This window comes from Zootermopsis nevadensis, unplaced genomic scaffold (assembly GCF_977971745.1).
Source record: "Zootermopsis nevadensis isolate Lab colony 2312 unplaced genomic scaffold, Znev_1.0 Znev_ptg000009l, whole genome shotgun sequence".
In the NCBI taxonomy this organism is placed as follows: Eukaryota; Metazoa; Arthropoda; class Insecta; order Blattodea; family Termopsidae; genus Zootermopsis; species Zootermopsis nevadensis.
This window is the reverse complement of record NW_028259141.1, coordinates 2,927,251-3,215,608: the sequence shown is the minus strand read 5'-3', so window position 1 is coordinate 3,215,608 and position 288,358 is coordinate 2,927,251. Positions and strand designations below refer to the sequence as shown.

Here is a 288,358-nt window from a genome sequence, read left to right as displayed (position 1 = left end):
TAACGCTAACGGGGTTTCGTCGTGGCGGGAGCCTCGACCATTCAAACTGGGATTTGTTGCTGCTGATGGGAGGTTATCCTGTCAGGCAAGTTGTCGAAGGAATTTGGTTGGTTGGGTCTCTGGGGTATGAACCCAGAGAGGGAGGGGCCGTTTCGGCTGAAGGCCTCTGCGGCATGGGGGGAAGATCACTTCAGCTGATGGCCTCCATGATCGGGGGGAAGGGTGGCGGGCCGTGCCCCTATTAAGTTATACCCTGGCATTCGCCTTACAACTGAGGAAAGCACGGAAAACCTCAGTCAGGGTAGCCGAGTAGTCTAACCACTCGTTGTGCTGACTTGGCCGTCTTTTGGGGATGGCTTCGGCTGGCCTGCTGAACATCAGTCGCCCTCGGTTGCCCTTGGGTGAACTCTGGCAGCCCTCATTCGGCACGAGTGTCTTCCGAGTTGCCGAACTAAGGGGTTCCCCACACCAGCTAACCTCGAGTCAAACCTCTCAGTTAGTGCTCTGATGTGGTCGGCAAAGAAAGGGACCCCCAGATCCTCATGTATTTGCCTGTTACTAACGTACCAGGGCGCGTTAGTAACAATTCGAAGACACTTGGATTGCAGAACTTGCAGCTTCTGGACGTGGCTGTGGGCAGCTGACCTCCAGATCGGGCATGCGTAATCCATTATGGGACGGATGAGCTGCTTATAGAGTAGTACACCGTTCCTGATTGACAGGCCACTTCTCCTATTGATAAGCGGGCCTAGCACACCTAATCGTTGCGCTGCCTTCTTTCCCACTTGGTTGACGTGCGCCGACCAAGTAAGCCCGGCGTTAAGGGTGACCCCCAGATACTGCGCTGTTTTGACCCATTGGATCGGCTGTCCGAGGAACTGCACTGCTTGGGGCTGTTGGATGTGTCTTCTCGCGGAAATGAAGAGAACCGCGGTGCTCTTCGAGACGTTGATAGCAATCCTCCAGGCCCTGAGCCAGAGCTCAAGTCTACTGAGGTAGGTCTCCAGATACCTGACGAGAAGCGTTGGGCTACGGGACGTGACTACTAGAGCCGTGTCGTCCGCGTATTGTGCTAACTCGACGTGGCGGGACGGTGTGGGTATGTCGTTGACATACAGACTGAAGAGCACAGGGGAGAGAATTCCGCCCTGCACAACTCCAGCCCGCATGGTACGACGTGTGGACGTGGCCGACTGGAAGGATGTCTGGAATGTCCGGTCAGCGAGGTAGGAAGAGATGGTTTTTACCAAGTACGACGGGAAGTTGAGGACGGTCAGTTTGTATAGGAGGCCTTGGACCCAGACTGTGTCGAAGGCTTTGGCCACGTCCAGGAAAACCGCGCCGGTTAGCCGCTTCTCATCAAGGTTTCTGTTGACCCTTTCGACGAGGCGAGCCAGCTGTAACGATGTGCTGTGTCTGGGTCGAAACCCAAACTGCTCGTCGCGCAGCAGCCCGCGTTCACTGACCTCGTGTAGGACCCTCGTTAGTAGGATTTTCTCGCAGAGTTTGCCGACCGTGTCGAGAAGACTGATGGGTCTATAGGAAGAAGGTAGCGTGGGGTCCTTCCCCGGCTTCAGTATGGACACCACTCGAGCGTGTTTCCATGCCGAGGGGAAGTGTTGCCTGCGAAGGACCGCGTTGAACACTTTCGTGAGAAAGGTTACCGCGCGTCGTGGAAGATGTTTCAGGACCCTGTTCGGTATACCGTTGGGACCCGGAGCCTTGCCAAGCTTGAGTCCCTTGATGGCCTGGGCGACCTCCGATGGACTGGTTAATTTTGGTTCATTTACAGGGGCATACTCGTATGCTCGCATCGCCTCGTTAACCATGTCAATTGTAGTCAGGTCCGACGGGTAGTCTACCGGCTGGAACTGGACCTCAAGGCTGTCGGCTAGGGCTTCTGCCTTCTCGGGGTTCGAGAGAGCCAGTCCTCCCATCACTAAGAAGGGGGGCGACGGAGTGGGGACTCGCATCACACGCTTGGTCATTTTCCAAAGCGACTGGTCCTCGCAGTCCAAGGATTCGAGCGTGTCGCTCCACTGTTCGTTCCGCCACTCGTTGAGACGATAGGTCACCGACCTCTGGAGTCGATTGACCTGGGTCTTAAAAGCGGGGTCTCTCGTGACCTGCCATCGCCTCCTCAGCCGGTTCTTCAGGCGTATTTCATCTCGAATACTAGCGGGTAGAAGCGGTCGCCTGTCAATGCGGGGTCGAAGCTTGGGAGCGGACGCTGCTGTGGCTTCCAGGATAGCACTGGTCAGCTCCTCGACGCACTTGTCAATTTCTTCCTCGTCGTTTACCACGGGGTTCCCCGGTAGTCTGCTTTCGAGGCAAGCCTGGAATGCAGACCAGTCCATTCTCGCGAAGTCCGGGCGATCAGGCAGGTTTTGAAAGGACGATCGGCACGTGGTGTCGACGAGGACGGGCAGGTGATCTGAGCTGAGTGCGGGGCAGACAGTCAGGTGCACCGGTAGGACGAAGTCCTTGATGAGGACAATATCAAGGACGTCAGGTGTGGCGTTGTGTGTGTAGGGAGCCGTGGTTGGAGAATCCGGCCCGTAGATCAAGCAGGAATTTCTGTTGGCGTAATCACGCAGGAGCGAGCCCCTAGCAGAGATAAGGCTAGAATTCCAGTCCGTGTGTTTCGCGTTGAGGTCACCAGCCAAGAGGACCGGGAAACCCCCGCTCAAGCACTCGGTCAGGTCCGACTCTATCCATGGCCGGGTGGGTGCGAGGTATGCCGCCACGAGCTTGACTTTCCTGGTTGCCAGCACCAGGTGAATGGCGGTTGCTTCCAGTTGTTGTAGACCCGAGACCGGCACAGGGTAATGATCAATGCCCCTGCGGACAAGGATCGCTGTGCCACCCCCTAGCGTCGGGCGGTCCGTACGGTGGCAAACGTAGTTCGCGAACCTCAAGGCCCGACCCGACGTGAGGTGCGTCTCGTTCAGGAGGCAAACATCGACTCCGTAGTCACCGAGGAACTGCTCCAGCTCCAGCTTCCTGTCGCGGACACCGTCGGCGTTCCAGTAAGCCAGCCGCAAGGCCTTGCTACCGTGTCCTCTAGGCCGTGCAGTCATTGTCGGCCATGAAGAGGAGAACGGTTTTGAGGAGGGCTCGCGCAGGTTTTCGTATCCATGCGATTTTCAGTTCGAATCTCGTTCAAAGACACAATCCCCACCTTGTCGAAGGCAAATTCCTTAGCAGTTCCTAAGATCCATTTACACATTCACCCTGTCCCATTCACAATCCATAACAAACTTAGCATCCGCCATTTAAAGCCGCCTGTCAGATTAATTAAAGTCTGTGGCACCATAATCTAAAAAAAATCGATCCAATTCCTGCCCCCCCTTAAAACACGCCCAAAATATCGGCTTTATCCAATCGCATTAAACTAACATGTTGGTATCAGCTACCCCCAGTTTCCTGGTTCTTCTCAGTTACCTTCAAGCAAGCACAGAATGTACTCTCGCGATTTATCATTCATAACCATCCTTTCATATTTAAATAATGGATACGCAACATTATCAGTTGATAGAGCGTTGAAGGAACAAGAATAAACACTACCTTATAAGTCGTGGTGAACGCCTTATAACTGCTTTACCCATCAAACTACGTACACCTCAGCCCTCGTGGCCAATGTCCGCAATTACCTCAGAACAGTGAAGGAGGCCGTGGGGGTAAAACTTCAAAGTCCTCCCTCTGAAGTCCTTATCTCCGCCTGGGCCAGCAGCTGCCTCAGGTTCAAGGCTCTGACATCACTCCAGAGGTCACGGCCTCACGCTTGAGGTGAAAACCAATTGTCGGCAGTTGGTAGTCAGTCTAGTGCTTTAAAAACATTCGTGTGTACAAGAACTTATCAATGGGGCACATTTACATACATCATTTATTTTTATCCACCAAACCACGTGCGTTATTCAGCCGCCGGTCGAATGCGGTAAATTACATTACCACAAAAACGTTTCTGATATTGAACAGCACTTTACTTTTGATACATCTGGTAGCATCCGTGTTAGTCAAGAGTAATTCAAAATGAAGCTAGTTTTGTGATTCCAAATAATAAAATAGGATTTATCAATGGATTTAACGATCGTGTGCAACTCTGAGCTACTTAAAATGCGTCGTTAAATAAACCACGAATAAATAAAAATACATGGACTACTACAACCACACAAAATCAAGAGATTAATTTGGAAACACCAGGTAGCTAATGGGCCTCATCATTAAATGTGCGTCGTTTAATACGCGCGTAAAATTACCCCAGAAAGCAACATCCTAACAGAGACTTGAATCGAGGACTGTGTATCCGTGTCTGTGACCTTAGACCCTGAAATTTCCTCTCCGAAACGAAAGAATTTTGCCTTGGCGTCATTCTTTTATCGCGGTTGCGTTCCAGTAAACAGAAACCATCCTGTCGGAACTGGAACTCAGTGTCGAGGCCTTCCTTTCCGTAATATCTTATTCGAAGCAAAAAACTCTGATCCTGGCGCCCTTCTTCTGTCTCGCTTAGTTTCCGAGCTACAGGAACCGCCCTTGAAGGAAATCGTACCCAGGACACTTTTCCCCAGAGTTCTGACCTTCTGGCGTTCTCTCATTAGTCAAAATGAATAATCGGGATTCGAAGGAAGGTAACACTTTTCCTCGCCCAGGGGCGATGGGTACAACAGTGCCCGGGCCCCTCAAAAATCGTCTTTAAAATTAAACAAGTTTCTCCGTGGCATCCCAACAATTACTCCATTGACACACAGAAGAAGGCAATGGCAAACAACTTCTGGATCATCTGCCAAGAACGTATATGAACAGGTCCCAGTCCGAGAAAAGGATGGAAGGATCCTGTTCATATGGACCTGTCGTCAGAAAGAACACTAAATAATAATAAAAAATAAAATACGACGTTATTTTTAAACAAAGGCAAATTAATTTACAAAATTTACTTCAAGCCTCTTTTCATCACCTTTAAATTTATTTCCTTTTACACAGAAAGTATTTAATATTAATTATTGACTTCGTATATTTAGGATGGAATGTAACCAAATTATAACTTGTAGTAATTAAAATTTGTATTTCTTTAACTACAAATAATGTGTAAATACGAAATGCAGTCGTTTTTATAAAATACGAAAACCTGCGCGAGAAAGATTGGAATTTGTAAAGCACACCTGTGACGCAGACGTGCAACAGTCTCGATTGGCAGGCCATAAGGTTCATTTTTCATATCTTATGCACGCCTGAATGAACCGAATTGAGCGCCTTTTCTCACTGTTGCGCAATACGTGACGTCAGCGTTGTATGGGTATAAATAGCAGTTGCTAACCGCCAACTGCAGTGAGAAATGGGACGAGGACTGCAGAGAGGACTGGGACGAGCACTGCAGTGAGGACTGGAACGAGGACTGCAGTGAGAAATGGGACGAGGACTGCAGTGAGAAATGGGACGAGGACTGCAGAGAGGACTGGTACAAACACTGCAGTGGGGTCTGGGACGAGGACTGCAGTGAGAACTGGGACGAGCACTGCAGTTGGTTCTGGGACGAGGACTGCAGTGAAAACTGGGACGAGGACTGCAGTGAGGACTGGGACGAGCACTGCAGTGAGGACTGGAACGAGGACTGCAGTGAGGACTGGTACAAACACTGCAGTGGGGTCTGGGCGAGGACTGCAGTGAGAAATGGGACGAGGACTGCAGTGAGGACTGGGACGAGCACTGCAGTGAGGACTGGAACGAGGACTGCAGTGAGGACTGGTACAAACACTGCAGTGGGGTCTGGGACGAGGACTGCAGTGAGAACTGGTACGAGCACTGCAGTGAGGACTTGTACAAACACTGCAGTGAGGTCTGGGAGGAGGACTGCAGTGAGAAATGGGACGAGGACTGCAGTGAGGACTGGTACAAACACTGCAGTGGGGTCTGGGCCAGGACTGCAGTGAGAAATGGGACGAGGACTGCAGTGAGAACTGGGACAAGCACTGCAGTGAGGACTGGTACAAACACTGCAGTGGGGTCTGGGCCAGGACTGCAGTGAGAAATGGGACGAGGACTGCAGTGAGAAATGGGACGAGAACTGCAGTGAGAACTGGGACAAGCACTGCAGTGAGGACTGGTACAAACACTGCAGTGGGGTCTGGGACTAGGACTGCAGTGAGAAATGGGACGAGGACTGCAGAGAGGACTGGTACAAACACTGCAGTGGGTTCTGGGACGAGGACTGAAGTGAGAAATGGAACGAGGACTGCAGTGAGAAATGGGACGAGGACTGCAGTGAGAACTGGAGCTAGGACTGCAGTGAGGACTGGGACGAGGACTGCAGAAAGGACTGGTACAAACACTGCAGTGTGGTCTGGGACGAGGACTGCAGTGAGAACTGGAACGAGGACTGCAGTGAGAAATGGGACGAGGACTGCAGTGAGAACTGGAGCTAGGACTGCAGTGAGAACTGTGGCGAGCACTGCAGTGAGAACTGTGTTATTATTATATTGTAGTATACAAATTGTTATTTTATATAGAATTTATTGGAAAGTGTTGTTATTAATGTTTTCTAAAGTACACAACACTGTAACAACTGTGGTACATAATATGACATCAGTACTGCAGTATAAGGCAGACATTAGAAAAAGAATATGAGTCCAGCTAGAACATTATCAGAAATGTACTTACATAGGAAAAGTTAATAAAAGTAGTTTCTGATAAATTCTATATAAAAACACTTAAAGTACAACATACTGTTAACAATAAAGAGGTTTCACCTGTTTGAAATAAAATAAACAGTGATGTATTACAGATTTTAATAGTTTTATTGGCTATAAGAATTAATACACATGTTGCAATTAATTTTAATTTCTAACAAATGGGCATACAGAAAAGAACACATTCCATTATATGTGTGAAAATAAATATGGACAATTTTTGGTTGAACATGGAAAATATGATTATACATGTTTTGCCAAACATGTAATATCATACAAAAAATTCCACTGCTGTTTAAAATACAAAACATGGTTTAGCTTTTGTTTATGTGTTGGAGGCTGGAACTGTAAGGACTGCTACCCAGTTGGACAGTAAGTGTAAAAGTTTCTGTATAATAGTGGTTTTATTTAATAATAAAGAACTTTCAGTTTTAAACATCTTCATGTTGATAGCCTCAAATCCCCTTTTCCAACATATTCTGTCCTATATAGTTCTCTGAGGAATTGTGTTAGTCATCCATCAGTTCGCTGCATATACCTATTTTCTACTACTGAATTGTAATTTCAAACAGATGTTGTAAGAAAACAAAGAAGTCTCCTCACAGACTTGTCCCTTTTATAAAATTTCACACTCAGTGAGAAGGTGCAGCATGTAGCATGACCACACAGTGATGTCATGACATTGGAAAACATGCACTGAGATAGAAGGTGACAGTGCTGACAAATTATAAGAGTTACCTGCACAGTAAAGCAGTGCAAACATTTTGTAGAGAACCACATGTCTTCATTTGAATTTCCTGACTTCATACTGAAATGTGCAAGGACTTACTCTAATATACAGGTCTGGCCATTACATTATTATAATCACTATCTACGCTAAATCTTGAACGAATATTCTCATTAATTGATTTCTTATTATAGTGGCGACTGAAGTCTGCAACTGGTACAAAATCTTCACTCATTGGATAACGTTCTGCCCCAAGATCCAGTACATTCATGCACTGGTATTTATGAAAATTCAGTTTGCCTTCTTCATAGTGACCCATCTTATGCACCAGCTCAAGTTCCTTCACAATCTGTATGAAGCTCAGGACACAGAACCACTGGTAGAGGGGAAATACTGCAAACAAATGAAGTAACATGTACTGTGGGCACATTATTTCCCACTTGGACAATGCATTGTCACTTCGGCTCTGAATATGGAGACAGTATGCTTCTCCGAAACACTGGTATCTATCAGCCAGTCCACATGGCACCAGAACCAAAAAGAACATCATCCTCGCCACAATGTGAAAACCTCAAATCTCACTTTCAAACACTGTCTGTGTGTCTGCACACTGTTACATCATAACACCCAGGCATCTGCATGAACATGAAAATGTTACTGTCTAAATTAGCTACTTGTTATAGTTACTTTCTGCCAAAATAATTCAAATTAGAAGGGGTTAGAAGGAGAAGAGATTAATTTGCAGTTTTTAGTGTTCATTTTGTGAATATACCTTAAATTAGAGAAGGAAAGGAGAACAGGATTGAATTAAACAAAACAGCAGATTTTTGTGTTTACTTCCACCTTAAGATTGCATCGAAGTTTGGGGAAAGATAAGACGAAGGAAATTCTTTCTTTATGCCCTTTTCAAATCAGGAGATTAATTCGGAAACACCCGGTAGCTTACAGGCCTCATCATTAAACGTGCGTCCTTTAATACGCCCGTAATATTACCCCAGAAACCGACAACCTAACAGAGACTCGAACCGAGGACTGTGTATCCGTGTCTGTGACCTTAGACCCCGAAATTTCCTCTCCGAAACTAAAGAATTTTGCCTTCGCGTCGATTTCTTCTCGCGGTTGCGTTCCCGTCAACAGAAACCATCTTTGTCGGGTCTCGAACTCAGTGTCGAGGCCTTCGTTTCCGAAATCTCCTCTTCGAAGCAAAAAACTCCTCTTTTGTCTCGCTTAGTTTCGGAGCTACAGGAACCGCCCTTGAAGGAAATCGAACCCAGGACACTTTTCCCCAGAGTTCTGACCTTCCTGTGATCTCTCATTGGTCAAAATGAATAATCGGGATTCGAAGCAAGGAAACACTTTTCCTCGCCCAGGGGCTATGGGTACAACAGTGCCCGGGCCCCTCAAAAATCGTCTTTAAAATTAAACAAGTTTCTCCGTGGCATCCCAACAATTACTCCAGTGACACACAGAAGAATGCAATGGCAAACAACTTCTGGATCATCTGCCAAGAACGTATATGAACAGGTCCCAGTCCGAGAAAAGGATGGAAGGATCCTGTTCATATGGACCTGTCGTCAGACAGAACACTAAATAATAATAAAAAATAAAATACGACGTTATTTTTAAACAAGGGCAAATTCAATTACAAAATTTACTTCAAGCCTCTTTTCATCACCTTTAAATTTATTTCCTTTTACACAGAAAGTATTTAATATTAATTATTGGCTTCGTATATTTAGGATGGAGTGTAACCAAATTATAACTTGTAGTAATTAAAATTTGTATTTCTTTAACTAAAAATAATGTGTAATTACGAAACGCAGTCGTTTTTATAAAATACGAAAACCTGCGCGAGAAAGATTGGAATTCATAAAGCACACCTGCGACGCAGACGTGCAACAGTCTCGATTGGCAGGCCATAAGGTTCATTTTTCATTTCTTATGCACGCCTGAATGAACCGAATTGAGCGCCTTTTCTCACTGTTGCGCAATACGTGACGTCAGCGAAAGCCGATTGTTGCCTGCTATTTATACCAACATAACCTGTGACGCAACAGTCAGTAGAGGAAGTGCAATACGGTTCACTCATGCGTGCATAAGGACGCAGAAATGAACCTTATGGCACGCCAGCCGAGATTGTTGCACGTGTTCGTCTTTTATAAGATCACCTGCGTTTCATATTTACACATTCTTTGTAGTTAAAGAAATACAAATTGAATTACTCCAAGTTATAATTTGTAACAAATCAACAATTAATATTAAATATTTTCTGTGTAAAAGGAAATTAATTTAAAAATAATGAAACGAGGCTTGAAGTAAATTTTGCAGTTTAATTTGCACTTGTTTAAAAATAACTTCGTGTTCTTTTATACTTTTTTAATTTTAAAGACGGTTTTTGAGGGGCCCGGGCGCTGTTGAACCCATCGCCCCTGCGACAGGGAAAATGTTTCCTTCCTTCGAATCCCGAATATTCATTTTGAATAGTGAGAGAACACAGGAAGGTAAGAACTCTGGAAGAAGTGTCCTGAGTTCGATTTCCTTCAAGGGCGGTTCCTTTGGCTCCGAAACTAAGCGAGACAGAAGAAAGGATCAGAGTTTTTTGCTTCGAAGAGGAGATTTCGGAAACGAAGGCCTCGACACTGAGTTCGAGACCCGACAAAGATGATTTATGTTGACGGGAAAGCACCCACGAGAAGAAATCGACGCCAAGGCAAAATTCTTTCTTTTCGGAGAGGAAATTACGGGGTCTAAGATCACGGACACGAATACACAGTCCTCGGTTCGAGTCTCTGTTAGGATGTTGGTTTCTGGGGTAATTTTACGGGCGTATTAAACGACGCACGTTTAATGATGAGGCCCATAAGCTACCGGGTGTTTCCGAATTAATCTGTTGATTTTGTGTGGTTATACTAGACCATGCACTTTTATTTATTCATGGTTTATTTAACGACGCAAGTTTTTACCCCCAAAGCTTCCTTCACTGTTTTGAGGCATTTGCGGACATTAGCCACGAGGGCTGAGATACACGTAGTTTGATGGGTAAATATGAGCTGCCAATACACTGTACAAATTTGCACAAAATGTGTCCAAAATTGGAATGTGCAGTACAAAATTATTCCACCATACACACACATGATAGCAGCACTGTCGTATTTCCTGGTGGATTCCAATGAAGTCTGTGGGCCAGACGTTGGTAAGACTGGGAAAGGCTTCAGAAATGTCTGAGTCACACAGGCTCATATATCAGAACTCAAACAGCTCACAAAATGCATTTGATAAAACTACCTACAAATCTGTGCACTGTAACTGTCACAGAAGCGTGGAACATCTTAGGTTTATCTGAGTCCTATGCTTCTTGGTTCCTATTTAGTATTTATTGGGTGTGTCAAGTCCTTCACAGCCTTACAAGTGCCTTTTGATCTGACAACTGGACCATTCCCTTGTACGACATTTAGAAGCACAAGCAACTTGCTTTGGTCTCTGGAGTATCAGCGTGCACATTCTATCCCTAAATATCGTTTCAAGATTAAACTTCCTAATTCTAGGCAAAACTTCACTGATTATACGGTCAAAAGAATCTGGTAGTCTAAAATGTCAAATTTCGGAAAATGTAGGTAAAGTAGTCATAATGCTGATTCACTTTATTGATAGAGCTACCAAAACCGGTTGAACTTCTTTATTTGCCCGAGAGATGGCACAACGAGTAAGGACCCTCCTCTGTTCATAGTACCAAGAGTACTCCATAGAGTGCATCCGCTACCGCAAAATAATATTAATTTTATTTCGAAAGGTTTCGCCTGCGTGAAAGAACGCTGTAGGGAACACAGATTTTAAGATCACGAATGAAATGAGGCAGTGAAACCATTTACAATACTTTTACGAGCTGCATACGAACCTGTCCCTCTTATCCAGTAACCAAATCAGCCAACTTTTCTTCATTAAATCTGCCATGAACAGAGTGCACTGGAAGCCTTTTTAAAAAGTAATTAGATTTGTGTCAGCCCAGCGGAATTCGGCGTACTAATTCACAATACTCTCTTTATTAAAATTGACAAAAAAAGAGAAGAGATTCTGGAACGAACTGTGGATTAATATAAGACACAAAATACAACTATAAAATTGTCAAGTCCAAATTGTAGGCATATATGAGAAATATAATACCCACCTATCATATATTAGCCAACACAGACATATGCTTATTTTGCATGCATCGCGTTAAAGAGCAAATGAGCATAAGAACAAGTCATTTGTCTTTTATCTTTGAGTGCGCTTGGTCCAGCTTAGGTCGTTGCAAATATTCCGTCCCAGTCAGAGGACACGCCCAACATTTCGAAACAATTTCTTATTCTCACGGTCAGCAATTGTCAGCCCCACGCCCAACACACAAGTCGGAGAATCACACCTTGTCGGCTGTCCGCGAATGCTTTTTCGAAACACTCCGTATCTGGCGGCCATAGTCGATCGTGATGCTGGTTTTGTGTGGGCTGCGGGGCGAAGTTCCCGCCCTCTCTCTGCGTTCAGTCTGTTTCTGGGGCCCACCTAGCCTCGTATCCCGTGACCACCGAGGGTAAAGCAGGCCGCAGCGTGAAGACGCTTGAGCACAGGAACAATTATCGCATCAACGAATTATCTGAGGCAGAATCGGATTCAACGCCAGAAAATTCTCTAACTTAACGAAAGTAAAACCACGAAGTACTCAAGACAAAGCTGAGAGGTTATCCAAGCGATTTTCAGTTCGAATCTCGTTCAAAGACACAATCCCCACCTTGTCGAAGGCAAATTCCTCAGCAGTTCCTAAAATCCATTTACACATTCGCCCTGGCCCATTCACAATTCATAACAAATTTAGCATCCGCCATTTGAAGCCGCCTGTGAGATTAATGAAAATCTGTAGCTCCATACTCTAAAATAAAATAGATCCAATTCCTGTCCCCTCTTAAAACACGCCCAAAATATCGGCTTCATCCAATCGCAGTAAAGTAACATGTTGGCACCGGCTAACCCCAGCTTCCTGGTTCTTCACAGTTACTTTAAAGCAGGCACAGAATGTACTCCCGCGATCCATCATTCATAACCATCCTGTCATGTTTAAATAATGGATACGCAACATTATCAGTTGATAGAGCGTTGAAGGAACAAGAATAAACACTACCTTATAAGTCGTGGTGAACGCCTTCTAACTGGTTTACCCATCAAACTACGTGTATCTCAGCCCTCGTGGCCAATGTCCGCAGTCAAGGAGGCCGTGGGGGTGGAAACTTCGAAGTCCTCCCTCTGTAGGCCTCATCTCCGCCTGGACCAGCAGCTTCAGGGCTCTGACGTCACCCCAGAGAATAGCCTAATTTCTCGATTTTGAGGCTAAAATCCAATTGTCGGGAGTTGGTAGTCAGTCCAGTGCTTCAAAAACATTCGAGTGCACAAGAACTTGTCAGTGGGGCGCATTTTCATACACTTTTTATTCTTATCCACCAAACTACGTGCTTTATTCATCCGACGGTCGAATGCGGTAAATTATATTACCACAAAAACTTTTCCGATATTTGGGTAACCCCACAAATTGTACAGCACTTTACTTTTGAGACATCTTGTGGCATCCGTGTTAGTCGACAGTAATACAGAACGAAGCTAGTTTTGTGTTTCCAAATAATAAAATAGGATTTATCAATGGATTTAATGCTTGGAGTTTCTGAAAGTGCGTCGTTAAATAATCTATGAATAAATAAAAATGCATGGTCTACTATAACCACACAGGGTCAGCAGATTAATTCGGAAACACCCGGTAGCTTACAGGCCTCATCATTAAAGGTGCGTCCTTTAATACGCCCGTAAAATTACCCCAGAAACCAAAATCCTAACAGAGACTCGAACCGAGGACTGTTTTCGTGTCTGTGACCTTAGACCCCGTAATTTCCTCTCCGAAACGAAAGAATTTTGTCTTGGCGTCGATTTCTTCTCGTGGGTGCTTTCCCGTCAACAGAAACCATCTTTGTCGGGTCTCGAACTCAGTGTCGAGGCCTTCGTTCCCGAAATCTCCTCTTCGAAGCAAAAAACTCTGATCCCTTCTTCTGTGTCGCTTAGTTTCGGAGCCAAAGGAACCGCCCTTGACGGAAATCGAACTCAGGACACTTCTTCCAGAGTTCTTACCTTCCTGCGTTCTCTCACTGGTCAAAATGAATAATCGGGATTCGAAGGAAGGAAACATTTTCCCTGTCGCAGGGGCGATCGTTTCAACAGCGCCCGGGTCCCTCAAAAACCGTCTTTAAAATCAAAAAAGTATAAAAAAACACGAAGTTATTTTTAAACAAGTGCAAATTAAACTGCAAAATTTACTTCAAGCCTCGTTTCATTACTTCTAAATTAATTTCCTTTTACACAGAAAATATTTAATATTAACTTTTGATTTCTTACAAATTATAACTTGGAGTAATTCAATTTGTATTTCTTTAACTACAAAGAATGTGTAAATATGAAACGCGGGTGTTCTTATAAAATTCGAACACGTGCAACAATCTCGGCTGGCATGCCATAAGGTTCATTTCTCCGTCTTATGCACGCATGAGTGAACCGTATTGCACTCCCTCTACTGACTGTTGCCTCACAGGTTATGTTGGTATAAATACCAGGCAACAATCGGCTTTCGTCACTCTGAAAAAGGTGACTATTTTTGTAGTGGCTTTGAGGAGATTGACAGATTTTTAAAAGGAGTTCATATAAAAGCTTTTGTGCTGGTAAAACGTCTTAGAAAATAGAAAGTGCTTATCTTATATAAGAATTATTAAGAAATCTGTGACGTGGACGTCGTGGTCTCTTACAATTGAACAAAGTTTGAGAAATCTGTGACGTGGACGTCGTGGTCTCTTACAATTGAACAAAGTTTGAGAGACATGGAAGGAGGTGAGCTGGCCTTTCTGAAGGCCCACCTCCCTGAAGTGTTCCAACAGGTCCAGAAGCAGATCATGGACGCCATCGCGGCGGAAAAGCAAAGACAGCGGGCAGCAGTGGCAGCAGCATTAAATACAGCAGCTACGACCGTGGTCGGAGGGCGTACTCGAGCCAACACTGGCAAGAGGAAAGCCAAAGAGTTGGACTTGTCCAATTCGAGCGGTTCGTTGGAACCCACATCCAGGCGCCCGACGCCCGGGCCACTGTCCGGAGCCCAGTCCCCTTCTCTGCCGGCACCGGCAAAAGTTCATCGGCCCGATGGCCCGTCGGTAGCAGCAACATCATCCACCGCTTCCATGAGCAGGACAGTGCAGCCCTCAGCCAAGGGACCCGGCTCCCAGCCGGGACCCTCTTCCTCGATGGAGGTGACTGGGGACCTGTCCGGGCCGCTCACTGGTGTGTCATCTGACGCCGCTTCTTCTTCCAACGCTCAAGTGGACAAAACGGCTCCGGGGGAGCGCCGTAACAAAACCCCGGTGTACGTCTCTGGGGTGAAGGACGTACGCAGCTTCCTGCATAGGATTCGCGCGGAGTTGGCCTGCGGGATCGTGGCGCAGATGAAGGGAGACCTTCTGGCTCTTGTGCCTGAGACCGCCGACGGGTTCCGGGCCACCGTCAGGGTCCTGCGGTCCCTCGATGAGGGCGAGGGTGTGAGTTTTCACACATTCTCCCTCCCTGAGGATCGGTGCGTGCGCCTGCTGATTAAAAACCTGGGCGTGCGAATGCCTGAGGCCGAGGTACGCGAGGAGCTGGCCGCCATGCACATTGCTGTGCAGGGGGTCATGCAACTGCGATCGAGGCGCCGGGCCATGGACCAGGACGGTGACCGTCCCCTTACGCCACACTTTATAGTGTCGGTAGCACGAGGCCCCGACGTGGCGAAAGTGCGTTCCCTTACTGAGATCTGCGGTCTGCGGGTCAAGGTAGAAACATATGTTGCACCGAAGGGGCCCATGCAGTGTAAACGGTGCCAACGCTTCGGGCACACGCAGCGGAACTGCGGTTATGCACCCAGGTGCGTGGCCTGCGGGGACGCTCACCCATCCGGGTCGTGTGCCACCCCCAAGCAACAACTTAAGTGCTGCAGCTGCGGAGGCAACCACACTGCGAACTATAGAGGTTGCAGTAAGTGGAAGGAAGCCAAGACGGCCGCTGCACAGCGTGCGAAAGGGGATCGCGGCCGAAAGGACGACGTCTCCACGCGCCTGCCAGCGCCCAAATCGGCGCTAGCTAAGCCTTCCCTCGAGCAGGAGAACTTGGGCCCTGGGTGGAACCACGTGGTCCGTGGTGGCCGCGTCGTCAAGGCTGCGGCTATGAAGAACCCCGCCCCAACGCCAACTGGAGCCATTGTACAGACTGAGCGGCAGACTATCCCCAAGGGCGGCCGTGCCAAGCCCGCTCGTCCTGTGGCGCCGGTGGCAAATCCCACAGCACCTGCTCTCAAGAAGACTGACCCCACCCCACCCAAGGGTCAATCACCGCTCCAGGACATCTCAGATATCCTGGAAACCCTCAGACCACGGGTCTGCATTGAGTTGACACGACGTCTCCTCGCCGCGATCCATTCACTCCCCCCCGGGGGGGTCTCGTCCGCGAGCCCTCCTCAAAACCGTTCTCCTCTTCATGGCCGACAATGACTGCACGGCCTAGAGGACACGGTAGCAAGGCCTTGCGGCTGGCTTACTGGAACGCCGACGGTGTCCGCGACAGGAAGCTGGAGCTGGAGCAGTTCCTCGGTGACTACGGAGTCGATGTTTGCCTCCTGAACGAGACGCACCTCACGTCGGGTCGGGCCTTGAGGTTCGCGAACTACGTTTGCCACCGTACGGACCGCCCGACGCTAGGGGGTGGCACAGCGATCCTTGTCCGCAGGGGCATTGATCATTACCCTGTGCCGGTATCGGGTCTACAACAACTAGAAGCAACCGCCATTCACCTGGTACTGGCAACCAGGAAAGTCAAGCTAGTGGCGGCATACCTCGCACCCACCCGGCCATGGATAGAGTCGGACCTGACCGAGTGCTTGAGCGGGGGTTTCCCGGTCCTCTTGGCTGGTGACCTCAACGCGAAACACACGGACTGGAATTCTAGCCTTATCTCTACTAGGGGCTCGCTCCTGCGTGATTACGCCAACAGAAATTCCTGCTTCATCTACGGGCCGGATTCTCCAACCACGGCTTCCTACACACACAACGCCACACCTGACGTCCTTGATATTGTCCTCATCAAGGACTTCGTCCTACCGGTGCACCTGACTGTCTGCCCCGCACTCAGCTCAGATCACCAGCCCGTCCTCGTCGACACCACGTGCCGATCGTCCTTTCAAAACCTGCCTGATCGCCCGGACTTCGCGAGAATGGACTGGGCTGCATTCCAGGCTTGCCTCGAAAGCAGACTACCGGGGAACCCCGTGGTAAACGACGAGGAAGAAATTGACAAGTGCGTCGAGGAGCTGACCAGTGCTATCCTGGAAGCCACAGCAGCGTCCGCTCCCAAGCTTCGACCCCGCATTGACAGGCGACCGCTTCTACCCGCTAGTATTCGAGATGAAATACGCCTGAAGAACCGGCTGAGGAGGCGATGGCAGGTCACAAGAGACCCCGCTCTTAAGACCCAGGTCAATCGACTCCAGAGGTCGGTGACCTATCGTCTCAACGAGTGGCGGAACGAACAGTGGAGCGACACGCTCGAATCCTTGGACTGCGAGGACCAGTCGCTTTGGAAAATGACCAAGCGTGTGATGCGAGTCCCCACTCCGTCGCCCCCCTTCTTAGTGATGGGAGGACTGGCTCTCTCGAACCCCGAGAAGGCAGAAGCCCTAGCCGACAGCCTTGAGGTCCAGTTCCAGCCGGTAGACTACCCGTCGGACCTGACTACAATTGACATGGTTAACGAAGCGATGCGAGCATACGAGTATGCCCCTGTAAATGAACCAAAATTAACCAGTCCATCGGAGGTCGCCCAGGCCATCAAGGGACTCAAGCTTGGCAAGGCTCCGGGCCCCAACGGTATACCGAACAGGGTCCTGAAACATCTTCCACGACGCGCGGTAACTTTTCTCACGAAAGTGTTCAACGCGGTCCTTCGCAGGCAACACTTCCCCTCGGCATGGAAACACGCTCGAGTGGTGTCCATACTGAAGCCGGGGAAGTACCCCACGCTACCTTCTTCCTATAGACCCATCAGTCTCCGATTTATCCTGCAGTGCTTCCAAGGATGAATAAAACATACAAAATATCTTATCTCTGGATTAATTTTTAGTATAACAACAGACAGTCTAGCGGTTAGAACGCTGGCCTTGTAATCCTGGGGTCTCGGGTTCGATTCCCGGCGGTGCCCGAATTTATAACTTGTGTTGGGCAAGGCCGTGGTCTAGGCAACACGGAGTTTTCCTCCGTGGCATCCCAACAATTACTCCATTCACACACAGAAGAAGGCAATGGCAAACCACTTCTGGATCATCTGCCAAGAACGTATATGAACAGGTCCCAGTCCGAGAAAAGGATGGAAGGATCCTGTTCATATGGACCTGTCGTCAGACAGAACACTAAATAAAAATAATAATAACAGACTAATCGACCGGTCAAAGAGCAAAATATTAATAATATAAATATAAGAATACGTAGTATAAATCTGTATTCGAATTTCGTGTTGAATTTAAAGGGCACTGATGCTATAATAGCATTGGAAGGTAATAAGATGTATCTTTTTTGACTGCAGGTGCCTGAGGACCATTGAGAACGTTAAGACATTGATAGACGATCTGATTGGTACTGGAAAGAAAGAAAAGTGTGGAGACCAAATATTAGCAGAACCTTTGTTTATGATATTAAATCATTTTGCTCGCATGGAGAAAGAACTGAGCGACCTTCGTGAGAGGAACAGAGACGTAGAGGATCTAAGAGCAAAAGTCAAGGACTTAGAGAATCAACACGTGATTGAGATGAGAATCACGCACGGAACCATAAACGGACTGATTCAGGTAGTCTCAAATATCATGGCCGAAAACGAGGATCTGAAACAGCAGATTCAGAGCTTTCGTGGCTGCCACCACCAGGAATTGGCGCCAGCCTCCAGTGAGAATTGGGACGAGGACTGCAGTGAGAACTGGGACGAGGACTGCAGCGGCCAGGGCGCTGACCAAGGCAGATTAGATGAGGCCGACCTTCCGAGGCTCAAAGACTTCGAGCCGCTCCAACTTCTGGGGACAGGAGGCAAGTACGATTTCTTGTAGTAAAAACTTCGCAAATTAACTGTGGATTTCTCTGCTTAGAAAATATGGCCCTGATTTTGTGAACCGCTCCAGTAGCAGTAAATCAGCTGAGACAACAGCAATGTAAGTGGAAAGAATGGAGCTTAACCTCCGTCTAGGAACACTCACAATGAATATTTTAGACTTCAGTTACAAGAGTTACTCCATTCAGACATTTGCTAATATGAACAAGTGTTGTAGGATCTAAACTCAGAGCCAAGTCTTGATTAATAATATTCCATAAAATTAAGCGTCAGAATATCTGAGAACGTTATTGCTTCAAGAAGATGGTTGCAAATAGCTCGGGATTTTGTTCTGCCGAGCCTAAGGCAATCAAAATTTTCTGTCAACGACACTTTTCTCTTTCTGATGACCGATGATTGACATTCTTCTTGAATGTCATCTGCGAAATGTTGTTAGTGGAAATCGAGCCCCTACTAAAGGTACAGGGCCTGAGAAGGGAACCCACATTCAGAAATAACCCGCTTCTTCCTTTGATGTAATTGATATTTTAATTTTCTGTTGTGGTAACGCTCTACTAAAATATTTCAGGATCACCGTTGATAAATGACCAATAGATGGCGATACATATTGTACCTTTTTTCCTTTAACATTTTCAAGCTGAAAATTAGAAATTACTAAAAAATGCTGTAGACCGTACGCTCTTGAACAACATTTCTTTATGGTTGAATATTGATTAATCAGATTGTTGCATGGAATTGGTGTGACTGGGTCAGTGACCCTCCAAAGAAGATTCAAAGCATAAACATTATAGGAGTAAGTGTTTAACAAAAATAATTCTGATTATATATGATGTATATCGCAGAGCTAAGTGGGATTTCTTTCTGTTTGTGTCACCCGACACGGCCATTTATAGAAGCTACTTAAGATTCGGGCTCTGATCTTTCAGAACGACGACACTGGTGGCGAGTGGTTTAACTGCTTCTTGGATAATGGGCCTGTGCAGAACGTGTATCGAAAAATATTACCTTTAGTCACGAAGGCTTGATATTGCACACACAACGTTTTACAGAATTCATGCTTAGTGAAGAGAGAGGGTCTACAAATATCAGAGCCCTTGTTGAGGACATAGTAACAGGAAACATGATTGCGTGCTGTTCCAGGTTATGGAAAAGTATACCTAGTGCGGAAGGTCGGCGGCGTAGATGATGGCACTAAATATGCTTTAAAGACGCAAGACATTAACGAAATTATGTCTTGTGAGGCTTTCCGCCAGCAATATCGTACCGAACGAGAGTTACTCGAGAAGGACCTGGAGGCTCCATTCATGGTTGGGCTATATTATTCATTTGAGACACAATCGAACTTGTGCCTCGTACAAGGTGAGTACATTTGAGACGTGGAGTGAACAATACAGTTCACAGCAAACAAACCACCCCAAACCTAAATTTAGGAAAAATTTAATAAAATTTGTAACAAATAATTCACCACTATGCGCAAAAGTAAAATTCTGCAGTCTGAAAATTGATAACCACCTAAACTGGAAGAATCCTGCTGATCAAATGACTCTGAAGTAAAGTGTTACAGTCAGATACATGTTTCAGGTTGTCAGTATTGACACACTGAAATCAATTTCACCCACTATCAATCCATTATGAATCACAGAATAATTGTTGGGAGCAGATTAAAAAGGCATGATAATTCTTTTGGAGATTATTGTACTTATATGAATGATTAATCATCACAGTCATTAATGTGGTCCTATTAACAGTGGTTTCATTGTACAATTTTAATAATTTTTTGTCATAAAATCGATACTGATGCTTAGTTTTGCATTATTTTTGAAGCTTTCTAGTGTTCTGTCCCATCCTTGTATTTTAAGTATCGCTTGGCTTGTGTGGAATTCAGTACGTAAGTCGGGTCATTTGTAACTAGTCCATTATAACAGATTTCACACGGACTGCTTTAAGGGTAGAAATATTTTTTTCTAAGGGCAATGGTTTGTGGAATGCATGTAGCTAAATGTCGCGTCTTCTAGGTCAGTTCAGTTCGCTGCTCAGAGAGACAAGCTGTATGCATGTGAAAGTCTCCCACTGACTAATGTTTGTCACGTCCCACATACATTTCGACTAACAAGTGCTGTGTATCGTGGTATTGACACATATTTGTTCTGTTCATCTTCTGTGAGTCACGTTTACAGAGGAGTGGACAGTGTACATAGTAGGCCTGTAAAAATAAATTCCACTGCCAGTTAAATGTTTTTATAACACAGCACGGACAATGACCACCATGTGGACCATAGGAAGAAGGGTAGGAGTAATATTTATCTTGACTGAAAACATCGTGTGAAGGGTGAACTATCTTTCAGTCTTGTGGAGAGCGTCATTTGGCAGTAACACTGTTTTCTAACTGAATATACAGCACAGTAGTTTGCACTGTCCTCTGGTAGCAGTGAGTGTCCTTATGGTAACTAAGTTTTGTTATTATTGTTCCAGACTATTATGCAGGTGGCAACCTGTTTGATCTGTTGTGGGAGTTGGGAGGAATGTTTACAGTTGATGAATCAAGAATGTACCTGGCGGAAATCATTGAGGCTGTGGAGTATCTGCATAAGGTAGGCAAACAGTCCAACTGCAGTTCTCTGCAATCAAATGTGTAAGAAGGTACTATAAAACCTGAAAGTGCTTGATTGATTGTGTGGCTACAGAATTTCAATGCGTGATTTATTCACTGCATACCAATCATTTACGATTTCTGTGGGAAAAGTCTGAAATACTAAGAAAGTATAGTAATTGTAGCTTATTTCCTATGAATAATTGTTTTAGCTTTGATAGGGGCACATTTGATTAGCATTGTCATGTTTATGAGGTCAACGACAATTTTCTTCTGTACTGTGATTGGCTGCCATGGAACTTGTATGTTATTCACTTTTAGCATAACAGTATGCGGTTGCGTGGTCCCATTAGGCAATCTGTACTCTCCAAAAACTGTGATAACTTGGGGTGTGCCTGAGAAGAACTTGATCACTGGCAGGAGTTTGGCAACAGACCACACTAGGCACCATATTGATAGCTATGTGTCTTTCACCAGTTCCCTCTGCATTTTGTTCATTATCTCAGCTAATTACTTGGTGGTAAGAAGCGGCTGTAACACCATTAGCTTCAACCACGCACAGTAAAGAATTTGTCAACTAGGACTTTCTTAACTCAGACCATCATTATCTAATTTCTGGAAGTCTTTTCATTAATTAAAGAACTTTGACTGGTCGGATGTTTGGCATTTGAATCCAGAAAGTTTTATATCGCATTAGCTGCAGTTCTGTAGTTCTCGCCTTCCGTGAAGGCCTCCATCTGTGCCACTCCTCGAGAAGCTAGAAGAGCCCCTTCTCCCCCCTTCCCTCGCCTTGAATTGAGAAACTGAACGAGAATTATTTTAATAGTGTACTGTCCGCCTGGATACTGACATTTCCATTTACCCCTTTCTGTGAAGTCCCAGACTCTGTAAACTCCACTGTTGAAGCAGGGAAAGTTGACCAGGTTCATCATCTGAACAAAAACTGATAATTAAAAATTAATAACATCAAAATGGAGCATACAATTGAATATTCTGTAGAACATCCCCCTTTGACTCATTCGAGTTCTTATATTTGCATATGGGATTAATGACAACCCATGCTCTAACAAGTTCCGTTTCACTTTTGTTAGTTTCTTGTTCTCTTTCTACTCGTATCCTTCGTACGCTCCAAATTCTAATGTGTCTGTTTCTGTACATATTTTGTGTAAAGTGCAGGACAATGCCAATGTATGACATTGAGTATTGTATTCTTGACTCTTATGATATGAACAAAATCTGAAATAAAAATGTACAATCGTTACTCAGGTTAATGTACGATATTACTTTTGAAAATAAATTAAATGGTTTGGGTGGTGATGGTAAATGTGAAGCTTCTATAGCGCCTCAAACATCTTCATGCCAACCCTGTGCACATAAGAAACAAGGTAGATCCTCACTCATAATCGTGGTTGAAGCCACAGCTACAGTTCAGTTTGTTATTTAATTTTATCAATAACAGTAATAAATATGACAGCTTAGTTCAGGTGATATGTAGCAGAAAAGCAAAATACTGATACTGCATTTCACTACCACAATAAGAATGCAAAATATACCATATTTTATCCATTCTGTACAAGGAATTTATTTGTTAATTTGTTTCTTTCAGCTTAGAGTCATACACCGCGACCTAAAACCAGAAAATATATTGGTGGACATCCAAGGCCACATTGCTGTTGCGGAATATGGCCTGTGCAAACAGTTTGTCTGCTCTAAAGAGGTAAATATTATATCCACCTAATCTTTTGTTCAGTGTACATACAAAGACACATGAGCTGTGGATGCAAGCGCTATGTGGACCGCTGTCCATCAGGCAGTGCCCTTTATTTGAGGGAAGTCAAAGTACAAGACCCATAAAGAGTCGACATGTTTCAGGTGCCTTAAATTTGACCAGTGTGTGTTTAAGTATAGTGTAACTAAAAGATGTCGCAAGGCCTGTGACTTTTACGGGATAAACTTGAAGTGTACGAGTATAATCTCTCCTGAAGTTTGGTAAGTAATTGCTGTTATTCTATTCAGATGCCATTAATATCTTGTCTAGGATACCCAGCATTAGAGGTCTAAGAAGCTTACTTTCAAATAAAGGATAATACTGGATACTGAAAGTTATAAGTCTTCTTTATTTCACACTACAGTCCTTGGTGGATCCTGGGGTCCTTATTGTAAATAATAGTAGATGATAAATGTTGTGGCACATACAGCCTACTGAGTAGTGTCGCAGTTAAAGGATATAACGTACAGTAGGTTGGACGTGTAGGTAGAGAAGAAATGCTGCAAAATGTTTCTTGGAAAAAGGCAGCTTCAGAAACCATTAAGGAAAAGAAGCATAGCATTAAGAGGGATGTTACAGAAATGTATTTTGAAGGCAGGAGGTGAATGGAAGTCGCTCAGGACTGTGTCCAGTGGTGGTCTTCACTTTTTGATATGATCAATTTTCTTCTCTGTTACCAGACACTTTGTAGTTATTTTGTGCCCCAAATTCCTGTCACAGTTATTAAAATTGTTGTTTCCATCTTCAGGGTGATCGTGCGTATTCGCAGTGTGGCACAAGTCAGTACATGGCGCCAGAGATATTCATCGGCGAAGGCTACAGCTATGTAAGTTTCTTGTCCATTAACAGTATGATAATAATGAGCTCTTGGTTTTATGTAACTCAACCTAACGCGTGATTAATGTAAACTAACAAGAAAACACATTATAATAATCTGAGGGTTTGGAGCCACAAGCAGTAACTTCATGGAATTTGTAAGGACACGTGCATAAACTAGTCGATACACATGACAGGCATACAACTGAATGCGGTGCAGTCAGCTGCCTGGCATCTGGCATGATGACATGCATTGTTGTCATATAAAGGAATTTGAAAGCCAAGTACTAGCCAGTCACTGGAATTGAAAATAAGTGTTGTTTAGACTTTTTTCCTCATGTGACTCAGCATGAAAGTAGCTTTAAGTGTCTCCTTGTGTCGTGTTACACCCAAAAACAGAAAGAAAAATGGTGTAGCCATCACCAAACTTCAAGCTTCAAAGCCATGGAAATACTTCATGTTCTTTGGCTCACAGCTCCAAGTTACCAGTACGGCATTGTTAGTTTTGCTACATATCGAGTTCTCAGCTGTCTTTACTTGCCTGGGCTCCAGTGTTCATTGTTGCAATGTCGTAGACTTTTGCTGTGACCACGTAGTATGTAATTTGGTGGCGGCTACTTCAATGACTCATGTAAAGGATGAGATTCAAAAACAAAATATTCTGGGTGTACACGTGAGATGTATTCCATTTCGTGTCAGTCCTCACAACAAGGAATTCAGGGTTGACTGTAGCCAATTCTAACAAAGTGGAAGCCACTGTTGGCACTGCACAACATCCTGATGTACCCCCAAAAGAATCCTATAAGGGGATGAAGTTCATGTACACAACGTGGCCAAGTCATATTCCCACCCTTGCCAATAAAATTCTCTGAAAACTTTCGATTCAAGACTCTATCAGTTACTTGTATTAATGTGGAGGAATTCTGTCTTGTTGCTACAGTGTGTCAATAGGACACTCTTCTTCCAAGATGGGCGGCGAGGGATTCCTCTGCTTAAGATGCCATTTTAACATCTGTGAGTGTAGCACATCTTGTGCAAAGATGGAAACTAAAGCAGCACGAATTAAAAACTTGCTCATATAAACTTCTCAAATGAAATTAGTTCATATTCCCCTGCCTCTCGGTTCACATTGAATTGGGATGCGTTACATGCTTACTCTCTGTATGAAAAAAGGACTTGACCTGAAACACAAAGAAATATTTGTGAAAACTTGTTGCAGTAAACAGTATTGTTGGAGGACGGCAGTTCAGAAGATATGAAGCGAACATAGAACATTTCTAGGTGTTTTCATTGCAAAACTATAGAAAAATGATCCTGTTTGCTTTGCCTTTTTTGTCTGTCCTCTTCTATAGCAGTTTGATAAACTCTGAATGGGTTTTAATGGCTTTGGATAATTTTCTTGATTTGACTGTTGATGTCACTTATGTAGCTGTATAATGTCAGTTGTAAGCAGTGTTTAATAACGTGTTTTTACAAGGTTCTGACTGAGCACTCAAAGAAAACCACAACAAAATTCATCACAATCTCTGGCTGGCTAAGAATCAAACTGATAGCTGCAAGAATTAGGTAAAGAAAGGAAAATCATTATCAAACTTAGGAATGTTACACATTATCCTGGAGGCAGAAACTAAGAAACAATTCACTCTAACCACAAATTTTCTGTTTGTGGAGAACCTTGTCGAAAATGTATAAGAGTGTGGTGAAACAGAAATGTGTGATTGCAGCTAATACCTGTAATTTTAATTGTTGCAGGAAGTGGACTGGTGGAGTGTTGGAGTCACTGCATTTGTAATGATGGTCGGGCACAGGCCCTTTGAATATGATGAACATCAAAATGATTCAGCACTTTGTTGGTAAGTATTTTGCATTTGGAAAGAGTTCTGATGTATGTGTTTGCTGTGAACATCATTTTCCTTTGAACACATTTCAGTACAAATTAAGTCATTGTTAATGGATGACCGTCTGTTGTCATGAGAGTAAAATTGGTGTACACGCTTGAAACCTGAGGAGAATTAACCATAGGCGGAGGAACCAAATGCAGTTCCAACTATGACCACAATCTTTAACGAAGGAAATTTGTGCTGGTCAGAGACTGAATGTAAGGGACAGATAGAAAGGGTTCCAGAAGCTGAACGCTTCCAACGTTTAACATTGACCATTTTCCTTATCTCTTGCATGACCTATGTCAGAGATTTACATGAAAATCAGACATTGACTAGGCCACTTATGGCAGCTTTGAGAAGCATTACAAACATTAATTGTGAAAGCATGTTTACAAGTACAGTCTTTTAAGGCAAATATAAGAATGAACCTCTCTCTTGCAGCAAAATATTGCATGACAAGCCTGACATACCTTTGTGGTTCTTGGACTGTGAAGTTGACCTTATTGAAAGAATGTTGAAGAAGAATCCAAGACTTCGCTTAGGTGGGGGGAAACGCGGAGCTCAAGAAATCAAAGAACATCCATCTTTTGACGTGAGTTCTTTTACCATATATGTTATCATATACAATAGGGTGTATGTACACTTTTAAGTTCTAAACTGTGCCTAAGCAAATTAACAACAGTGAGAAGATCCACACAGTTTGAGTTTATTGACGCTGTTTCTAGACAATTTGATTCTTTAAATCTTCAGTCAGCAAAAATTGTGATGTACATCCCGAGCAGAACGACTTGCTTGTAACAGATGCCACATGCCTAAGACTGAGTGCATAGGAATATCACAGTAAAAGGTTTACTATCACGGTGCATAATGTACTGCTGTCTCATCAGTATTTTAGGACTCTCAGTACTTTCTATAAAATTGCCAACAATTTACTTAAAACCTTGACTGCATGACTGTGTGTCTAATCTCTCTCCCGGTAAGTGCAATATTTTGAAATAAATTGAATTACGGACTAAAATTTGTAGCCAAACTCAAGCATGTATTTCAATATCCTTGTACTTTCAGCACAACTAAAGAATCTTTTAAAATGTGGTGCTCTCACTTCTACTATACCAAGTTTTACTTTGCAATTAGTATTCTGGTACATATTAGTAATGTTTGTGCTTCGTCCTACAGGGCATAAACTGGGGCGACGTGTCAAAAAGGCAGTTACGGATGCCACATTCTCTGGATTTTGAGTGGGAGGGCGTCAGTGACATTAAACATCTTGGAGAGGACGACGTGTCATTTCTGTCGCCAGGCGATGAGAGTGGCAACAACGAGGTGAGGGAAAGTGATTTGTCTGAAGTTCTGTTATGATTTGCATAGCAATAAGGTTTATTAGCAGTGCCAAATGTTGCACTATACCAACTATAACGCTTTTACGGTCTTAAAACGTAATGATGTTGTGTTTGTCCTGAAGCCTTGGCTAGTATTTGCGTGTGTGAATGTGTATTGTTTTATTGTAACTGATATCTTCACATTCCCAAAAGACATTCCTTGCTCTTGCCATCCCGTCACTTTTAGTTTGGGTGGGTGGGGTGGATTGAATTCATGTGCTGAGGATAGGGTCCAGTGGCTGACTTACGAACAGAATGAAGAATTTTCAGGTTTCACAAAAGCAAAGCATTTTTATTAGCTGATCTAATATTAGTTTCTCAGGAAGGAGACTGTTCCACGGAGTTAGTTTATTATGGGCCAAAATAGAAACAAATATAAGTGCATATATTATTACCAATTTAGATCACAAAAATTGGTTAATACAGAATGAACCAAAATGTTTCAGTGGTTTGTGTCTTTGAATATAGTAAACTAAAGAAAGAAAGAAGGAAACAGCAGAAATTCAATTTCAAAACTTTATTAAACTCCTGTAACAACAAACACTGCAGAGTTAAGTGGGAAATTTTAACATGGAGTAGCAGGACATTGAGATAAATGACTCGCAATCATCTGCAGTGAACTGAAGTAAGGTAACTCAAAGAATTTTGAGATGTAGGTCTGTAAGTCAATTGTTCACAGAGTGAAAGTTGCTTCTGAATCACAGCATCCCAAAGACATAATTTCTGCTTGATGACTATCAGAATACAAAATGAGATGAACAGAACATATACAAATTTAATTTTCATTGCCTTAAAATTTTTTGGTACACAGTCCCATTATCATATTCTCTTAATTAAGACATTTGTTTTTATTTAACACAATGGCAGGTGTCCTTTCTTTGTTTCTTTTTTGTTTCCTTCATCCCATGCCGTATTCTACACCCTGATTTTTGAAGAAGACAGCCTTGTTGCAGTGTTATTAGAAAGGCTGACTGTCAGCTAGCTCTTAGTGTGTTAATGCATCACATATACAGTGGCAGCAATGTATCTACGTACTAAGCTCTTGAAAGAAGAGCAGCGTTACTTTACTGTTTACATTTTATCATCTTCTTTTAATAAGACATACTTTATTATCTTATCAACATTATACTAGGTAAGTTCCAGTACATTTGAATTTACTTTCTAATTTTTTAATTTTGTTATTGGTATTGCAGGCATGCTCTTACATCAATCCAGGCTTGAAGGCTAATGGATCGCACTGAAGAAGAAATTCTCGGCAATTCTGAAGTTTTGGCTCCTTCAGTTTATTGGAATTGAGCTTGTAACATAACCAATTTTATATTTATTTTAATTTTGTACAATAAATGATATTTACCATTGAAACATACACTTGAATATAAACAGATTATTGGATAAACAGCTACATGTTTAACCATTTTTATAATTTTTAAGTTTTTCCAAAATATATTCTTATATCTGTGTGTGTGTCATCAGTTGACTGTCGCAGTAGTATGCAGCAATGAAGACAATTATGTGACATTACTAAATACTTGTAGGAAAACTATTGCAGTTAGAACTCCATTCTTCACAGGCTGCATCCATCAGACTAAGACGCAAAACATTCAGAATCAGTTCCTTTGCAATTTTCAATCCACTCAAACTGTCGGCAAATTACTGTAGTTGAGGCAACATGCTTTATTTCCTATGGCACCGTGTTTTGGCTTTCTCAGGAACACAAAGGGAATGGGTGGAAAGCCTGGAAACAAAACTACAGTGTTAAGGGAATCATTCTTTAAAAGGAATTGTTTCCAATATATCGTGGTATGAAGGATTATCAAGAGGGGCAAAAGTTGCGCCGATCACAAGTAGTGAAGGCAGAGGCAGACACATGATGGGTTGAATAACTGCAAAGAAACTGCTGCTGACAGCAGAAATGTAATTAAGAGTGCAGTAGTTCCAGTGATCTTTTGTTGCTAAGTACTCACTTACCATTCTGTCAGCAAATGACTTTCTGGGTTACCTCTTAGATGCTTTAAGTGAGCAGGTATTTTTTATATTAATATTGGTATACAGAAAATATCTCTCTGTATTCATTTTACCTTTACTTAAGTGTTGCAATTTTATAGTTCTTGGAAGGTGTTGATGGCAGAAGCAGACCTCTGGATGGAGGAACTTGATATAACGATACTAAGTGTTTCGCTTTGTTGCCTCTAGAAAGATCTGAAGATTTTCTGGTCATTAGATACTAAAATGCACAGAAATCTATGACTGATATGCTGATGGTAATAATGAATGGACACTGCAAAAGGTGTCATAATCCTGCAATGTTGTCTGCTGTTATACCATAATTAAATAAATTTTTGATGAAATTCCAGTAATTCCGGTACAGTCTTTCACAGCTAAGAGTTTTAACTCTGTGTTGCTGCTTTTTCAACGTGAACATGGCCTTTGCAGTTGTTCCCTCCTTGAGAACTTTAAGTGCGTCTTCATACTGGCAACAAAGAGTTTGTCTTGATGCCAAGTTTTTCATACTCCAGATGCATTCATACGCCAGGCGATGAAATTAATTATGTGTCATGACACAATAATATGAAGAATAAATTCAGATTAATTGCCTGAACCTGCAATAGATAATATATGTGCATGCATTTCAATTAAGGATTGTGATCTACTCCTAAAATCAATCCAAAATGAATCTCGTATAAACAAATGGTCACAGGTGCCTTGTGAGAGGCTGCAGCAATGAAGCATCAGTTCGAAAGTAATATCTGGATGGGAATAATTGGCGATATCATTAAGAGTTAGTGTTAAAACTCTTAGGGTGTCTTATGTACGTTTCGGTAGAATTACCTTGAATACTGTTGGCTGTACCATTGACAGTGTAAAAAACTGTGGTTTACGCAAGGCTCAGCTCCTGTTCATTTTACCTGCAACATAAAGTGGTTTCTGGCCTCTCTTCACACACATTGATGGATGAGATAAACCAAATTGACTGTGTGGCCTCTGTGGCCCGATTTTACATCTACCAACTCCTACCTGTGGGGGAATCTGAACGGCATAATTTTGTTGGAAAGAGTCATCATGAATTACTACCTTTGGCATTTGATTCAGTGGCTGGGACAACAGTAGCACATATGACTGGAATTTTTCATTGCACTACTATCAGGAATTCTTGGTGCATCAGTGGTCATTTATGCACTCAAAGGAAGAAGCAGCATTTTCAGAAAAAGAATTTGGGGGGGGGGGGGGAGTCTTTTTATAAGTTAAGATGCTGTTAAACTATGCTTAAGTACAAAAATGAATGTGCTTTTAATAAGCTGTTTTACTTGTCTCATTTGATTTACTGATGCTTCCAAGTCTCACTAATCAAGTGGTTGCAACCCTATGTTTATAACAATTTTCTGAGTTTGCTTTAAGAAAAAAACAATCATTATGTTTGATACATACAATTAAGAAGAACCAACTATTTGGTCATTTCTAATTATCTGCATAAGATACCCAAAACACTGATCTAGAAGACATCCTATTGTTATATTTCAGAAGAATTATATAAGTGCTTAATGATGCACTTGCCAATAATTTGTGTCGTAAAAGAGCTTACCTTTTCCTCCATATATTTTTACAGTACCATTTTATGTACAAACTTTCATATAAAGTATCCTCAATGACTTTCATGTAGTCGGGTTATCTTGCATGAGGCATCTTTGCAGATTACAGACGTTTAAAATACCACTTGTTAATATATCCACTTAACCAGTCAAGTGCAGGAGACTACGAGTTGCATTTGAGAAATCACTATTTCCAGCCAAAGAGTGGAGGACATATTCTTTAAAACTGAAATCAATGTTCTTCCTCTCCAATTGTGCAGACAATTAAAAAGGAAATTTCCCACATCCCTGTTTCAATCACATTTACATTGGGAGAATAACAGGGACATGACTGGAACCTGCAGCAAACATTCTAGGTGTTGAACAGTGCAGCTTTTGTTGTTTTCCTAATCATGTTGAATATTTTCAAAAGATGTTTACAGTAGGAAGAAACAATCAGCATTCTAATACACAGAGTTTAAAACTAAGACTTTGTCTCTCTATAACTTTAAAATAACATTTTGTACTGTGATGTTTCCTTTGGTACAATGAGAGGTCCATATACAAATTTATAGAATCAAAACTCTATCCAAGAAGACATTCTAAGAAGAAGATTCTAGATTTGGTGTGGTAGGAATAAGATTCATATTCGAAAATAAATTAGGATTTGATTAGCCAAGAACTTCATTGCGTCTTCAGTTTCCCACGCATAAGGTCAATATGAATGTAAATTTCTCTTTGCATAAGAATCATGGTTTGAGGTTGTCTCAGCAGTTGATGGAAGTGAGTGATCAGCTTCATTCTCCAAGTGATATACATTGTGAAAAGGAACTCAAGGACTGAGTAGGAGATTGGGTGGACTGCAGAGCTGGCCTGGATGTTGTTGATGAGAAAATTCCTGCTCTTTTCATGAATGGAATCCCAGTTATCCATCATGCCCATTCCATCCAGGCTCCTACATTGAGAAACGGGGGTTCATGAATGTAGTTGCATTACTGTCTTATTCAGCAGCTAAAATTGCAAGGAACTTTGTCACAACACCTTCAAAATGTGTTGTATTGGTACATATATCTCTGTCATGCCCTCCTCTTTCGTTCTGCTTAACACCTCATCATGCTTTCTTGTAATTAAAAAACACATTTATGCGATTCTGAATGACACGATTGGTTTTTAACGACGAAATGTCAGTGTTTTAATTTAATTTGCATTTAAATTGGTGTTCCTGTTGAATACCAGGGTGGTATTTGTGAATGAGCAAGGTTAACAGTTGTGGATTCATAACCTTAAAACTTCCTAATTTTCATCAAGCCTGTCCTGTTCTTCCTGATGCTTCCAACGATTCTGTACGAATCTTTACAATTTGGTGACTAATTGCATGAGGTAAGTTAAAATGGTGTGTGTTACTAGTAAGTCAATATGTGTGAAATTCCAACTTCATGGCAGGTTAGGTGAGTTAGTTCAATTGAAAACGTTTGATAGGCTTACAAAAAGTAAATAAACCTCAAAAACAAGAACGGGTAAACGTGGTCATTAACTGCAAGAATATTTCTGATATTTCTTTCATACTCTTTAAGATATTTACAAGTTGTCTTGGACCCAAAATTCAAAAGCTATGGTTGGCAAAGGAATAAACCAACCAGTGAATCGGAATGCAGGATGCGAGTGATAGCAAGGGAATGAGGAAGCTGATGGTCAAACTCATACAAGAGGCATATAGTATATTCGTTGCAAGGCTGTTATACTTTTATCCGCATTAATGAGATGAAAAGGGAAATACACATCTTTACGTGGGGCACTGAAATGGTAGAGAGAGTACTTTATAGTGACATAACTATTGCTCTGTAACAGGAAACATGCTATTATGGTATAAAATTTAGGTTATATTACTTTCAGGTTAAAACTTTGTTAGTTTTGATTTTAAAAGTAATTACTTGTGCTGATATTACTGGTCCCGCTATTTAAGTAAAGAGCTTGCTTATATTTGCATGATGTTTTGATGCCTTTAGTTATCCATACATTGGTTTCAGACAATTTTTTCTGTCTCAGTAGCAAAACTTTTTTCAAATATGATTAAAAAGATGTTTAGAAAAGAACTGAACTTTGAATCTATATCACGATCACTGAGTATTAATTTCCAGTCTTCACTACCGTTTCGTATAAATTCATTTATAAAGTGACTTCATTTATCACTCCAGTTACCTTTTTATCATTGCAAAAGTTAGAAATACGTTTATGCTTTTTATAACTAATAGCTGAGCATCATGATCAGACAGCCCATTTATTACCGGTTTAATTGAAATGAGTTCTAACCTGAAACTATCTACAAAAATATTAACAACGGCAGAGTTGGAGCTATTAAGATTAAATGTTACTGAAAGAGAATTTAGACATTTCTTACGGCAGCTTTCAGAGATAGTCAACATTTATATCCCCACAGAAACAAATTCCGTTTTCTGTTTGAAAAGGTAGTCTATAATGCTGTTTAACTTGTTAATAAATGTTTCAGAATCACCTGTTGGTGCTCAGTATATTGCTATAAAACAATTTAGACAAATTAGTAACAAATTGTACAGCACGGCATTCTACGATTACATTATTACAATATCCTATTTCAGGTAGTGTCTTCCCACACGTTTTTGGAATCGACTAGGCTTCAAAATATTTCTTTGTACGTCAAGAGTCCGTTCGACTCTATCACGGAGATATTTAGTGACTTCGTAATAGATAGAGACGAAAATCTTGGTGGCTTTGGTTGCTCTCCTCTGAGTTGTAGCGCCGTGCAGTGTGGAAGAAGCTATACCAAGGTATAAGTGGTCCTAGCTGCCTTCATCATCGCCTTGTTCGTAAAGGCAGCAAGGACATATGAAATCTTGGTAAACCTGTCGGACCCAGCGTTTTGAAATCGTAATATCCAACTTAGTGTCTTACGTTGGCAATAGTATCCTGCCACACTGCTGACTGTTTCCGAGAGCACTCTGGTGGCAAGAACAGTTGGAAACACCTGCTATTTGGCCCAACCATTTAGTTTAGTTGCTTCATTGCAGCCATTACGGTGCTTTGAAGATTTCTAACCTAACCGTTAAAGTTTAAGGCATTTTCTGCTGTCTTTCTGCCTTTTTAATTCTGTGTTTGAATTTGAAGAGAATATAAAAGACAGCTTCAGCTAAACTCTCGCCTTTTCCTTTTTTTTTTTACCTTTCCCTCCCTCCCGTGTCGAGGTGATAGAGCAGTATTCGAACTTCGTGTTAGTTTACTAGCTCTCACCCAGAGTAAATTGCTCGACCTGCAAACGCGCCTGATTCTTTCCATAATCTGGTGCTAAGGAAGAGCATACACACCCATTCTCTTATTTTTATGTGTGTTGTATTTATGTGCATTATGTATATGTGTTGTATTTATGTGCATTATGTATTTGCCAGTAAAATGTAACAATTTAATCAAAGCAAGGAAGTTCGTTACTGCCACTAAAGTTTGTGTGTTATATTAAAGCCAAATAACTTTGAGAGAAACTGCTCCAGTGCCACTTTGCCTACCACAAATCTCCAGGATGATCTGACATGCGACTGGTATGAGAGCCAAGACAAAGTTTTTTCAATGATAAAACCTTGCACATTCTCTGGATGATGCTAAATTCTTAATCCACTTTCAAAGCAATAGCATAAAATAAGTATAGATATGCAATGAGTACACCAAACTAGACGTCTGTTTTCAGATCATATCATGTATTGAAACCTTATTAAATAAATATGAAAAGGGTAATGGTTATTGTTTTCAGTTGTGTGGCTAGTAGTGTGCTACCAGTCTGCTAAAATTTGAGGAATACGTGATGTTTTCTTGTCTGCTTTCCATACAAGCTTTACTGTTTGCTGGAATGTGGCTATCAATTATGCAGCCTGAATGCTACACCATTTGATCACATTTTCATGCACTAGAGGAGCAGAATGTTTCATCACTAGACCAGAGGTTCCAGCCATCGCATTCATGCTTGCTTCAGAGAAGAAAAAAAGAGAATTTGCCGTTTAAGCACAGAACGACTGTGACTCAGTTGAGCTGTGTTGTGTCCAGGTACTTCTCCTTTCACAAAAGATTCTTGTAATGATGGCAAATTAGCCCCTTTGTTTTAAGAATATTATTTTTGTTATCCTTATACTTTTTGGTACTAAAGAGTGAGTTTGTGGGAAGTAGATAAAAATGTTATTAAAGATATTTTTAGAAGAAACCGTTGTTAAGAAGAAAATGAAAATAATACAATATGGGAGACTCAGCCCACCTTCACCCAGCCTTAAGAATGTATGTAAGGACAAGTAAAGAAATGTACTCCAGGAATTTTATGTTTTGCTGCATTACCCATGGTTAATGGCTTGGAATAATCTGAAGAAACTGCCTAGATGGCCATGCTTGCTGCTTGAAGAAAGTCTAAATATTTCTATTTGAGGTGCCTCTCCTAACCTCGTAACTTCACAAAAAATAAAAAAATATAATGGAGAAATGTTTAGATGATTGAAAGGGTTGTCTGTTGCCATTTAGAGGTTATTGTAAATATGAATCACTCCTTGATAGAGGCAACTATATAGAATCTTCGCAACTGCTAGAAGATTATGATCATCTCCTGAGTGACCACTTAGAGGCAGCCACTGTTTTCAAGGGCACATCTTCGGTCTTTCAGAATGATTATATGAAAGCCGTCCATGAAGTGATCTAGATGGCATTTTATAGCAGATATAAGAACCACTTAATAAAGGATGAAACTTTAGATATTATTTTCATATTGATGTACATTCATGATGGTAAGAGGTTTTCTGCTAAAACACTTTCTTTATCTGGTTTTTAAATGCTGACATTTTGTTTCATGTAATTGCAGAAGGTGTGATTATAGATTACATCCACAAAATAAGAGAATTTCAGTCACCTACAAAATGATCATGACAAAGTGTTCTCACGTCTGTGACCCAACTCAAAGCAATGAAGAGGGTAAAATTGCACATGGGATATTCTGTAGGGGGAAAGTGCAGAATACTTTTTCACAAAATTATTGAGAACCAAATCGGTCATCTGTCAGCTTCTCTCTGAAGCAGTGAAATATTTGATCTTCTAGTTTACTAAATATGTAGATCAAATTATCCAATGGCAGTAGCTTGAGTAGCAGTCAGTTTGGCACTATACGAACTAACATTGCAGTAATACAGGGAAGATTAGTGTGGCCCCTGCACAAGGATTACATGGAAGATCGTGAAGCGTTTCGTAATTTTAATGTATTGTTAAAACTAATATCTCACTGTTTACAGTGGGCATTATAGTTTATCATATAACAACAAATGTAACTTGACTACAGGTCATAATTGATTTTGTTAGGTGAACGTTATTTGGAGAAAGTTTAAATACTGATCAATGAATGAGAGCCTGAGTGACATACTAGTACAGTATTGCCCAAAATAGGGTCTCCTTTGTGATTCATGACTTACAATATTCCTCAGTCCTGGGAAATTTCAGGACAACAATTTAAAGTAGGCCACACCTGCTGCCTCATCCTGCCACATCACTGAATCCAGACATCTTTTCGTCAGAAATTTACATATCTGCACAAATTACCTGAACGTCCAGATTATTGAGTATTTAGAATTGCCGCATTTCCACACTGGTCAGTTTTGGCCTCACTATTAACTGTACTTCAACATTAGACACTGCACAGCAGCTTTTATGTTTACCTTCTCATTTCAGGAGACAGACATACATAGAGACGATATGTTTGCAGATGTCGACACATTTCCTACATTAATTAGTTTGTATCTACTGAAGCGAATGTAGTTCTAGCATTCAATTTAAAGTCTCTTATATTTGTCACCAGTTCTTGCTGTCTTTGTGTTCATTTCAACATCACACTAATTTTGAACATTGTCCATTGTTCGACATATATACATTTGAATGTTAGTTCTACTCATTTCTTGTGATGACTGGGTATTGGTTGCAGCAGTTGGGATCGTACCATGAACCCTACCAATACCAAAATACCTTAGGATCGTACCACGAACCCTTTCAGTACCAAAATACCTTTTAATATTAAACTTGTGTCTTAACTAACAGACTATTCTAGAATTCTAAGATGGGGTGCAGCATTGAGGTTCAAAACACAGTATTTGTCTTAATTAAGAGTTTTTAACCTTCACCAGCGATGTGTTATGGAATATGTGAGGTCTAACTGGCCATATGTCAGAGCAGCTTGCCATAAATTATTAAACACCAGAGTCAATGTTCAGGAATAGAGACTTAAACTTAAACACCAAGTTAAGACTACTCAGATGTTATATTCTCTCTACTTTTATATGGCGCTGAATCGTGGACGTTGACTGAAGTTTCTTCAAAAATTTGGAGGCCTTCGAAATGTGCTTGTACTGACGTATTCTCAGAATTTCCTGGATTGACCGTGTAACCAACAAAAAAGTTCTCGAGAAACTCCGCAAAGACGTCGAGGTTGTTAAAAACATAAAGAAGAAAAAGTTGGAATTTTTCGGTCATATCATGAGAATTAGTGACTGATACATGCAGCTTCTACTGATAATCCGGAGAAAAGTATTCGGGAAGAGGGCACCTGGCAGGCAAAGAATCTCCTGTCTTCAGAACCTAGAAACTTGGTTCTCGATGTCCCCTGGAGGGCTGTCTCAAGTAGTAGCCAGTAAAGCTCAAATTGCTCTGTTGATCGCCAACATCCAGAATGGATAGGCACTTTAAGAAGAAGAAGAAGAGTCAATGCATGGCCTGCACTCATGTAGTATGGGAGGTTTAAATATCTTATTCAAAAATGGGAAAGGTTAAAAGTTTCTTTCTGTGTTGGATTAGATTTGTAGTGCCGTGTCATCATAGATTGGATATAAGAATTTGATCTTGTAAATCCATGGCTGTTATATTTGCCATGGCCAGGCCACATGACATTTTAAAAAAACATTTTGTGTAAGCAAAATTTGTGCGCTTATTAAGAGACAGAATATGGGTCCTAGTAAGAAAGAAAACAGGTCTCTGGTAATTTACAATTTACAATAAAAGTAGTGGGAAAGAAAAATACACACACAAGCATGTACTCAGGGGGCTAGAAGATGTGCAAATGATAAAAGATCGTCATCTGGAAATTTGAGGATGTCACGGAATACGGAATATAGGACTTGAGTTGTGTGTAACAAAGAAAAGGCTATCATTATTTATTTTCTAAATAAAGTTTATATCATTTGATTAAATGAATTAATTTCCCTGATGCCACTGATGATCTCCTCTTGAGGTTGAAACGTGTATGGCAATAGTGTCTTTTTTATAGTGTTAATAGTTGTTTGTTTGCTTATTTTATATTCTAATCACTATTTGTTAGCAAAGGATAATGTACTAACCTTGTCCAGGAAACTTCAGATGATACATGCCAGGAATATGTGAAGTACATAAGTGTGTTTTGTTTCCAACAATTGTCTTGGTTGAGTTTGAGGGCTTGAAGGTAATCACTCACCCCCATGTAGTGCCAATAGTAAGAATGTATGGAACTACAGTTCCATTTAGTCATATCTCATCATAGGTTGATTACTTAAAGCACATTGATATGTTTTCATACCTTAGTCATCAATAAAGTACACGAATAACTCTACCGTCTTTACCTTTTTCATAAACTGAGCCACGGGTGGGACTTCAAAGATACAGGTAGATTCTCACAGTTAGTAGGAAAACTCAGGGAAATGACAAATGCATGTAAGGAAAGTATTAAGTATTATGTAAGACTTGAGGTTCTCACAGCGGTGAGTATGAAGATTTCCGTCTTCTGGGTTGTTGTGCTGTGTAGTCTGGTCGATGTTAACCATGACGGAGGCAGTATGACCTCTGAAACATAGGTTAACATCGACCAGACTACACAGAACAACAACCCAGAAGACGGAAATCTATTAAGTATTACTGTGTAGGTTTGGAAATTCATTCCTGCATCGTAATCGTCACAGATCGATGATTGTGATACCTTTAAGGACTATATATGCTAGTTATGCTGTGCCCAGGTGTTGATCAACACTGCTTCAGGCTCATTCAGACTCTACATAAAAGGTAAGAAGTAATTATAGTTTGTGGATATGTTATCCCTACAGGAACAAAAATCAAATTTTTATAATGCTGTTTCTCCTGTGGAGTGTTTAGCAGCAACTTTTAAGTAACCATGTCACTTCACAGTCTTACTTTCAAAATTACAAAGCAGTTCAGCAGAAATGTGTTCAGAACAATATGTTAACTATTTGTAGAATGACTGATGTATTTGCATGGCAGCCTTCCAGAGGGAACCCAGCTGTCATAATCCTGAACATGGAACTACATACATACATCTTTATTACATTCCATGAATCCATAAGTTAGTCAGATGACCATACAAGTCATACTGTTATATAAATGTCACAAAATACAAACAAAGTGTTCACATAAAGTAGAGATAAGTTCACACAATCCATGATAAGACGCATTTAAAAACGTTTTACTTCTTGACAAGGATGCGTGCTCTGGCAATGAAGATAATTTAAGCAGGATGCAATAACTACTGTAATGACTGGCAAGTAAAGTTGTCCCGCTACATGCCATGTTGGCACTTGGGGGATAGGTAGTATAGATCTAACTAATTCTTAATCTTATAGGCCGTGAAGCTCTTCATTGTGCAATTTTCTGTGTGATGCATTCCCCTCCCATTTAGGAGCAAATATTTTCCTCAAAGAACTGTTCTGAAAGGCCCTCTATCAATTTTCCTCAAAGTGAGAGACCAAGTTCCACACCCATACAGCACAACTTGCAAAATTGCAAATCAATTATGAAGGGGCCAGTAACAGAGGAACTCTCCGTCTGACCCAACAGAGTAAGTGCCATTCCCCACTTTATAAACTGAGGAAGGAAGTAGATCGAGCTTCAGAAAGGCAGTGTTCTTTTTAAAAACACACACGATTGACACAGACCAAGAATTTAGTCCTCTCGATGCCAAAATTACACTTTTGAGTACAGTAGTCTTTGTGATTATATTAGGAGTTGGAACAAAACATTTTAAACTGAATAATACAAAGCATTCTTTGAATTTAATCATCTATGGATTTCATCATGAATTGCCTTACTGACTTGTTAGTGTAATATATATTATTAGAATGGTTTATAATGTGCGAATTATTCACCAGTTATTTGATTTTTACCATTACTAATTAGAAGCCTCGAACATTCGTTCCCAACACGAAGAGGTCGTTACTGTCGATTACCAAAATATAATAGCAACAAATAAATGTCCAAGCATGTAACCCGTTCATGTAGCGAAAAAGTGACATAATATTCAGATGTAGTTTGCGTCTGACTTGGTTGCCGATGGACATTGCGTGGAAAAATATGTTTTTAAAAAAATTTCAACGGGAAATGTTTTTTTAAAAGCAGTTTAATATTTGTTCCAAAGCTTTTTGTACAGATAATGGGTTGATAAATTTCGGTTTGTAATGCGCCTTAATTTCGAATGCTCCAAGTTTCGAAGTAAGGTTATACTCATTAATTCAGTGAGATCAACATAACGTCGCTTAAAAAGATGACCCAGAAGGCTAAAAAAACGAAGTTATCTTCTTCGAGAGTTCTCCATGCTTGCGACGTTCACGTTTTCAAAGAGTGTGACAAGATTCCTAACACCTGTGGAAGGGTATGTTGTATATAATTTAATGTATTTTTGGTTCTTCTTGTTCGTAACTTTCACACATTCAATTCACCGACCTTTCACTAGAACAATATATTTCAGTCCAGTGTGATAATCATTATTTGCGATTTCCCGTTTTTGTGTAACTTTACTGCGAACCGTGACTTCTCTTCCCAATGTGAAGAAATAATTTAATGTACGTAAAAAAATGAATTCGTTCACTTTCTCGTGTAAGCAGATCATATTCGAGAGACACTTCTGTATTGTAAATTATTGTTTTATTTTTCAAATATAATTTTTGTTATGTTGTAAGTAATGCAATAGCATTTTTCATCGCTTTTGACACTAGTGAAATACTTTTCTTTCTTTTTCTTGAATTTTGTTATACATTTTTTCCTCCTAATTTTACAGGAATCCATTTACTTGCCTATATAGGCTTATTGCATGACACAAGAAACATCTGTAGTCGTCACATCATAAAATGTATAATGAATTGGTTTTTTCTCGTTGGCCATCCTGTTTCACAACCTCATAGATCGTTTGACTTGCTGTCACGCATGCGTCTTATCCTTTCCGAGGCGGCTTCTGAGGATATTGTTTCAATTCAAGGGACTACATTGATTTTCTTCAGAAAGTAGAGGTACGTAGTGACTTGGAAAACCATGGAGAAGAAAGACTTGGATTTTGGTTATGTATGTACTTGTTGCATTATTAACTGATTGATTGTTAATGTAATATTCCGATAACACAGTGGGTGTGATATCAGCCTGAGAACTAGTTTTTCCCGCCCTTCTGGAATCCTGAAGAAAAAGATTAGATATTCAGTTGTGGTGAGTACTTTGGACAGGTTTATCCAAGTCCAAAACATCCAGGATATCTGTCAGAGTTGACCATATCATGAGAATGTCATTCAAATGTCTAAAATCACATTTGTCATATGTAGTCTTGCCCTATCTTGTTCGAAAATATTTTTCCATGGCTTAAACATTCTGAACAAAATAGCCTTGAAAGATCTGCAAGTAGCGAGCGGCATTACTTATGTCATCCAGGAAGATCTGTGAGAAGATTCCATGTGATGAAATAGCGTCCCACACTGCATTTTTCAGACGCAAAGCATGAGGATCATCAGTGCCTCTGATATGCATGTTCTATTTATTGATATTTCCATTTATGTGAAACTGAGTTTCAGAGAACAACATGTGTTGAATAACTGTTATCCGTCACTGCTTGTTGGATCTGAATTTTATGAGCAAACATTTTTAAGTCTTTTCTTGTTATGGTTAAAATGGATGATTGTTTTAAACCTTTTAACCAAGCTCTTGTGGCAACCATTTTACAGATTTCCCTTGGCTACGCATAAGTGCTGTCTGTATACATGCAGTGTTTTCTGGTATCCTCACAAACATTTTTCTGCCAACCCAGAACTTGTATGTTCAATATTTTTCACACTTTTTAATAGTTGATCTCTTCGGACCTTCTCTGCAGTCTCACTCTAAAATCGCGCTGCATCATACAGCACTTCCAGTTTGATAAAACAAACTGTTTCATACAAAACACACACTGGTCACTAGTGTACGCAGCTTGCTTATTAAAGCTTGCTGAATGTCCCGCCTAGGAAGCACTGCTAATTGATCAGAATACTCTAACCTCTTACACGTTCTATGATACCAAAGTTATTAATGTCAGTGCAGTATATCAGCAAATTTTGGGATTTGTAACAATATCTTTTCTTAATATTTTGTGTGGGTGTGAAACTTGTTTTCTCACTCCAAAGGGAAGAACATAAGTAATTTTGACTTTTTATTGGGAATGCATATGCAAATTGCAGCCTAAAACGGGTAGTGTACATATATATTCATTATCTTAATTTGTAATACAAAGTAACATAGACACCTTTTTCAGGCTTGTAGAACACCTGTGCCCCAGTAATTGTAAATAAATACTAAACAGAAAGATGTTACAAATTAAATATAATGCATTTGTACAAATTGGTATCTTGTTTGAATGCATGTGTGTGAGAGAGAGACATTAACTATAATAATAATAATTGTGTTCATTTGGATATTTTTATGAGTAATAAATTCTTTCTATTAATCTTTTACATGGCTTTACATCTTTTTTAGATTTATTTCCGTATAATGTTTCCACTTACAAGTCTTATGATTAAATCTGTTTTGACAGAATCTTATATTTTGGTGTGAAGATTTTGTTATAAATTACAACCCTGCCAATTTTTTTTTCTCGTTACTTTAACAGCACAAGATAAGGAAAACGTGTCTGTTCTCACAAACTATTTGGTAATGTACACTCTAATGTTATTAAAGTGTTATTTTGTTTATCATGATATACTTTAGCGTGTGCTGTGCAATATTTAAATGTTAATATGTATGCTGAAATGCCCTATTTGCCATAATTGTGTTATTGGGTTATAATACGAGGATCGCTCATTAAATAATGTCGCACATTTTTTTCTCAGAATATATTTATTCAAGATGGCTGAAATTTAGTGACAATATAAATCAATGTTTCCTTTACACATACTATTTTTCCACATAGTCCCCATCAACTTGTACAGTTTTACACCAGCGTGGAATAAGTGCATGCATGCCTTGCTGGTACCAGCTCTTATCCTGTGTACGTAGCCATGTCCTCACTGCTTGAATAACGCTCTCGTCATCTTCAAATCTTGTTCCGCGGATAGCATCTTTAAGTATCCCAAAGAGATGGAAGTCGGAGGGTGGATGGGGCAGCACCATCCAACCCAATTTGGAGATTTCTTCCCGGGTTCTCAGACTTGTGTGAGAGCATGCATTGTCGTGCAGGAGCAAAATTTCTGCTGGATGCTTGTGAGGCCGAACTCGTCAGAAACGCTTCTTGAGGGTTTTCAGGGTCCTGATGTACGCGTCTGAATTGATGGTTGCACCTCTTGGTATCACATCCACAAGAGTGACCCCATCACTGTCCCAAAGGACAGTCATCATGACTTTTCCGGCAGAGGGAGTTGTCGTGAATTTCTTCTTTCTCGGTGATTGAAGATGATTCCTCTCCATTGACTGCCTTTTTGTCTCCGGCTCAAAGTTGTGTATCCAGGTTTCGTCTCCTGTAATGATCCGGGACAGAAAGACCTCTCCCTCAGCATCAAAACGCTCCAACAATTCAGAAGAAATTGTTTTCCTTTGAATCCTGTGGTCTGCTGTGAGACTTCGTGGAACCCATCTTGCGCACACCTTCGAATATCCGAGAGCCCGGATAATTGCAATCACACTTCCAATGCTGAATGAAAACTGTTGGGCCAATTGTCGAGTTGTGATGCGCCGATCCTCACGAATAATGGCATTCCCGCTGTTCAACATGTCTGGAGTGGTGGCTGTGGCAGGACGCCCAGAGCGCGGCAGATCATGGAGCTTGGTTTCTTCACTTCCTGAAGCTTTTACTCTCTTAGCCCAGCGACCAACGGTGCTCCTATCGACTGCACAGCTTCCATACACAGCACACAAACGTTTATGAATGTTCACCACAGTTTCTTTTTCAGCAACAAAGAATTCAATTACAGCTCGTTGCTTGTAACGAGAGTCGTTCACAGACGCCATTTTAACAGTTCACTACAGCTCTGCACCTGTTGGAATCATTTAAAACTCTGTATACGAACGCGGGAAACGTCAAAACTCAAGCATGTAAAAGTACACTTCTCTATCTTCATTATTGGCTGAGAAAAAAAATGTGGGGCATTATTTAATGAGCGACCCTCGTATATGTCCCTATATACACTGATTTACTACAATGCCACAGTCACCTGTTAAAATAGTTAAGAAGGTTACATGCAAGAGTTAGTATAAGTGAAAAATATATTTCCATTTCCATATTCATATTACATTTCTGTTACTGTTAGTGTCGATTGAACTCCAAACGTCAGTGGCTCTGTTGTGTTTTCATGTTAAGGCTGGATGCTCGTATGATGTTGGGTTGGCGCAGTTCCTCCTATGTAGATATGTTTACTGCATTTTGGTATCTTGCTACTTGCTGTGTGTTCTGTTGATATGATCTTCTGTGATATTGGATGTCTGTGGAGTAATTAAGATCAGCAATAATGTGTGTAATAAATAACATTTCATATATTTGTGTATATATTTAAATATATTTAAGACTGATGTGGTGCATTAACACTTACAGTAGTTCTTGTGTACTTCATATGTCGTCTGTTGTGGAGGAGTGTACTGCGCTGTATCATGGTATAATGTCATGCTATATGATCTATGTACAAGGGGAGTTAGAAGAGTGTTGAGATTGGCAACACTGCTCATCTTTATTGGCCTTGATTAAGATGGCACATGTTCTATTTGTTTCCTCAAGTGTGTTTAGCTATTAATACAGATATCATCATTTTCCAAGGTGTGTGTGTCTGTAAAATCTCTGGTACGAAAATCCTATTTTGCATTGGTGGAACAGAACGACATTTCATGTTTTAAGGCAGAGATGTGCAACGGAATTTTGTGTGAAGCTCAGAAAAAACGATGAAGAGTCGTTAAAGGTGTTACAGAATGTGTATGGAACAGAAACAATGAGCCAAGCTACAATGTTTCAGGTGTTGAAACATTTTAAAGATGGATACAAAAGGGTGGTTGATGGCGCTCGATGTATGAGACCAAGTGATGCTGTTATTGTATTGTGACTCAAAAGGCATTATTCTTCAGCACTGGCTGCCTCAGCTAACTTTGAATGGTGTTTACTATGGATATATACTTGAAACTTATTTGGGGAATGCAATTCAGAAAGGAGTGATCAGAGTTCTTGAAGAAAAGGTGGTGTCGGCTTCAAGACATTATACGACCACATATTGCACATGTGGCCAGTGCTGCGGAGTCGGTAAAAATGTGCCGACTCCTACCTCCTTATGAACTCTTAAGAACACTTTCGCTACCGTGTGAGCTGCCAGCGGCCTCACGCTTGCTGAGTTTCAATGATGCATTGAGGCACATGGTGTGGGAATAATGCTTTGTGACTTTGGCTCCTACACATTAACCTTTAAACGACGGGGATTTAAATGGCAAAGTGGTAGCAGCCCTATGGAGTTTTTTGTTGTTGAGGTTTTTAAAGTTTTGTGCACGCTCTACGGAAAACTTTATTATTATCTAAAGTAAACATGATAAATTGTCGAAATCAAAGTCATAATTATTCGAATAGAACAGAGAATACATAGTTTTTTTTAAAAATGCTGCTAATATCTTAATTACCTAAATATATACAATATATCTATAAGTTTCTAAATTACTAGTTTCTTTTACTTACATTTTGGTTTGAGGCTTTGTTGGTGAAGGGTTTTACACTTGAATACTTTCACAGCTGCGTCTTGTTGTGATATTCCAAGAAGCAGATTTTGTCCACACATAAACCCACCTCACATTTCTGACACTTCACATTGACTTTTCTTGTTACCCCGCGAGCTGAACACACGTGATATCGCAGGCGATTAGATGGAAAAGGCCAGTGCTTATTGCCAGTAGTGTCCAGTCTGGTGACTTGATTGGCAACATTTGCTGGCCTACCTGGTGATCTGTGTATACGTGGCTGTTGTCCAGCATGTACTAGCATATTTCTCACTAGGGCAAGTCGAAAATTCTCTGTGTGTGATTTTCTTTCCACCACATGAAGAAAGAATAATATAACTTCTCTCTAATTTAGTGGATACACATTCTTTTCATCCATCATGCTGAGGAATGTAAGTAGCCTTGAATAGGGGGTCTGAAAAGGAAGCAGAAACCCACTTGACAATAACAATGTTTATTGCTGTTTGGGTTGACAGCTCAGGCTGAACTTGTCAAAACCCTAGGGAAAGTGAATCAATGTTTGCAGCCTCTAAAATAGGCCAAAACATGTAGCCAAGTCTTCTTACAATGGTGCAAGTATTCAAGTTCCGCTCAAGGACAATTCCTAGGGCGGAGTACACAACTTACGTCCCAGACAAGGAAGCCTAGTAAGATAAAGGTTAAGAATGCAAACTGTCAACAAATCAACTGACTTCTGCAATAAACATTGTACATGAATTTAAGTATATGTTATAAGTCTAAAAATTAGCCTGATGATCCAAGTGGTGGTGATGAAATCTCTTGTGGTACCATTTACTATTTTAGTAGGTTTTCCATCATTAATACATATTGAGCTTCTATGATGGAGCCAGAGACGGAGGTTTTAATACTGACTCTACAGCCCTGCATGTTGCTACGGAGGCACTACAAGACGTTGATGGACCACCTGTAGAACACCCACCCTACAGTTCAGACCTTGCCCCATGTAATTTTTGGGCATTTCCAGTGCTTAAACATGACACTGAATATAAACAAGCTACCGCCTGTACCATATGAGATATGTCTGGAAATGGCTACTGCACATGTTTGATAAGTTGGTGGACAACAAAAAATGTATAGCTTCGGAATGAAACTGCCAAAACCTCAGGAATCCTCAGATGGTGAGTAATGCGAGTAGTCGCATTACTTTTCAAACTCCGCTCGTAAGGGGGGAGGATGTGTGCTGTTGGTAATAATGCTCGTGTAGTGCGTCAAAGATTAGGTTATGACTGTGTGGATATGGTTCAGCTGTTGGTTTGGTTTTGGGTACAGTATATGTGCTGTTTCTATAATAGTTTAAACATCTTTCTTTACTGACTGTCTTTATTATTTCCAAGAATCTTCCGTGGGGCCATAGGATTCTCCTGTATGTGGGATATGATGAGCATTACCTGATGATCTCTATTGTTCAATATTGAACATACATGTTGTTTAAACCTCTCTTGAAGTGTGTGATCTCTTTGTGCTATATAATTAGTGTGCAGTCTCTACAGTTTAGTTTATTTTCACCTCCACCATCAATTTTCTTTTGTGATTGAGGTTTTTGGTGTTTTTTTAAAGATATCAGTGGTTTGGAAGGGTATTGTGATCAGTATTTCTTTAATTTTCTTATATCCAAGATTTGTTTCATGTGTATGCAAATATCGTCCATTTCTCCTTATGTCCTTTGTTTGTTTATTTGTGCTATTACGTTGTTTTTCTGTTGATTTTATGTGTTTACTGTTGTTAAATTTGTTCCATTTTATATTTGTATTATGATAATTTTTTTTTGGTTATTTACCAAGTGGAATTTAATTTCTTACTTTCATTCTTTATTTTATGATGGATATATTTGTTGCTTGATTGAACATGTAAGTGTCGCCGTTTTGTGCTCTGTAGGATGATATGTTTGATGTACAGTCATACTTATTAGAGATGGCTTCCAGTATGTGTTAAATGATCTTGTAATGCGAATGTGTGGTAGTCTTTTGAGGCAGGTATTGACTGAATTACTTAATGATATTTAGTCGACTTCCGCTGTGAAGGGTTAAGGGAAGAACATTCGTTGATGCTTTTTGACAGTTGGGTACAGAGCAAAATATTTGGAACACTGAAGGAAATAATGGGGACTGGAGAAGACACTTAATGTGGAGTTCTTAATCATTTGTCTACATCAAATATTAATTCATGGTTATCAAATCAAGGAGGATGTGTGGGGAATGTAAACATTAAAAATGAATACAAGAATTCAGTTCAAAAACCAGAATAGATAAGACCCCTTGGTGGATGGTATTAAAATAGTTCTTAAAGAAGTAATATATAATCACAAGGACTGGATCCTTGTGGCTAAGGATAGCAACCAGTGGCAGGTTCTTTGTACTCAACTCTGTAAACCTTTGGGTTCCGTATATGAGGCTAATTTCTTGACTGCCTGAGAACTAGTCTGTTCAGCAGCTTAGTTCAGTAAAGAAATGAAACATTCCATTTTACATTTAATTTGTTAAGTTGTTCTTGAGGCTGTTTGTACAGCACATGCATTACCACAGATGTAATATAATTCTTTCAGTCCAGATATATATAGACGCTCTTTTATGATGCTCGCTATAATTATCAGCTCCTCCAAGGAAGGTTATCGATCCTTGCTCTAGCCCTTTATTTTGCAAGCATATATTATTGCATTATTATTACATTTTACATTGAAATTGTAAGTGGACAAAACGTGGTCATGATCAGCATCAGGTATGGAGGTTTCGCATAACTTAATTTTACTGAAAGTTGTACCTGGTTCATAGAATGAGACATGTGTAACGTCTTCTTTCGCAGATGATGAATATAAAAGTTGAGGAATTTGCTGATACACAAGAAGTGGAGGATCCTATAGCAAAACTTCCATTAATAAAGTTTGATCATAAGGTGAGTTGTACATTACAATTAACTTTTAAGAAATCTGTAGGATTCCCTATTGTGTCTCTCTTGTCCATCTCCACATGAAGCACTTCCACTCTGGTGAATGGATTTTGAAGTGTCCTTTGGAAAATGGTTGCCAGAGGACTGAATTTTGTTGCTCAGTGTTTATGAAATACCATTTTAAATTTCTGTTGGATCAGTTTTAAAACATGTGAAATTAAACATTGACCAAACTGAGAAATATTTTAGTCAAATGTGGACTTAAATCTTGTATAATTTGTGGGCTTTGTATTCAAAACACTGCCTGTTGTTGAATCTGTTATACAATTCACAGGCACTATGAATGTTTTTAGATTATCTTTTATTTCTTTTGATACAAATTGTACTGATTTATTAGAACATTGTTGTCATTTCTGTTAAGCATCATTAACTCTTTCCATATGGGAGCTAAAATTGAGTATGTAATATTAAACTTTGATCAGGAGATAAATTTGCAGCCATGGAGACTTTTAATGAAGAAGCAAATTGTATCATAACATTTTGTGCTTTGTTTTTGACTTTGTTTCTGTAGAACCAAATATTCTCCTTTGCTCTGTCATTTTGGCACAGCTTTGATTGAATGAAATATTTAAGAGGTTAACTAGACTTCATATATAAAGTTGGCTTGTGGGGAGGAACGTTAATTTGATACTCTGCTCAGTATTTCTGTCCAGAACATACAAAATGTAATTTCATTATTGTGTGCACTTTATTAGTGATGTGTACAAGTAACTATCAAATTAACCTCCGTAACATAATTTGTTGTGAAAATTGATTATGTGCTTTCCTGTCTCATTACATAAACAAGCGTTAATGAGCTGAGAAATTGTCACTGCTATTGAAGTGATATTTGTATTAGAAAAATCATTTTCATAGTAATGGTTTTGATAGTTATAAGAAAGAAAATCTTTATGAAACAGCTACTATGATTGCATGTTGTTTTTTTTTTGACTTTGTCCATATTTTGATATTCTAAAATAGATCTGCTATATTAATCCTTTGGGATTAGTCCCTTGTATGGGACCAGAGCAAATCTAGTTCCTAGATCGTAGTGATCTTGTTTTAAAATATCAAGTGATGGATCATGTAAAGAAATACAGCAATAGTAAATAAAATACACCAACGTCAGGCTCCATTAAAGATGTTCCGCAGCTGCTATTAGTTTGATTCAGTACAATTGTATTGATAATTATTCCATTTCATGCAGTGAGAGCGCAAAGTCAAGACTCATAATGAGTATGGTTATTTTACAGGACTCCATCAATTTACAGAAAGTTGTACCTGATTCTTATGGTGAAACGAGTTTTGAGGCTTCTTATGATGACAATCAAGTCATCGATATCAAACTTGAGGATGACGGAGGTGTGAAAGTGGAGGAGGATCCTGTCATGATAACATTTCCATTAATAAAGGCAGAGGTTGAGGTGAGTTGTGTGAGCATCGTTAGGCACGTTGCATCTCCATTTGTCTGTCCTCGTAAGGAATTCCGCTCTGCTGAATAGATCTAGAAGTGTCCGTTACAAACTAGTTGAAATGAATTGTATTTGTTGCATACTGTTTGTGGAATATCGCTTCTGTTTTGTGTTAGCTCTAATTTAAGACATGTGATATTAAATATTGTGAAATACAAGAAATGTTTTAGACAGATGTAGCCATACTAGCCTTTGATAATTTGTCCACACTATCCAGTACGTCTTGTTTTGATGGCATTAATTCCCATTGAATTCAATGCACATTTTTGAGAATCTATGAATGTTTGAAGGTTTTCTCGTGGCGCCTTTTATTCCCCTCTCTTTCTTTCTTTCTTTAACTTTGTTGCAGCGTGTTCACAACAGTGGCATAGAACTGCCATTTCCATTAATTACCTTTAACAGGATAATTGATAACCCTCTAAAATTGTAATATTAATTGATTTGTTATATGACTATGTTGGACATTGTTAAATTTCTGAAGTATTATATGGCCTTGATTTTCAGACTGCATCAATGTAAGACACTTGATTTATATGATAGGTATTTAAGGGGGGGAAATGCTACATCAATTGTTAGACACTATGAAATGTAAAATGCATTGTCAGTATTCCTGTATTTGGGTAATTCATTGTGATTTACTGACAATTTTAGATTAGCAGCAGTTTGAACTAAATGATGTCTTCTCCAGTAAACAACACACTTAGGTTTAAGTGCACGTTACTCATTACTTAAAGGAAAAGATAAGCTGAATCTCTGGATTACTGTCTGAAATTTCTTCCTTCACATGATTCATAATTAGGGTTATTACTGAATGCTGAACAGATATACGTCCCTCAGATCCTCCTGAATCTTCCGATATGAGCGATTTTTAATTAAACTTGTTACCGTGTCGCTGGCAGGTGATTTTTATATGTATTTGTTTTGTATGGATGTGAAACATGGTCTCTCACTCTGAGGGAGGAGCATAGATTGCAGGTGTTTGAGAATACGGTGTTGAGGAGGATATTTGGGCCTAGGAGAGAAGACGATGGGGCATGGAGATAATTGCATAAAAATGAGCTTAAAAATTTGTACTCCTCCCCCAGTATTAACAGAGTGATTAAGTCAAGGGGCGTGAGATAGGTGGGGCATGTGGCACACATGGATGGGGCAGGGTATGTTCACCGGGTATTGTTCGGGAATCCTGGGGGATGAGACCGCTGGGGAGACCTAGACATAGATGGGAGAATGATCTCAAGTGGGATCTATGGGAGATATGAGTTGAAGGAGACTGGATTTTGTTGGCCCACGACAGGGACTGGTGGAGGGCTTTGGTTAATTCGGTGATGAATCTTCGGGTTCCGTAAGCCATAGTTTGTTATATATAATTGTCCCTACAAATTCTGTTGTTTTCTTTGTATAATAATATCTCAAAAAATATTATTTTGTTTGTGGACATCAAATAATATTCAGTACAATTAAATATTCCTTTGATGAAATGCAAAAACAGTAAATAATTAAAAAGGTTAAGATTTATTGTTTTTATAAAGGATATGAATTTTTGTCAAGTATGTGATACATCACTCATTTATAGTGAAATAGGTGAGCATAAAACTGTCATTCATACAATCACATTGTTGTATTGTAAACTAGAATTATATAACATCATCAGGGTGTTGAGTCATTGCCCCGAACACAGAAGCAGCAAGCACATCAAACGTCAGGAAAGTTCTGTCAGATTATGTGGAAGACGACCATCTTCATACTAGGTGTTTGAGAAACTCAAATCTCAAGTAATGTGTCATATCCTAAAATCATCGGAACATCTTTAATTAATATTCCTGTTTTCTTATTATCTAATATGTAATCAGTTACTGACTTTGTACCTTTAACAGACCATGACACTGTTTGTACTTTTTTATATATATATATAGATAAAGACCATTACTATGGAAAGTCCTCCATGTATGTCAACACATGCTATCGGTCTCTGATAATCTTGCATTTGCTTGTGTTCTGGATATCTGAAACACACTGAATGCATTGCTTTCCCTGTCTTGCTGTTGCTTCTCACATTCAGGTAAATTTCTGTGTACATAATAAAACATGCTTCAGTTGTCAGAAGTGCTGCTAATATCCCGGTACCCTGACTCAACCATACATTACAAAACCTGTATATGAAATTCATATCTACATGTTCTTATGAGAAATGTGAAAGTCGTTTGACTAACGCTTGCATGATGAAAAACTTCAGCACCAGGAAAATACAAGATATTGATGCAATGCAATATTGCTGCAATTTACCTGTGTGATGCACTGCCACAATCTGGCTGGAAATTATAATTATTTATTTATTTGCAATGTCAGAAATAATGATTAAAGTTTTACAGATCTTTGTTATTTGTTGGTGTACAGCCATGTGCTTCAGATTATTACAAAGGCACATGTGCATGTTAGTATCATGATGTTTCCCATGCTTACTCCATAAATGTGGAGCTGTTTATATGTCCATTTTTGGCCATAAAACTGCCTCTCTGGAAAAAGATGAGCAAACAGGTATTCAGGGTTTGTCACTGTAGAAATTCGTATGGCACCTTACAATTGGAGGTTCTGTTCAAGTTTAAAAAGTGTTCCCCAATTTTAAAAAAATGATAGTTTTTTGTGTGATTTTGCTCAGACTGTTTGTATTCTCTCTCTTAAATGGGATATGAGCCATTTTGCAACTCTTCCTTGAATGCCATGAAAATGTAATTTAGTTATGAAAATTTAATGATTACACAGTCAGAGTCTTTTGCTAAATCACAGTAAATTCCTCTGACCAGCATTTTTTTGGTTGTCTTTTAGTTTGAAGGCTGCGTCTTCAGTGGACGCACCTTTCCTGAAGCCTGATTTTTCTGGGACCAGTGAGCATATGATGACATAACCTAACCTCACATACTTCCAAAGAAGTAGTTAACATTTCATTTAAAGTTATATAAATGTATCTTTCCTCTCTCCATTCTTATTATGTACCATATTCTTATTATTTTATTACCAGATTTTGTTACTAGTCTACTGTAAAACTGTTTTTAGCCTATTTTATGAGATCATTCAGGATTTTACAGTACTTAATATAGAATGCTGTTGTTTTTGGGTTTTAACTGTTCCTGCTGTGGATATGACTCCTCTTACATTTGCAAGATATTTTCAATCCTTGCGAAATCCAATCATTCTTTAAGGTTAGATATTCATTTGTTTAAAGTAGCACTTTTGTTCGATTAATAATATTTAAGTTACGGACAGAATTACTTTGTTGTCGTATTACGAGTATCCACCTTAGATTAGCACACAATTCTGTATCAAAGAATATCTTCTTGGAGCGACCACGGAGTTCGTCGTTAATCATCGCAGCAACAAAGATGTGTGTGAATATATACTATGTAGTTATTTACATACAGTCTTGAGTTTTGATGGTTGTTTGAAGACGTCTTATCACATACATGTTTTATTTTGTAAAATTAATCTTTTGACTTTTTCGAGCATGATGTACCTTAACATTGATATCATACCTAAATTAGTTAAAAACTTTAAAATACAAACAGTATTTAGTGGCACACGGCTCAGAACACAGAAATCATAATATTAATCTACACATACATTAGAGGTCGTACAGAAAATGTCAGAAATAATGGTTAATATTGTTGAATGGAAATGTTTCCAATTATTATAAACATGTACATTAGATGTGATATTCATTGCTTTAAAGTAGCACTTTTCTTAGATTAATATTATTTAAGTTACAGGCAGAAGTAATGCATTGTCATAATACGCGTTTTCAGCTCTGAATAGCAGACAATTCTGTATCAAATAACATCGGCGTGCAGCGACCACGGAGTTCGTCGGGAATCATCGCAACAACAAAGCTGTGTGTGAATATATACTATGCAAAGTTATTTACAGACAGACTTGAGTTTTGATGTTTGTTTGAAGACATCTTACCTTATATATGTTTCATAATAAAAGAACTTCTCTTTTGAGATTTTCGAGCATGATGTACCTCGTACCTCGTTATCACACCAAAATTAGTTAGACATGTTACAATACAAAGAGCATTTAGTGGCACACGGCTCAGAATGCAGAAATTAAAGTATTAAACCACACATACATTACAGGTCGTACAATGACTGTTAGAAATGATGGTCCATAAAGTTGAAGGGAAATGTTTCCAATTATTATAAACATATACATTTGGGTTCGATATTCATTGCTTTAAAGTTGCACTTTTATCCGATTAATATTATTTAAGTTACAAACATAAGTAATGTATTGACATAATACGCGTTTTCAGCTCTGAATAGCTGACAATTCTGTATCAAATAACATCGGCGTGCAGTGACCACGGAGTTCGTCGGGAATCTTCGCAACAACAAAGCTGTGTGTGAATATATACAATTCAAAGTTATTTACAGACAGACTTGAGTTTTGATGGTAGTTAGAAGACGACTTATCTTATATATGTTTCATATTAAAAAAACTACTCTTTTCAGATTTTCGAGCATGATGTACCTCGAACCTCGTTATCATACCAAAACTAGTTAGACACGTTAAAATACAAACAGCATTTAGTGGCACATGGCTCAGAACGCAGAAATCAAATTATTAATCCACACATACATTACAGGTCGCACAAAGACTGTCAGATATGATGGTACATAAAGTTGAAGGGAAATGTTTCCAATTACTATAAACATGTACATTAGGGTTAGATATTCATTGCTTTAAAGTAGCACTTTTGTCCGATTAATATTATTTAAGTTACAGGCACAATTAATGTATTGTCATAATACGCGTTTTCAGCTCTGAATAGCTGACAATTCTGTATCAAATAACATCGGCGTACAGCAACCACGGAGTTCGTCAGGAATCAACGCAACAACAAAGCTGTGTGTTAATATATAGAATGCAAAGTTATTTACAGAATGACTTGAGTTTTGATAGTTGTTTGAAGACGACTTATCTTATATATATTTCATATTAAAGAAACTACTCTTTTGAGAATTTCGAGCATGATGTACCTCGAACCTCGTTATCACACCAAAATTAGTTAGACACGTTAAAATACAAACAGCATTTAGTGGCACTTGGCTCAGAACGCAGAAATCAAATTATTAATCCACACATACATTACAGGTCGCACAAAGACAGTCAGATATGATGGTACATAAAGTTGAAGTGAAATGTTTCCAATTATTATAAACATGTACATTAGGGTTAGATATTCATTGCTTTAAAGTAGTACTTTTGTCCGATTAATATTATTAAAAGTTACAGACACAAGTAATGTATTGTCATAATACGCGTTTTCAGCTCTGAATATTAGTCAATTCTGTATCAAATAACATTGGCGTTCAGCGACCACAAAGTTCCACGTGAATGATCGCAACAACAAAGCTGTGTGTGAATATATACAATGCAAAGCTATTTACAGACAGACTTAAGGTTTGATGGTTGTTTGAGGACGATTTATCTTACATATGTTTCATATTAAAGAAACTACTCTTTTGAGATTTTGGAGCATGATCTACCTCGAACCTCGTTATCACACCAAAATTAGTTAGACACGTGTAAATACAAACAGCATTTAGTGGCACCCGGGTTAGAACGCAGAAATCAAATTGTTAATCCACACTTACACTATAGGTCAAACAAAGCATGTCAGATATGATGTACATAAAGTTGAAGGGAAATGTTTCCAATTATGATAAACATGTACATTAGAGTTAGATATTCATTTGTTTAAAGTAGCATTTTTTTTCCAATTAATATTATTTAATTTACAGGCACAAGTAATGTATTGTCATGATAAGAGTTTTCAGCTCTGAATAGCAGACAATTCTGTATCAAATAACATCGGCGTGCAGCGACCACGGAGTTCGTCGGGAATCATCGTAACAACAAAGCTGTGTGTAAATATTTACAATGCATAGTTATTTACAGACAGACTTGAGTTTTGATGTTTGTTTGAAGACGTCTTATCTTATATATGTTTTATATTAAAAAAATTTCTCTTTTGAGATTTTCGAGCATGATGTACCTCTAACCTCGTTATAATACCTAAATTTGTTAGACACATTAAAATACAAACAGCATTTAGTGGCACATGGCTCAGAACGCAGAACTCAAAGTATTAATCCACACATACATTACAGGTCGTACAATGACTGTTAGAAATAATGGTCCAAAAAGTTGAAAGGAATTGTTTCCAATTATTATAAACATGTACATTACAGTTGTAGCACATTTTTCCGATTAATAATATTTAAGTTACGGACAGAATTAATGTGTTGTCATATTACGCGTTTTCAGCTTTCACTAGCACACAATTCTGTATCAATTAACATCGGCGTGCGGCGACAACGTGGTTCGTCGGGGATTATCGAGGCAACAAAGATGTGTGTGAATGTATATGATGAAATTGGTATTAACAGTCAGACTTAAGTTATGATGGATGTTTGAAGATGTTTTATCACATACATGTTTTATATTATGAACACTATTCTCAATAAGATTGCAAGGATGATGTAACTTGAAAATAGTTATTCTTTTAGAAAATACTTACAAACGTAAAAATTCAAACAGTATTTAGTGGCACACGTCTCAGACTGAAAAATGATAACATAAGACCACCCGTACATTACAGGTCTTAAAAACTGTTAGAAATGGTGATTCATAAACTTGAAGCTAAAAGTTTACAATTGTTATAAACAAGTACATTAAGGTTAGATATTCATTTGTTTAAAGTAGCACTTTTGTTCGATTAATATTATTTAAGTTACGGACAGAATTACTGTATTGTCACATTACGAGTATCCACCTCTGATTAGTACAAAATTGTGTATCAAAGAACATCTTCTTGGAGCGTCCACGGAATTCGTCGTTAATCATCGCAGCAACAAAGATGTGTGTGAATATATACTATGTAGTTATTTACATACAGACGTGAGTTTTGATGGTTGTTTGAAGACGTCTTTTCACATACATGTTTTATTTTGAAAAACTTATCTTTTGACATTTTCAAGCATGATGTACCTCAACATCGATATCATACCTAAAAATAGTAACAAACTTTAAAATACAAAGTGTATTTAGTGACACATGGCTCAAAACACAGAAATCAAAAGTGCTAATTTATAGCAATGAATATCTAACCCTAATGTACATGTTTATAATAATTGTAATCATTTCCCTTCAACTTTATGGATCATCATTTCTAGGCATTCTTTGCCTTGCCTTGCCTCGCCCGCCTTGCCTTGCTTTTCCTTGCCTTGCGTTGCATTGCCTTGCGTTGCCTTCCCTTGCATTGCCTTGCCTTGCCTTGTCTTGCCTTGCCTTACCTTGCCTTGCCTTTCCTTGCCGTTCCCCTTCCTCGCCTTGCACTGCCATGTCTTTCTACGCCTTGACTTGCCTTGCCTTGCTTAGCCTTGCCTTCCATTCCCTTTCCTCTAATTGCCTTGCCTTGCACTGACTTGACCTTTCCTTGCGTTGCTTTGCCTTGCCTTTCCTTTCATTGCAGTGCCGTGCCTTGCCTTGCCTCCCTTGGCCTTGCCTTGCGTTGCCTTGGTTGATTTGACTTGCCTTGCGATGAATTGTTTTGCCTTGCCTTGACTTTCCTTAACCTTGACTTGCCTTGCCTTCCCTTCATTTCCTCGCCTTGCACTGCCTTGTTTTCCTAGCCTAGCCATGCCTTGCCTTGCCTTGCCTTGCCTTTATTGAATTGCCTTGCCTTGCCTTGGCTTGGCTTGCCTTGCATTTCCTTGCCTTGATTGCCTTGCCTTCCCTTTAATTGCCTTGCCTTGCCAAGACTTGCCTTGCCTAAACTTGCGTTGCCTTGCATTGCTTTGCCTAGCCTTGCCTTGCCCTGCCTTGCCTTGCCTTACATTACATTACTTTACATTAACTTACATTACATTACATTGCCTTCCATTCCTATCATCGCCTTGATTTGCCTTGCACTGCCTTGCCTTGCCTTGCCTTGCCTTGCCTTACATTACATTACCTTACATTACCTTACGTTACATTACATTGCCTTCCCTTCCATTCCATCGCCTTGACTTGCCTTTCTTTGCTTTGCCTAGCCATGGCTTACCTTTCCTTGCCTTGCCATGACTTGAATTGCCTTACCTTGCCTAGCCTTGCCTTGCCATGCCTTATCTTGATTTGCCCTGCCTTAACTTGCTTTGCCTTGCCATGCCATGCCTTGCCTTGCTTCGCTTTGCCTTGCCTTGCTTTGCCTTGTTTGATGTGTGTTGCTTTGCCCTGCCTTGCCTTCAGTTGCCTTGACTTGCCCTGCCTTGCCCTGCCTTGCCTTTCCTTCCCTTGCCTTGCCTTGCCTTGCCTTGCCTAGCCTTGCCTAGACTTTCCTTTCCTTCCCTTCCCTTTCCTCGTCTTTCCTTGCCTTGCATTACCCTTCCCTTATCTCGCCTTGCCTTGCCTTGCACTGCCTTACCTTGCCTTGCCTTGCCTTCCCTTCACTTTCCTCGCCTTACCTTGCCTAGCACTACCTTGCATTTCCTTGCTTTGCTTTGCCTTGCATTGCCTTTCCTTGCCGTGCCGTGCCTTCCCTTGCCTTGTCTTGCTGTGCATCGCTTTTCCTTGCCTTGCTTGCCTTGGTTAATATGACTTGGCTTGTCCTGCCTTGACTTCAAATGCCTTGCCTTGCCTTGCCATGATTTGCCATGCCTTGCCTTGCCTTGCCTAGCCTTTCCTTTCCTTACCTTGTCTTGCTTTGCCTTGCCTTGCCTTCTCATCCCTTTCCTCGCCTTACCTTGCCTTTGCACTGCCATGCTTTTCCTTGCCTTCCTTTGCCTTGCTTAGCTTTTCCTTGCCGTGCTGTGCCTATCGTTGCCTTGTCTTGCCTTGCCTAGCTTTGCCTTGAATTACCTTGCCTTGGTTGATTTGACTTATCTTGCCCTGCTTTGTTTTCAGTTGCCTTGCCTTGCCTTGCCTAACATTACATTACCTTACATTACCTTACATTACATTTCATTGCCTTCCCTTTCATCGCCTTGCCTTGCCTTGCCTTGCACTGCCTTGCCTTTCCTTGCCTTGCTTTGCCGTGCCTTACCTTGCCGTGCCGTGCCTTGCCTTGCCTTGTCTTGCCTTGACTCGCTTTTGCTTGCCTTGCCTTGCCTTGGTTGATTTGACTCGCTTTGCCCTGCCTTGCCTTCAGTTGCCTTGCTTTGCATTGCCTTGCCTTGCCTCGCCTTGTCTTTCCTTGCCTTGCCATGCCTAGCCTTGCCTTGCCTTGACTTGCCTTGCCTTGCATTGCTTGCCTTGCCTTACCTTGCCTTGCCTTGCCATGCCTTGCCTTGCTTTACCTTGTCTTGCTTTGCCTTGCCTTGCCTTGCCTTGCCTTGCCTTCCCTTCCCTTTCCTCGTCTTACCTTGCCTTGCCTTGCCTTGTCTAGGTTGTTTTAACTTGTCTTGCCCTGCTTTGTTTTCAGTTGCCTTGCCTTGCGTTGCATTACATTACATTACCTTACATTAACTTACATTATATTACATTGCCTTCCCTTTCATCGCCTTGCCTTGCCCTGCCTTGCCTTGCATTGCCTTTCCTTCCCTTGCTTTTCTTTGCCTTGCTTTGCCTTTCCTTCCCGTGTCGTGCTTTGCCTTGCCTTGCCTTGTCTTGCCTTGTCTTAACTTGCCTTGCCTTGCCTTATATTAGATTACCTTACATTACCTTATATTACATTACATTGCCTATTTTAAATTTCATCGCCTTGACTTAACTTGCCTTGTCTTCCTTTGCCTTGCCTTTTCTTGCCTTTCCTTTCCTTGATTTGCCTTGCCTTGCCTTGCCTTACCTTGCCTATCCTTGCCTTGCCTTGACTTGCCTTGCCTTGCATTCCCTTCCCTTTCCTCGACTTACTTTGCCTTGCACTGCCTTGCATTTTCTTGCCTTGCTTTGCCTTGCATTGTCTTTAATTACCGTGCCATAACCATGCCTTGCCATATCTTCCCTTGAATCGCTTTGCCTTGCCTTGCCTTGCCTTGGTTGATATGACTTGATTTGCTATGAATTGTTTTAAGTTGCCTTGCCTTCCCTTGCCTAGCCTTGCCTTGCCTTGCCTTGACTTGCCTTTATTACATTATCTTACATTACCATATCATTACATTACATTGCCTTCCCTTCCCTTCCCTTTCATCGCCATGCCATGCCTTGCCTTGCCTTAAATTACATTATCTTACATTACCTTACACTACATTACATTGCCTTCCCTTCCTTTCCTCGACTTGCCTTGTCTTGCACTGCCTTGACTAACCTTTGCCTTGCTCTGCCTTGCCCTGCCTTGTCCTGTCTTGCACTGCCTTGCCTTGCCTTGCCCTGCATTGCCTTGCTTTGCCTTGCCCTGCCTTGCCCTGTCTTGCCCTGCCTTGCCCTGTCTTGCCCTGCCATGCCTTGCTTTGCCTTGCCTTCCTTTGCCTTGCCCTGCCTTGCCCTGTCTTGCCCTGCCTTGCCCTACCTTGCCTTGCACTGCCTTGCCTTTCGTTGCCTTGCTTTGCCTTGCCTTGCCTTACCTTTCCGTGCCTTGCCTTGCCTTGCCTTGCCTTGTCTTGCCTTGCCTTTCCTTGCCATGCCTTGCCTTACATTACATTACCTTACATTACCTTACATTACATTACATTTCCTTACCTTCACTTTCATCGCCTTACCTTGCCTTGCACTGCCTTGCTTTTACTTGCTATGCTTTGCCTTGCATTGCCTTTCCTAGCCGTGCCGTGCCTTGCCTTGCCTCGCTTTACCTTGCCTTTCCTTGCCTTGGTTAATATGACTTGGCTTGTCCTGAATTGCCTTCAGATGCCTTGCCTTGCCTTGCCTTGCCTTGCCTTTCCTTGCCTTTCCTTTCCTTGCCTTGACTTGCCTTGCCTTGCCTTCCCTTTCCTCGCCTTAACTTGCCTTGCACTGCCATGCCTTTCTTTGCCATGCCTTGCCTTACATTACATTACCTTACATTACCTCTCATTACATTTCAATGCCTTCCCTTCATCGCCTTGCCTTGCCTTGCAATGCCTTGCCTTTCCTTGCCTTGCTTTGCCTTGCCTTGTCTTTCCTTGCCGTGCCGTGCCTTGCCTTGCCGTGCCTTAAGTTGTCTTGCCTTGGTTGATTTGACTTGCCTTGCCCTGCCTTGTTTTCAGTTACCTTGCCTTGCCCTGCATTACATTACCTTACCTTACATTAAATTACATTATATTACATTGGCTTCCCTTTCCTTTCATCGCCTTGCACTGCCATGATTTTCCTTGCCTTGCCTTGCCTTCCCTTTACTCGCCTTGAATTTTCTTGCACTGCCTTGCCATAATTGCCTTGCTTTGCCTTGCTTTGAACTTTTTGCTGTGCCTTGCCTTGCCTTCTCTTGTCTTGCCTTACATTACATTACCTTACATTACATTACATTACATTACATTAAATTGCCTTCCTTTCCCTTTCATCGCCTTGCGTTGCCTTGCCTTGCTTTGTCTTGCTTTGCCTTGCCTTGCACTTCCTTTCCTTGCATTGCCTTGCCTTCCCTTCCCTTTCCTTGCCTTGCCATGCTTTGCCTTGCCTTGCCTTTCCTTCACGTGCCGTGCCTTGCCATTACTTTTCTTGCCTTGCCTCGTTTGCCATGCCTTGCCTTTTTTGATTTGAATTGCCTAGCCCTGCGTTGCATTCAGTTGTCTTACGTTGCCTTGCCACGCCTCGCCTCGCCTCGCCTTGCCTCGCCCCGCCCTGCCTTGCATCGCCCTGCCCTGCCCTGTCTTGCCTTGCTTTGCCTTTCCTTGCTTTGCCTTGCCTTGCCTTCCTTTCCCTTTCATCGCCTTGCGTTGCCTTGCCTTGCTTTGTCTTGCTTTGCCTTGCCTTGCATTTCCTTTCCTTGCATTGCCTTGCCTTCCCTTCCCTTTCCTCACCTTGCCTTGTCTTGCTTTGCCTTGCCTTGCCTTACCTTGCCTTGCCTTTCCTTTCCTTGCCTTACCCTTGCCTTCCCTTGACTTGCCTTGCCTTACCTGTCTTGCCTAGCCTTGCCTTGCCTAGCCTTGCCTAGCCTTGCCTTGCTATGCCTTGTCTTGCCTTACATTACATTACTTTATATTATCTTACATTACATTACATTGCCTTCCATTAACTTCCATCGCCTTGTCTTGCCTTGCACTGCCTTGCCTTACATTACATTAAATTACATTACCTTACATTACATTACATTGCCTTCCCTTCCCTTTCATCGCCTTGCCTTGCCTTTCTTTGCTTTGCCTTACCTTGCCTTACCTTCCTTCCCTTGTCTTGCCCTTGCCTTGCCTTGCCTTGAATTGCCTTGCCTTGCCTTGCCAAGCCTTATCTTGCCTTGCCTTGCCTTACCTTGCTTTGCCTTGCCATGCCTTGCCTTGCCTTGCTTCGCTTTGCCTAGCCTTGCCTTGCCTTGGTTGTTTTGTGTTGCTTTGCCATGCCTTGCTTTCAGTTGCCTTGACTTGCATTGTCTTGCCTTGCCTTGCCTTGCCTTGGTTGATATGATTTGACTTCTCCTGCCTTGCCTTCAGATGCCTTGCGTTGCCTTGCACTGCCATGCCTCTCCTTGCCTTGCTTTATCCTTGCTTTGCTTTTCCTTGCAGTTCCGAGCCTAGCCTTGCCTTGTCTTGCCTTGCCTTGCCTTGTCTTGCCTTGACTAGCTTTTCCTTGCATTGCCTTGCCTTGGTTGATTTGACTTGCCTTGCCCTGCCTTGCCTTGCATTGCCTAGACTTTCCTTGCCTTGCCTTGACATGCCTTGCCTTCCCTTGCCTTGCCTTGCCTTTCCTTGCCATGCCTTGTCTAGAATTGCCTTGCGTTGCCTTGCCTTGCGTTGCCTTTCATTACATTAACTTACATTACCTTACGTTACATCACATTGCCTTAACTTTCCTTTCCTTGCCTTGCCTTTCCTAGCATTGCCTTGCCTTGCCAAGCCTTGCCTTGCCTTTCCTTTCCCTGCTGTTCCTTGCCTTGAATTGTCTTGCCTTGCCTCGCTTTGCATTGTCTTGCCTTGCCTTGGTTGATTTGAATTGCCTTGCCTTGCCTTGCCTTGTTTTGCATGGCCTTGCCCTGCCTTGCCTTGAATTGCCTTGCCTTGCCCTACCTTGCCCTGACTTGCCTTACCTTGACTTGCCTTGACTTGCCTTGCCTTGAATTGCCTTGCCTTGCCTAGCCTTGCCTTGAATGCCTTGCCTTGCCTTCCCTTTCTTCGCCTTGGCTTGCCTTGCACTGCCTTGCCTTTAATTGCCTTGCTTTGTCTCCACTTGCCTGTCCTTCTCGTGCCGTGCCTTGAAATGAATTGACTTGCCTTGCCTGGCTTTGCCTTGCCTTGCCTTGGTTGATTTGCCTTGCCCTGCCTTGCCTTCAGTTGTCTTACATTGCATTGACACGCTTCGACTCGCGTTGCCTCGCCTCGCTTCGTCTCGCCTCGCCTCGCCTCGCTTCGACTCGCCTCGCCTCGCCAAGCCTCTCCTTGCCTCGCTTCTCCTCGCAATGCCTTGCCCTGCCCTGCCCTGCCTTGCCTTGCCTTACCTTGCCTTCCCTGGCCTTACCTTGCCTGGCCTTGCCTTGCCTTGCCTTGGTTGACTTGACTTGTCTTGCTCTGCCTTGTCTTCTGTTGCCTTGCCCTGCATTGCCTTGCCTTGCCTTGCCTCGTTTTGCCTTTCCTTGCCTTGCCTTGCCTTGCCTTGCCTTGCTTTCCTTGCCTTTCCTTGCCTTGCTTTCCCTTGCCTTGCCTTGCTTTGCTTTGTCTTGCTTTGCCTTGCCTTGCCTTGCCTTCCTTTCCCTTTCCTCGCCTTAATTTACCTTGCCTTGGTTGTTTTGACTTGCCTTGCCCCGCCTTGTTTTCAGTTGCCTTTCCTTGCCTTGCATTACATTACATTACCTTACATTACCTTACATTACATTACATTGCCTTCCTTCCCTTCCATCGCCTTGCCTTGCCTTGCACTGCCATGCTTTTCCTTGCCTTGTTTGCCTTGCCTTGCCTTGCCTTGCCTTGACTTGCCTTTCCTTCCCTTTTCTCGCCTTGCCTTTCCTTGTACTGCCTTACCCTTCCTTGCCTTGCTTTGCCTTGCTTTGACTTTCCTTGCCGTGCCGTGCCGTGCCTTCCCTTGTCTTGCCTTGTCTTGCCTTGCCTTACATTACATTACCTTACATTAAATTACATTGCCTTCCTTTCCCTTTCATCGCCTTGTGTTGCCTTGCCTTGCCTTGCCTTGCCTTGCCTTGCCTTGCCATACCTTGCCTTGCCTTTTCTTGCCTTACATTACATTACCTTATATTACCATACATTACATTACAATGCCTTCCCGTCCCTTACATCCCCATGCCTTGCCTTGCACTACCTTGCCTTGCCTTGCCGTCCCTTCGCTTTCCTCGCCTTACCTTGCCTTGCACTGCCTTGCCTTGTCTTGTCTTGCCTTGCCTCGCTTATCCTTGCCTTGCCTTGACTTGGTCGATTTGACTTGCCTTGCCCTGCCTTGCTTTTAGTTGCCTTGCCTTGCCTCACCTTTCGTTGCCTTGCTTTGCCTTTCCTTGCCTTGCCTTGCCTAGCCTTGCCTTGCCTTGCCTAGCCTTGCCTTGCCTTGCCATGGTTGTTTTGACTTGCCTTGCCCTGCCTTATTTTCAGTTGCCTTGCCTTGCCTTGCCTAGCATTACATTACATTACCTTACATTACATTACATTGCATCGTATATATTCACACACATCTTCGTTTCTGCGATAAAACCCGACGAACTCTGTGGTCTCTGGACACCGATGTTCGTTGATACAGAATTTTGTGCTATTCAGAGATGAAAACGCATAATATGACAACACACTTATCTGCCTGTAACTTACATAATATTAATCGGACCAAATTGCTACTTTAAAGCAATTTATATCTATCCTAAATGTACATGTTTATAATAATTTGAAATATTTCCCTTCAACTTTATGAACCACAACTTCTAACAGTTATGTACTACCTGTAATGTACGGATAATTTAAAGTTTTCATTTTTGCAATCTGATATTTGTGCAACTAAATTCTGATTGTATTTTAACGTTTATCTGTTATTTTAAAAGGATAACATTATTCGTTGTATATCATGCTTTATTCCCTCAAAAGAAATGTGATCTAAATATAAAAAATATTTATGACGACGTCATCAAAAAACCATCAGAACTCAAATTTGTCTGTAAATTTCATTGCATCGTATATATTCACACATATCTTTTTAACTGAGATATTCTCAAAAGTTTCATGTGGTCGTTGTTCGGTGATGTTCGTTTATACAGAATTGTAAGGTATTAAGAGCTGAAAACGATACGATAACAACACACTAATTTTCCTGTAACTTAAAGAATATTAAACGGAAAAAAATTTACATTAAATAAATGTATATCTAACCCTAATGTATATGTTTAAAAAAATTGGAAACATTTCCTCTCAACATTATGAAACTCCATTTGAGACTTTTTTGGACGACCTGAAATATACGGGTGGAAATTTTTTTTGAATTTTGCGTTGTGAGCTGTGTCCACAAAATACTGTTTGTATTTTTACGTTTGTATGTAATTTTGAAATGATAACATTGTTGAGGTACACCATGCTTGATTAGTTCAAATGAATTGTGTTTTTATTAAAAAACATTTATATGTTAGAACGTCTTCAAACAAGTATGATAACTCAAGTCTGTCCGTCGATAACATTGCATCGTATATATTCACATTGCCTTGCCCTGCCTTGCCCTGCCCTGCACTGCCCTGCACTGCCCTGCACTGCCCTGCCCTGCCTTGCCTTGCCTTGCCTTGCCTCGCCTTGCCTTGCCTTGCTTTGCCTTGCCTTGCCTTAACTTGCTTTGCCTTGCCTTGCCATGCCTTGCCTTGCCTTGCCTTGCTTTGCATTGACTTATCCTTGCCTTGTATGCCTTGCCTTGCCCTGCCCTGCCCTGCCCTGCAATGCCCTGCCCTGCCCTGCTAAGCCTGCCCTGCTCTCCCCTGCCATGCCCTGCCCCGCCCTGCTCTACCCTGCCCTGCCCTGCCTTGCCTTGCCTTGCCTTTCCTTACATTACATTACGTTGCCTTTCCTTGCCTTTCATTGTCTTTCCTTGCCTTGTGAACCGTCCTTAGTTTCAGGGCTTCGATGACCTCTGGCTGCCAGCATTTGTACTGTGTTTGGGAAGCCACGAGAGTTTGGTGGTGATGCATCGAGAGACGTTCCGCCCTATGTATTACTCCTTGTGTGTTGTGTCATATCCAACAAATTAGCTGTCACTTTTCCCCTCTCCTGTCTCCTGCTCGGAAAAAGACGTGATCATAACTAACCTGGCTTTGGTCTTCCTCTCGTCAGGCTGCGGTCATCGGAATTAGACATGTAAGAGTTTGGTCTAGATTCAAAATTATGGTTTGCTTTTTTGTTAGTTCAAAATTTGCTGTTCGATGTTCTGATTGTAGCTGACTGCGTGAGCGACTTGTACATAAGTTTATTTTATGCTGTGTTTCGTATTTGTGAGTAAATGGAAATTGTAAGTATGGAATCCTTAGGGTCGGGCGTGGCCCAATGTGAAACGTTTGTATCGTCATCATTATATAGGTCGACTAGTATAGTATTTGTTCTATCACAGCTATTATTCTCTTGTTTTGTGTGTATTGGGAAAGTGTATTTTTGTTTTGTTGATGTCATTCACAAGAGGTGCTTGGCTTTGAGATGGGTGGTATGGGACACATGTGGCGAGGCTATCACTGCGTGATAGAGTGCGGGGAATCACCCAGTTAGATCATAAGTCACTGCGTAATAAGTCGCGTGATCTAAAGGCCTATGCCTGGTGAGAGGCTAGTGGCTTTCCTTTGTCTGGTGTTGCGTGATGACGCTGAGAGACAAAGGAGGTTCGAAAGGATTAGCTATCGGTAAAGGAACTTGGTCTCTAATGGTGGCTGATTGACCATAAAGTAACTTGGTCGTTCAGCATGTCTGATTGTTGACCATAAAGTAACTTGGTCGCTTAGGCAAAGAAAGGAGAAGTATTTCTGGGGATGAGTAAGAAACCTGAAACTGTGGAACTTGCCATGGGGCGCTTAGAGTTTCTGTGGGAAGTTGTACGCTGAAAGGTGTGAACACTTTTGTAAGCACTTCGCCAAATATCGGAGTGAGATGTTGTAGTGTAGCGCGGCTACGAGAGGCAATATTGATGTATGAGTTTGAGGCTGGTCTGGCAGCCGGGGAAAGTCGGGAAGCAAATCCAGCACCCACAAAGTTACATATTTTGATGGAGGGCGTTCATGTAAGTCTGTATAAACAGGGAAATGTTTCCCAATGTAATGTTGAGGGTGTGGCTGCCATCAAGTATGGACGCAACTTGGGTGTATGTCTATGTAATTCCAAAGTTGTTTTGTGGAAGGATTGGTTTGTACTAGATTAAGTAATTATTCTTTTATTAATTGGTTTTGTATTACAGATTTTTTTGTCATTCTTGCTTTTGTCAATTTTAAAATATTACATTCATTGTTTGTTTTAAATTCAAAAATGCATGAGTTTGATTGAGTGTGAATATTCAACTGCCTGCTTTCAATGTTCCTTGGTTTCCCCAATTCTATCTCGGGGCGTAGAATACACGAACAATCGATTCAGCATTTATAGGTGAACCGGAGGAGCTAACAGTCGAGTCAGCAAGATGGTTCACTTGCCTTGCCTTGCTGTGTCTTCCCTTGCCTTGATTTGACTTGCCTTGCCTTGCCTTGCCTTGGGTTGCCTTGCCTTGCCTTGCCTAGCCTTACATTACATTAAATTACGTTGCCTTGCAAGGAAAGAAAAGGCAATACAATTCAAGGCAAGTCAAGGCAAGGCAAGGCAAGGCAAGACAAGGCAAAGCAAAGCAAGGCAAGGAAAAGCAAGGCACGGCAAGGCAAGGCACGGCAAGGCAAGGCACGGCAAGGCAAGGCAAGGCACTGCAAGCCAAGGGAAAGCAAGGCGAGGCAAGGCGAGGCAAAGCAAGGCAAGGCAAGGCAAGGCACGGCAAGGCAAGGCAAGGCACTGCAAGCCAAGGCAAGGCAAAGAAAGGCAAGTAAAGGCACGACAATGTAAGGCAAGGCAAGGCAATGCAAGGCAAGGCAAGGCAAGTCAAGTCATGGCAAGGGAATGCAAGGCAAGGCAACGCAAGGCAATGCAATTCTAGGCAAGGAAAGGCAAGGCAAGGAAAGGCAAGGCTCGGTAACAGCAAGTCACGCCAAGGCAAGGCAACGCAAGGCAAGTCAAGGCAGTGCAATGTAAGGCAAGGCAAGGCAAGGCAAGGCATGGCAAGGCAAGGCAAGGCAAGAAAAGGCAAGGCAATGTAATATAATGTACGGTAACGTAAGGTAATGTAATGTAAGGCAATGTAAGACATTCAAGGCAAGTCAAGGCAAGGCAAGGCACGGCAAGACAAGGCAAGGCAAGGCAACGCACGGAAAGGCAAAGCAAGGCACGGCAAGGCAAGGCAATGAAAGGCAAGGCAAAACAAGGAAAGGCAAGGCACGGCAAGGCAAGGCAAGGCAATGCACGGCAAAGCAAGACAAGCCAAGGCAATGCAAGGCAAGGCGAGGGAATTCAATGTAATGTAATGTAAGGTAACGTAAGGTAATGTAATGTAAGGCAAGGCAAGGCACGGCAAGGCATATCAAGGCAAGGTAAGGCAAGGCAAGAAAAGGCAAGGTACGGGAAGGCAAGGCAAGTCGAGGCAAGGCACGGCAAGTCAAGTCAAGGCAAGGCAAGGCAAGGCAAGGCACGGCAAAGCAAATCAAGGCAAATTAAGGCAAGGCAAGGAAAGGCAAGGCACGGGAAGGCAAGACAAGTCGAGGCAAGTCACGGCAAATTCAAGTCAAGGCAAGGCAAGGCAAAGAAAGGCAAGTAAAGGCACGACAATATAAGGCAAGGCAAGGCAATGCAAGGCAAGGCAAGGCAAGTCAAGTCATGGTAAGGGAATGCAAGGCAAGGCAAGGCAAGTCAAGTCATGGCAAGGGAATGCAAGGCAAGGCAACGCAAGGCAATGCAATTCTAGGCAAGGCAAGGCAAGGCAAGGAAAGGCAAGGCTCGGTAACAGCAAGTCACGCCAAGGCAAGGCAACGCAAGGCAAGTCAAGGCAATGCAATGTAAGGCAAGGCAAGTCAAGGCAAGGCAAGGCATGGCAAGGCAAGGCAAGGCAAGAAAAGGCAAAGCAATGTAATATAATGTAAGGTAACGTAAGGTAATGTAATGTAAGGCAAGGTAAGACATTCAAGGCAAGTCAAGGCAAGGCAAGGCACGGCAAGACAAGGCAAGGCAAGGCACGGCAAGACAAGGCAAGGCAAGGCAACGCACGGAAAGGCAAAGCAAGGCACGGCAAGGCAAGGCAATGAAAGGCAAGACAAAACAAGGAAAGGCAAGGCACGGCAAGGCAAGGCAAGGCAAGGCACGGCAAAGAAAGGCAAGCCAAGGCAAGGCAAGGCAAGGCGAGGGAATTCAATGTAATGTAATGTAAGGTAACGTAAGGTAATGTAATGTAAGGCAAGGCACAGCAAGGCATATCAAGGCAAGGTAAGGCAAGGCAAGGAAAGGCAAGGAAAGGAAAGGCACTGGAATGCAAGGCAAGGCACGGCAAGGCAAGGCAATGAAAGGCAAGGCAAGGCACGGCAAGGCAAATCAAGGCAAGTTAAGGCAAGGCACGGGAAGGCAAGGCAAGTCGAGGCAAGTCACGGCAAGTCAAGTCAAGGCAAGGCAATTCAAGGCACGGTAAGACAAATCGTCACAAGAATTGTCAAAACATCACCGATCATAAGAAAATACACAAACCTGACCTAACCAAACCTAACCTAACCAAATCTAACCTTACACTAACCAAACAAAACCTAACCTAACCTAACCAAAACCAAACCTAACCTAACCTAACATATCCTATCCTTACGCAACGCAGGGCATGCCTACCTAACCACTAGTTACTTCTAACTTAATGCATTGTAGCCAAGAATGACCGAGGCGTACGGGACCTAAGACAGACGTGCCGAAACGTGACAAGTTGGTCACGCGTGCTCAAGCGTGACATAGCTTGAATTTGCGTGACTTGCGCTCACGTAGTGACGAAAGATCATCATAACTGTTGAATTGTGAAGAAGATTTACAAAACGTGTGCAAACGTGACTAAGCGAGACAAAGCGTGACGAAGCGTGACTACTCGTGATTTACTGTAAAGTCGTGACGATATGTGGCCAGAAGATTGGAAACATAACAAAATTGAACAAAGCGTGACGATATGTGACCAGAAGAGTGAAAATATGACGAATTTTAAGAAAGCCTGACAATGACTGACAATGCATGACGAAGCGTGACTAGGCGTGATTAACTTCACGTGCGTGACGTGATGTGTTCAGAAAAGTGAAAATATGACTAATTTGCACAAAGCGTGTCAATGCGTGACAAAGCAAGACAAAGCGTGACTAGTCGTGACGTGACTAATTGTTGCCATAATTGTAAATCGTTACAAAAATTGTCAAAACAACATCGATCATAACAAAATACACAAACCTAACCTAACCTAACCAAACCTAACCTAACCTATACTAACCTAAATTGAACTAACTTAACCTAACCTAACCTAACCAAATCTAACCTTACCTAACCAAACGAAACCTAACCTAACCTAACCTAACCTAACATAACCTAACCTAACCTTACGTAACGCAGCGCATGCTAACCTAACAACTAGTTACTTCTACCTTATTGCATTGTAGCCAAGAATGACCGAGGCGTACGTGACATAAGACATACGTGCCGAAACGTGACATGGTGGTCACGCGTGCTCAAGCGTATCATAGCGTGACTTTGCGTGACTTGCGCTCACCTAGTGACGAAAGATCATCATAAATGTCGAATTGTGACGAAGATTTACAAAGCTTGATCAAACGTGACAAATCGTGACAAAGCGTGACGAAGCTTGACTATTCGTGATTTACTGAAAAGGCGTGACGATATATGGCCAGAAGAATGAAAAAATGACGAATTTGAACAAATTGTGACAATGCGTGACAAAGCGTGACGAAGCGTGACTAGGCGTGATTTACTCTAAAGGCGTGACGATATATGGCCAAAGGAGTGAAAAATGACGAATTTGAACAAAGCGTGACCATGCGTGACAAAGCGTTACAAAGCGTGACTAGTCGTGACGAATTGTTGCCATAATTGTCAAATCGTCACAAAAATTGTCAAAACATCACCTATCATAACAAAATACACAAACCTAACCTAACCTCACCTAACCTAACGTAACCTAAACTAACGTAACCTAACCTAACCTAACCTAACATAACCTAACCCAACCCAACCTAAACTTACGCAACGCAGCGCATGTCAACCTAACCACTAGTTACTTCTAACTTATTGCATTGAAGCCAAGAATGACCGAGGCGTACGTGACATAAGGCAGACGTGCCGAAACGTGACATGGTGGTCACGCGTGCTCAACCGCGACATAGCGTGACTTTGCGTGACTTGCGCTCACGTAGTGACGAAAGATTGTCATAACTGTCGAATTGCGACGAAGATTTACAAAGCGTGAGCAAACGTGACTAAGCGTGACAAAGCATGACGAAGCGTGACTAGGCGTGATTTACTATGAAGGCGTGACGATATGTGGCCAGAAGAGTGGAAAAATGACGAATTTGAACAAAGCGTGACAATGCATGACAAAGCGTGACGAAGCGTGACTTGGCGTGATTTTCTGTAAAGGCATGACGATATGTGGCCAGAAGAGTGGAAATATGACGAATTTTAAGAAAGCGTGACAATGCGTCACAAAGCGTGATGAAGCGTGTCTAGGCGTGATTAACTGTAAGTGCGTGACGAGATGAGTGCAGGAGAGTCAAAATATGACTAATTTGAACAAAGCGTGACCATGCATGACAAAGCGTGACTAGTCGCGACGTACTGTAACGGCGTGTCGAATTGTTGCCATAATTGTCAAATTGTCACAAAAATTGTCAAAACATCACCGATCATAACAAAATACACAAACCTAACGTAACCTAACCTAACCTAACCTAACCTAAACTATTAAAAATATATTAAAATTGGCCTTCAATCACAATATAAGATAATTAAAAGATTAAAATATCATTTTACGTTCCTTATCGAGTACTCGATTTACATGTGGAACATTTACGACATGTTTCGGCTATATATAGCCGTCATCAGGTGTTAAATTATAAACTTTTTAACTGAATTACTGATTTTTACTGATTTTTAGTTTTCATTTTTCTTATCATGTTCTCGTTCTTCGTATTGTATCTTCATCCGTTGTTGTGTCATATGTCACTAATATGATTGTATTTCGTAGTGATGCCAATTTTGTGTATATTGGACTGTGAAGTAAAGGTTTCAATACTATTAATGAAAATTGAATATAGAAAACAAAATAAATAGCTGAAAGTAATCTTGTAAACTTACCCAAGAAGTAATATCTTAGCAGTATTAGGAGAGATTGGAGTTATACTGTATCGGATCGTGGCTGGTTACCGACTGCGGTGCTAGTGGGTGAAAGGTGGTTTGACAGGGTTGAGGTCAAGGTACTGGAGTGCATTAAAAATGGGGTTGTTAAGTAAAATATTATTATCATTAAGACATATGTTTTGTTTATAAGTTTGATATATGTGATATTTTTCTATTGTATTTCTGTCTTTTGTTTTTTACTATTTTCAATATGTCCATTGTTTCATCAATTGTGTTGTAAGCATGTCCTGTATTGAGAATGTGTTTAGACTATGCAGAACTATCTTTATTGTGTTTTATGGCTGCTATGTGTTCTTTGTATCTGTGTGTGAAAGTGCGACCTGTTTGACCTATATATATTAAAGGACAATTTTTGCATTTCAATTTATATATACCTGGTAAGTGGTATTGGTTGTTTATGTTTATTATTGGTTTTTGTTTGAGCATGTTTTTTATTGTGTTTTTAGTTTTGTAGGTCGTTTTTATTTTATTTTATTTAAATAATATAGTTATGAATTTGGTTTCTTTACCTATGTATGTAAATGTGGCCCATTTATTTTGTATGTTTTCGTTTTCGTTGGGTTTTGTTGTATTATTAGGTTTTTTATTTAGTTTGTAGTTATTATATCCGTTTTCTTTAAGAATTTGTTGAATGATGTTTAATTCTATTTGTTTGTTTTTTATAGATATTGGATATAGATTTTTTCTATTTAGTAAGTAATTGATAGCCATTTGTTTGTGTTCGATGGGGTGGCAGGATGAGGCATGAATTATTGTGCTTGTATTTGTAGGTTTTCTGTAACTTTTGAATTCGAAATTGTTTTTTTTTATTATTGTTAAATCTAAATAGTTTATTGAGTTATTTTGTTCAAGTTCTAATGTAAATTGTATATTTTGATTTATGTTGTTAAATTCTTTAAATACATGTTGAATATTAGTCTTTTTTGTATTGTAGATTATTAGTATGTCATCTACGTATCTACTATAATATTGAATATGGTTTTTATTTAAAATGTTTATTATATTATTATGTTCTATGTATTGAAGGAAAATTTCAGATAATATGCTTGAGGTAGGAGCGCCCATAGGTAGTCCTGTGTTCTGTTGCCAATATTTGTTATTAAATTGAAAGTAATTCTGATATATAATGGTGTTTGTTATTATTTTGATTTCATTTATTATTTGTATATTAGTATTATGTTTACTTAAAATATTATGTATAATATCTAGTAAAATATTTGTGGGGATGTTTGTATACATGTTTGTGATATCAAACGAACATATATGTAAGTTTTCATTTAGATTGATTTCATTAAGTTCATTAATTAAATTCATAGAATTTTTAATGTTGAATGTGTATGGTAAATTGCAATATTCTTTAAGAAAAGTGGCAATTTTTGAAGAAATTTTGTATGCTGGGGCTGATGTCCAGTTTATTAATGGTCTGATGGTATATGGATTTTTGTGTAATTTAAGTAATCCTGTAATTACTGGTGAAGTTTCACTAAAGTTGTAATATTGGGTTTTTGGTGTATTAAACATGTTATTACATTTTTGGGTTATTTTTTGTATTTCTTTTTGGTATTTTGTTGTGGGATCCTGTGTTAGATTAGTGAATATGTTGTTGTTGATAAATTGTGAAATATACTTTTGATATTGCTCTATTGATAGTATAATAATTGTTTTTCCTTTGTCTGCTTGTGTGATTGTTAATTCGTTTTGTTTTACTTTTTGTTTTATACTTTTTATTGTTTTCCATTCATTTATGTGTAATTTATTATATTGTGTATTAATTTTATTTTGTTTTATTAAGTGTTCAATTTTATCTGCTATTAAATAACGTATATGATCTTGTTTATGTGTAGGAATTAGGTTTAGAGCAGTTTCGGCTTCCAATGCTAGGTTTTCGATCCAAGTTTTTTGTTTATGGTGTAGATTGTATTTTAATCCTTTGTTCAGTAAGTTAATTTCTTGTTGTGTGAAATGGATATTTGTAAGGTTTTTTATACGACAAGAAAATGGATGTGGTATTACTTCTGTTTGATCATTAATGTTATAATTATTTTGTATTTTGGTTTTAAGTTTTTGTATTTTATTGTTTTGTTTTTGATATAATTTTGTTAGTTCTGCTTGTAATTTATGTATTATTTTGTTTTCTATAATTATCCAAAATTCTTTCCATATGTTTGTAAATTCTTAGTGCTTTTTATATGTTAATAAATTTAGTTTGCATTTTTTTTATAGAGTTGTTTGATTTCTGATTTTATGTATAATGTTTCGGCTTTATATTTTATCAATGGTAAATCTGGATTATTTACTTGTATTTTAATTTTTGCATAATTTGGTGTTATTTTGTTTTTTATACATATTTTATTAAATCTAATATTGGCGTTGCATTTCAGTAATTTTCCTTTTAAGTTTATATATTGATATACGCTATGTGTGCATTGTGGGTGTCAGTGAAGTTCGATGGAAGGATCAAGGTGATTTCCAGTGTGGAAACTATCATATGTACTACTCGGGAGGTGAGACTGCTGAAAGAGGTGTTACAATATTGATGCAGAAATGGATCAAGAAAAGTGTAATCAAAGTGCAAGCGTGTAGTGACAGACTGATGTATATCAAGTTGAATGCAGAACCAGTGGATATTCTGATAATGCAGGTGTACATGCCAACATCGGATCATGACGATGAAGAAGTGGAAATAATATATGAGAAGATAGAAGAAATCATCAGGACAGAAGGAACAGGGAAAGTGCAAAAAATAATAATGGGAGACTGGAACAGTGTCGTGGGGAAAGGAGCAGAAAACAACATTGTCGGCCCTCATCGACTGGGAATAAGGAATAGGAGAGGGGGCATGATGGTTGACTTCTGCCGAAGAAATAGACTGGTAATCACCAACACCTGGTTCAAGAAGCATCACAAGAGATTGTATACGTGGAAAAGCCCAGGAGACAGGAGATGATACCAGATAGACTATATCTTAGTGAAGAAACGATTTAGGAATAGCGTAAAGGATGTGACAACAGTGCCATCAGCGGACATCGACTCAGATCATAATATGTTAGTTGCAAACGTCAGCACCAGAATGAAGAAAATCAGGAGTAGGGGGTGAGGAAGAATAGATGGGACCTGGAGAAACTGAAGAGCGCGCGAGACGAGGTAAGAAGAGAAACAGACAAGGCGAGAGAAGATTACATCAACGAAGTATGTGATGAGATAATGACAATTCAGAGAATTGGAAGATACGATTTGATGTATGCAAAGGCGAAAGAACTAGGATGGAAAGAGAACAACGGAATTCGAACATAGAAAATAGAAGACCCATCAGGAAAAATAGTCAGTGACCAGAATGAAGTAGAAGCTGTGTGGGAAAATTATATTGAAGAGTTCTATGACAAGGCCATTCGACCGGATGAGATGGAGATGGAATTGGAGCCGGAAGAAGAAGTAGAGGAGGACGACAAAGGTCCAGAGATACTGAAGAGCGAGGTAGAGAGGGCCATAAAGGATATGAGAAGAAGAAAAGCTATGGGAGATGATGAAATCCCGTCGGACTTATTGAAAGAACTTGGAGAGGAAGGAGTGAAGGTTCTTACTAGACTCGCTAACAAGATATACACCTCCGGTGAGTGGCCCAAGGACTTTCTGGAAGTAACAATGATTCCATTACAGAATAAAAAGAATTCCAAGAAGTGCGGCGATTACAGGCCCATCAGCCTAATCTCACATGTGGCGAAGATAATGACTAAAAGACTAGAAAAGAAGATAGAGGAAGTGATGGGAGACGACCAATTTGGATTCAGGAGAGGAAGAGGAACCAGAGATGCCATCGGAGTTATGAGAATAATTTCAGAGAGAGTTCTCGATGTCAAGGAAGAAGTATGTGCCTGCTTCATCGACTGGAAGAAGGCTTTCGATCGAGTAAAATGGAATAAATTAATGAGGATCCTACAGAGAAGAGACACAAGACTAATCAAAAACCTGTACATGCAGCAAAAAGTCAAAGTGAGACTGGACTCAGGAGACACCAACAGCGTTGAGATAGGTAGAGGTGTAAGACAGGGATGCTGCTTATCACCAATTCTTTTTAACCTGTACGGGGAATGGCTTGCCAAGGAAGCTCTGGAGGGAACAGGAGATTTCAAAATTGGAGGAAGAGTGATAAAGACTGTAAAGTATGCAGACGACTTAGTAGTATTGGCGAAGGAAGAGGAGGAATTACAGAACATGATGGACAAGTTAGTGGAAACAGGTAGAGAGTATGGAAGGAAATCAACATTGAAAAATCAAAGGTAATGAGGATAGCACCGAGAGCAGAACCATTGAACGTTGTAATTGGAAACCAACAGATGGAGAATGTGGAGATTTTCAAGTACTTGGGAAGCATAGTCACGACGGACGCCCTATGCACCAAGGAAGTAAAAGCAAGGATAGCCATGGCCAAGGCAGCTTTCGTCAAGAAGAGGATACTTCTCACTAGCAAGTTGGGCTTGGAGATGAAGAAGAAACTAGTGAAGTGTTACGTATGGAGCAGAGACTTGGACACTCAGGAAGAAGGAACAGAAATACCTGGAGAGTTTTGAAATGTGGTGTTGGAGAAGAATAGAGAAGATCAGGTGGACAGATCGAGTGACCAACGAAGAAGTATTGAGGAGAGTCAACGAGTAAAGAAACATTCTGAAGGCGATTACACGAAGGAAAGCTAACTGGCTGGGACATATTATGAGAAGGAATGGGTTACTGAGTGATATCATCGAAGGCTAGGTTGAAGGAAACCGAGGACTGGGAAGAAGACTGATACAGCTAACTGACGACCTTAAACAAGGAAAGAAGATGACGTTCCAGGAATTAAAGCGAGAAGCCGAGAATAGGGACAACTGTAGAGCTCTTTTTGGGGCAGAGCAATGGACCTGTCGTAAGACAGAACACTTAATAAAAAATAATACGCTTTTGACTTGACTGTCATTTATAAGATATTGTAAGTGCGTCATATTGTGATTTATTAAGTATTAAAAATATATTAAAATTGGCCGTCAATCACAATATTAATTAATTAATTTTAATTATCTTATATTGTGATTGACGGCCAATTTTAATATATTTTTAATACTTAATACATCACAATATGACGCACTTACAATATCTTATAAATTAACCTAACCTAACCTAAACTAATCTAACCTAACCTAAACTAACCCTTGGGCGTATATGTCAGTAAAATCTAGTAACGCTCGGGCATTTAAATCGTCGCTAGCCATATAAGTCAATGCAGTGCACGCCCGGCTGTTAGCCTAATTCCTGCAGCCCATAAGTATGGAACTAATAACGACTGATATATGATGTTTGTAGTTTATCTGTTGCGAAAAGAATGCTCTCTCTGTTCATATAGAACTAGCTTTGTATTTCATGCGGCTGGGACGGTCAATCTAAATATAACTGCGTGATCTCAAAAGTTATCGGGACTTGCCTCTCAACACGTGGTGTTTGTTTGTGAATGCAGTTTATTCATTTTATCAGTGTCTGGAAGTATCAAATGATACAGCCATAATTCCTGGAACTAAAGTGAGAGGAAAAAAAGTCGTATCTGAAGCATTCGAAACTGCTCAATCTCGCTTTACTTATGCATTTTGCATGTACAGGTTTGTCCGAAATAACAAAATTTTATCAACCCTATACTCAGAAGTATATCAAAGGGAGACTTCTTAGAAAGAGACGGTTGAAAGCATCACTGTATAATGAATAGCTAACCTTCAGTTTCCCAGACAGCTGATAGTCTGGCGTAAAGGCACATATTTATGACACAGAAAAGAATGCAACAGCCTCCGATACATTGCGTAGTGTGCATTAAACGCGAGAAAAGGATAGAATCTATTTATTGGTGTAATGTTGTGTTTTGATTGACGTTTCAAGTTCTGTCATACGAAACTCAACGTCTAATCCGCATCGGTCATTGCTCACACACAAAGCGTTCTTATTATAAGGTGAGATTATAAATCCAAATATTTAAGAGGATTTCAGTGAAAACACATAATTATATCTCACATAGTTCAAACGTTATGATAAATAAAGTGTTTTAGAGCAAAATATAAATGGCCATTCAGACGCAATTACCGCGGCTCGAGCTCTGTCGCGGTATTTAAATTTTCCGCGTCAAAGGTCTAAACTAACCTAACCTAACCTAACCTAACCAAACCTAACCAAACCTAACCTAACCTAACCTAAAATAAACCTAACCTAACCCAACCCAACCCAACCCAACCTAAACCTACGCAACCCAGCGCATACTAACCTAACTACTAGTTACTTCTAACTTATTGCATTGTAGCTAAGAATGATCGAGGCGTACGTGACATAAGGCAGACGTGACGAAACGTGACATGGTGGTCACGCGTGCTGAAGCAAGACATAGCGTGACTTTGCGTGACTTGCGCTCACGTAGTGACGAAAGATCATCATAACTGTCGAATTGTGACGAAGATTTACAAAGCCTGAGGAAACGTGACTAAGTGTGACTAAGTGTGACAAAGCGTGACGAATCGTGACTAAGCGTGATTTACTGTAAAGGCGTGACGATATGTGGCCAGAGAGTGGAAATATGAATAATTTGAACAAAGCGTGACAATGCGTGACAAAGCGTGGCGAAGCGTGACTATGCGTGATTTACTGTAGAGGCGTGACGATATGTGGCCAGAAGAGTGGATATATGACGAAATTTAAGAAAGCGTGACAATGCCTGACAAAGCGTAACGAAGCGTGACTAGGCGTGATTGACTGTAAGTGCGTGACGAGATGTGGGCAGAAAAGTGAAAATATGACTAATTTGAACAAAGCGTGACCATGCGTGACATAGCGTGACAAAGCGTGACTAGTCGCGACGTACTGTAACGGCGTGACGAATTGTTGCCATAATTGTCAAATCGTCACAAAAATTGTCAACACATCACCGATCATAATAAAATACACAAACCTAACCTAACCTAACCTAACAACTTAACCTAAACTAACCTAACCTAACCTAACCCAACCCAACCCAACACAACCTAACCTTACGCAACCCAGCGCATGCTAACCTAACCACTAGTTATTTCTAACTTATTGCATTGTAGCCAAGAATGACCGAGGCGTACGTAAACATAATGCAGACGTGCAGAAACGTGACATTTTGGTCACGCGTGCTCAAGCGTAACATAGCGTGAGTTTGCGTGAGTTGCGCTCACGTAGTGACGAAAGATCATCATAAGTGTCGAATTGTGACGAAGATTTACAAAGCGTGAATAAACGTGACAAAGCGTGACGAAGCGTGACTAGGTGTGATTTACTGTAAAGGCGTGACGATATGTGGCCAGATGAGTGGTAATATGACGAATTTTAACAAAGCGTGACAATGCGTGACAATGCGTGACGAAGCGTGACGAAGCGTGACTAGGCGTGATTAACTGTAAGTTCGTGACGAGATATGGGCAGAAGATTGAAAATATGACTAATTTGAACAAAGCGAGACCATGCGTGACAAAGCGTGACTAGTCGTGACGTACTGTAACGGCGTGACGAATTGTTGCCATAATTGTAAATAGTCACAAAAATTGTCAAAACATCACCGATCATAACAAAATACACAAACCTAACCTAACCTAACCTAACCTAACCTATCCTAACCTAACCTCACCTAACCTAACGTAACCTAAACTAACCTAACCTAACCTAACCTTACCTAACCTAACCTATCATAACCTAACCTAACCTAACCTAACCCAACCCAACCCAATCTAACTTTACGCAACGCAGCGCATGCTAACCTAACCACTAGTTACTTCTATCTTATTGCATTGTAGCCAAGAATGACCGAGGCGTACGTGACATAAGGCAGACGTGCCGAAACGTGACATGGTGGTCACGCGTGCTCAAGCGTGACAAAGCGTGACTTTGCGTGACTAGAGCTCACGTAGTGACGAAACATCATCATAACTGTCGAATTGTGACGAAGATTTACAAAGCGTGAGCAAACGTGTCTAAGCTTGACTAAGCGTGACGAAGCGTGACTAGGCGTGATTTACTGTAAAGGCGTGACGATATGTGGCCAGAAGAGTGGAAATATGACGAATTTTAACAAAGCGTGACAATGCGTGACAAAGCGTGACGAAGTGTGACTAGGCGTGATTAACTGTAAGTGCGTGACGATATGTGGACAGAAGATTGAAAATATGACTAATTTGAACAAAGCGTGACCATGCGTGACAAAGCGTGACTAGTCGTGACGTACTGTAACGGCGAGACGAATTGTTGCCATAATTGTCAAAACATCACCGATCATAACAAAACACACTAACCCAACCTATCCTAACCAATCCTAAGCTAACCTAACCTAAACTAACCTAACCTAACCCAACCTAACCAAACCTAACCTAACCTAACCAAACCTAACCTAACCTAACCTAACCCAACCCAACCTAACCTTACGCAACGCAGCGCATGCTAAACTAATAACTAGTTACTTCTAACTTATTGCATTTTAGCCAAGAATGACCGAGGCGTACGTGACATAAGGCAGACGTGCCGAAACGTGACATGGTAGTCACGCGTGCTCAAGCGTGACATAGCGTGACTTTGCGTGACTTGCGCTCACGTAGTGACGAAAGATCATCATAACTGTCGAATTGTGACGAAGATTTACAAAGCGTGATCAAACATGACGAAGCGTGACTAGGCGTCATTTACTGTAAAGGCGTGACGATATATGGCCAGAAGAGTGGAAAAATGACGAATTTGAACAAAGCGTGACAATGCGTGACGAAGCGTGACTTGGCAGTCTATCCTCTCCCATTCTGACCACATATCCTGCCCATCTTAACCATTGTGATTATTATAATTATTATTATTTATTTGACTGCAAATGGGTTTTTACCCGGTGGCAGTGATCCTACAATAAGACACAAAACAATAAGACACAACAAAACAATAAGACACAACAGAACAATGAGACAAAACAAAGCAATGAGACAGAACAAAACAATAGGACACAAAAAACATAAGACACAACAAAAACAATAAAAAACAACAGAACAATGAGACAACAAAACAGTAAGACACAAAAACATAAGACACAATAAAAACAATGAGACACAACAAAAACAATAAGACACAACAAAACAATGAGACAACAAAACAACACACCACACTCAAAATAAAAGAACTCATAATATTACAAAACCATATAACCTAAAGTACATAACTTAAAAATTCAACTAGACATAAGATAGTAACAGTAATGAATTACATACGTCATGAACTGATGCACTCACATTTCTTCAGGACGTTCTCTACACTTCACTACACTTATGAAGCCTTCCCATCCTCACCCCACTTTACCCCCCTTCGCTGCACCCACCCATGTATTCCCTTCACTTCACCTCATTTATCACTTTTCTAACCTTCTTCTTAAAGCACTTGGTTTACAGGAGAGAGTCCTTAAAACCTGAGCAGGTAGCCGGTTCCAGAGTTGGATGGTCCTATTTACAAAGGAATATTTTCCGATATCTGTTCTTTGCTTTCTGCTCCTAATTTTCCGAATATGATCGACCCTGCTCAGATAGTATGGCCTTTGCAATCTTTCACCTATAGCTTTCCATGCCCGTTCTCCCGTGTTCGCTTTGAAGAGAGCACATATACGTGCTAACTTTCTACACTGTGCCAGGGTCCCCCAGTTAGAATCGCTCCTATGATATGCAAATCTACATGCTTTCTTTTGCACCCGTTCTAACGCATTTATCTGTCTTTTAATCTATCTCACAACGTACTCATGGTGGATCAATTCTTCTAACTCCGCATTATATCTAATTCTATACAATCCATCATTATTCTTTAAGGGGCCAAAGATTTTTCGTAAAATGTTTCTTTCAAAGCACATTAACTTGCTTTCTACTTGAGATGTGAGTTTCCAAGGTTCTGCCAAATAAGTTAATACCGGTCTAATGAGTGTCTTGTACAGTCTTAACTTTGTGGTCCTGGAGAGAATTTTAGATTTAAACAGTTTTATTCTGCATAATATTTACTGTTTCCAGCTTGGATCCTGTGTTTGACTGTCTCCTCCTCCTCTAAGTTGTTTTGATGAGAATTCCTAAGTAAATGAAGGTGGATACTTTTTTAAGTCAGTACGTGCCCAATCTCAAATCTACAGGATTCCTTTTGGGCACTAATCTAGACATTTTCATATACTTCGTTTTAGCTCTATTGATTGACAGCTCGGTTTCTCTAGACTTGTTATCAGTTTTTAAAACAGTATCTTTCCGGTCGGCAAGGATTCAGGATTTTATCACGATGTCATCGGCATAAGCAAGTATCTGAGTTGTTTCGTAAAATATACTCTGTCGTTTTTGGAGTGGGCCAATAATATCATGTAAAACTACAATAAAGATCAAAGTGGATAAAGCATCCCCTTGTCTCACTCTAGTTTCTACTCTTATAACTGGCGAAACTTCACTTTGCACCATAACTCTAGCTGTTGTATTCTCTAGAGTAATTTTAATCAGTCTTATTAACTTTCCTGGAAAGCCAACTTTCCTTAGTGCCTCACTGGTCCTTACTCTATCCAAACTATCAAACGCTCGCTGATAATCTATGAATAAAAGGTGTAGATCTACATTATACTCATAAACCTTTTCCATAATTTGGGATAAGGTGAAGATATGGTCAAGATTAGATCTACTTACACGAAATCCGCATTGATGCTCCCCCAGCACTTCTACCATTTTTGATGCTTGCATGTTCAGGATATTAGAGAATATTTTACATCCAGTATTTAAGAGTGTAATTCCCCTGTAGTTATTACAATCCATTTTATCACCTTTCTTATGAACTGGGAAAATAATTCCACATTTCCATCTACTGGGTATTTCCTCTTGGTCTCATATTGTACATACTATCTGGTGTACTCTGTTCCCAAGTGCCTCTCCCCCATTCTTAAATACCTCTTTAGGGAGCAGATCTTCTCCAGGTGCTTTATTATTATCGAGCTTCAGAATTGTGCATTTCACTTCTTCCAGCGATCGTCTTTCTAGCTCAATTTCTATGACTTGAGGCTGGCCCTCCTCTACAGTATCTATGGTATTAGATTTATACAGCTCCTGGAAGTGTTCTGCCCATCTTTCTAGACATTCATTTTGATCCGAAAGTAGTTTCCCATCTTTATCCTTACATACTTGTAATCTTGGTAGATATCCAGTACTGAGATTCCTAACAGACTTATACATTTGTCTTATGTTACCCTCTGCCTGATATTCTTCAATTTTCTTTACCATTTTCTCCATCCATGCAGGCATGTTATTTGCTAGATATTAAAATTTAAGCATCAGAATTTGCATAATTGTATTAATAATAGTCAATGACAGACATCGGTGTGTATAAAGATTTCTTTCTGGGTTGTTGCGCTGTGTTGTCTGGTCGATGTTAACCAACATTTCAGAGGTCGTGCTGCCTCCGTCATCAGGGCGAGACAGCATGACCTCTGAAACGTTGGTTAACATCGACCAGACTACATAATGCAACAACCCAGAAAACAGAAATCTTCATACTCACTGCTGTGAAAACCTCAAATCTTACATTGGTGAGTATAATTGTCCAAGTAAAGTAAACTTCATGGTGACAGGAAAAATCGCGAAATCGAATCCAATGCCAGATTTAATTCGTAATTTCTTGATGTTAGCGTGGTAACAGTTGTATGTATTGCATGCTGTTTGCCCTTCAGCCTAACATATTCCCCGACCAAAGGTCATAACCAAGATTAAAATTCTAATTTTGATTATTTTAATGTTGTTTACACAGAAAAACTGCTCCAAGTGAGGAATTATATTATAGTAAAAGAGTCGAAGGTTCCTCAACGGATCGGTTAATGCCGTTTAAGAAAATGATCGCTGTTTACCCTGAGAATCACACGAAACCCACAAATACACAATTAAGGGTTATTAATCGTGAAATCAGGTGGTACACATACTTCCCGCAAGACTCTTAAGGGTTCTAACTTGTTCATCAAGATTCTCGGCTGCTAAACATACCTTGTCGTTCTAAACATTCAAATTTCTAATTGTTTACTGGAATATTAAATTGCAGTCAATTTTTACCGTAAAAAGCAAAAGTCAGTCTAAAATTAATTGAAATTGTATTAAAAAGAAAGAAACTAGCTTCAAGTGTTCATAATTATTAACAAACATATGTAAATGTGTTGATAAATAATAATAATAAAAAAAAACAAGAAAAATTCTTTACCTCTCTCTTCGTTCAAGGGAGGGGAACTAGATGTCCACCAGCAATAAACAATCGAAATGATAAAGCTCAGAGAGTGTAAAGACGCACTTCTTCTACAAGCGATTCACAGCTCAGTTCTATTAAGACTAAGAAAACCTGATTGTTGACGACAATACTTACTAATGAGGTACAACAATGTCAACGAAAATTATGACGTAACAATTTCAATTGTTATGCCAATATTGTTACAGGTTTGGTTTATAAATTCCAATTTTCTTACATTTTTAGACACGCACGTGTTCGTATAGAAATTAAACATTGTCATTCAATATTTACATTGTTGGTAGCTGAAAATAAAACAAAGAGATTTACTCTGTTATAATTTAGTCACATGCCATTCTTCCTGTAATAAATCAATAACTAATATTAAATGTGTTCTCTATAGGAAGGAAATATATTTAAAAATAATGGGAAAAGACACGAACAAATAATTGCAAAATTGCTGAGGTACTTGGTACAGTACAACCACCTTATAGCATCTAACCTTTAAAATTTCAATAAAACGCGAGCTACACGACTGGTCCGGACCTTGCCGAAAGCCCAAATCCCTTGCTAGAGTGACGCACCTCCATAGAAACACCCGTTACTCCCCTTTCTAACCATTGCTGTTCCAGGTGGACCAACGCACCTCTGGCTTGGGGTAGGGATTATACATCCGCCACTGCGATTCCTGTTGTCAAAAGCACTTCGCTTGCCAGACACCAGTCTGCATAGCACACAACCGGATTTACAACTTAAAGTCCAGTTCGTGACCGTCTCAGGTAGCCTTTCCGGAATTGAACTGACAAGGGAATGGTTAGGTTGGTCATGCCGAAACCTCACCTGAAATTTTGCTCATCTACAGTGCCCATCTAGTAACGATTGTACACAAAATTTCAGCTGCTGATGCGCTGTGCAAGGGTACGAAAATATTGCTCAAAGTTGGTATGCATATTTAAAATTCGCGCCACAGCGAATGCGCGTGACAGCAGCGCGCCATTCACCGGTACATTGCAGCGGAGGGCGTGGGCCAGGCGCTGAGAGGGCAGTGAAAGATTAGTCTCGGGGGAGCTAGAAGCGTAACTATTGTTTGCGCGTAGTAGAGAAGGTGTTTTAGTGACATTGTGATTACCTGATATTTCAATGCAATGTGGAAGGCTGTCAACGTTATGCGACTTGCAATGCAGGTCTATGAAGGACGCAATATTACAGCCAAACTGAATATTTGCTTCAAACATTCCATTGATGCTTCACATTTCTGTCACAATTATAGTGCATAATTTTGTACATTATTTTTTGTACGTATTCTGCGAGCGCTGCTTGATTCCTAATATAAAATATACTAGAGAAATACCGTCAAAAATAGCAATAGCAACAATCTTTTGAAATCCATTCCCATTCATTGCACATTACACCCCAGACTCGATGAAATTTTATGAAGTTAATTCCATAAATTTTCCCTTCCCTGTCGCAAAAAGAAAATTCCGTTTTTGTTAACAAATATTAAACTCAAATGCAAGCGCAGTGCTGGTGGATTTAAAACTGTATCTGCAATTTCGTAGTTCAGTGGAGGGTTCAAAGAAAGAATAACTAAACGCTTTCATTGCATTTCAACGATGGGTTCATGTCTCTTACCCCCTAAGCCATAGGCTAATCCTCCAGACAGAAGACATTCATTAGTCAATAATTCAAAACAACAAAATATGTAACTGTAAAAGTTTCCCTGAAAAGTATTGAAGCCTAAGTGGATGCATGCACCTGTCCAACTTACAACAAAAGGGGTGTCCAAGATATAGGGTATTATGGACATGTAAAACTGTAGGATATTCGCCGGTTCCAATTAAAAATGTCCAATATATAAAACTGTACTAACATACAGTAAAACCTCTCACATAGCAGCCATGGATGAGTGAACAGTCTTTTGTTTCCACAAAGCAACACATAAAACACCTGCGTATTATATACATATAGATGGTTCCTATGTACTTGTACATTTAACTACGCGCGCGCGAGAGAGAGATTTATCAAGCCCTCCGCTGCAATGTACCGGTGAATGGCGCGCTGCTATCACGCGCATGCGCGGCGAAGCGAGTTTTAAATATACATACCATACACATAGTCTTCATAACCTTATCGTTCTCGGGGTCCCAGGATCCCGACGAACCGAGAACGAATGCGTCAGTTTTAGCTTCTTGAAATCGCCCACACAGGACCCTGGCTCTATTTTCCTGTGTCTAAATTCTTTTACGGCGTGTAATCTATTCTCAAATGGCACTGTGACGTCGATGATCATTGCTTTATTACGCAAGTCTGGCCTCAAATGTCCCTGTACAGTCACAATCGAGAACTTACCTTCAGCTGCTTTCTTAACCCTGCTTACCACTGCGATGTGTCTTCTGCCTCGTGATCTGGAATCGAACTGGCAACCCTAGTTATTCCCGGAAACAACAAATTATCTTTTCATGTTCTTCAGCGAGAGCATCTCACCTTTTTTCAAATAGCACAGAAATGTTGTTTGTCGTCTTTGGCATTGACTAGTTCTGGCATCAAAGCTTCGTTCTCTGTTTCTTGCTCTGTGCTATTGGTGGACCCCGCGTACAAACTACTGTTATATTTTCTGGTTATTTAACTACCTCACACTTTCACTTACAGCGGTTAATTACGAGTTGCAGGGCTTAATTAGTTGCACATTTGATTACCCACCTGGAATTAGCGAAAAAGCGATTTCCAAGAAAATACAGTAACAGCAACTGGAGAATTGTCATAAATCGTTGATAAACGATAATGACAGATAAACATAAAGCTAATAATGAGTAGTTTAAGGTGGGCCGATTCCGGAGGTACTGCAATACCGGGCCAACCCGTGACAGAGGTGGAGCAAGCTCCTAGCACTCCGTCATTTTCCAAAAATCAGTTTAATATTCTGGTCCTGCGATGCAGGACGTATCAGATATTAAGATGATAAGAGAACAGATATTGATCTTAGCCAAAAGGCCGAGAAGCGATGTAGTGTAGAGGACAAACACACACCACAGATTGTCAAGAGTAAACAATTAGAGACACGCCTGGTGCTGCATGCCTCTAGCGGCGGGCAACTCACTGTCCTACTGGCCAAATCAGTCAACCAACAGAATTAGTAAAATTAACTGTAGTAATCCTGCTTCCCAGCTTTAACATTTAAGGAATTTTACATTCTCTCACTACATTTTAGTATTAACAAATGCAGAGTGACTCCCTTCAACTCCTATTTTAACAATGTCTTCTAATGTCATATGCTGAAATGAAATGGGATAACATCACTTAGTTACATTTGACAGTGAAACATGCACACGTTATATTTGATATTTCTGTTGGTTTCTGTCTTTCACCCCATTGTTGGCATTTATTTATTATTATTATTATTATTCAGTGTTCTGTCTTACGACAGGTCCATTGTTCTGCCCAAAACGAGCTCTCCAGTTTTCCCCATTCTCAGCTTCTCATTTTAATTCCTGGAACTTCATCTTCTTTCCTTGTTTCAGATCGTCAGTTAGCTGTATCAGTCTTCTTCCCAGTCCTCGGTTTCCTTCAACCTGGCCTTCCATGATATCACTCAGTAACCCATTCCTTCTCATAATATGTCCCAGCCAGTTAGCTTTCCTTCGTGTAATCGCCTGCAGAATGTTTCTTTGCTCGTTGACTCTCCTCAATACTTCTTCGTTGGTCCTCGATCCGTCCACCTGATCTTCTCTATTCTTCTCCAACACCACATTTCAAAACTCTCCAGGTATTTCTGTTCCTTCTTCCTGAGTGTCCAAGTCTCTGCTCCATACGTAACACTTCACTAGTTTCTTCTTCATCTCCAAGCCCAACTTGCTAGTGAGAAGTATCCTCTTCTTGACGAAAGCTGCCTTGGCCATGGATATCCTTGCTTTTACTTCCTTGGTGCATAGGGCGTCCGTCGTGACTATGCTTCCCAAGTACTTGAAAATCTCCACATTCTCCATCTGTTGGTTTCCAATTACAACGTTCAAGGTTCTGCTCTCGGCGCTATCCTCAATACCTTTGATTTTTCAATGTTGATTTCCATTCCATATTCTCTACCTATTTCCACTAACTTGTCCATCATGTTCTGTAATTCCTCCTGTTCCTTCGCCAATACTACTAAGTCATCTGCATACTTTACAGTCTTTATCACTCTTCCTTCAATTTTGAAGTCTCCTGTTCCCTCCAGAGCTTCCTTGGCAAGCCATTTCCCGTACAGGTTAAAAAGAATTGGTGATAAGCAGAATCCCTGTCTTACACCTCTAGCAATCTCAACGCTGTTGGTGTCTCCTGAGTCCAGTCTCACTTTGACTTTTTGCTGCATGTACAGGTTTTTGATTAGTCTTCTGTCTCTCCAATCAATTCCAATTCTCTGTAGGATCCTCATTAATTTATTCCATTTTACTCGATCGAAAGCCTTCTTCCAGTCGATGAAGCAGGCACATACTTCTTCCTTGACATCGAGAACTCTCTCTGAAATTATTCTCATAACTCCGATGGCATCTCTGGTTCCTCTTCCTCTCCTGAATCCAAATTGGTCGTCTCCCATCACTTCCTCTATCTTCTTTTCTAGTCTTTTAGTCATTATCTTCGCCACATGTGAGATTAGGCTGATGGGCCTGTAATCGCCGCACTTCTTGGAATTCTTTTTATTCTGTAATGGAATCATTGTTACTTCCAGAAAGTCCTTGGGCCACTCACCGGAGGTGTATATCTTGTTAGCGAGTCTAGTAAGAACCTTCACTCCTTCCTCTCCAAGTTCTTTCAATAAGTCCGACGGGATTTCATCATCTCCCATAGCTTTTCTCCTTCTCATATCCTTTATGGCCCTCTCTACCTCGCTCTTCAGTATCTCTGGACCTTTGTCGTCCTCCTCTACTTCTTCTTCCGGCTCCAATTCCATCTCCATCTCATCCGGTCGAATGGCCTTGTCATAGAACTCTTCAATATAATTTTCCCACACAGCTTCTACTTCATTCTGGTCACTGACTATTTTTCCTGATGGGTCTTCTATTTTCTATGTTCGAATTCCTTTGTTCTCTTTCCATCCTAGTTCTTTCGCCTTTGCATACATCATATCGTATCTACCAATTCTCTGGAGTGTCATTATCTCATCACATACATCGTTGATGTAATCTTCTCTCGCCTTGTCTGTTTCTCTTCTCAGTTCGTTGTTCAGTCTTCGATATTTCTGTCTTCCCTCTTCACTGTTGATATTCTTCCATCTCCTCCTCTCATCCATCTTATCGAGCATAGCCTGTGTAATCCTTGGTATCCTCTTCATCCTACCAACCTTTTCTTCTAGTGCCACTGTTACGCACTTCTTGACATTCGTCCATTCGTCTTCAACGCTTTCGCCTTCACTTTCACTTAATTTTCCTTCAAATTCTGCTCTTACTTCGTCTCGTGCGCTCTCCAGGTCCCATCTCTTCTTCCACACCCCCTACTCCTGATTTTCTTCATTCTGGTGCTGACGTTTGCAACTAACATATTATGATCCGAGTCGATGTCCGCTGCTGGCACTGTTGTCACATCATTTACGCTATTCCTAAATCGTTGCTTCACTAAGATATAGTCTATCTGGTATCTGCTCCTGTCTCCTGGGATGCTTCTTGAGCCAGGTGTTGGTGATTACCAGTCCATTTCTTCGGCTGAAGTCAACCATCATGTCCCCCCTCCTATTCCTTAATCCCAGTCCATGAGGGCCGACAATGTTATTTCTGCTCCTTTCCCCACGACACTGTTCCAGTCTCCCATTATTATGGTTTGCACTTTCCCTCTTCCTTCTATCCTGATGATTTCTTCTATCTTCTCATATATTATTTACACTTCTTCATCGTCATGATCCGATGTTGGCATGTACACCTGCATTATCAGAATATCCACTGGTTCTGCATTCAACTTGATATACATCAATCTGTCACTACACGCTTGCACGTGATCCAATTTTGCATCACTATTCCAACACCTCTTTCAGCACTCTCACCTCCCGAGTAGTACATATGATAGTTTCCAGACTCGAAATCACCTTGATCCCTCCATCGAACTTCGCTGACACCCACAATATTTTTATCCATTTCGATCTTCAGATTTTCCAGTTTTCCTCCCTGTGTTAGTGTACTGACGTTCCACGTTCCAATGGTGAATTTCCTAAAAGCATTCTCCTGTCAGATAACTTCTTCCGAGACAGTCCTTATCGTAGCCAAAAGGCCGAGAAGCGATGCAGTTGTTTGGCGTCGCGACGCTGAAATACATCATCTGACGCATGGCGTCCGCGGGTACTGCAAGAAATACTTGTAATTTCAAAAACATTTTTGGTGTCATCCGGCATTTTCACGTTACGGAACGCAAGGCAAGGGCTTGCTGTACCGTTTGTCAGAGGGATACGACCAATAATATCTTATTTCTATCAATTATGTCAATATTCTTAATCCTTTTGTACACTTTCACCCAGTCTGACATCTAGTGGGAATTTGTGAACTTCTGTCTCTCTCTGTCGCACACCACTTCCGCCGCGTGACAACAGAACTCCAAGGTTCAATAACAGATGGTACAACTAAAGCTGAAAGAAAGAGAAAAATCTCGTACACACACTTATTACGCCAATATACGTAATTAACATCATTCTGCTATCGTCGCCACAGTCATTTAGCAGGTCAGTAAAGTGGTAATAGTCGGCAGTTGGCCGATTCCAACCATCAGGCTATCATCACTCAGCTTTTCAGCGGTTTTCCTCAGTACCTACAGAGTGCCTCTCTACCTCGCCACCTGCTTCATCACCGAGCGTCGTTTAATAATCTTATAACTAGTCTCGTATTTTCAAAGTTCCAGAAGGCTGCACATTTTTCTTGGTGCCCTTGTCGGAGGTGAATACCCATTCTATACTGCCTTGTTTTTTGTATATTGAGGGAGTTGTAAAAATGTCGAAAATCCCCGTTTCGTAATACCCTACACTCTGTCAATTTAATCTAATCATATCATCTGTCTACAATAAATACCTAATCACGCAGCGGTAGATTGGGTAACATCATAGAACGCATTGTTAAAAATAGTCACTTTAAGAAGTGTAGTGTAACAGTCCAAATTACACCTTCTGCTGATGTAGACTTAATCATACTGTTTAATTTCTTATCATTCATTAACTGGAATTTATTTTAGTTTCCTTTTCAAAATTGTAACTTTGTGTGATGTTTGGAATGTTGTACTGGGATAGATACTACCATTTCATGGCATCTACCCATTTCGTTAAGATACAGATGTGCGAGGACCTTCGAGGCCTGGAAGTTTTAGTTTTGACATGAATGGGTAATAATTTGCCGTGAATTGGGTGTAGCCCCATGTGTCACACTCTGACATTTATGGCTTCAGTATGCCAAAAGTCAGTCATTGATGGAACATACTGTTGCACACATAATGGGACCTTTGGCTAACGAAGGCAATCAAGGTCATTGTTCGAACACACTGCTGTACGATAATTATCTCGTATGTAAGATTTGAGGTTTTTACAGCGGTGAGTATGAAGATTTCTGTCTTCTGGGTTGTTGCGCTGTGTAGTCTGGTCAATCTTAACCAACGTTTCAGAGGTCATACTGCCTCCATCATCAGGGCGATGAGTATGAAGACTTCTGTCTTCTGGGTTGTTGAGCCGTGTAGTCTGGTCGATGTTAGCCAACGTTTCAGAGGTCATACTGCCTCCATCATCAAGGTGATGAGTATGAAGATTTCTGTCTTCTGGGTTGTTGCGCTGTGTAGTCTGGTCGATGTTAACCAACGTTTCAGAGGTCATACTGCCTCCGTCATCAGGGCGATGAGTATGAAGATTTCTGTCTTCTGGGTTGTTGCGCTGTGTAGTCTGGTCGATGTTAACCAACGTTTCAGAGGTCATACTGCCTCCGTCATCAGGGCGATGAGTATGAAGATTTCTGTCTTCTGGGTTGTTGCGCTGTGTAGTCTGGTCGATGTTAACCAACGTTTCAGAGGTCATACTGCCTCCGTCATCAGGGCGATGAGTATGAAGATTTCTGTCTTCTGGGTTGTTGCGCTGTGTAGTCTGGTCGATGTTAACCAACGTTTCAGAGGTCATTCTGCCTCCGTCATCAGGGCGATGAGTATGAAGATTTCTGTCTTCTGGGTTGTTGCGCTGTGTAGTCTGGTCGATGTTTACCAACGTTTCAGAAGTCATATTGCCTCCGTCATCAGGGCGATGAGTATGAAGATTTCTGTCTTCTGGGTTGTTGCGCTGTGTAGTCTGGTCGATGTTTACCAACGTTTCAGAGGGCACACTGCCTCCATCATCAGGGCGATGATGACAGAGGCGTATGACCTATGAAACGATGGTGGAAATCTACCATACTACCCAGCGCAACAACCCAGAAGACATCCACCTTCAGTTATCTAGTAGCTTACAAGTTCCAAGTAATTTTGAAATTTTGCAAAAAAGTTTAGATCTGTTTTGCAGTAATTAATGAACTGTTGGATCTAAAAAAGTGAACTTCATTATAGCGAGAAAATATAATAATAATGATGTTGACTTTCAGCATAAAAACACACACAAGGAAAACCCCCGAGTTGCCTAGACCACGGCCTTGCCCAACACAAGTTATAAATCCAGACACCGCCGGGAATCGAACCCGGGACCCCAGAATTACAAGGCCAGCGTTTTAACCGCTAGACCAATAGCCTCTGCGTCCTGACCGGCTCTGGGGCCCACCCAGACTCCTCTACAATGGGTACTGGGGGTCCTTTCCCGGGGGTAAAATCGGCCGGGGCGTGATGCTGACCACTCACCCCATCTGATGCCAAGGTCAAGAAAGAGTAGGAGCTATTACCTCCTCTCCCCGCAAGCGCCTTTACGAAACGTAGCGGGACAAACTTTACTTTTACTTTTTATTACTTGAAGTATGATTTTCAACATAATAGACTATATTACCCATTTTAATTTAATTTTTTCTAAGATCCAACACCTTATGTTTGTATTTAAATGTTCCCTATCCCATGTCAAAATCAATCAGTATGTCATCCTGGTTCCACCAGAGTCCAGATAGCAATCAGATATTTAATAGCACCCCTTCCTAGTTTTTGCATCTGTAAAACAGATTCTCATTTCTTTTTCCTTCTTCAAACATAAATATACTACAATTTTTGGGTGGGGGGGGAATATAAAGGCTCAGTATCTGATACTTATCAAGACATTTATGAACTATGTACTTCTGGGTACATGGCATTAAAAAGTAAATACGCGTCTCCTATATAACTATATATTTGAAAACACAACACAATTAAACATAACTAACTAATTAACTAGATGGCTTACCGAACCCGAAGGTTCATCACCAATTTAACAAAAGCCCTCCACCGGTCCCTGTCCTGGACCAGCAAAATCCAGTCTCCTTCAACTCTTATCTCCCATAGATCTCGCCTGAGATTATCCTCCCATCTACGTCTAGGTCTCCCCAGCGGTCTCTTTCCCTCAGGCTTCCCAACCACATCTCTTGTCCCATCCATGCGCGCTACATGCCCCGCCCATCTCATTCTTCTCGACTTAATCACCCTGACAATATCGGGGGAGGAGTACAAATTTTTTAAGATCGTCATTGCGTAGTTTTCTCCAAACTCCATCGTCTTCTTTCCTAGGTCCAAATATCCTCCTCAACACCCTATTCCCAGACACCTTCAATCTGTGTTCCTCCCTCTGAGTGAGAGACCATGTTTCGTACCCATACTACTACTACTACGGCGTAACAGCCCAAAATCGAGCCCTAGCCTCCTCTATCTTCTTCCTCCAATTCTCACTATCCAACGCTATCCTCCTCCGAGCTGCTGTTCCAAGGAGATTTGTGGAGTCAGTCGTCACTGCATCCAGACATCTACCTTTAGGTCTTCCCACTGGCCTTCTCCCATATATTGTTCCTTCCAATATTTTTTTGGGTATCATATACTCTTCTATCCTGTAGACGTGTCCAGCCCATTCCAACCTTCTCAGTTTAATTTAATTTTAACTTTTATATAGTCTATATAGCTCATGATTGAAACGTATCCTCCACTAAGAGTTTTCCTGTACTGGTCCAAAGATTCTTCTCAAAATCTTCCTTTCAAGTGCGCCCAGCATCATTTTTGTTTTTTTTGTCAGTGTCCAGAGCTCACTTGCATAGCAGAGGATGCTCCTGATGATGGTCTTATATATCCTTATTTTATTGCTTTTATGTACACAATTAGATTTCATAATCCCTTTTAACGCAAAATATATTTTATTTGTTGCTGTTATTCTACTTTGTACTTCAGTCAACTCATCATTATTACTTGTCAGGATTGTTCCAAGATATTTAAATTCTTGCATTCTTGGAATATCTCGAATGTCATGTTAGGCTCGATCGTTATTCTTTGTCTATTTCTACTTTGTATCATCCATTTAGTCTTCCTTTCATTAACATGTAACCCCATTTTAGCAGCTCCTAATTCCAGCTCCTAATATATATTCCATCTAATCCTGGTAGCGTTCCACCGAGTACATCGAGGTCTTCGGCATTCTTATATAATAATGTGCTATTGAGATTCCCCTTGGTCTGTTTAACAACCGAGTGCAGAGCAAGATTAAATAACATTGGTGCTGGACCATCCCCTTGTTTAAGTCCCGATCCAACTTCAAATAGATCTTAACCCGGGCCTTGGAGCCAGACATAGTCATCTGGACCAGTCGTACCATCTTTGGATGTGTCCCTTGTTCAGCCATGATTTTATAGAGTCCTTCTCTACTTATGCTATCATACGCCGTTCGAAAATCAATAAATAGATGATAAAGATTCAGATCAAATTCCCAAAATTTTTCGGCTGTACCTTTCACCGTGTAGATTTGATCTATTGTCGACCTTCCAGCGCGGAAGCCTGATTGGTATTCCCCTATAATTTTATTATAATCTTCCTCCAGTCTTTTCCGCACTAAATGGGTAAATATTTTGTAGACCATACATAATAGGGTTATACGAGATGCGATCGGAAAGTTTCAAGACTGTGTCAATAAAGGGCGAACTGGCTGTAGTACGAGCTTCTGCCGCTAGGGGGTGCGGCCTACATTCATAGTGAATCAGTGTGCCAGCCGGCATCATCGAATTAGCATTTGTTTCTTAGTTACGGGCGTTTTGGTAGTGCATTACACCGACCCTCCTGCGATTTCGGAATGGCGTGTGCATCAAATTTTGCCAAAGACTCGCCAAAACGGCTACGGAAACCTATGAAATGCTAAAGCAAGCATTTGGGGAGTCCGCAATGGGTCGTGCACAAACGTTTGTGTGGCATTCACGTTTTAAAAATGGCCGAACCTCTGTCGATGATGACGAGCGTTCTGGACGACCATCTTCGAGCACAACGCCCGAAAATGTTACGAAGATTCAGCAGGCCATTCACGAAGATCGACGTCGTACCATCAACGACTTGTGCGACATTGTTGGGATAGGCTACGGGACCTGTCAGCTGATTCTAAAGGAAGAACTCCACATGCGACGCATCATGACAACGCGCCAGCGCACACCGCCCCCAAAGTTCGGCAGTTTTTGGCCTCAAACACCATGGCCGTCATCCCGCACCCTCCTTATTCGCCGTGTGACTTCTTCCTCTTCCCAAAGATGAAAATTCAGCTAAAGGGAAGGAGATTTGAGACGATAGAAGAGATTCAGGCAGAATCGCAGTTGGTGCTTGACAGGCTGACAAAGAAAGATTTCCAGGGATGCTTCCAGGCTTGGCAGCGGCGCTGGGATCGATGTGTTCACTCCCAGGGGAACTACTTCGAGGGTGATGGATGAATTTAATACCTGAGATAAGTGTACGGGTTTTTATAGGCGCAGTCTGGAAACCTTTCGATCGCACCTCGTACTTCTATAGATCTGGCAATTCAACCTGTCCCCTTTTTTATATATTGGACATATTAGTCCGATTTTCCATTCTTCGGGTATTTGCTCTTTTTTCCATCTACATATATGATTCGCTATTCTACGTTTCTCCTGATACTCTTTGTATTTAATTCTTGTTGGGCGCCCCAGATATATTTTACGCGCTACATTCCTTTCCTCGAGCCTTGCTGCACATTCATTCCTTGGTGTCCTTTCCTCATATTCGATATTTTCTTCGGTTGCTCTCTTAATCACTGCTTTCAACTCTTCCCAACAAGTCTCGACTCCTTCCTCCGGTCTTCAAATTCTCTTACAATGGATTGTTGGTAGTTAAATTTAATTTCTTTTTCTTCCAGAGCCACCACCTTTATTTTAGGAATTTTTTTCCAAATTATGTCTTGGTGTCCTGGTTATCTTACACAGGTATCTTGCTCTAACGAGGTAGTGATCTGTATCTCCGTCAGCCCCTCTAAATGACCTCACGTCTTGTATTCCCGAAGCTCTTCTCTTATCTATTAATACATGATCTATTTGATTAAACACTTGGCCATGTCTGCTTATGTAAGTTCTTATGTGCGAACTAAGTTGAACTTACTACCATCTTCTTACTCTCAGTCTTCTCCCATTGTCATTGGAGATATCATGTAAGCTGTTCCTCCCAATGATGCTCCTATCTTGGCGTTAAAGTAGCCTAAAATTATTTTAACATCATTCGATGGCAAAGCATCTAGCACCCTTTCCAGTTTATGGTAGAATTCGTCTTTCTCGTTCGACTCTCTCTCTTCTGTTGGAGCATATATGTTAATCATTGCTACATTGTAGAATTTCATCTTAAGTCTCATCACACATTCTCTCATTGATGGCTTGATAATCTAAAATGATATTCTTAAATCTTGGTCCTACGATAAATGCTACTCCATATTCATGACTACCTTCATTCTTCCCACTATATAGCACAGTGTGCTTCTTCATGTCAATAATTCCACTCCCATGCCACCTGGTTTCTTGGACAGCTGTTACTGATACATTATATTTTTGAATTTGTGAGATAACTGATAGTAGGGCTCCGGTTTTATAAAGGGTTCTGACGTTCCAAGTGCCAAATTCGAAAGCCATATTCCGTCGCCAAGGTCGTTGCCGTACATTCTTTATCCCATTCATCCGAGGCTTCGATAGAAGCTTCTCAACATACATAATTTTTACAGATGTAGGGGTGTCGGCCCTACGATCCAACCCCCAACCTGGAGGACCAGGGTATTTCTCTTAGTCTGGTCCCTACCCTTGACCTGTCCGGCTTGGAAGGCCCTCTCGGGGTTAACGGGACACACAAGCCCCCCCACCACGCCAAGGTGGAAATACCTGCGGGGGAGTTCAAAGCATTTACCTTTGGGCAAATTGACGCTTTCCTTGATTGCGTGTCATCAACAACTTCATTTAGTGCACTAAACTTGTTTCTCGTTGGAACTAGAAACGGTTGAGTAGCCTGTTTCCTTCTTTTCTCATTTCCTTTAGCTGCATAACGCCAGCCAATTTCATTCACTCGCTTTACTTGAAAACGCGTATCTTGTATTGTTTCATTCTGTAGATCAGATATTATTTCACGCAAAGACGATATTTCCTCGAACAACTTGCGAGGAACATCGCTATTAAAGTGCTGTGTGGTTAAGTTCTCATTTACCAAGTCATCGTGTGATGGGCAAAAACACAGAACCATTCATTATTAGGTATCTTTTCCTCACATACGTTGCTACATTTATTAAAATGATACCATTTATCGCAATTGTCACATAATATTCCATTTCTAACTACTCTTTTACACTTTCCACACTTATTATCTATTAAAATGTTACAGCATAATGCAACAATACACCCACTATCTGCCATCATTCCTAACTCGGTTGTTTCAACGCCCGGAACCAACCCTCACCTTCCAGGAGAAAACGCTGGCCTGGATAAAGCAGGTTCTGGAGCAAGTAAGCGCTGCAGACCTACCGAACAGCTTCAGCGCAAATCATTTATTCTGGTTCGTGTTCATGATATTCGTCATCCTTTACGTGTTGTGGGTACGTACAAGGTCGCTCTGTCTGACTGAATATGGATTATATTATTGTTCGTACTGTTAATACCACATTTAACCGCATTTTTCCAACAGCAGACAGAGTACAAGTGCAAATGTCATTTTCCCTTTGTTCCGGAGTATTATACGATACATCAAGGGTTGTATGCAAGACGTCAAAGGGCCGGGTCTAGAAGGGAGGCAAAAGAAAGAAAAATTGCGTATCAAATTGGTAAGTGTGGAGAGCCCTTGGTGGCTATAATGTATTCTCTGTCTAACTTTTTCGTGTAATACCAAATTTAGTCAAAATCAGTCCACTCACAACTCAACCAGATATGGAGAGCAACATGTAAAACTGTTCTATATTTTTCAACTATGATATAAACACTGAATTTAATTATGATTTTTACACTAGTAACTTTATTGTAACACAATTATGAATGTTGTCTTTCTCTAGAGCTAGATTTCCACCCTGGAGAAAGTGACAGAGGTTCAAGACAACCAGGCCGAGAGATAGGAAGAAGAAGAAGATTATCCATGGCCTGAAGAGGGGGTAAGTGTAGGATTTTTTAAAGCAGGCGTGTACAAACTTTTGATTGCACTGGCCACATTGGGTCAAAGTGAAGTTTAACATCCAATGTGATATTTTCAAAATTCTTCATTTTAAATATGTGAACCAAATTCCAGAAACTGAAGTAAAGCTTAATGTAACAATCATTATAAGTATTAATTTTCAAGAAAGAGGAGGGTGTTCTGCATTATAATATCAAGCACACAAATTGAACTGATTGCGTCAGAGTTATGCACCGTGTTGCTGTTACAATAAAGTTACTAGTGTAAAAATCATAATTAAATTCAGTGTTTATATCATAGTTGAAAAATATAGAACAGTTTTACATGTTGCTCTCCATATCTGGTTGAGTTGTGAGTGGACTGATTTTGACTAAATTTGGTATTACACGAAAAAGTTAGACAGAGAATACATTATAGCCACCAAGGGCTCTCCACACTTACCAATTTCATACGCAATTTTTCTTTCTTTTGTCTCCCTTCTAGACCCGGCCCTTTGACGTCTTGCATACAACCCTTGATGTATCGTATAATACTCCGGAACAAAGGGAAAATGACATTTGCACTTGTACTCTGTCTGCTGTTGGAAAAATGCGGTTAAATGTGGTATTAACAGTACGAACAATAATATAATCCATATTCAGTCAGACAGAGCGACCTTGTACGTACCCACAACACGTAAAGGATGACGAATATCATGAACACGAACCAGAATAAATGATTTGCGCTGAAGCTGTTCGGTAGGTCTGCAGCGCTTACTTGCTCCAGAATCTGCTTTATCCAGGCCAGCGTTTTCTCCTGGAAGGTGAGGGTTGGTTCCGGGCGTTGAAACAACCGAGTTAGGAATGATGGCAGATAGTGGGTGTATTGTTGCATTATGCTGTAACATTTTAATAGATAATAAGTGTGGAAAGTGTAAAAGAATAGTTAGAAATGGAATATTATGTGAAAATTGCGATAAATGGTATCATTTTAATAAATGTAGCAACGTATGTGAGGAAAAGATACCTAATAATGAATGGTTCTGTGTTTTTGCCCATCACACGATGACTTGGTAAATGAGAACTTAACCACACAGCACTTTAATAGCGATGTTCCTCGCAAGTTGTTCGAGGAAATATCGTCTTTGCGTGAAATAATATCTGATCTACAGAATGAAATAATACAAGATACGTGTTTTCAAGTAAAGCAAGTGAATGAAATTGGCTGGCGTTATGCAGCTAAAGGAAATGAGAAAAGAAGGAAACAGGCTACTCAACCGTTTCTAGTTCCAACGACAAACAAAATGAAGTTGTTGACGACACGCAATCAAGGAAATTGTCAATTTGCCCAAAGGTAAATGCTTTGAAAAATAAAAATAAACTGTTGTTCTACAGTGAGAGCTACGGTCGTTATATATCTACGTCGCTCTGTAAAAACACTGTTGATGTCTCAGTGTATGGTGAAGTGAGGCCTAGTGCTAAGATAAAAGGTGCATTGAAGAATTGTTTAAGAGATTGTTCATCATTGGGCTCTCAGGACTACGTAGTAATTATGGGAGGTCCCAATGACATTGCTAGAAATGAGACAAAGAATTGTATAAATACTATAGAGAGAACACTTGCTGCACTGACCAGTACGAATGTTTTGGTTTTTAATATACCAATTAGGCATGATTTAATAAAAGAATCAGTAGTCAATAAGGAAATTATGAAAGCAAATATGGACATAAACAAGCTATGTAAAAGATTTAGAAATGTAAAAGTGCTGGACTTAAGCAACATAAGTAGAGCTTATCATAGACAGCATTGGAATAGAGTAGGTAAAGAGTATGTCACTCAATAAATAAGTAAAATAATAGGTAATTATAGAGAAATCAACTCTGAAGTGATAGCCTTGTGTTTTTTAAGTCAGGGAAACATAAAAAAGACTGGACCACAATGGTTCCAGTCATTACAAAATGAAAAAACTCTAGCCAGGCAACAATTTAAAATAATACATCAAAATGCACAGTATCACAGAAATAAAACTGAGCTACTTACAGCATTCCTCCAAACTTCCACACCAGACATCCTGGCCATTTCTGAACACGGTCCTAAAGATGACGAAATAATTCAATGTACATTAGAAGGTTACACTGTAGCCTCACACTTCTGTAGAAGAGAACATAAAGGCGGTGGGATAGCTATTTATAGCTCTAAGAATTTACTACAATATAAAACAGTGAAATGGATTACAGAAAAAATATAGAAAAACATTTGAGGTTGCTGGTATAGAACTAACAGTTGAAAGAAAGAAAATTATTGCATTATATCGATCACCAAGTGGTGTATTACGTGAATTTTTCGTACAGTTAACAGGACAGAAAGATTGTTATATTATAATAGTAGGTGACTTTTAACATAAATACTCAAGATAATGGGTGTGACCACAAACAGTTACTAGATGTTATAAATCCTTTTAATCTGACTACGACAATAAATATACCCACTCCAATAACTGAAAGTATGGCAACAATTATCATTACTAACATGCTTTCACACTGCTATTTCACTGATGTAATGAACAGCCTACTCTCAGATCACTATGCTCAATGAATAACTATTAATATGTCTAGACCACAACAAATTAGATGCTATAGAGAGGGCAGGAATGTATCAGAAGCCAATGTAAAAGGCCTTTTCTCTTTAATACAAAATGAAACTTAGACTGAAGTGTTCTGGGATAATGATGTAGAGAAAAAATGGGATTCTTTCTCTAGTATTTTTAACTATTATTTTAATATAGCCTGTCCAAAAGTTAGAAGAAATATTGTAAGTGCTTTAAATGTTAATCGGATAAATAATGATATTACAGCTAGAATAAAATTAAAAAAATTATATGATCTGTACATGCAAAGTAAGATTCAGGAACATAGAGACAAGTATAAAATATATAAAAAGGAATATAATGTAGTAATACAAAATGCAAAAGCAAACTATGTCCAGCATCCATGATAATGTATAATATAGATTGACATATCATATATCAATGTATTTTTTATCTACAGGAAATAAAGTATTATTATTATTATTATTATACTGCAAAAGAACATATCACACCGTCAGTTTAATAGTGTAAGCTCACGTCACATTGTAATCGCCCTCGAATATGTTTCTGGTCCGCTCGAAAAATTTCCTTCTTTTAATGAATGTAGAGTGTCATTACCGTAAACTCAAAAAACCTTCATTTCATCATTCCATCTGTTTGTTGTGTTGATAGAGGTTGGTAATTATATCATTTATCACGCTCTGATTATTACACAATAAAATTCGAATTCACGTGTCTAAATAGAATGCACCAAAACAAATTAAAAATAATTCCGACACTGATTATAATAATTACCAATATAAAAGTTTTCAATTCTGTAGTTCGTCTTTACCAATTTCCAACTGTACTGAAAGCGTTTCCACAGAAATGCGGTATTGTTGACATGTAAAAAATGTAAAAATATATTGTTGCATGGTCACGGTCTGCTATGAACATGGACCTCTTAAGAGCTCAGAATAACTTATGTTTCACTGCATTAAAACGTATTATAATCTGCCCTTTTCCCAAAATAACTGACCTTTCAAATTTTTATTTGCTGCTTTGTTACAAACGAAGAGAATCTACACGGAAATTTAGAGAGTATTAAGTAGGTTTATTTGTGTATGTTGTATTAGAACTTTTAAAGGAAGGTCTTACATTAGTTACAGGAAATCGAAGAAAACTGCATAATCGAATTTTTAGTAATTTGAATAAGTGGGATTATTAGGTCATTACTGTGTAATGGGTGCTTCGTGTGGTAAGCATGGCAAAGTTTATAGGATTGTAGAAGGAAAGGGTTCTTCTAGCTCAGAGTGAATCTAAGTCGTCCAAAAATGGCGGGAAATTAGTGACCATGAGTTTCTCAAGAGCAGAGAATTGTATTTGTGCTGAGACATGTTCCACATCCTTCGCTTAGGCCTAACAGGAATATGTAGAATGCAAATTTATTCTATTCCGTTGCTTAATATAACTCTTGATTTGTGCATTTGTTGGAGGTTGAAGGTTGCTGTCTTCTGGTATGTTGCGCCGTGTAGTCTGGTAGAAGTTTACCGACGTTTGAGAGGTCCTCGGCTCCATCATCCTCTGAAACGTCGGTAAACTTCTACCAGACTACACGGCGAAACATACCAGAAGACAGCAATATTCAGACTTAATGCCGTGGAAACCTCCAATCCTACTTGAACTTACCGCGTTATGTCCAAATCACAATTACGTTGGAATAAACGTACCTTTAACAGAATGCACTGAAGGAAATTTAAGAAGTCGACAGTGGAACCACGGTTCCGGAGAATCTGACGTAAATACGTCTCTATAATATAATATAATGAAATGTAATGTAATGTAATGTAATAATTCTTATATAAGATAAGTACCTGTGATATTCTGAAACGTTTCTACCAGCACGAAATTATCTAGTCTACGACGCACTTCTTCTACAAGCGACTCACAGCAAAGATCTTTCCGCAATAACGAAACCGGATTGTTGATGACAGTAATGTGACACAACAATGTCGTGTAAACACCTGACGTAACAATTAGTTTATAGGTAACATAACCATTGTTTTCGGTCAATATTTACACATTGTTGATATGGATCTCACACACCTTCGTTACGCTTTCTTGCCGAATGACACTTCAATATAGACGTATTTACGTCAAAATTAAGCCCCCATTAAATATCGTACTTTAAGAAATATATTGTAGACGTTTTACTATAGCCTACAAGTTTTCATGATTCTGCGTTGTTTCTTTTGTACCGTAGAAAGTTTATTGTGAAGCAAATTTGCTACTCTGCAATATACGGAAACATTTAAATTTAGGCCTAAAATACACTGGTTTCATGTAAGCTACAAGTGATTAGGAATGTCAAGAAATGAAGGTTGACAGTGGAACCACGGACCGTTCCGGAGAATCTGACGTAAATACGTCCCTATAATATAATGAAATGAAATGAAATGTAATAATTCTTATATAAGATAAGTACCTGTGATATTCTGAAACGTTTCTAGCAAAACAAAATTGTATAGTCTACGACGCACTTCTTCTACAAGCGACTCACAGCAAAGCTCTTTCCGCAATAACGAAAGCGGATTGTTGACGGCAGTAATGTAACACAACAATGCCGAGTAAACATGACATTTCCTAGGTAACATAACAATTCACGAAAGCTGACCATTGTTATCGGTCCATATTTACGCATTGTTGATATGGATCTTACACGTTTTCCTAGGCAACAACAATGCCGAGTAAACGTAGCCCCACACACTACCCTGGCTGAGGTATTCGGTGCTTTTCCTCAGTTGTAAGGCGAATACCAGGGTATAATTTAATAGGGGCACGGCCCGCCAACCCCGATCACGGAGGCCGTCAGCCGAAACGGCCCCTCCCTCTCTGGGTTCAAACCTCAGAGAGGCAAGGAACCAGATTCTTTGGACAACTCGCCTGACGGGATAACCTCCCATCAGCAGCAACTGAACTTAGTTTGAGTGGTCGAGGCTCCCGCCACGACAGAACCCCGTTAGCTTAAGCAAATTCCCGTTTCAGTTATAAGGCTCTCTGTTTACCATTTCCAGCAATGCGTTTCGTACGCAGGAATGGTGTCACCTAGGAAGACACGATGTCTTGCGCTTGCGCAGGACACCGCCCTTAGTTAGCTTTTTGGTTGGTTTGTTTGTTGTTCCTATTGGCATATTCATCGCCCTGATGACGGAGGCAGTATGACCTCTGAAACGTTGGTTAACATCGACCAAACTACACAGCGCTACAACCCAGAAGACAAAAATCTTCATACTCATCGCCCTGATGACGGAGGCAGTATGACCTCTGAAACGTTGGTTAACATCGACCAGACTACACAGCGCAACAACCCAGAAGACAGAAATCTTCATACTCATCGCTCTGATGACGGAGGCAGTATGACCTCTGAAACGTTGGTAAACATCGACCAGACTACACAGCGCAACAACCCAGAAGACAGAAATCTTCATACTCATCGCCCTGATGACGGAGGCAGTATGACCTCTGAAACGTTGGTTAACATCTACCAGACTACACAGCGCAACAGCCCAGAAGACAGAAATCTTCATACTCATCGCCCTGATGACGGAGACAGTATGACCTCTGAAACGTTGGTTAACATCGACCAGACTACACAGCGCAACAACCCAGAAGATAGAAATCTTCATACTCATCGCCCTGATGATGGAGGCAGTATGACCTCTGAAACGTTGGTAAACATCGACCAGACTACACAGCGCAACAGCCCAGAAGACAAAAATCTTCATACTCATCGCCCTGATGACGGAGGCAGTATGACCTCTGAAACGTTGGTTAACATCTACCAGACTACACAGCGCAACAACCCAGAAGACAGAAATCTTCATACTTATCGCCCTGATGACGGAGGCAGTATGACCTCTGAAACGTTGGTAAACATCGACCAGACTACACAGCGCAACAACCCAGAAGACAGAAATCTTCATACTCATCGCCCTGATGATGGAGGCAGTATGACCTCCGAAACGTTGGTTAATATCGACCAGTCTACACAGCGCAACAACCGAGAAGACGGAAATCTTAAAAATAAAAGGAATTTCAAAAATATATTTTTTACACTTACAATCCGCAATTCGTTGGTCCCCGCGATTGACTGCGATTCTTTCATGTGATTGATGCGTTCATGTAAGACGCCGACCTATAGAAAATCGCGTAGTAAAAATAAACCCGGTACCTCCGCAGAAATGAAATTAGTCCTTTGAAAGTTTAAAGCGCATAAGAACAAACTCGCATATGCAAAAGTTTGCATTTCACAAACAGCTTTTACCGATTCATCGATCTCATTGGAGCAAATTCGCGTTAACGAAACATTCGTAATTGCAGAGATGACTGTATTTATAATTTTTGTTCAAAATCAGCGATATAAGACAGAAATCTTCATACTCACCGCCGTGAAAACCTCAAATCCCTTTATTTTGTTTACATTATTTCAGTGTTTTAAATGCAATGCCATTATATTACTAGTGAGTTTCAATTTACGCCGGTTCGTCCAGGAACGCATCCCCGGCGAAAATATACTTACCTAAGTGCGTTTTGGAGCAGTATTTGAAAACCACTCGCTAAATGACTGTTCTTTTATATATATCACTTTGATGTATTTCGGAATCATTTGGTTGATGATGGTCCTGTTAAATACACATGAATGTTTGTGTTTTCAAACAGATTATTTTTCCTTATTCTCCTTGTGTGTGAAGGCACCAGGTTGTCCGAAATACATACTTTTCAGAATGCAATGGTCAAATATGATGCTCATATCAATTTAATGTCTCGTTGATTAGTTATTTATTAAATAAATTTGTGTTATTTTGTTTGTAGAAATTTCTTATATTTTACAATATAATGATAAAACCATGTTTTGATCAAATGCATAATGGCAGCCTCCTTATTGGCTCTACAACCCAGTGGGCGTCTTCTTCGCCTCCTTTGGAAGGTTTCTTAGTCTTTTGAAGTATGCATTTGTGAGTTGTGAGTGTGACCAACTATTTATTGTGTGGTTAAATTCTGTACTGCAAAATTCAAGACCTACAAATGTTCATGAAGCACGCATTTTTAGACGCCACTAAGAAATACATGACTACTCGACGCTCGCATGAGGAACTGCATCTTGCATAATTTTGTAAAGGTAATTTACATATTATGACAACGGGCAAAACACGTAACATACAATAGAACATTTAAAAGAACAAATGATGAATTTGTACATGTGCTGGATCGTTATCCGTTCTGTATCAAAGAAAACGCTGCACAAATATTTCATATATTGCAACTACAATGGAACTGGATCCCAGTGACACAACAGCTCCGAGGCACAAGACATAAGAACGTCAAGGGGTTCTATCTTATTGTTTGTACTGAAGAAATTTGTTGTAAAATGACGGAATAAATTATTCACTTGAAATTAATATTTGTCAATATTTTGTGTATTTCAGTACACTGCATAGAGAAAGATTGTATTACGATTTAGAGTTGTGAAACTATTTTCTACTCTGTTAGTGATTTGTGTAAATAGTGGGCCATGACCACGCAGCAATAGTTTGTTTACGTTGTCTTTAAAATACAATCAACAATATTGCATTCCCATGGAATCGCTTGCATTAAGAAGTTGAAAATTGTTAAGAAAACAAAATTGATATTGGTAAGTATCATGTACTAGTTTGAAACTTTTTTAATTTCCTTCAGTGCAGAACTATTGTCCTATTAATATTCTAAAAGATACAGGCTGATTTATTGTGTCGTCATATTTCGCGTTTTCAGATCGAAATCGCACAATTCTGTTACAAAATTCGTTGGCGTGAGGTGACCACGTAATCTGACGGGGTTTAAAGCCGCAAATAAAAAGTGTGTGATTTCAGACGACGAAATATTTTTCTCAGACAGACTTGAGATTTGATGGTTATTTGAAGACGTCTAATTATACAAATGTTGTATAATTAAATCACTATTTACTTTGAGTTATTCAAACATGATGTAACTCGAACATCATATTCCTTTCAAAATTACGAATTAACAGTGGAATATAACCAGGATTTAGTGGCGCAGTGCTCAGAACGTAAAAAGCAAAACAGTTTTCTGTTGCAACATTACAGGCCGTGCATTACGTTTCAGAAAGGGCGGTTCATAAAGTTGAAGGGAAATGTTTCCAATTATTATAAACATGTACATTAGGGTTAGATATACATTTATTTAAAGTAGCACATTTGTCCTATTAATATTCTAAAAGATACAGGCTGATTTATTGTGTCGTCAAATATCGCGTTCAAATGACCCTGTGCAGGGACCAGTAGCTTCGCTGAGAACTTGTAATTCGTCATTCCGTGTAGCCTACAGTAACCACTAACTTCTATAAATAGTGTTTAAAAATAACTTTCTTCATCGTTGAAACGGGAGCTCAGATCGCAGCTGTGACATTGCAAGAGGCAGACGTTGGATGCAGTGGTCGAGGCTGGCAGGGCTGGTCAGGATAAGGATTTATGATGCAGTGTGTGATTGGTAATTGAGCAGACGTCGTTCCTCAAAACATTCTTGGTACTTCTGGTTTTCGGGACACAAAACGAGAGAGTCGAATTTCTGGATCGGATTTGTCGGAAAACTGCGCATGCGTATACTCGGTTGTTGTTACATAACGGCGATATTTTTAAAACGATTCTAAAATCAAGAAGCGAATTTTGGCCTCCGGAGACAGGTTGTAACAATTAACATCTCATCCATATCCAAATAAAATATAATAATTTCAAGTATGTCATTTATTGAAATAAAATATAATAACTTTCAAGTATGTCATTTATTGAAATAAAATATAATAACTTTCAAGTATGTCATTTATCCACACACATTAACCTAACCTAACCTAACCTAACCTAACCTAGACTAACCTAACCAAACCTAACCTAACCTAACCTAACCTAATCTAACCTAACCTAACCTAACCTATCCTAACCTAACCTCACTTAACCTAACCTAACCTATTTTTAAAGCGATGTGTCCCGATAACCCACAAGTACGACATTTTTTTTTCCGATTGCCTTGGCAAGAATCAGTTTTGTCTCCGTCGATTGGAAGTAAACTTCGATCAAGGAATTGTGATATGGTTGTCTAGCAAAAGTTCACAATCAGCATCTGTTGTTGTCTCAGAGAATCCGATCCGCCAGTCTCTATCTCTGAAGCTTTGTTTCTCCTCGCCCGTCAAAAGCACGTGAGGAAGACTTCAAAGAGGCTAGCTGGTCTTTGATTCCACCCAATCGCATCAGAATAGGAGGTAAATCTCGCACAAACTTCGTTCATGCGCTTGTAAGATTGTCGTAATGTTTTCATACGTAAAGTTAAAGTGATCGTTAGAGCTGGAATCATCGAGAAACCGCAAACTTTTTCATGTTCTGGATGGACACTGACGAGAATTGCCGAGAGACTGCGGAAGGTAGAACAGGAGCTTCGTTATTTGAAGTCTCGGCCGAGGAATGGATGGGAAGTGCATGGAGAAGGCATGGGAAACATTTTAGACGGAAAATTTTAATTATTGGGGCCCACGGGTAAGAATAAAAGACACGTGAGAGGACAAAATAATAAAATGAATGGTAATTAAACAGGATTGGGTAATAATGAGGTTGCCAGTGCAACTGCACTCTGTGTGTGCGATAAATTAGTGCGTCAGACTGTTTTCGAGGTCATAACCGGAAAAGTCGATCAGATATCCAGCAAGTGAAGGTATTAAGAAGCGTTGAGAGCGCTGGGCGCAGGCGTGGGGGTACATGAGGTTACGAGGTAGTTGCTATTCTGACAGCGCGATTTGTCATCTGTAATAACTGAGATTGTGGCTTTCTGCCGAAATGGTCCTCACACCGGATAATATGAAGAGATTCCGGGACGTTGTCGTCTGGTATAACTTGGTCGACGTTTCAGTGGTGCTGAGGGCCCCCAACATCACGGCCATGATTAACGGAGACGGTAAGCGCCTCTGAAACGTCGGAAGACTTTCACCACACTTCACGGCCCAACGTTCCACAAGAGTCATCTTTCAACAGTAAAACTTTGGTGCAAATGAGGGCTGTAGTCAGACGATAATGAACCAAACTTATCATACATGTTTATTGGTCGCAGATTAATCTGTACCTCTCTTGACGATTTGCGCAAATATTTGTAGCTCGTGAGTCGCCGCTTATTAATTGCGTCTAGAGAAGAAAGGGCGAGCAAAATTCTGTGGGGGACTTCCGGGCGTTCGTGAGGATTCGGACGAAGCAGAAATGTTAGATCGGGGCTTCTAGAATATGACAAACGGAATGAAAATCAAATTCAGTGGCTGCTCCTTCTGCTAAGTTGTGTTTATGGGTCCGCAGTGGCCGCGCGGTCCGAGGCGTGGGCCTTGCGCCACTGGGACCGTGGGTTCGAATCCCACTCAAGCCATGGATGTCTGTCCGCGTTTTTCTGTGTTGTGTTGTCCTGTGTACAGGTACAGGCCTTGCGGGGGGCCGATCCTTCGTCCAAGGAGTCCTACCAAAATGTCTGTAGATCGAAGCCAACAAAAAGTTGGGACCCTCAGAGCTCAGGCACTTGAAGAACGGGTCGTTCCCAGTATCCTAGTATCAGTTGTGTTTATATTAAAATCTTGGTAGATCCTGAAGAAGGTTCAACGAAGGCGAACAGGAGAATGGCAAGAAACAGCAGTTTGAGACAGAATCAGGATTTTGAAGTTTTGAGCTCTTCGAAAACGAAGGACCCCAGGCAGTGCCCGCTTGTCCTTCAGGTATAAATAGGTTTTGTAAGGAGAAGGCATTTGGAAGTGGAAAAGGGGTGATAGTAAGGGTCTCTGCCTTTGAGCACAATTTTGAATTTTGATATTAGCGCTGTGAGGGCTAAATAAGTTGAATTTGGTTGCCATAGAACCGAGGAAAACCACGGAAACCCTTAATGAAGTAGGCCGGTCGCAGGACCTTCCTAGTGCGTGCTGACTTCTAGCCAGGAGTCCGGCATTTGAAGACGCGAGCCCTAATCGTGCAGTTGCTCTTAGACTCTCAGAGCAAACGGCGATCGCTTCCCTGAATAGCATTAACCAGCTGATCGTTGCTATGGAGACGCTTTTAGTTGTCTTTTTGGGTGGGTAGGCAAATTTCTGCACCCTTTAATACACAAGTGAAACTTGCTAAAAAGGAGACCGTCCATGCCTGTTGAAACCGGAAAGAACATGACGAAACTTCGTAATGGCAGCCTTTCCAGGCGAGTCAGACCCAATCGAAAACGGTCGACACATCTTCGACCCTGAGTGTCACTGACCGATCTCACGTGTCCAGACCAGCAAGAGTCTGTCGAAATCTGAGTACAGGTGATTCCACTGGGCTCTCCTCGATTGTACCCTGCATACATATACAGGTGGTGTCAGAAGTATGTTTACAAACTTCGTGTGCGTGTTCCAGGATCAAAAATAAGAAAAAATGTTCCTATGAACATGGGGTCGCAAATGTCTCATTTTTGAAATAATAGCATAAAATAAGTTTCAATGAATTGGCTTTATATCAAAGTGAATCCAGCTTCCAGCAAAGATTTTTATTTAACGTTTGGGCAGTAACTCCTGGCGACATGTTTGTTGGTCCATCGCGTCTAAGAGGACCTTCATATCGGGGATGCTTAAGAAGACACTTGCCACGTTTCCTTGAAGATGTACCACTGAATACAAGAAGACAAATGTGGTTTATGCACGACGGAGCCCCAGCACACTTCTCCCATCGCGTCAGATGTCATCTCAATGAAAAGTACCCTCAGCGATGGATTGGGCGTGGTGGCCCAGTAGCATGGCCACCGAGGTCACCGGACCTGACTCCATTGGAATTTTATCTGTGGGGGTCACTTGAAGTTCATCGCTTAAGCAACACCAATAAACAATGATGGGAATGTGTGCAGAATGCATGGCAGATGACTCGAGGAAACCCTGGTGTGTACGAACGAATCCGCCAGTCGTGTGTACGTCGTGCTCGTGCATGTGTGGAGGAAGGAGGAGAAACGTTTGAGCATCTGTTAAAAAGAAATATCCCTGCCCTTATACTGGGCAATAAAGGCATACATTGAGAATTATTTTTGACTATTTTTTTGAAAAAGAAGCATTTGTACCCGCATGTTCATTGGAACATTTTTCTTATTTGTGATCCAGGAACACGCACACAAAATTTGTGAACACACTTTAGACTCACTCTGTATACAACCCGAATAAAGCCAACGCAGCCTAACGAAATAATACAAATTAACTTTGGTTTTTTAAAAACATTTGTAATCTCGAAAGATGTAACAATTTTGAACTTTGCAAAATGTAGTGCAGCTCGTTCTGTCGAAATAATGTCAATTTCATGATTTTAAAATTGTAATAATTTTGATAATTTTTAAGCTTCTCATGAGTAATCCCGTGCATTACGAAGATTACGATTCTATACGGGAAAAGCTGGTTGCTTGTGGGTAATCTCTGCACTTTAAGTTTCCTACCCTGTCTCAGCGCAGGCGCTCTTTGTCGTGTGTCCAGTATACGATCGTATCTGGCAGGGTGCAGTGTGTTGTTGATTTAGTGCCCGCGCTGGCTGGTAGATGTTTGTGTTGGGGGAATTCACAGAACGAGTTTAATTTTGTGGGGCTGTGTGAGCGCATAGAACAGCTGTTTCCTCTGAAACGATGCTAGTGAAAGCTGGCGTGCTTATTGCAGTGCATTCTACGTACGTAGGCATCTTCTTCTTCTTCTTCTTAACATTGGCGCGTGTCACGTGGGAGTCGTGGGTTCGTTGAAGTTCTGTCGCTGTGCACAGTTCGATTAAACTGGATTTATTGATCGTTTTTCTGGTGACTGGAGCGAGTGACCGTAATTTGTGCCTGAACAGCATCGAATTCATGCATTTTACACGACGTGTGTTGTTTTCCATTGAGTGTGACTGCGTGATTTACACTTGCATCACAAACCGGAAAATCCGACGTCTACCTGCAAGGTGTCGTGATGTGACGCACACATCAGGATTTTTGCATTTGACATTGTTTGTGTGTTGTGACCATTGTCGTCCTGCGAGAATCATTTTCACTTAAGGTGTTTGTGGCCGTCGCCATGGAAATATTGCTAAAATGGGAATACTGTCTGCTTGAATTGCAACGTTGCACACTTGTTATAATTTCGTACGCGATTTTGCGTTGCATTAATCGTTTTCATTTGTTCGGGGAAACCAAATACGGACGTCATTTCTTGATTTATTTTTTATTCCTGGAAACAAGAAATGTAACCAATGACTGTTCATTCCCCCTGAGCTTTCCGTGTGAGTGGACCTCCAGAAAATGCTGCAAGGTCATTCTTTTACGTTCCATCGCCTCAGTTTCCTCCAATTATGCAGTGTCATGTGACTTTTTATATTTTTATGGCCGTCTCACTGCCTCTGTGAATAATCGTGTTTCCTTACACAAAGCTGTATCCAGAATCGTTCTCCTCTTTTTAACAGCCCTTACTCCGGCTCTGGACATCCGGCGTGCTTCTACGCAGGCACTTTGCTGGACGAGTTCCTCAGGTTGCTGCGAGTGGCCCACCATTCGCCGAACCTCTTGGGCTTAATCGTGTTTGACAAAACTAGGGGAAACGCGGTCTTCAAACTGTCTGTTCAGTGGTCGAAGTTCATGAACCACTTCACGGAAACAACTGAGAAATTCCAACTCGATTATTCCATCTCTGGGGCAAAGCTTATTGACCTTTGCCGTCGCTTGAAGTCCAGACGCACCAGGACGACCCCACAGGAACAGGCGGTGACAGTCAATGGAACGGAATGCCACATCGAGGTAAGGAAGGGCCGCACTTTTATCCATAAAGAACACGCCACGTCGCCATCTTCAGGTTCTACTGCGACACGCATGGAGGGGGGAAACAGGGGGTGCATACGGAATTTTGGCAGGGAACACTGGGTAGACCAGGAAGGAGGTGGGAGGATAACACCAAAATGGATGTTAGGAAGGTGGACTGTGAAGGCCGCCATTCACGATCGCTCCATTCGTCCAAATGGCGCGGTGTCGCTCCAAAATTGTACCGTGAACGCGGAAACTGAAGTCCATTGGCGTGGCGTGGTGGGCTCGTTTGGATATTCTGTCGAGCCATAATCCATCCGATCGCTCCATCACTCCATCGCGCCATCGTATAGTGAATGGGGGAATCGGCGATCGAGCCACTCCAAATCGGTTCGTGAGTGGCGGAAACGTGGTCCATTCTCATGCCAGTCTGCCACGAGCCTTCGTCCAGTGAAGTCCAAACTTGTATAATGTCGGGTCGTGAGTTTGTTATTGAGGTTATTGAGAAATATAGAGAGTTGCCATGTTTGTGGCAGATAAGTAATGAAGACTATCATGATAGAGCTAAAAGAAGCTTAGCAATGAAGAATTGGTGGTTTTATTTAAAACCAAAGATCCTACCGCCAACAAAGAAAATTCCCTTAGAAGTTGCTTCAGAAAGGAGCATAAGGACTTAAATTGCTTCTATTTAAGAGCCATTGCTTTGACCACTTTCGTTTTGGTTTTTTTCCTTTTAATATACAGGCATACTGCCGTAGCTAGTACCAATTCTTCGTCCATCGCAAACACCACGCACTTCACAGAGAGACAACAAACCGCGACTGGCGTGATGCGACCGTGAATGTAGTACCTCTTTGGACGACATCCGTTTGGACGTCATCCATTCGGATGTCATCCATCTGGAGCGATCGTGAATGGCGGCCTTGAGGATGGCAAATGGACGAAGTTGGCGCAGGATCGTGGCCGGTGGAGGTCTCTGTTGTTGTCGGCGTGGGACATGCGAGTTCTCCTACCAGGGAGTTAGTTAGTTTGTCCATCTCCAGAGAGCGCAGCGGTGGTGTGGCTGACCTGAAAGCGCTCGCACCGTGGCTGGCGATTGTGTTCATATACTTTACATTTTGTTATTATTTTGCAGAACACTTTTGAGAAGGCCTCGTTTCAGTGCTAGGTCCAATGGCGAAGTCACTCACTCGGAGTCGCTTGTAAAATGCTCCGCTACAAAATTGGAGCCCCTAAACAGGTCTGAATTATACTTACGATATTTTTGGATGCTGGATACCATCTTCCGTGTTCAAAGCGGAAGGAAAGCACAAACAGGAAGTCTTGAGAGCTTTACAGTAAAAATGCGTCTTTCTAGCCCTGCTATAAATTATTGTTCAACTTTAAACTGAAGCCGTCAGTCACAGCGATTTGTTTAGACGAGATTTTCCTCCCTGACTGTCACGTGAGTGTCGGTAAAAGCGCCACCTCCATGAACGACTGTCCACTGTTGTGGGATTTTTGTTTCTTTGTTCGAAGAATCCCAGTCGATTGCTGACAGGCACAAAGCATAGCGCTTCAACGTGAAAAAAGGATGAGTTCTTTTATGTCTGTCTGTCTGTCGTATGTGATGTTCCGAAAAAAAGAAAAGCGACGTTTGTGTCCCTGGCGAAAACCGTTTGAGGTAACCGGTGGGTAAGATGGGCCGCTGTCCAGCCCCCCCCCCCCCCAATTTAAGAGCCCCCACTGAAAGATAATTTCGAAAGTCTTAAACGGGTACCTCATTTTCAAAATCAGATTCTCTGAAAGGTCTTTGTTACATTTGGCATATTAAGAATCTGTCGGAGTGAAAATCGTTCTTCATGCACTTTTATGTGGGAGGTCCGCTGGACGTTCTTCGGGTATTTTGCAACGCTCCATCAGGTTATGAGGTTCTGCAATCTTGAATAGGGTACGGTGATTGTTAGGGTTCTGACACGACACGATAACCCACTGGCCTCAGGGGTGCAGATTCCGATGTCAGAGAGAGGTTACATACAATCATAACATTTGTCATTTGAAAATTCTTTGAGCGCAAGTTGGACCACGGACCTCTGACTCACGCATGGCCTGAGCCTGATTGTCGCAAAATATCTCCGAGCTCAGTTGCACTTACAGACAAAGAAAGATAAAAGAGCACATGGCGCCTTCGTGTGACGTAGCCCAAGGTCGCTTTAAACTTGCACCCAGTTCAATTCCCTGCACTGAACACGGCACAATGATTTTTACAGAAATCCTTACACGCGGTTCAATTGCCTGCCTTCATCTCATGCTCAACCTAATCAGAGGAGCGAAGAGCCGAGATCGATATACCTGCGCATGCGCCAACTAATCGATGGCAGATTCACCACGAAAATGAACTGCTAATTCACAAAGGACGTGATTTGTTAACATTAAAATACATTGTACCTTCTCTTTACAATCCGTTTCACCAGAATTATGGCTATTTATTTTTTTACGGAAGCATGAGACGGTCTAAAGGCGACTTCAATTTCGACAAGGAAAGATCTCCAACCGTTCAGCTTTTCGATTTTTTTAATCTCGATTTCTTTACTTCACGTAACGAAACTGATTCTTCTGACGGCGTAGTTAATGTTCCAGAATCCTCTAACGTGGACCTGAATATTGACATAGAACTCCACTCACCGTTAAGACTGGCACCAATAAGATTTTATGATAACTGTCTAGCATATCTTCGGATATCCGCTGTGAAAATCTAAAATCCTAGATGATCAATACAGTTTCTTTGCTTAAGTGTATCTCATTACTGATTTCTTTGTTTACTCCAATGATACAAATTTCTGTATGTAACTAGAATTTAAGCAGAGAGCAAATAAAAACAAACATTTTTACAAAGATTTACATTGCATTTCCTTGTGTCAGTTTGAATGTATTCCACCACAGGCTTAAATTCCCATTGTACGTCCATGCAGTGGCGAAGCGTGGCCTTTTGATAAGTGTCAGCCATATTGTAGTGTTTCGACTTATTTTTGTACAGAGTATACCTGTATTAGATGCACGTGAATAGTAGGCAGTTCTTATGGATCACCCGGTGCTTTGTTTCCATGCGAAATGAAGTGAGTTTCCGGCTCACCTACCCAATGGCCGCTCGTGAGTGGCAGTTCTGCGCAAGGGGGAAACGCAGAATAGGTTTTCAATACATGACAATATAAATAAATGAAAAGTAAATTTACATCGACGATGTTTTAGCTATTTCTAAGTCCCGAAGAGAACGGCCATGGTTTTTTACACCACTTTTTTCACTCAAAGAATTTGGAAAAAGTAATGTCATGTGTAAATGATACACTTCCTTTGCTCATTGTCATTATCAGAACAAAAAATAGTCAGCACACAGAATTACTGAACACTCATTAACATTAACCACGAAACAGATTGCGATACAGAAGCCAGGTTAAAACACATGGTAACGGGCAATCATGATTACTATGAGCCGGCTGCAGCCCCGATGCGCACTGTACCAGTGAACTGCCCCTCACTCCACCTCACACAGCGCTCTCAACTTTTGACCGGCCAGCCGCGCTGAAATCCTTGCAGCTGGATGATAGCCCCGTTCTGCTTCGTATCCTTGAACGCGGACTTACTGTCAGTTCAGCTGATTTGTTGATAATGACAATGTAAGGGGCAATATTAGAATAATGATATAGAGGAAATAAAGTGTTACAAATTGTATAAACACAGAAAATATTTTTTTCAAGTTTTGAAAAATTATACGGGGTGTTACAACTCTGCAGCTCTTATGGATGGGCCGCCACTGCCTACACAGTAATACTTAATACTTTCCTCAAATGCGTTTGTCATTTCCCTGAGTTTTCCTTCTAACTGTGAGAATCTACCTGTATCTTTGAAGTCCCACCCGTGGCTCAGTTTACGAAAAAGGTAAAGACGGTGGAGTTATTCATGTACTTTATTGGTGAGTAAGGTATGAGGACATATCCATGTACTTTAACTAATCAGATATGACTAAATGGAGCTGTAGTTCCATACATTCTTACTATTGGCACTAAATGACGGATGAGTGATTACCTTCAAGCCCTCAAACTCAACCAAGACAATTGTTGGAAACAAAACACACTTATGTACTTCACAAATTCCTAGATTGTATCATCTGAAGTTTCCTGGACAAGGTTAGTATATTATCCTTTTGGTAACAAATAGTGAGTAGATTAGCAGCAAATGTAATATACATGGGAAGAACAAAAAATATACCTGCCACTAAGTAGGAATTTCTTTGACAAAAAACAAAACAGTTTTCTGCTTCTGAATGCACATACGCCAGTCGCTTAGATCTGATTGTGACCTTTCCAAGCACAGCATTCCGAAGGTGGGCTATTTATAATAAAGCCATTGCAACTTACACTCTTGTTCGACCTGCAAGTAACCTGACGATTAGTAAGATTATTTTGAACTATCAGTAAAATATCCAACTGAAAATAACAAAAATGACAAATGCTAAACCCATCTAAAAATTAAATAACATTCTCCATATCAATGAAACTGTTATAAAATGTTTTGGAAGTAATAAACTGAATTAAATTGTTCAACAAAAAAGACGTCACTGCCACTGTTTCGCTTGTTTGAAGAATGAATGTTACAAAGATAACGCAACACAAGATGCGAGAAGATTTTACTGCATTTAGGCGCCAAGAAACTTCACATCAGACATCATGAGATGCTCATCATTGTATTACACAAGAGCGTGACTGCCCCTTGCCTCAAATGTACAATTACTATTCCTATCCTGGATACTATTCCAGTACAAAACAAATGTGCACGAGTAAGTATTCATTTGCATTCTCAGAGCAGAGAAAGTCTTATTCATGATGGGACAATTTACTTTAATCTGTGTATGCAATAATACTTCTGCAGACTCTTCCCATAATAGGAAGACTTACATATTTCACAAGAATACGCGCACCCCTCACATGTATTGACTCGTTGGATTATTCTATTAATGAAAAGATTTAATGTCACTGAAATAGTCATTAAAGAGATTATGCAGGTAAAAAATCATTTATTATATACATCACATAAATGTGGCTGCTATCTACCATGTATAAGTAGATGTTTCTTCAAAGAATCCTTACGAACGAACGATTTTTTACAGATATCACAGAAATATGGCCGCTCCCCACTGTGGATGCGTAGATGTTGCTTCAGATTACCCCATTGATTGAATGATTTGTTACATTCATCACAGGAATATTGCCGTTCTCCACTGTGTGTACGCTGATGTGTCTTCAGATTACTCTGATCAATGAATGATTTGTTACATACATCACAGGAAAATGGCGTTTCTCCACTGTGCGTATGCTGGTGTGTCTTCAGATTACACTTTAGATTGAATGACTTATTACACACATCACAGGAATATTGCTGTTCTCCACTGTGTGTACGCTGATGTGTCTTCAGATTACACTTTAGAATGAATGACTTGTTACACACATCACAGGAATACGGTCGCTCACCATCATGTAACAAGTTCTGTTCATTCGGAGGACCCTAGCAGACAAATTGAAAAAATATTAGGACAAATATTATCAGGAAGAAGAATGAAACTGAAAACAAGATATAAGAATGCTCAATAAATATTCCATTAGGAAAGTTATGTTCTTTTCATAACAGATTTATTTTCTCGGTGGGATAGCAATATATTTCCTATTTCATTTAGTTCCTGGCTACCTGTGACAAATAGGTTAAGTCACTTTGCCAAGACAGTAATTTTATACATAGCAAACAAACTTTTGACTGACAGCATGCAGAAAAGCAAAAGAGTTACATATTTAAACCACATATTCACAATCCATAACATGATATCCAAGTTCAAGTTTGCTTCACCCAACCAGACTCAATGTTAGAAAACCCAAATCAAATTGCTTAGCCTGATGGGGAGAGAAAAAGAGAAATTATCCAATCTATTAATTGGTATCTAATGCATCGAAGAGCAAGGATACACTGATGTAGTTATAATAGTGACATATAATTTTTTGCATTATAATAAATCTTCTGATAAAAATCTCTTAAACAATATAGTTAACCATTAGCTGGGTTCAATCTACAGTACAGATATGAGTGAAAGAAGAATCTAAAATAATTAAACCTCAAGTTCACTCACATTCAAATAAATCAACAATGATTTTCTGTTACAACTTGCATCATCTACTTATTAACCTTTTGTAATCCTTGCATCTCTTTATCCTGAGAACAGAATCTCATAAACACTGAACAGGTCATATTGGCAAACAAAAGCAGATAAGGACAAATGTGCCAAGTGGAACCATTCTGACACATTCACAGCAATTTGGCCTTTGTGAATGATGCCAGTGACATCAGAGGTGTTTGGGGCAGGTGACCTTAGCTTCAGTAGGGTGTCTGGCCTCTGTTTGGACGGCTGATGATGTCAATATGAAGAATGACAACTTAAGATTTGCTCAGTGTCATTGCGTAGCTAGCTGGTGATTCTTCACCACTACGACAAAGTCACTTCCACAAGCAAAAGCACGCGTAGGCATTAAGGTAAACTACCAAATGCTGCCAATATGACACTGAACAAAACTGAAATGTTTCTTCAAATAGAAAAATTCCCTAACATAAAAAATATTTAAAATACAATTAGCTGTTTGTTCTCAAGTTCTTACATTAGGATAGAGGAATAGGTACAGTGAAGATAACAGGTACATTTCTGTAGCCTTCAGTTTCAAATGTGCTTAAAAATAAATCAGAGAAAAGTCTATATTATGCGGGCCCCTAGTAACTACGTCACAGAATGTCTTCTGGCTGTGGATTAATGAGAAGACCTCATGATGTAGGGGTAACTATTCCATTCTAAATAAATCCATGGAATTATTTGGGATTATCACTCAAGAATTATATGCAATCACACAACACTGATCAGACATTCCACATCTTTCAGGTACTGGAGAAAAATCAGGAGTACAATGGAAGACATGTCAGCTGTTTATAGCCTTCATGAAATCCTATGATTCAGTTAGGAGGGAAGCATTATGCAAATATAACGTACAGTTCATCATCTACCTCCCCAATAATAATTTACATATCAGACCATAATATCCAGGAGCTTATGAATAATACAATATACTGTAATATTTTGTATTAATATAATATTGCTGTAGCAGGTAATTTATCTTTTAAAAAGACAAAAATATCAAAATATATGTTTAACTCATTTTTGTATATTTTTCAAAGTATCAATGAAGGCAGCTTTCTAAATAAATATAACAATAAAGGCAAAATAAAAAATGATTGGATTTCGCAAGGATTGAAAATATCTTGCAAATGTAAGAGGAGTCATATCCACAGCAGGAACAGTTAAAACCCAAAAACAACAGCATTCTATATTAAGCATTGTAAAATCCTAAATGATCTCATAAAATAGGCTAAAAAGCTGTTTTACAGTAGACTAATAACAAAATCTGGTAATAAAATAAAAGAACATGGTACATAACAAAAAGGGAGAGAGGAAAGATAAATTTAACTGAACTGTTAACTACTTCTTTGGAAGTATGTGAGGTTAGGTTATGTCATCATATGCACACTGGTCCCAGAAAAATCTAGCTTCAGGAAAGGTGCGTCCACTGAAGACGCAGCCTTCAAACTAACAGACAACCAAAAAAATGCTGGTCAGAGGAATTTACTGTGATTTAGCAAAAGCCTCTGACTGTGTAATCATTAAATTTTGTTAACTAAATTATATTTTCATGGCATTCAAGGAATAGTTGCAAAATAGCTCATATCCTATTTAAGAGAGAGAATACAAAAGGTTTGAGAAAAATCACACAAAAAACTATCATTTTTTTAAAATTGGGGAACACTTTTTAAACTTGAACAGAACCTCCAATTGTAAGGTGCCATACGAGTTTCTACAGTGACAAACCCTGAATACCTGTTTGCTCATCTTTTTCCAGAGAGGCAGTTTTATGGCCAAAAATGGATATATAAACAGCTCCACATTTATGGAGCAAGCATGGGAAACATCATGATACTAACATGCACATGTGCCTTGTAATAATCAGAAGCACATGGCTGTACACCAACAAATAACAAAGATCTGTAAAACTTTAATCATTATTTCTGACATTGCAAATAAATAAATAATTACAATTTTGCAGCCAGATTGTGGGAGTGCATCACACAGGTAAATTGCAGCAAATAAGCCCTATAAATGACAGCTGAATAAATATCTTGTATTTTCCTGGTGCTGAAGTTTTTCATCATGCAAGCGTTAGTCAAACGACTTTCACATTTCTCATAAGAACATGTAGATATGAATTTCATATACAGGTTTTGTAATGTATGGTTGAGTCAATGTACTGGGATATTAGCAGCACTTCTGACAACTGAAACATATTTTATGATGTACACAGAAATTTACCTGAATGTGAGAAGGAACAGCAAGACAGGGAAAGCAATGCGCTCAGTCTGGTTCAGCAAACCAGAACACAAGTAAATGCAAGATTATCAGAGACCGATAGCCTGTGTTGACATACATGGAGGACTTTTCATAGTGACGGTCTTTATCTATATATATATATATATATATATATATATATATATATATATATATATATATATATAAGTAAAACTACAAACAGTGTCATGGTCTGTCAAAGGTACAAAGTCAGTAGCTGATTACATATTAGATAATAAGAAAACAGGAACATTAATTAAAGATGTTCCGATGATTGGAGGATATGACACATTACTTGAGATTTGAGTTTCTCAAAGCACATAGTAAGAAGATGGTCGTCTTCCACGTAATCTGACAAAACTTTGCTGAAGTTTCAGAGGTGAATGCTGCCTCTATCATCGGGGCAATGACTCAACACCCTGATGATGTTATATTATTCTAGTTTACAATATAACAGTGTGATTGTATGAATGACAGTTTTATGCTCACCAATATCACAATAAATGACTGATGTATCACATACTTGATAAAAATTCATATCCTTTATAAAAACAATAAATCTTAGCCTTTTTATTAATTTACTTTTTTTGCATTTCATCACAGGAACATTTAATTGTACTGAATATTATTTGATGTCCACAAACAAAATAATATTTTTTGAGATGTTATTATACAAAGAAAGCAACAGAATTTGTAGGGACAATTATATATAACTAACTAGATGGCTTACGGAACCCGAAGGTTCATCACCGAATTAACCAAAGCCCTCCACCAGTCCCTGTCCTGGGAAAACAAAATCCAGTCTCCTTCAACTCATATCTCCCATAGCTCCCACTTGAGATCATTCTCCCATCTATGTCTAGGTCTCCCCAGCGGTCTCATCCCCCAGGATTCCCGAGCAATACCGGGTGAACATACCCTGCCCCATCCATGTGTGCCACATGCCCCACCTATCTCACGCCCCTTGACTTAATCACTCTGATAATACTGGGGGAGGAGTTCAAATTTTTAAGCTCATTTTTATGCAATTTTCTCCATGCCCCATCGTCTTCTCTCCTAGGCCCAAATATCCTCCTCAACACCGTATTCTCAAACACCTGCAATCTATGCTCCTCCCTCAGAATGAGAGACCATGTTTTGCACCCATACAAAACAAATACATATAAAAATCACCTGCCAGCGACACGGTAACAAGTTTAATTAAAAATCGCTTATATCAGAAGATTCAGGAGGATCTGAGGGACGTACATCTGTTCATCATTCAGTAATATCCCTAATTATGAATCATGTGAAGGAAGAAATTTCAGACAGTAATCCAGAGATTCAGCTTATCTTTTCCTTTAAGTAATGAGTAACGTGCACTTAAACCTAAGTGTGTCGTTTACTGGAGAAGACCTCATTTGATTCAAACTGCCGCTAATCTAAAATTGTCAGTAAATCACAATGAATTACCCAAAGACAGGAATACTGACAATTCATTTTACATTTGACGGTGTCTAACAATTTATGTAGCATCCCCCCCCCCCTAAATACCTAACATATAAATCAAGTGTGTCTTACATTGATGCAGTCTCAATGTCAAGGCAATATAATACTTCAGAAAATTAACAATGTTCAACATAGTCATATAACAAATCAATAAATATTACAATTTTAGAGGGTTATCAATTATCCTCTTATAGGTCCTTAATGGAAATGGCAGTTCTATGCCACTGTAGTAATACACGCTGCAACAATGTTAAAGAAAGAAAGAAAGAAAGAAAGGGGAACAAAAGACACCACGAGAAAACCTTCAAACATTCATAGATCCACAAAAATGTGCATTGAATTCAATGGGAATTAATGCCATCAAAACAAGGCATACTGGAAAGTGTGGACAAATTATCAAAGGCTAGTGTGGCTACATCTGTCTAAAACATTTCTTGTATTTCTCAATATTTAATATCACATGTCTTAAAATAAAGCTAACACAAAACAGAAGGGATATTCCACAAACAGTAGGCAACAAATACAATTCATTTCAACTAGTTTGTAACGGACCCTTCATGATCTATTCAGCAGAGCGGAATTGCTTATGAGGACAGACAAATGGAGATGCAACATGCCTAACGATGCTCACACAACTCACCTCATCCTCTGCCTTTATTACTGGAAATGTTATCATGACAGGACCCTCCTCCACTTTCACACCTCCGTCATCCTCAACTTTGATATCGATGACTGGATTGTCATCATAAGAAGCCTAAAAACTCGTTTCACCATAAGAATCAGGTACAACTTTCTGTAAATTGATGGAGTCCTGTAAAATAACCATACTCATTATGAGTCTTGACTTTGCGCACTCACTGCATGAAATGGAATAATTATCAATACAATTGTACTGAATCAAACTAATAGCAGCTGCGGAACATCTTTAATGGAGCCTGACGATGGTGCATTTTATTTAATATTGCTGTATTTCTTTACATGATCCATCACTTGATATTTTAAAACAAGATCACTATGATCTGGGAACTAGATTTGCTCTGGTCCCATACAAGGGACTAATCCCAAAGGATTAATAAGATTCTTCTATGGGACAAATCAGAATAGGTATTTTCACCTTAAGACAAGAGCAGATCCAGATCTCAAAATATAGCGGATCTATTTTAGAATACCAAACTATGGACAAAGTCCAGAAAAACACCAACATGCAATCATAGTAGCTGTTTCATAAAGATTTTCTTCCTTATAACTATCAAAACCATTACTATGAAAAGAATTTTTCTAATACAAATATCACTTCAATAGAATTGTCTCCATGTAATATGAAATCAAAGACATCCACATCAGTTTACTTGGCATGTTCATGCCAAAGCAATGACAATGGCCCAGCCCATTAACGCTTGGTTTATGTAATGAGACAGGAAAGCACATATTAAAAGGTCACAAAACATTTTGTTACGGGGTTCATTCGATAGTTACATGTACACACCATGAATAAAATGCACACAATAATGAAATTAAATTTTGTATGTTTTGGACAGAAATACCGAGGAGAGTATCACATTAACGCTCCTCCCCCCAAGCCAACATTATATATGAAGTCAAGTTAACCTCTTAAATATTTTATTCAATCAAAGCTGTGCCAAAACGACAGAGCAAAGGAGAATATTTGGGTCTACAGAAACAAAGTCAAAAACAAAGGACAAAATGATAGGATACAATTTGCTTCTTCATTAAAAGTCTCCATGGCTGCAAATTTATCTCCTGATCAAAGTTTAATATTACATACTCAATGTTATCTTCCCATATGGAAAGAGTTAATGATGCTTAACAGAAATGACAACACTGTTCTAATATATCAGTGCAATTTGTATCAAGACACATAAGAAATAAATTATAACCTTAAAACATTCATAATTCCTGTGTATTTTATAAGAGATTCAACAACAGGCAGTGTTTTGAATACAAAGCCCACAAATTATATAAGATTTATGGGCCATATTTGTCTAAAATATTTCTCAGTTTGGTCAATGTTTAATTTCACATGTTTTAAAACTGAACTAACAGAAGTTTAAAATGGTATTTCATAAACACTGAGCAACAAAATTCAGTCCCCTGGCACCATTTTGCAAAGGACGCTTCAAAATCCATTCACCAGAGTGGAATTGCTTCATGTGGAGATGGACAAGAGATACACAATAGGTAATCCCACATATTTCTTAAAAGTAAATTGTAATGTACATCTCACCTTATGTTCAGACTTTATTAATGGAAGTTTTGCTATAGGATCCTCCACTTCTTGTGTATCAGCAAATTCCTCAACTTTTATATTCATCATCTGCGAAAGAAGACGTTACACATGTCTCATTCTATGAACCAGGTACAACTTTCAGTAAAATTAAGTTATGCGAAACCTCCATACCTGATGCTGATCATGACCACGTTTTGTCCACTTACAATTTCAATGTAAAATGTAATAATAATGCAATAATATATGCTTGCAAAATAAAGGGCTAGAGCAAGGATCGATAACCTTCCTTGGAGGAGCTGATAATTATAGCGAGCATCATAAAAGAGCGTCTATATATATCTGGACTGAAAGAATTATATTACAACTGTGGTAATGCATGTGCTGTACGAACAGCCTCAAGAACAACTTAACAAATTAAACGTAAAATCGAATGTTTCATTTCTTTACTGAACTAAGTCTGCTGAACAGACTAGTTCCCAGGCAGTCAGGAAATTAGCCGCATATAAGGAACCCAGAGGTTTACATTGTGAGTTCAAAGAGCCTGCCACTGGTTGCTATCCTTAGCCACAAGGATCCAGTCCTTGTGATTATATCCTATTTCTTTAAGAACTATTTTAATATTATCCTCCCATCTATATCTTCATCCACCAAGGGGTCTTATCTATTCTGGTTTTCGAACTGAATTCTTGTATTCATTTCTAATGTTTACATTCCCCACACATCCTCCTTGATTTGATAACCATGATAATTAATATTTGATGTAGACAAATGATTAAGAAGCTCTGCATTAAGCGTCTTCTCCAGTCCCCATTATTTCCTTCAGTGTTCCAAATATTGTGCTCTGTACCCAACTGTCTAAAAGCATCAACGAATGTTCATCCCTTAACACTCCACAGCGGAAGTCGTCTAAATATCATTAAGTAATTCAGTCAATACCTGCCTCAAAGGAAACACCACACATTCGCATTACAAGATCAATTAACTAACACATACTTGAAGCCATCTCTAGTAAGTATGACTGTACATCAAACATGTCGTCATTCCACAGAGCACAAAACAGCAACAATTACCTGTTCAATCAAGTAACAAAAATATCCATCAAAAAAGTAAGAATGAAAGTAAGAAATTAAATTCCACTTGGCAAATAACCAAAAAGAAATTATCATAATACAAATATAATATGGAATAAATTTAACAACAGTAAACACATAACATCAACATAAAAACAATGTAATAGCACAAATAAACAAACAAAGGACATAAAGCGAAATGGACCACATTTGTATACACATGGAAACAAACCTGGCATATAACAAAATTAAAAAAATACTGATAAAAATAGCTTTGCAAACCACTGATACCTTTAAAAAAACACCAAAAACCTAAATCACAAAAACAATTGATAATGCAGGTGCAAATAAACTACACTGTAGAGACTGCACACTAATTATATAGCACAAAGAGATCACACACTTCAAGAGAGGATTAAAGAACATGTATGTTCAATATCGAACAATAGAGATCATCAGGTAATGCACATCATATCTCAAATACAGGATAATCCTATGGCCCCACAGATGATGCTTGGAAATAATAAAAACGGTCAGTAAAGAAAGATGTTTAAACTATCAGAGAAACAGCACATATACTGTACCCAAAACCAAACCAACAGCTGAACGATATCCACACAGTCATAGACTGATCATTGACGCACTATACAAGCAATATTACCAACAGCACACATCCTCCCCCCTTACAAGAGGAGTTTGAAAAGTAATGCGAAGGTTGAAAGAAGGTCACAGTTCAGGTGAAACAAGAATTACATAAGACTTTTTGGTCCAGCGATAACTTCGAACTACAGAGTCACAGGTGATATGAATGCTTTGTTCACTGAAATGACTGAAAGCTCTAGTTTCTAGGAAGAGAATGTGCAAACACAGCATGCCAGAAAATGTGGTTTGGTAAACATGGGCTCTGAGCTACGAGAAGACTTTACTGTCTTAATTCAACATTTATTCCCACTTTCAGTATCAGTGAGAATAAATGATATGAATGTGCAAAATTATTAAGTGTGATTAACATTCATAACAATAAAACGAAATTCCAACATTCTGGTGAATACCACAGTTGTAGATTTCTGGGCATGTCTCGAATAGTTCATACGGTGTCCCAACAAAATCAATGCTGCACAATAACTACTGTCCTTACTTCATATTAATTTTTGTAAATCCATAAAGTCCTGTCTCTTTTTGGCTTACATACAAGTTTTATTTCATGTTCAAACTATGGCTACTTTTAGCATGGCCGTTAAAATTATACTTTTATTATTCCTCTTTATTCAGCCATTACAAAGTTAAATTAAATTAAATTAAATCCATATGACCTCTACTTCCCAACTTCAACAGTGACTTCTAAACATTCATATATCATGTGTTTCATCCTTACCATATCTGGCATACAGTCGAGGCTGAACTCCGCTGCATTCCCGAATCAAGATGGGAAATTTAGGGTTTGAACGTTTTAAATTAACATAGTATGTCTCAATGAAGTCCCTGAAATAAATGTATAAGGACTATTAGATAAGTCTCAAGGAATCCATTTTTAATGTTAACTATGCAATTAATGTAATGTCATTAGTCGCCTTAAAGACACAAAAAGGAATATATTAGTTATGACTCAGACTCTGCTGGGAAATATTTTGTCTTCATTTTCAAAGTCTACAGAACTTACTCAACTGTGAGTTTGAGTAAGTTCATTAAGATCCATACATTTTACTCTTTCAACTGTATCGGAGGCTCCAAACCTTTCATGGGGACACACTCTGCCTTTCTTACCGACTTGGAGGCAGATAAGTGATAAATTAAGGCAATTTATTCAAGCTTCATAGCAATTTATTATAAATACAAGCAAAAAGTAAATCAGTCCTGCTATATGCAATGCAGGTCACTTAGAGAGGGAGAGGAGGTATAGCTCCTACCCATTCTTGACCTCGGCACTAGATGGGGGTGAGTGGTCAGCATCACGCTCTGTATAAATGCAAGTGCATACAGTTCTACCACAAGATTTAATTCAGTCCATTTAAAACAGTATTAAATGTAAGGTGACCACTTGTATTCCTCACGCCACTGAACTCAATGTCATTTTAAATTCGTGACTGCACGGGTTTGGTTGGATAGGCCGTTTTGTACAGCGTCTTCACAGTTCAAAACTGCAGCTGAGTTTATTACCAGTTTTATCAAAATGTCATTTTAGAATAGCATAGAATACAATTTATTTATTCCATGTATCCTTCACAGGCCTGAGCCAAGGATGTAGAATATATCATAGGACAAATACGATACCTGTTTCTAATACAAATGTGAATAACATAGTTATGACAGTAATTTACAGTCAATTACAGTATTATTGCAAAAATAATTCACAAGAAAGCATGATCATTGTTGCTTGCATTTATGAGATTATTGAATAGGTTAATTCCAATGTAGTACACTCCTTTTTGATATTTATTGATTTTAGTGTTTGACAAATGAAGGTTATATCTGTATCTTATACTTCTGTTGTGGGAATCTGAATTTGTTTGAAATTTTCCAATGTTGTTTACTATAACAAGCAACATGATTAAGAATTCATTGGCTAGTAAAAAATATTAAACTTCTTAAATAATTCCCTTTATGAGGCTCTGATTTTATTGCCTGTCAATATTCTAACGGTTTTCTTTTGAATGTAAAATACTTTTTCACTGTATGTTGAGTTTAACCAGAAAATAATTCCATATGATGGACTGGAAGTAAACATAGTGGACTAATTTTAAATTGTCTGTTTTCACGAGTGACGTTCATAGCAAACACAAGCTGAGCTTGTTTATGGAATACATAATGAATATGTGTTCTCAAATTTAAGATATTGTTTATTTGTAAGTGAAGAAATTTATTTCTGCTTCTTTAATTGTTTTGTCCTCATACCCTGTACCAAGATTAACACAATTTTTGTTGGTGGTACAAAGTCTAATGACAATTGTTCTGTCAGATTTTAATGTGAGTTTACCTACTTCAATCCAATTGTTCAAGCTAGCAAAGACATTTAAGCAAATTTGGAAACAGTCAACTTCTGTACGTGAGATGATATTAGTATCATCTGCAAGAAAGAAGTATGGGTTTAGAGTGACGGTTATTGCTGGCTGTAATTATATATATGAGGAAAAGCAGAGGACCAAGTATTGAACCTTGAGGAACTCCATGTTTTGTAATGCCCCAATTTGAACAGGTGCTAGTATTTGAATCTGGTGACTTTATTTCTACTTGTTATGACAGTACAATTTAAATCACTGACCAGCTATATTTTGAATTCCATAAAATGTAGTTTTGATAGAAATAATTCAAGATTTACTTATTCAAGTGCTTTAGAAATATCACAAGATATTCCACCAACATGAATTTTATTATTAAGAGCACTGAAGATTTCATCTGTAAAACTTAAAAAGGATTTTATCACTGAGTAAAGTTGTAAATATTTCATCATAACCACATGGATATTTTGATTTCAGAAAAATTTTCATATGTTTACTTTTGTGGACATATAATTTATGTTTGTTTCTATAACTTTTAGCTACTGAAATAATATGCTAAAAGTTTTGGATTCTTTATTGCATTATTTATCATTATTAATGGGGCAACATCTTCAACAGAATATTTGTTTCCTTTTTCATTATTTTCCACACTGCTGTCATTTTATTTCACCCTGGTATCTGCTTATTGGAACGCATATGTTAAGCCTCTTTGAAGACTTGAGTTATGTTTCCTGTAGTGAATTTTCATTACTTGTAACTAGACTGACTATTTAGGTAAAGACGTCGATTATGTCTGCAAGGTGTTTTTTAAAACTTCAGTAAACCACTCATTATTTTCAGATATCCTTGTCACTGTTTTGGTGGAGAAACTGCTTAAAAAATGTTACTTATGTGTTGAACTTTGAATCTACATCATGGCTGTTTAATACAAAGTCCCTGTTTTAATTAATTATATGTGTTATAAGTTCTTTCATAGTACCTTCACTTATAAGTCTGACTTGTTTCCTGTAATTATAACCGGAGATTGATTCTATATTTTTGTAATACAGAAAATGTGCATCGCGATCGGGTAGCTCACTTAACACTGGTTCAACACAAATATCTTCTTTCCTGGAGCTGCCTACAAAAACATTATCAACATAAAGCGCTCCTAACAGCGAGAACCACTAATTACAACTATGTCCTTAAAACAAGCATACATCTTTATTGTCTAATACCTTACTCCTCTACTAGCTGCGGATGTTTGGCATAAATGCAACCTCAATTCTTTGAGATCCTTAGATAACTGCAACGCTAACCTCGAAGCCATATTTTCACTTCAGACCAGAGATTACATTCAGCCACGCAATAAGAATATGGCGTTAAAATTATTAGTTACTCCTCTCTTTGATTACCAAGTCACAGATAATATATGAATATTCACAATTACAGAAACATAGTGGTAAAAACTAAAATTCTCGTAAGACGGCTAAATGCCAACGGAATAATTACAAACACACATCAGAAGTATTAAAACTTGGATTAATCATTCTACGTAGATTTTCGCAGCTAGACTTCAATGTGTAACTCGTCCGAGTCCTACTGAATGACTAAATAGATCACGCAACCTCCAAAAAGAGAGGAAAAAGCAGATCCTGCCTAAGCGGGACAAATGCTAAAGAAAAAGAAGAAGTTCAATGTGTAACTTGATTTCGAGTGAAAGCCGAAATTATACATTGAATTAATCATTCTATAATTTGATGCAATTGGCTTACAATCTGTGGTATTAGAAGCCTCTTTATTAAATACGCTGATAATTTTTAAAATGCTCTTAATATTATTTGGGTAAACATCGGCAAGACAGCGACGAATCCCTTGACAGTGACATAATGTCCCCCCCCTCCAATACTGTATAAGTAGGAACAAAAATTCTGCATTTTTTCAGATTTTATTTGCATGATACATAATATGCATTATCAGTGTTCTACACTATACCAGGGATTGTCAAAACCCAGCCCGTGGTCCCCATGGCACCTCTTCATGTACGTCACTTCAATGTATCAGTAACTAACTACTGCCATTTCCTAAATTCAGTATCAATATATTTAATTTTGTGGTTTCTGTCAATTTGATCCTTTTCAGCTCCTACCTGTCCATCATTTGGCAGGACCATGGTTTAAACAAGTCCAAATAGACGATGAAGACCCAATTCTTTAGTAATTATTTGCTTCAGACTTTTCTGAGAGCCATCAGAGTTCTACAATTGCACAAGGAGCCTATTTTGTCACAAAGTGCTACGAATATTCTAAGAATAGTTGGCTGTGACTTTTAGTGTCAACCACTTCTTCCTGTTCGCAAATTGTGAATTTCCTTCCGGTACAAACAAGTTTCCAGGAATGTGTTGATGTTACACACAAATCCCAGCAACACTTTCTGAAATAAGGAATCACATCTCTGAATTTACAGGATCAGTGATTATGACTGTGTTACATAGTGTCTGACATGAACTTGAAGTCACTGGATATAATACAGGTGCATCTGTGGACTATCTGAGATAAATTCTTAATAACTGACATTAATTTTGTTCTCTTTGATTTATTTTTTACACTTATATGCACATTTCAGTGAACACATGCAACTATTCATTCACTTATGTTTTCAGACCATATACTATAAAACTTTAAAGTGTTAATTTGATTAATCCAGACAAAATACAAAAACACAATATGTACAAATCTACGGGCTTTATCCAATCCTTTTATAAGATGTCGCATAATTTTTGTGTCTTTGCCCCTCCTCCAAAAACGTTCGAATCAATGGAATTTCAATTTCATCAAACTTTGAAGAATATATGCCACTACAGGCCATACACAGTGTTCATGCAAACTTCTGAGGTGGGTGCAACACTTAGTGCCATAGAATGTAAATAATTGGCAACTGTATGAAATGCACATCTGGCTTCTAATCTGAGAGTGTTAACTAATGAACTGAACTAAAGTCTTTGTGGAGACTGAAGTTGATGAAAGACTTTTGGGCTATAAGCTGCATCAGGTGGTTATTCACTGTTCAGCCACCTGAGACGGCTTGTAGCCTGACAGTCTTTCATCAGTTAATCCACTGCTTCCCAAACCTTTCCCCCAAAATCACTTATCAGAAAGTCCTTTTTACCCAATGTAGGTAAAACACTAACTGCACAGAAATCATATATGACAAGTGAAGAGAGATCGGTAAAAAATAGGAAGCAAACAATAAGTCTGATGCAATGTCTTTATTTTAAACATCTCTAAACATTTTAGCAGCTACAAAAATTTGATAATTATCCACCATGAAAATATTTCATCGCCCAGGTCCCAGCTAATGAGCATAATGCCACTACTCCATCTTATTTACTAGTTCCACAAAACTGGGAGCAATTGGAGACAGAGCACATCTCACATCGTATTTGGGGTTCAGCAAACAATTTCGTTTTGTGCTCTTTATGAGGGCAACAGTGGAAAATCCTACTTCACACATGTAGGTGTAATGTGTATTCCGAGGTGTGTCGTTACCCAAAGAAAAACCACTTTTACCCCTTCTTGGGTAATTTACCCAGGTCTGGGAAGCACTGAGTTAATGAATTGTTGAAGTGGAGAATTTGAAATTTTATATACAATTTTTGTACTGCACATACAAATTCTGCATACAGTACTGATCGCTTTAAGCAATTACAAATATTGCATGAATGTCAGTTTATAGCTGACAAATTTAAGTCAAAATTTGCATACAAATAGATCACTGTACATTGTAACTGTTCATTTACTTTTGTTGTTGCTATTCTCATTACACGAACAGACACACAAAGGAGAAAAAGCTTCATATATTCTTAATAACGCATAATTTTGTTTCGCAGCCGAAGCCCAAAAATACAGTGAAAGAGGTGAGCACTTCTCATCAATCAAAAAATGAGGCTTAAACCTCAAGAACCACCTTAAAACAGAAGTCCACTAAAAGAGTATACGGATTTACCTAAAGGTTCAGTTATAGGCTATAATAAGAAATATTACACTACTTGAGAATTCAATGAACTCATTACTACATTCAAAAAGAAATTAGAAATGCTACAGTCAGAGACAGAAAAGCCTAAATTCAAAGCTGCAGGATGATAAATGAAAAAAGCAGTAGAAATGAAAATGCATGCACATAGGGACAAAGCAAAGAGACAGAGGAGATGTGACATGTGACTGTAAGGACTTGAGACGCACAAACCAGGAGAACCAGCTCACAATTTTCAACCTCCAAAAGAAAACTGACGTACTTGCTACAGAACTGAAATCTGTCAGAGAAACTCTTTGATTGAACCAAATGTACCAATAATTAGCCTAATTTCATCAAGATCTAAAATATATACCATGATCATTACCCAAAGACCAACACCAATTTCAGAATGATGAGATACAAAATGTATCTAGAAGAGGCAAATCATGTATTGATAGCATTTTCACATTTGAACACACCATAGAGAAATGACAAGAATACAATCCTGAAAGCAACATAACCTCCAATGATCTTGAAAGGCATTCGGCTGCACAGACAGGACAATACTTTGGTACATAATGCCCGTGCCACCTTATTTCTGTAAAAAATCCCATTATCACAACACAAAACCAATAGACACCGATGAAGGAGTGGGGTAAGGGAGTGGGTTGTGACCCACACTTTTTAATATATGATTCAAAACTAGATATAAAAAGCTTGTAAAAGAATAAAACTTAAACTGAGCACACAAGATTCGCAGATGACCCAGTAATAATATCTAAAGAATATTAACTACATCATTCCATGTACTTATTAAACATTTGTCAAATATATAATTTCAAAATATCTTATACAAAAGCTAAATGGCCTTCAGAAGGAAATTTCGTGTTAGAACAAAAATCATAAAAGACAACAAGTCTCAAATTTTAAATATCTTGGCAACGATATGTCCTACGACACCAATGCAGATATTAAAATTAAATTAGCTACATTCCAGTTCAAATGTGGAACAATACAGAGTATCTCATTCAAAAGTATGCAAAGACACCATACTAAAATTTTACAAGGTATCCCTACCTGGAAGTGAATTCAGGACTATTAAAACCAAAGATCTGCAACAGATTCAGTCACTGGAAATGTGTCTCCTTCACCAAATAAAAGTGTGCCATCGGCAGCCATAACCGAAAAGGTTACAGCTAATGAAGTAACTATCAAAATACGAACCTAACCTAACCTAACCTATCCTAACATAAACTGATGGCCATGCGCAGATGTCCTTGCCCCCACCCCTCTAAATTTTCCATCCACTTCTTAGGACTGTGTTGCCCTGTAACTTGGAAGACCACTGCTGTACAGGCTTTTGCCAGAAACGCTTCTAGAATTTCAGGTTCGGCCTTTCCATCTAAATTTTGTTTGGCTCTGCAGTGTTAGCTCTGTGTGGGTGGTCCGCCAGTGGTGATGTCCGCTGCGGTAAGTTTTTCCTTTATAATACTGGACATCACTCCGGTGTATATTTTGTACTTGTGTTAGTGATGGATGTCCTTGGGTTTAGGACTCTTAGGTGGCAGTCTTTAGTAAGCTAGAAGATAAGAAGACCAGGAAAACCTTCGTAACCAATTTAGAAGGAAAACTGGGAAGTATGGGATTGCATCAACCACAAGATATATCAAATGTAATGGGGAAGACTTAAAGAGAGTGTTGAAGAAACAGCAAAGGTCACACTTGGGACAGTACAATTTAATAAAAAGAAAGAATGGTTTGATGAAGAATGCCAAGAAGACATTCAAGAACGAGATAAAGCTTATCAAGGATATTTAGCACGCCCAACCGGGAAAAAGAAACAAGAATTAGAAGAGCTGAATAAGAAAGCTCAAAACACTTGTCGCAGGAAGAAAAGGAAACATATGACAGAGAAAATAAGTCAGATTAATGAGGAGTTTAGAACAGGTAACACATACATGGCATACAAAGAAATAAAGAATGTAAAAGAAGGGTTTAAACCAATTTTTGAAGTGGATGTAGCCTAATTTAACTCTTTAATGCCCATTGATAACTGCATGTAGCACCTAATTCAGTAGTCTTTAACTCTACCATTTTGCCTACAGAGTTAAAGTACTAGGCCAGTAGCTTCATGGAGGGACTGAGGAGAGAAATCTGTCAGAATTTTGTCAAGATACTACCAATATTATCCTCCTGTCTTCCAAGGTGCAGAAGTTTTGTTTGTCGATAACACTCAATTCTGAAGATCCTAATTTGCATTTGGCCATCAATTCTGAGATTTTTCTGGTTTTCCTCAGTCCTACAGGCAGATTCTGGGACAGTACAAGCAGGATTTGAGGTTCTCATGGCAGTGACATGAAGATGGTTGTCTTCTGGCCTGTAGAACCATGCAGTCTGGTAGAAGTTTACCAGCATTTCTGAGGTACTTGCTACCTCCATTATCAGGGTGATGAGGAAACTACATGTGATGATTTAGTCTCAGAAACAAATTAGTCAGTCAAGGCAGAACCTAGACCGGACCAATGGGAATAAGGCAAGGAATGGGCAATGGGAGAGAAGAGAGCATACCACACACTGGTAAAGAAGGGAAAAGAGACAGAGGATAACTGAAGTGGCCCCTTGGGGACCAGTGGAAAGATTACCGGAACACAAAATGAGGGAAAGAAAATATTCAGAGCAAAAATGGACTGGATAACATCAAGTGTAGGGTGAGACGAAATAAGGCACTGGCCAAGGCCGGGTTAATGTCCTCAAAAGGACTGTGTGAGCCACCAGGTCACCATACTGGAGTCTGTTCAAACAATCATTCAATGCATACAAATTTTTAATCTGAAATCTTTGATTTTGTAACAAATCAACATTCAATGTGTGTTCAGCTGTTATGTTCTTTTGTAACACGCGCAACGTTTCTATTCATAGACCACATAAACTGGTACAAAACGTTAACTGGTTTGACACTTTGAATAATGAGAAGTGTAACGTTGGAACAAGCAAGAAAGAGAAACAGCAGTTTTCTCTGATTGTGTCCATCAGAATTTGAAAATGGACCTAAGTGGAAGCACTTTTTCAATGCTAGCCTCTTGTTGACATCCTTGGAAGCACAGTTTTCATGCGATTAATTTATTTGAAATAGAAAAAAAAAGTAAGAAACTTTAAAATGTTTTATTTTACATAAATGAAACTACCTTATTTGACATAATATGTAACTGCCTTAAAAGACAATCTTTTGTTTTTAAGGAGAAATTCACTTCTTTCATTTGTGTACTCTAAAGTTCTTATGACAGAGGACATATATTTAGAGTAATACAGGAATGGTGATAAACAGCATAAAGACTTAATTACAGATCTTTCGCTGTGAAAGCTTATATGCTTGTCGACCAGATGGTTGCCTCGGGCAAGCAGTATAGGGACATACAAGTCTCGTTGACCAACATAGTCACAAACCTCAGGGCTGGCAGAGCTGTAAATGTCAGAGAAAATATTATATTAAATGTATTCCAGAACTTTCATGCAAAACCTTCACCAACACAGAGAACTAATTTGCCTGCGTACTGAAAAGGTTACAGGTTATTTAATGATGATATGTCAGTGGCAGAATTATTATATAATGGTAATGCTCCTGACGCATTTTAGAAGAGCACGATTCGAATCTTACCTGGGTCGCCAGTTATCCTGATTGAAGATTTTTGTGGTTTTACTGTCTCTACAAGAAAATTTTCCAATACTACCTTGAAAGAAGTCACAGCCATTCTCCTTCCTACCTGTTACCCTGTCACCATAAGTAATCATTATTCTGCCTCACTGAAGCTGAAAAAGCTTGTTAAATAACTTGAAAATCAATAATTAAGACCTGCAGGAGACAGGATAATGTTCATGAGGGATAAATAGATATTGACACTGAAAGAAGTCGGTCACAGAAACCCCTGTGGTACTGTCGCAGTATTTACATGAAGAGTCTGAGAAGAACCAGTCAGAACAGACAGAAACCTGGCAGATATTTTAAATTGTTAGCTCAAAGACGCAAAATCACCAGTCTGCAGTCTACTCCATCAGATATTATTCTAACCTTAGTATAATAAGAGTGGGAACGCAGATTGCGTTGCATTTCCGCTGTTGTCTGATCTGATGAAATGCTGGTAAATCGTCAATGTACCGTTCAACATGTCTGCATGCAGGAAGAGGCCTTCTCACACACATATAGGTCTTGACAAACTATTCTCTCATCTCCGACTATACAATCCACTGGTGGGCCTTAGCTGCCTATTTCGGAGGTTACTTCATATTTTGACAAAGTATTACACATAATTAACTACGGATGGCAACCTAACCAAACCATTAACTACGACACCTGCTCTTTCTTCATACTCAAATGCCCTACTTCCGACTTCCTGTGCGATGGCATTGTACTCCAATATCAGTTAGTAAGCAAAAGTAATCTTTAAAGATGTAGAATAAATTTATAGTCTACCACATTGGTGGTGTGGGCAAGGTGCGGTAGCATTTCAGATGTCTGCATGGCTCTCTGCACGACCACATCACTGCTGGTGCTATTGGTGCACATCTGCTTCGATTCTGCCTGGGCTGGAGATTTGGTGGTTGTGCCGTTCCACTCGGCTAAGTTATTGGTCTTTCAGAACTGCCTGTGATGTTGTCGGCGGGCTCCTAATTCCTTCCGACACCGGCAGGGTCTTCCACATTGCCGTCAGTGTCGCTGGCTCACTTATGTTGTTGACTCCCTTGGTATGACGTCACAGGTTGAAGTCCTGGATATTGTTATTGGCTGCCCTGTCATAGAATTTCAGACTATCTGAGGCCGGTCCATACTTGAGAGGGTTTTTGGCTGCAACTAAAACGCTTAATTACAGGGGATACGTATATACTTTCTGTACTTAATACTAGGTCCTAGAGCATGTTAATAATGTGAGGTCTGAGGCTCAATTTGCATAAGCAAGTGTCCAGTTATATGTTACAAAAGGTGGACTAATACTTCATTGAACTAACTTCATTCAGTGCAGCAATACCCCTAAGACCCTTGGTACAGATTGGTATCGTTGACATGCTTAAACTGGTTAGTCTGATTAGGATTTTTTAAATATGACATCATGACTGGGTACTGGACTGATGGATTTCCAGAACATTACCCGGTCCACCTCCACTTTGTGTGTGGCAAAAAGTTCTCTGAGGTGAGGACACAGGTATCCTTTGTGTGGCCTGCGTGGATTCATTAGAGATAGGTCTCATCTAACCACTGTTTAGACAATACCAGCAAGGTGATGGCTTAGCACATTCAGACGTCTTAAGACTGTAAGTGTCAGTCGGTCTGCTGCCTCGATGCTGTGGACACAACCGTGTTCATCACCCTGACATGCCAGCGACTCTCAAGATTCAAACCTGTGAGAACTCATGAGTTGGTGCCTAGAACCGCCACACTAGCTAACAACCAACACCAAACACAGTTTCAGTAATGGCATTGCATGTCAGAATGCCATATTTTACATGTGATGCCATCATTACGTAGTTTTTAGAATTACTTCTAAATGAGGTAAAGGTATAGAAGATATAAAAGTAAAGGAAGTAGGAGTAAGGACTGCTTTTGCCATTCACAGTTGCTATGGGTAATTTAAGAAATTTTCCTTTTCCAATTCACATGTGGACATTGCCAGCTATTATGAGCTGGGATAGCTCAGTCAGTATAGTGACTAGCTACGGGCTGGACGACCGGGGTTCGATCCCCGACGGGACAGAGGATTTTTCCTCTAGCCTCTGCATCCAGACCGGCTCTGGGGCCCACCCAGCCTCCTCTACAATGGGTACCGGGGTCCTTTCCCGGGGGTAAAGCCAGCCGGGGCGTGATGCTGACCACTCACCCCCATCTAGTGCCGAGGTCAAGAAAGAAAGGAGCTATACCTCCACTCACCCCAAGCGCCTTTACGGCACGTAGCAGGACAAACTTTACTTTACTTTTACATTGCCAGCTATTACCAAGAGATCTACTACTTCAGATGAATTGAGTATCTTAATAATGCATTATCATGCTATCTGCTAAATAAAATTTTCAGCATACAAATTCTAAAATTCTAAACATCTACTCCAAACATTTTAATGTAAATTAACTTTTCAAAAACTGACGGTGATATCTCCACATTCATCACAATGCACATATTTCCAATAACGATATTTTCAACTCCAATATCTGACATCACAACCAACTTATTTCATATATTCACAAGAGAATAGAGGTCCCAAATATTTCCGCTCCGGCCATGCGGTGACAGTGGACAAAATTTATACTGTGTTTGGGTGATTGTGGTTAATGATGATTAAGTGGTATTTTAAGACCTTCAACACATGTAATATTATAAAATTGAAGCCTCTGTTCTGAGTGCTTCCAGCATCACCAACCTGAATTACAAATACAAATCCCATCTTCATATTCTACAGATATTATATGCTTACAAAATTGGAATATTACAAAATTTTTTTGAAACTAGAAATTGCAATTTTATCAGTCCCGAGTGACGGGGTATGAGGTTTTAGTAACAATAAGTGTACATACCAAGATGACTGTACTGTCTGGAGGTTGGTGCATGTTCTGCTGCTGTATCTCACTGAGCTTTTGTGCGTACCATGGTCGAAATCCATCCGTATATTGTTGTTGGGAATACATGCTTGGTTGCTTCTGGAAAATCACGTAGCATACAAAAGTTTGTTCATGCAAAACCTGTAGGAGTGTCGTCTAAAGTGAAGCTTTTGCGGCCACTGAAGTTGAAGAAACACTCTCAGGAGATTGTTCTTGAAATGTTGGCAGAAGATATCGTTTATTCAACATTCATCCACCTCACGTGGAGTATTTCATCAACATGTAACAGCGGCACTCATTACTCTACCAGCTCAGTAGCCATAATTTAAAATATAAAGTTAAAGACAGTTTTTATAAGTTGCACTTAACAGAAGTAACACATCTAAAAATGGTACCTTCAGCAGCCGTGAGAGGATGAAGGCAAAGATGACGACTTTGAGAGGCTGCACCACAAAGACACTAAGGAGAAATGCTGTTAATACAGCTGCAACCCACATCTGGCTCCTCATCAGACTGAACTTGAGTCCGAAGATCACCGAGGAGATGGCGGAGAATGAGACAATCAAAGCACAGAGAATCCTGCAAAAAACAGAAAACCTACATGACAAGAGGCAACAGCGTAATAAAATTATTCTGTGGCTATTGAAGCCTTATTGGCCCAGGTATTTAACTGGTCGTAGTAAGCAGCTGCCCAGAATTTAAACACCAGAGGCCACAGAGCATTATAATTATTTTAAGTACATTAATAAAAAATTTGTAACTAAATAAATTTTTATGATACATTCATGCAATGAACTTTGTCTTTATGAAGAAAGATCACAGTATCACAAAAATGTCAGATCTGAAAATGACGAAACAAAAGTGACATACTTTCCTTGTTGTTTTAAATTATTGGCATTCACTTTGGAAAAATAACTCTCTCTTCTACAAGCTGTGGTCCCACATTATAAAATCATGTCTACATAACATGCACTCCACAGATTTCTGCCTCTGTAGTGACAGCAGTTATTGTTTATGTGAGAAAAAAAAAGTTCTGCAACAAAAGTTGCAACTGACTGCATTCGTGAACATGTAAGACTCACATCTTACCTACATTATCTAGAGATTTGAATCTTTAAACTGTTTAAATATTTATTATTTAGATGTGTGTATGCACATTTACTAGTCGATTTTAAAAGCGTTACTTTGTGTGGCAAGAAAGCATTCCACTTTAAATCAATCCCTATGGCTGGACCCACAACCTGTATGAGATAAGCAGGAAGTGACACAGAATTCTGTACGGAAACCATTTTAAAAACCAAGACGAGCGAGTAACATCGAAACAGTGATTATGGAACTTGTAAAAGGTATATATCATACGGGCTATCATAATCAAAAATACATTGACCTGAAAACTCTACTAGTTACTATTTTGTTTTATACTTTATGCTAGCTTCCTGCTTCACACTTACGATATCACTCTGATGAACCAAGGAGGAAACCAATAAAATGATTTCCTTTTTTGTTTCCATCCTTTATCCTCTGATGTATGCTTCATGTCACCATGGGAAGTATCTGCATCTTGAGATTTTGATTTCAGTCTGTCTCGAGACTCTAAGCGTAGGTTTGGAATAAGTGGCTCCATCATGATAAATGTAAGTAAAGAACTCCACCACTTCTCTCTTCCCATTTCTCCTTCTGATGTGACGGATAAACATGGAAAGGTAAAAACTGATTATTACAGAAATATAAGCACATGACAAGAAATCCTAATCTGCACACAAGCCATGACAATAAGTGACAAAAATTTTGAAAATATATAAAATTCCAAGTCTAATTCATTAGAATGTAATTAATTAAAATTAACTAGCATCAGCATATGACGATCAAACGTTATAACAACTCGTTAAATCAAAAAAATAATGAATGAATAAATAAATAATGTAAGTCATTTTCATTGAAACTAAACAAAAAGTAAAGTACACCATGTGGGCACTCGGGGGAGAGGTAACCTAAATATAGCTCCTAATCATTTATAACCTTGCAACTAGATAGGAATGGGTGGTCAGCGTTACTCCCCGGCCAAGCTTTACCCCGGCAAATGTCCCCAGTACCCACTGGATAGGAGAGTGTGTAGGCACCAGAGCTGGTCTGACGCAGAAGGTAGAGGAAAAATCCTCTTCTCCTGCCGGGGATCAAACCACGGTCGTCCAGTCTGTGGTCAGTCACTATACTGACTGAGCTAGCCAAGATCTTTACACTGAAACTACAATTTGAAAAACAGGAAACAGGAAAAGGAGTCACCTGTCTTCTGCGGCTCTACTTCTGTATCAGGTGGCGGATCTGTTGAGGAACCTTCGACTCTTTTACTATAATATAATTCCTCACTTGGAGCAGTTTTTCTGTGTAAACAACATTAAAATAATCAAAATTAGAATTTTAATCTTGGTTATGAACTTTGGTCAGGGAATATGTTAACAGGCTGAAGGGCAAACAGCATGTAATACATACAACAGTTACCACGCTAACATCAAGTAATTACGAATTAAATCTGGCATTGGATTTGATTTCGCGATTTTTCCTGTCACCATGAAGTTTACTTTACTTGGACAATTATACTCACCAATGTAAGATTTGAGGTTTTCACAGCAGTGAGTATGAAGATTTCTGTTTTCTGGGTTGTTGCATTGTGTAGTCTGGTCGATGTTAACCAACATTTCAGAGGTCATGCTGTCTCGCCCTGATGACGGAGGCAGCACGACCTCTGAAATGTTGGTTAACATCGACCAGACAACACAGCGCAACAACCCAGAAAGATATCTTTATACACACCGATGTCTGTCATTGACTATTATTAATACAATTATGCAAATTCTGATGCTTAAATTTTAATATCTAGCAAATAACATGCCTGCATGGATGGAGAAAATGGTAAAGAAAATTGAAGAATATCAGGCAGAGGGTAACATAAGACAAATGTATAAGTCTGTTAGGAATCTCAGTACTGGATATCTACCAAGATTACAAGTATGTAAGGATAAAGATGGGAAACTACTTTCGGATCAAAATGAATGTCTAGAAAGATGGGCAGAACACTTCCAGGAGCTGTATAAATCTAATACCATAGATACTGTAGAGGAGGGCCAGCCTCAAGTCATAGAAATTGAGCTAGAAAGACGATCGCTGGAAGAAGTGAAATGCACAATTCTGAAGCTCAATAATAATAAAGCACCTGGAGAAGATTTGCTCCCTAAAGAGGTATTTAAGAATGGGGGAGAGGCACTTGGGAAGAGAGTACACCAGATAGTGTGTTCAATATGGGACCAAGAGGAAATACCCAGTAGTTGGAAACGTGGAATTATTTTCCCAGTTCATAAGAAAGGTGATAAAATGGATTGTAATAACTACAGGGGAATTACACTCTTAAATACTGGATGTAAAATATTCTCTAATATCCTGAACATGCAAGCATCAAAAATGGTAGAAGTGCTGGGGGAGTATCAGTGCGGATTTCGTGCAAGTAGATCTAATCTTGACCATATCTTCACCTTATCCCAAATTATGGAAACGTTTTATGAGTATAATGTACATCTACATCTTTTATTCATAGATTATCAGCGAGCGTTTGGTAGTTTGGATAGAGTAAGGATCAGTGAGGCATTAAGGAAAGTTGGCTTTCCAGGAAAGTTAATAAGATTGATTAAAATTACTCTAGAGAATACAACAGCTAGAGTTATGGTGCAAGGTGAAGTTTCGCCAGTTATAAGAGTGGAAACTGGAGTGAGATAAGGGGATGCTTTATCCGCTTTGATCTTTATTGTAGTTTTAGATATTATTGGCCCGCTCCAAAAACGACAGAATATATTGTCTGAAATTATATTTGTGTTCTTTTAAGCAGCAGACCTCTGGAGGTCAGACAGGGCCTGCTGGAGAAATCCAGATTGGCCCAACATGCGTACGAAGAAGATCATCATGTCTGTTAGGATGGGGCCAGATTATTATTAACTGAACCCAATACCATCTACAGAAAATACAAGGAGGCTGCACACATGGCACTACTCGCCAATCCTATCAGCCAGCCTAGTTTGGATTTATCTCCTATTTGGATACCTGACATCTCTCAAGAAATCCAAGGTGGGCATCGAGTTTCAAGTTAATATTCATGTGTATTTATTCCCACCTTTTGTGAGTTTTTGTCTTCTGGCTTTATTCGTGTTCATGAATTTTGTTTTCTACATACTATTCTTTTACGTCCCACGGATGGATGGTGTGGTTATGCCTTTTTATTCTGGGACTTTCACTTTTTAATTTGTCCGGAGATAGGGATTAGCTCTATCTAGTGGGCCCAACTGAGTAGGAACCTGAAGACGGAGATAGAGCCCCATCTCCGAAACGTCGTTTTACGTTTTTTACGTTTTATTACTAGATGATGGATAATATCCAAGTAAATTTTTATTCAATTGACTCTTCACCATCATCAAGAAGTTTTAGATTTGATATGTCCTGATGAAATGTGAGTGCATCAGTTCATGACGTATGTAATTCATTACTGTTACTATCTTATGTCTAGTTGAATTTTTAAGTTATGTACTTTAGGTTATATGGTTTTGTAATATTATGAGTTCTTTTATTTTGAGTGTGGTGTGTTGTTTTGTTGTGTCTCATTGTTTTGTTGTGTCTTATTGTTTTTGTTGTGTCTTATGTTTTTTTGTCTTACTGTTTTGTTGTCTCATTGTTCTGTTGTTTCTTATTGTTTTTGTTGTGTCTTATGTTTTTTGTGTCTTATTGTTTTGTTCTGTCTCATTGTTTTGTTGTGTCTTATTGTTTTGTGTCTTATTGTAGGACCACTACCACCGGGTAAAAATCCATTTGCAGTCAAATAAATAATAATAATAATAATAAAAATCACAACGGTTAAGATGGGCAGGACATGTGGTCAGAATGGGAGAGGATAGACTGCCACATTTGGTATTAAACCAGAAATTGTGGGGAACAAGACCTAAAGGAAGACCAAGGGGAAGGTTGATTGATGCGATAGATGAAGATATGAGAAAGATGAAAGTATGCAACTGGAAGAAGATAGCTCAAGATAGGAAGAGATAGGGACATAATGTTCGGGATGCCAGAGTCCACCAAGGGCTCTAGTGCAAGAGAATAAGAAGAAGAAAACATAAAACAACTAAACACCATTCATTTCATCTCACCTGAACAGGAGAGCAAACAGGAAAGTGACAGGTGCCGTAAGAAAAGCCCCCGCAACAGTACAGAGTAACTGCCATCCAAAAAGTTGAAAGATGTTTTCACCAAGCTCTTCAGCTGCATAAGAAACAGAAACACCGTGTTATTTCACAACACAAACTTTACCTGTGAATCTTTTGTAGTAGCCACATATATGGCCCTGTGCATAAGGGTATCTAAAAATTGTAAGCATTCTTTGAAGGAGCAAGACCAAATGTATACAGATCGTAAAACAGCCAGTTCGTCTCCTTAATAACCATGGTGATACAATTTCATGAGAAATAATATTTGTTACTTAAATTTTAATACTGCTGTGAGACAAAGACCAAAAGATTGTCTAATACTTTTACTTTATTCTTTATGTTTAGTCTAGAAATAAGTTTTATTTACTAGAACTGTAATCATAAAACAATTCCTTATAAGAGGGCAATTGTGGGTGAAGAGGTTCACAATCTTGCACCTTCATACCATGAGCATATAGATGGATAAAGGGCCATGAATGAACTAATAATGTAATGTGCCCTGGGCCATGTTTGGAATTTCTAAATGTTATAATGTACAATAATACTTTTCCTTTGATTAAAACAACATGTGCTGTGTGAGCTCATTATAGAACTACCGTCACTTACCAGGATCATCTACCGGAATGCCGGACAGTAGTATGCTGGTGATTATGGTAGCCATGGTGATGCTGAGAGCCACAGAGAGGCGCTGTGTTCGGGTGTATGTGCTGCGTCGATGTCTGTAACATACCCACTTCATTAACACTGCTCTGCTTAGCTGTAATTTTTATGGAAAAGGAGTTGGCTAAGTGGAGAGGTTAGAATGTATGTGCAATGTGGTACAGATGTGACTGACATGAAATGCAAAATAGTAACTGCAGAAGCTCATGAATTAGCCAACTTGAAAGACCAAGACATTGATGTGAAACTGAAATTAAAATTGACTGCATGGAAACAGGTTCCGGGAATGTTAACTGGACTGAAAGTTTCAGAATAAGGCCGATGATAATAAGAACTGGGCCCCATGGCAGGTTTTTTATAAGCAGTGTTGAAATTTGGTATTTTATCTACTCTTAAGACGAGTAAACTGACTAGTCAACATACAAATTCTTTTCTCTCTCATACAATGTCCTTGTAGCAGACAATATAATTCCCGCATGTCTCAAAACTCCATCTGATTCTGCGCCTCATTATCTGCCAACTGTAGAGCAGTAGAAAGTCTTTCAATCGTTACCTCAAGAAGATGCTGGTCCACACATGCTGCTCCTGGAAGCCCAAGTAGAGATGACCAGCAAACAGCACTTTCCAGTCGTACAGCGCTTCCACTGTGGCTGGGAACAAAACACAGCGTAAGGTGTACCCCTCGTGCATCACTGACAACCAGCGACGCACCAGAAATGTCCATACTTGATTTTGCAGTAAGTCTGTCACCACAATCCTGTCACAGTACCTGCAATATGACCACATCAAAATACTTTAATTCTTTCATAATTAAGGGAGGTGTTCTGTCAAAAAAACAGTATTTTTTATGTTCTAAAAAATTTCCCCAAGAAATAAAGATTGAACTTATTGAACATTACACATTACAGATTTCAAAAGTAAAGGTATATGAAAAAGAAGAATATAAGTATTTAATATATGCAGGGATGTCCAAATCCTGATGCCATACTATCCTCTTATGCGTAGTTCAGCAGTGTGCACCCATCATTATCCAAAGCATCTATCTATTTAGAAAAGTTTAAACCAGTAATTCCAAATACCAATCTTTCGCTTTGAAACTTCCATTCATCTCTGTCGAAAACATGAAAACGACAAACATTTACATTATTAAATAGTGGAAGCCTTACTCGAATATGTGTGGGTATCAACTCGAGTTTTTTACAGACAATCTGAAAAGTGTTTATGGTAGAAAGATGATTCTTGAACCAACAGTCACCATATTATCCGTAGAATCAATGACTGCTCTTAAATATTGTTGAATGCATATGAATCTGAGAATATGATATTCCAAAATATGATTCTGCACTGATATGAATAAATATAGGAGTTCAAAAGTTGAAGAAACACATACACACACTCATAAAACAGCATCGTGATCTCGTAACATAGGATAAGCTGAAAATTGTGCTGAACAAGGACAATTCCCTCAGATGCTACCTCTGGCTGTACTTAAGAGAACTGAGTAGACATAAGCACAACACATGTTGATTTAAAGTTGTATTCCTAACAGTGAAGGTGTTAAAAAAATGGAAGTACAGAAATACAAAGTTCCAAACATTTTGTTAAAGGTTTGTAATTTCTTTACCAGGCTGTGTGGTGACCAGAGCAGTTGTGCCATAAGCTGATGTAAGAGATGGAGCCTAACCTCCGGGCTTCGAGGAGCACGAAAAAGTTGTCAGAGCTTCGAGAGTGGATGGCCTTGCTGCCACTCACCAGAATGTGATCCTTGGAAAAAGACAGTCAAGATGAGAGCATGTCAAGCATATGACACTATTAAAAACAATTCACATTTCAAACAAATATCTTTAGGTACATTTACCCTTTTACATCATTTACATTCCTGGAGTCTATGTGCATGCATGGAATTCAAATAGACTCCAGGTGTTCGATATAAAAAAGTGCATTTATTGCACTACTTAGCTAGAAACTTGAAATAACAACTCTATTATGGAGAACAAGTACTTTGTCCCATGTAAGTAAATTAGTCGCATCAGTCTTTAACATACTTACTTTGCATTTTTTATCAATTTTCTGATAACTTTTGCATGTTTTAATTGAATATTCTTTGATTTTAATCCAATACTGCAGCTTGAGAATGGCAGAGATTTGACTTCACTTTGAATTGCTACGTTACTTGGTCAGAAATAAAGTCCAAGCAAATTTTAAAACACTAGACCAACCATGAGTGGCATGCATGTTTAGCACTCTACAGAATTTAACATTACTGTAGTTTATATCATTATTTTGCAGACCATTTACTGCTAACTTGCCATATCAGAGAGAAGAGGATACCGGGTTTCAACCTGACAGGGAAGGCAGAATTTCCAAAACAAACCAGGTTCTTCAGTAGGAGTAAAGAGTTGTAATATCAGTGCTCTAATGAGACTGAACGTATCTTACCATACTTTTGTCCTTATCTCCCACTAGCTTTATACCAACAACGGAAGAAGTTCCAGCATTTCTCTGGTACCCAGTGTACACTGCTACTAAGTAAGGGTAGCTGTCGCCAGGACAGTTGTCTCCGAGAATTATCACTTCGTTCTGAAACCAATAAATATTCACTGCACAGATTTCAACATTGCAGGGAAAAAATATCCTGTGTTGTGGCTACCCTTTGAAAATTATTTTGTTTTAGAACCCAACATTTAGGATAATCTGCTTTTCCTGCTTTTCAACTATGTAAATATTTGGAGAAAAACATCACTGAGAATTTGGCAAGAGGTACGAAGATGACCGAATACTGTCCTGTATAGTCTGGTAGAACATTACTGACATTTCAAATGCGCAAACTGCCCATAGTATGAACAGATGGAAAAAGACTTAGGGCTGTGTCTTTTACTTTGGGCAATTAGACTTGCAATGCCACATACTTATAGGAAAAAACGAAAAACAAAATGCCTTCACACATGTGACACTGAGGAAGTAAAAAATTTATTTAATTATCTAAAACATAGTTTCAGAGCAATAACTAAATGTACAATACCTTAGAAATATCCTGTTTGTCCTTCACATGTGTCCATATATGGATGAGGAAGTAGACAACTAAAATTGTCAACACGAAAAAAAGTATGACAGTGTTACTGGAGGCAGAAATAAAGTTCACGTCTATGTCGAGAACGGGATCAACGTTGCTGGAAGGTATAAGAACAGTCCCAGAAAACCCACCGAAGTGAGTGCAGCGGCAGTGCAGTCGGTTCAGCGTCGTCTCATTCCCTGACTACAAAGCGCAAACACATTTAGTAAGGTTATGTTGGAAATAAAGTCAAAATTAATGGGAGAAACAAACTACGGTAATCTTAACACTAGGTATATTTACTTTGCAGCGTATTTATAATTTTGAAACTCTCATTTATCTTCATGATAATATGTTATAGACACAAGTCTAATGTTGACCTAATGAACAGTACAAATACCACTTATCTAAGTAATGTAAATAACTTTACCCGCATTTCACGAAACACAAATCACATCAGAAATGTTCTCAATAAAATTTGGAGGCCTTTGTAACACATATGTTTCATATCACGCAGCAGAGTTTGTATATGCATTTAGACATTTTACAGAAATTGACGTACGCAGTTTCAATTTGAAAAACAGCCATTTACATCAGATGGATGTCAAAGTTCAACAAATATTCCTCAAAATATGAACTGTACTCTTCTGGGTTAAGGTACTGTTCAGTTCTCTGGCGCAACTTATCGCCTCGGCCTTCTGGTGATGAATTCTTCAGAAACACCAATAATAAAGACTCAAACAACTATACAGCTTCATAACAAAGGAGACCACAATCAACATTTTATTATGATCCTAGTAGCCTTTGTAGCAAGAAAACAACATCTACTTGGGAAAGGTCTTCTTACTTTGTCACCGCAGATAACAAATATCAAACCACCTTTGGCAATGGGAAAGTGTGTTTATTTACGTGGCAGCTGCTGTCACTGAAATTAGCTATTTGTCAGTCTGAGAAAAAAAAACGTTTTGGGACTGTTTACAATTCATTATGTGTGTATATCAGTTCCTTACCAGATGATAGGCAAAAGTAACATTCAAAAAAGTTTATAATATTCACGAGACTGCTATCGTTAGGAAGTATACCACTATTTCTCCATAAACAAATCTAGGTATTTTTACCTGAAAGCCAAATTCTACTCTTGGGAGGTTATGTATCAGTTGAAATCCGAATATTCATAGCTACACCCGACCTCAACTAATAACTCCAATGACCAATTAAAAAATCTCCCTTTATGATGTGTTTGGATCCAGTCAGTTCGTAATAATGTGAACAGTAAGATGGTGATTGATATGAATAAAATGATTTGTAGAGAGACAGAAAAAAGTAAAATAAAAGACAAAAGATCCACATAACCTAACGTAACCAATGATAAAATTTTGTGTGTGTGTGTGAGGTATTTGGGTTCTTTGCGCTCATCGTAAACAATTGTTAAAATACTTTGCTATTGAGTGGATGGTGAAGTATAGGATTCTTATGAAGCTTCCTGCAATTATTGTTGGTAGAAGCGAAACTGTATGGTTGATCGACGAGCACCTTGATTTTCTGTGCATAAGTTACCCTCAGGCTTCTAGTGTTACCACTGCTCTTACATGCCACAATCTCATATTCTGCTAGGTTTTCCAAATTTTGTATTATTCCAAGATTCCATAAGAATTATAAAAGGACAGACAACTTACATAACAACCACTGCTGTCCCAACTCATGGTCTTCATGTTCCAAACATGACATTCCAATGTTCTGATTTGAAAAGAGTAATCTATCGTGAGCCTATCATTTTCATCCATCGTGTCAGCCACAGCCTGAAATAAAATTTGCATTTCATCATTAGTCATCTATAGTATTAGAAATTTTAACAGATTTTCTGTCTAAGGTTGCAATCCTATGGTCACTTTCTTTTAAGTTTTGAATTCTCCACATTAAACACAACAGAATTTATGAGTATTTGAGCATAAAATTCAGTCAACACCTGCCCTGTGATTTACTGAACTCCTTTAATTAAACATTCCACATCCCGCGCACTGAGAATTAAAAGCAATATTCTGTCGTCATTCGTTTTTTATAAATAAAAGTTCAACAAGATTTGTAACAATATCATCATTCTGGCTGAAACAATCTTGTAAAGATTTAACTGTTTAACCTACTAGCATACTATTTACACAAATCGTAATATCCTAATTTTAACAGTCAAAAACCTCCATAAAGATTAACATCATTTTTAATTTAATTCTGCAGTGTTCGATACCTGTTAAGGCATGAAAGATAACATAAAGAGGCGGACTTTAAAGTACAGGAGTGATTATTTTGTATCTCTAGAATATCAGGATGAGGCAGTATACCAACATAGCACCAATCATCATCAAGATGACTCACTCCATCCACAAAAACAACAAGGTTATCTCCTTCCTGTTCAGTAGACGAAACATTGCGCGGAACTGTTTCAGAATATTTTTCAAAATGTTCCAATGATGGCCTTACACCAGCTGTAACCACGACCTGCACAACAGAACGACGAGCAATTACAATAAAACCAAAAGATGACAAAACTGTAATTACAAATCATTTTTCTATAATTGGAGAAAGTTATATTTCTTCAAAACCTGTTAATACACTGGGCAGTTATCACATGCATAAGGATGGGCAAATATTCTGCATCATGGATCCAACAAACAGGCATGAAGGTTAGTGTAAAAAAACCAAAATGGAGAAAATTATTATATTTATATAGTTTGCAGTTTACAGATGTATCAAGGTCACGGATATTGTTGAGCACTCACCTGAAGCTTGCTGAATGGACCATCCAGTGGACTGAACTTTAGGTAGGGTGTCTGCCCCTTCTTGCATGGTATCCTGTGCACTGTAATGTAGTCCTCTAACAAATCTGTGTTGTTAACTGCTATGACAGGTACAGTCACCTTCCCCTCTGCCATATGCTCTGTTTTATTGCTGATGTGAGGAGTGACATACAGATCAATCGGCTCCGACATACCAGACAGATCGATCGGTTTGTTAGTTTCTCTGTTCCAGATATTAGCCAGCATAAGTCCTGTGTTGATATCCTTGCTGTCAGGATCCCACTGAAGAGGATTGTCATTTGCAACAGTAACCTTTGCAAAAAGAGAACGTTCCCATACTTAAACTATGAGAATTTGAGACAGTACTTAAGGTTTCTAATTATCATACCAAGAAGCATGTGCATTGCTGTGCTACGTAGTCTGGCAGATACTGACTCATGTTTGGAAGACACGTATTACCTCCATCATCACCAGGGTGATGAGTCCGTCAGTATCTACCAGACTACAATCAAGAACAATGATTTTAATAACAAGTCAAACTACTATCAGATGTCACCAAATAAATATATCTTCAAAGACTTGAACATGTTAGACTTTCATACTTAACACAAATTGGTTCTTTACAAAATTACAGCTCTCCATTATCAAAATGTTGATAATGAAATGGCTAAATGGTGACTAGACAGCACTAATCAGCCAATTTTCCAATTGCCCAAATTATGATGCACAATTTGAGATTCACGCAAAATTTTTAATTATCAGTTACAAAATTAATCAGGTTTACTGACATAAAGGTCTCAAGCAATGAATATCTTACCTGAACTCTTACGTAATCCGTGTTGTTTTCTATTGCTTTAGCTAATGCTTTGGATACCTTTACACCCTGTCCAGAGTTTCCCAATTCAATAAACTTGTCTGCCAAGTTTTTAGGTTTATCCACCTGAAAAAATAAACAAATTCAATTTAAGTCACAGTTGGTGAATGCCAGGAAAACATCTAAAGATAGGTCCTGATAGCCTCTGTTCCAGTCCTTCACAAATCACTGTAATGATTCGTACATCTCGTTCGACTCCAAATCTGCGTCACTAAATACGCATGAACCAATCACACACGGAAGAAGGCAATCGTGACTATGCTGCACTCCCATAACTAACTAACTAACTTACCAAACACAAAGGTTCATCACCGATTTAACCAAAGCCCTCCACCGGACCCTGTCCTGGGCCAACAAAATCCAGTCCCTTTCAACTACTATCTCCCATAGATCCCGCCTGAGATTATCCTCCCATCTATGTCTAGGTCTCCCCAGTGGTCTCTTCCCCTCAGGCGTCCCGACCATTGCACACCTCTTGTCCCAGATTAGCACTCCCATAAGTGGGTAGAATTGTGTAACAAATTCAGACAGACATACCTTAATCCAGGTAGTTATGGGGCCGGCATCTAGCACCTTCTCCTTCTGCTCCTCGCCTTGCTGGTGCAGGATTGCTTTCCCAATATTCTCGTTTGCTGTCACGATGTTATCGAAAGCAGCCTTATACTAAAATACAGAAAGTAACAAAGAATCAAAAACACAAACCCTAGCACTACTGTGATAAGAAGATTGCTGTTTTGTGGGACCTCTGATATGTCGGTAAATTCCTACCACACTATATGGTGCAACAACCCAGAAGGCAGCAATCCTCAGACTCACCGCCGTGAAAACCTCAAATCCTACACAACAGTGATACATTGTAATTTCTTATTCACCCCATTATTTAGACATCTGAAATGAATACGAAGAGATAATACCCTGTTTATGGTTGGTACAACCATTATGCCAAATGCAAAGGCCTGCTTATCAAATAATCAAATTAAAACAAAACAAAATTCTGTGCTGCACCCATTAAATTCACTGTATCTCAGTACTACCAAATTAGGTAGCACATGTTAAAATATGTGTCATACAGAATTCACGATTCATATGCAAGGAGCCAATAACATGAAAACTGTACAATAATTTATTTACCGTCTATACACAAACTTAAAAATGTTGTTTAAAATTACTTAAAATTATAACATTTTTTCATTAGATACTGGATCTTGTTACATTTTGTATTGACGACATGTTTCGATGGGTATTACATCATCATCAGGTCTATCAATTTTAAAAACTGTTGCACATCTTGCTTTGCGTATATTGATTTGTTTGATTTTTAAGTCTCTTCCTTTAAATTTGAAGGTTGTGCTTGGATGTTTTATATGTGTAACAGCTCAGTTGCAATCTACCGTCCCTTAATATCGGACACACAACACATCACTTACAACCCGGTATGTTTTACTACCTTTTACTACTACTTATTATGATTCTTTTACATTGTATTACTTTATATTACGTAATAACTCTTTAAATTAGTAAATTATTATATTTCCTATGTCAATACCCAAAATCACCATTTGAAAATAAATTTTACAGATATAAAACATCCAAGCACAACCTTCAAATTTAAAGGAAGAGACTTAAAAATCAAACAAATCAATATACGCAAAGCAAAATGTGCAACAGTTTTTAAAATTGATAGACCTGATGATGATGTAATACACATCGAAACATGTCGTCAATACAAAATGTAACAAGATCCAGTATCTAATGAAAAAATGTTATAATTTTAAGTAATTTTAAACAACATTTTTAAGTTTGTGTATAGACGGTAAATAAATTATTGTATCAATAAAACACAAACATGACGCAATTAAGATATAAAAAAATGAAAACTGTACTTAATAACAGTTTCATGTATGTTACATGGAATGTAGAATTTTGTAAAAAAGTTTCCAACATTTCCATGTTTCGCGGGTCCCTATCACCTCAACATGGTGCGTCCTCAGGTTGCTGATGGAGGGACAGACCCGGTAATGGATGTTAACTGCAAATATATTGAATAAGCGGTTGCTGACAGCCGACGAAGGGTGGTCTTTCATCTGAGGGGTTGGGAGCGAGGCAATCGACATTTCATCGTAAAAAAATTATACTTGGAACTGGGTGGACTCATTGGCATGACCAATGCAATTGAAAGGAGTTTGCTGACCCAAGGACAGGGACCAATAGAGGGCTTTGGTTAAATTGACGATGAACCTCCAGGTTCCCTAAGCCATCTAGTTAGGTAGTTGCCAACACGTCACAATGAAATTGCATGAAAGGATGTCATATCACAAATCCTTAAGAAACAACTAGTTGGTGTCCAAACACTGAATTATTCATTCAAGAATTAAGGTTCTCACAGCGCTGAAGATGAGAAAATTGAGATCAGACTTCTAATATCATGTACACTTGTACGTGGGTAACAGTGTTTCCAAGAAATATATTACCTCCATTTACTCTGAAGATGCAGGCATTACATTCCCCTTCAACTATGAAACCACCTACGAAGGCATCACAATCTGAGATAACAGTCCACTCAATTATTGTTACTCAATATTAAAACCAGGTAATTAAAAAAATCAATAAATAAAATCTATAAGAAAAACTGGATGTTAAATGACTCAAAAGACATACATATAAAATATATTCCAAGACAAAGAATAATGCTTAGAAAAACCTACATTGACTTCTGTAATTACCACACAAGGTTGATAAGCCTAGAAACAGGCAAAATAATTATGGAGATATCCATCTTCTGGGTTGTTGCGCTGTGTAGTCTGGTCGATGTTAACCAACGTTTCAGAGGTCATACTGCCTCCGTCATCATCGCCCTGATGACGGAGGCTGTACTACCTCTGAAACGTTGGTTAACATCGACCATTCTACAAGAGCGCAACAACCCAGAAGACGGATATCTTCATACTCACCGCTGTGAGAACCTCAAGTCTTACATAAAATGATTATGCTTCTTATGATTCAGAAACTGATCATAAACGTCTGCTAGAAAGGTGGCCAGTAAATTTCTGATTCCTCATGTCCAATGTCCACTTCCAAGACTGCTAGATACAGTGAAGGCTGACACGCAAACAAGGCACCCTTAAAGGCCAACATTTGTCAAAATAACAATCCAATACTATTTCTGCACTGTAAACGCTCTTGCTAGGTGTATTCTTACTTTCATTTACTTCAAACAAATAAAAGAGAATTCCTTTTTATACGTACGCTTTCTACGTTATCAATGTATGTAGGATCCAAATCATGGTATGCAGGATAATCCGGTTCCGGCGCTCCCGACATACTTTCAGGAAAAGATGTACTCGCTGTCATATTATTCATATTACGTGTCATGCTGGACAACAAGACGGCCATAATGTCCATCACCACTCTAAAATATGTATAAAAAATTTGAAGTAGTATTCATGCTTACAGATCTGCAAAACTATGAGGTATCAAAGTGAAATTAATCCTAAATAAAGTAAACAGCTGAATCCTATAATAAGCTTCTTCATTCAAACTGACATCATCATGATATTATTACTCTAGGAACAATGTTAACATTGTCTGCAACTGCCTTGAAATCAAAGGTTTTTTCATGGTTTTCCCCAGTTCTTACCAGCAGATGCCATATAGATATGTACATTTATTAAACGGTATCGAACCATCAGAGCTCCTAGATCTGTTTACTAACCAGGTGAACTTTCTATTGAAAGGTATTTATTTTGAACACCAGCCAGGAACCAGATTTGAGACGGAGGTTTCTGTGGTTTTCTCAAGTCCCTCCAGGTGCAATTCTGGACACAACCTTCAAACGGACCTCAATCGCTGTCCAAATTCCCCCTACATCCATTTCCTACTTAAGACCAAAGACATGCTAAGATAATCTTTGAAATGAACACATGAAAGACATTGTAAACAAAGTTCTTTGGTTTTAAATGTTGTTGTTGTTTCTTGGCTCTACAACCCAGTTGTGGGTTTTTGCCACCTCCTATCAGAGGTTTCTTAGTCCTTGAAGTGTGAATTTGCGAGTAGTGAGGGACCAGCCCACTCACTCTGCACAATTTCTACTCATTCCTGATTTTTGACTGCCAGAGCCATCTAGCAGTTAATCAGGAGAATTGGGTGAGAAATGGCCGCTGAATTTTGCATACAAAACATCTCGTGTCATGCTCGTAAGGTTCTTTTACATGCTGTAAATCTACAACATGGGATTGGTTTCAAATAAGTCAAGTCAAAAAAAGAACTGTTGTAAACCATATGGGAAACTTGTACAGTAATGACCCAGTCACCAGCGCTTCACTACAGGATTCAATGCTGGATGCATCATATAAAGGTAAAAGGGTGAAATGAGACGATATGCAGTCCATACCTTGAAGTATTCATGAGTTCTGAACTAGACATTTGTGTCCCCGAATTTGGATCTGTAACTTCATGATAAATGCTGTTCATGATGTTCTCCAAAATGTGGGATGAAGTGAGAATAATTCCATGTGGAATGACAGGGGTGTCATTCCTATTTCCTGCTCCTAGAACCAGATTGAGCACCGATACAACTTGCTTCCCAGACGAGTCATAATCCACTGGAATCTGAATTAAAATCATAACATTGAATGTGGCTTCCGAGCTGGCACCGCGTGAACTACATCTTATCTCCCTATCACTGCCTATTTATTGTAATACATCGCTAAACTTTCTTTAGTCTTGAGACATATGAAAATCTACATGTATAAAGCACTTACTATGACAGCGGACATAAATACCAGGTGGAGGACGTTTTACGAGAGACAGAGCAAGTAACGTGATTCTTGATTATAAAAGAAGATACGAAGAAACGAATACAAATTTAACGAATAACAGATAACACACTACACTATAAAATAAACAGGAGATTTGTCAGGACTCATAAAATGCAAATAAAAAATAAATTCAGATAAACATAATGCTTAGGAAAACCTGCAAAAGTCTATAAATGTATGACTCAATAATTACTATAACAGGTCGGTAAGTCAAGCGCTAGGAAGAATACTGAAGATGGGTGATGATTTAGAAACTATTTATGGACATCAAAAACAAAAAAAGGTGTACAGAACAAATCACAACATAAATTTAAAATTTGTTATAAAAACACTAAAAAAATATTTGTACCACAAATATGTAAAACGACCGTTTCTCCACGTTATGACAAATAAGTTTTTTTAACTTTAACATAAATTACTACTCTAAAATGTCAACAGAATCCTTAATGCATGACCAAATAACTACTGGTTTGCACAGAAGCACAGATGAAAAACCCAAATTTATACCAAAAAACATTTTAGCCAGTGGGACATTCGATCAATCAACGTACCTGATCGAGAGCACTTATAAACTCTTCCTTCAATATCCGCTTGTGCTCCTCGTTAATATCCTCACTTGTATCCATAGCAACTGCCATAGCAGCGATGATCCTTCCTGCACCTGAGACAGAACACAATAACAGAAAAGAGATTTTAAAATACAATGAAACATATTAAATTACACGTGTACCTTATGTAAAGATGAATGAGTACAAATACAGAATTATACAAACAGGTATCAATTTTTTTAAGAAGACTAGAGCAGGGCGCTCCTTTCGGAGCTCCTACGGGGGGGGGGGGGTCAAGTTTGTAAAACGCAACCAACCTTGTGTAAGAAACTAAACTAACCGCCCCGAATTGAGGGTTAAACAATAGGAGGTTGGTTGCGTTTTGAAATCTTAAGTAACACGCTAAACTAACTGCCCTTCGGGGTGTTGGTTTAGTGTCTCATTCAAGTGTTTTAACACTTGAGTAAGAAACTAAACAACCCCCCCAAATAGTGGTTAAAATATTTGACGAACCTCCCTCCGGGGTGGTTGGTTGCGTTTTAAATTCTTGAGTAAGACACTAAACTAACCCCCTTCGGGGTGTTAATTTAGTGTCTTATTCAAGTGTTTTAACCCTTGAAGGGCAGTATGACTTGGATGAATATTAATATCAGATTACCGTTTTGGTGTTGGTAACGTCTTCTTTCACTTTTCTTCATTTAAGATAAGATAAGATAAGATATTACATTTCCAGTACAACAATGTCAGTTGCCTGGTATCTGTTGTATTTCTGGCCTGAATTACCAAAATTTTCATACATGTTAAAAAATTAAAAAGACTTTTTGAAAATCTGTTCAGATATGATTACTTACCAGAGAAGTCTCCATCTTTGATGTAGTTCCCTAGTGATTTCCCATCAACTATTCCAGAAATCACATCCTTGCATACTGTTGTTACGCTAGTGTTTCCTGGAGACTGCGCCATTGGTTTAACCTGACACAAGCAAAAATCAATAAATATCTACCATTTAAAATTCTTTATCATCATAAAGTACCTTACAGTATATACAATGAAATAACACTAATTGCAACTCTTTATTTCATGTTTTCTAGAAATAGTCTCTGGTGCAACAATTCACACAAAACATGAGGGAGTGGTCATCAGCATTGTTGCACCATGGAGTCTTATCACCACAGAAACATAATGATTCCATTTTCAGGGCTAGATTGAGGAGGGTTAGGAACTCGATGAACTATGCAAGGTTATGTCGAGGATCGGGCGACGATCCTTGGACAATCACAGCCAAATTAGGGGGAGCGAACACTGGACTACAAATACCTCAAATCATACCTACAAAATATATTTTGTTATGCTGAAAATTAGGCATGTAGCAAGCATGGATGGGGCAAGAGGTGTGCACCGGGTTTTGGTTGGGAAGCCTGAGGGAAAGAGACCGCTGGGGAGACTTAGACGTAGATGGGAGGATAATCTCAGGCGGGATCTATGGGAGATAGGAGTCGAAGGAGACTGGATTTTGTTGGCCCAGGACAAGATCCGGTGTAGGGTTTGGTTAATACGGTGATGAACTTTCAGGTTCAATAAGCCATCTAGTTAGATAGTTAGTTAGTTATATTGCAAATTATGTGTGATAACTGTCAGAAATACAAGTCTCCAAGAAAGAAACCTTTCAAAAGCAATCAAATGCCAAGTTATATAATCATTCATATTGTAAGTCTGGCTATTAATGCACAGTGGAATAAAACATATATAATTACTTCTTAACCTTTATCTTACTAGCATTCCTTGTCTGGGATTTAAGATGTGTACTCAGCCCTACGAACGTTCCTTGTGCGGAACGCAAATCTTCCAACATTGTAAGTAAAATGTAAAGTTTGTCCCTCTACGTGCCATACAGATGCTTGGGTTGAGCGGAGGTATAACCCCTACTCATTCTTGACCTCGGCACTAGATGGGGTGAGTGGTCAGCATCACACCCCGGCCGGCTTTACCCCCGGTTAAGGACCCCGGTACCCATTGTAGAGGAGGTTGGGTGGGCCCCAGAGCCGGTCTGGACGCAGAGGCCAGAGGATAAATCCTCTGCCTCCGTCGGGGATCGAACCCCGGCCGTCCAGCCCGTAGCTAGTCACTATACTGACTGAGCTATCCTGGCTCATAACATTGTAAGTAAACTTGGCTACGTCTTTTGGCCTCTTCTAGAGGCTGCAAACATTCATTCACTTTCTCTAGGGTTTTGACAAGGTCAGCTTGTTCTGTCAACCCAGGAACTATAACCATAAACAGCAATAAACATTGTTTTTGTCAAGTGGGTTTCAGCTTCCTTTTCAGACCCCCTATTCTAAGCTTCTCACATTCCTCGGCATGATGGGTGAGAAATATTTTGTGTATCCACTGAAGTAGGGGAGACAAATTTTTCTGTGTGGTCATTAGTTCACAACCATGTCGATTGAGCTTCAAAAGAACAAAGTAAAGTTATTAAGGCCTATTTAGGCAATTAAGACATTAACTGCATTTTTAAAAAAACTGTGTATTCTCTGTTCTATTCGAATAAATATGACTTTTATTTCGTCAATTTACCATGTTTACTTTAGATAATATTAAAGTTTTCCGTAGAGCGTGCACAAAAGTTAAAAACCTGCAAGAAAACCTCTGTAGGGATGCTACCACTTTGCCATTTAATTCCCCGTCGTTTAAAGGTTAATAATGCTTGAATTTAAAAATACGTGGAGAATGTGGCCATGGATGAGACACAACTGAAGAAATTACTTGAAGATACAAACAAAGAAGCAAATATGACTTTCATAAAGCCGTAAATTTAGACTGCACTCACAGTAACGTCTGCTATGTGCCTCCTCAGGATCTCCCCAGAGTGATCCTTTATTCGAAGAGAGATTTTTGTCTTGTACGTGTCGGGCTTCCCGGCCATTAATACAAGACCAGTGTCTTCTGGCTTGGGGGGGTATGAAATCAGAATCTCTGCAAAGAAAAAAATGATAAAGTTGGTATTTCATGTGTATATGATGTTCCATCTGTTACAATGGCTGCACCTGAATATAACATGTATGAGTAATTTGGAAATGGTGATGAATGGAAAGTTTACAGGCAGACTGACTTCGGTGTTTTGTTCAACAAATGAGAAGAGAAGAGAGAAGAAAAGAGAAGAGACAAGAGAAGATAGAAGAGAAGAGAAGTGTGAAAATAAAACAGAAGACAGGAGGAGAAAGAAGAGACAATGAAAGGTTTTAAAGTATCATGATGACTTATCTCACCTGTCTCTGGGTGGCTTGGGTCCGGAGTCTGATAGACTTCAAACTTAAGTGGGAAACCTGAAAGCTGCTCTGGATAGTCACAATGGAAGCTGAAGAGGTTAACAAAACTGAATCCCTCCATGGGATCAAAGGTGCACTCCTTGTCTCCCAGGTCCAGACGCTTCCTAATGCTGACATTTTGGGCAGCTTCGCCAAGGATCCCTCCTGCATAAAACAAGAACAAACTGCGTAAATAAGACATTATGGAAGGAAGCAAAATATGCAATTTCCTTAAAATCTGTGTATACAGACTAGTATAGATTAAAAAGTATATAAACATTGATAATTTACATCAATATAAAGTCTAACAGATGAGAATTGCAAACAGTTGTACAACTGTTACAATAATTACACCGCTTAAACAAACATATACATACCGGAAGTTCCGGAAAACAATTATGATGCTTACAATATAACTTCACAGCTTACAATTTTTTAATTCTATATAACCCACAACTAACACTCCTCATAAATTCTGCTTGTAGCGGCTTCCAGTAACTGAACACAACCTCAAAACTCAACTGATAATCCAGCAAGAATTATACCCAAGTTACATTCATTCCTCATTTCCTTTAAAAATGTATAAATATTATTGATTAATGTAAATTACACAAAGAAACATTTTATGGTGACAAAATTTCACTACTCTCCCGTCATGTCGGCACATTTTGACAAAACAAAAGTTTCACACAAACTTTGAATATTACATCATGTAAAACTTATGAGACATCTATTGAATGATTGCAATTTAATCTGCAGATATTATGCTGGGATCTGCTTCGATTGTATATTTAAGGACACAAATTCAAACTCCTCCAATTAAAGTTTAAGATCTATCACAGTCAGAACTCTAAAATGAAATAATATCAAGAATACTAATACAAAAGCTAATGAAAACCATATTACTCCAACTAAGTACCATAAAACTGAAATCAATAATATCCTCTCCTTCAACCAAATTTAAATTTGACCTGAAAAATCAAAGGTAATTAGGATAGCACCGAGAGCAGAACCACTGAACGTTGTAGTTGGAAACCAACAGCTGGATAATGTGGAGCATTTCAAGTACTTGGGAAGCATAATCACGACGGACGCCCTATGCACCAAGGAAGTAAAAGCAAGGATAGCCATGACCAAGGCAGCTTTCGTCAAGAAGAGGATAATTCTCACTAGCAAGGTGGGCTTGGAGATGAAGAAGAAACTAGTGAAGTGTTACGTATGGAGTGTCGCGCTGTATGGAGCAGAGACTTGGACACTCAGGAAGAAGGAACAGAAATACCTGGAGAGTTTTGAAATGTGGTGTTGGAGAAGAATAGAGAAGATCAGGTGGACGGATCGAGTGACCAACGAAGAAGTATTGAGGAGAGTCAACGAGCAAAGAAACATTCTGAAGGCGATTACACGAAGGAAAGCTAACTGGCTGGGACATATTATGAGAAGGAATGGGTTACTGAATGATATCATCGAAGGCCAGGTTGAGGGAAAGCGAGGACTGGGAAGAAGACTGATACAGCTAACCGACGATCTGAAACAAGGAAAGAAGATGCAGTTCCAAGAATTAAAACGAGAAGCTGAGAATAGGGAAAACTGGAGAGCTCTTTTTGGGCAGAGCAATGGACCTGTCGTAAGACAGAACACTGAATAATAATAATAATTCTCAAAAGTTATGAACTCAGATATTGCTTTCCCCATCCAAACTTCAAGGTCCATGACCGGACCGTCATAGAAATTCTAAGACATTCACATATTCAACTAAAATCTTCATTAAGTAGTTTCATTTATACCCCGGTTCATTTCTCTCTCCCACATCAGAATAATTCTGCACCATTAGAGCTCAGTTCTTACCATACGTTTCCACTCAAGTGACTCGAGTGGCTTTCAAAATGATACAGAACTCACCTTTAACAATGATTACGTACACGCTACCAGGTGAGAGGATATTCTCCTTGATTATCAGTTTGTCCACCTGTGAACCCAGCTCTGTATTGTCTTCATTTAAGAGCAGGTCCTTCTTCGTCGTTAAATCTCTGGCTGTCCACTTATAGAATCCCTCTCCATCAGTGCCATTACATTCCTCATTGCATACTGCTTTCAAGTAGAATACCTCAGAGCTGCTTATTTGTCCCTCAGGACCACAGTTCTTAACACATCTGTCAATTCATAACACATATACAGTAGTAACAAATCTGTGATCAAAAGCACAGTTATAAGTTTTCTTTCATATTATTAGTTGTCAATGACAGTTGAGACAAAATTGCGTTTACACAACATTACCTCAAAATCAGCACTCAGTTATGGCAGTGAAATTAGAATTTTAAACAGAAGAGACACTCAAAATCTTGAGGCAGCGCAAATGTGTTTCTTGAGACAACTATTAGGTCTTACCAGGCTGGACCATCAGAGGAACACTAATATTAGAGAAAGACTTGAGGTTCTGAATATAGTTAAAGTAATACAAATGTATTAACAAAATTGAAAGACCGTTTGTAATGCAAGCACAGAAATTTTCTTCCAAAATAGGCATTCTGTCACCAACCACGAGGACGTAGACACCTGGGACGACCGAAGTGTCGATCAAAGGATCAGAAACATCTATCTTGGGACTCATAGAAACAGGTCATATGCCCTAAACCCTAAATAGTTTATGATGATGATGAACAGTCATTTTATCCTATCATAACATCTGTGCGTTTCAGTAACAAACTCTAAACCAATCCACTGACGTTCATGAAAATTGGTACGCATTTTATGACAGTGAATGTCAGGAACATGTTATATATATATATACACACACACACACACACACAAACACACAGGGTGTTTCAAAATGTTAGGGCCAAACTGAAGGAGCGTATCAGACTTCCCTAACTTCAATGGCCTCGACTGACTCAGGATAACTTTGGAGGACATGGATTCCTATTCGAAAGTTGTTCTTTCTGAGTCCCTATATATGCCCCTTCAGTTTGGCCCTAACCTTTTGAATCACCCTGTATATATATTTAAATTCCATATCATTAGCAAATACTAAATAACGATTAAGAAAATTTATCGCTCTAATGATGGAGACAGTAAGGACCTATGAAATATTGGTAAACTCCTACCAGACTACACAGTGCAACAACCCAGAACACAGACATCTTCAGACTCAATGCAGTGAAAATCTCAAATCGTACCAAGAAAATTGATTACCAAGAATCATATAATTTTATGCATTACTTTAACACCCAAACAACTCATATATAATTACTAACAAAATAAAAATCGCAGAAGACAGAAGATGATACAGTCACATCATGCAAAGTCGTGAAGCAAATTCAAAACATGGAGTGGTCCAGTTCAAGACCGGCAGACGAGCACACAAAGGCCAGCAATGATAAAAGCAGAGATGACAAAAGTGAAAAATTAAAATTTCAGAAGCATAAATAAAACATCCCCCTCATCAGCATCTGAAGCAACCCATCGAAACAGATGAGGAGAGTAAGAATATGTGTAAAAAAGAGGGTGAGACAAAGTGTCAAAGGAGTGATGATGAATCTGTGGAACGATATTTAAAAAGATGCCAACAACATTCTTAAATTCTCCCGTACAATGTAAAAAGGGGGGGGGGGGACAGAGAGAAGAAAAAAGAACAAAACCAAGCACGGTTAATACTGAGGACCAAACAAATTAGCTCAGTTGTGATGTATGTGATCTGTATTTTGAAAGTACCCGCTTTCAATGCTGGTCAGGGAACTGCCGTCACGATTAAGACGTTTAAAGTTTTCCTCACCGTGTACACAAAAATTATGGAAGAGACAATTGTTTTCTTACTTCCCATTCATAAATACATTGTCACATAAACTTGCACACAATACAGAATTCTTTAAATAATCTAGGAATGAATTTTAGGTCAAAACAGTACACTCACTCTATGGAGAGCTTGGTGTTTTTTCCCCCGATGACATGCACTACTTTAGAGGCAGTGCCTGAAGCAGGTAATATTTTATTTGGAAATTCGCCAACTGTACGGGGATTGCTTTCATCAACACTTACTGTCACAGTAAAATTGAAAACCCCAACACCAGGCTTCAGTGTTAGTTCTTGTTGACCTATAAGAAAATCAGCCCATAATGGCTCAGTAATAGTTATTTAAAACTCGTACCATGTACTTAGTTAAGTATGTTAATGTCAGTGAAATGCCAACAAGCAACACGGTGGTAAGATTTCAAGATATTTGCTATTCGGGATATCACAAACATTTAAAAAGAAGTCCAGTTGAAATTAATTAATACATGTGAATACTGAATTTTTACACTTTTATAATTTCCTGGAAAAAAAAGAACCATTAACACATTCAGCCACAGTTTAAAACTTCCAACGTAACTTATTTCTGTTAAATAAAAATTTCTGACGTGGCATGTGGATTAGCATTTCCTTTTGCAGTTTATGTCAAAGGAAGCTGAAATCTCCCACAGAAATCAATTTGGGCAAATGTGAAAAATAAAATTCTCAATGAAATATTTATGTTCTGCTATTGTCAGTAAAAAGAGTCGGACTTGTGAATATGATTCTGTTGAGACCATAATTATGCAGAGACACGATCAGTTTTGTATGATGAACAACTTCAAAATTATATATTTTTTACTGTTCAACCTCAGTGATTCAGGAAATATATTCAAGAAAGTTGTGATCCATCACTGATGTATTAGCAATAATGGTTCAATCCTAATTGAAACAATACGGTACACAACCACTGATAACAGAACATGCAAAGTAATAAAGTAAGAGTACAGCTGTCCCACTACACGCCATATAAGCGCTTAGGGGGAGAGGCGGTATAACTAATTCTTGACCTCGGCACTACGCGGGGGTGAGTGGTCAGCATCATGCCCTGGCCGCACAGTAAAAAGTTTGGACCTGTTGGTGTTTCCATCGGCTTGTTACAATTAAAATCATCATTACTATTTCTTCTTTCTTCACAGGATTTCTTGGTGCTGTTCCTCTTGAACGAATGGCGATCAGCACCAACCAGGCCTCAGGTTTCTGATGGTAGCACATTCCTTTTCTATCTTTTTTCTTTAAGTGTTCTTCGTTCGTGCATCCGTCTGTTCTTATAGGGGTTTCTGTACAGGCACACCTCGTTTTATTACACTTCGCAAATATTGTGTTTTTTACAATTGAAGGTTTGTGGCAACCCTGCGTCGAGCAAGTCTATCGGCGCCATTTTTTCAGCATGTGCTCACTTCGTGTCTCTGACATATTTTGGTAATCCTCGCATTGTTTTTTTAGACATAATGCTATTGCACACTTAATAGACTACAGTATAGTGTAAACATAACTTTTATATGCACTACGAAACCAAAAAAATTCGTGTGACTCGCTTTATTGCGGTGGTCTGGAACCGACCCGCAATATCTCTGAGGTATGCCTGCATTATCCTGCGTACGATGACTTCAGATTTTCCTTTATCTCACCAATTTCAATGTCTGTAATTTTCTTTATTCTTTTAAGATATAATTTTTCTGGTTTATCACTAATTATGCATGTGTTTGTCTTCAAATTTGGATTTACATCTCTCTCTCTCTCCATAATCTGTATGCTTCTTTATAATTTTGTGTTAATGCTGTTGCTTTCATGTCAGGCTACGAGAAGCGTCAGGTGGCTGAATGATGAACAAACCAAATCTTCTGGCAGAAGATTTAATTATTTAATATTTACTGTTGTACTTGTTATTATTTGTACTGTGCTGTATCTGCAATTGGCCATTTGGCTATTGACAGGGGGGGGGGGATAAATAAAAAAATTTGAAGTGAATTACTGCCACTACCACACAGCCACCAATACCTTCATTATTCCAAAATTAACAAACTTAGGTCTCCTGGCATTTTAACTAATTTACCTGTGAATTTAGACATATCCTTGCAGACGTCTGCTGATTCTGGGGTGCAGGACCAGGAGAAAATGAGGTGATCTCTAGCATCATGTGGTTCATTCGGATCTCTGGAGCCCACAGCATTAAGAATCACCTCTGAGGTGACACTAAGAGTTTGCTCATTGTCCCCAGCCAATTCAGCAACGATGGGGAGAGCTACAATACGGAACCAGCACTGCAAAAAACCAAGGCCAAAAGACTAAATATATCGCACTCCCAGTACTACGACATCATTCCATGCTCAAAAGATTCAAAGGAAATTCAACATTATCAGTTACTCACAAATGATAATATATTTAACTGATGAAAACAAAACCTAAATAGATTTAATTTTCACAACAGCATTTGTGCCTCATCAGACATAAGATATGTCACTATGACTCGAGTCCTTTTGAATTGGGTAGTGATATTTCCCTCACATGACCAGGGCTGTGGAGTCGGTACTAAAATATCTGACTCCGACTCCTTCATGAAAGCTCATTATGTATTAATAACGGTAAACCTACTAAAATGGTAAATGGTAGCAGAAGCGATTTCATCACCACCACGTTAATCATCAGACTACTTTTTAGACTTATAACCTATATTTACTTATACAGAGTCCACAGTGGCCACGCGGTCTGAGGCGTTGGCTTTGTGCCAATTGGTCGCTGGGACCATGGGTTCGAATCCCAGTCAAGCCATGGATGTTTGTCCGCATTTTTCTGTGATGTGCTGTCCTGTGTACAGGTAGAGGCCTTGCGATGGGCTGATCCCTCGTCCAAGGAGTCCTACCGAATGTCTATAGATCAAGCCAACGAAAAGTTGGGACCCGCAGTGCTCAGGCACTTGAAGAACGGGTAGTTACCAGTATGCCAGTATTTAAAGATACATCTAACGGTTATTGCAGAAATCTGTTGATATGTAGACAAGTTGTATTCTTAAGGTACCGGAGACAAAGTTACAAGGCATCCCACAACATGTGGCTCAACGCGTCATTGAATCTCCCTAAGCGAGAGGCCGCCGGCGTCACACAAGGTAGTGAAAGTGTTCTTAAGATTTTATGTTGAGGACGGAGTTGGTACACCTTTACCGACTCCGACTCCACCTAAAATTGCTTCCCACTCCAACTCCACAGCCCTGCACATGACATTTAATGGTCGTGTCATCTTAAAACTGTTACCAGGAAAATATAAAAGTGAAGTTGTTAGTAATGTATGAAAGGCTTTAAAAGATGTCTGTATAAAAGTAATCTGATCCACTGCTTTAATAATCATAAAAAGAGTTTCCATTTTAAATAATGCCTGACACATAATACATGTTTGAAATTTTCCGTTATTCTGCTACATTGGTAAATGATGAGTCAGAAACATACATTGAAAAGAAAAGGAAAAAAACTCTCTTCCAAAATTCCCAACATTTGATTAAGAGGGTTTAAATTACTAATTGCAAGAGAACTACATTTCTCAAACTGTGAATTATGGTATAAATTAAAAGGAACTGTTGCATTTCATTAGACTCCTTGCTTACAGAACCTGTACATAAATGTTAACTTTAATAAACTGTGACAGAATCTACATCAGATAATGGAAATTTTGGCCTGTCAGTAGTAGACTCCACAATCAATAACAATGCTCTAGAATTGAAATCAACGTCCATATTCTGCTTAGTTCTAATGCCCCTATACATGACTGTTCAGTGTTCTCACCATATCACTATCCGTAGGCATAAAATATTCTGAGGTTTCATTGCTCTTCCGTACTACTTGATGTAAGAAACCATAGTCTCCATAACTCATATTGTATGGTTCAATAGTGTACTCATTTCTTTTTTCGTCGAGTGAAATCAAGTTGCTCTCTGAATAAAGAATAGAAAAAGTAAAATTAATATTACATAGTTTAGAAATAGTTCAAAATCACATTTTACTTTCATCCAATTCTCATCATCATCAGTTGCGCTACAACCCTTTTCGGGTCTTGGCTTCCTGAAAGGTTTTCTGATCTTGAAGTGTGCATTTATGAGTAGCGAGTGACCAGCCCACTGACTCTGCACAATTTTGAACTCAATCCTGATTTGACTGCCAGAGCCATCTAGAAGTGTATCAGGAGACTTGGGCAAGAAATGGTCGTTGAATTTTCATTAAGAAACATCTCGTATCATCCTCGTAAGTTTCTTTTACATACCGTAAATCTACGAAATGGGACTGCCAGCTTTACTTCCCCTCCGAAGGAAGTTGTGCTACCGATTTATATCACCTTTAAAAATCCGTCGACTTCAGCTGGGATTGAACTCGCGAATCTTGGGTTCAGTGGTGAGCATGCTAACCACTAGTCCACCGCGGGTGGCTTTCATCCATTTATAACCCGTATTAAACACGCTTGTAAGAACAATTTGATGGAGGTTTCATGAATACCAGCATTTAAATTTTTCCTTAAATAACAGGAATAAACATTTTGATTTACAGAAAAATAACTTGAGATCAGCATATTTCATAAAATGTTTTAGCAAAGCTGTAAAAATGTTTCACTTGTGTTTGGTAGACAAACAGCTTGAAATTATCCTGAACGTGTGACATGTACGTTTCGTACAAACTTAATTCTTGTGATATTTTATAGTGTAATAAACGCTTTTAAATGTGATAGAATATATTTACCTAACAAAATTTGGCATGAATGTCCAACATAACACGATATCTATAATTGTGGATGGTTTACGAGTTTAAATAAAAGCGCCCATCCTTCGGAATGTTCATCTGATGCAAGATCATCAAGAAAGCCTATACAATGTAAATGGTTTTTTGATCACTGGCTGCATTTTAAAAATCATGTATCATCAGAATACATGAACTGACATGTTCAAAATTACATTCCTTTACACTGCTAATTATTTCAAAGTAATGTCTTAATTCAGCTTACTTGTCTTTGCACCTTCCAATGTTTTGTACAGTGGGAATGGTACTTCTTTGCTCATGACAAACATTCTCCATGTATACTCAAGTTCTGAAGACTTACTGCAAGGTATCACAAAGCCACTCACAGTATGCTCCTTTGATCTTTCCCACTTACTCATTTCCTCGGTAGACCTTCCACTGCAGAACGGTAAAGAAAATGTATGAGATAAAATACAGCATGGGAAATCATAAATGCTACTAGAAGCGGTTAATTCTTCTGACTGCTGTCATGTAGAATGTTAGGTCAGGTTTGTCAAGTAAAGGTCCTACATTAAATCAGATTTCTGATTAGTTGCAGGATTTGAGGTTTTCATGGCGGCGCGTCCGAAGATGGCAGTCTTCTGGGTTGTTGAGTCCTGTAGCCTGGCAGAAGTTTACAAACGTTTCAGAGGACCTTCCTGCCACCATCATATGGGCAATGAGTGTCTGATGATGGTGGCAACAAGGACCTCCAGAACGTCGGCAAGCTTCTACTAGACTACGTGGCGCAACAACCCCGAAGACAGCCATCTTCTGATTAGTTTCTTACACATGAATTTAAAAATGGAAGGAGCAGAAGGTAAAGTAAATACAGTCCACAGATGACGAGAAAAGCCCTGGTAGGAATGCGATATACGCGCATGCTACTAGCCAACCTAAACGCATTCGTTCCACAACCACTGAAGGAACAACAGACAAAAGGCTTTCATATGTTCTAATGGGTACAGCTTTAAGATTACCTCACAGTGGCACAGCGATTGAACACCCGCAGAACACATTAGAGGTGCGCTCAATACACGCTAATTTCAAATGCTTGATGTTTCCAGTCTGTGTGTAGTAGCATAACTCTCTGGCATGTCACACTTCGCACCAATAGCAGCCCTCTAGTCCAGCTGATAAGTAACATTCACCCTGCAACGACCAGAAACGACTTCCCCTCGTAGGGTTTTTCTCCTGATCTGTGGACTGTATGGATTATTCCAGGCTGGAAGAACTACTAACGAGAAAAAAGTCCCTACCTGCTCTGCTACGGATAGAATCAAAGCAAAATGACATATTTCCAGTAACAATTGAAAGGTGCATAGCACAGTGCAGGCTCTTCACTGGAACATTAATAAGGTTAGTTACTCAGCTGGTTAGGAAATTATCCACTTTTAGATAGCCCAAAGGAAATGAATTCAAGGTTTATCGCCGTGTTCACATGACACTGCCGCTTGACTCTCTTCGTACTAAGCCCAGTATTGACCCTGACACTCTGTTTTGACACGTAGCATTCCGATATACTCCCATTTATGCCTAGCTTTCCCTTCAGATTCTCCCAATACAATTCTATATACATTTTTCATTTCTACCACACGACTGATTACGTCCCTCGTCACTGGCATCAGAACAGGAAAACTGAACCACTGGAGCATTTACGCTCTCTGCATTCCTGTCGGAGAACCGCATGCAAAAATTTTACTACGGATCACAACCCAGACTTGAAGAAGAGTCTACTCAACCTGCATTTCTGAATTCTCTGCAGAGACACGCTATCTGCAATTTACAAAAGAACCAACACAGATTGAATATCCCTGTTGTTTATAAACGGAATAAAATGTTCTGAGGTATGAAGACTAAGAATGAACAGACAAATATAGACACATTGTGTTACAACTGAACACATGTGGAAGGCAAATAAGCAAATGAAGATATGATCAGATGACGCATCAGTATGGGAGATAGTAAAATATAACAATTAAGACAACTTGAGAATCCCATATGTGTCAACAATTCAGGATGTAACCTCGACTCGTACTCTGGTTGCCCTAAATTCAAATTGTTTTTTCATACATTTACTCCAAACTAGCTACACATAAATAACATTTAAAACCAATATACAGCATACAAAATGCCGGTAATGCCATTCAGACACAGAAAAGAATCTTCTTTGTACTCGAGAGCGTGCGAACTCTTTCAAAGAGAACAATATGGAATTTTGACCACAATAAACTTTGGCGAGGACTAAATGAAATTTGACACTTATTTTACATTAACCTTTTGATTTAAATTACTCACTGCCGTTTAAAACGATTGATATTTGGAATTAGTGTAATGTACCAAAAAGTATTCATCATAGGAACGTGGAACGTCAGGACACTACAACAGGGAGGAAAACTGGAAAATCTGAAGATCGAAATGGATAAAAATATTGTGGGTGTCAGTGAAGTTCGATGGAGGGATCAAGGTGATTTCGAGTCTGGAAACTATCATATGTACTACACGGGAGGTGAGACTGCTGAAAGAGGTGTTGGAATAGTGATGCAGAAATGGATCAAGTGCAAGCGTGTAGTGACAGATTGATGTATATCAAGTTGAATGCAGAACCAGTGGATATTCTGATAATGCAGGTGTACATGCCAACATCGGACCATGACGATGAAGAAGTGTAAATAATATATGAGAAGATAGAAGAAATCATCAGGACAGAAGGAAGAGGGAAAGTGCAAACCATAATAATGGGAGACTGGAACAGTGTCGTGGGGAAAGGAGCAGAAAACAACATTGTCGGCCCTCATGGACTGGGAATAAGGAATAGGAGAGGGGAAATGATGGTTGACTTCTGCCGAAGAAATGGACTGGTAATCACCAACACCTGGTTCAAGAAGCATCACAGGAGATTGTATACGTGGAAAAGCCCAGGAGACAGGAGCAGATACCAGATAGACTATATCTTAGTGAAGCAACGATTTAGGAATAGCGTAAAGGATGTGACAACAGTGCCAGCAGCGGACATCGACTCAGATCATAATATGTTAGTTGCAAACGTCAGCACCAGAATGAAGAAAATCAGGAGGAGGGGGGTGAGGAAGAATAGATGGGACCTGGAGAAACTGAAGAGCGCGCGAGACGAAGTAAGAGCAGAATTGGAAGGAAAATTAAGTGAAAGTGAAGGCGAAAGCGTTGAAGAGGAATGGACAAATGTCAAGAAGTGCCTAACAGTGGCATTAGAAGAAAAGGTTGGTAGGATGAAGAGGATACCAAGGAAGTCATGGATTACACAGGCTATGCTCGATAAGATGGATGAGAGGAGGAGATGGAAGAATATCAACAGTGAAGAGGGAAGACAGAAATATCGAAGACTGAACAACGAACTGAGAAGAGAAACAGACAAGGCGAGAGAAGATTACAGCAACGAAGTATGTGATGAGATAATGACACTCCAGAGAATTGGAAGATACGATTTGATGTATGCAAAGGCGAAAGAACTAGGATGGAAAGAGAACAAAGGAATTCGAAAACAGGAAATAGAAGACCCATCAGGAAAGATAGTCAGTGACCAGAATGAAGTTAAAGCTGTGTGGGAAAATTATATTGAAGAGCTCTATGACAAGGCCAACCGACTGGATGAGAAGGAGATGGAATTGGAGCCAGAAGAAGAAGTAGAGGAGGTCGACAAAGGTCCAGAGATACTGAAGAGCGAGGTAGAGAGGGCCATAAGGGATATGAGAAAAAGAAAAGCTATGGGAGATGATGAAATCCCATCAGACTTATTGAAAGAACTTGGAGAGAAAGGAGTGAAGGTTCTTACTAGACTCGCTAACAAGATATACACCTCCGGTGAGTGGCCCAAGGACATTCTGGAAGTAACAATGATTCCATTACAGAAGAAAAAGAATTCCAAGAAGTGCGGCGATTACAGGACCATCAGCCTAATCTCACATGCGGCGAAGATAATGACGAGAATACTGACTAAAAGACTAGAAAAGAAGATAGAGGAAATGATGGGAGACGACCAATTTGGATTCAGGAGAGGAAGAGGAACCAGAGATGCCATCGGAGTTATGAGAATAATTTCAGAGAGAGTTCTCGATGTCAAGGAAGAAGTATGTGCCTGCTTCATCGACTGGAAGAAGGCTTTCGATCGAGTGAAATGGAAGAAATTAATGAGGATCCTACAGAGAATTGGAATTGATTGGAGAGATAGAAGACTAATCAAAAACCTGTACATGCAGCAAAAAGTCAAAGTGAGACTGGACTCAGGAGACACCAACAGCGTTGAGATAGGTAGAGGTGTAAGACAGGGATGCTGCTTATCACCAATTCTTTTTAACCTGTACGGGGAATGGCTTGCCAAAGAAGCTCTGGAGGGAACAGGAGATTTCAAAATTGGAGGAAGAGTGATAAAGACTGTAAAGTATGCAGACGACTTAGTAGTATTGGCGAAGGAAGAGGAGGAATTACAGAACATGATGGACAAGTTAGTGGAAACAGGTAGAGAGTATGGAAGGAAATCAACATTGAAAAATCAAAGGTAATGAGGATAGCACCGAGAGCAGAACCATTGAACGTTGTAATTGGAAACCAACAGATGGAGAATGTGGAGATTTTCAAGTACTTGGGAAGCATAGTCACGACGGACGCCCTATGCACCAAGGAAGTAAAAGCAAGGATAGCCATGGCCAAGGCAGCTTTCGTCAAGAAGAGGATACTTCTCACTAGCAAGTTGGGCTTGGAGATGAAGAAGAAACTAGTGAAGTGTTACGTATGGAGCAGAGACTTGGACACTCAGGAAGAAGGAACAGAAATACCTGGAGAGTTTTGAAATGTGGTGTTGGAGAAGAATAGAGAAGATCAGGTGGACGGATCGAGTGACCAACGAAGAAGTATTGAGGAGAGTCAACGAGCAAAGAAACATTCTGAAGGCGATTACACGAAGGAAAGCTAACTGGCTGGGACATATTATGAGAAGGAATGGGTTACTGAGTGATATCATCGAAGGCCAGGTTGAAGGAAACCGAGGACTGGGAAGAAGACTGATACAGCTAACCGACGAACTTAAACAAGGAAAGAAGATGACGTTCCAGGAATTAAAGCGAGAAGCCGAAAATAGGGACAACTGGAGAGCTCTTTTTGGGCAGAGCAATGGACCTGTCGTAACACAGAACACTTAATAATATAATAACCAAAAAGTATGAGAATCCTAACTATAATATAAAATAAAATAACAATAACACTCCCAGACCACCATTTACGTTCCCATATTGATAACATCAGTGCCTGAAAGAAAGAACTCGATCGTGGACCACAAACGGGAGGTCCGTCATTGCAGTTTATAATGAAACGCTACAAAATTAGGCGCACTAATGCAAACAGGGTGACATACTGCTCAATAATTTTTCTTACCTGAAACTGGTTTGCTTTAGTAGTCTTTAAATATCTCGCTTAATTCATCTTTAAGAGATTTACATGTATGCCTATTCATACGCATGTTAATCAACACGAGACATAACATTTCTTGTTTTTAAATTATTAATTAAGGTCTTGACTGAAAGTTACTCACAATGACAATTACTGTCAAACACTGACAACGTTAACAAAACGTTTTCTGATATGAGGTAACTAACAATGTTTACACTATAACTCGGTTAAAACGAATGAGTTAATGGCTATAACAAGCAAATGACGTCAAATTTCATTTAACTAAAATCACAACAATTGTACTACGCTATATAACAAGCACGCTTCCGGAATATAATCAGTGAAACTGGTTTCTCTGGAATAAATATTTTTAGTTCTTTGCTTTACTAAACATTTTCAATTGTTTACGTTCTTAATAGTACTGTGTGTAAAGAATCCAACTTATCGTCTACAGTAATGACTTTATGGAGGAACAATGATCAGATTTTATATGCATTCGTCCTGATTTGTTACAAAATTCTTTCAAAACGCCGGCCAATTTTTGTTTCTGAAAATAATAGAACCGTTTTCTGTGTGACTGAAACAGAGCGAAATAAAAACCTTCAAACATGTTTCCGGTATTGAAGATTTCGTTAACTCTGTCGCTTAGATAACATCTAGAGTGCCTTCTGATGATGGCATAATAGACACAGTATTACATGACGAAGACGGCGACCAGAACACTCGAAACACATTCAAAAGTCCACTAAGGTGTGGAAACATTAATAAACGTTTCTGAGAACAGCGAAACCAGAGATGGCGATACATTTCGTGTCCAAGTGTAACAAAAAAAAAATCTCAGAGACATTATAATGAAATCTATGGAATAAGATTCCGTCCTAAATTAAGGTAATAATTTGACCCCGTACATATCCATATTTTTAAACCGTTCATCCATTGTTTGTGTCGTATATATCAATATTTTCTAGATAAACGTTTAAAATGAAATATGTAATAATAAAAATTATAATAATCTGTTAAATACGTTTCTTGTAATTTGCCGTGTGATTTGCGAACGTGCATTTATAATAATTACACATTACGTCGGATAACCTTAGATTTGAATAAAAGCAATCGCCTTTGCTGCACTCGTTATAATAGGGTTTTATCGAATTTATTTCATGTCATGCTCCGTCATACCTAGTGTCGCGTTGTTGATACCGGACCTCTTCGAATGGGGCAACTGGCGCGTCCTTAGAGGACGGTCTTCTATTTCTCTCCTGAAATCGAAGCAGTTGAATCACATTTAGTTTAGATGACGACATCTCTGATGGAATCATGGGTGCCAACTTTTCAGAATCTTAGGGTGTGTTCAGTTTTGCGTTACATGCTGTCAGGGAACAAAAGCTCAAATGATTTAAGAACGCAGCTGATGACAAACATCGGCTCCAAAATACAGGGAACAGATCCGAACTAAGCTGGACGTGGGAAGCTTTATGAACAATTGTAAACACCGAAAAAGAAATCTTAGTGACACGTATTCATGTTGATAAAAAATAGTTTGAAATTTAAACTGACGGTGTTCTATTTTACTATTTTACCTAGACATTGTCTTTGAATGACTGAGGTAGGATTCAAAGTCATAAGGGAAGAAATGCAGCTAAATTTTTGTATTGTTTCTTAAATTCGCGCAACAAAAAGTATTTTATGGAGAATTGTGTGAATGTTGGATTGAATTCTAACGTGAGGTAATGAGATATAGCAAGGGTAAAACTATATGTCACCCTTCTGTCTACACTAAATAAAGGCTGAATAGTTTACTATCAGGCCTGCATAAAGTTCTTAACCACATATTTTAATATATATATATATATAGGACGAGTTGAGTTCGCCTGTGAGTGAATCAGTTGTCTGAGCAATGTTACGAAGATTTCTGTCTTCTGGGTCACAGCACCATGCAGTTTCCCGACGTTTCAGAGCTCAACATCTACCACACTAGACGGCGCTACGACCAAGAAGACAGCTATCTTATCAAAATCCTACTGAGTAATACCAACGCATCTCAAGTGCTATTTAAAGCCAAGAGTTTCTTACTTAAATGCGACCGGCAGTACACGTACTTTTTATGAGCCTTGTCCTGGCCGCGTGTGAACGAAGACGCAGGGTGGCCAGCGCTCTGGAAAACAAAGAACAGAAAATCGAATTACAGCAACATCGTCTCACAGTTGTGTTATATGTAAACACGCAAACTCCAGAAGCCTTCTTGCAATGAGCGAACAGACAATGGACAGCCTCCATGGTCTTTTTGATCTTATCGTTCGTATGGAAGATTCTGTTAACCAGCTACAAACACTCGGAAACCATAGCATTCCACGAATTCATTTTCTTAGGTTGGTATTTGCTTCTAGTCGTGATTGCCAGCTGTTTCCTGTCTTCATCTGCTCTGCACCTATTCGCAATTACGTTAACTGCCTCGGCATTAAGCAGCTGAGACTTACAGGGACAAAGTGACGAAAGATGGAATATTAATTACATTTAAGATTTATGATGCTGCTGTGACATAAATGTGGACTTTGCCAATTTTAAATGTTATTTAAAAGCGAAGATCAGTCAGTATAGTGACTGATTACGGGCTGGACGACCGGGGTTCGATCCCCGAGGGGGACAGCGGATTTTTCCTCTAGCCTCTGCGTCCAGACCGGCTCTGGGGCCCACCCAGCCTCCTCTACAATGGGTACCGGGGTCCTTTCCAGGGGGTAAAGCGCTGACCACTCACCCCCATCTAGTGCCGAGGTCAAGAATGAGTTGGAGCTATACAACCTCCCCACTAAACGCCTACATGGCGTATAGAGGAACTTCTTTATTTTTATTTTAAAATTACGACGTTTCGGAAAAAGAGTATCCTCGACTCCGCTAGCCTACAGCAGCGTGGTCAAACTGCCAGTTCGCTGGGAGCATCCAGCCCGAGAGAATTTGGAACTAGGACCGCGAAATTGTTTCTTAGTTTGTTCTTTGTCACTACAAGCCCATTGAAGATTTTCCTAACTACAATTTATTTAAAAATAGAGTGCGATAATTGCATCGTCTGCTGTTTTCAATGTTTTACGAAACTTCATCAACAGAGTTTACAACACGAAGTAAATATCTCTTTTGCAGAAGCAGAGAAGAACATTTAGAAAGTGGAAATATCTCAGTTGTCCAAAGAACAGAGCTGTAATTTTCACGTCTGGAGAACCTGCTCTCACGTGCAGATACTGTAAACATTTCATGACTCCTGTCTTATCAGCTAAATACTTAATGATGCAAGTCAAGCATGTCTGGTCCTGCTAAACGTGTACTAAATAACTACCTAACTAACTAGATGGCTTACAGAACCCGAAGGTTCATCACCGAATTAACCAAAGCCCTCCACCGGACCCTGTCCTGGGCCAACAAAATCCAGTCTCCTTCAACTCCTATCTCCCACAGATCCCGCCTGAGATTATCCTCCCATCTACGTCTATGTCTCCGCAGCGGTCTCTTCCCCTCAGGCTTCCCAACCAGTACCCGATGCACAACTCTTGTCCCATCCATGCGCGCTACATGCCCCGCCCATCTCATTCTTCTCGACTTAAGCTGAAAGCGTACAGTTAATTGAATTTTGTCGAAGCAGATGTGCCGTTTGTTGCAATAATTCAAAAAACTTCCCCATAATATAAAAATAAGAAATTTATTCAAGTCTAAACACAGTAATAATTGTAACGACAAGGGATTAAAAATATTTGCCTAATAATATTGAATTCATGTTTCAGCATTGTATTCTATTAGGGGAACATGAGAAGCATCCCTTAAGAACTCTGCATACTAAGAATCAGTTATCTAATTATCAAACATATTTGTTCCAAGAAAGTGCAGTACTGCCCATATGCTATGAATTTCCCAATCGCATGTAGACAGCCATTATACCTTTCCTGGATTTTGTCCTCCTCTGAACTTTTACGAAATTTGACCATGTATCCTTCTATCTTTCCAGTTTGATTTTGTTTAAACGGGCGGTTTACATAAACCACGAATTCTACTACATTTTCTGTTGCAGGCGATAGCTGTTTTTCTTTTACTCACCCGTTTCAAGTAGGGCCTTCTGAAGCATCTGAATATTGCATTCCACATTATATTCACACACTATAATTACAGGTTCGATTTACGATTGCACAAAAATTAAACTGAATTTGCACTTCTCACTCTATCTTGCGGACAACGTGAATCCATGGAAACGATAGTTGTTGATTTACAACAATTGCAGAGCATAACAAAAGCTGCTTGTATTGTTGTGAGACAGGCCATTTCATGAAGATTTCTGTCTTCTGGGTTGTTGCGCCGTGTAGTCTGGTCGATGTTTACCAACGTTTCGGAGGTCATACTGCCTCCATCATCAGGGCGATTGGTATGAAGATTTCTGTCTTCTGGGTTGTTGCGCCGTGTAGTCTGGTCGATGTTTACCAACGTTTCAGAGGTCATAATGTCTCCGTCAACAGGGCGATGAATGTGCCAATTGGATGTGTGGGAATAGGTTTGTAGGTGCCGGACCATGGGGCTGGCTACTCCATCCACGGTCCCGCTCCTATAAACTTAGGCCCACACGTCCAATTGGCACATTCATCGCCCTGATAACGAAGACAGTATGACCTCTGAAACATTGGTAAACATCGACTAGACTACACAGCGCAAAAAGCCAGAAATCTTCATACTCACCCACTGTGAAAACCTCAAAGGTTGTAGGCCATTTCATTTTCGCAATTATATTCAGCCTCCCGACATCTATTTGTAACGAGTTGAGTTACTTCAACGAAGGATGCCACCAATATTAATGCCCGCTTGTAGGAACGAATCAGGTTGTACGTCCATATTAAATTCCATCACTATTAAATAGTTACAAAAATCAAACAAAGTGTTACGCCTAGAACTTATTAATCCTACGTTCCGTTAAGAGTTTGACAGTCGTTAAAATAGGTTATTACTATAACATTTAGATATTGAAAACTTTTATTTAAAAATGAAATTCAATTCAGCTTTGTCTTCGTTAACTATATTCGTTGATATAACCTCAAAATCCCACACCTTTACCGAGTTTGTAATTGTTAACTCTTGAACGTCATGTCGATTGATGATGTTTATTTGTAATACAGCTTGATATACGTTTACAATTCTATATTTTGAACAGGAAAAGTGCAAAAATGCTGCACAACAAGTATTTGTGAAATATCCACTTTAGAGATTTTTCACCTGAACAAAGGTAATGAGCAACACACTATTGCAGCAGGCTCTAAAACTGGATGCTGCTGGTGAAGAATATTACTGCATCCTGTCACTTACAATACTTTGTTATAAAAGCAGATAAAGTAGCCAAATTTTCCCAAGTTATTGCAATCAGAATTGAGTTGTGACAAGCGTGTTCACATTTTTTGTGCTGTGAAGTTACTTACACTTTTATGATACAGTATATGCTTTAGCTCAGCTGTACAATGTGAGTGGAGACATCTCTGGGACTGCTCGAAAAGGCTGTCATACTTTTCGTGGAGGATTTAATTGTTTGCATGAAGTATCTACTCCTGATTGCTCTGATTCCATAGGTTCACCAATTGTTCCACACTGTCATTGGCCTTCAATGATGATTTGGTTCCAGTGGTAAAAACTTAAAGATTGATATTTAATTTGCATGTTTTAAGGTACCATATTGTGGTGTAATTTTTCTTGAGAGGCTTAGGATAACTAGAAGTATCCTCCAACAGAGTAAATGGCCTCTTGGTCAAGAATTGAATCTGTGAGCTCTCTGGTAGGAACTAAGAGTTCTACTTGAACTTCATGAAAGATTGAAAGGGCTGCACATACAAAAACAGGTTTAGTCTTCTTACACACCTCATTGACATTTTACCGCTCATCTGTTGCCTTCAGCAAATATTATACAGGAGACAAATTGGCACTGATACATTAACGAAGTTTAAACGAGGGAGTAAATGATAGAATCCACAATATAAAATACGCTATGTATAATCCTCCCTTTATCATAAATTAAGATGATATGCAAGTCATTTTGTATTATACGAGGGTCGCTCATTAAGTAATGCCCCACATTTTTTTTCTCAGCCAATAATGAAGATAGAAAAGTGTACTTTTACATGCTTGAGATTTGATGTTTCCCGCGTTCGTGTACGGAGTTTCAAATGATTCCAACCGATAGCGAAGCTGTAGTGAACTGTTAAAATGGCGTCTGTGAACGACTCTCGTTACAAGCAACGAGCTGTAATTGAATTCCTTGTTGCTGAAAAAGAAACGGTGGTGAACATTCATAAACGTTTGTGTGCTGTGTATGGAAGCTGTGCAGTCGATAGGAGCACCGTTGGTCGCTGGGCTAAGAGAGTTAAAGCTTCAGGAAGTGAAGAAACCGAGCTCCGTGATCTGCCGCGCTCTGGGCGTCCTGCCACAGCCACCACTCCAGACATGTTGAACCGCGCGGATGCCATTATTCGTGAGGATCGGCGCATCACAACTCGACAATTGGCCCAACAGCTTTCAGTCAGCAATGGAAGTGTGATTGCAATTATAAGGGCTCTCGCATATTCGAAGGTGTGCGCAAGATGGGTTCCACGAAGTCTCACAGCAGACCACAGGATTCAAAGGAAAACGATTTCTTCTGAATTGTTGGAGCGTTTTGATGCTGAGGGAGAGGTCTTTCTGTCCCGGATCATTACAGGTGACGAAACCTGGATACACCACTTTGAGCCAGAGACAAAAAGGCAGTCAATGGAGTGGCATCATCCTCAATCACCGAGAAAGAAGAAATTCAAGACAACTCCCTCCGCCGGAAAAGTCATGATGACTGTCTTTTGGGACAGTGATGGGGTCATTCTTGTGGATGTGATGCCAAGAGGTGCGACCATCAATTCAGACGCGTACATCAGGACCCTGAAAACCCTCAAGAAGCGTTTTCGACGAGTTCGGCCTCACAAGCATCCAGCAGAAATTTTGCTCCTGCACGACAATGCACGCCCTCACACAAGTCTGAGAACCCGGGAAGAAATCACCAAATTGGGTTGGACGGTCCTGCCCCATCCACCCTCCGACTTTCATCTCTTTGGGCCACTCAAAGATGCTATCCGCGGAACAAGATTTGAAGATGACGAGAGCGTGATTCAAGCAGTGAGGACATGGCTACGTGCACAGGACAAGAGCTGGTACCGGCAAGGCATGCACGCACTTGTTCCACGATGGCGTAAAGCCGTACAAGTTGATGGGGACTATGTGGAAAAATAATATGTGTAAAGGAAACATTGATTTATATTGTCACTAAATTTGAGCCATCTTGAATAAATATGTTCTGAGGAAAAAAATGTGGGGCATTACTTAATGAGCGACCCTCGTAGTTTAATTATGTTGAATCTCCAGTGCATTTTGCATGTCTGTAATTTACAGGTTTTAAGTAAAACTGGTAAGACATGTAGAAGTCTGCACTTGTCAAAAGAAATCACGTAGAGGTCTTTCTTGACATCGTTACTTCATTTCATACATTCACAAGAGGCGGAAATAATGTACTTGAACCAGTGACATTTAGTGAGGTTTCTTAAACATCACACTCATCTCATTGCAACTCCTGATCCATCATCAAAAGGCACACATTACAGTAACAGAAAACTGTAATGTTTTAAAAATATAAACAAAAAGATGGGAAATAATTTTTTTGTGCAACATGTTCTGCGATTAGCATCTAGCTTCCGACCTAAAGGTACAATTTGGCTGCACGCGACAGAGACAAGCGACCGAGGCAGGCGACAGAGACGGGAGACGGACTCATCGCAGCTTCCCGCCACTCACTTTTGAGGCCACGACCGAGACATGCGGCAAAGTGTTTGTTTTGTTGAGACACGTGCACATATTCTGTGAAAAATGAGTATAAAAATGGTTCTAAAAAGGTTACTCGAAGAAGAAGAATAAGATGATGATGTGTTGCTGTGTTATTTGTTGAGAAAGAAAGCAAGAAAACCTACGAGTTCAATATTCAAAACCAGACGCGAAGAAGGATCTTTCTATCTGTTAATAAAGAATCATTTATCATTAGAAGAAGAAAATTTTAGGAGTTATTTCAGATTGAATCATAAGCAGTTTGGTTACGTACTGAGTTTAATAGAAAAAAACATACAAACAAAAGGGGATATAACACCACAAGAAAAACTGTCACTCACGTTACGGTTAAGTTTCTTATATTGTATTACTACTAATTATGTCACAAATATAATAACAATTGTCTTCATTCTGTGTAGTACACTGTGATGTTGGTTGGTTCGGAGGTCGAGGCAGTTCTTATAGGAGAATGTGCTGATACCTCAGATGAACTTGGGTTGGATATCCCACTTGTCACTAATGTTGCTTCTTGCATATCCATCTGAATCACTTCATATTGACTTAAAATGTTATATATGTCGTTCTTAGCTTGTCAAGAAGAAGTTATATTGTATTATGAATGATATAAACATTATAAAAACGTAAACAACTAACCACTTTTGTTTAACTTCCCAGCTATAGCCTTCCAGACGTTATCACGAATATTCCCATCCTTGTATGACTCGAGCTCAGGATCGAACAGTAGTCGGTTTTCTGCTACTAATTCTACCAATTGCTCATCTTGGTCACCAGTAAATTTAATTTCTGCGATTACTTTACTCAACAACACACGTGCTGCCTGAGCCCACCGCGAGACACTACTGGTCCGAGAGCGGTCACCGGTGCTTTGTCTCGCGCTCGTAATTGTACTTCATATGATTGTACAGAGAGCAGACAGGAAGCGACCAGTCTCGGTCTTGTAACTCTGTCGCCTGTCTCGGTCGCTTGTCTCTGTCATGTGCAGCCAAATTGTACCTTAAGAGTTCCAAGGTTCAAATCCTGGCCCTGAGACCGACTGTTATGGCTGAGGGTTTTGTGATTTTCCTCAGATGTTCCATATAAATGACAGGATAGGACCTTAAAATGTGTCCTTTTTTTTCCCACTTATCATGCCATAATTTCATACTGTATAATTACAGATATTGTCGTTGTGTTTAAATCATACACAAAAATACAAGTGTCCAAAATGTCTTTGTACAGTACCTACGTATTTGCATGTCTATAATATGCAGAGATTGGCAACAGTTGTTGTATTTCTGTCTAGGTTGGCGACACAGATTTATGACCATTGTTTAGTATTGACAGAATGTTAAATGCAAAATGATATTGTCTAAAAAAAAATATTTGTAGTGGAGGACTTCCATGAAATGGGTAATCCAGTTATAGAGAGTTTGTTTTAAAATAATTCATATTATAATTTAAGTCACTTACAGAGTGTAACTTGTATTGTACTATTAAGGGGCCTCTTGATTAGGTCTGCTTCCCCTCATTGTCTGCGCGTGCTAAATTATTCCGTTTCAAGAACATTTAATTTTTAATTAAAATACTCGATTAATTCACGTGGTGGTGCCTACAATTTCAGTAAAGTGTGTCATCTTCATCCAGCAGACTCCTGCCACTAACTTCTATCCGAGTATCTCACGTTTATTCCGTGGGACAAGATTCGTCTCGCCTCGGTTAGCTATCATGTAAATTATCCAGATTACCCCTTGAGAACACAAATAAACCCCTCCTAAGTGGCCAGGCAAAAACTGATGGAGGTAGGTGGTAAGACGTTGCCCAGTCTGTGGCTTGATTCATGCTGGTTTGCAAGTTCTTGACAGGTGTTTCTTACAAGTTATTTCACAAATGTGAATTTTTGGTTGTTTAAAATTTGCTGTTCTGTTAAGGTACACATTTTTAATAAAATGTTATTTTAGTGCGCATATTTTAACGGCAGAAAATTCCACTCTCCGTGGCATACCGCTTGTTATTTTAAGATGAATCGAGCCGCTTGTATGAAGAGTTAACCCTGCAATCTGCAGTGACAGTAACACACATCTATGGGTGTGCAGCATCAATGAAGGAAATTCTCTTTGTCTATGAAATTACTCCTAGCACAAATGAGCCGACACTTATTTTTGTAAGTTATGCTTTGTTTTTGTGTATTTTGATCATGGAATGGAAAATAACAACTGTGAAGTTCAGGGCCATGCAACTAGAAGTGATTGGTGGAAAAACATATGCGACATGGCCACACAGACAAGCTGATTATTTTCTTCTTTTGGTATTACAGTCGGGTTCCAGCCTTGACCGCCCCATAGATGCTCGTCCACTTCTCTCTATCCCTGGCCATTCCTTTACAAATGCCTATTCCACTGTTTTTGAGGTCACCTTCCACATTCTCTAGCCATCTTTTTGGAGACCATTGTTGTACCTCATTCTCCATCTTTTATTCTCAGGCGTTGGGCCGTATATTTTCCTTAAAACCTTCTTCTTGAAGGTTGCAACCTTATCACATCCATATAGCAGTACAGGTCTTATTAAAATTTTATGTAATTTGCTTTTAGTCTTTGTAATGTGAGTTTGTTTTTTAGGCCATGATAGCATCTATTTGCCACCAGCAAGCTATGGTGGATTTCAATTTCCAGCTCATACTTCCTAGTATTCTTTAAAAACCGTATTTTGCCAATTCTTATTTTCACTGCTTCATACTTAAAGGATAAAATATTTAATGTATGTCATAACTTAACAACACATCTACTTCAGTTGTTCTTTATCATAATATACTTTTGTTTGTTATTTATTTCCCCCTGAGGAAGATTCCCAGTTTCTTTCAGCCTGTGAAAGATGTCTTAGGACTCAAGATTCCTGGTGTGTGACTGTGTATTCTGCAATTGTGGCCAAGTCTACACTGGGCACCTTCTAGCTGCTGGACTTAATTACACATCTTTCGCTGTGAAAGCTTATATGCTTGTCGACCAGATGGTTGCCTCAGGCAAGCAGGACCAACATACTCACAACCCTCAGGGCTGGCAGAGCTGTAAATGTCAGAGAAAATATTATATTAAATGTATTCCAGAACTTTCATACAAAACCTTCACCTACACAGAGAAATAATATGCCTGCTTACTGAAAACGTTACAGGTTATTTAAAGATGATATGTCAGTGGCAGAATTATTATATAATGGTAATGCTCCTGACGCATTTTAGAAGTACTTGATTCGAATCTTAACAGGGTCGCCAGTTATACTGATTGAAGATTTTTGTGGTTTTACTGTCCTAAAAGAAAATGTTCCAATACTACCTTGAAAGAAGTCACAGCCATTCTCCTTCCTACCTGTTACCCTGTCACCATTAGTAATCATTATTCTGCCTCACTGAAGCTGAAAAAGCTTGTTAAATAACTTGAAAATCAATAATTAAGACCTGCAGGAGACAGGAAAATGTTCATGAGGGATAAATAGATGTTGACACTGAAAGAAGTCGGCCACAGAAACCCCAGTGGTACTGTCGCAGTATTTACGTGAAGAGTCTGAGAAGAACCAGTCAGAATAGTCAGTAACCTGGCTGATATTTTAAATTGTTAGCTCAAAGACGCAAAATCACCAGTCTGCAGTCTACTCCATTAGATATTATTCTAACCTTAGTATAATAAGAGTGGGAACGCAGATTGCGTTGCATTTCCGCTGTTGTCTGATCTGATAAAATGCTGGTAAATCGTCAATGTACCGTTCAACATGTCTGCATGCAGGAAGAGGCCTTCTCACACACATATAGGTCTTGACAAACTATTCTCTCATCTCCGACTTTACAATCCACTGGTGGGCCTTAGCTGCCTCTTTCGGTGGTTACTTGATATTTTGACAAAGTATTACACATAATTAACTACGGATGGCAACCTAACCAAACCATTAACTGTGACTGGTGGGGTAGCTTCTATAGATTTAACAGACTACTTAATGAATTCCAGTTCCTGTACAACCCTGTGCTTAACCCATTAGATTTCTGATCTAAACATAGCATCACATTCGTTAATGTCTGCTCTGCATTTAACAATTGCGTTCTTTGCTCCTATTAAAGGTTGTTAAATGTTAGTGAGCTTTAATTCAATTTCATATCTGCTGAATAACCTCTCCTGCATCTGCATCATCACTTTGGGGTCCATAACCATTGCTGTCGTGGCTATCAGGATTCAGTCTGTTTTATTTGTACTTCTGTTCGTTTGGCTGAGCCTGCAGTAAAAACTGAAACCCTCAACTTCGGTCTGAGTCCTCATCTGCTCTTTCTTCATACTCAAATGCCCTACTTCCAAATTCCTGTGCGATGGCACTGTACTCCAATATGAGTTGGTGAGCAAAAGTAATCTTTAAAGATGTAGAATAAATTTATAGTCTACCGCATTGGTGGTGTGGGCAAAGTGCGGTCGCATTTCAGATGTCTGCATGGCTCTCTGCACGACCACATCACTGCTGGTGCTATTGGTGCACATCTGCTTCGATTCTGCCTGGGCTGGAGATTTGGTGGCTGTGCCGTTCCACTCGGCTAAGTTGTTGGTCTTTCAGAACTGCCTGTGATGTTGTCGGCGGGCTCCTAATTCCTTCCGACACCGGCAGGGTCTTCCACATTGCCGTCAGTGTCGCTGGCTCACTTATGTTGTTGACTCCCTTGGTATGACGTCACAGGTTTGAAGTCCTGTATATTGTTATTGGCTGCCCTGTCATATAATTTCAGACTATCTGAGGCCGGTCCATACTTGAGAGGGTTTTTGGCTGCAACTAAAACGCTTAATTACAGGGGATACGTATATACTTTCTGTACTTAATACTAGGTCCTAGAGCATGTTAATAATGTGAGGTCTGAGGCTCAATTTGCATAAGCAAGTGTCCAGTTATATGTTACAAAAGGTGGACTAATACTTCATTGAACTAACTTCATTCAGTGCAGCAATACCCCTAAGACCCTTGGTACAGATTGGTATCGTTGACATGCTTAAACTGGTAAGTCTGATTAGGATTTTTTAAATATGACATCATGACTGGGTACTGGACTAATGGATTTCCAGAACATTACCCCGGTCCACCTCCACTTTGTGTGTGGCAAAAAAGTTCTGAGGTAAGGACACGGGTATCCTTTGTGTGGCCTGTGTGGATTCATTAGGGATAGGTCTCATCTAACCACTGTTTAGACAATACCAGCAAGGTGATGACTTAGCACATTCAGACGTCTTAAGACTGTAAGTGTCAGTCGGTCTGCTGCCTCGATGCTGTGGACACAACCGTGTTCATCACCCTGACATGCCAGCGACTCTCAAGATTCAAACCTGTGAGAACTCATGAGTTGGTGCCTAGAACCGCCACACTAGCTAACAACCAACACCAAACACATTTTCAGTAATGGCATTGCACGTCAGAATGCCATATTTTACATGTGATGCCATCATTAGGTATTTTTTAGAATTACTTCTAAATGAGGTAAAGGTATAGAAGATATAAAAGTAAAGAAAATAGGAGTAAGGACTGCTTTTGCAATTCACAGTTGCTATGGGCAATTTAAGCAATTTTCCTTTTCCAATTCACATGTGGACATTGCCAGCTATTACCAAGAGATCTACTTCTTCAGATGAATTGAGTATCTTAATAATGCATTATCATGCTATCTGCTAAATAAAATTCAAAAATTCTAAACATCTACTCCAAACATTTTAATGTAAATTAACTTATCAAAAACTGAGGGTGATATCTCCACATTCATCACAATGCACATATTTCCAATAACGATATTTTCAACTCCAATATCTGACATCACAACCAACTTATTTCATATATTCACAAGAGAAGAGAGGTCCCAAATATTTCCGCTCCGGCCATGCGGTGACAGTGGACAAAATTTATACTGTGTTTGGGTGATTGTGGTTAATGTAGATTAAGTGGTATTTTAAGACTTTCAACACATGTAATATTATAAAATTGAAGCTTCTGTTCTGAGTGCTTCCAGCATCACCAACCTGAATTACAAATACAAATCCCATCTTCATATTCTACAGATATTACATGCCTACAAAATTGGAATATTACAAAATTTCTTCGAAACTAGAAATTGCAATTTTATCAGTCCCGAGTGACGGGGTATGAGGTTTTAGTAACAATAAGTGTACATACCAAGATGCCTGTACTGTCTGGAGGTTGGTGCATGTTCTGCAGCTGTATCTCACTGAGCTTTTGTGCGTACCATGGTCGAAATCCATCCATATATTGTTGTTGGGAATACATGCTTGGTTGCTTCTGGAAAATCACATAGCATACAAAAGTTTGTTCATGCAAAACCTGTAGGAGTGTCGTCTAAAGTGAAGCTTTTGCGGCCACTGAAGTTGAAGAAACACTCTCAGGAGATTGTTCTCGAAATGTTGGCAGAAGATGTCGTTTATTCACCATTCATCCACCTCACGTGGCTTTCAACCCAAGAGTCTTTCATCAACATGTAACAGTGTCAGTCATTACTCTACCAGCTCAGTAGCCATAATTTAAAATATAAAGTTAAAGACAGTTTTTATAAGTTGCACTTAACAGAAGTAACACATTTAAAAATGGTACCTTCAGCAGCCGTGAGAGGATGAAGGCAAAGATGACGACTTTGAGAGGCTGCACCACAAAGACACTAAGGAGAAATGCTGTTAATACAGCTGCAACCCACATCTGGCTCCTCATCGGACTGAACTTGAGTCCGAAGATCACCGAGGAGGTGGCGGAGAATGAGACAATCAAAGCACAGAGAATCCTGCAAAGAACAGCAAACCTACATGACAAGAGGCAACAGCGTAATAAAATTATTCTGTGGCTATTGAAGCCTTATAGGCCAAGGTATTTAACTGGTCGTAGTAAGCAGCTGCCCAGAATTTAAACACCAGAGGCCACAGAGCATTATAATTATTTTAAGTACGTTAATAAAAAATTTGTAACTAAATAAATTTTTATGATACATTCATGCAATGAACTTTGTCTTTATGAAGAAAGATCACAGTATCACAAAAATGTCAGATCTGAAAATGACGAAACAAAAGTGACATACTTTCCTTGTTGTTTAAATTATTGGCATTCACTTTGGAAAAATAACTCTCTCTTCTACATGCTGTGGTCCCACATTATAAAATCATGTCTACATAACATGCACTCCACAGATTTCTGCCTCTGTAGTGACAGCAGTTATTGTTTATGTGAGAAAAAGTGATAGTGGAACCACGGTTCTGGAGAATTAGACGTAAATACGTCTATACGGAAAGGAAGTTTATATATTGGCTTTATTCTATAATTTCCTTTATACATGCTTTACAATTGAGTAAAGTTTGATTAAGACTTTGCTTATTTAACTTGAATTAGTTAAGCTTAAGATGGGTCGGTGGTAGCTGAATGTAATTTAAAGTAATGTAATGTAAGGTAAGGTAATGTAATGAAATGTAATGTAAGGTAAGGTAATGTAATGAAATGTTTTATAGGTAACAACAATGCCGAGTAAACAGATGACGTTTTCTAGGTACCAATAATGCCAAGTAAACAGATGATGTTTCCTAGGTAACAACAATGCCGAGTAATGTAATGTAACGTTTCCTAGGTAACAACAATGCTGAGTAAACAGATGACGTTTCCTAGAGAACAATAATGCCGAGTAAACAACTGACGTTTCCTAGGTAACCAGGTTACACTTTTTCGTTTCCCTTTTTAGCCGAATGACCCTTCAATTTAGACGTATTTACGTCAAAAATGTTCTGCACCAAAAGTTGCAACTGACTGCATTCATGAACATGTAAGACTCACATCTTGCCTACATTACCAAGAGATTTGACCCTATCGGCAGTGATAACGCGCAGCCTTTCATACTAATATTTCTCGGAGATATTTGCCCAGAGGAGGCCAACTGACAACACTGGCCAACCTCCTCAGCGAAAAGAATAAACTGTCACACACACACACACACACGCATTCTGCCAGTCAGTAAAGAAGCACATTGCCAAGTGCAAAGGGAGAGACATCAATTCGTGTACTTTGGGGTGCCTTGATTTGTACCATGTAAGGCGAGACTCAATTAGATGAAGCATGAATGAAGACTGAACTTACATAAAGCACATAATGACAAAAAAGAAAATATTTCAATATTTAAACTGTTTAAATATTTATTATTTAGATGTGTGTATGCAAATTTACTAGTCATTTTTAAAAGAGTTACTTTGTGTGGCAAGAAAGCATTCCAATTTAAATCAATCTCTATGGCTGGACCCACAACATGTATGAGATAAACAGGACGTGACACAGAGTTCTGGAGGGAAACCATTTTAAAAACCAAGACGAGCGAGTAACATCGAAACAGTGATTATGGAACTTGTAAAAGATATATGTAACATAGTTATATCATTATATTCTGTAAATTTCTCCTGTAATATAGGTTTTACTGAAGCTTTTGGTAAATGAAAATGAGATGCATTTTTTATAAACTTGTAAGAAATGAAGATTGATGTCTTCTGGGTTATTGCACCATGTAGTCTGATAGATTTCCACCAACATTTCAGACGTCACACTGACTCCGTCATCAGGGTGATGAATGTGAATATGACCTCAGAAACGTCGGTAAATTTCTACCAGACTACAAGGCAGTAATCTTCTGACTCACTGCTGTGAAAACCTAAAATCCTACATTGTAAGAAATGAGTAAACAATTATTTCGTGAAACTAAGCTATGTTACACATATCATACAGACTATCATAATCACAAATACATTGACCTGAAAACTCTACAATCAAGTTACTATTTTGTTTTATACTTTATGCTAGCTTCCTGCTTCACACTTACGATATCACTATGATGAACCAAGGAGGAAACCAGTAAAATGATTTCCTTTTTCGTTTCCGTCCTCTATCCTCTGATGTATGCTTCATGTCACCAAGGGAAGTGTCTGCATCTTGAGATTTTGATTTCAGTCTGTCTCGAGACTCTAAGCGTAGGTTTGGAATAAGTGGCTCCATCATGATAAATGTAAGTAAAGAACTCCACCACTTCTCTCTTCCCATTTCTCCTTCTGATGTGACGGATAAACATGGAAAGGTAAAAACTGATTATTACAGAAATATAAGCACATGATAAGAAATCCTAATCTGCACACAAGTGGTGACAATAAATGACAAATACTTTGAAAATATATACAATTCCAAGTCTAATTCATTAGAATGTAATTAATTAAAATGAACTAGCATCAGGATATGACGATCCAATGTTATAACAACTCGTTAAATCAAAAAGATAATGAATGAATAAATAATGTAAGACATTTTCATTGAAACTACACCATGTGGGCACTCGGGGGAGAAGTAACATATATATAGCTCCTAATCATTTATAACCTTGCAACTAGATAGGAGTGGGAGGTCAGCGTCACTCCCCGGCCAAGCTTTACCCCGGCAAATGACCCCAGTACCCACTGGACAGGAGAGTGTGTAGGCCCCTGAGCTGGTCTGACGCAGAGGGTAGAGGAAAAATCCTCTTCTCCTGCCGGGGATCTAACCACGGTCGTCCAGTCTGTGGTCAGTCACTATACTGACTGAGCTAGCCAAGCTCTTTACACTGAAACTACAATTTGAAAAACATGGTGGTGAGGAGTCACCTGTCTCCTGCGGCTCCACTTCTGCATCAGGTGGCGGATCTGTTGAGGAACCTTCGACTCTTGTACAATAAAATAATTCGTCACTTGGAGCAGTTTTTCTGTGTAAACAACATTAAAATAAAGATTTCTGTCTTCTGGGTTATTGCGCTGTGTAGTCTGGTCGATGTTAACCAACGTTTCAGAGGTCATACTGCCTCCGTCACAGGGCGATGAATGTGCCAATTGGATGTGTGGGCCTAGGTTTATAGGAGTGGGACAGTGGATAGAGTAGCCAGCCCCATGGTCCGGCACCTACATTCATCGCCCTGATGACGGAGGCAGCACGACCTCTGAAACGTTGGTTAACATCGACGAGAGTACACAGCCCAACAACCCAGAAAGAAATCTTTATACTCACCGATGTCGGTGATTGACTATTATTAATACAATTATGCAAATTCTGATGCTTAAATTTTAATATCTAGCAAATAACATGCCTGCATTATTTTGGATTTGGAGGAACAGGGATTGCACAGAAGTCAGTTTTATTAAGATCCAAGGTGGGACACAAAGTGACAGGCAGACATGTAACTAATAAGCACTCATGCACAATAAAAATATCCCTAAACGTATGAAGCACAAAGCATTTTTTAATAAACCTGAAAGGCTATACAAAATTAATACTTTCATGAAAGGTCTGAGCATTACACATATTTTTGTACTACTTTGCTTCACACTGGCTTTATAGATGCTTTCACTGGTGGGTTGACACTGACAAATCTAAGAGCTGTAGCATTTTTCTTTTACTCCCCCTTATAAAAGCTACATAGTAAGTTACATTGTGAAAGTAAAATGTAAGATCACAGCAGTAAAGAGTTGATGATGAAATTGGTCTCGTGGGAGGCAAAGCTGCATGCAATTGCACGAGATAATTTTGCCAGAAGATTAAACACCAAACACAGCAGCAGTTAAGATCATTACTCATCTCTTCTTCATAAATGATAAGTTATGAGTTGGTAGACAACATAAGACAACAAAACACCATTTATTTCATCTCACCTGAACAGGAGAGTAAACAGGAAAGTGACAGGTGCTGTAAGAAAAGCCCCCGCAACAGTACAGAGTAACTGCCATCCAAAAAGTTGAAAGATGTTTTCACCAAGCTCTTCAGCTGCATAAGAAACAGAAACACCGTGTTAGTTCACAACACAAATTTTACCTGTGAATCTTTTGTAGTAGCCACATATATGGCCCTGTGCTTTACTTAAAACAACATGTGCTGTGTGAGCTCATTATAGAACTACCGTCACTTACCAGGATCATCTACCGGAATGCCGGACAGTAGTATGCTGGTGATTATGGTAGCCATGGTGATGCTGAGAGCCACAGAGAGGCGCTGTGTTCGGGTGTATGTGCTGCGTCGATGTCTGTAACATACCCACTTCATTAACACTGCTCTGCTTAGCTGTAATTTTTATGGACAAGGAGTTGGCTAAGTGGAGAGGTTAGAATGTATGTGCAATGTGGTACAGATGTGACTGACATGAAATGCAAAATAGTAACTGCAGAAGCTCATGAATTAGCCAACTTGAAAGACCAAGACATTGATGTGAAACTGAAATTAAAATTGACTGCATGGAAACAGGTTCCGGGAATGTTAACTGGACTGAAAGTTTCAGAATAAGGCCGATGATAATAAGAACTGGGCCCCATGGCAGGTTTTTTATAAGCAGTATTGAAATTTGGTATTTTATCTACTCTTAAGACGAGTAAACTGACTAGTCAACATACAAATTCTTTTCTCTCTCATACAATGTCCTTGTAGCAGACAATATAATTCCCGCATGTCTCAAAACTCCATCTGATTCTGCGCCTCATTATCTGCCAACTGTAGAGCAGTAGAAAGTCTTTCAATCGTTACCTCAAGAAGATGCTGGTCCACACATGCTGCTCCTGGAAGCCCAAGTAGAGATGACCAGCAAACAGCACTTTCCAGTCGTACAGCGCTTCCACTGTGGCTGGGAACAAAACACAGCGTAAGGTGCACCCCTCGTGCATCACTGACAACCAGCGACACACCAGAAATGTCCATACTTGATTTCGCAATAAGTCTGTCACCACAACCCTGTCACAGTACCTGCAATATGACCACATCAAAATACTTTAATTCTTTCGTAATTAAGGGAGGTGTTCTGTCAAAAAAACAGTATTCTTTTAGGTTTGAGTTTTTTATGTTCTAAAAAATTTCCCCATGAAATAAAGATTGAACTTAATGAACATTACACATTACAGATTTCAAAAGTAAAGGTATATGAAAGAGAAGAATATAAGTATTTATATATGCAGGGATGTCCAAATCCTGATGTCATACTGTCCTCTCATGCGTACTTCAGCAGTGTGCACCCATCATTATCCAAAGCATCTATCTATTTAGAAATGTTTAAACCAGTAATTCCAAATACCAATCTTTCGCTTTGAAACTTCCATTCATCTCTGTCGAAAACATGAAAACGACAAACGTTTACATTATTAAATAGTGGAAGCCTTACTCGTATATGTGTGGGTATCACCTCGAGTTTTTACAGACAACCTGAAAAGTGTTTGTGGTAGAAAGATGATTCTTGAACCAACAGTTACCATATTTTCCCTAGAATCAATGACTGCTCTTAAATATTGTTGAATGCATATGAATCTGAGCCTATGATATTCCAAAATATGAGTCTGCACCGACATGAATAAATATAGGAGTTCAAAAGTTGAAGAAACACATACACACACCCATAAGACAGTATCGTGATCTCGTAACATAGGATAAGCTGAAAATTGTGCCGAACAAGGAAAATTCCTTCGGATTCTTCCTCTAGCTGTACTTAAGGGAACTGAGTAGACATAAGCACAACACATGTTGATTTAAACTTGTATTCATAACAGTGAAGGTGTTAAAGTAATGGAAGTACAGAAATACAAAGTTCCAAACATTTTGCTACAGATTTGTAATTTCTTTACCAGGCTGCGTGGTGACCAGAGCAGTTGTGCCACAAGCTGATGTAAGAGATGGAGCCTAACCTCCGGGCTTCAAGGAGCACGAAAAAGTTGTCAGAGCTTCGAGAGTGGATGGCCTTGCTGCCGCTCACCAGAATGTGATTCTTGGAAAAAGACAGTCAAGATGAGAGCATGTCAAGCATATGACACTATTAAAAACAATTCACATTTCAAACAAATATCTTTAGGTACATTTACCCTTTTACATCATTTATATTCCTGGAGTCTATGTGCATGCATGGAATTCAAATAGACTCCAGGTGTTCGATGTAAAAAAAGGTGCATTTATTGCACTACTTAGATAGAAACTTAAAATAAAAACTCTATTATGCAGAACAAGTAAATTAGTCGCATCAGTCTTTAACATACTTACTTTGCATTTTTTATCAATTTTATAACTTTTGCATGTTTTAATTGGTTATTCTTTGCATTTAATCCAATACTGCAGCTTGAGAATAGCAGAGAGTTGACTTCACTTTGAATTACTATGTTGCTTGGTCAAAAATCAAGTCCAAGCAAATTTTAAAACACTAGACCAACCATGAGTGGCATGCATGTTTAGCACTCTACAGAATTTAACAGTCACTTATCTAACATTACTTTAGTTTATATAATTATTTCGCAGACCACTTACTGCTAACATATCAGAGAAAAGAGGATACCGGGTTTCAACCTGACAGGGAAGGCAGAATTTCCAAAACAAACCAGGTTCTTCAGTAGGAGTAAAGAGTTGTAATATCAGTGCTCTAATGAGACTGAACGTATCTTACCATACTTTTGTCCTTATCTCCCACTAGCTTTATACCAACAACGGAAGAAGTTCCAGCATTTCTCTGGTACCCAGTGTACACTGCTACTAAGTAGGGGTAGCTGTCGCCAGGACAGTTGTCTCCGAGAATTATCACTTCGTTCTGAAACCAATATATATTCACTGCACAGATTTCAACATTGCTGGGAAAAAATACGCTGTGTTGTGGCTCCCCTTTGAAAATTATTTTGTTTTAGAACCCAACATTTAGCATAATCTGTTTTTTCTACTTTTCAACTATGTAAATATTTGGAGAAAAACATCACTGAGAATTTTTCCAAGAATTCAGGTTCTCACGGCAGGAGGTACAAAGATGACCGAATACTGTCCTGTATAGTCTGGTAGAACATTACTGACATTTCAGATGCGCAAACTGCCTCCAGTATGAAGAGATGTAAAGACTTAGGGCTCTGTCTTTTACATTGGGCAATTAGACTTGCAATGCCACATACTTATAGGAAAAACGAAAAACAAAATGCCTTCACACATGTGAGACTGAGGAAGTAAAAAACTTATTTAATTATCAAAAATATAATTTCAGAGCAATAACTAAATACACAATACCTTAAAAATATCCTGTTTGTCCTTCACATATGTCCATATGAGGATGAGGAAGTAGACAACTAAAATTGTCAACACGAAAAAAAGTATGACAGCGTTATTGGAGGCAGAAATAAGGTACACGTCTATGTCGAGAACTGGATCAACGTTGCTGGAAGGTATAAGAACAGTCCCAGAAAACCCACCGAAGTGAGTGCAGCGGCAGTGCAGTCGGTTCAGCGTCGTCTCATTCCCTGACTACAAAGCGCAAACACATTTAGTAAGGTTATGTTGGAAATAAATTCAAATTTAATGGGAGAAACAAACTACGGTAATCTTAACACTAGGTATATTTACTTTGCAGCGTATTTATAATTTTGAAACTCTCATTTATCTTCATGATAATATGTTATAGACACAAGTCTAATGTTGACCTAATGAACAGTACAAATACCACTTATCTAAGTAATGTAAATAACTTTACCCGCATTTCACGAAATACAAATCACATCAGAAATGTTCTCAATAAAATTTGGAGGCCTTTGTAACACATATGTTTCATATCACGCAGCAGAGTTTGTATATGCATTTGGACATTTTACAGAAATTGACGTACGCAGTTTCAATTTGAAAAACAGCCATTTATACCAGATGGATGTCAAAGTTCAACAAATATTCCTCAAAATATGAACTGTACTCTTCTGGGTTAAGGTACTGTTCAGTTCTCTGGCGCAACTTATCGCCTCGGCCTTCTGGTGATGAGTTCTTCAGAAACACCAATAATAAAGACTCAAACAACTACACAGCTTCATAACAAAGGAGACCACAATCAACATTTTATTATGATCCTAGTAGCCTTTGTAGCAAGAAAACATCTACTTGGGAAAGGTCTTCTTACTTTGTCACCGCAGATAACAAATATCAAACCACCTTTGGCAATGGGAAAGTGTGTTTATTTACGTGGCAGCTGCTGTCACTGAAATTAGCTATTTGTCAGTCTGAGAAAAAAAAACGTTTTGGGACTGTTTTCAATTCATTATGTGTGTATATCAGTTCCTTACCAGATGATAGGCAAAAGTAACATTCAAAAAAGTTTATAATATTCATGAGACTGCTATTGTTAGGAAGTCTACCACCATTTCTCCATAAAGAAATCTAGGTATTTTTACCTGAAAGCCAAATTCTACTCTTGGGGGGTTATGTATGAGTTGAAATCCGAATATTCATAGCTACACCCCACCTCAACTAATAACTCCAATGACCAATTAAAAAATCTCCCTTTATGATGTGTTTGGATCCAGTCAGTTCGTAATAATGTGAACAGTAAGATGGTGATTGATATGAATAAAATGATTTGTAGAGAGACAGAAAAAAGTAAAATAAAAGACAAAAGATCCACATAACCTAACGTAACCAATGATAAAATTTTTTGTGTGTGTGTGACGCATTTGGGTTCTTTGCGCTCATCGTAAACAATTGTTAAATACTTTGCTATTCAGTGGATGGTGAAGTACAGGATTCTTATGAAGTTTCCTGCAATTATTGTTGGTAGTATCCAAACTGTATGGTTGATCAACGAGCACTTTGATTTTCTGTGCGTAAGTTACCCTCAGGCTTCTAGTGTTACCACTGCTCTTACATGCCACAATCCCATATTCTGCTAGATTTTCCAAATTTTGTATTATTCCAAGATTCCATAAGAATTATAAAAGGACAGACAACTTACATAACAACCACTGCTGTCCCAACTCGTGGTCTTCATGTTCCAAACATGACATTCCAATGTTCTGATTTGAAAAGAGTAATCTATCGTGAGCCTATCATTTTCATCCATCGTGTCAGTCACAGCCTGAAATAAAATTTGCATTTCATCATTAGTCATCTACGAGGTGCGATCGGAAAGTTTCAAGACTGCGCCTATAAAAACCCGTACACTTATCTCAGGTATTAAATTCATCCATCACCCTCGAAGTAGTTCCCCTGGGAGTGAACACAACGATCCCAGCGCCGCTGCCAAGCCTGGAAGCATCCCTGGAAATCTTTCTTTGTTAGCCTGTCAAGCACCATATGCGATTCTGCCTGAATCTCTTCTATCGTCTCAAATCTCCTTCCCTTTAGCTGAATTTTAATCTTTGGGAAGAGGAAACATTAGAAAGGAAGTTCGGGTCGGTTCTTGCAAGATCTTTGAGCTCCTGACAAACGAGAAGTCGATTCTGCTTCTGGTCCTCAGACAGGAGCCTTGGCACAAACTTGGCTGCGATGCGTCGCATGTGGAGTTCTTCCTTTAGAAACAGCTGACAGGTCCCATAGCCTATCCCAACAATGTCGCACAAGTCGTTGATGGTACGACGTCGATCTTCGTGAATGGCCTGCCGAATCTTCGTAACATTTTCGGGCGTTGTGCTCGAAGATGGTCGTCCAGAACGCTCGTTATCATCGACAGAGGTTTGGCCATTTTTAAAACGTGAATTCCACACAAAAGTTTATGCACGACCCATTGCGGACTCCCCAAATGCTTGCTTTAGCATTTCATAGGTTTCCGTAGCCGTTTTGGCGAGTCTTTGGCAAAATTTGATGCACTCTCTTTGTTCCTGAAAATCCGCCATTCCGAAATCGCAGGAGGGTCGGTGTAATGCACTACTAAAACGCCCGTAACTAAGAAACAAATGCTAATTCGATGATGCCGGCTGGCACACTGATTCACTATTAATGTAGGCCGCAACCCCTAGCGGCAGAAGCTCGTCCTACTTCCGGTTCGCCCTCTATTGACACAGTCTTGAAACTTTCCGATCGCACCTCGTATAGGGATTAGCAATTTTAACAGATTTTCTGTCTAAGGTTGCAATCTTACGGTCAACTTTCTTTTAAGTTTTGAATTCTCCACATTAAACACAACAGAATTTATGAGTATTTGAGCATAAAATTCAGTCAACACCTGCCCTGTGATTTACTGAACTCCTTTAATTAAACATTCCACATCCCGCGCACTGATAATTAACAGCAATATTCTGTCTTTATTCGTTTTCTATAAATAAAAGTTCAACAAGATTTGTAACAATATCATCATTCTGGCTGAAACAGTCTTGTAAAGATTTAACTGTTTAACCTACTAGCATACTATTTACACTAATCGTAATATCCTAATTTCAACAGTCAAAACCTCCATACAGATTAACATCATTTTTAATTTAATTTTGCATTGTTTGATACCTGTTAAGGCATGGAACATAACATAAAGAGGCAGCCTTTAAAGTACAGCAGTGGGTTAAGTATGATGAATATTTTGTACCTCTAGAATATCTGGATGAGGCAGTATACCAACATAGCACCAATCATCATCAAGATGGCTCACTCCATCCACAAAAACAACAAGGTTATCGCCTTCCTGTTCAGTAGACGAAACATAGCGCGGAACTGTTTCGGAATATTTTTCAAAATGTTCAAATGATGGCCTTACACCAGCTGTAACCACGACCTGCACAACAGAACAACGAGCAATTACAATAAAACCAAAAGATGACAAAACTGTAATTACAAATCATTTTTCTATAATTGGAGAAAGTTATATTTCTTCAAAACCTGTTAATACACTGGGCAGTTATCACATGCATAAGGATGGGCAAATATTGTGCGTCATGGATCTAACAGACAGGCATGAAGGTTAGTGTAAAAAAACTAAAATGGAGAAAATTTTTTGTCAACTGACAATTGCGATAATTTTAATTGTTAAGGAATTATCAACATTATGCCACTATTTCTGCTGTATGTATATATCATAGACGTAGAAACTTGGCTACCAGATGTATCATGTAAATTGGAAAGATGTAAGAAAGAAGAAGACATCTTGGGTGTATTTACCACTGGATTAAATGAACCAGAATCTATCCAACCAGATAAACTAATGTAGGCGATTTCCCTGCCCAGTCCAGAATTTGATATTTATTTAGTTTGCAGTTTACAGATGTATCAAGCTCACGGATACGAGGTGCGATCAGAAAGTTTCAAGTCTGCGCCTATAAAAACCCGTACACTTATCTCAGGTATTAAATTCATACATCGCCCTCGAAGTAGTTCCCCTGGGAGTGAACACAACGATCCCAGCGCCGCTGCCAAGCCTGGAAGCATCCCTGGAAATCTTTCTTTGTCAGCCTGTCAAGCACCATCTGCGATTCTGCCTGAATCTCTTCTATCGTCTCAAATCTTAACTGAATTTTAATCTTTGGGAAGAGGAAACCTTAGAAAGGAAGTTCGGGTCGGTTCTTGCAAGATCTTTGAGCTCCTGACAAACGAGAAGTCGATTCTGCTTCTGGTCCTCAGACAGGAGCCTTGGCACAAACTTGGCTGCGATGCGTCGCATGTGGATTTCATCCTTTAGAATCAGCTGACAGGTCCCATAGCCTATCCCAACAATGTCGCACAAGTCGTTGATGGTACGACGTCGATCTTCGTGAATGGCCTGCCGAATCTTCGTAACATTTTCGGGCGTTGTGCTCGAAGATGGTCGTCCAGAACGCTCGTCATCATCGACAAAGGTTCGTCCATTTTTAAAACGTGAATGCCACACAAAAGTTTGTGCACGACCCATTGCGGACTCCCCAAATGCTTACTTTAGCATTTCATAGGTTTCCTTAGCCGTCTTGGCGAGTCTTTGGCAAAATTTGATGCACACTCTTTGTTCATGAAAATCTGCCATTCCGAAATCGCAGGAGGGTCGGTATAATGCACTAACAAAACGCCCGTAACTAAGAAACAAATGCTAATTCGATGATGCCGGCTGGCACACTGATTCACTATGAATGTAGGCTCAACCCCTTATCGGCAGAAGCTCGTACTACATCCGGTTCGCCCTCTATTGACACAGTCTTTAAACTTTCTGATCGCACCTCGTATGTTGAGCACTCACCTGAAGCTTGCTGAATGGACCATCCAGTGGACTGAACTTTAGGTAGGGTGTCTGCCCCTTCTTGCATGGTATCCTGTGCACTGTAATGTAGTCCTCTAACAAATCTGTGTTGTTAACTGCTATGACAGGTACAGTCACCTTCCCCTCTGCCATATGCTCTGTTTTATTGCTGATGCGAGGAGTGATATACAGATCAATCGGCTCTGACATACCAGACAGATCGATCGGTTTGTTAGATTCTCTGTTCCAGACATTAGCCAGCATAAGTCCTGTGTTGATATCCTTGCTGTCAGGATCCCACTGAAGAGGATTGTCATTTGCAACAGTAACCTTTGCAAAAAGAGAACGTTCCCATACTTAAACTATGAGAATTTGAGACAGTACTTAAGGTTTCTAATTATCATACCAAGAAGCAAGTGGATTGCTGTGCTACGTAGTCTGGCAGATACTGACTGATGTTTCGAAGACACGTATTATCCCCATCATCATCAGGGCGATGAGTCCATCAGTATCTTCCAGACTACAACCAAAACAATGATTTCAATAACAAGTCAAACTACTATCAGATGTCACCAAATAAATATATCTTCAAAGACTTGAACATGTTAGACTTTCATACTTAACATAAACTGTTTCTTTACAAAATTACAGCTCTAAATTATCAAAATGTTGCTAAAGAAAGGGCTAAATGGTGACTACACAGCACTAATCAGCCAATTTTCCAAAGGTCGCAAGCCACGTATATCTTACCTGAACTCTTACGTAATCCGTGTTGGTTTCTATTGCTTTAGCTAATGCTTTGGATACCTTTACACCCTGTCCAGAGTTTCCCAATTCAATAAACTTGCCTGCCAAGTTTTTAGGTTTATCCACCTGAAAAAATAGACAAATTCAATTTAAGTCACAGTTGGTGAATGCCAGGATAACATCTAAAGATAGGTCATGATAGCCTCTGTTTCTGTCCTTCACAAATCACTGTTTGTAATGATTCGTACATCTCGTTCGACTCCAAATCTGCGTCACTGAATACGCATGAACCAATCACACAAGGAAGAAGTCAATCAAGAATATGCTGCACTCCCATAACTAACTAACTAATTAACTAACTAGATGGCTTACCGAACACGAAGGTTCATCACCGAATTAACCAAAGCCCTCCACCGGACCCTGTCCTGGGCCAACAAAATCCAGTCCCCTTCAACTCCTATCTCCCATAGATCCTGCCTGACATTAGCCTCCCATCCATGTCTAATTCTCCCCAGTGGTCTCTTCCCCTCAGGCTTCCCGACCAACAATCGTTGCACAACTCTTGTCCCAGGTTAGCACTCCCATAAGTGGGTAGAATTGTGTAACAAATTCAGACAGACATACCTTAATCCAGGTAGTTATGGGGCCGGCATCTAGCACCTTCTCCTTCTGCTCCTCGCCTTGCTGGTGCAGGATTGCTTTCCCAATATTCTCGTTTGCTGTCACGATGTTATCGAAAGCAGCCTTATACTAAAATACAGAAAGTAACAAAGAATCAAAAACACAAACCCTAGCACTACTGTGATAAGAAGATTGCTGTTTTGTGGGACCTCTGATATGTCGGTAAATTTCTACCACACTATATGGTGCAACAACCCAGAAGGCAGCAATCCTCAGACTCACCGCCATGAAAACCTCAAATCCTACACAACAGTGATACATTGTAATTTCTTATTCACCCCATTATTTAGACATCTGAAATGAATACGAAGAGATAATACCCTGTTTACGGTTGGTACAACCATTATGCCTACATGCAAAGGCCTGCTTATCAAATAATCAAATTAAAACAAAACAAAATAACAGTTTCATGTATGTTACATGGAATGTAGAATTTTTTAACAAAGTTTCCAACATTTCCATGTTTGGCGGGTCCCTGTCACTGCGACATGGTGCGTCCTCAGGTAGCCGATGGAGGAACAGCCTCCAGTAATCGATGTTAGCTGCGAATATATTGAATAAGCGGTTGCTGACAGCCGACGAGGGGTGGTCTTTCATCTTAGGGATTGGGAGCAAGGCTAATTACCTTTCAACGTAAAAAACTGTGTTGTTACAAGAAATTATACCAAGCCTTGCAACTGGGTGGACTCATTGGCATGACCAAGGCAATTGAAAGGATCTTGTTGGCTCAAAGAAAGGGACCGATGGAGGGCTTTGCTTAAATCAGCGATGAACCTTCAGGTTCACCTAAGACATCTAGTTAGGTAGTTGCCAACACCTCACAATGAAAAACGAGGTGCAATCGGAAAGTTTCAAGACTGTGTCAATAGAGGGCGAACCGGATGTAGTACGAGCTTCTGCCGCTAGGGGGTGCGGCCTACATTCATAGTGAATCAGTGTGCCAGCCGGCATCATCGAATTAGCATTTGTTTCTTAGTTACGGGCGTTTTAGTAGTGCATTACACCGACCCTCCTGCGATTTCGGAATGGCGGATTTTCATGAACATATCAAATTTTGCCAAAGACTCGCCAAAACGGCTACGGAAACCTATGAAATGCTAAAGCAAGCATTTGGGGAGTCCGCAATGGGTCGTGCACAAACTTTTGTGTGCCATTCACGTTTTAAAAATGGCCGAACCTCTGTCGATGATGACGAACGTTCTGGACGACCATCTTCGAGCACAACGCCCGAAAATGTTACGAAGATTCGGCAGGCCATTCACGAAGATCGACGTCGTACCATCAACGACTAGTGCGACATTATTGGGATAGGCTGTGGGACCTGTCAGCTGATTCTAAAGGATGAAATCCACATGCGACGCATCGCAGCCAAGTTTGTGCCAAGGCTCCTGTCTGAGGACCAGAAGCAGAATCAACTTCTCGTTTGTCAGGAGCTCAAAGATCTTCCAAGAACCGACCCCAGCTCCGTGTGACTTCTTCCTCTTCCCAAAAATGAAAATTCAGCTAAAGGGAAGGAGATTTGAGACGATAGAAGAGATTCAGGCAGAATCGCAGATGGTGCTTGACAGGCTGACAAAGAAAGATTTCCAGGGATGCTTCCAGGCTTGGCAGCGGCGCTGGGATCGTTGTGTTCACTCCCAGGGGAACTACTTCGAGGGCGATGGATAAATTTAATACCTGAGATAAGTGTACGGGTTTTTATAGGCGCAGTCTTGAAACTTTCCGATCGCACCTCGTAATATGAAAGGATGTCATATCACAAATCCTTAAGAAACAACTAGTTGGTGTTCAAACACTGAATTATTCATTCAAGAATTAAGGTTCTCACAGCGCTGAGGATGAGAAAAATGAGATCAGACTTCTAATATCATGTACATTTGTACGTGGGTAACGGCGTTTTCAAGAAATGTATTACTTCCATTTACTCTGAAGATGCAGGCATTACATTCCCCTTCAACTATGAAACCACCTATGAAGGCATCACAATCTGAGATGACAGTCCACTCAATTATTGTTACTCAATTTTAAAACCAGGTAATTAAAAAAATCAATAAATAAAATCTATAAGAAAAACTGGATGTTAAATGACTCAAAAGACATACATATAAAATATATTCTAAGAAAAAGAATAATGCTTAGAAAAACCTATATTAAATTCTTTAATTACCACACGAGGTTGATAAGACTAGAGACAGGCAAAATCATTGTGATTCTTAAGATTGAGAAACTGATCATAAACGTCTGCTAGAAAGGTGGCCAGTAAATTTCTGATTCCTCATGTCCAATGTCCACTTCCAAGACTGCTAGATACAGTGCAGGCTGACGCGCAAACACGGCACCCTTAAAGACCATCATTTGTCAAAACAACAATCCAATAATATTTCTGCACTGTAAACGCTCTTGCTAGGTGTATTCTTACTTTCATTTACTTCAAACAAATAAAAGAGAATTCCTTTTTATACGTACGCTTTCTACGTTATCAATGTATGTAGGATCCAAATCATGGTATGCAGGATAATCCGGTTCCGGCGCTCCCGACATACTTTCAGGAAAAGATGTACTCGCTGTCATATTATTCATATTACGCGTCATGCTGGACAACAAGACGGCCATAGTGTTCATCACCACTCTAAAATATGTATAAAAAATTTGAAGTAGTATTCATGCTTACAGATCTGCAAAACTATATGGAATCAGAGTGAAATTAATCCTAACTAAAGCAAACAGCTGAATCCTATAATAAGCTCCTTCATTCAAACTGACATCATCATGATATTATTACTCTAGGAACAATGTTAACATTGTCTGCAACTGCCTTGCAATCAAAGGTTTCTCATGGTTTTCCCCAGTTCTTACCAGCAGATGCCATATAGATATGTACATTTATTAAACGGTATCGAACCATCAGAGCTCCTAGAGCTCTTTACTAACCAGGTGAACTTTCTATTGAAAGGTATTTATTTTTAACACCAGCCAGGAACCAGATTTGTGACGGAGGTTTCTGTGGTTTTCTCAAGTCCCTCCAGGTGCAATTCTGGACACAACCTTCAAACGGACCTCAATCGCTGTCCAAATTCCCCTTATTCCCATTTTCTACTGAAGGCCACAGACATGCTAAGATAATCTTTGAAATGAACACATGAAAGACATTGTAAACAAAGTTCTTTGGTTTTAAATGTTGTTGTTGTTTCTTGGCTCTACAACCCAGTTGTGGGTTTTTGCCACCTCCTATCAGAGGTTTCTTAGTCCTTGAAGTGTGCATATGCTAGTAGTGAGTGACCAGCCCACTCACTCTGCACAATTTCTACTCAATCCTGATTTTTGACTGCCAGCCATCTAGCAGTTAATCAGGAGAATTGGGTGAGAAATGGCCGCTGAATTTTGCATACGAAACATCTTGTATCATGCTAGTAAGGTTCTTTTACATGCTGTCATACTACAACATGAGATTGGTTTCAAATAAGTCAAGTTAAAATAAGAACTGTTGTAAACCATATGGGAAACTTGTACAGTAATGACCCAGTCACCAGTGCTTCACTACAGGATTCAATGCTGGATGCATCATATAAAGATAAAAGTAAGAAATGAGACGATATGCAGTCCATACCTTGAAGTATTCATGAGTTCCGAACTAGACATTTGTGTCCCCGAATTCGGATCTGTAACTTCATGATAAACGCTGTTCATGATGTTCTCCAAAATGTGGGATGAAGTGAGAATAGTTCCATGTGGAATGACAGGGGTGTCATTCCTATTTCCTGCTCCTAGAACCAAATTGAGCACCGATACAACTTGCTTCCCAGACGAGTCATAATCCACTGGAATCTGAATTAAAATCAATAACATTGAATGTGGCTTCCGAGCTGGCACCGCGTGAACTACATCTTATCTCCTTATCACTGCCTATCTATTGTAATACATCGCTAAACTTTCTTTAGTCTTGAGACATATGAAAATCTACATGTATAAAGCACTTACTATGACAATGGACATAAATACCAGGTGGAGGACGTTTTACGAGACACAGGGCAAGAAACGTGATTCTTGATTATAAAAGAAGATATGAAGAAACGAATACAAATTTAACGAATAACAGATAACACACTACACTATAAAATAAACAGGAGATTTGACAGGACTCATAAAATACACATAAAAAATAAATTCAGATAAACATAATGCTTAGGAAAACCTGCAAAAGTCTATAAATGTATGGCTCAATAATTACTATAACAGGTCGGTAAGTCAAGCGCTAGGAAGAATACTGAAGATGGGTGATGATTTAGAAACTATTTATGGACATCAAAATCAAAAAAAGGTGTACAGAACAAATCACAACATAAATTTAAAATTTGTTATAAAAACACTAAACAAATATTTGTACCACAAATATGTAAAACGACCGTTTCTCCACGTTATGACAAATAATTTTTTTTAACTTTAACACAAATTACTACTCTAAAATGTCAACAGAATCCTTAATGCATGACCAAATAACTACTGGTTTGCACAGAAGCACAGATGAAAAACCCAAATTTATACTAGAAAACATTTTAGCCAGTGGGACATTCAATCAATCAACGTACCTGATCGAGAGCATTTATAAACTCTTCCTTCAATTCCCGCTTGTCCTTCTCGTTAATATCCTTACTTGTATCCATAGCAACTGCCATAGCAGCGATGATCCTTCCTGCACCTGAGACAGAACACAATAACAGAACAGAGATTTTAAATTATAATAAAACATTTTGTAGCTTAAGTGCGTCATGTTTGTATTGAACTAAGTATGTATTTATTATTCCAGTCTATACACAAATAGTCATAAAAAATTGCGTATATCAATTTTTAAATTTAAGACAAAAAATATTAAAATGCAATGCAAATATTAGATTTAATAAAATATGTCTAAAAAGTAAAATAACACCAAACGACGCAAAAATTAAAATAAAAGGTAATAATCCAAATATACCAATAATTCAACATAAAGCAGAAACACTATATATAAAATCAGAAATTAAACAATTATATAAAAAGAAAAACCAACTAAACTTATTAACATGTAAAAAACATTTAGAAGCAGCAAATATATGGAAAGAAGTATGGATAAACATAGAAAATATAATAACACAAAAGTTACAAATTGAATTAACAAAGCTATATCAAAAACAAAACATTAAAATAAAAAAGTTACAAAACAAGTTGAAAAATAAATATAATAACAAACTGCAACCAAATGAATCACCACACCCTTTCGCATATCGCGTAAAAAACCTAACAAATATCCAATTCACACAAAACGAATATAATTTACTAAACAAAGGTTTAAAATATAAATAGTATTAAAATATATTAAAATCGGCCGTCAATCACAATATAAGATAATTAAAAGATTAAAATATCATTTTACGTTCCGTATCGAGTACCCGATTTACATGTGGAACATTTACGACATGTTTCGGCTATATATAGCCGTCATCAGGTGTTATGTTATAAACTTTTTAACTGAATTACTGATTTTTAATGATTTTTAGTTTTCATTTTTCTTATCATGTTCTCGTTCTTCTTATTGTATCTTCATCCGTTGTTATGTCACTTGTCACTAATATGATTGTATTTCGTAGTGATGCCAATGTTGTGTATATTGGACTGTGAAGTAAAGGTTTCAAAACTATTAATGAAAATTGAATATAGAAAATAAAATAAATAGCTGAAAGTAATCATGTAAACTTACCCAAGAAGTAATATCGTAGCAGTATTAGGAGAGATTGGAGGTATACTGTATCGGATCGTGGCTGGTTACCGACTGCGGTGCTAGTGGGTGAAAGGTGGTTTGTCAGGGTTGAGGTCAAGGTACTGGAGTGCATTAAAAATGGGGTTGTTAAGTAAAATATTATTATCATTAAGGCATATGTTTTGTTTATAAGTTTGATATATGTGATATTTTTCTATTGTATCTCTGTGTCTTTTGTTTTTTACTATTTTTAATATGTCCATTGTTTCATCAATTGTGTTGTAAGCATGTCCTGTATTGAGAATGTGTTTAGAGTATGTAGAACTATCTTTATTGTGTTTTATGGCTGCTATGTGTTTTTTGTATGTGTGTGTGAAAGTGCGACCTGTTTGACCTATATATATTAGAGGACAATCTTTGCATTTCAATTTATATATACCTGGTAAGTGGTATTGGTTGTTTATGTTCATTATTGGTTTCTGTTTGAGGATGTTTTTTATTGTGTTTTTAGTTTTGTAGGCTGTTTTTATTTTATTTTCTTTAAATAATTTAGTTATGAATTTGGTTTCTTTACCTATGTATGTAAACGTGGCCCATTTATTTTGTATGTTTTCGTTTTCGTTGGGTTTTGTTGTATTATTAGGTTTTTTATTTAGTTTGTAGTTATTATATCCGTTTTCTTTAAGAATTTGTTGAATGATGTTTAATTCTATTTGTTTGTTTTTTATAGATATTGGATATAGATTTTTTCTGTTTAGTAAGTAATTGATAGCCATTTGTTTGTGTTCGATGGGGTGGCAGGATGAGGCATGAATTATTGTGCTTGTATTTGTATATCTAATCTATATCCAATATCTATAAAAAACAAACAAATAGAATTAAACATCATTCAACAAATTCTTAAAGAAAACGGATATAATAACTACAAACTAAATAAAAAACCTAATAATACAACAAAACCCAACGAAAACGAAAACATACAAAATAAATGGGCCACTTTTACATACATAGGTAAAGAAACCAAATTCATAACTAAATTATTTAAAGAAAATAAAATAAAAACAGCCTACAAAACTAAAAACACAATAAAAAACATCCTCAAACAAAAACCAATAATGAACAAAAACAACCAATACCACTTACCAGGTATATATAAATTGAAATGCAAAGATTGTCCTCTAATATATATAGGTCAAACAGGTCGCACTTTCACACACAGATACAAAGAACACATAGCAGCCATAAAACACAATAAAGATAGTTCTGCATAGTCTAAACACATTCTCAATACAGGACATGCTTACAACACAATTGATGAAACAAAGGACATATTAAAAATAGTAAAAAAACAAAAGACACAGAGATACAATAGAAAAATATCACATATATCAAACTTATAAACAAAACATATGCCTTAATGATAATAATATTTTACTTAACAACCCCATTTTTAATGCACTCCAGTACCTTGACCTCAACCCTGACAAACCACCTTTCACCCACTAGCACCGCAGTCGGTAACCAGCCACGATCCGATACAGTATACCTCCAATCTCTCCTAATACTGCTACGATATTACTTCTTGGGTAAGTTTACATGATTACTTTCAGCTATTTATTTTATTTTCTATATTCAATTTTCATTAATAGTTTTGAAACCTTTACTTCACAGTCCAATATACACAACATTGGCATCACTACGAAATACAATCATATTAGTGACAAGTGACATAACAACGGATGAAGATACAATAAGAAGAACTAGAACATGATAAGAAAAATGAAAACTAAAAATCAGTAAAAATCAGTAATTCAGTTAAAAAGTTTATAACATAACACCTGATGACGGCTATATATAGCCGAAACATGTCGTAAATGTTCCACATGTAAATCGAGTACTCGATACGGAAAGTAAAATGATATTTTAATCTTTTAATTATCTTATATTGTGATTGACGGCCAATTTTAATATATTTTAATACTATTTAAATAAATCACAATATGACGCACCTACAATATCTTATCGTTTAAAATATAACTTACATCACAAACAAAAAACATGGATCACAAATTTAGCACTAGAAGCAGAAACCGCTATAAATTTAATTCCCATACAAAAACAAGACCATATACGACATGTAATAGCTAACAAAATTGAACATTTAATTAAACAAAACAAAAGGAACAATCAATACAATAAAACACATATCAATGAATGGAAAACAATAAAAAGTATCAAACAAAAACTAGAACAAAATAAATTAACAATTACACAAGCAGATAAAGGAAAAACCATCATAATACTATCCACAGAACAATACCAACAATACATTACTCAATTTATTAACAAAAATTCATTCACACAATTAACACAAAACCGAACACCAAAATATCAAAAAGAAATACAAAAAATAACCAAAAAATGTAATAATATTTTTAATCCACCTAAAACACAATATTATAACCATAGTGCTACTTCACCCATTATTACAGGACAAATAAAACTGCACAAGAATCCATACTCCATTAGACCATTAATAAATTGGACATTCGCCCCAGCATATAAAATATCAATAAAAATAGCAAACATCTTAAAAGAATATTGCAATTTACTAAACACATTTAATATAACGAATTCCACTACAGTAATAAATGAAATTCAAAAACTTAATTTTAATAATAACAAAAATATACAAATTTGTTCATTTGATATAAATAATATGTATACTAACATTCCCACAAATATGTTACAAGATATTATAAATAGTATTCTAGATGGACAAAGTATAAATACAAATCTAATAAACGAAATTACGACTATAACGAACACCATCATTAACCAAAACTATTTCCAATTCAACAACGAATACTGGAAACAAGACACTGGATTACCAATGGGTGCACCTACATCAAGCATACTATCTGAAATATTCTTACAATATCTTGAACATAATTACATTGTAAATATATTAAACAAAAACGAGATTAAATATTACAGCAGATACGTAGACGATATACTCATGATTTTCGACACAAAAAAGACAAATATAAAAAATGTCCTAAACGAATTTAACAATATAAACCAAAATATACAATTTACTTTAGAAACAGAACAAAATAATAAATTAAATTATTTAGATTTAACCATAATAAGAAACATTAACAATTTTGAATTCAAAATATACAGGAAACCCACAAACACAAGTACCATAATTCATGCTTCTTCATGCCACCCCAACGAACATAAACTAATGGCCATCAATTATTTAATAAACAGAAAAAATACATATCCTATAACCACAAAAAATAAGCAAATCGAATGTAATATAATAAAACAAATTCTAATAGAAAACGGATATAATAATTACGAACTAAAACCCAAAAACAAAATAAAAAATAGAAACGAAAATAATAATGAAAACGAAAATATTCAAAACAAATGGGCCACCTTTACATACGTAGGTAAAGAAACTAAATATATATCAAAAATATTTAAAACAAATAATATAAAAGTCGCATTTAGAACCAATAATACAATAAAAAACATTTTAAAACAAAAACCACAATTAGATACAAAAAACCAATATGAACAACCAGGCATATATAAGTTAAAATGCAAAGATTGCCCATTAACTTATATAGGCCAAACAGGATGTACATTCAATCAAAGATACAAAGAACACATAACAGCTATTAAACATAACACAGATAACTCAGCATATGCAAAACATATATTAAACACTGGACATGCATACAATAAAATCGAACAAACAATGGACATTATAAGAATAGTACATAATAAACGACACAGAGATACAATATAAAAATATTACATACAACGTACACACAAACAAAACATTGCACTAAATGATAACAACATACATCTAAACAATCCCATCTTCAATACAATACAGTTCATTGACCCAACCCCGTAAAACAACTTTCTCCCTATATATACAACCAGCATCAACATACATACCCCAGTCACAGATTGTCATCACCCGATAGCAGATTTAGGATACACCACACATCACAAAATTGGTATGTTTTCTTATATTTTTACATGTATATATTTTCTTTGTGTTTATTTTCTATGTCAATTTCCAAACTCATTTCATAATAGTAATTAGACGTTAATTTCACAGAAAATGAACATCTGACTATAGACATTACGAAGACTGAAAAATCTACAAAACAAACCAATAAATCAATAAATGGGTTGCATCGAAATATATAATAGTTTTAAAAGATATAAATGACGATAAAAACCTGAAGATGATGCAATAATAGCATCGAAACATGTCGTTCAGTTAATAATAAGCGCCGAATAAATGTAACATGGTAATACGATGAAAAGCGCTATAATTATAACATAATATAACTTATTGTAATATTTTATACTACAGATGTTATAGTGTTATATAAATTTTAACAACATTTTAAATATGTTTGTGTATAGACTGGAATAATAAATACATAATGAAACATATTAAATTACACATGTACCTACAAATACAGAATTATACACACACAAGCCCAAATGTGATCTTCACGTAAAAGCTATTTAAAAATAAATATCAATTTTATTAGGCAGGTATCAATTATTTTAAGAAACATATTACATTTCCAGTACAACGATGTCAGTTGCCTGGTTACTATTGTATTTCTGGCCTGAATTACCAAAATTTTCATACATGTTAAAAAAACTTAAAAAGACTTTTTGAAAACCTTTTCAGATATGATTACTTACTAGACAAGTCTCCATCTTTGATGTAGTTTCCTAATGATTTCCCATCACCTATTCCAGAAATCAGATCCTTGCAAACTTTTGTTACGTTAGTGTTTCCTGGAGACTGCGCCATTGGTTTAACCTGACACAAGCGAAAATCAATAAATAACTACCAACTAAAATGTATTATTATCATAAAGTATAAACAATGAAATAACACTAACTGCAACTCTTTATTTCATGTTTTCTAGAAATAGTCTCTGGTGCAACAACTCACAAAAAGCATGAGGTAGTGGTCATCGGCATTGTTGCACCATGGAGTCTTATCACCACAGAAACATAATCCATCTTCAGGGCTAGATTGAGGAGGGTTAGGAACTCGATGGACTATACAAGGTTATGTCGAGGATCGGGCGACGATCCTTGGACAATCGCAGCCAAATTAGTGGGAGAGAACACTGGACTACAAATACCTCAAATCATACCTACAAAATATATTTTGTTAGGCTGAAAATTAGGCATGTAGCAAGCAAGGATGGGGCAAGAGGTGTGCACCGGGTTTTGGTTGGGAAGCCTGAGGGGAAGAGACCGCTGGGGAGACCTAGACGTACATGGGAGGATAATCTCAGGCGGGATCTATGGGAGATAGGAGTTGAAGGAGACTGGATTTTGTTGGCCCAGGACAGGGTCCGGTGTAGGGTTTGGTTAATACGGTGATGAACTTTCAGGTTCAGTAAGCCATCTAGTTAGTTAGTTAGTTATATTGCGAATTGTGTGTGAAAACTGTCAGAAATGGTATGTCTGTCTGAATTTGTTATACAATTCTACCCACTTATGGGAGTGATAACCTGGGACAAGAGGTATGCACCGGGTGTTGGTCAGGAAGCCTGAGTGGAAGAGACCACTGGGGAGACCTAGACATAGATGGGAGGATAATGTCAAGCAGGATCTATGGGAGATAGGAGTTGAAGGAGACTGGATTTTGTTTTCCCAGCACAGGGTCCAGTGGAGGGCTTTGGTTAAGTCGGTGATGAACCTTCAGATTCGGTAAGCCATCTAGTTAGTTAGTTACTTAGTTAGTCAGTTAGTTAGTTATATTGCAAATTGTGTGAGATAACTGTCAGAAATACAAGTCTCCAAAAAAGAAAACTTTCAAAAGCAATCAAATGCCAAGTTATATAATCATTCATTTTGTAAGTCTGGCTATTAATGCACAGGGGAATAAAACATATATAATTACTTCTTAATGGGGCTTGAATTTAAGAATACGTATAGAATATGGCCATGGATGAGACACAACTGAAGAAAGTTCTTGAAGATACAAACAAAGAAGCAAATATGACTTTCATAAAGCCGTAAATTTAGACTGCACTCACAGTAACGTCTGCTATATGCCTCCTCAAGATCTCTCCAGAGTGATCCTTTATTCGAAGAGAGATTTTTGTCTTGTAGGTGTCCGGCTTCCCGGCCATCAATACAAGACCAGTGTCTTCTGGCTTGGAGGGGAATGAAATCAGAATCTCTGCAAAAAAATTATAGTGCAACCACGGTTCTGGAGAATTTGACGTAAATATGTCTATACGGAAATGAAGTTTATATATTGGCTTTATTCTAAATATTTCCTTTATACATGCTTTACAATTGCGTAAAGTTTGATTAAGACATTGCTTATTTAACTTGAATTAGTTACGCTTAAGATGGGTCTGTGGTAGCTGAATGTAATGTAAAGTAATGTATTTTAATGTAATGTGATGAAATGAAATGTAATGTAACGTTTCCTAGGTAACAACAATGCTGAGTAAACAGATGACGTTTCCTAGGTAACAATAATGCCGAGTAAACAGATGACTTTTCCTAGGTAACAACAATTCCGAGTAAACATGACGTACCCTAGGTACACTTGTTACACTTTTTCGTTTTCCTTTTTCGTTACAGTTTTTTGCCGAATGACCCTTCCTTATAGACGTATTTACGTCAAAAAATGATAAGTTATTATTTCATGTGTATATGATGTTCCATCTGTTACAATGGCTGCACCTGAATATAACATGTATGAGTAATTTGGAAATGGTGATGAATAGAAAGTTTACAGTCAGACTGACTTTGGTGCTTTGTTCAACAAATGAGAAGAGAAGAGAGAAGAAAAGAGAAGAGACAAGGGAAGATAGAAAAGAATAAGAGGAAAACAATAAATGAAGAGAATAAGAGAAGTGTGAAAATAAAACAGAAGAGAGGAGGAGAAAGAAGAGATAATGAAAGCTTTTAAAATATAGAGTAAACAAAAGCAACAACTATTAACACTATAATAGACACTATTGCCATGCGCGTTTTAACCTCAAGAGGTCATCGTCAGTGGCATCAGGGAAATACATATAGTCAAATGGTTCAAACTAGATTCAGAATTAAAAATGAAAAGGTATTTGACAAGATGTTTGACACTGCACTAGATGCTGCTATTCACAGGAGTAAAACTTGCACTTACCTATTGATCCCGCTGTGCAGTGGCCGTAGCTGGTTTCTGCGAGCTATAGTTGCGTCTGTACCTGTGAACTCCAGAACCCACGGTGATGACCTCTTGAGGTCGAAACGCGTATAGCAATAGTGTCTATTATAGGGTCAATAGTTGTTGGTTCTGTTTACTCTATATTCTAATACACTACATGGTATGCAAAGTTTTAAGAATGCTTTTAAGGTATCATGATAACTTATCTCACCTGTCTCTGGGTGGCTTGGGTCCGGAGTCTGATAGACTTCAAACTTAAGTGGGAAACCTGAAAGCTGCTCTGGATAGTCACAATGGAAGCTGAAGAGGTCAACAAAACTGAATCCCTCCATGGGATCGAAGGTGCACTCCTCGTCTCCCAGGTCCAGACGCTTCCTAATGCTGACATTTAGGGCAGCTTCGCCAAGGATCCCTCCTGCATAAAACAAGAACAAACTGCGTAAATAAGACATTATGGAAGGAAGCAAAATATGCAATTTCCTTAAAATCTGTGTATACAGACTAGTATAGATTAAAAAGTATATAAACATTGATAATTTACATTAATATAAAGTCTAACAGATGAGAATTGCAAACAGTAGTACAACTGTTACAATAATTACACCGCTTAAACAAACATATACATACCGGAAGTTCGGGAAAACAATTATGATGCTTATAATATAACTTCAATCTACACAGCTTACAATTTTTTTAATTTTATACAACCCACAACTAACAATCCTCATAAATTCTGCTTTTAGCGGCTTCCAGTAACTGAACACAACCTCAAAACTCAACTGATAATCCAGCAAGAATTATACCCAAGTTACATTCATTCTTCATTTTCGTTTAATAATGTATAAATATTACAGATTAGTGTAAATTACACAAAGAAACTTTTAATGGTGACAAAGTTTCACTACTCTCCCGTCATGTCGGCACATTTTGACAAAACAAAAGTTCCACACAAACTTTGAATATTACATCATGTAAAACTTATGAGACATCTATTGAATGATTGCAATTAAATCTGCAGATACTATGCTGGGATCTGTTTCGATTGTATATTTAAGGACACAAATTTAAACTGTGAGCATAATGCCTCTCCTCCAATTAAAGTTTAAGATCTATCACAGTCAGAACTCTAAAATGAAATAATATCAAGAATACTAATATAAAAGCTTCATTAGCTCTAATGAAAACCAAATTACTCCAACTAAGTACCTTAAAACCAAAACCAATAATATCTTCTGCCACAGCCAAATTTAAATTCGTTTATTCTCAAAAATTATGAACTCAGATATTGCTTTCCCCATCCAAACATCAAGGTCCATGACCGGACCGTCATAGAAATTCTAAGACATTCACATATTCAACTAAAATCTTCATTAAGTAGTTTCATTTATACCCCGGTTCATTTCTCTCTCCCACATCAAAATAATTCTGCACCATTAGAGCTCAGCTCTTACCATACGTTTCTACTCAAGTGACTCGAGTGGCTTTCAAAATGATACAGAACTCACCTCTAACAGTGATTACGTACACGCTGCCAGGTGAGAGAGTATTCTCCTTGATTATGAGTTTGTCCACCTGTGAACCCAGCTCTGTATTGTCTTCATTTAAGAGCAGGTCCTTCTTCATGGTTAAATCTCTGGCTGTCCACTTATAGAAACCCTCTCCATCAGTGCCATTACATTCCTCATTGCATACTGCTTTCAAGTAGAGTACGTCAGAGCTGCTTTTTTGTCCCTCAGGACCACAGTTCTTAACACATCTGTCAATTCATAACACATATACAGTAGTAACAAATCTGTGATCAAAAGCACAGTTATAAGTTTTCTTTCATATTATTAGTTGTCAATGACAGTTGAGACAAAATTGCGTTTACACAACATTACCTCAAAATCAGCACTCAGTTATGGCAGTGAAATTAGAATTTTAAACAGAAGAGACACTCAAAATCTTGAGGCAGCGCAAATGTACGATTATTTCAGCGGTATATTATCAGACTTCCCTACCTTCAATGGCCTCGACTGACTCAGGATAACTTTGGAGGACATGGTTTCCTATTCCAAAGTTGTTCTCTCTGAGTCCCTCCATACGCTCCATCAGTTTGGCCCTAACCTTTTGAATCAGCCTGTATATATATTTAAATTCCATATCTTTAACACAGACTGTGAAAACTATAGAGGCATAAACCTATTAAATACAGGCTATAAAATATATGCCAATCTTATCAAGAATAAACTTAGTAAACAGTATTCTGACAAACTTGGAAAAGAGCACAATGGTTTCCCAAAGGGACGATGCTGTTGTGATGTTTATTTCACATTAAAAATTCTAATAGAGAAACAGTGGGAATTTAATATGGAAACCCACATTGCCTTCGTTGATTTCAAAAAGGCATTTGATAAAGTTAATAGATCTAAATTATTAGAGATTCTATTACAAGATAATATCCCACAGCAAATCATTTAAAATATTTATAATCTTAAAATATTTAAATATTTATAATATATACAAATCCACCAAAATATCAATCAAGATTGAAGATACTTAACAGACAGGAGACCAATGAATACTGGAATTTGACAAGGTTCTGGCTTATCACTGCTGCTATGTATAATATATATGAATACACTTATCAAGGAATGGAAACAAACACCTCATGGCAGTATACCAATAAATAGAAATCTGCAAATTGATGTTTAACTTTTTGCGGACGATCTGCCATTACTGGCGCCTTCAGGAGATAACTTACAATGCTCAGTTTATAATCTTCATAATATTAGTAGACAAAATAGTATGGAAATTTCATCTGAAAAACAAAAATCATGGCATTCTGCAGTAAAGAACCCATCCTGAAGCAAAATATGTCTAGACAACAAAATTCTGGAAAGGGTGAATGAATTTAATTATTTGGGATATAATTTGGCCTTTAAAGACGAAAGGGATATTTCACAAAAAAGTAATAAATACACGAAAACAATAGGTATTATCAATAATGTCTTCAAGCCCTCACATGTTCAGAAAAATACCCGCTTACGCCTCCACAACATTCTGGCGAGATCTGTCCTCTCATATGGAAGTGAAGCTTGGACTTTAAAAAACAGGATATTAGCAGAATAACAGCTTGCGAAATGAGATTCATGAGAAGAACTGCGGGTTACACCAACTTGACCGCATGAGATATGAGGACATTATGACTGAGCTTCAGATGGAACCTGTAATGAACTACATCTGGCAATATCAACAATATTGGACAAATCATGTGGATAGAATGACCAACAGTAGATTCCCTAAGGCAATTTTGAAATACCGCCCTGCTGGGAAAAGATCCCTCGGCCGACCTCAGAAGAGATGGACGGAAAATACAAGACTGTAACAGGCCTTGCGGCTTAATATGGGAAAGGATGATGATCATCATCATTAACACATACTAAATAACAATTAAGAAAATTTATTGCCCTAATGATGGTGACAGTAAGGACCTCTGAAAAACTGGTAAACTCCTACCAGACTACACAGTGCAACAACCCAGAAGACAGACATCTTCAGACTCAATGCAGTGAAAATCTCAAATCGTACCAAGAAAATTGATTACCAAGAATCATATAATTTTATGCATTACTTTAACACCCAAACAACTCACACATAATTACTAACAAAATAAAAATCGCAGAAGACAAAAGATGACACTGTCACATCATGCAAAGTCGTGAAGCAAATTCAAAACACGGAGTGGTCCAGTTCAAGACTGGCAGACGAGCATACAAAGGCCAGCAATGATAAAAGCAGAGATGACAAAAGTGAAAAATTAAAATTTCAGAAGCATAAATAAAACATCCCCCTCATCAGCATCTGAAGCAACCCATCGAAACAGATGAGGAGAGTAAGAATATGTGTAAAAAAGAGGGTGAGACAAAGTGTCAAAGGAGTGATGATGAATCTGTGGAACGATATTTAAAAAGATGCCAACAACATTCTTAAATTCTCCCGTACAATGTAAAAAGGGGGGGGGGGGGAAAGAGAGAAGAAAAAAGAACAAAACCAAGCACGGTTAATACTGAGGACCAAACAAATTAGCTCAGTTGTGATGTATGTGATCTGTATTTTGAAAGTACCCGCTTTCAATGCTGGTCAGGGAACTGCCGTCACGATTAAGACGTTTAAAGATTTCCTCACCGTGTACACAAAAATTATGGAAGAGACAATTGTTTTCTTACTTCCCATTCATAAATACATTGTCACATAAACTTGCACACAATACAGAATTCTTTAAATAATCTAGGAATGAATTTTAGGTCAAAACAGTACACTCACTCTATGGAGAGCTTGGTGTTTTTTCCCCCGATGACATGCACTACTTTAGAGGCAGTGCCTGAAGCAGGTAATATTTTATTTGGAAATTCGCCAACTGTACGGGGATTGCTTTCATCAACACTTACTGTCACAGTAAAATTGAAAACCCCAACACCAGGCTTCAGTGTTAGTTCTTGTTGACCTATAAGAAAATCAGCCCATAATGGCTCAGTAATAGTTATTTAAAACTCGTACCATGTACTTAGTTAAGTATGTTAATGTCAGTGAAATGCCAACAAGCAACACGGTGGTAAGATTTCAAGATATTTGCTATTCGGGATATCACAAACATTTAAAAAGAAGTCCAGTTGAAATTAAATAATACATGTGAATACTGAATTTTTACACTTTTATAATTTCCTGGAAAAAAAAAGAACCATTAACACATTCAGCCACAGTTTAAAACTTCCAACGTAACTTATTTCTGTTAAATAAAAATTTCTGACGTGGCATGTGGATTAGCATTTCCTTTTGCAGTTTATGTCAAAGGAAGCTGAAATCTCCCACAGAAATCAATTTGGGCAAATGTGAAAAATAAAATTCTCAATGAAATATTTATGTTCTGCTATTGTCAGTAAAAAGAGTCGGACTTGTGAATATGATTCTGTTGAGACCATAATTATGCAGAGACACGATCAGTTTTGTATGATGAACAACTTCAAAATTATATATTTTTTACTGTTCAACCTCAGTGATTCAGGAAATATATTCAAGAAAGTTGTGATCCATCACTGATGTATTAGCAATAATGGTTCAATCCTAATTGAAACAATACGGTACACAACCACTGATAACAGAACATGCAAAGTAATAAAGTAAGAGTACAGCTGTCCCACTACACGCCATGTAAGCGCTTAGGGGGAGAGGCGGTATAACTAATTCTTGACCTCGGCACTATGCGGGGGTGAGTGGTCAGCATCATGCCCTGGCCGCACAGTAAAAAGTTTGGACCTGTTGGTGTTTCCATCGGCTTGTTACAATTAAAATCATCATTACTGTTTCTTCTTTCTTCACAGGATTTCTTGGTGCTGTTCCTCTTGAACGAATGGCGATCAGCACCAACCAGGCCTCAGGTTTCTGATGGTAGCACATTCCTTTTCTCTCTTTTTCTTTAAGTGTTCTTCGTTAGTGCATCCTTCTGTTCTTATAGGGGTTTCTGTACAGGCATACCTCGTTTTATTACACTTCGCAAATATTGCGTTTTTTACAAATTGAAGGTTTGTGGCAAACCTGTGTCAAGCAAGTCTATCGGCGCCATTTTTCCAACAGCATGTGCTCACTTCGTGTTTCTGTCACATTTTACTAATCCTCGCATTTTTTTTAGACATAATGCTATTGCACACTTAATAGACTACAGTATAGTGTAAACATAACTTTTATATGCACTGCAAAACCAAAAAAATTCGTGTGACTCGCTTTATTGCGATGGTCAGGAAACGAACCCGCAAAATCTCTGAGGTATGCCTGTATTATCCTGCGTACGATGTCTTCAGATTTTCCTTTATCTCACCAATTTCAATGTCTGTAATTTTATTTATTCTTTTAAGATATAATTTTTCCGGTTTATCACTAATTATGCATGTGTTTGTCTTCAAATTTGGATTTACATCTCTCTCTCTCTCTCCATAATCTGTATGCTTCTTTATAATTTTGTGTTAATGCTGTTGCTTTCATGTCAGGCTACGAGAAGCGTCAGGTGGCTGAATGATGAACAAACCAAATCTTCTGGCAGAAGATTTAATTATTTAATATTTACTGTTGTACTTGTTATTATTTGTACTGTGCTGTATCTGCAATTGGCCATTTGGCTATTGACAGGGGGGGGGGGGATAAATAAAAAAATTTGAAGTGAATTACTGCCACTACCACACAGCCACCAATACCTTCATTATTCCAAAATTAACAAACTTAGGTCTCCTGGCATTTTAACTAATTTACCTGTGAATTTAGACATATCCTTGCAGACGTCTGCTGATTCTGGGGTGCAGGACCAGGAGAAAATGAGGTGATCTCTAGCATCATGTGGTTCATTCGGATCTCTGGAGCCCACAGCATTAAGAATCACCTCTGAGGTGACACTAAGAGTTTGCTCATTGTCCCCAGCCAATTCAGCAACGATGGGGAGAGCTACAATACGGAACCAGCACTGCAAAAACCAAGGCCAAAAGACTAAATACATCGCACTCCCAGTACTACGACATCATTCCATGCTCAAAAGATTCAAAGGAAATTCAACATTATCAGTTACTCACAAATGATAATATATTTAACTGATGAAAACAAAACCTAAATAGATTTAATTTTCACAACAGTATTTGTGCCTCATCAGACATAAGATATGTCACTATGACTCGAGTCCTTTTGAATTGGGTAGTGGTATTTCCCTCACATGACCAGGGCTGTGGAGTCGGTACTAAAATATCTGACTCCGACTCCTTCATGAAAGCTCATTATGTATTAATAACGGTAAACCTACTAAAATGGTAAATGGTAGCAGAAGCGATTTCATCACCACCACGTTAATCATCAGAGTTACTTTTTAGACTTAGAACCTAGTCTGAGGCGTTGGCTTTGTGCCGCTTGGTCGCTGGGACCGTGGGTTCGAATCCCACTCAAGCCATGGATGTTTGTCCGCATTTTTCTGTGATGTGCTGTCCTGTGTACAGGTAGAGGCCTTGTGATGGGAAGATCCCTCGTCCAAGGAGTCCTACTGAATGTCCAACGAAACGAAAAGTTGGCCCCCACAGTGCTCAGGCACTTGAAGAACGGGTCGTTACCAGTATTCCAGTATTTAAATATACGTCTATTGGTTATTACAAAAATCTGTTGATATGTAGACAAGTTGTATTCTTAAGGTACCGGAGACAAAGTTACAAGGCATCCCACAACATGTGGCTCAACGCGTCATTGAATCTCCCTAAGCATGAGGCCGCCGGCGTCCCACAAGGTAGTGAAAGTGTTCTTAAGATTTTATGTTGAGGATGGAGTCAGTACACCTTTACAGACTCCGACTCCACCTAAAATTGCTTCCCACTCCAACTTCACAGCCATGCACATGACATTTAATGGTCGTGTCATCTTAAAACTGTTACCAGGAAAATATAAAAGTGAAGTTGTTAGTAATGTATGAAAGGCTTTAAAAGATGTCTGTATAAAAGTAATCTGATCCACTGTTTTAATAATCATAAAAAGAGTTTCCATTTTAAATAATGCCCGACACATAATACATGTTTGAAATTTTCCGTTATCCTGCTACCTTGGTAAATGATGAGTCAGAAACATACATTGAAAAGAATAGGAAAAAAACTCTCTTCCAAAATTCCCAACATTTGATTAAGAGGGTTTAAATTACTAATTGCAAGAGAACTACATTTCTCAAACTGTGAATTATGGTAAAAATTAAAAGGAACTGTTGCATTTCATTAGACTCCTTGCTTACAGAACCTGTACATAAATGTTAACTTTAATAAACTGAGACAAATTCTACATCAGATAATGGAAATTTTGGCCTGTCAGTAGTAGACTCCACAATCAATAATAATGCTCTAGAATTGAAATCAACGTCCATATTCTGCTTAGTTCTAACACCTCTATACAGGGCTGTTCAGTGTTCTCACCATATCATTATCTATAGGCTTCAATGATTCTTGAAGTTTTTCGTTCTTCTCTACTACTTGAAGAATGAAACCATAGTCTCCATAACTCATATTGTATGGTTCAATAGTGTACTCATTTCTTTCTTCATAGAGTGACTTCAAGTTGCTCTCTGAATAAAGAATAGAAAAGTAAAATTATTATTACACAGTTTACTAAATAGTTTAAAATCACATTTTACTTTCATCCAATTCTCATCATCATCAGTTGCGCTACAACCCTTTTCGGGTCTTGCCTTCCTGAGAGGTTTCCTGATCTTGACGTGTGCATTTATGAGCAGTGAGTGACCAGCCCACTGACTCTGCACAATTTCAACTCAATCCTGATTTGACTGCCAGAGCCATCTAGAAGTGTATCAGGAGACTTGGGCATGAAATGGTCGTTGAATTTTCATTATGAAACATCTCGTATCATCCTCGTAAGTTTCTTTTACATACCGTAAATCTACGAAATGGGACTGCCAGCTTTACTTCCCCTCCGAAGGAAGTTGTGCTACCGATTTATATCACCTTTAAAAATCCGTCGACTTCAGCTGGGATTGAACTCGCGAATCTTGGGTTCAGTGGTGAGCATGCTAACCACTAGTCCACCGCGGGTGGCTTTCATCCATTTATAACCCGTATTAAACACGCTTGTAAGAACAATTTGATGGAGGTTTCATGAATACCAGCATTTAAATTTTTCCTTAAATAACAGGAATAAATATTTTGATTTACAGAAAAATAACTTGAGATCAGCATATTTCATAAAATGTTTTAGCAAAGCTGTAAAAATGTCTCACTTGTGTTTGGTAGACAAACAGCTTGAAATTATCCTGAACGTGTGACATGTACGTTTCGTACAAACTTAATTCTAGTGATATTTTATAGTGTAATAAACGCTTTTAAATGTGATAGAATATATTTACCTAACAAAATTTGGCATGAATGTCCAACATAACACGTTATCTATAATTGTAGATGGTTTACGAGTTTAAATAAAAGCGCCCATCCTTCGGAATGTTCATCTGATGCAAGATCATCAAGAAAGCCTATACAATGTAAATGGTTTTTTGATCACTGGCTGCATTTTAAAAATCATGTATCATCAGAATACATGAACTGACATGTTCAAAATTACATTCCTTTACACTGCTAATTATTTCAAAGTAATGTCTTAATTCAGCTTACTGATCTTTGCACCTTCCAATGTTTTGTACAGTGGGAATGGTACTTCTTTGCTCATGGTGAAAATTCCCCATATATACTTTAGTTCTGAAGACTCATAGCAACGTTTCACATGGCCACGTACAGTATGCTCCTTTGCTCTTTCCCACTTACACATTTCCTCGGTAGACCTTCCACTGCAGGACGGCAAAGAAAATGTATGAGATAAAATACAGCATGGGAAATCATAAATGCTACTAGAAGCGGTTAATTCTTCTGACTGCTGTCATGTAGAATGTTTAGGTCAGGTTTGTCAAGTAAAGGTCCTACATTAAATCAGATTTCTGATTAGTTGCAGGATTTGAGGTTTTCATGGCGGCGCGTCCGAAGATGGCAGTCTTCTGGGTTGTTGAGTCCTGTAGCCTGGCAGAAGTTTACCAACGTTTCAGAGGCCCTTGCTGCCTCCATCATATGGGCAATGAGTGTCTGATGATGGAGGCACAAAGGGACTCTGAAACGTAGGTAAACATCTGCCTAGCTAAACGGCCCAACAACCCCGAAGACAGCCATCTTCTGATTAGTTTCTTATACATTAAATTAAAAATGGAAGGAACAGAAGGTAAAGCAAGTAAAGATTATTCCAGGCTGGAAGAACTACTAACGAGAAAAAAGTCCATACCTGCTCTGCTACGGATAAAAGAGGTTTAAAACAAAATAAAGGACATAATCAGAGCAAAATGACATATTTCCAGTAACAATTGAAAGGTCCATAGCACAGTGCAGGCTCTTCATTGGAACATTAATAAGGTTAGTTACTCAGCTGGTTAGGAAATTATCCACTTTTAGATAGCCCAAAGGAAATGGGTTCAACGTTTATCGCCGTGTTCACATGACACTGCCACTTGACTCTCTTCGTACTAAGCCCAGTATTGACCCTGACACTCTGTTTTGACACGTAGCATTCCGATATACTCCCACTTATGCCTAGCTTTCCCTTCAGATTCTCCCAATACAATTCTATATACATTTTTCATTTCTACCACACGACTGATTACGTCCCTTGTCACTGGCATCAGAACAGAAAACTGAACCAATGGAGCATTTACGCTCTCTGCATTCCTGTCGGAGCACCGCATGCGAAAACTTTACTACGGTCCAGGTTCACAACCCAGACTTGGAGAAGAGTCTACTCAACCTCCATTTCTGAATTCTCTGCAGAGACACGCTATCTGCAAGTTACACCGACACCAAACAGATTGAATATCCCTGTTGTTTATAAACGGAATAAAATGTTCTGAGGTATGAAGTCTGAGAATGAACAGACAAAGATAGACACATTTTGTCACACCTGAACAGATGTGGGGAAACTGTGGAAGGCAAATAAGCTCATGAAGATATGATCAGATGACGCATCAGTATGGGAGATAGTAAAATATAACGATTAAGATAACTTGAGAATCCCATATGTGTCAACCATTCAGGATGTAACCTCAACACGTAATCTGGTTGCCCTAAATTCAAATTGTTTTTTCATACATTTACTCCAAACTAGTTACACATATGTAAGACTTGAGGTTCTCACAGCGGTGAGTATGAAGATATCTGTCTTCTGGGTTGTTGCGCTGTGTAGTCCGGTTGATGTTAACCAACGTTTCAGAGGTCATACTGCCTCCGTCATCAGAACATTTAAAATCAATAGAAGCATACAAAATGCCTGTAATGCTATTCAGACACAGAAAAGAATCTTCTTTGTATTCAAAACTAATGTTTCACATTAACAGAACAATCTTCTTAAAATGTGCCAATAACTAGGTTGTCAGGGTTAACAGACATAAATGAATCAAAAACGCTGGTTACACCGAAGATATTAAAGTAGCAGAACCAAAAATTAAAACTAAAATCAATAATCAAATTGATAATTCTTCCATAACCAATATAAAGAATGCACTATTATGACCACGTTCTGTATGAACATATATACAGAGAATGAGATTCAGAAATAAACTTCATGATCTTTTCATCCCATCCTCTCAGTCTGAGCTCATGCATGAGAACACAATTTGGGGTCTTCAAGCTAGTGGATCAAGAATAATATTTCCAAGACAAATACTGAACAAATAAACTCACCAGTCTTTGATCTCCAAATAGGGAATGCAGTTCAATGGTTTAGGAATGATATATATTTCATATTCTCCAGAAAACTGCACCAATCCACCATTTAACACTTCAATTGTTATAACCTCGCCATAAAGGGTATTATTTTCCCTTTGTGAATAGAGGTACGGAAAATAAAACATCTTCTTCTTTTTTTCTGCAAATTTAAAGTACGTTAAAATAATCACTGACTAAAAAATGAAGTTTAGTCGCAAAACTTCAATATGATCACCCTCTTATCATCAAGAATAAATGGTACCAAATGATGTGTCCTTCCACACCAGAAAAGTCAGAACGTCACAAATGGAGATGCTACAGAGAAAATACAATAACTTTGATGCAGATTATTATACATTTTTGTTACCAAAGGACACACACACACACACACACAATGGGGCAGGATAGTCTTTGAAAAGTCGACTGTACACTCGGATTGTCAAAGAACAGCCCACTTTTTACGTGGAACCCTCAGGTTCATCACGGCATTCACAACATCCGGCCACCAGACTCTTATCCTGAGGTAGCTGCATCCATTCCATGTTTCTAATGGATGCTATCTTTTTAAAGTTCATTGCTCACTCAATTTAATGAGATCGAGAATTTCATGGTTATAAAGATTTGATAGTGATCTGAGATACTGCGCCATGCAACATTCCGGAGAAATCATATCATTTGCAAATATGGCCATTTTTTTTAAGGTTGAGATTTCTTCAAATGGCATAACATTATACCAAGTTTTGTGAAAATTGGTTACCTGATGCATAATTTGAAACAGACAACACAACATAGTTATACGATAAGCAGGCAAAATTTGCAGACTACACTTGGGGAAATTAAAACAGAGAATGAATGTAGCTTATCCATTAATGCCAATTATTTACTACTGTACAGGTTATACACAAAAGAATGGTGCGGTTTCAGTTTTGGACATGTTGGAAAGCTGGTTGTTACCCCAACTGAATACCAATTATGACGATTACATTCTACAACTGGACAGAGCTCCCCCCCATTTTCACAGGAATGTATGAGTGCTTCTCAATCGTGTTTTTCCACAGCGCTGGATCAGACGTGCTGCTGCAAATGGGGACAACAACCTTCTCCCTTGGCCACCCCGTTCGCCAGATCTTACACCGTGCAATTTCTTTCTTTGAAGGTTCGTTAAAGACAGCGTTTATGTACCACCATTGTCCACGTCCATCCATGAACTTCGTGATCGGATAACGCATGCACTGCATGCAATTACAGCGGACATGCTACACCGGGTCTGGGATGAGTTTGATTACTGTGTGGATGTGTGTCGTGTGACCCAGGGTGCACACTTTGAAGGATTGTAATTAACGCATGAGAAACTTGGACAGTTGCCGCCGCTGATGGTGTATGTAAGAGATAATTTTTTATAAACTTTTGAAACCGCACCATTCTTTTGTGTATAACCTGTATAAAGCCACAACAGAACCCCTTCAAATGCACAGACTGGAATAGCAGCTAAATACACTAAGTACGGTCAACTAAATTTAATCTCCAAATATTTTGATCATAATTCATACTACGTAGTAGCCTTCTTGCCTGTCGACACTCAGTAGGACATTCATATTCTCATGAAATGCACATCTGAGTGACATAAAACAAACCTACCTAGTGATAACTTGTCCTTGAGGTCCGATTGTATTCTCTTTTCGATCGCAGTGGGATCGATATCGTCTTCCACATGTGAAGCGTCTCCCCTGAACTTTACAGAATCAATTCTTCCAGTTGAATATGTAAATGAGAAGTTACTGCCAATGTCATCATCAAAAATGAGATACGTTTCTACGACGATGTTATTAAACTGTTCAATATCATAAAGAAACTGTGGTCTTGATATTCGGATTATTCCCAGTTTATCTGAAAGAATGAGAACATGCAGGAGATAAAATGGTTATCATCTCAGTACATATGAGTGAATATCATCGTTTAAGTACCCAGAGTGGCAAAATCATAACTGAAGTTTAACAAAGTCATAACAGACGGACGGGTTTAAAGTCTTTTCCCTCAAAACATCACAGTTATTGCTAAGTCTACCAGTATCTCAAGAACCCACACAGAAAAAGTTGAACCACATTACTGCTGAAACAACCATTCAGAGTCCTAACCAATCAACCTCAGTACATTAATAAGTTACACATTTATATCAGGATGTTCACTTACTTTCTAGTTCACAGTTCCGACCATGATACTGTGTATCGCAAGTGCAGAAGTAGTTTCCCCATATTGGTTCACAGGTGCCACCATTCACACAGGGGTTGCTCTCACAGTGGTTTGTTTCATCTTTACAGCGATCTCCTACTTGCTTATAGAACCTTTCATAACATTCACATACATAGGCATCAACAATCTCCTTACAAAAACCACGGTATTCACATTTATTTCCACCTATGCATGAGTCCCTAGTATGTTCTTCAGTCCCACGCTGCCGATAGCGAAGATTTGGTTCCAAGCTGTGTGTGGTACTGTTCGATGTAGCCTCTAGTTTTGTCTCAAGAGCTGTCACCGCCTTGAGAGACAATTCCAAAAACAGGAGCAATATTATGATTGCAGCATAATATTTACACACACCTATAAATAAAATAAAAATAATGTGTTTAGTAGACAGTTCCAAACACACTTCCACATAATTTAAATTCAATGTGCCCTGACACTCTCAAATCAGCCTGTTTAAATATATTTCATACAGGGATTTTAATTTTACTACATTTGCGTTCTGTTGTGTAGAAGTGCTGAAGTGTTCTCTTAACCCACTTCTGTTATCACCTACACAACCTTTATTTGATGAATGGAAAATAATAACAGATGAGATAAACTTTGGGCTTTATGGAAGACTCAAAGACAGTACCGGGCACTAGCTACTGATAAAAAGTGTTACACTGTAACGAAAAGTGTAGCAGAGAAGGCATAATTATTTCAGAAAACATAAATGTTACTGTCATACTTGGCTTGTGGTCTATACCGAAGTTTCAGCTTCTTAAATGCCCTTCCAAATACCCAGAACTTACACAATTATAAAGTCCTTCTTTCTCGCAAGCGCTCACAGATAGTGATGCTGTGGGGTTATGTTCGACAATTTTACAGAAAACCATTTTTAATTTAAAAATGTTACGGTACTGCACGATAAAAGTTGAAAAATCACTGGATTTAGCAAGTCCAAAAACAAATAGTGTTATATGAGAGCGCTGGTCACATACGTTTGTCGTTCCAGTCATTGTGGCAACCACCGCACTCTTTTCCAAACGATTTTCCGTTTCTGCATGTAACATGCCAACAAATTCCCAAGTTTGGCCTCTCTCCGATTGAAATAACAGCAATACCAATGTTTTATTTCATATTATAAAAATATTTCGTAGTCCGAAGAGGACGCCTGAGCGTGTGAGCTCTTTCAATGAGAACAATATGAAATTTTCACTGCAATAAACTTTGGCGAGGACTAAAAGAAATTTGACATTTATTGTACATTAAGTTTTGGATTTAAATTACTCACTGCCGTTTAAAACGATTGATATTTCGAATTAGTGTAATTTACCAAAGAATTATGAGAATTCTGACTATAATATAAAATAAAATAACAATAACAGTCCCGGACCACCATTTACGTTCCCATGTTGACGACATCAGTGACTGAAAGAAAGAACTCGATCGTGGAACACAACCGGGAGGTCAGTCATAGCAGTTTATAATGAAACGCTACAAAATTAGGCGTACTAATGCAAACACGGTGACATACTGCTCAATAGTTTTCCTTTTCTTTTGCTTAATTCATCTTCAAGAGATTTACATGTATGCCTATTCATACGCATGTTAATCAACACGAGACATAACATTTCTTGTTTTTAAATTATTAATTAAGGTCTTGACTGAAAGTTACTCACAATGACAATTACTGTCAAACACTGACAACGTTAACAAAACGTTTTCTGATATGAGGTAACTAACAACGTTTACACTATAACTCGGTTAAAACGAATGAGTTAATGGCTATAACGAGCAAATGACGTCACATTTTATTTAACTAAAATCACAACATTTGTACTTCGCTATATAACAAGCACGCTTCCGGAATATAACCAGTGAAACTGGTTTCTCTGGAATAAATATTTTTAGTTCTTTGCTTTACTAAATATTTTCAATTGTTTACGTTCTTAATGGTACTGTGTGTTAAGAATCCAACTTATCGTCTACAGTAATGACTTTATGGAGGAACAATGACCAGATTTTATATGCATTCGTCCTGATTTGTTACAAAATTCTTTCAAAACGCCGGCCAATTTTTGTTTCTGAAAATAATAGAACTGTTTTCTGTGTGACTGAAACAGAGCGAAATAAAAACCTTCAAACATGTTTCCGGTATTGAAGATTTCGTTAACTCTGTCGCTTAGATAACATCTAGAGTTCCTTCTGATGACGACATAATAGACACAGTATTACATGACGAAGACGGCGACCAGAACACTCGAAACACATTCAAAAGTCCACTAAAGTGTGTAAACACTAATAAACGTTTCTGAGAACAGCGAAACCAAAGATGACGATACATTTCGTGTCCAAGTGTAACAAAAGCAATATCTCAGAGACATTATAATGAAATATATGGAATAAGATTCCGTCCTAAATTAAGGTAATAATTTGACCCCGTACATATCCATATTTTCAAACCGTTCATCCATTGTTTGTGTCGTATTTATCAATATTTTCTAGATAAACGTTTAAAATGAAATAGAATATTTAATAATAATCATAATAATCATTTGTTAAATATATTTCTTGTAATTTGCCGTTTGATTTGCGAAAGTGTATTTATAATAATTATACATTACGTTGGATAACCTTAGATTTGAATAATAGCAATCGACTTTGCTGCACTCGTTATAATAGGGTTTTATCGAATTTATTTCATGTCATGCTCCGTCATACCTAGTGTCGAGTTGTTGATACCGGACCTCTTCAAATGGGGCAACTGGCGCGTTCTTAGAGGACGGTCTTCTATTTCTCTCCTGAAATCGAAGCAGTTGAATCACATTTAGTTTAGATCACGACATCTCTGATGGAATCATGGGTGCCAACTTTTCAGAATCTTAGGGTGTGTTCAGTTTCGCGTTACATGCAGTCACGAAACAAAAGCTCAAATGATTTAAGAACGCAGCTGATGACAAACATCGGCTCCAAAATACGGGGAACAGATCCGAACTAAGCTGGACGTGGGAAGCTTTATGAACAATTGTAAACACCGAAAAAGAAATCTTAGTGACACAAATGAGTACTTATTCATGATGATGAAAAATAGTTTAAAATTTAAACTGACGGTGTTCTATTTTACTACTTTACCTAGACATTGTCTTTGAATGACTGAGGTAGGATTCAAAGTCATAAGGGAAGAAAATCAGCTAAAAATTCTGTATAGTTTGTTAGATTCGCGTATTAATAAGTATTTTAGTGAGAATTGTGTGATTGTTGGATTGAATTCTAACGTGAGGTAATGAGATATAGCAAAGATAAAACTATATGTCACCCTTCTGTTTATACAAAATAAAGGCTAATAGTTTACTATCAGGCCTGCATAAAGTTCTTAACCACATATTTTAATATATATATATATATATATATATATATATATATATATATAGGACGAGTTGAGTTCGCCTGTGAGTGAATCAGTTGTCTGAGCAATGTTACGAAGATTTCTGTCTTCTGGGTCACAGCACCATGCAGTTTCCCGACGTTTCAGAGCTCAACATCTACCACACTAGACGGCGCTACGACCAAGAAGACAGCTATCTTATCAAAATCCTACTGAGTAATACCAACGCATCTCAAGTGCTATTTAAAGCCAAGAGTTTCTTACTTAAATGCGACCGGCAGTACACGTACTTTTTATGAGCCTTGTCCTGGCCGCGTGTGAACGAAGACGCAGGGTGGCCAGCGCTCTGGAAAACAAAGAACAGAAAATCGAATTACAGCAACATCGTCTCACAGTTGTGTTATATGTAAACACGCAAACTCCAGAAGCCTTCTTGCAATGACCGAACAGACAAAGGACAGCCTCCATGGTCTTTTTGATCTTATCGTTCGTATGGAAGATTCTGTTAACCAGCTACAAACACTCGGAAACCATAGCATTCCACGAATTCATTTTCTTAGGTTGGTATTTGCTTCTAGTCGTGATTGCCAGCTGTTTCCTGTCTTCATCTGCTCTGCACCTATTCGCAATTACGTTAACTGCCTCGGCATTAAGCAGCTGAGACTTACAGGGACAAAGTGACGAAAGATGGAATATTAATTACATTTAAGATTTATGATGCTGCTGTGACATAAATGTGGACTTTGCCAATTTTAAATGTTATTTAAAAGCGAAGATCAGTCAGTATAGTGACTGATTACGGGCTGGACGACCGGGGTTCGATCCCCGAGGGGGACAGCAGATTTTTCCTCTAGCCTCTGCGTCCAGACCGGCTCTGGGGCCCACCCAGCCTCCTCTACAATGGGTACCGGGGTCCTTTCCAGGGGGTAAAGCGCTGACCACTCACCCCCATCTAGTGCCGAGGTCAAGAATGAGTTGGAGCTATACAACCTCCCCACTAAACGCCTACATGGCGTATAGAGTAACTTCTTTATTTTTATTTTAAAATTACGACGTTTCGGAAAAAGAGTATCCTCGACTCCGCCAGCCTACAGCAGCGTGGTCAAACTGCCAGTTCGCTGGGAGCATCCAGCCCGAGAGAGTTTGGAACCAGGACCGCGAAATTGTTTCTTAGTTTGTTCTTTGTCACTACAAGCCCATTGATGATTTTCCTAACTACAATTTATTTAAAAATAGAGTGCGATAATTGCATCGTCTGTTGTTTTCAATGTTTTACGAAACTTCATCAACAGAGTTTACAACACGAAGTAAATATCTCTTTTGCAGAAGCAGAGAAGAACATTTAGAAAGTGGAAATATCTCAGTTGTCCAAAGAACAGAGCTGTAATTTTCACGTCTGGAGAACCTGCTCTCACGTGCAGATACTGTAGACATTTCATGACTCCTGTCTTATCAGCTAAATACTTAACGATTCAAGTCAAGCATGTCTGGTCCTGCTAAACGTGTACTAAATAACTACCTAACTAACTAGATGGCTTACAGAATCCGAAGGTTCATCACCGAATTAACCAAAGCCCTCCACCGGATCCTGTCCTGGGCCAACAAAATCCAGTCTCCTTCAACTCCTATCTCCCACAGATCCTGCCTGAGATTATCCTCCCATCTACGTCTAGGTCTCCCCAGCGGTCTCTTCCCCTCAGGCTTCCCAGATAGTGGACCCGACCAACCAGATGGCTTACGGAACTCGAAGGTTCATCACCGAATTAACCAAAGCCCTCCACCGGACCCTGTCCTGGGCCAACAAAATCCAGTCTCCTTCAAGTCCTATCTCCCACAGATCCCGCCTGAGATTATCCTCCCATCTACGTCTAGGTCTCCCCAGAGGTCTCTTCCCCTCAGGCTTCCTCCTGCCTGAGATTATCCTCCCATCTACGTCTAGGTCTCCCCAGAGGTCTCTTCCCCTCAGGCTTCCCAACCAGTACCCGGTGCACACCTCTTGTCCCATCCATGCGCGCTACATGCCCCGCCCATCTCATTCTTCTCGACTTAAGCTAAAAGCGTACAGTTAATTGAATTCTGTCAAAACAGATGGGCCGTTTGTTGCAATAATTCAAAAAACTTCCCCATAATGTAAAAATAACAAACTTATTCAAGTCTACACACAGTAATAATTGTAACGACAAGCGATTAAAAATATTTGCGTAATAATTTTGAATTAATTTTTCAGCATGGTATTCTATTAGGGGAACATGAGAAGCATCCCTTAAGAACTCTGCATACCAAGAATCAGTTCTCTAATTATCAGACATATTTGTTCCAAGAAAGTGCAGCACTGCCCATACTTTTACGAAATTTGACCATGTATCCTTCTATCTTTCCAGTTTGATTTTGTTTAAACGGGCGGTTTACATAAATCACGAATTCTACTACATTTTCTGTTGCAGGCGATAGCTGTTTTTCTATTACTCACCCGTTTCAAGTAGGGCCTTCTGAAGCATCTGAATATTGCATTCCACATTATATTCACACACTATAATTGCAGGTTCGATTTACGATTCCACAAAAATTAAACTGAACTTGCACTTCTCACTCTATCTTGCGGACAACGTGAATCCATGGAAACGATAGTTTTTGATTTACAACAATTGCGGAGCATAACAAAAGCTGCTTGTATTGTTGTGAGACAGTCCATTTCATGAAGATTTCTGTCTTCTGGGTTCTTGCGCTGTGTAGTCTAGTCGATGTTTATCAACGTTTCAGAGGTCATACTGTCTCCGTCAACTGGGCGATGAATGTGCCAATTGGATGTGTGGGAATACGTTTGTAGGTGCCGGACCATGGGGCTGGCTACTCCATCCACGGTCCCGCTTCTATAAACCTAGGCCCACACATCCAATTGGCACATTCATCACCCTGATAACGGAGACAGTATGACCTCTGAAACATTGGCAAACATCGACTAGACTACACAGCGCAAAAAGCCAGAACACAGAAATCTTCATAATCACCCACTGTGAAAACCTCAAAGGTTATAGGCCATTTCATGTTCGCAATTATATTCAGCCTCCCGACATCTATTTGTAACGAGTTGAGTTACTTCAACGAAGGATGCCACCAATAGTAATGCTCGCTCGTAGGAACCAATCAGGTTGTACGTCCATATTAAATTCTATCACTATTAAATAGTTAACAAAAATCAAACAAAGTGTTACGCCTAGAACTTATTAATCCTACGTTCCGTTAAGAGTTTGACAGTCGTTAAAATAGGTTATTACTATAACATTTAGATATTGAAAACTTTTATTTAAAAATGAAATTCAATTCAGCTTTGTCTTCCTTAACTATATTCGTTGATATAACCTCAAAATCCCACACCTTTACCAAGTTTGTAATTGTTAACTCTTGGTTCCAGTGGTAAAACCTTAAAGATTGATATTTAATTTGCATGTTTTAAGGTACCATATTGTGGTGTAATTTTTCTTGAGAGGCTTAGGATAACTAGAAGTATCCTCCAACAGAGTAAATGGCCTCTTGGTCAAGAATTGAATCTGTGAGCTCTCTGGTAGGAACTAAGAGTTCTACTTGAACTTCATGAAAGATTGAAAGGGCTGCACATACAAAAACAGGTTTAGTCTTCTTACACACCTCATTGACATTTTACCACTCATCGGTTGCCTTCAGCAAATATTATACAGGAGACAAATTGGCACTGATACATTAACGACGTTTAAACGAGGGAGTAAATGATAGAATCCACAATATAAAATATGCTATGTATACTCCTCCCTTTTTCATAAATTAAGATGATATGCAAGTAATTTTGTATTATAGTTTATTTATGTTGAATCTCCAGCGCATTTTGTATGTCTGTAATTTACAGGTTTTAAGTAAAACTGGTAAGACATGTAGAAGTCTGCACTTGTCAAAAGAAATCACGTAGAGGTCTTTCTTGACATCGTTACTTCATTTCATACATTCACAAGAGGCGGAAATAATGTACTTGAACCAGTGACATTTAGTGAGGTTTCTTAAACATCACACTCATCTCATTGCAACTCCTGATCCATCATCAAAAGGCACACATTACAGTAGCAGAAAACTGTAATGTTTTAAAAATATAAACAAACAGATGGGAAATAATTTTTTTGTGCAACATGTTCTGTGATTAGCATCTAGCTTCCGACCTAAGAGTTCCATGGTTCAAATCCTGGCCGAGACCGACTGTTATGGCTGAGGGTTTTGTGATTTTCCTCAGATGTTCCATATAAATGACAGGATAGGCCCTTAAAATGTGTCCCATCTTTTTTTTTTTCCACTTATCATGCCATAATTTCATACTGTATAATTACAGATACTGTCGTTGTGTTTAAATCATACACAAAAATACAAGGTGTCCAAAATGTCTTTGTATAGTACCTACGTATTTGCATGTCTATAATATTCAGAGATTGGCAGCAGTTGTTTTATCTCTGTCTAGGTTGGCGACACAGATTTAAGACCATTGTTTAGTATTGACATAATGTTAAATGGAAAATGATATTGTCTAAAGGAAAAAATATTTGTAGTGGAGGACTTCCATGAAATGGGTAATCCAGTTCTAGAGAGTTTGTTTTAAAATAATTCATATTATAATTTAAGTCACTTACAGAGTGTAACTTGTATTGTACTATTAAGGGGCCTCTTGATTAGGTCTGCTTCCCCTCATTGTCTGCGCATGCTAAATTATTGCAATCCACCGTCCCATAATATCGGACACACAGCACATCACTTACAACCCGATATAAAACATCCAAGCACAACATTTAAAGGAAGAGACTTAAAAATCAAACAAATCAATATACGCAAAGCAAGATGTGCAACAGTTTTTAAAATTGATAGACCTGATGATGGTGTAATACACATCGAAACATGTCGTCAATATAAAATGTAACAAGATCTAGTATCTAATGAAAAAATGTTATAATTTTAAGTAATTTTAACAACATTTTTAAGTTTGTGTATAGACGGTAAATAAATTATTGTAAAATTTGCTGTTCTGTTAAGGTACACATTTTTAATAAAATGTTATTTTAGTGCGCATATTTTAACGGCAGAAAATTCCACTCTCCGTGGCATACCGCTTGTTATTTTATGATGAATCGAGCCGCTTGTATGAAGAGTTAACCCTGCAATCTGCATTGACATTAACACACATCTATGGGTGTGCAGCATCAATGAAGGAAATTCTCTTTGTCTATGAAATTACTCCTAGCACAAATGAGCCGACACTTATTTTTGTAAGTTATGCTTTGTTTTTGTCATGGAATGGAAAATAACAACTGTGAAGTTCAGGGCCATGGAACTAGAAGTGATTGGTGGAAAAACATATGCGACATGGCCACACAGACAAGCTGATTATTTTCTTCTTTTGGTATTACAGTTGGGTTCCAGCCTTGATGCTCGTCCACTTCTCTCTATCCCTGGCCATTCCTTTACAAATGCCTATTCCACTGTTTCTGAGGTCACCTTCCACACTCTCTAGCCATATTTTTGGAGGTCATTGTTGTACCTCATTCTCCATCTTTTATTCTCAGGCGTTGGGCCGTATATTTTCCTCAAAACCTTCTTCTTGTAGTTTGCAACCTTATCACATCCATATAGCAGTACGGGTCTTATTAAAATTGTATGTAATTTGCTTTTAGTCTTTGTAATGTGAGTTTGTTTTTTAGGCCATGATAGCATCTATTTGCCACCAGCAAGCTATGGTGGATTTCAATTTCCAGCTCATACTTCCTAGTATTCTTTAAAAACCGTATTTCGCCAATTCTTATTTTCACTGCTTCATACTTAAAGGATAAAATATTTAATGTATGTCATAAATTAACAACACATCTACTTCAGTTGTTTTTTATCATAATACACTTTTGTTTGTTATTTATTTGACTTGGTTTTTAATATTGAGAAACGAAAGACAAAGCTTGTAAATTATTACATATTATCTGTGTTCGGCAACGGCTGATATATCGGGATTCTCCAGACGGATGTGCCACTGCTTCTCCTTGATCCTTGTATCAACAGCACAATAGCAAGTCCGTCGGCTTCCCCGAGGAAGATTCCCAGTTTCTTTCAGCCTGTGAAAGATGTCTTAGGACTCAAGATTCCTGGTGTGTGACTGTGTATTCTGCAATTGTGGTCAAGTCTACACTGGGCACCTTCCAGCTGCTGGACTTACTTACACATCTTTCGCTGTGAAAGCTTATATGCTAGGGGCATACAAGTCTCGTTGACCAACATAGTCACAACCCTCAGAGCTGGCAGAGCTGTAAATGTCAGAGAAAATATTATATTAAATGTATTCCAGAACTCATGCAAAACCTTCACCTACACAGAGAAATAATATGCCTGCTTACTGAAAACGTTACAGGTTATTTAATGATGATATGTCAGTGGCAGAATTATTATATAATGGTAATGCTCCTGACGCATTTTAGAAGTACTTGATTCGAATCTTAACAGGGTCGCCAGTTATCCTGATTGAAGATTTTGTGGTTTTACTGTCCTACAAGAAAATGTTCCAATACTACCTTGAAAGAAGTCACAGCCATTCTCCTTCCTACTTGTTACCCTGTCACCATTAGTAATCATTATTCTGCCTCCCTGAAGCTGAAAAATCTTGTTAAATAACTTGAAAATCAATAATTAAGACCTGCAGGAGACAGGATAATGTTCATGAGGGATAAATAGATATTGACACTGAAAGAAGTCGGTCACAGAAACCCCAGTGGTACTGTCGCAGTATTTACGTGAAGAGTCTGAGAAGAACCAGTCAGTAACCTGGCTAATATTTTAAATTGTTAGCTCAAAGAAGCAAAATCACCAGTCTGCAGTCTATTCCATCAGATATTATTCTAACCTTAGTATAATAAGAGTGGGAACGCAGATTGCGTTGCATTTCCGCGGTTGTCTGATCTGGTGTAATGCTGATAAATCGTCAATGTACCGTTCAACATGTCTGCATGCTGGAAGAGGCTTTCTCACACACATATAGGTCTTGACAAACTATTCTCTCATCTCCGACTTTACAATCCACTGGTGGGCCTTAGCTGCCTCTTTCGGAGGTTACTTGATATAGTGAAAAAGTATTACACATAATTAACTATGGATGGCAACCTAACCAAACCATTAACTGCGACACCTGTACCCATGTGATCTGGTGGGGTAGCTTCAATAGATTTAACAGACTACTTAATGAATTCCAGTTCCTGTACAACCCTGTGCTTAACCCATTAGATTTCTAATCTAAACATAGCATCACCTTCTTTAAAGTCTGCTCTGCATTTAACAATTGCGTTCTTTGCTCCTATTAATGGTTGTTAAATGTTAGTGAGCTTTAATTCAATTTCATATCTGCTGAATAACCTCTCCTGCATCTGCATCATCACTTTGGGGTCCACTACCATTGTTGTCGTGGCTATCAGGATTCAGTCTGTTTTATTTGTACTTCCGTTCGTTTGGCTGAGCCTGCAATAAAAACTGAAACCCTCAACTTCGGTCTGAGTCCTCATCTGCTCTTTCTTCACACTCAAATGCCCTACTTCCGACTTCCTGTGCGATGGCATTGTACTCCAATATGAGTTGGTGAGCAAAAGTAATCTTTAAAGATGTAGAATAAATTTATAGTCTACCGCATTGGTGGTGTGGGCAAAGTGCGGTCGCATTTCAGATGTCTGCATGGCTCTGTGCACGACCACATCACTGCTGGTGCTATTGGTACACATCTGCTTCGATTCTGCCTGGGCTGGAGATTTGGTGGCTGTGCCGTTCCACTCGGCTAAGTTGTTGGTCCTTCAGAACTGCCTGTGATGTTGTCGGCGGGCTCCTAATTCCTTCCGACACCGGCAGGGTCTTCCACATTGCCGTCAGTGTCGCTGGCTCACTTAATGTTGTTGACTCCCTTGGTATGACGTCACAGGTTGAAGTCCTGGATATTGTTGTTGGCTGCCCTGTCATATAATTTCAGACTATCTGAGGCCGGCCCATACTTGAGATGGTTTTTGGCTGCAACTAAAACGCTTAATTTCAGGGGATACGTATATACTTTCTATACTTAATACTAGGTCATAAACTATGAGTGAGAACTGATTATTGGTATCCGAGAGCATGTTAATAATGTGAGGTCTGAGGAACAATTTGCATAAGCAAGTGTCCAGTTATATGTTACAGAAGGTGGACTAATACTTCACTGAACTAACCTCATTGACTGCAGCAATAGCCCTAGACCCTTTTTACAGATTGGTATCTTTGACATGCTTAAACTGGTTAAAGTCTGATTAGGAATTTTTAAATATGACATCAAGACTGGGTACTGGACTGATTGATTTCCAGAATATTCTCCTGGTCCACCTCCTCTTTGTGTATGGCAAAAAAGTTCTCTGAGGTCAGGATACGGGTATCCTTTGTGTGGCCTGCGTGGATTCATTAGAGATAGGTCTCATCTAACCACTGTTTAGACAATACCAACAAGGTGATGGCTTAGCACATTCAGACGTCTTAAGACTTTAAGTGTCAGTCGGTCTGCTGTCTCGATGCTGTGGACACAACCGTGTTCATCACCCTGACATGCCAGCGACTCTCAAGATTCAAACCTGTGAGCACTCATGAGTTGGTGCCTAGAACCGCCACACTAGCTAACAACCAACTTCAAACACATTTTCAGTAATGGCATTGCATGTCAGAATGCCATATTTTACATGTGATCCCATCATTAGGTAGCTTTTAGAATTACTTCTAAATGAGGTAAAGGTATAGAAGATATAAAAGTAAAAAAATTAGGAGTAGGGATTCCTTTTGCAATTCACAGTTGCTATGGGCAATTTAAGGATTTTCCTATTCCAATTCACATGTGGACATTGCCAGCTATTACCAAGAGATCTACTTCTTCAGATGAATTGTGTATCTTAATAATGCATTATCATGCTATCTGCTAAATGAAATTTTCAGTATATGTATTCTAAAATTCAAAACATGTACTCAAAACTTTTTAATGTAAATTAACTTATCAAAAACTGAGGGTGATATCTCCACATTCATCACAATGCACATATTTCCAATAACGATATTTTCAACTCCAATATCTGACATCACAACCAACTTATTTCATAAATTCACAAGAGAAGAGAAGTCCTAAATATTTGCCCTCCGTCCATGCGGTGACAGTGGACAAAATTTATACTGCGTTTGGGTGATTGTGGTTAATGATGATTAAGTGGTATTTTAAGACCTTCAACACATGTAATATTATAAAATTGAAGCCTCTGTTCTGAGTGCTTCCAGCATCACCAACCTGAATTACAAATACAAATCCCATCTTCATATTCTACAGATATTACATGCCTACAAAATTGGAATATTACAAAATTTCTTTGAAACTACAAATTGCAATTTTATCAGTCCCGAGTGATGGGGTACGAGGTTTTAGTAACAATAAGTGTACATACCAAGATGACTGTACTGTCTGGAGGTTGGTGCATGTTCTGCTGCTGTATCTCACTGAGCTTTTGTGTGTACCATGGTCGAAATCCATCCATATATTGTTGTTGGGAATACATGCTTGGTTGCTTCTGAAAAATCACATAGCATACAAAGTTTGTTCATGCAAAACCTGTAGGAGTGTCGTCTAAAGTAAAGCTTTTGCGGCCACTGAAGTTGAAGAAACACTCTCAGGAGATTGTTCTCGAAATGTAGGCAGAAAATATCGTTTATTCGACATTCATCCACCTCACGTGGAGTATTTCATCAACATGTAACAGCGGCACTCATTACTCTACCAGCTCAGTAGTCATAATTTAAAATATAAAGTTAAAGACAGCTTTTATAAGTTGCACTTAACAGAAGTAACACATTTAAAAATGGTACCTTCAGCAGCCGTGAGAGGATGAAGGCAAAGATGACGACTTTGAGAGGCTGCACCACAAAGACACTAAGGAGAAATGCTGTCAATACAGCTGCAACCCACATCTGGCTCCTCATCAGACTGAACTTGAGTCCGAAGATTACTGAGGAGATGGCGGAGAATGAGACAGTCAACGCACAGAGAATCCTGTAAAGAACAGGAAACCTACATGACAAGAGGCAACAGTGTAACTAAATGTGTTTTAAAAGAGTTACTTTGTGCGGCAAGAAAGCATTCCACTTTAAATAAATCCCTATGGCTGTACCCACAATCTGTATGAGATAAACAGGACGTGACACAGAATTCTGGAAGGAAACCATTTTAAAAACCAAGATGAGCGAGTAACATCGAAAGAGTGATTATGGAACTTGTAAAATGTATATATCATACGGGCTATCATAATCAAAAATACATTGACCTGAAAACTCTACTAGTTACTATTTTGTTTTATACTTTATGCTAGCTTAATGCTTCACACTTACGATATCACTCTGATGAACCAAGGAGGAAACCAATAAAATGATTTCCTTTTTTGTTTCCATCCTTTATCCTCTGATGTATGCTTCATGTTACCATGGGAAGTGTCTGCATCTTGAGATTTTGATTTCAGTCTGTCTCGAGACTCTAAGCGCAAGTTTGGAATAAGTGGCTCCATCATGATAAATGTAAGTAAAGAACTCCACCACTTCTCTCTTCCCGTTTCTCCTTCTGATGTGACAGATAAACATGGAAAGGTAAAAACTGATTATTACAGAAATATAAGCACATGACAAGAAATCCTAATCTGCACACAAGCTATGACAATAAATGACAAAAATTTTGAAAATATATAAAATTCCAAGTCTAATTCATTAGAATGTAATTAATTAGAATTAACTAGCATCAGCATATGACGATCAAATGTTATAACAACTCGTTAAATCAAAAAGATAATGAATGAATAAATAAATAATGTAAGTCATTTTCATTGAAACTAAACAAAAAGTAAAGTACACCATGTGGGCACTCGGGGGAAAGGTAACATATATATAGCTCCTAATCATTTATAACCTTGCAACTAGATAGGAGTGGGTGGTCAGCGTCACTCCCCGGCCAAGCTTTACCCCGGCAAATGACCCCAGTACCCACTGGATATGAGAGTGTGTAGGCACCAGAGCTGGTCTGACGCAGAGGGTAGAGGAAAAATCCTCTTCTCCTGCTGGGGATCAAACCACGGTCGTCCAGTCTGTGGTCAGTCACTATACTGACTGAGCTAGCCAAACTCTTTACACTGAAACTACAATTTGAAAAACATGGTGGTGAGGAGTCACCTGTCTTCTGCGGCTCCACTTCTGCATCAGGTGGCGGATCTGTTGAGGAACCTTCGACTCTTGTACTATAATATAATTCCTCACTTGGAGCAGTTTTTCTGTGTAAACAACATTAAAATAATCAAAATTAGAATTTTAATCTTGGTTATGACCTTTGGTTGGGGAATATGGCAACAGGCTGAAGGGCAAACAGCATGCAATACATACAACTGTTACCACGCTAACATCAAGAAATTACGAATTAAATCTGGCATTGGATTTGATTTCGCGATTTTTCCTGTCACCATGAAGTTTACTTTACTTGGACAATTATACACGCCGATGTAAGATTTGAGGTTTTCACAGCAGTGAGTATGAAGATTTCTGTCTTCTGGGTTGTTGTGCTGTGTAGTCTAGTCGATGTTTACCAACGTTTCAGAGGTCATACTGTCTCCGTCACAGGGCGATGAATGTGCCAATTGGATGTGTGGGCCTAGGTTTATAGGAGCGGGACAGTGGATGGAGTAGCCAGCCCCATGGTCCGGCACCTACATTCATCGCCCTGATGACGGAGGCAGCACGACCTCTGAAACGTTGGATAACATCAACGAGAGTACACAGCGCAACAACCCAGAAAGAAATCTTTATACACCGATGTTGGTGATTGACTATTATTAATACAATTATGCAAATTCTGATGCTTAAATTTTAATATCTAGCAAATAACATGCCTGCATTATTTTGGATTTGGAGGAACAGGGATTGCACAGAAAGTCAGTTTTATTAAGATCCAAGGTGGGACACAAAGTGACATGCAGACATGAAACTAATAAGCACTCATGCACAATAAAAATATCCCTAAACATATGAAGCACAAAGCATTTTTTAATAAACCTGAAAGGCTATACAAAATTAATACTTTCATGAAAGGTCTGAGCATTTCACATATTTTTGTACTACTTTGCTTCACACTGGCTTTATAGATGCTTTCACTGGTGGGTTGACACTGACAAATCTAAGAGCTGAAGCATTTTTCTTTTACTCCCCCTTATAAAAGCTACATAGTAAGTTACATTGTGAAAGTAAAATGTAAGATCACAGCAGTAAAGAGTTGATGATGAAATTGGTCTCGTGGGAGGCAAAGCTGCATGCAATTGCACGAGATAATTTTGCCAGATGATTAAACACTAAACACAGCAGCAGTTAAGATCATTACTCATCTCTTCTTCATAAATGATAAGTTATGAGTTGGTAGACAACATAAGACAACAAAACACCATTTATTTCATCTCACCTGAACAGGAGAGCAAACAGGAAAGTGACAGGTGCTGTAAGAAAAGCCCCCGCAACAGTACAGAGTAACTGCCATCCAAAAAGTTGAAAGATGTTTTCACCAAGCTCTTCAGCTGCATAAGAAACAGAAACACCGTGTTAGTTCACAACACAAATTTTACCTGTGAATCTTTTGTAGTAGCCACATATATGGCCCTGTGCTTTGATTAAAACAACATGTGTTGTGTGAGCTCGTTATACAACTACCGTCACTTACCAGGATCATCTACCGGAATGCCGGACAGTAGTATGCTGGTGATTATGGTAGCCATGGTGATGCTGAGAGCCACACAGAGGCGCTGTGTTCGGGTGTATGTGCTGCGTCGATGTCTGTAACATACCCACTTCATTAACACTGCTCTGCTTAGCTGTAATTTTTATGGACAAGGAGTTGGCTAAGTGGAGAGGTTAGAATGTATGGGCAATGTGGTACGGATGTGACTGACATGCAATGCAAAATAGTAACTGAAGAAGCTCATGAATGAGCCAACTTGAAAGACCAAGACATTGATGTGAAACTGAAATTAAAATTGACTGCACAGAAACAGGTTCCGGGAATGTTAACTGGACTGAAAGTTTCAGAATAAGGCCGATGATAATAAGAACTGGGCCCCATGGCAGGTTCTTTATAAGCAGTGTTGATATTTGGTATTTTATCTACTCTTAAGACGAGTAAGCTGACTAGTCAACATACAAATTCTTTTCTCTCTCATACACTGTCCTTGTAGCAGACAATATAATTCCCTCATGTCCCAAAACTCCATCTGATTCTGCGCCTCATTATCTGCCAACTGTAGAGCAGTAGAAAGTCTTTCAATCGTTACCTCAAGAAGATGCTGGTCCACACATGCTGCTCCTGGAAGCCCAAGTAGAGATGACCAGGAAAGAGCACTTTCCAGTCGTACAGCGCTTCCACTGTGGCTGGGAACAAAACACAGCGTAAGGTGCACCCCTCGTGCATCACTGACAACCAGCGATGCACCAGAAATGTCCATACTTGATTTTGCAGTAAGTCTGTCACCACAACCCTGTCACAGTACCTGCAATATGACCACATCAAAATACTTTAATTCTTTCATAATTAAGGGAGGTGTTCTGTCAAAAAACAGTATTTTTTATGTTCTAAAAAATTTCCCCAAGAAATAAAGATTGAACTTATTGAACATTACACATTACAGATTTCAAAAGTAAAGGTATATGAAAGAGAAGAATATAAGTATTTATATATGCAGGGATGTCCAAATCCTGATGTCATACTGTCCTCTTATGCGTAGTTCAGCAGTGTGCACCCATCATTATCCAAAGCATCTATCTATTTAGAAATGTTAAAAACCAGTAATTCCAAATACCAATCTTTCGCTTTGAAACTTCCATTCATCTCTGTCGAAAACATGAAAATGACAAACATTTACATTATTAAATAGTGGAAGCCTTACTCGCATATGTGTGGGTATCACCTCGAGTTTTTTACAGACAATCTGAAAAGTGTTTATGGTAGAAAGATGATTCTTGAACCAACAGTCACCATATTTTCCATAGAATCAATGACTGCTCTTAAATATTGTTGAATGCATATGAATCTGAGCCTATGATATTCCAAAATATGATTCTGCACTGATATGAATAAATATAGGAGTTCAAAAGTTGAAGAAACACATACACACACTCATAAAACAGCATCGTGATCTCGTAACATAGGATAAGCTGAAAATTGTGCTGAACAAGGACAATTCCTTCAGATGCTACCTCTGCCTGTACTTAAGAGAACTGAGTAGACATAAGCACAACACATGTTGATTTAAAGTTGTATTCCTAATAGTGAAGGTGTTAAAGAAATGGAAGTACAGAAATACAAAGTTCCAAACATTTTGCTAAAGGTTTGTAATTTCTTTACCAGGCTGCGTGGTGACCAGAGCAGTTGTGCCACAAGCTGATGTAAGAGATGGAGCCTAACCTCCGGGCTTCGAGGAGCACAAAAACGTTGTCAGAGCTTCGAGAGTGGATGGCCTTGCTGCCACTCACCAGAATGTGATCCTTGGAACAAGACAGTCAAGATGAGAGCATGTCAAGCATATGACACTATTAAAAACAATTCACATTTCAAACAAATATCTTTAGGTACATTTACCCTTTTACATCATTTACATTCCTGGAGTCTATGTGCATGCATGGAATTCAAATAGACTCCAGGTGTTCGATATAAAAAAGTGCATTTATTGCACTACTTAGCTAGAAACTTGAAATAACAACTCTATTATGGAGAACAAGTACTTTGTCCCATGTAAGTAAATTAGTCGCATCAGTCTTTAACATACTTACTTTGTATTTTTTATCAATTTTCTGATAACTTTTGCATGTTTTAATTGAATATTCTTTGATTTTAATCCAATACTGCAGCTTGAGAATGGCAGAGATTTGACTTCACTTTGAATTGCTACGTTACTTGGTCAGAAATAAAGTCCAAGCAAATTTTAAAACACTAGACCAACCATGAGTGGCATGCATGTTTAGCACTCTACAGAATTTAACATTACTGTAGTTTATATAATTATTTCGCAGATCATTTACTGCTAACTTGCCATATCAGAGAGAAGAGGATACCGGGTTTCAACCTGACAGGGAAGGCAGAATTTCCAAAACAAACCAGGTTCTTCAGTAGGAGTAAAGAGTTGTAATATCAGTGCTCTAATGAGACTGAACGTATCTTACCATACTTTTGTCCTTATCTCCCACTAGCTTTATACCAACAACGGAAGAAGTTCCAGCATTTCTCTGGTACCCAGTGTACACTGCTACTAAGTAAGGGTAGCTGTCGCCAGGACAGTTGTCTCCGAGAATTATCACTTCGTTCTGAAACCAATAAATATTCACTGCACAGATTTCAACATTGCAGGGAAAAAATATCCTGTGTTGTGGCTCCCCTTTGAAAATTATTTTGTTTTAGAACCCAACATTTAGGATAATCTGCTTTTCCTGCTTTTCAACTATGTAAATATTTGGAGAAAAACATCACTGAGAATTTGGCAAGAGGTACGAAGATGACCGAATACTGTCCTGTATAGTCTGGTAGAACATTACTGACATTTCAAATGCGCAAACTGCCCATAGTATGAACAGATGGAAAAAGACTTAGGGCTGTGTCTTTTACTTTGGGCAATTAGACTTGCAATGCCACATACTTATAGGAAAAAACGAAAAACAAAATGCCTTCACACATGTGACACTGAGGAAGTAAAAAATTTATTTAATTATCTAAAACATAGTTTCAGAGCAATAACTAAATGTACAATACCTTAGAAATATCCTGTTTGTCCTTCACATGTGTCCATATATGGATGAGGAAGTAGACAACTAAAATTGTCAACACGAAAAAAAGTATGACAGTGTTACTGGAGGCAGAAATAAAGTTCACGTCTATGTCGAGAACGGGATCAACGTTGCTGGAAGGTATAAGAACAGTCCCAGAAAACCCACCGAAGTGAGTGCAGCGGCAGTGCAGTCGGTTCAGCGTCGTCTCATTCCCTGACTACAAAGCGCAAACACATTTAGTAAGGTTATGTTGGAAATAAAGTCAAAATTAATGGGAGAAACAAACTACGGTAATCTTAACACTAGGTATATTTACTTTGCAGCGTATTTATAATTTTGAAACTCTCATTTATCTTCATGATAATATGTTATAGACACAAGTCTAATGTTGACCTAATGAACAGTACAAATACCACTTATCTAAGTAATGTAAATAACTTTACCCGCATTTCACGAAACACAAATCACATCAGAAATGTTCTCAATAAAATTTGGAGGCCTTTGTAACACATTTGTTTCATATCACGCAGCAGAGTTTGTATATGCATTTAGACATTTTACAGAAATTGACGTACGCAGTTTCAATTTGAAAAACAGCCATTTATATCAGATGGATGTCAAAGTTCAACAAATATTCCTCAAAATATGAACTGTACTCTTCTGGGTTAAGGTACTGTTCAGTTCTCTGGCGAAACTTATCGCCTCGGCCTTCTGGTGATGAGTTCTTCAGAAACACCAATAATAAAGACTCAAACAACTACACAGCTTCATAACAAAGGAGACCACAATCAACATTTTATTATGATCCTAGTAGCCTTTGTAGCAAGAAAACAACATCTACTTGGGAAAGGTCTTCTTACTTTGTCACCGCAGATAACAAATATCAAACCACCTTTGGCAATGGGAAAGTGTGTTTATTTACGTGGCAGCTGCTGTCACTGAAATTAGCTATTTGTCAGTCTGAGAAAAAAAAACGTTTTGGGACTGTTTACAATTCATTATGTGTGTATATCAGTTCCTTACCAGATGATAGGCAAAAGTAACATTCAAAAAAGTTTATAATATTCACGAGACTGCTATCGTTAGGAAGTATACCACTATTTCTCCATAAACAAATCTAGGTATTTTTACCTGAAAGCCAAATTCTACTCTTGGGGGGTTATGTATCAGTTGAAATCCGAATATTCACAGCTACACCCGACCTCAACTAATAACTCCAATGACCAATTAAAAAATCTCCCTTTATGATGTGTTTGGATCCAGTCAGTTCGTAATAATGTGAACAGTAAGATGGTGATTGATGTGAATAAAATGATTTGTAGAGAGACAGAAAAAAGTAAAATAAAAGACAAAAGATCCACATAACCTAACGTAACCAATGATAAAATTTTTTGTGTGTGTGTGAGGTATTTGGGTTCTTTGCGCTCATCGTAAACAATTGTTAAATACTTTGCTATTGAGTGGATGGTGAAGTATAGGATTCTTATGAAGCTTCCTGCAATTATTGTTGGTAGAAGCGAAACTGTATGGTTGATCAACGAGCACCTTGATTTTCTGTGCATAAGTTACCCTCAGGCTTCTAGTGTTACCACTGCTCTTACATGCCACAATCCCATATTCTGCTAGATTTTCCAAATTTTGTATTATTCCAAGATTCCATAAGAATTATAAAAGGACAGACAACTTACATAACAACCACTGCTGTCCCAACTCATGGTCTTCATGTTCCAAACATGACATTCCAATGTTCTGATTTGAAAAGAGTAATCTATTGTGAGCCTATCATTTTCATCCATCGTGTCAGCCACAGCCTGAAATAAAATTTGCATTTCATCATTAGTCATCTATAGTATTAGAAATTTTAACAGATTTTCTGTCTAAGGTTGCAATCCTATGGTCACTTTCTTTTAAGTTTTGAATTCTCCACATTAAACACAACAGAATTTATGAGTATTTGAGCATAAAATTCAGTCAACACCTGCCCTGTGATTTACTGAACTCCTTTAATTAAACATTCCACATCCCGCGCACTGAGAATTAAAAGCAATATTCTGTCTTCATTCGTTTCTTATAAATAAAAGTTCAACAAGATTTGTAACAATATCATCATTCTGGCTGAAACAATCTTGTAAAGATTTAACTGTTTAACCTACTAGCATACTATTTACACAAATCGTAATATCCTAATTTTAACAGTCAAAAACCTCCATAAAGATTAACATCATTTTTAATTTAATTCTGCAGTGTTCGATACCTGTTAAGGCATGAAAGATAACATAAAGAGGCAGACTTTAAAGTACAGGAGTGATTATTTTGTACCTCTAGAATATCAGGATGAGGCAGTATACCAACATAGCACCAATCATCATCAAGATGACTCACTCCATCCACAAAAACAACAAGGTTATCTCCTTCCTGTTCAGTAGACGAAACATTGCGCGGAACTGTTTCAGAATATTTTTCAAAATGTTCCAATGATGGCCTTACACCAGCTGTAACCACGACCTGCACAACAGAACGACGAGCAATTACAATAAAACCAAAAGATGACAAAACTGTTATTACAAATCATTTTTCTATAATTGGAGAAAGTTATATTTCTTCAAAACCTGTTAATACACTGGGCAGTTATCACATGCATAAGGATGGGCAAATATTCTGCATCATGGATCCAACAAACAGGCATGAAGGTTAGTGTAAAAAACCAAAATGGAGAAAATTATTATATTTATTATATTTATATAGTTTGCAGTTTACAGATGTATCAAGGTCACGGATATGTTGAGCACTCACCTGAAGCTTGCTGAATGGACCATCCAGTGGACTGAACTTTAGATAGGGTGTCTGCCCCTTCTTGCATGGTATCCTGTGCACTGTAATGTAGTCCTCTAACAAATCTGTGTTGTTAACTGCTATGACAGGTACAGTCACCTTCCCCTCTGCCATATGCTCTGTTTTATTGCTGATGTGAGGAGTGACATACAGATCAATCGGCTCCGACATACCAGACAGATCGATCGGTTTGTTAGTTTCTCTGTTCCAGATATTAGCCAGCATAAGTCCTGTGTTGATATCCTTGCTGTCAGGATCCCACTGAAGAGGATTGTCATTTGCAACAGTAACCTTTGCAAAAAGAGAACGTTCCCATACTTAAACTATGAGAATTTGAGACAGTACTTAAGGTTTCTAATTATCATACCAAGAAGCATGTGCATTGCTGTGCTACGTAGTCTGGCAGATACTGACTCATGTTTGGAAGACACGTATTACCTCCATCATCACCAGGGCGATGAGTCCGTCAGTATCTACCAGACTACAACCAAGAACAATGATTTTAATAACAAGTCAAACTACTATCAGATGTCACCAAATAAATATATCTTCAAAGACTTGAACATGTTACACTTTCATACTTAACACAAATTGGTTCTTTACAAAATTACAGCTCTCCATTATCAAAATGTTGATAATGAAATGGCTAAATGGTGACTAGACAGCACTAATCAGCCAATTTTCCAATTGCCCAAATTATGATGCACAGTTTGAGATTCACGCAAAATTTTTAATTATCAGTTACAAAATTAATCAGGTTTACTGACATAAAGGTCTCAAGCCATGAATATCTTACCTGAACTCCTACGTAATCCGTGTTGTTTTCTATTGCTTTAGCTAATGCTTTGGATACCTTTACACCCTGTCCAGAGTTTCCCAATTCAATAAACTTGTCTGCCAAGTTTTTAGGTTTATCCACCTGAAAAAATAAACAAATTCAATTTAAGTCACAGTTGGTGAATGCCAGGAAAACATCTAAAGATAGGTCCTGATAGCCTCTGTTCCAGTCCTTCACAAATCACTGTTTGTAATGATTCGTACATCTCGTTCAACTCCAAATCTGCGTCACTAAATACGCATGAACCAATCACACAAGGAAGAAGGCAATCAAGACTATGCTGCACTCCCATAACTAACTAACTAACTAACTAGATGGCTTATCGAACACGAAGGTTCATCACCGAATTAACCAAAGCCCTCTACCGGACCCTGTCCTGGGCCAACAAAATCCAGTCCCCTTCAATTCCTATCTCCCATAGATCCCGCCTGACATTATCCTCCCATCCATGTCTAGGTCTCCCCAGTGGTCTCTTCCCCTCAGGCGTCACGACCAACAACCGTTGACACCTCTTGTCCCAGGTTAGCACTCCCATAAGTGGGTAGAATTGTGTAACAAATTCAGACAGACATACCTTAATCCAGGTAGTTATGGGGCCGGCATCTAGCACCTTCTCCTTCTGCTCCTCGCCTTGCTGGTGCAGGATTGCTTTCCCAATATTCTCGTTTGCTGTCACGATGTTATCGAAAGCTGTCTTATACTAAACCACAGAAAATAACAAAGAATCAAAAACACCCCATTATTTAGACATCTGAAATGAATACGAAGAGATAATACCCTGTTTACGGTTGGTACAACCATTATGCCTACATGCAAAGGCCTGCTTATCAAATAATCAAATTAAAAACAAACCAAAATAACAGTTTCATGTATGTTACATGGAATGTAGAATTTTTAACAAAGTTTCCAACATTTCCATGTTTGGCAGGTCCCTGTCACTGCGATATGGCGCGTCCTCAGGTTGCTGATGGAGGAAGAGACTCCAGTCATAGATGTTAGCTGTGAATACATTGAATAAGCGGTTGCTGACAGCCGACGAGGGGTGGTCTTCCATCTGAGGGGTTGGGAGCGAGGCTAACGACCTTTCATCGTAAAAAAATTATACAAAGCCTTGGAACTGGGTGGACTCATTGGCATGACCAAGGCAATTGAAAGGAGTTTGCTGACCCAAGGACAGGAACCAATAGAGGGCTTTGGTTAAATTGGCGATGAACCTCCGGGTTTCCTAAGCCATCTAGTTAGGTAGTTGCCAACATCTCACAATGAAATTGCATGAAAGGATGTCATATCACAAATCCTTCAGAAACAACTAGTTGGTGTTCAAACAATGAATTATTCATTCAAGAATTAAGGTTCTCACAGCGCTGAGGATGAGAAAATTGAGATCAGACTTCTAATATCATGTACACTTGTACGTGGGTAACGGCGTTTCCAAGAAATGTATTACCTCCATTTACTCTGAAGATGCAGGCATTACATTCCCCTTCAACTATGAAACCACCTATGAAGGCATCACAATCTGAGATGACAGTCCACTCAATTATTGTTACTCAATATTAAAACCAGGTAATTAAAAAAATCAATAAATAAAATCTATAAGAGAAACTGGATGTTAAATGACTCAAAAGACATACATATAAAATATATTCTAAGAAAAAGAATAATGCTTAGAAAAACCTATATTAAATTCTTTAATTACCACACGAGGTTGATAAGACTAGAGACAGGCAAAATCATTGTGATTCTTAAGATTGAGAAACTGATCATAAACGTCTGCTAGAAAGGTGGCCAGTAAATTTCTGATTCCTCATGTCCAATGTCCACTTCCAAGACTGCTAGATACAGTGCAGGCTGACGCGCAAACAAGGCACCCTTAAAGATCCAATAATATTTCTGCACTGTAAACGCTCTTGCTAGGTGTAATCTTCCTTTCATTTACTTCAAACAAATAAAAGAGAATTCCTTTATATACGTACGCTTTCTACGTTATCAATATATGTAGGATCCAAATCATGGTATGCAGGATAATCCGGTTCCGGCGCTCCCGACATACTTTCAGGAAAAGATGTACTCGCTGTCATATTATTCATATTACGCGTCATGCTGGACAACAAGACGGCCATAGTGTCCATCACCACTCTAAAATATGTATAAAAAATTTGAGGTAGTATTCATGCTTACAGATCTGCAAAACTATGTGGAATCAAAGTGAAATTAATCCTAACAAAAGTAAACAGCTGAATCCTATAATAAGCTCCTTCATTCAAACTGACATCATCATGATATTATTACTCTAGGAACAATGTTAACATTGTCTGCAACTGCCTTGCAATCAAAGGTTTCTCATGGTTTTCCCCAGTTCTTACCAGCAGATGCCATATAGATATGTACATTTATTAAACGGTATCAAACCATCAGAGCTACTAGAGCTGTTTACTAACCAGGTGAACTTTCTATTGAAAGGTATTTATTTTGAACACCAGCCAGGAACCAGATTTGTGACGGAGGTTTCTGTGGTTTCCTCAAGTCCCTCCAGGTGCAATTCTGGACACAACCTTCAAACGGACCTCAATCGCTGTCCAAATTCCCCTTATTCCCATTTTCTACTAAAGGCCACAGACATGCTAAGATAATCTTTGAAATGAACACATGAAAGACATTGTAAACAAAGTTCTTTGGTTTTAAATGTTGTTGTTGTTTCTTGGCTCTACAACCCAGTTGTGGGTTTTTGCCACCTCCTATCAGAGGTTTCTTAGTCCTTGAAGTGTGCATATGCTAGTAGTGAGTGACCAGCCCGCTCACTCTGCACAATTTCTACTCAATCCTGATTTTTGACTGCCAGCCATCTAGCAGTTAATCAGGTGAATTGGGTGAGAAATGGCCGCTGAATTTTGCATACGAAACATCTTGTATCATGCTCGTAAGGTTCTTTTACATGCTGTCATACTACAACATGAGATTGGTTTCAAATAAGTCAAGTTAAAATAAGAACTGTTGTAAACCATATGGGAAACTTGTACAGTAATGACCCAGTCACCAGCGCTTCACTACAGGATTCAATGCTGGATGCATCATATAAAGATAAAAGTGAGAAATGAGACGATATGCAGTCCATACCTTGAAGTATTCATGAGTTCCGAACTAGACATTTGTGTCCCCGAATTTGGATCTGTAACTTCATGATAAATGCTGTTCATGATGTTCTCCAAAATGTGGGATGAAGTGAGAATAATTCCATGTGGAATGACAGGGGTGTCATTCTTATTTCCTGCTCCTAGAACCAGATTGAGCACCGATACAACTTGCTTCCCAGACGAGTCATAATCCACTGGAATCTGAATTAAAATCATAACATTGAATGTGGCTTCCGAGCTGGCACCGCGTGAACTACATCTTATCTCTCTATCACTGCCTATTTATTGTAATACATCGCTAAACTTTCTTTAGTCTTGAGACATATGAAAATCTACATGTATAAAGCACTTACTATGACAGCGGACATAAATACCAGCTGGAGGACGTTTTACGAGACGCAGGGCAAGTAACGTGATTCTTGATTATAAAAGAAGATATGAAGAAACGAATACAAATTTAACGAATAACAGATAACACACTACACTATAAAATAAACAGGAGATTTGTCAGGACTCATAAAATGCACATAAAAAATAAATTCAGATAAACATAATGCTTAGGAAAACCTGCAAAAGTCTATAAATGTATGGCTCAATAATTACTACAACAGGTCGGTTAGTCAAGCGCTAGGAAGAATACTGAAGATGGGTGATGATTTAGAAACTATTTATGGACATCAAAAACAAAAAAAGGTGTACAGAACAAATCACAACATAAATTTAAAATTTGTTATAAAAACACTAAAAAAATATTTGTACCACAAATATGTAAAACGACCGTTTCTCCACGTTATGACAAATAAGTTTTTTTAACTTTAACATAAATTACTACTCTAAAATGTCAACAGAATCCTTAATGCATGACCAAATAACTACTGGTTTGCACAGAAGCACAGATGAAAAACCCAAATTTATACCAAAAAACATTTTAGCCAGTGGGACATTCTATCAATCAACGTACCTGATCGAGAGCATTTATAAACTCTTCCTTCAATATCCGCTTGTCCTCCTCGTTAATATCCTCACTTGTATCCATAGCAACTGCCATAGCAGCGATGATCCTTCCAGCACCTGAGACAGAACACAATAACAGAAAAGAGATTTTAAAATGTAATGAAACATATTAAATTACACGTGTACCTTATGTAAAGATGAATGAGAACAAATACAGAATTATACAAACAGGTATCAATTATTTTAAGAAAGATATTACATTTCCAGTACAACAATGTCAGTTGCCTGGTTTCTATTGTATTTCTGGCCTGAATTACCAAAATTTTCATACATGTTAAAAAATTAAAAAGACTTTTTGAAAACCTTTTCAGATATGATTACTTACTTGACAAGTCTCCATCTTTGATGTAGTCTAATAGCGATTTCCCATCAACTGTTCCAGAAATCAGATCCTTGCATACTGTTGTTACACTAGTGTTTCCTGGAGACTGCGCCATTGGTTTAACCTGACACAAGCGAAAATCAATAAATATCTACCATTTAAAATTCTTTATCATCATAAAGTACGTTACAGTATATACAATGAAATAACACTAATTGCAACTCTTTATTTCATGTTTTCTAGAAATAGTCTCTGGTGCAACAATTCACACAAAACATGAGGGAGTGGTCATCAGCATTGTTGCACCATGAAGTCTTATCACCACAGAAACATAATGATTCCATCTTCAGGGCTAGATTGAGGAGGGTTAGGAACTCGATGGACTAAACAAGGTTATCTCGAGGATCGGGCGACGATCCTTGGACAATCGCAGCCAAATTAGGAGAAGCGAACACTGGACTACAAATACCTCAAATCATACCTACAAAATATATTTTGTTATGCTGAAAATTAGGCATGTAGCAAGCATGGATGGGGCAAGAGGTGTGCACCGGGTTTTGGTTGGGAAGCCTGAGGGGAAGAGACCGCTGGGGAGACTTAGACTTAGATGGGAGGATAATCTCAGGCGGGATCTATGGGAGATAGGAGTCGAAGGAGACTGGATTTTGTTGGCCCAGGACAGGATCCGGTGTAGGGCTTTGGTTAATACGGTGATGAACTTTCAGGTTCGGTAAGCCATCTAGTTAGTTAGTTAGTTAGTTATTTAGTCAGTTAGTTAGTTATATTGCAAATTATGTGTGAAAACTGTCAGAAATACAAGTCTCCAAGAAAGAAACCTTTCAAAAGCATACAAATGCCAAGTTATATAATCATTCATATTGTAAGTCTGGCTATTAATGCACAGTGGAATGAAACATATATAAATACTTCTTAACCTTTATCTTACTAGCATTCCTTGTCTGGGATTTAAGATGTGTACTCAGCCCTACGAACGTTCCTTGTGCGGAATGCAAATCTTCCAACATTGTAAGTAAAAAGTAAAGTTTGTCCCACTATACGCCATATACGTGCATGGGGTGAGCGGAGGTATAACTCCTACTCATTCTTTACCTCGGCACTAGATGGGGTGAGTGGTCAGCATCACACCCCGGCCGGCTTTACCCCCGGTTAAGGACCCCGGTACCCATTGTAGAGGAGGTTGGGTGGGCCCCAGAGCCGGTCTGGACGCAGAGGCTAGAGGATAAATCCTCTGCCTCCGTCAGGGATCGAACCCCGGCCGTCCAGCCCCTAGCTAGTCACTATACTGACTGAGCTATCCTGGCTCATAACATTGTAAGTAAACTTGGCTACTTCTTTTGGCCTCTTCTAGAGGCTGCAAACATTCATTCACTTTCTCAAGGGTTTTGACAAGGTCAGCTTGATCTGTCAACCCAGGAACTATAACCATAAACAGCAATAAACATTGTTTTTGTCAAGTGGGTTTCAGCTTCCTTTTCAGACCCCCTATTCTAAGCTTCTCACATTCCTCGGCATGATGGGTGAGAAATATTTTGTGTATCCACTGAAGTAGGGGAGACAAATTTTTCTGTGTGGTCATTAGTTCACAACCATGTCCAATGAGCTTCAAAAGAACAAAGTAAAGTTATTAAGGCCTATTTAGGCAATTAAGACATTAACTGCATTTTTAAAAAAACTGTGTATTCTCTGTTCTATTGGAATAAATATGGCTTTTATTTCGTCAATTTATCATGTTTACTTTAGATAATATTAAAGTTTTCCGTAGAGCGTGCACAAAAGTTAAAAACCTGCAAGAAAACCTCTGTAGGGATGCTACCACTTTGCCATTTAATTCCCCGTCGTTTAAAGGTTAATAATGTTTGAATTTAAAAATACGTGGAGAATGTGGCCATGGATGAGACACAACTGAAGAAATTACTTGAAGATACAAACAAAGAAGCAAATATGACTTTCATAAAGCCGTAAATTTAGACTGCACTCACAGTAACGTCTGCTATATGCCTCCTCAAGATCTCTCCAGAGTGATCCTTTATTCGAAGAGAGATTTTTGTCTTGTAGGTGTCGGGCTTCCCGGCCATCAATACAAGACCAGTGTCTTCTGGCTTGGGGGGGTATGAAATCAGAATCTCTGCAAAGAAAAAAATGATAACGTTATTATTTCATGTGGATATGATGTTCCATCCGTTACAATGGCTGCACCTGAATATAACATGTATGAGTAATTTGGAAATGGTGATGAATGGAAAGTTTACAGGCAGACTGACTTCGGTGCTTTGTTCAACAAATGAGAAGAGAAGAGAGAAGAAAAGAGAAGAGACAAGGGAAGATAGAAGAGAAGAAGAGAAGTGTGAAAATAAAACAGAAGACAGGAGGAGAAAGAAGAGACAATGAAAGGTTTTAAGGTATCATGATGACTTATCTCACCTGTCTCTGGGTGGCTTGGGTCCGGAGTCTGATAGACTTCAAACTTAAGTGGGAAACCTGAAAGCTGCTCTGGATAGTCACAATGGAAGCTGAAGAGGTTAACAAAACTGAATCCCTCCTTGGGATCAAAGGTGCACTCCTTGTCTCCCAGGTCCAGACGCTTCCTAATGCTGACATTTTGGGCAGCTTCGCCAAGGATCCCTCCTGCATAAAACAAGAACAAACTGCGTAAATAAGACATTATAGAAGGAAGCAAAATATGCAATTTCCTTAAAATCTGTGTATACAGACTAGTATAGATTAAAAAGTATATAAACATTAATATAAAGTCTAACAGATGAGAATTACAAACAGTAGTACAACTGTTACAATAATTACACCGCTTAAACAAACATATACATACCGGAAGTTCCGGAAAACAATTATGATGCTTACAATATAACTTCACAGCTTACAATTTTTTTAATTCTATATAACCCACAACTAACACTCCTCATAAATTCTGCATGTAGCGGCTTCCAGTAACTGAACACAACCTCAAAACTAAGCTGCTAATTCAGCCAGAATTATACCCAAGTTACATTTGAACCGTTTTTAGGTTCAGGCTTCGATGACCTCTGGCGGCCAGCGGTTGTACTGTGTTTGGTTGGTCACGAGAGGATGGTATACCGCAAGAAACCGTTCCAGCTAGCATAATCTCTATGTTTCCCTTACGTCATTACTAACCAATTAGCTGTTCTTTCCCCCCCCCCCTCTCCTGTCTAAGGCTCGTGAAGACGTGCGATGAAGACCTGGCTTGGGTCTTCCTCTTTCCGGTCGACTGTCGTAGCAAGCAGATGTGTGTAATGTTTTGTCTGGCTTCAAAATCAGTGGTCCTCAAATTTGGTTCGAAATTATGTCCGATACGCTTGATACGATGGTCGACGGAATTGGCAACTTGTGTACATAGTTTATTTTCTGGTGTGAGTCGTAATTTTGTGAGTAAATGAACTTGTAAGTATGCTGTGCTTGTGATCGGGTGTGGCCCAGTTGTAACAAAGGGCCTCATCTTACTGTTGTGTATGTATCGTCATATAGGTTGACTGGAATTGTATTTGTGTAATCATGTATATTACTCTTTTGTTAGTGTGTAAATGGAAAAGAGTAATTGTGAGTTTTGGTGAATGTATCGCGTGAGTTAGACTGTTCCATAAGGCAGTATGGGATGCCCTGTGAGAGGCTAGCTGCGTGATAAGAACCGGGAAACACCAGTTCGATCACGAGCTACTGCGTAGCGAAACACGTGATCCAAAGCTTATGCCTGGTAGTGAGGCTAGCGGCTCTCTTGGTCTCCTGGGAGCGTGTTCACGCCGAGACAAGATGAGTGTTTGAATCCTTGTGTGGTTCAAACGGATGACTGATCAATGTATGGGACTTGATCTTTCATGTTTCTGTTCGCGGACCATAAGGTTAATAAGGTCGCGCAGAAAAGTAAGAAGCTTTGGAAAGAGCGTTGTAATGTACGCATCGTGTATTGGAATCCACTGGGTGTTAGGTGTGTACGGATGTTGTGTGGGTACGGATGTCGGTGTATTATTTTGTGTATGATGATTGTGTTGAGGCTGGTCTGACAGCCGGGGAAAACGTGCCATGGGGTACCGTGAGTAGTATTGGGAAGTGGCAAGGTTGAAAGGTGTGAACACCTTTGGTAGCACTTCGCCAAATAATCGTCGTGCGGTGTTGTAACGTAGCGTGGCTACGAGATGGAGGTGATGATTTATTTGTTTAATGTCGGGTTGACGGCCGGACTGGCGGCTGAAAGGGAAGTTTGCGAGTATTAAACCAGTACTCGCAAACCTACAACTTTAAGGGGGGGGCCTTAGGTATTATTCTGCTTAAATGAGGGAATGGGTTCCCAATCTGTGTTTAGGGTGTGGCTGTCATCTGTATGAACGCACCTGGGGTCTGTATGAATGTGTAAACCTTAATATTGTCTTTGGAAAGATTAATTTGTATTCTTGTTTTGTATTACAGTTTTGTTTTTGTCATTTTTGCTTTGTTCAATTTAAATTTTAAATTCATTTATTTGCTTTAACTTCAATTGATTGGGATTTGATTTATGATTGATTGTGAATGTTCAACTGCCTTCAATGTTCCTTGGTTTCCCCAATAATATCTCGGGGCGTAGAATACACGAGCAACGAGTCAGCATGTATAAGGTGGACCGGATGAGCTGATGGTTCATAAATGGTAGCAAATGGACCGGAGGAGCAGCTATCGGTTCACATTCATTCTTCATTTTCGTTTAATAATGTATAAATATAATCGATTAATGTAAATTACACAAAGAAACTTTTAATGGTGACAAAGTTTCACTACTCTCCCGTCATGTCGGCACATTTTGACAAAACAAAAGTTCCACACAAACTTTGAATATTACATCATGTAAAACTTATGAGACATCTATTGAATGATTGCAATTGAATCTGCAGATACTATGCTGGGATCTGTTTCGATTGTATATTTAAGGACACAAATTCTAACTCCTCCAATTAAAGTTTAAGATCTATCACAGTCAGAACTCTGAAATGAAATAATATCAAGAATACTAATATAAAAGCTTCATTAGCTCTAATGAAAACCAAATTACTCCAACTAAGTACCTTAAAACCAAAACCAATAATATCTTCTGCCACAGCCAAATTTAAATTCGTTTATTCTCAAAAATTATGAACTCAGATATTGCTTTCCCCATCCAAATGTCAAGGTCCATGACCGGACCGTCATAGAAATTCCAAGACATTCACATATTCAACTAAAATCTTCATTAAGTAGTTTCATTTATACCCCGGTTCATTTCTCTCTCCCACACCAAAATTTCAACATCAAAATAATTCTGCACCATTAGAGCTCAGTTCTTACCATACGTTTCCACTCAAGTGACTCGAGTGGCTTTCAAAATGATACAGAACTCACCTTTAACAGTGATTACGTACACGCTGCCAGGTGAGAGGATATTCTCCTTGATTATGAGTTTGTCCACCCGTGAACCCAGCTCTGTATTATCTTCATTTAAGAGCAGGTCCTTCTTCGTCGTTAAATCTCTGGCTGTCCACTTATAGAATCCCTCACCATCAGTGCCATTACATTCCTCATTGCATACTGCTTTCAAGTAGAGTACCTCAGAGCTGCTTATTTGTCCCTCAGGACCACAGTTCTTAACACATCTGTCAATTCATAACACATATACAGTAGTAACAAATCTGTGATCAAAAGCACAGTTATAAGTTTTCTTTCATATTATTAGTTGTCAATGACAGTTGAGACAAAATTGCGTTTACACAACATTACCTCAAAATCAGCACTCAGTTATGGCAGTGAAATTAGAATTTTAAACAGAAGAGACACTCAAAATCTTGAGGCAGCGCAAATGTGTTTCTAGAGACAACTATTAGGTCTTACCAGGCTGGACCATCAGAGGAACACTAATATTAGAGAAAGACTTAAGGTTCTGAATATAGTTAAAGTAATACAAATGTATTAACAAAATTGAAAGACCGTTTGTAATGCAAGCACAGAAATTTTCTTCCAAAATAGGCATTCTGTCACCAACCACGAGGACGTAGACACCTGGGACGACCGAAGTGTCGATCAAAGGATCAGAAACATCTATCTTGGGACTCATAGAAACAGGTCATATGCCCTAAACCCTAAATAGTTTATGATGATGACGAACAGTCATTTTATCCTATCATAACATCTGTGTGTTCCAGTAACAAACTCTAAACCAATCCACTGACATTCATGAAAATTGGTATGCATTTTATGACAGTGAAGGTCAGGAACATGTTATATATATATATATACACACACACAAACACAATCGTTATTTAGTATGTGCTAATGATATGGAATTTAAATATATATACAGGGTGATTCAAAATGTTAGGGCCAAACTGAAGGAGCGTATCAGACTTCCCTACCTTCAATGGCCTCGACTGACTCAGGATAACTTTGGAGGACATGGATTCCTATTCGAATGTTGTTCTCTCTGAGTCCCTATATATGCCCCTTCAGTTTGGCCCTAACCTTTTGAATCACCCTGTATATATATTTAAATTCCATATCATTAGCACATACTAAATAACGATTAAGAAAATTTATCGCCGTAATGATGGAGACAGTAAGGACCTTTGAAATATTGGTAAACTCCTACCAGACTACACAGTACAACAACCCAGAAGACAGACATCTTCAGACTCAATGCAGTGAAAATCTCAAATCCTACCAAGAAAATTGATTACAAAGAATCATATAATTTTATGCATTACTTTAATACCCAAAAAACTCATATATAATTACTAACAAAATAATAATCGCAGGAGACAAAAGATGACACTGTCACATCATGCAAAGTAGTGAAGCAAATTCAAAACACGGAGTGGTTCAGTTCAAGACTGGCAGACGAGCATACAAAGGCCAGCAATGATAAAAGCAGAGATGACAAAAGTGAAAAATTAAAATTTCAGAAGCATAAATAAAACATCCCCCTCATCAGCATCTGAAGCAACCCATCGAAACAGATGAGGAGAGTAAGAATATGTGTAAAAAAGAGGGTGAGACAAAGTGTCAAAGGAGTGATGATGAATCTGTGGAACGATATTTAAAAAGATGCCAACAACATTCTTAAATTCTCCCGTACAATGTAAAAAGGGGGGGGGGGACAGAGAGAAGAAAAAAGAACAAAACCAAGCACGGTTAATACTGAGGACCAAACAAATTAGCTCAGTTGTGATGTATGTGATCTGTATTTTGAAAGTACCCGCTTTCAATGCTGGTCAGGGAACTGCCGTCACGATTAAGACGTTTAAAGATTTCCTCACCGTGTACACAAAAATTATGGAAGAGACAATTGTTTTCTTACTTCCCATTCATAAATACATTGTCACATAAACTTGCACACAATACAGAATTCTTTAAATAATCTAGGAATGAATTTTAGGTCAAAACAGTACACTCACTCTATGGAGAGCTTGGTGTTTTTTCCCCCGATGACATGCACTACTTTAGAGGCAGTGCCTGAAGCAGGTAATATTTTATTTGGAAATTCGCCAACTGTACGGGGATTGCTTTCATCAACACTTACTGTCACAGTAAAATTGAAAACCCCAACACCAGGCTTCAGTGTTAGTTCTTGTTGACCTATAAGAAAATCAGCCCATAATGGCTCAGTAATAGTTATTTAAAACTCGTACCATGTACTTAGTTAAGTATGTTAATGTCAGTGAAATGCCAACAAGCAACACGGTGGTAAGATTTCAAGATATTTGCTATTCGGGATATCACAAACATTTAAAAAGAAGTCCAGTTGAAATTAATTAATACATGTGAATACTGAATTTTTACACTTTTATAATTTCCTGGAAAAAAAAGAACCATTAACACATTCAGCCACAGTTTAAAACTTCCAACGTAACTTATTTCTGTTAAATAAAAATTTCTGACGTGGCATGTGGATTAGCATTTCCTTTTGCAGTTTATGTCAAAGGAAGCTGAAATCTCCCACAGAAATCAATTTGGGCAAATGTGAAAAATAAAATTCTCAATGAAATATTTATGTTCTGCTATTGTCAGTAAAAAGAGTCGGACTTGTGAATATGATTCTGTTGAGACCATAATTATGCAGAGACACGATCAGTTTTGTATGATGAACAACTTCAAAATTATATATTTTTTACTGTTCAACCTCAGTGATTCAGGAAATATATTCAAGAAAGTTGTGATCCATCACTGATGTATTAGCAATAATGGTTCAATCCTAATTGAAACAATACGGTACACAACCACTGATAACAGAACATGCAAAGTAATAAAGTAAGAGTACAGCTGTCCCACTACACGCCATATAAGCGCTTAGGGGGAGAGGCGGTATAACTAATTCTTGACCTCGGCACTACGCGGGGGTGAGTGGTCAGCATCATGCCCTGGCCGCACAGTAAAAAGTTTGGACCTGTTGGTGTTTCCATCGGCTTGTTACAATTAAAATCATCATTACTGTTTCTTCTTTCTTCACAGGATTTCTTGGTGCTGTTCCTCTTGAACGAATGGCAATCAGCACCAACCAGGCCTCAGGTTTCTGATGGTAGCACATTCCTTTTCTCTCTTTTTTCTTTAAGTGTTCTTCGTTAGTGCATCCTTCTGTTCTTATAGGGGTTTCTGTACAGGCATACCTCGTTTTATTACACTTCGCAAATATTGCGTTTTTTACAAATTGAAGGTTTGTGGCAAACCTCTGTCGAGCAAGTCTATCGTCGCCATTTTTCCAACAGCATGTGCTCACTTCGTGTTTCTGTCACATTTTACTAATCCTCGCATTTTTTTAGACATAATGCTATTGCACACTTAACAGACTACAGTATAGTGTAAACATAACTTTTATATGCACTGCGAAACCAAAAAAATTCGTGTGACTCGCTTTATTGCGATGGTCAGGAAACGAACCCGCAAAATCTCTGAGGTATGCGTGTATTATCCTGCGTACGATGTCTTCAGATTTTCCTTTATCTCACCAATTTCAATGTCTGCAATTTTATTTATTCTTTTAAGATATAATTTTTCTGGTTTATCACTAATTATGCATGTGTTTGTCTTCAAATTTGGATTTACATATCTCTCTCCATAATCTGTATGCTTCTTTATAATTTTGTGTTAATGCTGTTGCTTTCATGTGAGGCTACGAGCAGCGTCAGGTGGCTGAATGATGAACAAACCAAATCTTCTGGCAGAAGATTTAATTATTTAATATTTACTGTTGTACTTGTTATTATTTGTACTGTGCTGTATCTGCAATTGGCCATTTGGCTATTGACCGGGGGGGGGGGATAAATAAAAAAAATTTGAAGTGAATTACTGCCACTACCACACAGCCACCAATACCTTCATTATTCCAAAATTAACAAACTTAGGTCTCCTGGCATTTTAACTAATTTACCTGTGAATTTAGACATATCCTTGCAGACGTCTGCTGATTCTGGGGTGCAGGACCAGGAGAAAATGAGGTGATCTCTAGCATCATGTGGTTCATTCGGATCTCTGGAGCCCACAGCATTAAGAATCACCTCTGAGGTGACACTAAGAGTTTGCTCATTGTCCCCAGCCAATTCAGCAACGATGGGGAGAGCTACAATACGGAACCAGCACTGCAAAAAACCAAGGCCAAAAGACTAAATATATCGCACTCCCAGTACTACGACATCATTCCATGCTCAAAAGATTCAAAGGAAATTCAACATTATCAGTTACTCACAAATGATAATATATTTAACTGATGAAAACAAAACCTAAATAGATTTAATTTTCACAACAGTATTTGTGCCTCATCAGACATAAGATATGTCACTATGACTCGAGTCCTTTTGAATTGGGTAGTGGTATTTCCCTCACATGACCAGGGCTGTCTGGCATAGGGATGTATTGACCCCATCACCCAGTGGGATGCCACTGCAATCAGCCACCCGAGTACTGGCGGGAAAACCAGAACTACAGAGGTGGTAGGAAATGACCACCCTCAGCCTCAACACAGAGGACGTTCCTAGAAACCTGGCAACCAGTCGTTGGGCCAATCACCCACACTGGGTTTTTTAATGATTCAGAGAAATAGAGATTGTTCGGCCAGACAGCTTCCATGGAGATGACATAGGCGAGGAAAGGATATACGATTTTGAATTTGGAATATCAAGACTCTAGTAGGGAAAGAGGTAGAAATAGTCCAGGAAATGTTCAAATACAAAACCAATATATTTGGAATTAGTGAAGTTAAGAAAAAAGGAGGTGGAGAAGTACTTTTGGATAAAGGATTCACACTTAGGTACCCCGGAGTGGAAATGGGAAGTCGTGCAAAGGAGGGATTGTGGATTATAGTGGATGAAGAGGTAGATAAGAAGGTCAGCAACTGGAACCCAATAAACTCTAGAATTATGATAATGGATCTAGAAATGCAGCAACAAGTATCTAGAGTACAAGTATACGCACCAACCGAAGATGCAGATATAATAGAAAAAGATCAATTCTTTACTGATCTCCAAAGAGTTGCAAATGATATAGCAGAGAGCAGAAGAAAAATTTTGATAATGGGAGACCTAAGTAGCTGGGTAGGAAACGTTGTAAGAACTGGACATGGAGCTATAGGCAAATATAATGGAGAAAAGATAAGAAATGAAAATGCAAAAAGACTTATTGAGTTCTGTATACACAACAACTTGATTAATGGAAATACTTTCTATATCCATAAGAACATACACAAAATCACATTTGAGGGTCAAGGTGTGAGAAGCTAGAAGTATAACTGACTATTATACATATATGGAAAGGAATTAAGATATATATTTCATGATATGAAGGTTATTCGAGGTGCAGAACTAAATACGGACCATAGACTAATTATAGGGGATAAATGTTTCAGAAAGACTTCAAGGAAATGCAGGGGCAAAAGATACGAGAAAATAGGTACAGAGAATCTTCGAAAAACTAATAAACAAGAAGAATATAAAAATAAGATGATTGAAAAGATGAATGAACTAACTAAAGAAGAATTAGAAGACAGAGAAGAGTGGAAACTAGAGAAACGCTGGGAGAAGATAAAATGTAGTATACTGCAAGTGGCAGAAGAAGTATGTGGAAAAAAGAAAATAAATACTGGAACAAAACGCACAAGATGGTGGACGGAAGAAGTTAAGGAATGTGTCAAAAGGAAGAAACAAGCATGGAAGAAATATACCCATAGAAAATTAGATGATGACCATCAGCAATATATAGGAAACAGAAATGAAGTCAAAAGGATGTAAGAGAAGCTAAAACAAGAACATGGGAAGACTTTGGGAATGAGTTAGAGGAAAACTATAGGGAAAATAATCATAGATTCTGGAAGGTTGTGAAAAGAATGAGAGGCAAATTTGGAAAACAAATTTGAAACATTAAAAACAGAGACAGAAATTATTATCCGAAACTGGAGATATTTTGGACATACGAGGTGCGATCAGAAAGTTTCAAGACTGTGTCAATAGAGGGCGAACCGGAAGTAGGACGAGCTTCTGCCGCTAGGGGGTGCGGCCTACATTCATAGTGAATCAGTGTGCAAGCCGGCATCATCGAATTAGCATTTGTTTCTTAGTTACGGGCGTTTTGGTAGTGCGTTACACCGACCCTCCTGCGATTACGGAATAGCGGATTTTCATGAACAAATCAAATTTTGCCAAAGACTCGCCAAAACGGCTACGGAAACCTATGAAATGCTAAAGCAAGCATTTGGGGAGTCCGCAATGGGTCGTGCATGACGAGCGTTCTGGACGACCATCTTCGAGCACAACGCCCGAAAATGTGTCGAAGATTCGGCAGGCCATTCACGAAGATCGACGTCGTACCATCAACGACTTGTGCGACATTGTTGGGATAGGCTATGGGACCTGTCAGCTGATTCTAAAGGAAGAACTCCACATGCGACGCATCATGACAACGCGCCAGCGCACACCGCCCTCAAAGTTCGGCAGTTTTTGGCCTCAAACACCATGGCCGTCATCCCGCACCCTCCTTATTCGCCGGATTTATCTTCGTGTGACTTCTTCCTCTTCCCAAAGATGAAAATTCAACTAAAGGGAAGGAGATTTGAGACGGTAGAAGAGATTCAGGCAGAATCGCAGTTGGTGCTTGACAGGCTGACAAAGAAAGATTTCCAGGGATGCTTCCAGGCTTGGCAGTGGCGCTTGGATAGTTGAGTTCACTCCCAGGGGAACTACTTCGAGGGTGATGGATGAATTTAATACCTGAGATAAGTGTACGGGTTTTTATAGGCGCAGTCTTGAAACTTTCTGATCGCACCTCGTATGGAAAGAATATTACGAGAACAAATTGAAAGTAGAGAAGAAAGACCAAGCACCAAGAGGAAATTCTAGAAATCATTCTGGAGAAATGGAAAAGGATTAAATAACAAAAGCACCAGGATGGGAAAATATAGAACCCGGATATATAAAATACAGAGGAGATCATCTCACTGACAAAATATATAAGTTAATGTCACAAATATGGAGAGAAAACAAAATACCCAAGGACTGGGAGAAAAATATAATAATACCTATATACAAAAAGGGAACTTCAAGTGAATGCGAAAATTATAGACCAATATGCCTATCCTCGGTAATACTTAAAATATACACTAGGATTTTGGAAATCAGATTGAGAAGAGTAACAAAAGAGGAATTGGAAGAAGAGCAAATGCCTTTTAGACCCAATAGACAGACACAAGATCATATATTTTCAATACGAAATATATGTGATAAATTTATAGAACAAGGAAAAGAACTATACTTGGCATTCACAGATCTAAAATCTGCATTCGACAATATAAGATCAGAAATTTGGAAAATACTGAAGAAAAAGTCTGTACCGTACAAACTGCGCGAAGCAATTAAGAATACATTTCTTAGAAATGTATGAAAGGCTTTAAAAGATGTCTGCCTAAAATCAATCTGATCCACTTTTGTACTAATCAGAAAAAGAGCTCCCATTTTAAAAAATGACTGACACATAATACATGTCTGGAATTTTCTGTTATCCTGCTACCTTGGTAAATGATGAGTCAGAAACATACATTGAAAAGAAAAGGAAAAAACTCTCTTCCAAAATTCCCAATATTTGATTAAGAGGGTTTAAATTACTAATTGCAAGAGAACTACATTTCTCAAACTGTGAATTATGGTATAAATTAAAAGGAACTGTTGCATTTCACTAGTCTCCTTGCTTACAGTACCTGTACATAAATGTTAACTTTAATAAACTGTGACAGAATCTACATCAGATAATGGAAATTTTGGCCTGTCAGTAGTAGACTCCACAATCAATAACAATGCTCTAGAATTGAAATCAACGTCCATATTCTGCTTAGTTCTAATGCCCCTATACATGACTGTTCAGTGTTCTCACCATATCACTATCCTTAGGCGTAAGAAATTCTGAGGTTTCATTGCTCTTCCGTACTACTTGATGTAAGAAACCATAGTCTCCATAACTCATATTGTATGGTTCAATAGTGTACTCATTTCTTTTTTCGTCGAGTGAAATCAAGTTGCTCTCTGAATAAAGAATAGAAAAAGTAAAATTAATATTACATAGTTTAGAAATAGTTCAAAATCACATTTTACTTTCATCCAATTCTCATCATCATCAGTTGCGCTACAACCCTTTTCGGGTCTTGGCTTCCTGAAAGGTTTTCTGATCTTGAAGTGTGCATTTATGAGTAGCGAGTGACCAGCCCACTGACTCTGCACAATTTTGAACTCAATCCTGATTTGACTGCCAGAGCCATCTAGAAGTGTATCAGGAGACTTGGGCAAGAAATGGTCGTTGAATTTTCATTAAGAAACATCTCGTATCATCCTCGTAAGTTTCTCTTACATACCGTAAATCTACGAAATGGGACTGCCAGCTTTACTTCCCCTCCGAAGGAAGTTGTGCTACCGATTTATATCACCTTTAAAAATCCGTCGACTTCAGCTGGGATTGAACTCGCGAATCTTGGGTTCAGTGGTGAGCATGCTAACCACTAGTCCACCGCGGGTGGCTTTCATCCATTTATAACCCGTATTAAACACGCTTGTAGGAACAATTTGATGGAGGTTTCATGAATACCAGCATTTAAATTTTTCCTTAAATAACAGGAATAAATATTTTGATTTACAGAAAAATAACTTGAGATCAGCATATTTCATAAAATGTTTTAACAAAGCTGTAAAAATGTTTCAATTGTGTTTGGTAGACAAACAGCTTGAAATTATCCTGAACGTGTGACATGTACGTTTCGTACAAACTTAATTCTAGCGATATTTTATAGTGTAATAAACGCTTTTAAATGTGATAGAATATATTTACCTAACAAAATTTGGCATGAATGTCCAACATAACACGTTATCTATAATTGTGGATGGTTTACGAGTTTAAATAAAAGCGCCCATCCTTCGGAATGTTCATCTGATGCAAGATCATCAAGAAAGCCTATACAATATAAATGGTTTTTTGATCACTGGCTGCATTTTAAAAATCATGTATCATCAGAACACATGAACTGACATGTTCAAAATTACATTCCTTTACACTGCTAATTATTTCAAAGTAATGTCTTAATTCAGCTTACTGATCTTTGCACCTTCCAATGTTTTGTACAGTGGGAATGGTACTTCTTTGCTCATGGTGAAAATTCCCCATATATACTTTAGTTCTGAAGACTCATAGCAACGTTTCACATGGCCACGTACAGTATGCTCCTTTGCTCTTTCCCACTTACTCATTTCCTCGGTAGACCTTCCACTGCAGGACGGCAAAGAAAATGTATGAGATAAAATACAGCATGGGAAATCATAAATGCTACTAGAAGCGGTTAATTCTTCTGACTGCTGTCATGTAGAATGTTTAGATTAGGTTTGTCGAGTAAAGGTCCTACATTAAATTAGATTTCTGATTAGTTGCAGGATTTGAGGTTTTCACGGCGGCGCATCCAAAGATGACAGTCTTCTGGGTTGTTGAGTCCTGTAGCCTGGCAGAAGTTTACAAACGTTTCAGAGGACCTTCCTGCCACCATCATATGGGCAATGAGTGTCTGATGATGGTGGCAACAAGGACCTCCAGAACGTCGGCAAGCTTCTACTAGACTACGTGGCGCAACAACCCCGAAGACAGCCATCTTCTGATTAGTTTCTTACACATGAATTTAAAAATGGAAGGAGCAGAAGGTAAAGTAAATACAGTCCACAGATGACGAGAAAAGCCCTGGTAGGAATGCGATATACGCGCATGCTACTAGCCAACCTAAACGCATTCGTTCCACAACCACTGAAGGAACAACAGACAAAAGGCTTTCATATGTTCTAATGGGTACAGCTTTAAGATTACCTCACAGTGGCACAGCGATTGAACACCCGCAGAACACATTAGAGGTGCGCTCAATACACGCTAATTTCAAATGCTTGATGTTTCCAGTCTGTGTGTAGTAGCATAACTCTCTGGCATGTCACACTTCGCACCAATAGCAGCCCTCTAGTCCAGCTGATAAGTAACATTCACCCTGCAACGACCAGAAACGACTTCCCCTCGTAGGGTTTTTCTCCTGATCTGTGGACTGTATGGATTATTCCAGGCTGGAAGAACTACTAACGAGAAAAAAGTCCCTACCTGCTCTGCTACGGATAGAATCAAAGCAAAATGACATATTTCCAGTAACAATTGAAAGGTGCATAGCACAGTGCAGGCTCTTCATTGGAACATTAATAAGGTTAGTTACTCAGCTGGTTAGGAAATTATCCACTTTTAGATAGCCCAAAGGAAATGAATTCAAGGTTTATCGCCGTGTTCACATGACACTGCCGCTTGACTCTCTTCGTACTAAGCCCAGTATTGACCCTGACACTCTGTTTTGACACGTAGCATTCCGATATACTCCCATTTATGCCTAGCTTTCCCTTCAGATTCTCCCAATACAATTCTATATACATTTTTCATTTCTACCACACGACTGATTACGTCCCTCGTCACTGGCATCAGAACAGGAAAACTGAACCACTGGAGCATTTACGCTCTCTGCATTCCTGTCGGAGAACCGCATGCAAAAATTTTACTACGGATCACAACCCAGACTTGAAGAAGAGTCTACTCAACCTGCATTTCTGAATTCTCTGCAGAGACACGCTATCTGCAAGTTACACCGACACCAAACAGATTGAATATCCCTGTTGTTTATTAACGGAATAAAATGTTCTGAGGTATGAAGACTAAGAATGAACAGACAAAGATAGACACATTGTGTTACAACTGAACACATGTGGAAGGCAAATAAGCACATGAAGATATGATCAGATGACGCATCAGTATGGGAGATAGTAAAATATAACAATTAAGACAACTTGAGAATCCAATATTTGTCAACAATTCAGGATGTAACCTCAACACGTAATCTGGTTGCCCTAAATTCAAATTGTTTTTTCGTACATTTACTCCAAACTAGTTACACATAAATAACATTTAAAATCAATATACAGTATACAAAATGCCTGTAATGCCATTCAGACACAGAAAAGAATCTTCTTTGTACTCGAAACTTAAGTTTCACATTAACAGAATAATCCACTTAAAATGTGCCAATAACTAGGTTGTGAGGGTTAACAGACATAAATGAATCAAAAACGCTTGTTACACCGAAGATATTAAAGTAGCAGAACCAAAAATTAAAACTAAACTCAATTTTCATATTGGTAATTCTTCCATAACCAATATAAAGAACGCACTATTATGACCCCGTTCTGTGTACGGGATATAAATAGTTGTCAGTGGAACCACGGTTCCGGAGAATTTGACGTAAATACGTCTATACGGAAAGGAAGTTTACATATCGGCTTTATTCTAAATATTTCCTTTATACATGCTTTACAGTTGAGATAAGTTTGATTAAGACTTTGCTTATTTAACTTGATTTAGTTACGCTTAAAATGGGTCTGTGGTAGCTGAATGTAATGTAAAGTAATGTAAGGTAATGTAATGAAATGTTTTATAGGTAACAACAATGCCAAGTAAACTGATGACGTTTCCTAAGTAACAAAAATGCCGAGTAAATAGATGTTCCTTAGGTAACCATTATCGTCGATTTGTTGATAACCAGATGAAGTTTCCTAGGTAACATAACAATGAAGTTACACTTTCTCATTTCCCTTTTTCTTACACATTTTTGCCGAATGACCCTTCCTTATAGACGTATTTACGTCAAAAACCGCTCATGACATGAGGTTCAGAAATAAATTGAGAAAAACTTCATGACCTTTTCATTCCATCCTCTCAGTCTGAGCTCATGCATGAAAACACGATTTGGGGTCTTCAAGCTAGTGGATCAAGAATAATATTTCCAAGACAAATACTGAACAAATAAACTCACCAGCCTTTGATCTCCATATAGGGAACGCAGTCCAATGGTTTAGGAATGATATATATTTCATATTCTCCAGAAAACTGCACCACTCCACCATTTTTCACTTCAATTGTTATAACCTCGTCATAAAGGGTAACATTTTCCCTTCGTGAATATAAGTACGGAAAATAAAACATCTTCTTCTTTTTTTCTGCAAATTTAAAGTACGTTAAAATAATCACTGACTAAAAAATGAAGTTTAGTCGCAAAACTTCAATATGATCACCCTCTTATCATCAAGAATAAATGGTACCAAATGATGTGTCCTTCCACACCAGAAAAGTCAGAACGTCACAAATGGAGATGCTACAGAGAAAATACAATAACTTTGATGCAGATTATTATACATTTTTGTTACCAAAGGACACACACACACACACAATGGGGCAGGATAGTCTTTGAAAAGTCGACTGTACACTCGGATTGTCAAAGAAAAGCCCACTTTTTATGTGGAACCCTCAGGTTCATCACGGCATTCACAACATCCGGCCACCAGACTCTTATCCTGAGCTAGCTGCATCCATTCCATGTTTCTAATGGATGCTATCTTTTTAATGTTCATTGCTCACTCAATTTAATGAGATCTGAGAATTTCATGGTGATAAAGATTTGATAGTGATCTGAGATACTGCGCCATGCAACATTCCGGAGAAATCATATCATTTGCAAATATGGCCATTTTTTTTAAGGTTGAGATTTCTTCAAATGGCATAACATTATACCAAGTTTTGTGAAAATTGGTTACCTGATGCATAATTTGAAACAGACAACACAACATAGTTATACGATAAGCAGGCAAAATTTGCAGACTACACTTGGGGAAATTAAAACAGAGAATGAATGTAGCTTATCCATTAATGCCAATTATTTACTACTGTACAGGTTATACACAAAAGAATGGTGCGGTTTCAGTTTTGGACATGTTGGAAAGCTGGTTGTTACGCCAACTGAATACCAATTATCACGATTACATTCTACAACTGGACAGAGCCCCCCCCCCCATTTTCACATTAATGTACGAGTGCTTCTCAATCGTGTTTTTCCACAGCGCTGGATCGGACGTGCTGCTGCATATGGGGACAACAACCTTTTCCCTTGGCCACCCCGTTCGCCAGATCCTACATCTTGCAATTTCTTTCTTTGGAGGTTCGTTAAAGACAGCTTTAATGTACCACCATTGCCCATGTCCATCCATGAACTTCGTGATCGGACAACGCATGCACTGCAGGCAATTACAGCGGAAATGCTACACTGGGTCTGGGATGAGTTTGATTACCATGTGGATGTGTGTCGTGTGACCCAGGGTGCACACTTTGAAGGATTGTAATTAATGCATGAGAAACGTGGACAGTTGCCGCCGCTGATGGCGTATGTTGTGCCCGTGTAAGGTAAGAGATAATTTTTTATTAACTTTTGAAACCGCACCATTCTTTTGTGTATAACCTGTATAAAGCCACAACAGAACCCCTTCAAATACACAGAATAGAATAGCAGCTAAATACACTAAGTACGGACAAATAAATTCAATCTACAATTATTTTAATCATAATTAATACTACATAGTGGCCTTCTTGTCTCTCGACACTCAGTAGGACATTCATATTTCTCATGAAATGCACATCTGAGTGACATAAAACAAACCTACCTTTTGATACCTTGTTCTCGAGTTTCGATGCCATTCCCTTTTTGATCTCAGTGCGATTGATATTGTCTTCTATATGTGAAGCGTCTCCGCTGAACTTCACAGAATCAATTCTTCCAGTTGAATATGTAAATGAGAAGTTACTGCCAATGTCATCATCAAAAACGAGATACGTTTCTGCGACCAAGTTATAATACCGTTCAACATCATAAAGAAACTGTGGTCTTGATATTCGGATTATTCCAAGTTTATCTGAAAGAATGAGAACACGCAGGAGATAAAATTGTTACCATTTCAGTACACATGAGTGAATATCATCGTTTAAGTACCCAGAGTGGCAAAATCATAACTGAAGTTTGACAAAGTCACAACAGACGGACAGGTTTAAAGTCTTTTTCCTAAAAACATCACAGTTATTGCAAAGACTACCAGTATCTCAAGAACCCACACAGAAAAAGAGGAATCACATAACTGCTGAAACAACCATTCAGAGTCCTAACCAATCAACCTCAGTACATTAATAAGTTACACATTTATATCAGGATGTTCACTTACTTTCTAGTTCACAGTTCCGACCATGATACTGTGTATCGCAAGTGCAGAAGTAGTTTCCCCATATTGGTTCACAGGTGCCACCATTCACACAGGGGTTGCTCTCACAGTGGTTTATTTCATTATCACAACGACCCCCTACTTGCTTATAGAACCTTTCATAACATTCACATACATAGGCATCAACAATCTCCTTACAAACACCACGGTATTCACATTTATTGTGTTTTCCACGTTCGCATAAGCCCGTAGCCACACCCTGCTGATAGCGAAGCTTTGTTTCCAAGTTGTGTGTGTTACTGTTCGATGCAGCCTCTAGTTTTGTCTCAAGAGCTGTCACCGCCTTGAGAGACAATTCCAAAAACAGGAGCAATATTATGATTGCAGCATAATATTTACACACACCTATAAATAAAATAAAAATAATGTGTTTAGTAGACAGTTCCTAACACACTTCCACATAATTTAAATTCAATGTGCCCTGACACTCTCAAATCAGCCTGTTTAAATATATTTCATACAGGGATTTTAATTTTACTACATTTGCGTTCTGTTGTGTAGAAGTGCTGAAGTGTTCTCTTAACCCACTTCTGTATTACCTTCATAGCCTTTAATTGTTGAATGGAAAATAAAAACAGATGAAATAAACGGTGGGCTTTATGGAAGCCTCAAAGACAGTAACAATACCAAAGAAACAATAGACAACAAAAATTCTCAAATTCACGATTTGGTTTCTAAGCTTAAAGTAACTCAACCAATGGCAAAGAAACAGACCGGGCACTAGCAACTGACAAAGTGTTACACTGTAACGAAAATTGTAACAGAAAAGGCATAATTATTTCAGAAAACATAAATGTTACTGTTATACTTGGCTTGTGGTCTATACCGAAGTATCAGCTTCTTAAATGCCCTTCCAAATACCCAGAACTTTCACAATTATAAAGTCCTTCTTTCACGCAAGTGCTCACAGGTAGTGATGCTGTGAGGTTATGTTCGACAATTTTACAGAAAACCATTTTTAATTTTTAAATGTTACGGTACTGCACGATAAAATTTGAAAAATCACTGGATTTAGCAAGTCCAAAAACAAATAGTGTTATATGAGATCGCTGGTCACATATGTTTGTCGTTCCAGTCATTGTGGCAACCACCGCCCTCTTTTCCAAACGAATTTCCGTTTCTGCATGTACCACGCCAACGAAATCCCAAGTTTGGCCTCTCTCCGATTGAAATAACTGCAATACCAATGTTTCCTTTTGTATTTTAAAAATATTTCGCAGTCCGAAGTGAACGCCAGAGCGTGCGAACTCTTTCAAAGAGAACAATATGAAATTTTGACTAGAATAAACTTTGGCGAGGACTAAATGAAATTTCACACTTATTTTACATTAACCTTTTGATTTAAATTACTCACTGCCGTTTAAAACGATTGATATTTGGAATTAGTGTAATTTACCAAAGAATTATGAGAATTCTGACTATAATATAAAATAAAATAACAATAACACTCCCAGACCACCATTTACGTTCCCATATTGATAACATCAGTGGCTGTAAGAAAGAACTCGATCGTGGAACACAAACGGGAGGTCAGTCATAGCAGTTTATAATGAAACGCTACAAAATTAGGCGCACTAATGCAAACACGGTGACATACCGGTCAATAATTTTTCTTACCTGAAACTGGTTTGCTTTAGTAGTCGTTAAATATCTCGCTTAACTCATCTTCAAGAGATTTACATGTATGCCTATTCATACGCATGTTAATCAACACGAGACATAACATTTCTTGTTTTTAAATTATTAATTAAGGTCTTGACTGAAAGTTACTCACAATGACAATTACTGTCAAACACTGACAACGTTAACAAAACGTTTTCTGATATGAGGTAACTAACAACGTTTACACTATAACTCGGTTAAAACGAATGAGTTAATGGCTATAACGAGCAAATGACGTCACATTTCATTTAACTAAAATCACAACATTTGTACTTCGCTATATAACAAGCACGCTTCCGGAATATAATCAGTGAAACTGGTTTCTCTGGAATAAATATTTTTAGTTCTTTGCTTTACTAAACATTTTCAATTGTTTACGTTCTTAATGGTACTGTGTGTAAAGAATCCAACTTATCGTCTACAGTAATGACTTTATGGAGGAACAATGATCAGATTTTATATGCATTCGTCCTGATTTGTTACAAAATTCTTTCAAAACGCCGGCCAATTTTTGTTTCTGAAAATAATAGAACCGTTTTCTGTGTGACTGAAACAGAGCGAAATAAAAACCTTCAAACATGTTTCCGGTATTGAAGATTTCGTTAACTCTGTCGCTTAGATAACATCTAGAGTGCTTTCTGATGACGACATAATAGACACAGTATTACATGACGAAGACGGCGACCAGAACACTCGAAACACATTCAAAAGTCCACTAAGGTGTGGAAACATTAATAAACGTTTCTGAGAACAGCGAAACCAGAGATGGCGATACATTTCGTGCCCAAGTGTAACAAAAACAATATCTCAGAGACATTATAATGAAATCTATGGAATAAGATTCCGTCCTAAATTAAGGTAATAATTTGACCCCGTACATATCCATATTTTTAAACCGTTCATCCATTGTTTGTGTCGTATTATCAATATTTTCTAGATACACGTTTAAAATGAAATAGAATATTTAATAATAATAATAATCATTTGTTAAATATATTTCTTGTAATTTGCCGTTTGATTTGCGAAAGTGTATTTATAATAATTATACATTACGTCGGATAACCTTAGATTTGAATAATGGCAATCGACTTTGCTGCACTCGTTATAATAGGGTTTTATCGAATTTATTTCATGTCATGCTCCGTCATACCTAGTGTCGCGTTGTTGATACCGGACCTCTTCAAATGGGGCAACTGGCGCGTCCTTAGAGGACGGTCTTCTATTTCTCTCCTGAAATCGAAGCAGTTGAATCACATTTAGTTTAGATGACGACATCTCTGATGGAATCATGGGTGCCAACTTTTCAGAATCTTAGGGTGTGTTCACGGAACAAAAGCTCAAATGATTTAAGAACGCAGCTGATGACAAAGCATCTGCTCCAAAATACAGGGAACAGATCCGAACTAAAGTGGACGTGGGAAGCTTTATGAACAATTGTAAACACCGAAAAAGAAATCTTAGTGACACGTATTCATGTTGATGAAAAATAGTTTAAAATTTAAACTGACGGTGTTCTATTTTACTATTTTACCTAGACATTTCTTTGAATGACTGAGGTAGGATTCAAAGTCATAAGGGAAGAAATGCAGCTAAATTTTTGTATTGTTCTTAAATTCGCGCAACAAAAAGTATTTTATGGAGAATTGTGTGAATGTTGGATTGAATTCTAACGTGAGGTAATGAGATATAGCAAGGGTAAAACTATATGTCACCCTTCTGTTTACACAAAATAAAGGCTGAATAGTTTACTATCAGGCCTGCATAAAGTTCTTAACCACATATTTTAATATATATATATATATATATATATATATATATATATATATATATATATATAGGACGAGTTGAGTTCGCCTGTGAGTGAATCAGTTGTCTGAGCAATGTTACGAAGATTTCTGTCTTCTGGGTCACAGCGCCGTGCAGTTTCCCGACGTTTCGGAGCTCAACATCTACCACACTAGACGGCGCTACGACCCAGAAGACAGCCATCTTATCAAAATCCTACTGAGTAATACCAACGCATCTCAAGTGCTATTTAAAGCCAAGAGTTTCTTACTTAAATGCGACAAGCAGTACACGTACTTTTTATGAGCCTTGTCCTGGCCGCGTGTGAACGAAGACGCAGGGTGGCCAGCGCTCTGGAAAACAAAGAACAGAAAATCGAATCAGATAAATAAACTGCAGAAACAAAAATATCCCACACACGTACCAATTATCTCTGGTCAACAGGATCTACTAGAATTGCTTCATTGTTAGAATGGGACATTGCATCCCCTGTAACACAACATTTACATTTGAACATTTGTTTTAACTTCGATCAATTACAGCGACATCGTCTCACAGTTTTGTTGTGCAGATTGTGCACCACTTACTCATTTTCTATACACAACAGCCGATTCCACGTGCTGCCTAGTGTAAACTGTAACTGGTCTCAAGAGACAATAAAGTTGACAAATCCCGGCTCACCAGTGGCGTTTATTAATATTCGAAACTGCTCACCTCACTTAAAACATCAACACTACCCTTGCCTTCCCCCGGGTATTCCCTGGGAATCGGGAGTTCCATGCTCACCGACCTAAATCCCCGCCCACTATCAAATTCTCCTAAAATCCCTTCCGCACTTTTAAAACAAATTTCGAAGCTGCAACCGTACGAGCGCCTGGCAAGTCATTGGGTTTGACCCGCGACTTAAACAAAACAAACACCGATAAGTTGGGCGCATTGTACAAATGGGGGACATCAGAAACATGTACAAAATTTTGATTAGGAAGCATCATGAATAGGAACCATTCAACATGTGTAAGCACAGATAGGAAGATAATATTAATATGAATCCTAGGGCGATAGGTTTGGAGGATGTGGACTGAATTCAATTGGCTCAGGATAGAGACCTGTGGTGGGCTCTTCTGAAAACAGCAATGAACCTTCTTTTTCCATAATATGTGGGGACTTCCTGAATGGCTATCAGCTCCTACACATCACCACAAGTCACTTTCGGTCTTTAATATACATCAAATAATTATCAGTTTTATTTCACTGGATTTGTTTCTCAACTGTTATGAAACTTAGGCCATGGGCCCCCAAAATAAGTATAGCAGTTCCGCTACACGCCATGTAGGTAATTTGGGGAGGAGAGGTAATATAGCTCCTACTTATTCTTGACCTCGGCACTAGATGGGGGTGAGTGGTCAGCATCACGCACCGGCCGCACTTAACCCCTGGGAAAGGACCCTGGTACCCATTCGATAGGAGGCTGGGTGGGCCCCAGAGCTAATATAGATGCAGAACCTGGAGGAAAAATCCCCTTCATGGGCCCAAAAGAGAGAATAAAGGAAACACAGTCTGTCAGATTAGCTAATGAGGTGGAGTAACACCAACGGAGAGACGCAAGGCAGTCTTAAGAACTAGAGGAATTAGGTCGGAAAGAGTGTATCATGAGTCATGAGACAGAGAGTAGGAGATTAAAAATTGAGACAAATGCACAGATCAGTCAATCGAGTACAAACAAGTTGCACTTTGACCTATAGCAAAATGTCACTGAGGAACAGCGAGATAACAGACTGCCTAAGGTTTGATGGAGTGACGTTAAGATGAAAGCAAGCCCAGCGGAGAGGGGAGGTGATTCATGTCGTGCAAAATCACAGCCTAGGAAACGTAGTACCAGGCAGAGGACCAGAAAAGATTCCAGGTCACACAGGATCAAGCATGGAGACTGAGGGCCAGTTGCAACAGTGCAAGAGACCATTTGGCTGGGTGCATATAAGACTCAATATATATATATATATATATACTACACGTAAACCTCGATTTACGCCGGGGATGGGTTCCTGCACGAACCGGCGTAAATTGAATCGGCGTAAATTGAAACTCTTCTTAGAATTGCGTCAATATATTTAGGTATATGTTCCTGATGTACCTGTTGCCTTTCTTAAAAATATTTATAACAGTAACCTGCTTCATAATAAGGAAAACTTCCCAGTTAAACTTAGACTGAATATGTTACTTAATAGAGAAGTAAATTTCTGAGAATCTTTTACAGAAATTAAGATTTCATCTGGTAATAATCATAACTTATCTTGTGTTGAAAGCACACATTTATGTTCAAACATTGCTAAGCTTGTGTGGAAAATGTTTGAGCAGTGCAAATGATACAGGTTCAGCACTCAAAATGCAAATCTGCGAGGAATGTATAAGCTATGTGTTCTGTTAAGGTTTGCAGTTTTGCAGGCTTGTTACTTTAATTCCGAATCAAACATGGTTCTCCTGGAGACGTAACATCCACAGTAGAATTTTGAATTAATTTTTCAGCATTGTATTCTATTAGGGGAACATGAGAAGCATCCCTTAAGAACTCTGCATACCAAGAATCAGTTCTCTAATTATCAGACATATTTGTTCCAAGAAAGTGCAGCACTGCCCATATGCTATGAATTTCCCAATCGCATGTAGACAGCCATTATACCTTTCCTGGATTTTGTCCTCCTCTGAACTTTTACGAAATTTGACCATGTATCCTTCTCTCTTTCCAGTTTGATTTTGTTTAAACGGGCGGTTTATATAAATCACGAATTCTACTAAATTCTCTGTTGCAGGCGATAGCTGTTTTTCTATTACTCACCCGTTTCAAGTAGGGCCTTCTGAAGCATCTGAATATTGCATTCCACATTATATTCACACACTATAATTGCAGGTTCGATTTACGATTGCACAAAAATTAAACTGAACTTGCACTTCTCACTCTATCTTGCGGACAACGTGAATCCATGGAAACGATAGTTGTTGATTTACAACAATTGCCAAGCATAACAAAAGCTGCTTGTATTGTTGTGAGACAGGCCATTTCATGAAGATTTCTGTCTTCTGGGTTGTTGCGCCGTGTAGTCTGGTCGATGTTTACCAACGTTTCGGAGGTCATACTGCCTCCATCATCAGGGCGATTAGTATGAAGATTTCTGTCTTCTGGGTTGTTGCGCTGTGTAGTCTGGTCGATGTTAACCAACGTTTCAGAGGTCATACTGCCTCCATCATCAGGGCGATGAGTATGAAGATTTCTGTCTTCTGGGTTGTTGCGCTGTGTAGTCTGGTCGATGTTAACCAACGTTTCAGAGGTCATACTGCCTCCATCATCAGGGCGATGAGTATGAAGATTTCTGTCTTCTGGGTTGTTGCGCCGTGTAGTCTGGTCGATGTTTACCAACGTTTCGGAGGTCATACAGCCTCCATCATCAGGGTGATTAGTATGAAGATTTCTGTCTTCTGGGTTGTTGCGCTGTGTAGTCTGGTCGATGTTAACCAACATTTCAGAGGTCATACTGCCTCCATCATCAGGGCGATGAGTATGAAGATTTCTGTCTTCTGGGTTGTTGCGCTGTGTAGTCTGGTCGATGTTAACCAACGTTTCAGAGGTCATACTGCCTCCATCATCAGGGCGATGAGTATGAAGATTTCTGTCTTCTGGGTTGTTGCGCTGTGTAGTCTGGTCGATGTTTACCAACATTTCAGAGGTCATACTGCCTCCATCATCAGGGCGATGAGTATGAAGACTTCTGTCTTCTGGGTTGTTGCGCTGTGTAGTCTGGTCGATGTTAACCAACGTTTCAGAGGCCATACTGCCTCCATCATCAGGGCGATGAGTATGAAGGTTTCTGTCTTCTGGGTTGTTGCGCTGTGTAGTCTGGTTGATGTTTACCAACATTTCAGAGGTCATACTGCCTCCGTCATCAGGGCGATGAGTATGAAGATTTCTGTCTTCTGGGTTGTTGCGCCTTGTAGTCTGGTCGATGTTTACCAACGTTTCAGAGGTCATACTGCCTCCATCATCAGGGCGATGAGTATGAAGATTTCTGTCTTCTGGGTTGTTGCGCTGTATAGTCTGGTAGATGTTTACCAACGTTTCAGAGGTCAAACTGCCTCCGTCATCAGGGCGATGAGTATGAAGATTTCTGTCTTCTGGGTTGTTGCGCCGTGTAGTCTGGTCGATGTTTACCAACGTTTCGGAGATCATACTGCCTCCGTCATCAGGTCGAAGCAGCATGACCTCTGAAACGTTGGTAAACATCAACCAGACTACACAGCGCAACAACCCAGAAGACAGAAATCTTCATACTCACCGCTGTGAAAACCCCAAATCTCGCACTGATGATGGAGACAGTATGACCTCCGAAACGTTTGTAAACATCGCCCAGACTACACAGCGCAGCAACCCAGAAGACAGAAATGTTCATACTCAGCCTTGAAAACCTCAAAGGTTATAACCCAACCAAACTAACCAACAAACCAAAAAAGCCAACTAAGGGCGTAGTCCCTTCCTAGGTAACACCGTTCCTGTGTACGAAACGCATTCCTGGAAATGTTAAATAGGGCCTTGTAACTAAAAACTGAGATTTTTCTAACGCTAATGAGGTTCCGTCGTGGCGGGAGCCTCGACCATTCAAATTGGGATCTGTTGCTGCTGATGGGAGGTTATCCCGTCAGGCAATTATCCAAAGAATTTGGTTGGTTGGTTCTCTGAGGTTTGAACCCAGACTGGAAGGGGCCGTTTCGGCTGAGGTATCTGCGGCTTGGAGGGGAGTTTACTTCAGCTAAGGGCTTCCGTTATCGGGGGGGGGGGCCGTGCCCTATTAAATTATACCCTGGCATTCACCTTACAACTGAGGAAAAGCACGGAAAACCTCAGTCTGTGTAGCCGAGTGGACTGACCACTCGTTGCGCCGACTTGGCCGTCCTTTGGGGACAGCCTCGGCTGGCCTGCTGAACATCAGTCTCCCTCGGTTGCCCTTGGGTGACCTCTGACAGCCTCCCGAGTTGCCGGACTAAGGGGTTCCCCACACCAGCTAACTTCGAGTCAAATCTCTCAGTCAATGTTCTGATGTGGTAGGCAAAGAGTGGGATCCCCAAATCCTCGTGTATTTGCCTGTTACTAACGTACCAAGGCGCGGCAGTAGCAATGCGAAGACACTTGGATTGCAACACATGCAGCTTCCGGACATGGCTGCGGGCAGCTGACCTCCAGACCATGGGACGGATGAGCTGCTATATAGCAGCACACCGTTCCTGATAGACAGGCCACTTCTCCTATTGAGGAGCGGACCTAGCACGCCTTCTTTCCCACCTGGTTGACGTGCGCCGACCAGGTAAGCCCGGCGTCAAGGGTGACCCCCAGATACCGCGCTGGATCGGCTGTCCGAGAAACTGCACCGCTCTGGGCTGTTGGATGCGTCTTCTCGCCAAAACGAAGAGAAACGCGGTGCTCTTCAAGACATTGATAGCAATCCTCCAGGCCCTCAGCCAGAGCTCAAGTCTACTGAGGTAGGTCTCCAGATACCTGACCAGAAGCGTTGGGCTACGGAATGTGGCTACTAGAGCCGTGTCGTCCGCGTACTGTGCTAACTCGACGTGGCGGGACGGTGTGTGTATGTCGTTGACATACAGACTGAAGAGCACAGGGGAGACGAGTCCGCCCTGCACAACTCCAGCCCGCATGGCACGACGTGTGGACGTGGCCGACTGGAAGGACGTCTGGAATGTCCGGTCAGCGAGATAGGAAGAGATGGTTTTCACCAAGTACGACGGGAAATTGAGGACGGTCAGTTTGTATAGGAGGCCTTGGACCCAGACTGTGTCGAAGGCTTTGGCCACGTCCAGGTAAACCGCGCCGGTAAACCGCTTCTCATCAAGGTTCCTGTTGACCCTTTCGACGAGGCGAGCCAGCTGTATCGCCGTGCTGTGTCTGGGTCGAAACCCAAACTGCTCGTCGCGCAGTATCCCGCGTTCGCTGACCTCGTGTAGGACCCTCGTTAGTAGGATCTTCTCACAGAGCTTGCCGACCCTGTCAAGAATACTAATGGGTCTGTAGGAAGAAGGTGGCGTGGGGTCCTTCCCTGGTTTCAGTACGCCACCACGCAAGCGTGGTTTCATGCCGAGGGCAAGTGCTGCCTGCGGAGGACCGCGTTGAACACTTTCGTGAGAAAGGTTATCGCGCGTCGTGGGAGATGTCTCAGGACCCTGTTCGGTATACCGTTGGGGCCCGGAGCCTTGCCAACCTAGAGTCCCTTGATGGCCTGGGCGACCTCCGAGGGACTGGTTAATTTCGGTTCACTTGCGGGGGCATACACGTATACTCGCATCGCCTCATTAACCATGTCAATTACAGCCGGGTCCGACGGGTTGTCTACCGACTGGAATTGGACCTCAAGGTTGTCGGCCAGGGCTTCTGCCTTCTCGGAGTTCGAGAGAGCCAGTCCTCCCGGCACTAGCAAGGGGGGCGACGGAGTGGGGATTCGCATCACCTGCTTGGTCATCTTCCAAAACGACTGGTCCTCGCAGTCCAAGGATTGCAGCGTGTCGCTCCACTGTTCGTTCCTCCACTCGTTGAGCCGATAGGTCACCGATCTCTGGAGTCGATTGACCTGGGTCTTAAGAGCGGGGTCCCTCGTGACCTGCCACCGCCTCATCAGCCGGTTCTTCAGGCGTATTTCATCCCGAATACTAGCGGGCAGAAGCGGTCGCCTGTCTACGCAGGGTCGAAGCTTGGGAGCGGACGCCGCTGTGGCTTCCAGGATGGCACTGGTCAGCTCCTCGACGCACTTGTCGATTGGCTCCTAGTCGTTTACCACGGGATTCCCCGGGAGTCTGCTTTCGAGGCAAGCCTGGAATGCACCCCAGTCCATTCTCGTGAAGTCCGGGCGGTCAGGTAGGTTTTGAAATGACGATCGGCACGTGGTGTCGATGAGGACGGGCAGGTGATCTGAGCTGAGTGCGGGGCAGAAGGTCAGGTGCACCGGTAGGACGAAGTCCTTGATGAGGACAATGTCGAGGACGTCGGGGGTTCCGTTGTGTGTGTAGGGAGCCGTGGTTGGGGAATCCGGCCCGTAGATCAAGCAGGAATTTCTGTTGGCGTAATCACGCAGGAGCGAGCCCCTAACAGAGATCAGCCTAGAATTCCAGTCCGTGTGCTTCGCGTTGAGGTCATCAGCCAATAGGACCGGGAAACCCCCGCTCAAGCACTCGGTCAGGTCCGACTCAATCCAGGGCCGGGTGGGTGCGAAGTATGCCGCCACGAGCTTGACTTTCCTGGTTGCCAGCACCAGGTGAATGGCGGTTGCTTCCAGTTGCTGCAGACCCGAGACCGGCACAGGGT

The 288,358-nt window shown here is 39.2% G+C and overlaps 7 protein-coding genes, 4 long non-coding RNA genes and 2 other non-coding genes across 31 annotated transcripts; 7 read left to right on the top strand and 6 right to left on the bottom strand.

The window, feature by feature from the left end:
- Positions 1-18,126: 18,126 nt before the first annotated feature.
- Positions 18,127-28,390, top strand: LOC147874343 (ribosomal protein S6 kinase alpha-5-like). The gene is made up of 9 exons (XM_087345496.1): positions 18,127-18,566; positions 19,729-19,947; positions 21,061-21,179; positions 22,785-22,895; positions 23,695-23,772; positions 25,515-25,615; positions 26,087-26,237; positions 26,822-26,968; positions 28,218-28,390. Exons 1-9 carry the CDS (start codon positions 18,176-18,178, stop codon positions 28,263-28,265), a joined length of 1,365 nt encoding a protein of 454 aa, XP_087201622.1. The 5' UTR covers positions 18,127-18,175; the 3' UTR covers positions 28,266-28,390.
- Positions 28,331-33,014, bottom strand: LOC147874342 (uncharacterized). The gene is made up of 3 exons (XR_015534294.1): positions 32,790-33,014; positions 29,854-29,930; positions 28,331-29,624 (listed from the first exon to the last, which is right to left on the bottom strand). It is a non-coding gene; the product is annotated as an uncharacterized LOC147874342 (long non-coding RNA).
- Positions 33,015-33,514: 500 nt separating this feature from the next.
- LOC147874341 (uncharacterized) lies at positions 33,515-34,916 on the top strand. Its single transcript, XR_015534302.1, has 2 exons — positions 33,515-34,156; positions 34,366-34,916. It is a non-coding gene; the product is annotated as an uncharacterized LOC147874341 (long non-coding RNA).
- An 816-nt stretch (positions 34,917-35,732) lies between these two features.
- LOC147874340 (U6 spliceosomal RNA) lies at positions 35,733-35,839 on the top strand. Its single transcript, XR_015534382.1, has one exon. It is a non-coding gene; the product is annotated as a U6 spliceosomal RNA (small nuclear RNA).
- Positions 35,840-48,061: 12,222 nt separating this feature from the next.
- On the top strand, positions 48,062-50,539 carry LOC147874339 (uncharacterized). Its single transcript, XM_087345576.1, has 2 exons — positions 48,062-48,485; positions 49,772-50,539. The coding sequence occupies exons 1-2, from the start codon at positions 48,396-48,398 to the stop codon at positions 50,018-50,020; spliced, it is 339 nt and encodes a 112-aa protein (XP_087201702.1). The 5' UTR covers positions 48,062-48,395; the 3' UTR covers positions 50,021-50,539.
- A 37,026-nt stretch (positions 50,540-87,565) lies between these two features.
- Positions 87,566-87,753, bottom strand: LOC147874338 (U2 spliceosomal RNA). Its single transcript, XR_015534374.1, has one exon. It is a non-coding gene; the product is annotated as a U2 spliceosomal RNA (small nuclear RNA).
- A 19,713-nt stretch (positions 87,754-107,466) lies between these two features.
- On the top strand, positions 107,467-116,543 carry LOC147874337 (uncharacterized). Of its 2 annotated transcripts, none has more exons than XR_015534268.1 (3): positions 107,467-107,518; positions 113,334-113,664; positions 114,412-116,543. XR_015534268.1 is itself a non-coding variant. In XM_087345575.1 (3 exons), the coding sequence occupies exons 1-3, from the start codon at positions 112,528-112,530 to the stop codon at positions 114,427-114,429; spliced, it is 390 nt and encodes a 129-aa protein (XP_087201701.1). In that variant the 5' UTR covers positions 112,247-112,527; the 3' UTR covers positions 114,430-116,543. The 2 variants fall into 2 exon arrangements, 1 of the variants encoding a protein (XP_087201701.1); XM_087345575.1 differs by lacking the exon at positions 107,467-107,518 and adding an exon at positions 112,247-112,568.
- Positions 116,544-117,591: 1,048 nt separating this feature from the next.
- On the bottom strand, positions 117,592-131,284 carry LOC110839975 (uncharacterized). Of its 7 annotated transcripts, none has more exons than XM_087345567.1 (5): positions 131,156-131,284; positions 130,913-131,053; positions 128,313-128,419; positions 125,865-125,954; positions 117,592-119,205 (listed from the first exon to the last, which is right to left on the bottom strand). In XM_087345567.1, exons 3-5 carry the CDS (start codon positions 128,322-128,324, stop codon positions 118,747-118,749), a joined length of 561 nt encoding a protein of 186 aa, XP_087201693.1. In that variant the 5' UTR covers positions 128,325-128,419; positions 130,913-131,053; positions 131,156-131,284; the 3' UTR covers positions 117,592-118,746. The 7 variants fall into 7 exon arrangements, 6 of the variants coding, with proteins under 6 accessions (XP_087201693.1, XP_087201692.1, XP_087201694.1 ...); XM_087345566.1 differs by having other exon boundaries at positions 131,151-131,250; XM_087345568.1 differs by having other exon boundaries at positions 130,913-131,049; positions 131,151-131,242.
- A 533-nt stretch (positions 131,285-131,817) lies between these two features.
- LOC147874336 (uncharacterized) lies at positions 131,818-132,882 on the top strand. Its single transcript, XR_015534300.1, has 2 exons — positions 131,818-131,954; positions 132,055-132,882. It is a non-coding gene; the product is annotated as an uncharacterized LOC147874336 (long non-coding RNA).
- A 4,191-nt stretch (positions 132,883-137,073) lies between these two features.
- On the bottom strand, positions 137,074-171,369 carry LOC110839974 (polycystin-1-like). Its single transcript, XM_087345441.1, has 29 exons — positions 171,354-171,369; positions 170,600-170,772; positions 169,393-169,541; positions 167,673-167,880; positions 165,702-165,882; positions 163,694-163,944; positions 161,756-161,959; positions 161,317-161,462; positions 159,341-159,461; positions 158,493-158,602; positions 157,515-157,732; positions 156,371-156,533; positions 153,662-153,787; positions 153,068-153,190; positions 152,233-152,562; positions 151,799-151,951; positions 151,135-151,257; positions 149,429-149,662; positions 148,846-148,986; positions 148,031-148,170; positions 146,960-147,175; positions 146,353-146,465; positions 145,690-145,801; positions 142,790-142,887; positions 141,958-142,183; positions 140,902-141,085; positions 140,483-140,605; positions 138,395-138,772; positions 137,074-137,386 (listed from the first exon to the last, which is right to left on the bottom strand). The coding sequence occupies exons 2-28, from the start codon at positions 170,751-170,753 to the stop codon at positions 138,725-138,727; spliced, it is 4,395 nt and encodes a 1,464-aa protein (XP_087201567.1). The 5' UTR covers positions 170,754-170,772; positions 171,354-171,369; the 3' UTR covers positions 137,074-137,386; positions 138,395-138,724.
- Positions 171,370-183,909: 12,540 nt separating this feature from the next.
- On the bottom strand, positions 183,910-236,884 carry LOC110839973 (polycystin-1). 7 transcript variants are annotated; one of them, XR_015534253.1, is made up of 34 exons: positions 236,354-236,883; positions 234,174-234,229; positions 233,220-233,299; positions 230,463-230,870; positions 229,911-230,159; positions 228,249-228,432; positions 226,146-226,318; positions 224,940-225,088; positions 223,261-223,468; positions 221,284-221,464; positions 218,484-218,734; positions 217,190-217,393; positions 215,852-215,997; positions 214,497-214,617; positions 208,603-208,712; positions 207,624-207,841; positions 206,483-206,645; positions 203,960-204,085; positions 203,339-203,461; positions 202,589-202,918; positions 200,975-201,160; positions 199,412-199,534; positions 197,710-197,943; positions 197,108-197,248; positions 196,302-196,441; positions 195,217-195,432; positions 194,610-194,722; positions 194,355-194,466; positions 193,317-193,414; positions 192,509-192,734; positions 190,261-190,444; positions 189,829-189,951; positions 188,067-188,439; positions 183,910-186,707 (listed from the first exon to the last, which is right to left on the bottom strand). XR_015534253.1 is itself a non-coding variant. In XM_087345439.1 (33 exons), the coding sequence occupies exons 1-33, from the start codon at positions 236,399-236,401 to the stop codon at positions 186,693-186,695; spliced, it is 5,439 nt and encodes a 1,812-aa protein (XP_087201565.1). In that variant the 5' UTR covers positions 236,402-236,883; the 3' UTR covers positions 183,910-186,692. The 7 variants fall into 7 exon arrangements, 2 of the variants coding, with proteins under 2 accessions (XP_087201565.1, XP_087201566.1); XR_015534254.1 differs by having other exon boundaries at positions 188,067-188,384; XR_015534252.1 differs by having other exon boundaries at positions 188,067-188,445; positions 236,354-236,882.
- Positions 236,885-239,758: 2,874 nt separating this feature from the next.
- LOC110840771 (polycystin-1) lies at positions 239,759-283,997 on the bottom strand. 6 transcript variants are annotated; one of them, XM_087345434.1, is made up of 35 exons: positions 283,838-283,997; positions 281,302-281,357; positions 280,370-280,449; positions 277,501-277,902; positions 276,949-277,197; positions 275,271-275,454; positions 272,487-272,659; positions 271,280-271,428; positions 267,297-267,504; positions 265,327-265,507; positions 263,282-263,532; positions 260,327-260,530; positions 259,885-260,030; positions 257,888-258,008; positions 257,510-257,619; positions 256,532-256,749; positions 255,391-255,553; positions 253,989-254,114; positions 253,373-253,495; positions 252,538-252,867; positions 252,064-252,249; positions 251,433-251,555; positions 249,728-249,961; positions 249,145-249,285; positions 248,330-248,469; positions 247,260-247,475; positions 246,653-246,765; positions 246,398-246,509; positions 245,125-245,222; positions 244,297-244,522; positions 243,778-243,961; positions 243,360-243,482; positions 241,548-241,865; positions 241,178-241,383; positions 239,759-240,182 (listed from the first exon to the last, which is right to left on the bottom strand). In XM_087345434.1, exons 1-33 carry the CDS (start codon positions 283,883-283,885, stop codon positions 241,800-241,802), a joined length of 5,484 nt encoding a protein of 1,827 aa, XP_087201560.1. In that variant the 5' UTR covers positions 283,886-283,997; the 3' UTR covers positions 239,759-240,182; positions 241,178-241,383; positions 241,548-241,799. The 6 variants fall into 6 exon arrangements, with proteins under 6 accessions (XP_087201560.1, XP_087201562.1, XP_087201559.1 ...); XM_087345436.1 differs by lacking the exon at positions 241,178-241,383 and having other exon boundaries at positions 241,548-241,920; XM_087345433.1 differs by lacking the exon at positions 241,178-241,383.
- LOC147874335 (uncharacterized) lies at positions 263,529-271,458 on the top strand. The gene is made up of 2 exons (XR_015534274.1): positions 263,529-263,998; positions 266,381-271,458. It is a non-coding gene; the product is annotated as an uncharacterized LOC147874335 (long non-coding RNA).
- Positions 283,998-288,358: the final 4,361 nt, after the last annotated feature.

Bases quoted from the DNA above. Each gene is read 5' to 3' on its own strand.
- LOC147874343 (XM_087345496.1), top strand. From the start codon at position 18,176: ATGATATTAAATCATTTTGCTCGCATGGAGAAAGAACTGAGCGACCTT. The intron at 26,238-26,821 runs GTGAGTTCTTTT...TTCGTCCTACAG, and splicing joins AAGAACATCCATCTTTTGAC to GGCATAAACTGGGGCGACGT. The intron at 26,969-28,217 runs GTGAGGGAAAGT...TTGGTATTGCAG, and splicing joins ATGAGAGTGGCAACAACGAG to GCATGCTCTTACATCAATCC.
- LOC147874339 (XM_087345576.1), top strand. From the start codon at position 48,396: ATGATGAATATAAAAGTTGAGGAATTTGCTGATACACAAGAAGTGGAG. The intron at 48,486-49,771 runs GTGAGTTGTACA...GTTATTTTACAG, and splicing joins TAATAAAGTTTGATCATAAG to GACTCCATCAATTTACAGAA.
- LOC147874337 (XM_087345575.1), top strand. From the start codon at position 112,528: ATGCTAGTGAAAGCTGGCGTGCTTATTGCAGTGCATTCTAC. The intron at 112,569-113,333 runs GTACGTAGGCAT...TCTTTTTAACAG, and splicing joins CTTATTGCAGTGCATTCTAC to CCCTTACTCCGGCTCTGGAC.
- LOC110839975 (XM_087345567.1), bottom strand. The intron at 119,206-125,864 runs GTGAGATGTACA...TTTGTCTGCTAG, and splicing joins TAATAAAGTCTGAACATAAG to GGTCCTCCGAATGAACAGAA.
- LOC110839974 (XM_087345441.1), bottom strand. From the start codon at position 170,753: ATGAGTAAGTGGGAAAGATCAAAGGAGCATACTGTGAGTGGCTTTGTG. The intron at 156,534-157,514 runs GTATGGACTGCA...TACATATTTTAG, and splicing joins GAACTCATGAATACTTCAAG to AGTGGTGATGGACATTATGG. The intron at 149,663-151,134 runs GTAAGTTGTCTG...TGCGCTTTGTAG, and splicing joins GGGACAGCAGTGGTTGTTAT to TCAGGGAATGAGACGACGCT.
- LOC110839973 (XM_087345439.1), bottom strand. From the start codon at position 236,401: ATGTGGAATGCAATATTCAGATGCTTCAGAAGGCCCTACTTGAAACGG. The intron at 197,249-197,709 runs GTATTGTGTATT...TATTGGTTTCAG, and splicing joins ACAAACAGGATATTTTTAAG to AACGAAGTGATAATTCTCGG. The intron at 193,415-194,354 runs GTGAGATGAAAT...TTGTTTACACAG, and splicing joins CTGTTTACTCTCCTGTTCAG to AAAAACTGCTCCAAGTGACG.
- LOC110840771 (XM_087345434.1), bottom strand. From the start codon at position 283,885: ATGTGGAATGCAATATTCAGATGCTTCAGAAGGCCCTACTTGAAACGG. The intron at 260,531-263,281 runs GTGAGTTCTGTA...TGTTTTATGCAG, and splicing joins GTACGTAATCACTGTTAAAG to GAGGGATCCTTGGCGAAGCT. The intron at 245,223-246,397 runs GTGAGATGAAAT...TTGTTTACACAG, and splicing joins CTGTTTGCTCTCCTGTTCAG to AAAAACTGCTCCAAGTGAGG.